General features: G+C 42.4%; 10 protein-coding genes, 1 long non-coding RNA gene and 1 other non-coding gene across 32 annotated transcripts; 8 read left to right on the forward strand and 4 right to left on the reverse strand.

Annotated features, from left to right (window-relative positions):
• The first annotated feature begins 7,423 nt into the window (after positions 1-7,423).
• cacna1g (calcium channel, voltage-dependent, T type, alpha 1G subunit) lies at positions 7,424-126,329 on the forward strand. 14 transcript variants are annotated; one of them, XM_078102765.1, is made up of 37 exons: positions 7,424-12,975; positions 22,271-22,404; positions 33,607-33,704; positions 44,254-44,410; positions 46,793-47,087; positions 47,329-47,421; positions 47,511-47,955; positions 48,007-48,429; positions 49,082-49,476; positions 59,629-59,780; positions 60,408-60,593; positions 61,936-62,053; positions 63,259-63,414; positions 65,666-65,731; positions 70,420-70,513; positions 71,621-71,802; positions 72,294-72,668; positions 72,794-72,973; positions 73,493-73,593; positions 77,359-77,476; positions 81,211-81,279; positions 83,643-83,827; positions 88,900-89,026; positions 89,973-90,098; positions 90,224-90,313; positions 90,464-90,677; positions 92,269-92,319; positions 105,991-106,142; positions 108,293-108,402; positions 109,920-110,050; positions 111,485-111,555; positions 112,816-112,894; positions 113,230-113,351; positions 114,157-114,576; positions 120,248-120,443; positions 120,697-120,866; positions 123,577-126,329. In XM_078102765.1, the coding sequence occupies exons 1-37, from the start codon at positions 12,883-12,885 to the stop codon at positions 124,528-124,530; spliced, it is 7,128 nt and encodes a 2,375-aa protein (XP_077958891.1). In that variant the 5' UTR covers positions 7,424-12,882; the 3' UTR covers positions 124,531-126,329. The 14 variants fall into 14 exon arrangements, with proteins under 14 accessions (XP_077958891.1, XP_077958885.1, XP_077958886.1 ...); XM_078102759.1 differs by having other exon boundaries at positions 47,511-48,429; XM_078102760.1 differs by having other exon boundaries at positions 47,511-48,429; positions 105,994-106,142.
• A 16,409-nt stretch (positions 126,330-142,738) lies between these two features.
• On the forward strand, positions 142,739-173,116 carry uts2r (urotensin 2 receptor). 5 transcript variants are annotated; one of them, XR_013467675.1, is made up of 5 exons: positions 142,739-143,383; positions 144,218-144,933; positions 146,819-147,197; positions 162,123-162,262; positions 170,347-173,116. XR_013467675.1 is itself a non-coding variant. In XM_040176976.2 (4 exons), the coding sequence occupies exons 2-3, from the start codon at positions 144,235-144,237 to the stop codon at positions 147,194-147,196; spliced, it is 1,077 nt and encodes a 358-aa protein (XP_040032910.2). In that variant the 5' UTR covers positions 142,739-143,383; positions 144,218-144,234; the 3' UTR covers position 147,197; positions 162,123-163,390. The 5 variants fall into 5 exon arrangements, 2 of the variants coding, with proteins under 2 accessions (XP_040032910.2, XP_040032909.2); XR_005712277.2 differs by lacking the exon at positions 170,347-173,116 and having other exon boundaries at positions 146,819-146,894; positions 147,017-147,197; positions 162,123-163,390; XR_005712276.2 differs by lacking the exon at positions 162,123-162,262 and having other exon boundaries at positions 142,741-143,383; positions 146,819-146,894; positions 147,017-147,197.
• A 39,836-nt stretch (positions 173,117-212,952) lies between these two features.
• Positions 212,953-214,882, reverse strand: LOC120818854 (uncharacterized). Its single transcript, XM_040175710.2, has 4 exons — positions 214,782-214,882; positions 214,653-214,696; positions 213,101-214,566; positions 212,953-213,007 (listed from the first exon to the last, which is right to left on the reverse strand). The coding sequence occupies exons 1-3, from the start codon at positions 214,802-214,804 to the stop codon at positions 213,116-213,118; spliced, it is 1,518 nt and encodes a 505-aa protein (XP_040031644.2). The 5' UTR covers positions 214,805-214,882; the 3' UTR covers positions 212,953-213,007; positions 213,101-213,115.
• A 10,088-nt stretch (positions 214,883-224,970) lies between these two features.
• LOC120819160 (urotensin-2 receptor) lies at positions 224,971-228,890 on the forward strand. The gene has a single exon (XM_078102773.1). It carries the CDS (start codon positions 225,800-225,802, stop codon positions 226,883-226,885), a length of 1,086 nt encoding a protein of 361 aa, XP_077958899.1. The 5' UTR covers positions 224,971-225,799; the 3' UTR covers positions 226,886-228,890.
• A 4,505-nt stretch (positions 228,891-233,395) lies between these two features.
• On the reverse strand, positions 233,396-250,632 carry ogfod3 (2-oxoglutarate and iron dependent oxygenase domain containing 3). Its single transcript, XM_040176309.2, has 9 exons — positions 250,436-250,632; positions 249,249-249,475; positions 247,423-247,498; positions 247,292-247,334; positions 245,555-245,619; positions 245,000-245,056; positions 244,735-244,888; positions 239,566-239,689; positions 233,396-234,193 (listed from the first exon to the last, which is right to left on the reverse strand). Exons 1-9 carry the CDS (start codon positions 250,501-250,503, stop codon positions 234,057-234,059), a joined length of 951 nt encoding a protein of 316 aa, XP_040032243.1. The 5' UTR covers positions 250,504-250,632; the 3' UTR covers positions 233,396-234,056.
• Positions 250,633-250,895: 263 nt separating this feature from the next.
• hexd (hexosaminidase d) lies at positions 250,896-254,756 on the forward strand. 2 transcript variants are annotated; one of them, XM_040176304.2, is made up of 12 exons: positions 250,896-251,037; positions 251,123-251,224; positions 251,304-251,419; positions 251,648-251,735; positions 251,851-252,015; positions 252,096-252,279; positions 252,666-252,737; positions 252,836-253,034; positions 253,229-253,390; positions 253,483-253,590; positions 254,209-254,298; positions 254,397-254,756. In XM_040176304.2, the coding sequence occupies exons 2-12, from the start codon at positions 251,138-251,140 to the stop codon at positions 254,608-254,610; spliced, it is 1,485 nt and encodes a 494-aa protein (XP_040032238.2). In that variant the 5' UTR covers positions 250,896-251,037; positions 251,123-251,137; the 3' UTR covers positions 254,611-254,756. The 2 variants fall into 2 exon arrangements, with proteins under 2 accessions (XP_040032238.2, XP_077958900.1); XM_078102774.1 differs by having other exon boundaries at positions 251,648-251,960.
• On the reverse strand, positions 254,673-258,542 carry cybc1 (cytochrome b-245 chaperone 1). The gene is made up of 6 exons (XM_040176310.2): positions 257,752-258,542; positions 257,149-257,236; positions 256,998-257,039; positions 256,703-256,873; positions 256,465-256,609; positions 254,673-255,641 (listed from the first exon to the last, which is right to left on the reverse strand). Exons 2-6 carry the CDS (start codon positions 257,234-257,236, stop codon positions 255,488-255,490), a joined length of 600 nt encoding a protein of 199 aa, XP_040032244.2. The 5' UTR covers positions 257,752-258,542; the 3' UTR covers positions 254,673-255,487.
• Positions 258,241-263,667, forward strand: narf (nuclear prelamin A recognition factor). Its single transcript, XM_040176306.2, has 12 exons — positions 258,241-258,554; positions 259,036-259,131; positions 259,226-259,291; positions 259,601-259,729; positions 259,828-259,960; positions 260,187-260,321; positions 261,065-261,183; positions 261,401-261,530; positions 261,962-262,034; positions 262,123-262,260; positions 262,387-262,544; positions 262,663-263,667. Exons 2-12 carry the CDS (start codon positions 259,075-259,077, stop codon positions 262,902-262,904), a joined length of 1,380 nt encoding a protein of 459 aa, XP_040032240.2. The 5' UTR covers positions 258,241-258,554; positions 259,036-259,074; the 3' UTR covers positions 262,905-263,667.
• Positions 263,668-267,110: 3,443 nt separating this feature from the next.
• LOC144407953 (uncharacterized) lies at positions 267,111-269,401 on the forward strand. Its single transcript, XR_013467677.1, has 5 exons — positions 267,111-267,252; positions 268,496-268,585; positions 268,689-268,985; positions 269,082-269,156; positions 269,261-269,401. It is a non-coding gene; the product is annotated as an uncharacterized LOC144407953 (long non-coding RNA).
• An 819-nt stretch (positions 269,402-270,220) lies between these two features.
• On the forward strand, positions 270,221-272,284 carry LOC120819800 (uncharacterized). 2 transcript variants are annotated; one of them, XM_040177503.2, is made up of 4 exons: positions 270,221-270,460; positions 270,958-271,359; positions 271,464-271,603; positions 271,683-272,284. In XM_040177503.2, exons 1-4 carry the CDS (start codon positions 270,385-270,387, stop codon positions 271,824-271,826), a joined length of 762 nt encoding a protein of 253 aa, XP_040033437.2. In that variant the 5' UTR covers positions 270,221-270,384; the 3' UTR covers positions 271,827-272,284. The 2 variants fall into 2 exon arrangements, with proteins under 2 accessions (XP_040033437.2, XP_077958903.1); XM_078102777.1 differs by having other exon boundaries at positions 270,244-270,460; positions 270,994-271,359.
• Positions 272,285-272,999: 715 nt separating this feature from the next.
• Positions 273,000-283,649, forward strand: fdxr (ferredoxin reductase). 2 transcript variants are annotated; one of them, XM_078102775.1, is made up of 12 exons: positions 273,000-273,841; positions 274,027-274,097; positions 275,096-275,191; positions 276,711-276,833; positions 276,927-277,040; positions 277,186-277,287; positions 277,560-277,667; positions 279,752-279,836; positions 282,400-282,599; positions 282,707-282,878; positions 282,958-283,131; positions 283,279-283,649. In XM_078102775.1, exons 1-12 carry the CDS (start codon positions 273,754-273,756, stop codon positions 283,407-283,409), a joined length of 1,464 nt encoding a protein of 487 aa, XP_077958901.1. In that variant the 5' UTR covers positions 273,000-273,753; the 3' UTR covers positions 283,410-283,649. The 2 variants fall into 2 exon arrangements, with proteins under 2 accessions (XP_077958901.1, XP_077958902.1); XM_078102776.1 differs by lacking the exon at positions 274,027-274,097 and having other exon boundaries at positions 273,308-273,841.
• A 582-nt stretch (positions 283,650-284,231) lies between these two features.
• LOC120819820 (uncharacterized) lies at positions 284,232-285,385 on the reverse strand. The gene is made up of 3 exons (XR_013467678.1): positions 285,271-285,385; positions 284,717-284,875; positions 284,232-284,628 (listed from the first exon to the last, which is right to left on the reverse strand). It is a non-coding gene; the product is annotated as an uncharacterized LOC120819820 (transcript).
• Between the last annotated feature and the right edge of the window lie 2,973 nt (positions 285,386-288,358).

Raw genomic sequence — 288,358 nt, forward strand, 5'->3', positions numbered from 1 at the left:
GTTAGTCCAATAAACAGCTTAAAAGTTCTATATACAACACTAAAAGCATTATGGAAGCAACAATTAACTATAGACTGGATTAATTAACAGATAATGAATACACTCCTCAAGTGTGTTTGTTGTCTATTTTAGCTCTTTTCATTTATTATAGACAGAAACACAACAATACTGTTATCTTTTTGGCATTGTTAGCACCGTTGGCTGCTAGCCACGTACTAGCAGTCATCTCCATGATGACAGCCGCACACATGCAATCCGGGCGCTGACTCACTTGGGTGAAAAAAAGGAATTCAAAAGTTCTAAAGTGTTACCGTTGTGTGGTAATGAAGTTTGAAAGCCGGAAAACAAGTCTTTCTCATTCGTGCTTTCAAGCACTTTGATGCACCACTTGGAAAATTTCCCCTGGAATTTTTCATTTGGACCCAAGCTGCAAAACATGACGCTTTCATTTTCATTGCACGAATATTGATCCACCCACTGCTTTAGAAGCTCATTCTCGTCCAATTTCATTCACTCTCTTCTACCTCAATTTTAAATTGGGGTTCTTTGATCCTTTCCACTGGCTTCAGCTTCTCTCTGTCCATCTTTCAACAGAGCTGTTGTGTTTGGAATCTCCTCATTTGTTTGTTTCCCATTGTTGGATTCTTGATTCTTTTCCCCAGTTTTCTCCAACCATCTTTATTTCCATGTGCCTTATTTTTTTCCCCCTGACGCGCAGTGGTGTTTCCTCATCCCCTACGGCTGTTTCCTTCTGCACTACCCTCTAAAGACGGAGTGCGGATTCAATTTGTGCGTGTACATGTGTGACTGGGTGTGTGCTTAATTTCTTTCTTCTAGTGATGCTGTTGGAAAAAGCCTTTATTTTGATTTCCTTATGTAAGTAGATGCATTTTCAGGAGATTTTACTGTAACTACTTGTACAAGAACGTACAGCCCATGCAGGCATGACTTAACTATTATTAAAAAACATCCCAGTATTTGTTAAAGGCTTTCTGCTCAGTTGAAAAAACAGGCAACAGCACTTACGAGACACAATATTCCTGCCGCATCTCTGCGTGCGTGCATTTTTGTGTAATCACAGCCATATGCGTACACATTCCTGTAATGTACATGTACATCAACATAGTCACAGCCCACGATGCCCCAACAGAGAGACGCCGACTGCCGTCACCATAGCAACCGGATCCCAGCAGGGGCTGTCTCCCTCGGGAGGATAAACATTTTCTTTGTTGTCATGGAGAAATGTATTTGTTCACATACTCTGTGTGTTTGTGCGTGTGTGAGTGTGTGTGTGTGTGACCATAGTTATGCTGCCTGAGCATGTGTGTGTGTGTGTGTGTGTGTGTGTGTGTGTGAGCCATAAAGAGCGCGAGAGAAGGTCGGTGGGTTTCCTGACGTCATCACACCAGCAACGATTTATGTCGCTCATGGTTTGGTTCTCTTCGGGGCGGAGGAATGGACCCCACATGTTCCAGAGTGTAGGAGGTCTGGCGTGCGTTGCATAACGGCGCGTAGGTCTGGGAGAGGTTATCTCAGGTCTGCGCTTCAATAACGGTTCGCTCTTGTTGGGATTCTTCCGCACACTTGAACCCTGTTTCAGTTTTCACCGCCATGCAAAGACTGCGTGAAATAGCTTACAGTTTGAAGTGAGAAACTATTTCTTATTTTGAAAGTCTTCCTTCTGTTCTTTCTCTCTCTTTCTGATGTTAAATTGGGGAGCCGAACAACAAAGACCTTTTATATTTTGAAGCTCCGCGGAGAAAGTTTCAAGTCATCCAACAATTCATATCCACAAGGCATTCTTAGAGATTGGAAAAGCTTTTAGAGTCACTGGGGTTTATGGGCTCTTTGGCCTCCTCAAACACACTCGCTGCCTACCTCGCTCTCCCCTTCTGAGAAGCTATCAGGGCCTATAGCCACGGGTTATTTGCTTTGTATAATGACGCTCTGTACCAGAGGATTGGCTTGGCTGGGAGGAAGTAGAAAGTAGAGCTGAGGTAGGGAGACAAAGCAAAGTTCTGCCTCTGGAAGACTGCTGTTCTGTCTGGGCTTAAGGTTCCCCACACTGAGAACCAGATGACATGCAGAACTCGCCAGACGCTACATCAGGTCAACTGTTTGACTGACATGGTGGGGACTCCGTTTTATCAGATGGACTTATGCTAGTTGGTGAGAAAGAACCGGTCCCTACAACCAAGTATGTTCCCGGGTTGCCTTCTCGGCCCAAAAAAAACTATTCCTGTGTTGTGTTGCTGTGTGCGTGCAGACGACAGTAGCGTGCCATTACTTCCCTGATATTAGCCGCTGTGTTCCGGGGGCCAGATTCGCTGCGTTGATAAAGCCGACCTCATGTTAATCATGCTGATTCTGGCGCGCCACTGCATTTTTCTGCTCTCCTGACTTCCCCTCTATTTGCATATTTTCAGTCGGGGCAATTCCCCTGCACTTCTCCTCCTTTTTCCCGAGCTTGTCTTCATTCCCTCATTGTGTACGCTAGTTGACCTCTCGCTAACCTGTCAGTGCAGCAGCGGATTTTGTTTTTTTTCTCTTTCTTTCTCCTCGCTGAAGAATGAAGAGCTTATTTGTCTGCTGTGGCATTTAACTGGATCTCCTCAGGCACCCGTGCATGCAGGGTGGTTAATGTGTTTGTGGTTGTGCATTCAATGCTAATTTCTCTGAATGGAAGGAGGTCTGTTGGCACATGAATGAAATGACAGCAGTGTGAGACCTAAGACGAGGTACACAGACTGAAGGAGACGAAGAGCATGATTCAGATGATGCTTAATTAATGAGAAGTTATGGGGATTTAAAAACACCGTCTGACCTCTGCCGCCGCATCCACTGGAGCACACACGCTGTCTGACAGACCGTTCTTGAGAATTTATCACAGCGTGTGTGTGTGTGTGTGTGTGTGGACCTACAACAAGGAAAAGTGGTAAAAAAAACACAGTCTGCCTTACACGGCCAGCGATCAATTATTCATTCCTCATCTCTGTTTCGTTATCTCGCTTTTTACCTTTTTAATTTGCTCTTCCCTCACCTCTCAATCTTTGCTTTCTTTTCTTTATTCTTATTTGTTTTTTTCCCATCCACCCCCGCTCCCTGCGCAGTCCCTCTGCGGACAACAGAGATGAGACATGAGAGTGTGTGCGCTCTAAAAAAAGAACGAAATACGTGCACACTTATCGGAGAGATTTCTGTAGGAAATCATCCTCTTTTTTTTTACACTTCTAATACGCTTTTCTTTTCCTCGGGGCTGTTAAGAGTTCTCAATCACACTCAAACTTACACAAACAAATACGCACATTCTACACAACTTAGCACCTGCACACACAGTACGTCGATGCCAATTAGGAAGACGGATCTGACGAACACACATTTTTTAACTCACAGCCTTCAGAGCAGCACTTCCTGGCTGCAGGTGTTTGTGTGTGAATTACAGTATCGTATATTTCTGTTTATTTGGAAAAGAAGACTATCAATGGTGCTCCTCTTTCAGTTGCTAAGGACAAAGTGTGTGTGGTAGTCGTGGTAAGAGATGATTTAGACAGACAGATAGACAGCGAAGCCAGCTTTTCTGCGTCTGCGTCCAACTGCGCAGACATCTGCACAGTCGGCTTGCTAGCACATGTGTTTTAACACCTCAGCCTCTAATCGGACGGCCTCTGACTGTTTGTCAATGAAGTAGATTCAGAATATGCCAATATAAGCTGGAATTCCATGGGCTTTGTGTTTGTGTCTCTGACCTCAAAATAAATCTTTCATGATACTTATCTCACCGCCAGGTCCAATTAGTTGTTTCTCACATATGCAGGAGATTGTCCAGGTGCTGTGGTTTCCAAGTTGATTATCATCAAAATGGATTATCATCAGGTGTTGATACATAAAGTTCTGTGACAACACTTTTGGTGTTATTATTAAATTGTTAAACGTTCAGGAACAGCAATTAAACTGTAAGATCTGTTATTTGATGAAAAATTTGACTCATGAGTGTGTATCATCAGTGCATTATTGAGCGTAACCCATGGCTACCAGCAGCCCAGTTTGCGTTTCATGGGCGTTGCTTAGTGCTCCCCGCTATCCGCCTGAACAGCAGATCAGCATAATCGCTACTGAGAACGACTATTACATTTGCTTGTGAAGATTTCCCCGTGATGAAATAAGAGGCAGGCGAAGCTGCTGATTCGACAGTTACATCGGCGCGGAATTGAGCAAATATTGTACTTTATAAAACTATACTGCAGAAAAGCGCGATTTGAATCTCCCAATGACAGCAGCGAGAGCCACTGATATCTTGTAGGGTAGTATTTTACTCCCAGCCTCCTGGAGTGGGGAAAGTGATATTTCCTAATATTACGTCACCACGGCAGCTCGAACTAAAGTGTGAAATCTCTCTCCCACTCTTTCCATCTTGGCCTGCTGCCCACTCTCCCTTACAGGAGAGTAGAGCAGGGTAGAGGCTTTCAACACTAGATATTTACCTCGGCTCCTTTGTCACAATCCTGCTTCCGTCGTTACCCTGCACACCGGGGAGACCTTTCCTGCCTTTCATGTGCAGGACAGGTAGGGCATCGTCGGCCAGTGAGCTCATGTCGTGGACGGTTTCTTTGCTTTGATGATGCCGTTGCACGAAAACAAATAAATGTTAGACACACTGCGGACTCGCTAAGTTCTGCTCTCCATAGCTGCAGCAACTCTCGCAGACACCGCCGCCAAAGCGATGTGACTTCAACACACTTCCCTATGAAAGCCGGCGTTGCTTAGCAACTCTCAGTCCGCAGTGGCAAGAGATACAGGGGTGTTTCCTGGCTTATGCGAGGCATGTGTGTGTGTGTGTGTGTGTGTGCAGGAAATCTGTTCTGAAGGAACCCTCCAACGCATACATTTCATACAAGTTACATCTGAAAGCACATAAGGTCTTGAATGCACCCTGCGTGAGGACACCATGAAGATGCTTTGGATACTGACAAGGCAACCCCCCCCCCCCCCCTTAAAGATGGATCTCCTCTACACATAGTTCACCCCGAGTGTCCCCATCGTGCCAACGATACAGCCTGTGTACTCCATATTGATGAGCATGAAAGAAGCAAAGTTGCTGCCGATGTAAATGGACAACATCCCCGTTAATAATGTAAGCCGGTAAAAGTTTAATGCGGTTGGCTGTGTCCCCTGGGGAGACACTTTTTGTCAGATAGCGCGGTGACTGAGATGGAACAGTGCGTGTTCAGCTCTAGCTCCCTCGCCCGCTCTTTCTTCTTCTTCTTCTTCTCCCATCGCCGTCTTTCTCCTGTCGCTCCCCGTGTCATCTCTCGTTTCCACACACGCTCTCTGCACCCCCCACCCCCTCTTTCCGCCCCCCACCCTCATATGGCAGGCACCGATTCAGCCGGCGGTAACAATACGCCGCTATTTCCCTGTGCCCCCTAACTCCCCGGCTCCTGACTCAGGCTGCTGATAAGCCGTGTCAGCGAGCAGTTAGGATATGAGGTGTTATACCACCGCCCCCCCTTACCCCGCCTTGAGTCCAGGCGCTCTGCTGTAGCTCTGAGGGCAGCTTAATACTCCATTTAAGCGGTGCAGTTTTAATTAAACTCACTGTCACTTATTGACAGCTTAAGCTCCAGTATTTGTCAGGTTTCTGTGCTTCTGCCTTTTGCCTTTCTGTTTTCTGCAAACAGTTTATGTAGACAAGTGGGGTAATGGCTTAAGCAAAACCAGATATGCATCGGTTAAATCAAAACGAACTGTTGATGTCATCAATCCTTTAACTCACACGCATGCATGTAGCATCTCTGAGGTCCCGAGCAAGCCTTTTAAACCGCCATACGGTGACTGTCGTCGCCATCACAACCACAGCTTTGTATTTCATGAGATGCTTGAAATGACACATGTTAATGTTTTCACTGGGAACCGGTGGCTGTGTGACGTTATTGTAGCCCTGCGAAACATCGTTTCTTATTAATCTTGTGTCTGATCGGTTTAACGATGGACACCTGGGAGGCTAACACGCAACATTGACACGGAATTTTCGACAATGGCCAAAATGTTTTATTTCGTAGGAATTTATGTCCTTGAGATTAAAAAAATAAAAGGAGGAGAAAGCAAATGTTGCACGATGCAATTCTGCTTTGAACTTGAGGGAGAAGAATGTGAACCAGCAGATGGTTGAGATGATTCAGTCAAGATGGACTGTTTTGCAGCAAAGATCAGTGTACTTTTCATATCAGTTAATCAGGAGTTTTAACACTGATGCCTCTCTGATTACATAAACTCTAATCCAGCTGAGTGGATTGGATTCATTTTGCCCAAATTCATACATTCTTCAACTGCCTGACTCTGATTTTGGCGTCCGTAGTGAAAGCATTCACTGGACCAATTAAATCAAAGAGTCATACTGTTCTGTTCTGCTGGAAAAGGATCATCGAGCCATTCACTTTTCCGATAAAGTGGCATTTCTTCACGGCGGCACTCGCAGACAACATGAACATAGACGTGTGAAAGCAGACTCGTGCATGAGCATGCATTCACACATTCACGCGTTACAAAGGGCGGCGGCAGTCGCCCTCAATATTTCATGAACTTCCTTCTGCTTTCAGTTCTCTCCACTTTTTTATTACATTCTGGCATATTCAGCATAGTTTCAATTCTGACAATCCCCTTCCTGAAAATAGGTGGTGTGAAAGGAGAGGGAAAAGAAAGTGATGAGAGGAAGGTAAAAGCTTTGGAGTTTTGGTAAAAGGAGGGATTGATGGGAGATGAGCAGCACAGGTAAGGCAGCAGCTGCCATCTCCGACTCGAGACGTAAAGCTCACTTTTGTCCCTGAGCTACGTTACTTCCCTTTTTTTGCACACCTTCTTATGTAGTTTCTGTGCTTTCTTTTCTTTTCAGAAAAGTTTGCCGTTGTTCCGTTGCTCTGTATTCTTTGACTGCCTAACTTCTGGCTGATTCCAAAATTCACTTCACAGACTAATTCACAGACAAAAATTGACCAATGCCTCTCATGGCTGTGGGAATGAGAGAGCGGACAAAGTTTGAAGCATGTCGGTGGTTGGGGGATGAGTCACCATAACGGTCAACTTTGCTTTCTATGAACGGAAATTACAAGTTTCCCCTTATGTAGCAGTAAAGTCCTTTACGTGCCAAAACATAGCCGACCCTTGACCATAGTGGTGTCACAGCGGAAATCCACTTCATCAACTTTCACCTGTGGTTTGTAATGGAACAAATTATGTTGTCTTAATAATGGGGATATTAGCCCTTTATTGTCTCCTGTGTTGAAGCAAAAGAACAACTTTTTTTTATTTTATGACAGCCTTGACATTTTGCATGTCCGCTTCACCTCTGCCGATGGTCGACCCTTCACACCTTTTCTTGGGCCTGTCAGGAAGGTACGTTGGGGAAGGTGGGACTCGTAGACACGTAGTCAGGGAACAGGAGACAAGAACTAGGACATGGGCTTCCGAACGATTAACAATGACACACATGGCTTAAATACACCAGGGAGGTGCAGGTGATTTGAAACAGCTGAAAACAATCATGACATGACAGACAATCACGTGGGAATGACAGGACAAGGCAGGAAGTGACGTGACCCAGGGAGCCAAGAGGCAAGAAACTACAAAATAAAACCGGACATGAACCCAAACCGTGACAGGGCCTCTCCTCCCTTCTCTTGTCAAACTGCTGCTCATGTCCTTTAGCTGTGTTCTTACTGACGTTCAGTCCGGCCCTGCTCTCCCTATTCGCTTTTGATAAGTGGACCCGTACGGTTGAATATAACCAGACACGTCCAAGCCCCCCAACCGCCTCGGCCCAGCGTCCCTGGTGCTTCCCAATGGAAGGCACACGTTGCGTCCGATCGCGCGGTGGCTCTGCATTCGTCCTCGAACTCCAGGGCAGAGCGAGTGTTGAACAAGAAGTGGTGCCTTTGCACATCCGCTGTGCTTTGATCTGGATTCCTTTCATGAGCATAATGTGGAGCTGTAATGCCAGAATTTCACCAAGTTGCATCAAGCTGTCTCATTGACTGTATGGAGGAAGCAACGAACACGCGGTTTTAACTTGGGCTCGTACATGTTTTTCTATTCCAATGTGTGGTTTGGAAGTCACCCATTGTTAAGATATGAACCGTGGAGATATCTAATCCCAGAGACGAGGCCAGATGTGGAAAGCTACTGTTTAATGTATATAGTATTTCAGCTGAAGGAATTCAGGTGAGAAATCTCTCATTTGGTTCTCATCTTCGCTTAACAATAAATAAATAAATGTAAGGAATACCGCTCTGTTGCCAAACCGTGACGCGAACACCTGGCTTCAAGTGTAAAGTCTTGTGTTAGCTAAATTTTCACTGAAGATTATACTCCCAGTGTGCCAGGGGGAAAGAAAGAAGATTCTTTGAAGCGGATTTGTGAAGGCAGTAAAAGTGCTGCGGTTTCTAAGATTCTTGTGAAGAGCCAAAGACGTGTGCGTGTGGAAATGCAGAACCACGTCCCGTGTGAGCTAAAGTAAACACAATGAGTAATATCTATCCACCGAGGCTTGTCTGTATTGATCGGCCTCGGACTGCGCGTGAACCTCATCTCCTGCCACTGACGATTCCCCAAGATGCATGAAAGATTTAAGAGCTGGAGAGAGTCGAAACTTCACCAAAACTTTGCTCTTCTGAGCCACAGTATCACACACACACACACACACACACACACACACACACATATACAGTATATACTACACACAGTGGTTTCATTCAGTGTCATTCATTGTTTGTGCCCTGCTGTCTGATGTCAGATGATCATTAGAATCAGAGTAAATCAGCGGCACAAGGCAGGGGGGGCAGAAGGCTTACATTTTATTTTCCCTTCACTAGACAAGAAGATGAGGGACTTGTCGTGTGTGTTTGAACCTGTTTGTGTGCGTGCTTGTGAGAGACAGAAGGAAAAGCTGAAAGAACCCATGGGAGCAGAATTCCTTTGGAGGTGTTGAGGCGTTTGATAATGTTGCCTCTCTGATGAAAGCCTCCTTGTGTGAGTCTGCATGTTTGTGTCTGTTGTGTAGAGCGTGCGTCTCGCGATCACACTTTTGACAGAGCATATCCTCCTGTATCTTTCCTCTAATTGAATCCATCCCTCAGGGCGTCACCACTTGCTGACACCATGGAGGTGTGTGTGTGTCTGTCTGTGTGTGTGCATGTTGCAGAACACTACTTATTGTTTAATTTTAGCCCACCAGCTGTGGAGGCAGAGGAAGAGAATTAGGGCAGAGAGAGGAAGAGTTATTGATTGGATCAGTCACATTATTCATATGTGATGTTTTTCTTTTGTCTTCCTCCGCCTTGCCCAAGTTCTCCTCTGTTGATGAATTTTCTTTTCCTAAAAGAAAGACGGAGGCTGCCGTGTTTGTATTACTTTCCCTTCTTAGGAAAAAAATGTCTCTGTGTCTTTTCTGTTCTAGAGACAGTGTCTACTTCTTCGAGAAAAACGTTTTCATACTTGGTATTTTCTATTATTCCCTATCTAGTGCGACCAAGTCCAACAAATACTTGATTTGTAGTGGCAGGTGCGCATTTATTAACATAATTCACAAATTGTCAGACCGTTTAAGCATTGTGCTTTTTGGCAGTAATTCCTCATTGTGCAATATTAGCGTTAGCATTAGCTCCCTCAGAGCGAGCCTCGGCGACAAGTGGCCATTTTTGTTTTTGACGGAGGACGCTAGCATTCAGTCTAACAGAGTGGCGATCAGTGGAGAGTCGCGACGTTGGCACAAATAATACTGAAACAAATCCACTAACATTAGCGCCCAAAGAGCTACTGCTGATCAAAGCTGTAGCACAAAAGCAGATTTACTTAAGCCTTGTGTTTGTAATAGGAAGTTGTGGTATTTCTTTTCTTTATTCCTCCTCTACTTCTTTCCATTTCCATTCGTTGGCTTGTTATCTGTATCTATTGATTGAGCGAGATAGCAGCCTTGCTAAATAACAGGCCGTATAATGTATTCAGTCGACCACTCTGTCCAAAGCAAGGATCAGTATCAGTATTGTCGTTTACCGTGATCACTGTTTTTTTGGGGACAACATCTATCCAGCAATTTAATGTCTCCATTGAGTTTTATGGATAATTTTTTAGCATCAGAAATCTGCAAAAGGATCCATAAAACTGAACGCATTTGTCATTAAAGCATTTTTAACCCATGGCTTTTTACCTTTTTGCCCGGGGAGCAATTAGGGGTTAGGTGTCTTGCTCAGGGACACTTCGATGTAGCACATGGAGCAGCCCGCTCTACTCCATGCGCCACCGTCACCGCTGTAGTTTCCCTAATGAGGAGCTTTAGATTGTGCTATAGACAACGGAGGAACACGTTTTGCTTTGGTATTGTAAAATAAGGACCATTTACTCCATGGGTTCTTAAAATTATATTTGTAACACAAGTCATATCAGCAAATTAGATGTTCGTGTTTGTCTTTCTTTCTTTTAGGAGGTGATTTCAAAGTACACGGTGCTTATTATTCCTGTCTTGTGTGCAGAGCTTTGAGTAAGCCAGCGGTTCACCAGTGACGTGTTCAGACGAGTCCTCTAGTGACCTCAGAAAGTAACAGAATTCTAAATGTCAGTGGACGGTTGTTGTGCGCCTGGTTGAAGGTGACCTGTGTAATTCTCTCACGTTGAAGCATCAGGTTTGACATTGCTTTGCAAACTTTGTAAAGCATCCATGGACATAACAATTTGGACATGAACTAGTTGTATGACTTGTAGTACATAACATAAGTTCTGTAACCAGAACAACACGTATGGTTCAAAAGCAAATATGGTCCCCGTTACCAGAGTCATCAATTAATTACACATTGGATGAATATTTCTATCACATACTGGAGAAATAGGAGTTTTCTGGACAGACGTTCAGGTCTGCTTACAGTTGACAATCTTAAGGCGCTTATGTCATCATAACATGTATAGTACACACAAGCTAGCAGATAATAAAGTGCATTTACACTATTCAAGTGTGGTGTGCATTTCTTTATACTCTTTGTTTTCTTTGAAAAAGGTTGAGTTATTTCAGCTATGGTAAAACTTCATTAATTAGAATATCTATGATAACAGGACATTTTATGCAGACTGATAGACTTTGATGGATGAGGAAAAACAATTACTTACTAAACCAATTTTACCGCACAAGTGAAACTGTGACAAATATGACATTGTGTTTAGCGCTGATTTAGCTACGTTAACACAAAGACGACACATGCAGCTCATTATTTTTAATCAGCCTCATCAGGCTGATCGTCTGCATTGAACTTTTTGCCCATTCCGCCGCTGCGTGTCAACAACAGTTTGCTCCCCCTAAAACTTTCGGTGCCGCCACTCTCCCAAATTATGAGCTGGAGCCTTTTGTTTCCTGTTTAATGATCCCATTCTCGGTACTGATTGATCTTTTTAATTGCATCCCTTTGGACCCGTGTGCGACATAATCCCGTGCTGCCTTCCAGATGCAATGTTCATTACCCAGCGTTCACTGTGCTGCAGAGGGGGTCTCGTGGTCACAGTCTCCTCTCCCCTCCAGCCTGCATTTATTATTCAATATTCCTGTTCAATACTGTATTGGAACGACCTCAGAGTTATCACAATGTAGCCTGGTATCCCTGGGAACCGCTTTGAAAATGGATGATTCTGCAGCAAATGATTTATGTCCCATGTCGGTGCTCCGAGCCAACGTGGGAAGCAGTGTGCGCTCTCCTTAGTGAGATTTAAAGCAAAAGCGGTTGGAGGAGCACTGATTTTCATGCAACAGAGACACAGTTCACCACTTAAAGGGAAACTCCTGTGATTTACCACTGCTGTAACGTTGGGACGCAGAGAGTGAATGAAAATGATGCAGCTGCATGGTGTTTTTCATTCGGCCCTCCTTGGTTGTTTGCCCTCCACTACTTCGAAACCCCCTACTTATTGTAACACAATATCTCTGTTTTCTTTCTTTCATTTCATTCAATGTGGCTTTGTGTCTGGTAAAGTGGCACTTCACATTCTGCAGCACTTTAGTTTTAAACGCGTTCGCTCTGAGCAACAATCGTGTATCTCGTTGATGTCTCACCGGTGTCTCGGTGACAAGTAGGGGACATGACGTAAACATACGCAGGGACGATTCAAATAATGGTTTTGTCCATCCACTCCAGTTGGACTGCTGAAGCTGCTGCATCTCTTTCGAGGAGAAGTTGATACCACACCCTGATCCATTTGGAACCACGTGAACAAGTAGCTTGATACGCAGTTTGTTTAACGGAGAATAGGCTTGTGTTTGTCCATGTCCTTGAAATAGGACTGTTCAACGGGTTTGTCCTCACAGCCTGTTTGCAAAAGAAAAGGCACTGTTTTCCACAGTCGGATGACAAACAGTCTTTTCTGTCTAACATTGTTAACCAGGCGAGTGTAGGAAGCTGAAAGTGGATGAAGTATCTGTATTATAATTGGCTAGTATATATGTGTGTGTGTGTGTGTGTGTGTGTGTGTGTGGCAGTATCACTAATCTGCTTTTGGTCCAGTCATTGATTTGTGACACATAGCTCAGGCTGGCATTTAACCCGACCGCATTAGGAATGCTCGATTCCACCCTGAGCTCAATAAGTCGCATGCGCCATGCATCAGCATGTCTTCACGTGCAGTTTACTCCTCCTGCTCTCAGTCCGTTAGAGTCCCTCCAGCTTCCTCTCTAACTTTGTTCGGGTAGTTTGTAAGCACTTTATCGTAGGCGTTTGTGCTTTTGAAGGGAATAATGAGGTCACTGGAGGGCACCTAAAGAAATGTAATTTGTACCTTTGTCACCTTTGAGCTGTCATCACCTGTCTTCAGTGTGTTCCTTGACTGTTGTTCCCTACGTGGTTCGAGCGAGCGTCCATGTTGGTGATCCTGCTGAACTGCGTGACGCTGGGCATGTTTCATCCCTGCGAGGACATCGTCTGCAACTCCGAGAGGTGCAAGATCCTACAGGTAAGACAGTTTATGGCTCTACGGATTGAAAGTTATTGCTGTTTTTTGTTTTTTACCTTGTTTTATGTGAAAACATCTAGTTTGAAAAATGTGTCATTTTGTTATTCATTGTTTTTATTTCCCAAAATCGCGACTTACAGATTTGCCTCAGAGGGTTGATCCCCTTGTGGGTGAACGGATCAATCAAACACAGGATTCTGTGTGAAACCAAAGGTTAGATGCAATTTGTGGATTAATGACAAACTTTTGTAAAGCCCCCAGGTTTTTTCAGAGGGTGTGTGTCCACATCTCTCTGACATTGGATTTGCCCAAAATGGGGAATCATGTATCTACCGTGATGTCTTTTTAGGAGACTCTTCCATGTCTTGAACACGTTGACATCTTTCAAACCAGACATCACCAGTGTATATTCCACTACTGCCCCTGATTAGCTCTCCTTCTGGTTATCTGATTGACTTTGATATGTGACGAGGTGGAGTGAACGGGGTTAGTCAGTATTCAGTAAGGCATATACAAATGAATGACATATTACCCAAATGCAGAAACATCATCCGCACACGGAGACCTGACGCTGGTAGATAAGGACAACAAATGCAGGCCAACGGCTGGAAAACATCAGACATTACGGCTGAGTAACCGCCGTCCGTACGCCGAATTATTCACACACGGCAAAACAAGCAGCAACTCTGAGAGTTATGGGGACAGTATTCTAAACCAATGCGTTTGAGGGAGTCACAGAGCGAGAGCTGCTGAAACAATATTTTCCATCCTATCTGGCCTTTGCAGCTGACATTTGCATTATCTCAGACAGTAAAATAAACAACAACATTTTGTGGAGGCGTTTCCATTAATTCATCGACCTCTTTTAACCTGACAAACTTTAATGGAGGACGCATTGTTTGGTTTGTTGTTGCTGCTGTTGTAAAACACAGGGGATAGCGAGTCCTTTTTCCCCGGAGGTGGATTAGGGACTGAAGCAGACCGAGGTGAGGCAGAACAGATGTGTGCTGTGTCCTGAAGAGAATGGATTATGTGCTGGCAAAGTGGTTCTGAATAGATTGAATCAAAAATAAACTCCTCTCATTTTTTCCTTCCACTGACAAAAAGCATTTCAGAATTTTAACTCCAAAATGAGATATATCTATTGCTTAAAAGAAAAGGGCTCTGTCTCAAGGTTAACAACTAATAGCTTCAGAGTGAATTTGTTGGGTAAGACGCCTACTGATCCCAGGCATCTTTTTCTGAAAGTAATAATACTTTTAGTTCCTCTTCAAGTTAAAAGGGAAGCATTTTCTTTCATGATATTAAATATGTTACATTTGAGGAGAAAGGCAATAATTTAGCAGGAACAGAAGGAAAGAGGAGTTGAAAGGCAGAGAGTGCAAAGGAGACGAATGAAGAGTAGGAAACAGGAATCACGAGGAGCTGAGAATTTGAAGGCGCTGTTGCTGGGCAGTGCGGTCGTCGTACTCAGGGATATGTGATGGGATTTATTTCAGTGGCTCTCCTCTCTGGAGCGCACATGGATGTAGAGCTCAGAGGTTAAATGCATTCTTATTAATTCCCGTCCGCCTCCCTTCGAGTCGCCTCATCACTCACTGTGCCGATACGTTAAGAGATTATAAGGGAACATAAATTATGCGCTTTCTTCACTCGTGTCCATGCTTTCCCCTTTGAGGGTGTGGTTTTGCTTCACAATGTCCTTAATTCAATATTCAACTGATTTTCAAATTGATTACAAGAACCATTGGGCCATGCAGTGAAGATGGTTTCATTTTGTGTGTGTATTGTGGTTGCAATGCAATTAAACAGTCTCAGCTAAAATAGAAGGTCGTGGTTGTATTATGTTGAGTGCAGTCTTTTGTGTAATCTTTTTTCCATCTCCAAACTTTCATATTTGTTGGGAAGCTTTATGGGGTAGATTCCACTGTATTTCTGACAGAATTTTCTCCAAAATGATATCATTCTGGTAACTCTTATTTCTCTTCTAGTTCAACGCACATGTCCACCAGGCCAAAAGATATTGGGTTCTTTTTCGGTCGGAGCTCTTTTTGAGCATATAGCGACATTGTAAGACCCCCGGGCTGCACATAAAATAGGGTTGTTTGTTCTTTGTTTTAAATTACTTTCATTATAAAATAGACACTATAAAAAAGATTTATATATATATCTTCACTTTTCAAGAGTTGTATTTTATTTTAATTTACTTTAAATATTAAAATTAATGTTGGGAACAGTGCAACAACGTATATTGTTACAAAATGTTCGGGGTCAGTCAGTCCATCATCAGTCAGTGGAGTTTGGTACAGATTCATAGTCCTCATGTGGTAAATCCCTGCAATCTGGTAACGCCACCAGCAGATTTATATTTGGGGGGTTTGACTCCGACTAAATAGATTACAATCCATTTGATGTTAGTACATACATTAACCCCTCCAAACATACAGTGAAAACTTCATGGAAAAATGTCTGCAATACTAAAACTATGTATAAATGACATATTGCGCATTCATGTACAGCAGCTTCTAGTTATTTGTTTTCTGCTAAACTGTATCGTTGGGGCTCCAGTTACACCTCAATGTCTAACACAAATAGCAAGAAGAAAATAGTGCCTACACCTTATCACGTTACCAGATGATGAACAAACTTGGGCCGACGGCTGAACTATAAAGGGAAACGTCAGTGACCTCTCCATGCGGGTGTAAATTGAATAAGGGATAAGTGGTTATTTAGCCGATAGAGTATTTTCAAAGAAAAGTCAAACTCTGGCTATAATGTAGCAGCTCTAATGTCAAATATGTTGCCTTTTTTTTGCTGTGGGAGAAATTTCAATGTAGCACATTATGTTCAGAATACAACAGCACCCACTTAACCTTTCGTCGCCCCCCACATTGCCAGCACAATTGGAACGTTGGTTACAGAAAGATACACTAAAGGACAAGAGGGAAGGAAGGAGAGGAGTTGGCAGGCAGATGCCATCTAACTATAAATCAAAACGTTTCTTTGTGCGTCCTTCCCGTATCTCAACAACAAGCATCCAATCTACGACACACTTGAAGGGCGTGGAGCTGGGGACAAAAAGTAGCGCTGTGGTCGCAGCTCATTGACTGCACTTATCTTTTGCTGCTGGATGAACCATCGTAGGCGCTTTTATGCCTGCTACGACACACACACACACATACACAACACACACACCGGTTCAACCTCACGTCAGCCTGGCGAGACGGTGAAACAACGTCAGATCTTGTGTGCCATAAACAGTCGAGACCGAGCTGAAAAGATTCTCACAATGTTGTCTCCCCTTACCCGGGAGGGGAGGATCTCAACTGGATGGCATATTCAAGTTAGCCTCCCTATTGTCCTCACCACATGAGGCATACGGCTGCACGCCGGTCTGCACAGCGCACCTGCGTTAGTGTGTGTGTGTGTGTGTTAGAGTGTGTGTGCACGTTTTCGATGAAAGCATTTGACCCCTGTGATAATAGCATTCAGACTTGTGACAGGCGGAATTAGCATACATAGTGGATGAGATTTATTTTCTGGGGAGCCGGCAGGGAACTGTTATTGCAGAATTGATGGCACCTGTTTCAGCAGAGAAGAATATATACGTGTATACACAACTTTATGTCTGTTGTTGAAGTGCGCCGATGGACACGGCAGTCATCAAGCAGAGAGGTTCTTTATGGTTCAGGCTTCATTAGGGAAGACAGCGACGATTTAACATCTGCAAAAGGGATGCATTTTATTCCAAAATGATTCATGACAATGCAATAGAATTTCAGTATAATGAGCGCTTTCGCCATTATGTCTATGTTTTTTTGTTAGAAAAATTGAAAACTGTTAATAATTATGAATTAAACAAAAAAATATTGTTTCATTGTGGGTTAGTTCATGAATGTATTTGACTGTGTGAAAGGAGATAATAAGAAAAACCCTTCATAATTGCTGTAAAGGGTCTGGTTACCTTTATTTGAGTTGCAAGCAGACAACATGCACAATGGGTTGCTGTTTTCTAATCATTCTTTATTTATGTTTTGCCGGCAGCAATCACACTTTCTGCGTCGGACTCTTCGTCCTTTACTCCTCTTTCCCCCTGATCGCCACTAGCGCTTATTTAACAAGCGCAATTACGTCTCCGGCCCTCGGCCCCCTCTGCAGCCGAGCCAAACCACGCCCTGCCACCACAGTAGGCTTACCAAACTTTATGTTATCAAGTCGTATCGGGGTCGTTTTGCTACGGAATTTGGTTTGCAGAAACGTGTGATGCTAACATTTTGTTCCTGACCGCTGGCCTGTCAGAGGTCATGGGCGGCCGCGGAGCAGCCTACGATACGTGCTTTGACACTTGATGATTTTGAGTGAGCCGGTCGGCAGCCTTTTAAGTGCACTCAGCATTAGAGATAAAGAAGCACTCAGAACATAAAGGGCTCCGTTCAGGAGGTGATGAGAGAGTGTGTAATGTTGGCACTCGCTCCACGCATTAATAACACGCGATAGACCTCGCTGATGTCTGCGTGTGCCTGGCGAACACGTGTGTTTACGCTTGTTCTCAGGCAATGTGAACAGGCGTCCACACACACACACACACACACAAACACACACAAACACACACAGGGCTGTTAAGCTGGCGTGCAGTGTGATTGTTTAGGCCGAGAGGTTCACGCTAGCCTCACGACACATGTGTGTCTGTGTGTGAGAAACAGACACACATACGCGCACACACACACACACACACTCTTACAAACACAGCCAATTTGATTATAAACACGCACACAAAGAATGACACGTAGCAATTACACATGAGCATCAACACACGCAAAAGGTCATTAGGGGTGCACACAGTGGGATGTTGCAAGACATGCAATCACAGTAGCAGGGGCGATACGCCACCCACGGGACGAGCGGGGGAGCCCGTGGGAGAGCAATAAGATAAGAGGAAGATAGGAGAGAAGTGAGGGGCGGACCGGAGAGGGAGGACTGCCAGCTGATCACATGGTGTACAGTGAGAACCCCATCCAGCTGTTACTGCAGGGAGACGGGTGTGAGTGGGAAATGAAAGGAAGGCTAAACGAATACCCGGATTTGTAAAAAAAGGAAAATAGGAGTGTTGAAATAATCATCAGCCAGTGGCAGTCTTTTGCCTGACTTGTGGGTTTCCATAGGCTCATACCGGGGGGGGGGGGCAGTTAGACTTTAACAGTCATTAGTTTCGCACCCATCCCACAGTTGCCGATATCGCAATTTAAAATTGACAATTGCCGTTTTAACCAAGCGTCTGGCAAGTCTCCGTTGCACAGGAAGTTGAAGCGTTTACATTTCCTGCAACAGCGGTTTGTTTGGAATAAATATAGAAAGGCTGAGCGGTGGTGTCTACCACCTACACACAATCAAAACACAAATAGTTTACCGCCAAGCCGGTTTTATTGACAAATAATCTCAAACCACGGCAACTATGAGCACAATTACCATCAGCAACAAACCTGATTTGTTGCCAAACCTGAAAAGTTTGTATGACATACCCATTTAAGGGTTTCAGTTATCTCATTCACCACTTCATCGTATACATATACTGTATTAATGAACACTCATCCCTCTCTGCCGTCACTATTGTGACTGTCACACTGTACTAAAGTGAATTTGCTAATGAACTTTTTCCAGTTTTCTGTTTTTGACATAATGGGAAATTAAATTACCAAAAGTCGAGGGAATAAAAAACAATGTTTTGTCCCTCTGCTCGCAGGGAGAGAATGCAGTGGAGGGGAGAAATTATGGAAGCGAGAGCAGTGAGGCGTTCAGAACAGGTCACTTGTGTCTATTGCCTCTGAGCAAGTGTGTGTGTGTGTGTGTGTGTGTGTGTGTGTGTGTGTGTGTGTGTGTGTGTGTGTGTGTATGTGTTAGTCTTCTCTGGCCTGAACATGGACGTACAGCCTGTAAAGCCTGGTAAAACACACCGTGCAAACTAATTCCCCTGCTTGGTATATTCTCAACATCAGGAGACCTTAGAGATCCAAGCCTGTGATTGTACTTGCACCCACACAGCTTGTTTCCTGTGCACTTGGATATTAAATCCAATACATGTTCATCAGGCTCAGGCAATCTGCTTCAAGCTCCAGCAAATCAATATCCCGATTGCATAGGCCCAGAAACGCCTCAGGCAGGCGCCTCCTGTGGACTTGCATACATTTGAACCCCAGCTGGGTGTAGAGTGTGTGTGCTTGTTTGGAGTGAGACTCATGAGGAAGGTTGAGCTGAGGTCACACGTTGTGTTACTTTATGCGTGTGTAGGTCGCAGCAGCTGTATTGTCCCCATCAACACTAAAGTGGGTTCCTACGTTGGGGGTTCTGTGGGTGAGAAAATATATTCGAGATTAGTCGTCAGCAGAGACAAGATGAACGTCTCCTGTCAATACACAGAAGACAACGGAGACTGAATTCAGGGTGCTATCAGAGGAGAGAACAGTGCAGTCATTTCATGCTCGCCGTGGCGGAAAACACTCGGGCTCTGCTCCATTCCACACAATGTGAGCATCCTGGTCCGTTAGGCACATCAATAGCAGGATCTTCTTGTTTTTATTCCAACAGACTGTTCTTATCCATCATGCAAATCATCTGCAGAGAGCTGACATCTAACAAGAACAGGGTGCCGCCCCGTTGGCCCCACAAGGTGTTTTAATCCAGACCTTTAGAAAGCCCTTACACAGACTTTGAATGGTGAACATCTGTGTATCTTGCATGAAAAACCTGTTTTCCTGAAAAATATTGAATCGTATAGATTGTAGAAAAATGCAGTTTCTTGGTTTCCAGCCGCGAGTTGGATGAGAATATTGATAGCGTTCTCATGCCTGTGTGTTACTTACTAAATTAAACTGCAGTCAAAAGTTTGACTTAAACTTTTCTTAGCATAAAGACTGTTGTTTCCAAGGTTAAACAGTATGCAGATCTAAATTGTTTTTGTGAATGTAAGAAAACATGTAAAAGAATTTGAGTTGTTAGCTGTAACAACATGGTGCAGTTAATTCATGAAGTCTCAGCTAGTTGCCTGGCAACCTCACTGTGACTACAATATTTGGACACTCTTCTTTTTGTCTTTGCCTCAACTTTCAAGTCACCCAAAGCTGAATTTGAGGTTAAAAATTAAATGCAAATTAATATTTCATGGTGTTTTTCTGCCTGACAAAAAAAACACTTTGTTCTTTGTTGGAACAAGTAAACGGTTGGTTGCATTGTGAAGTTCCCACTCAGTATTGGATTCACTGAAATACACCCCCCCACCCCCTACACTGTTCCAAGGAGCAGTTTCAGCTGTATTCCTTTGTGAGCTGCCCTGATATTGCCCTCTTAATAATAACACATTGCAAGCAGGTAAAAAGTGTCATGAGGTCAGTTGAGCAGTAACAAGGACTAACGTTCTCTGAGCATTCCAAAAAAAGATGAAAATCAACACAATACCTGGCATATGCTCTCTACTTACATAAAAAATATGAGGACATGACATTTTTTTTGTATCCAATTGGCTATTGAAAAGGTATTTTCAGTATTCAACCAATACCACCCGTAGCATTGTGTCATTTACTACATGTACTATAGCAAGTAGCAGATAGTTCCAGCAGACTGTTCAGATAACATTTAGGTAAAACACTGAAGCCAGTGCCATGGGAGTAGTAGTGAGACATCACACTGCGTGAAATCTTTATATAATTTTTGGCACGTTGGGATGGATGAGCACTTTGAGTTGGACACACACACACACACACACATGCATTCCTGTGTGAACATCTACATTTCACTTAAACTTAAAGCAGCGAGCAGGCCAGCCTCTTCCTAAGCTTACAGGATTTGATGTATTTGTACTCTTCCCTGTTCTTGCTTGGATGACTCATCCATCAGTGGGTGTCCTGTGCCTTGATCTCCTTCCAGAATGTTTCTTTTCTTTTCTCCTTTCTACGTTGAGCTGCATTCTTTACCCTCCTCATATCCAATTCTCTCTCTTCTGCCTTTTTGAATTATTTCATTGATTTTCATAATTAAGGTTATCTTTTGTTTTTTTCTTTAGTTCCTGTCCAGCTGCCGCCCTCACTCTCACCCTCGTTTATTTCTTCAGTCCAGTTTGATGGTGATTGGGAGAGAGGAAGCTTCGCCCGACATTAACGAGGGCGGGAATGCTGAGTAAAGCAAAATGAGGCTTGTTCCGGGTTATTAGTTTATATTCTCTGGATCTGGGTCCATGTATCACTTGAGTTAAAAGCAGTAAGGTGGCCTTATCGTATGCCCGAGCATCCTTAAACTAGAGGAGCCATATTGCTTCAGTGTCCTCAAGCTAGATACCAAATCCTGTTGAATCTGCACTGGGGCTCCTCTCTTATCGTTTCTCCTTTTCCAATTCGGATCCTTCCCTCCCAGCAGCAAGGAAAATAGAAATGATGATTCCTCTGCAGGGTTTAATAAAGTATCATGTGGCCATCAAAGGTTCTCATGAGCTGTTTTTAAACATCATACATGAAGATATTAGAGCACGACTAATATATGGATACAAATAATAATCTTATATGTATATAATGAGTTAATAATAATATGTTTCCCCTCGTTAGATGAGTACAGTCTTTTTTGCTAAATCAATGGTGGTGCAGACGGGACATCCAGCGGCCTCATGGGTGAATGTCCTGTGTTTGTTCCTTGTAGCCCCATCCCGACTAAAGCAGACTCGCTCTTCATCCTAAAAATAATAATACCTTTTATTCATATAGCGCTTTAAAAGCCACTACGTCAGTTGATTAGGTTGTCTAATAGTCAGTTGACAGCCTGGTGCAACTATACATACTCTAAAGGTGCAACAAAAACAAGCTGCGGTTTGTTGGCGATTTGAGAGCGATATGTTGGCTGTTAAATAACAAGGAAACTGCAGCTTTGGAATGCAAAAATGTTGTTCCAAAGCGATTGATGGTCTATATATATATATATATATATATATAATATATTTTGCAGACATTCATGACTGCCAGATGTTGTTTAAGGTGAACCAGTAGCTTTCCTCTAATGTTGGCATTTGTAGTCGTGGGTGAAGTGTCTTAAGAATTACGGGATGTATGTCCATGTGATTTTCTAGATATATTTGTGTTCCCCTCAGAATGGACATTAATATGTTTATTACCTATTTAGCACCATCATTGTATAAAAGTTTTGTGTAAGCCTCTGGTTTTAAAATGATGACATTCCCATCAGGCTCTGCTGCACTTTGAGACGCTAACTTTACGCAACAATGCTAACTCGCATTTTCTGTGTCCCCCTCCTTCTCCAGAAATTTGATGACTTCATCTTCGCTTTCTTTGCCATTGAGATGGTCATCAAGATGATGGCTTTGGGGATTTTCGGCAAGAAGTGTTACCTCGGAGACACGTGGAACCGCTTGGACTTCTTCATAGTGGTGGCTGGGTGAGTTACGCAGTCGGTCACACAAAAAGCGCCCACACAAAGACACGGGGGTGTCCAAGCATAACTATGCTTCAACACCGGAGGCTTGCACAAGAGGCTGCAAACACACATTCGGCACATTTGATTTACCGCACTGCATGTTGGGAAGTGAAAGCGATGGGACCGATTCATGAAAGACAGAAACTAGTTGATGTTTTGCGTAATTGTGAGCAGATTTCAACTAGCTGTGGGCTTTTCTTTGCTCGCTGCCCAGAGGAGATCAAACAACACAGGATTTGAAGCAGAAACCTGCCAGAAGCAGTCCCCTAAGTAATATCAGGCTCCTACCCCGTGCGCTCCACTGAGTTTTTCTTCAAATGAATTCACCCCCCAATATCCAGTGAAAGCCTTTTAAATAAAAATTGGTAGCAAGTACCCTCCTAAGTCCTTAAGTGCTCAGATAGCTGAAGAGACTGAAATCAGATGAAAGGAGTGAGGGTGCAAATGCAAACTTAGGTTTCTTTTTAACTTGTTCACATTACTTGCTACTTTACTACGATGGCAAATTGAATATATTTTGTGCAATAACATGGGCTTACATGCAGCCACATGCACATGAGGGCTGTGTGCACAAATCTAGACACACAATTCATTCACAAATTGCATCGTAACCGACATCCAATATGCATACGGTCTGCATACTAATGCTGTGGGCACAGCAACTCGCATACTGAGATACACACACACACGTTCATGTACATGTGGTAATTTGATTAAAACATGTAACAGAACTTAGCCTGCTGGTTTTGGTCTGACATTTATATCACACTGCATCCCCTGCTGCTTTTTAATGCCATCCTTCTGCCACAGCTTCTGTTGTCCATCAGTGGGAACATGGCACATCTCATTCTGTGTGTGTGTGTGAGAGAGAGTGTGTGTGTGCGTGTGTGTGTGCATGATAAAGCATGTCCTTCAGCAGGGGAGACACATTCCACCTGCGATAGCAACCCCGAGTTTCCTCCTCAGCCGTCATTCGTTTGAATTCCCTCCAAGTTCTTTAAACTTGCGTCAAACGTCCACAGAGCTCGGTTTAGATTATTATTTATTAGTTTTGTCCAACCAACAGTAAAAAATCCCCAAACTATCACTTCACTTTCAAAGGAGTTTAACTACTACTATAGTCTTAGTCTATAGTACAAACTTATGGAGTAATCAATCATTTCCGCTTAAATGTCATTAACAAGTCGCTGAAATAGACTGTAGTTACCATCAGGCATCAGGCATTTGAACATCACAACTGCATGTATGAGATAAACACACATGTATGTTTGCTCCATCTGGCAATGGTTTCTTGCCAAAAGGGTTGCCCTCTGAAATGTTGAAGTACTCCACACAGCCTCATTTTTATTTTTTCTAATAAGCAACTTTCCTTGTAATATATATATCCATACTCCAGCCAGGGTAATGGGTTAATTAGTGAGTAAGAAATAGAGTTACTGAAGAATGTGCAATACAGACATGGCGAACGAACGACGTTCATTGGTTGGTTGGTTGGTTGGATGGATGGATGTCAGGGCTGCTCTTAATACCCTCCTGATTGTGGACAGGAACCAGGTGTGTGATCCGGAACAGCTGCGCGTTATCCAGGCCCAAGGCCCGTTATCATGGCAACCAGTAAGACATCAACACACAGACATACAACATAGACGCAGAACAAGAACAAGACAACAACATAACACACAAAAACCCTGACAAAACTGGTTCAGTGTGACCAGCGGAAACTGGGCTGTCGGTGACTGACATAATGAACACAATGTGGTTGTAAAGTGGTGCGTACTTACATCTAGTATATATCCCTTTTAGAGTTCGGAGTACTCTAAAGGTAAGGTCCATTTTAGCAGTATATCCTGTCCAATATGTTTGGGATCCACCTGCAAAGTACCTACGATCCTTTCAGAATGATTTTATAATCCAAAATAATGTGGTGTTTTGGTAATCCTGTTAATACCTCATTACCCTTTGTCCCTCTGGATTCCACAATATTTTATTGATGCAAACACACGTCCAGGCTGTATTTCCGTCTCCTGGTCTGCACGGCAACTACCATGGTGACTATGGTGTCTCGCTTTGGAACCCAGCCCAGCAGTGTTCTTGCATACCCCCACCCACCACACACACTTTTCTGACACTGTAACTTGGACAACAATAATTTGTGAAAAACGTTGGCAAAGCTTCTTGTGTATATCAGATCATGAACAACCTGGAGCGTGACAGAGAACATGACACATTTAATGAAGTCTATTTCTGAATCTACCGGTGACATGTATGTTTGCTTACATCTGAGAGTGTGTGCATGGAGAAGGCATAAGCATGGATGTGTTTGTGTAGATGCTAATATGTTGTTTATCAGATGCCATTTACATGGGGACACAAATCATTTTAAAAAGGATCTCATCCGTACAGAGAGTTCCCAGCCGCAAGGAGACAATGGTAACCTAGGTAACGGCTGGTTGTCGAACATTTGCTATAACCCGGCAACAGTAGCTAAGTCTGCGGAAGAAGACTCTGATCAACTGTTTGTTTCTTTCTGAGAGGATAATTAAAGTGAAGCTGCTTTTTCAGCAGGTCTTGGCTCTCTTCCCCTAATCACCTTACTGTCGAGAGGGAATGATGGAGGGATTAGTGCACCAGACAGGTGGAGGGTGAGATGGAGAGGGAGGTACACAGCAAGCCCTTTGGCTGGTGAATGATGCAGTGAGTGCAGCACGGATGTCCTGCGGCATATACACAATAAAAAAATCAGCAAGTTTCCTTCATTCTCGTCGTAGAAAACTCACTGAATAAAAAACTGCCATTGAGCAAGTGCTTGAAGTTTTATGTTTGGAGTTTACTTTGTGGTGCTTGGTTTGCTAAGTCATGAGTGTATCAGTGCTCAGGAATCAGGAATCAGGAAACATTTATTTCCCAAATATGTCGAACATACAAGGAATTTGTCTTGGCGGTTGGTGCGTGACAGTGGACAGTGTAACAATAGACAATAAGACAGCAGTGCACAAGTAATAAAATAAAGTAAAATTAAATGCTAATGCAATGGGTTAGTAGAATAAGGCTATGGGTTAGTATAAAACAAGAGAATAAAGTTAAAGTTAAAGACTGGTGGCTGGAGGTGCAGCTGTTGGTGTACATGGAGAAGAGCAGAGGGGAAAGATCGCAGCCTTGGGGGGAACCGGTGCTGATGGTCCGAGAGGCTGAGACATGTTTCCCCAGCTTCACGTGCTGTTTCTTGCATGTTTCCTGATTCCTGATTCCTGCATGCAGCTGCATGTGTGAGAAGAGTGAAAAAGCTAAAGACAGCACTTGATGACTTAAACACTTATTTGGTATTGCATCTACCTCAATATCTCTACCCGTTAGGAGTCTTGTATCAAATCATCTGTCTGAGCCTGGACTACAGTATACTATAATATCTTACAAAAACTTACTTGTTACTTTATGTAAGATATCAGAAGAACCAAGTTGAGGTTTGCATTCCACTCTCTCATTCTCAACCTGGCAATGCCTTTAAAATTGTGGCAATATTCCAAAAAAATACCGTAGATCATATTCAGAAAACTGAGGGAACTACTCTTGGACAATACACGAGGGAAAAAGGAAAATACAGTATAATACTAGGAGTACACAAACAAGGAACACGGATATTTCTGTTTTATTGCTGTTTATTTTCAGCAACTCCTGTAGCATGGCTCAGGGGACGGTCGGCCCACCACTTTTACCCTGAATGAAATATCTCATCAACTGTCGGGTGGATTTCCACGGAGCTTTGTGAGGGCGTTCTTGGTCCCCAGAGGATGAAGCTTGTTAACTTTAGTGATCCCCCTGACTTTTCATTTACAACCATCAGCTGCTTTGAAACTATTTAATCTTTGTTTTACAACTGGTTTCAAATGATTTCATATCCTCTCAGCGTCAGCTGTGTTTTGTATAAGGCGCCCATAAGGCGATAGCAGCATGCCAACTCGCTTAAGTAAGACGGTGAAGATGGTAAATGTTTTTCCCATGATTCATGTCAGCGGAGTTATTGAATTCGGTACTGGGAATGTTCTTTAGGCTAGTTTGTTGTCCCGCTGAGCTGTGGTACTGTAAATGCATGTTTAGCAGGGGTTTTTTTTAATTTCTCAAGGAGGGCAGTTTCCCGATTGAAGCCAAAGACTGAAATATCTAACCAAATTGTGAAGAGGGAAAATATTCTGCCAAAGAGTTACCATTTGGAAAGTGTAAAATTTATCTCTAATGCTGTTACATTCATCTATTCAATTTAGACTAGACTAGAATTTTGAGTCTAAAAGAGCCAGACTGAAATATTCATACCAAGAGCATTAAACTGTGTTCCAAGCTATTTTCATTATAAAAAAAACAATTGTTTGGGAGCCAACTTTCTATATTAGACACCCCTATGTTGACTGACTAGTTAAACAAATCTTTTCATTTATTTATGCATTCATTCATTGATTTGTGCAGTGGAGCCCCTTTCAAAAGCCGGAGGGGTCCAAATAAGAGAGTGTACCAGCACTTACTGTGGAACACAGAATAACCCATCCATAGTTTATTGATCTGGCTCAACGCTCCCTTTGTGGCTGGATTACTCCTGGAGAGAAACACAAAGGATAACTGAGAAAGAAGGGAGGGGAGGGGGGGTGTTGGATAAGGGAGATGGATTGATAGAGAAAGGCAGATGGGGAGAGGAAGAGAAGCCGAGGCAGCAAGCTCGTTTGTGTCTCCTTCGCCTGCGTCTGATATTTGAGGATGATGATGACCACGATGGAAAAATCATTTTAGTCCATTATTCACTTTAGAAAAAGGAACTTTTGCCATATCTTGTATATTTCACAGGCTATAGGTAAGTCATATTACGTTAAAGAGTATGAACCTGGCTACAGCAACGCTCTCAAGATGTCATATTCTTTGTAAGCCTTTAATAATCCCCTGCAGTGCACTGCTTTAATTCATGGTAATCCATCCAATAGTTGTTGAGATTTTACCATCTGGACCGAAAGTGGCGGATAGTCGTTGCCCAGGAAAGATGTGGCAACAAGTCAGGAAAATCAAAATTGTGTAACTGTCTGTCTTCAATTATCTGGTGACCCCTCAGAGTTTTTCTGGGACATATTTTGAGGTTAAGAAACCAACAGTGAACCCTTCTAATCACATTCACTCGTTTTATGCTCTGGGACTGGACTATTCCAGATAAGAGATACAGTGGAGAGAGAGTTTGAAAAAGTTACTCTTGTCAAAAAAGCCCTACACAGTCTGGTCGTTTTTTTTATCAATGGGGCCAGAGCTGAAGGTCTTCCCCCAAGTAGTGGAGGTAGAGGGCAAAAATCTATAAACCTGCGAAAGGAAGCCAAAAGGTGTAACGGGAGTGTATTCAACAATTGAAACGAATGCAATCTGGCAGAGGCTGCATAGCGTATCCATCATCATGGCACCAATCATTTAAGGTAATTATATAAAAGCATCACTATTAATTACGCCTTGATATATTGATATTTAAAGCGCAAGCTTAGCAACTTAAACTGGCGCACAGGAAGGCACAGCGTGCATACAGCAGGGCGGACTCAGCTCTGGTGCGCTGTGCATCTTCTTGCCGAGAATGCATTCATACCAGATTTAACTTCTCACAAAATTGCTGCCAACAACCTTCAATCAAAAGAGGATGGGACTGGATGTGTGTCTTAAAAAAAACACCAAAAATTCATCACTAAGCACAGTAACTGCTGTTGGATCTCCATAGTAATCAAATTTATAAACAGGTACTCTTCTTAGATTTTCATTTTGATCAAAAAACAAAGTAATTATCTCCGCAAAGCACTGACATCATCATTATCAACAACAACACAAAGTAGTGTTTTGAAGAGTCGCCCACATATGCTGCAATAACAGGTTTTGTGGAAGCTCATAACATGCAGGAATCCTGAATTTTCTTGTATAGCGTTTATTTCTCTGTTCCACTGAACATTTACCAGTATTTACAGCAGGAGGGATTTTGAGTGGTTTCAGTTGTTCTCTCTTGAGGCTCAAAGGTATCACGAACACCAACGGTTCACATTGATGGATGTTCTTTGCTAAATTAAAAAGATCTCATGTTTGCAGTTCTCTCCAGTTATCAAAATATAAAACTTATGTGGTTGTTTTTTTTGACAAGATGAAGCAATTCCCCTCGGGCACAATTAGCACATTCACAAGGACATTGTTTCGTTGAGTCTCATTTGATTTGTCCTGGGCCAAGTCACATTTTGCAAGCACTTTTTTATTCCTTCCTTGAGGGAGCGATAGCGCACAACTGTCTCACTGCGGGTCAGCATGCCGACGTGTGAGAGCGCCCTGTCCATAAGACCTTTGCCTTCTGCAGCAGGATGAGAATCCCCCTCACCAGATACAAGAGATGCAAGTGAAAGAGAGGTATACAGCCATCGGCTGTGACTGTGAAGAATAAGTTGGTTAACATTTGGGTTGGATAAGCCGAGTGGGTTGATGGCAGAACGTGTTGCTGATGAAAGGCTCTCAAGTCTGATTCAGCATGAAAACACTCCATCTGTCCGTTCTCTCTGGTGTTTTTCCTCCCTCCTCTTCTCCCTAATCGGACTACACTCAGTTTGATAACATCAGACTCCCATCGTTAGCAGGTGTCCGTGCCAGTGCCTGAACTGGGTTTAAATATGTGGGTTTATGTGTTTTTACATTACAAATCTGAGTTGCTCCTATGGTGGACGTATTGTAGTGTTTGCGCTTCACCAATATACTTGCAGGTAGACAATAATAAAAAAAAATACTCCTTCTGGACACCCATACATCCATCACTCTCAATGCATCTGCTGGGGAACATCTAGCTTTGCTGAAGGAAAGGCTGAAAGAAAGGAAAACAATACGCGATGAAAGCAATATCGGCAGAGCGGACAGATGACTGGTTAGTTCATAATAAGCGATACATCATAAAACAGATTACGATGGAGCAAATTGTAGCTAAATTGGAATAATCCCATAATCCAATAACAAAAAGTCATTTCCTAATGTAATAATATAGCAGCCATTTCTCAATATTCACGATTATTACCCAATATTTAACTGACGGGCTGTACTGTGACGTTTAATAGCACTGATAATAAAGCCATTTTTTTAGTAATAAAAACCGGAACAGTGGAGGCAATAAGAAAATAACTGCAATGGAGAATCAAAGTGAGGTGTGTTTGTGTGTGGGGGGGGGGGGGGGGGGGGGGCAGGGAGCAATGGATCACACATTTAGAAGGTTTATTTGTACTCCAATAACTAACTTTGTCAGTCCGCTAATGGGCCGGTAGCATAGAAAAAACAAAACATGCCGCTAAAAACACATAAACTGCAGAATCTGTTTAGTTATCGTGATGCTATTAAATCGGGAAGGTGTATCTTTTTCCAGCTTTCATAAAGCAATTAACAGTACTGCGTCTGTACTTTAAATTCACATTACTCTGTGCAACCAGACAAATAATATACTTTAGATTGCCAAGAAATGATCAGCCCTCTATGTGGGATGATCAATGGGCCACTACGATACTGAATACCTTGCACAATATCCCAAAGCCATTTGTCTAGCCGGAGTTATTCTGCAAACCCATTTCCAACATTATTCACCACGTAAATTCTTTCATGATAAAAACAAACTCCCCGACCTCAAATCAAGCATGAAAGCTGAGGAGACTTCATCCAAATGTGTCCATTTTTCTTTTCTCACTCTCTCCATCATGATTTGTAAGGAAAAAGTGAAAAAAAACACAATGACGGTGTAATAGCGCAGGAAGCCAGATGGATAGAATGACTAAGGTTTAACATTGGCAGCCTTGCGTACTCCTTATATGCATTACGTCCCGTGTGTATGTGTGTTCCAAGCTGCCAGGTCTTTGCCCTCCAGCTGAAAAAAGTGTAAACATATACCATCCATCATGTGTCTGGCAGCTTTGGCACAAACACCAACGTTCATCCTCTGGGATAAGAGAGGACGAGCTTAGAAGATACACGCTGTGTGTTTGGGCACTCTTTTTAATATATGCTTTTTTTTCTCTTTTCTCAATTGGTACAGTATGAATGTCATGGCATTTTTGTGTGTCCTTCTACCGATGTCCCCAAATGGAGATGTTGCATCTCACGGTGTGCATGACAAGACAAGATGTAAAGTTGTCTTTGTGTGCTTTTAGTAGTTTAGGAATTCTCCTCACGCCAACCCCCTCCAAGGTCGGGGCTGCCCCGTCCCCCCTCCTGCTTCCCATTTCTCAGTCCCCCTGCGATTGCCCTCCTCTTGTATCAGCCCCATCAGCACTGGCACGGGCTCTGAAGAAAACAGCGCATGACTTCCTGTCGTTTCCATCGTTTGTTTGATCCACTACATTTCTCCTCGGCCGTTTCCCCATTTCCAGATGAGGAGAGATGGGTCACTTTTCACCGAGCACACCAAACTGGCTCTCGTCAGGGGTGGTGGGGGGCTGTTTTTGCATGGGCGACAATCACTCGTCACCGGCTTATAAGTTTGGTTATGCAACTCTTTATCTGACAAGAAATTACGCTAATATTTGTATAATATCGCTGTGGGGATTTATGGGATGTCTGTGGCCCTCAAGCTGGTTTGCCATTGTTATCCTGATAGTATCACCATACATTTCCCACTAACCCCAGTCAGCACTTCAATCATGGTCAATGCATTTACCCATGAAGCTATCTGTTGAGTCTTCAGGAATCAGGAATCAGGAAACATTTATTGCCAAAATATGTCAAACATACAAGGAATTTGCTTGGCGGTTGGTGCGTGACAGTAGACAGTGTAACAATAGACAACAATTACTGCACAGTAGTGCACAAGTAATAAAATAAAATAAAACGAAATGCTAATGCAATGGGTTAGAAGAATAAGGCTATGGGTTAGTATAAAACAAGAGAATAAAGTTAAAGTTAAAAATTAAAATATTTAAAAAGTAAAAAAATAGTGCACTAGCGAACAAGTAACCAAGTGACGAGTGACGACATAAGACGAGTGAAAAATTACAGTTAAAGTGACATGTGCAGTATGAAGGGGAGTGACCGGTGGAATATTATAGTCAGTCAGTGGGGGACCGGGCTCTGTTGATGAGCCCGACTGCCGACGGGAAGAAACTGTTCGTGTGGCGGGAGGTCGTAGTCCTGATGGACCTCAGCCTCCTGCCAGATGGAAGGGGCACAAACAGGTTTTGTCCGGGGTGAGAGGGGTCGGCTACAATCTTTTCAGCTCGCTTCAGAGACCTGGAAGTCCTGCAGGGACGGCAGATTGCAGCCGATCACCTTTTCTGCAGAGCGGATGACATGCTGCAGCCTGCCCTTGTCCCCCTTGTCCCTGCCCAGCTGGGAGAGTTTGTCCTGCAGCAGAGACGGGATGAAGGTGTTGAAGGCAGAGCTGAAGTCCACGAACAGGATCCTGGCGTAGGTTCCTGGGGAGTCCAGATGCTGGAGGATGTAGTGGAGGGCCATGTTGACAGCATCGTCCACAGACCTGTTGGCTCTGTGGGAAAACTGCACGGGGTCCAGGAGGGGGTCGGTGAGGGACTTCAGGTGGGTCAGAACTAGTCGTTCAAAAGACTTCATGACTACAGAGGTCAGGGCGACGGGCCTGTAGTCATTGAGTCCTGTGATCCTGGGCTTCTTGGGAACAGGGATGATGGTGGAGGCATTGAAGCAGGCTGGTACGTGGCAGCCTGCTTCAAGATCAATAGACATCGTCATAAATAATGTTTTTTGCTTCACAAGGATTCTCTACCTGGGTTTAAAGTTGTCGCACCAACAAGTGACAGACAGAATTCTCAAAATGAGTGTGGCGATAAAACATGCTGGAATTAGCAAGCTAGCTAACCACTGGTTACACAACGTGAGCCGGATAATGGATCGATTTTGACCATTCTTTCTGTCTCTCGGTGCCACAACATAAAACCGACCCACAGAATCCTCGTTATGTGATACACTCATCGTACATTTGGTTGCAATGACACCGATTTTGAAAGTTACTCTTTCATTAAACTGCCAGTTGAGGCATTTTCACCTTGGTGTCCATCACAGACTTTGCTGAATATTTATGTATCTCCTTTCTGTGAACCGTTTACCCACTAAACTTCCATCTGTCAGCTATGTGTATGTGTGTGTGTGTGTGTATATACCATACATACAGTATGTGTGTCTGCTGTTGGAAAGGCTTTTACAACCCCCGAACGTTCCGAGTTTCTTCCACCTAAGGTGACATACATGCTAGCACACAGGAACAGATACACACGCACACACACACACACATACTCAACTGCACATGCGCTGTGCGATGTGTTACACATTTGGCGGACAGACAGACAGACAGGCGGGACGGACATGGAGGGAATTCCTTCATCCGAAGCTGCACATGTGCTCAGAATCTGCTTCACACACACACACACAGAGTGAGTGGGCGGCCAGTTGCCGACAAACACCAATCAAGAAGCAAGAAAAAGGTTTTCTCAAGCATTCCGCAGTTGCTTTCCCCTCTCAATGCTGTCCTTCTAACCTCGCCTGAGAGAGCCTCCTAAGAGCTGCAGGAGAGGCTGTTGAGACGTGTGCGTGTGTGCCGTCTCAAGGTTTCGAGGTTTCATGTACTGCTGGATGCCACATTCTCCTCCTCAATAACAAGTGATTTACCCACTTTTAACGTCCTTAAGCGGATGCACATATGCCGCTGCTCGCTCCTTTGAAAGGTTGATTGCGCCTGGTTGCATGTGTGTGTGTGTGTTTCAGGCATGAAGAACTTTGCGTGTTTGCGGCGCTCTGCACACAGGCACAAACAAACAGGCAGATACACACAACGCCGCATTGTGCGTGAGGTTTTTGGCTACAGATGTAATGGATGGGCATTGTGTGCCAGAACACATGTACAGCAGTCATCTTTAAAGGCAACAATGTATAACAGGACTCTGAACAACAGGATTAATTACGGGTTACACAGTGAGCGGGGGAGAGAATGAATTACATGCAATATATAATTGGCTTCATAATATTGCACTTATTTTCCTTGTTTTTATTCCCAGATGATGAAGCAGGGCCACGTGAGCCACGATAGCAATTAAAACCTGTGGTTTGTTGCGGCTGTACTAACACATCCATCTCTCTCTCTTTGTCTCTCTCTCTCTCTCCCTCTCTCACATGTTGCAGGATGCTGGAGTACTCGCTCGACCTGCAGAACGTCAGTTTTTCGGCGGTGAGGACAGTTCGCGTGCTGAGGCCCCTGAGAGCCATCAACCGAGTGCCAAGTGAGTGAGGAGCCTAAATTAAAGGCCACTGAGGTGATGACACCCTTGACCTGGAAGTGTCTGAGGCTCTTCACAGCAAATGTTTGACTGGGATTAAGTTGTGATGTCGATTCATTATGCGACCAACTGAACTACGTATTTATATGAGGTGTCGATGATTCAAGACTGCTTTGTCCTCATCGTAAACGTGGAAAGGGGAAGATGCAGTCATCCAATGGATAGATTATTTTGGATAGTGGATCAAGGAACACAAATTACCAGCAATAATATGTGTATGCCAGACAATCTCCACGGAGCAGATTGCATAATATATTATGTATATTTTCTGGGTTTTGAACGTTATGTAATGTGACGGAACTGCGTATTTTCTTGTACAGCGTGTGACATCCGTTGCACCTGTGAGATTACACAGAAATATGTGTTGAGAAATGTACTTCATTGATGTCTTGCTGACAGTTAGATGAGAACATTGATGCAACTCTCGGGTCTGTCAGCAAATGCAGATGGAGCCAGCTGTGTCTGCGATCTTCATGCTAAGCTAAAGCTGCTGGCTTTAGCTTCATATTTACATTTCAGGTTGTATCATTCTTCTCCTGTATCTCTGTGCAGCAGAACAACTTTTACTCAAACCATTAAGATTCATAAGACCGGACCCTCAATTCAAAAGGCGGAATGTCAATCTCAAGACCAAGCTGGTTCTTCACGCTAAAAGGCTAAACTCAGTTTATTGATTTCCTGAAATTTCTCTGGAATTCTAAGGACTCCTTCTTAGCCGTGTTTGAGACTTCAGTTCAGAGTGCACCTTTAAGGCAGTTCTTTTAAATAGTCTCTCAGATGATCGTTGTCTTGCCTCCAGATAAAGCAAAAACTTGCCTCAGTGTATTAATCAGGCGGATCTTTAGTCTCCCCCAACCATTTTTGCATTATCTGACATTTAACAACACAACCCGAACATGACGTGTTGCTTATCTGGATTCATCAAGCTTAGTAGCAGGAGACGTTAGATGTATAAATTGACCTCATCCTAATACATTGGACTTCAGCTCCTCTGGCGGGGTCGATTGGCTTCCTATTGTAGATTAGACAGAAGCAACATTATGCTGCCTCGGCTGAGTGTCTCTGTTTTGGCTTTTACCAGCCAGTCTGCTTCCCGACAGGTTTATATGCAATTTTCCAACTCACCGAATCTACACTCACGCACCAAAAGATGCTTTCCTCCCATCAGTCTCCATTAAGTTCCATTAAGAGTTTAATCAGCGCTGATTGAATTTATAGTGCACACATTAAACATTTATTGTTCAAATGAATCATGAGCATTTTCATATCCACCCTGTGGAATCAGCCTCACCTTGATTCCACCCCCTGCAAAGCGTCCTTAAACACAGACCTTAATGATGCCCTCAGCAACCTTAATTGTTTAAGAGGAGATTGCAGGCAAACTGATCAATGATCGCAGCAGTGTGTGTGTGTGTGTGTGTGTGTGTGTGTGTGTGTGTGTGTGCGTGTGTACAGTAAATGCAAGTGTTCTCCCCTGGGTAGACGCATGAATGAGACCTCCCATCCTTCTACTGGCCACACTATCAAACCACTTCTGCAATCTCACATGTCAATCAAAGATGTCGTAGGGTGCCCTTGCTGCTCACCAGGCAAAACAAACATGCACACACACACACACACACACACACACACATACACGCACACACACACAGTCCTGCACAGAGACTCACTCAGTATACAGCCAACCATTCGTCATCCTAATCAAAGGACTAATAGCAGCATTAACATGTGGATGATTCGGCTTGGTTCTGGCCCTGCTAGGACAGTGTCATTGGGTAAATTTGTGGGGGTCGGGGCCTTAATCCCTTCACCAGCCTAATCAAGTCCAGCGGAGGAGCTTGCAGCATTCGTCATAGCCTCCGAGGGAGTTTTTTTTTATTGTGTAACTTGACCTATTTCGAGGAAACACTTTGGAATACATAAGCATTGAAGTTCTTGTATGTGGTTAGTTGGTTTCCCCACGTTAGACTGGATTCACGCCACTGAATCAAGCAGTTGTTGAGTTGGTACTGTGGGAAACAAGGCGGAAAGAACAGTTGCCCTTTCAAAGTTTGCCAAGCGCAAGATCTTTAACCTGCCTAATTGGCCTGGCAACAATACAAAAGAGCCACAGAAACAAAGACGTTGCAGCATAAAATGTGACACGCACCCAGAGGTTCACAGTGAAATTGACGCGGCAGCCTGCAGTCATACTTGTAGAGTACAGTTGCCCTGCGAATCCTGAAAGGATAGTTTCAGATCAAAATATTTCTCAAAAACAATTTTTGCATATTCATCTGGATATTGATGTACTTTATGTTTGAGTGTTGCATCGTTCCATCAGACAAGTAGTGGCAATGAAAAGGGAACCCTGCACGGAAGCAATTTATAACTATGCATTCACATTACGTATTGGCATGTGAGGATTGTTTCAAGACCTTGAAAAGAAAAGTGAACTTGTTGTCTAACCCTGTTGCAAATACGACAATTTCCATATAATACGACATACGACAAATACGTCAGGCTAACTTCTAGCTTACCAGCATGCTGTTCAAGCATTAACCTAAAGTTAATGAGTGCATTAAGGAGTGCACTCAGTGCGTGACAAGTGGAATAGTTGAGCTATTTGTGGTGCACAAGGAGCGGGTCAGGTGATCGGTGTAATGACAACACAAGTTTAAGTGGTTCCTCTTTGCTCTAGCATGAGTGCTAATGTGTTTAGGTGTGCAAAACTCAGGTGTCCAGCGGCTGCATGCTCCACTGTGTTGACACAGAGCCACTTGGCACGCAAGCGGCATTTACTGCCTCTCAATGAGCTTTCAATATATATAATATAGCTACTGCGATGTAAATGAGAATATATTTCACCGGCCGCTCGAAAGAGTACAAACAAGCTGTCATCAGCATTGATAGATTTACTACCAAGAGAAGGATCTCACTGTAGTGAGGGAACTGTTTATTTAAAACCTCATAGATCCCATAATGGGACACGCTGTGTGTATTCATCTTTTGTTGATGACAAGAGGAATGTGTTAGTTATTGTGTGTGGTGAAGATGTAGCTTTATTTAATAAGAGCAGTCAATTAAATCGCAAACAGACACAGCCGAGATGCGGCACGCATATTAAAGCCCGGCTGATCCCATGGAGCGGAAGGAGCTTAGCTCGTATCGGTGCATGTCGGCTGGGTTCACTCAATCCGGCAGTCCAAACTTTCCAGCTTCAGCCTGTTGGTCCGATTTCCTGTTTTTATTTGTGCACCGCTGCCCAGAATGAGCGTCATCGGAACATGAACCAGCGGATGTTTAAACTGTTGGTGCTCACATCCCTCCACCTTGCTGTCCTCAGCCCCACATTTCCCTTTTAACAGACTCTGTGTCTGTATTAGAATTGAAGGCTGGAGCTCATCTTAAAAACACACACACACACACACAGACTTTTATTAACAAACACACTGTTCCTGGACTGGTGTCCACGTCCTGAGGTCTGGCATTGATGGATTTGGGCTCTTGCCACTGGAGGTGACGGATACATTTTGCAGGTTTCGTCCACCGACTTTCAACAAAGCCAAAAAATCTACTGCAATGTCTCCATCACATCCCCACCCACCCTTTGCCACCTGTTTGGCCATTATCGCCACGTGCAGTACCGAACCACATGGACCTTGTGCAGGTCAAAGCAGACACGATCATATAGGGGTTACCTCTTTGTGAGTGTAAGTATTCAAAGGGAGCGGTTGAACACTTGGGTCTCCAGAACGTGTCGTTCAACTGGATAACATAGTAAGATCCCCCCCTATAGAAGACAGGAATCATTTGCTCGTAGCATGCAAGCAGATCCGGTGCTATAGAGGTTGAAATGAGTGTATCTAATCACTGAAAGTAGAAAAGAGAGAGATTTGATCAAATATTGATGAAGCCACATTACTTTCTTCTTCTCTTTCAAAGCAAACTGTGCTTCAAGTGATATTTAGATCATAAGCAAACGTTAACATTTAGAATCTATTGTCAGCAAATGCCTCTTTTCTAACCTTGAATCTTCTGCTGCAATATGCAAAATAGAAGTGGGGATCTGCTTTACAGTATTGGGTTTAGTTTCAAACCTCAAGGCAGTTAAACCTAGAGAACTGACTTAAAAATGCTGAAATGAAATTGTTCTGTTTGCTGTTCATGGGGGTGAAGGTGTAATTGTTATTCACAGAGAAAGGAAATTACTGTTTTTATCTAGGCGATAAAGTGACACGTTTATTTCACCGTCCAGTAGATACGTGTGTTTTTTCAGTCAAAGACATTTTGTAATTTAATGACTGTGGCTCACCTGGTTGTGTTGCCATGCTACCCAGCTGCAGTCATTATTTTCCTGCTGACTTAGGTTCAAGTCTTTTCGCCTACTTTGATTTTAACAATCCCTTAACAACAAGACCAACTGGAGTTGAATAGGGATCAACAGTTTTTACACAGACAGTTGAGGTGAATAAAATCTGTCTTTATACTTAGACATGAACCCAGCCTGACGAAAGCCAACTACCAAATATGAGGTCTAAACCCAATGCTTATCCATTGGGATCAATATCTTTGTATATCCTTCCAACCACTGGTAAGTTATAAATTCCTTGATTACATTGGGAAAACGTGTCAAATTCTACCCAGATTGGTAGTAGAACACATTTGCAAATTTTTTACATATTGTTTGTTGAGTCTTGATGAAAGCCACGTTTGAGCGAGGCAGCGTTGATTGAGTTATTAGGTGATTATCGCACACACACACACATTAATTGACGTAGACACCTCTCTGTCCTAACGAGACTGCGAGCAGAGTGGCCGTTCACTCTTCTTTATTGACGAGCCGTCAGGTGTGCCTTTTCCCCAAAGCCTTATCAAATCAACACAAGCGCAAGGAGCGACTCACACTGTATTTTTCTCATACTTTCCTCACGCTCTTTCCTTCGCGTGGACCTCCAATGTGGTGTGTGCGGTTGCTTTTTTTAACGCATCATCAACTTAAAGGGTTTCATCCTGTTCCACATGCTGTTTGACCTGGTGTTTCAGCAGCGCCTGGTTTGCACGCACTGTCTTGCACGTCCACCCAGATGAGGCCCTTAAGGCAACAGCAACACAACGTCAGCTCCCTGCATGCTGATGCCCTCCTCCTACAGTTCTTCTTCAAGCCTCAATACTGTAATTAAAGAGCTGGCAAGCGCGTCCTAGCTTCTGTTCTACTGACATACCAGAAGGTACCCCTTGACTTGTTGTATTGCTATGCAAGGTTGAGAAAGAGCGCCCAAAGGAGGGGGAATAACCTGATGAGGTTAAAAGGAGTTTAGAAAAGGAAGAGGTTCGCCAGAAGCAAAGAATTTGACAATGTAATCTTTGCTCTTTTCTGTCAATGTCTTCTCTGACAAAAACAAAAGATCTTGTTAGTCGGGTAGCCGCCGGCATGCGTGTGATATTTTGTTGCTTAAAAAGAGAGGTTTTCAGTCTAAATTCATTTTAAGCCGATGGTTCTTGAGTAGCATCAGATTTTTAAAGCTTGAAATTCAAGTTCTTTGATGACTCTGAGTCGTGCTGTGGTGCGATATTCCCAGATAGCCTGTCAGGTACGCAGCCATCTCCCCAACTCCGCTGTGGTTCTTCAAAGTGACTGTGCTGTTTTAAGAAATGCTTTTGAGCGTCTTGATGTGCCAAGGTGGAAGGCACAACGGATCATGATGTGAATGCTTTAGTCCAAGTGGGATGTTGTAGAAACAAATATCTTTTGGGGAATTTTATGTATTTGTCGAACAGTCATGCTTACATCTTTACAGAGATAACAAAGGGCTTCCCATAAGGTGGCTACTGCTCAGGTCCCACGTGAAACCAGACGTCAGCATCGACAAGATCTAACGCAGTGGTTTTGTTGCCTAATCACAACAAGGTGCTGACGCAGGTGCACTGGCTGCTCAGATTTGCAGGAAAACACAGAAAATGATGGTTTGTAAAGATACAGTTGCATAACTATAAGTTGGGAGGCGAAAAAGCTACTTGGACTCGAGTTGGGGCACCAAAAGTAAAGATTGTTCAGCAAACAGTATTTATCAGTGCATTGACTTATGGAGACAAATATTGTATTCCAATTATTTATTTATGTAATATGGAAATTAACATTTGTTAAGATCTGACATGATTGGAAGTAAAGTTAGAGATTGTGTAGAAATTCTAACTAACATTTTTTGGGGATTTCACAAACGGTCAGGTGTGCAGATAGGTTGTAGGTGAGGAACATTATTAGATCCAATTTTGTAGAAATGACCGTCAACATAAGCTCTGAGAGAGATCAGATATTTTATACAAATTGCTGCAAACAAAATCAAGTTAACTGACTGTGGTAAATGAAGCCAACAGAGTTCAGAAATGTTCTCCGCCCTCCTTTCTCTCCATCAGTTCTCATCTTATGCTCTGCATGTGATCCTCTCTTTGCGGGTCACATAGATCGCTCATGCGATTTCACGTATCGCCTTTGGGGTCATTTAGTCGTCTCCATCTGGAGCCGTTGACATGGAGCTGGTGACCATCCGCTCTGAGCAAATGAGAAGAGACGCAGATCTCCACGCCCATTAGTTCACGGAGCTGGACCTGGACAGGTAAGCAGAGGAAGCAGACCTAATATGCCTAAAAAACAGATGGCTCCCTGACCACACGCGGCCTCCTGCCCACCAGCCCTGTCGGAGCGGGCGCCCACAGCGAGGTTGGAGAGGGCACGCAGGCGGAGGTGGAGATGATTGTTATTGAATATGAAGTGCCGATCGGTTGGAATGAGCACGCAATTCAGGTCGGGAAAGCATTGATTTGCTTATCTGGATGAACAGAGGTGCTTTCTATGATATTCATATTTGCCGACGGCCCTGCTTGACGTGTTGTCTCTGCATGGGACTCTCGTCCAGTCAATTTATTGTCTGATGCTTTGATCCCCATCGAAATAGCGTCAGTCCTTAAAATAGTAACTTTTGCCACAAAATCATTTTTTGGCCCTATACCAACGCTGGGTATATAAAGACCACATGTAAAATGTAAGAGGAGTTTGCCTTTCTTATTGTGACCAAATTTGCAATTGAAGGGATTAAAAGAAGGTCCAGGATCCATTCTCGCCAACCATTGGCATTACATGCAGTGTATTTTATGAAGAAATAATGAATAAACATAACTTTATGTAATAATAGTCCAAATCATGTCACTCACAGGTTTTGCATTAGTACTTATTTAGCCCAGGACAGATCAAGGACCGACCAACCACGCACCGGTGACGGTTTGGACTGGAAGGGGTGAATCGCCAACACCACTACTCAAGGCAAAATAAGTTAGAATTATTAGTTCTGCGGGGCCACAGCTGTCAGATGTGGGCTGCAGTTCAAGTATTATACGCTCCGACGTATCTGCCCCTCTGAATGGTGCCGCATGGAGCCAGTTAGCGCGCCTCGGCCCACTGCGCTCGCTAATCCCAGCTGCTGCCACTCAGGCCTGGCTAAGCAGCATCCTAACAGCTCAGCACATTAGTGTGTGTGTGAGAGAGAGAATGCACTGCTTCTTAACACTTTAGAGAGGGAGAAAGAGAGGAAGCCGCTCTTGTGGGTAGAGAGTCAGGTCTTCCCGTGCACGAGCCGCTTAATGTCCGTGACAGCGGCTGCATCGTCACTCTCACCCTGTGAATTCGGGGCAATTAGTTGAACAAATGTCCCACAAAAGGGCAAGTGGCGACAAATTGCCTCAGGATTTTTACACAACTTCCCGCACTGGTTTTGCTACTCTTGAATGAACAGCACGATGATTCCCTCGTAAACAGAGCCGTAGTACAGCATTAAACAACAGTGGCGCTATGAGATATGTTGTCTTCATGACTCTCATCTCACGCTGATTGTATACGCCGTATGCTGCGCTGGTAATTGAGCATCCAGTGCATAATGTGGCAGCTATTATAGGCATGAAATAACTTGAAAACAGTGCTGTGTGTCATTCAAGAATTTCTGCGTTCCGACTGCTGCCATCGTCGCGCAGCCGCTGCTCGCCCTCACTCATTCCAGGGGCCATCAGTAGGCTGTATCCTCCTCATTTGTTCCCCGCATCTTGGCGAATTTGCAAAATCCTCCTTGTTTTCCATCCATCTGTCAAGACCAAAAGTCTCAGTGTGCAATCAGAATATACAAATAGGAGAAGTTCCTCATGCAGTTCTGTGTGACACTCTCAGATGGCACGGTTTAGTTGAAAGGTGTGAGAACATGAATTGTTTTTTTACACATTTTTCTGAACAAGCCCTTTACATGCATATAAGGGAACAAGCATTACCATAACATATGCATTATTGAGTTCATCTGAAGGGGTACCCTTCATCTCTCTCGTTTCCTTGCTGCCCCGTCTCCGTTTGGCCTTCTCTCTTTCGCTGCGTCCTACCTTCCGTCTCATGTGTTTTTTCTCCTTGGCTGTCCGCTTGGCAGAGGACCAAAGACATCGCTCCAATATGGACTGTCCTGGCCTCTCCAATTACCCAGAAAACCCCTGATCAGAAGCTATGGTCCTCGTTATTGATGCCTGGCTAGCAGGGTGTCTGCCAGCAGGGTAGCCTGCAAGGACGAAGAGGGAAAGAGAGACAAAGGACAACGACAGATAAATAACACAGTGGTAACAACATGCATGGAGGACCGATGGATGGATGGATGAATACATTTAGAGATGAATGGATACATAGATCCATGTATGGCTTGATGGATTAATGAATGGATGAATGGAGTAATGGATATGATAGATAGATGGATGACATGTGCTGTCCACACACAGCTAACTGTAACTAGCTGTCCCCCTGACGATTATCCATCTCACAACTCCAAAAGTTCCAATCCCTCGATTTGTTTATAATTTTTTTTTTATCTTCCTGTCACATTTCTTTTTTTGCCTCACTGATTTTCATTTTTTTATTCTACAAATTAAATTGTTGTAGCACCCCCTATTCATGCTTCACTGAATACCATTTTCACAGTAAACCATTTTCACATTAAACTTTACCACTGCTAGATAGATGAATAGTTAAAAAAAAATGAAGAAACGCAGTGCAGGAAAAGAAAATCTGCAGCGAGGGACATAGACAGATTCAGCAGAGGGAGTGTGTGGGCGGCAGGAAATGTGTGTCTGCTTCTGTGTGTGTCTTTTAGAAACTTGCGGGAACACTGTTCAGAGATGACAGATTCAGGCATGTACTGTATGAAAGGCGGAAAAATAAGCAGGTCTTTCTTTGGGCTTTAATTCAGAGCAAAGTGTAAATGTATCGCTGACACAGTCACAGACTGCTAACAAATCTCTGCACTTCGATCTGACTCAGGACTCGTGTTGTGCTATCCGGATGCATTTCAAGGCTTTATTCATCCGAAAAAGGATGTTGCTGAGCACATGCTCTGTTTTATACAATGCCCTGCTTCATATCTACCCAGTAACAAACAGTCACACCCACAGCTGATGCAGTGAATCATGTAGTTACTTATGGAGCAATAAGCACTACCACATACCATGTGCCTGTAGCTAACACCACCACATTACACTGGAAGGAGCATTGACATGGGATGTAAAGAACAACGCGGTGCTATTAAATGCTGTGCTATTAAAGCAGCAGTGACAACCAAAGGAAAATAAAAGTCAGTCAACAAAAACAACTAACAAATAAAACCTACTTTTAATCTTTTTTTCCTTTTTTGTTTCTCCAGACCTAGCTCTGTGAAATCTGATAAATCACCTCCAGTGATGCCATTTTAGCCAGTGAAGTTTGGGACGGGCAACTGGAATATTGATAAAGAGATCTTGTTGAGAACGATAGAAAGAAGTGAGCTTGTAAAGACCTCTGAAGCACGCTGCTCATTTATGCCTGAGGCTCACAGTTGAACAGTGGCAAATGTCAATAATGGTTAGAACATAACAGGTGTTATTTGGCAGAGGAGCATGACTGACAGGCTGCATGCCACTAACCATTAATTTCATTTGTAGCAGTTTGAGCAGAAATGCCCACCTGACAAATGAGTAGAGTGAATAACTTGTGTTTGTTGAAAGGCAGACCTCATATTGTTTATGAGAAACCCACAGACATGCTCTTCATCTGCCACAATGAACAAACTGGTTTGGACAGCTGTTTAACTAATGTAAAACACAGGGGTGCATAAATTAAATTCACTCGATTATGATGTGTAATAGGGTATTATTTCTATCATGCATCATTATTATTTGTTTTTGGACTGTTAAAAAGTGAGTTAGCATCCACTGGTCAATGTATCATTTCAACAAATAAATGAAGACACTCAATGGTTGTCTTGTTCCAGCCAAATTGGATGGAAATAAATTGAGAGGTACTTGGATTGGTACTCATATCAACCACTGTAATGAACACAACTCCCACTACTCATACCAGAGTTTAACTAAACAGCAACAAACACACCGATACACACAGGTCCACTGCATGTGCATTGATGAACAATGTGTTTGACCTGGCCCCTGTCTCTCCTCTCAGGTATGCGTATCCTGGTGACCCTGCTGCTGGACACTCTACCCATGCTGGGCAACGTGCTGCTGCTCTGCTTCTTCGTCTTCTTCATCTTCGGCATCGTGGGTGTCCAACTGTGGGCCGGACTGCTCAGGAATCGCTGCTTCCTTGGCAACTTTTCCTTGTGAGTTCCACGCTTTGCAACGGGAACGTTGCACCGCCGTGTTACCCCCAGTTTGTTGGAGAGTTTATTGACTTTTTTGTCCAGTTTGATGTTAACTGCAAGATCAATGTTGCTAGAGTCTTGGCCAAACTGTTCTGAATAACCAATATGTTAAAAGTGGACTCAAATCTCTATTATGTACCATTTCATCTCAGCTGAGGGGAAAAAAACACTGCATTTTTACTCCATGTTTATTCGAAAGCTATACCTGCTAGTTATAGCTGCTAGTCTACTAGATACGGATTGAAAGCCTGTATCTAGTAGCTGAGCCAAAGCTGAGCGCACTATCTCTTGTTGCCAAATCGTATCAAAGGTCTGTCCTATTTGCTGGAGCAGTGAGTGTTTTCATTGCATAAGAACCGGATAGTAATGATTTTTCTATGTGTAAGCAAAACTTCAGGTGTTAATCAATTGGAAGATCTGCGGATCAATCATCAACTCTGTTTGTAAGTAATTTGTATCCATTACTTATTTAATGGTAGTTTTGCTGCTTTGTAGTCAGCAAATTATCTGAACACTTGTTTTAATACTTATGATGGATTTATAATTAGATTTTTTTACTTACCACAAAAGCCTTTCTTTGTAGATTTGTTACGTATAATTCACTCTATATTCCAAAAATACACAAAATATCTTTCTTTTTTTTATCCATGACTGTCCTACATTGTCCTAAAACACACGATTGCAAACAGGTCCTCTGGAGGCCAAGATAACCCTTTAGAGTAAAAATGTACCCGGCACACCAAATGGGTTACATGTAAAGGTTGATCACAATCCCAGTCTTATCATTATGATGAATGGGAAAGCCACGAGCCACAAGCCACGAGCCCCAGAATAATGGGAGAGATCATCGAATGTGGAACATGGGCCCCCATGACTTATTCATGTTCCCAGCGTCACCCTGGCCTCATTACTCTCTGTAGGATTTATGAGCTCATGCATAATGGTTTCGGTGAGCTTTTTTTTATTCTATTTTACCTTCTGCAATAGAAAAGGTCTGTATTATAGCATCGGATGGATGACATAGACATCTGGCTCTATCTCCAAAGACCAAAACCCATCTTCGTTCCTGCCTGCCTTTGATACATCTTTGTTATCAAATCTGTTGTGGTCCTGAAGTGAAACTGGTTCTCTTCTATTTTGGCTGCGACTGGGCAATAAATAAAGGCCGCGGGGAAAGAGAATGTGTGTTTACAAGCAAGCCAGATATCAGACAATCAGTAGACACACAACCACACGCACACATTACAGGTATTCCATACAGCAGAGGGCTCTGTAGCAGTTAAGCCAAAAGGTGGGGAAGCAGGAAGGCAAACAGACGCCTTTTCTGAACTCACACGTGGGGGGTCTTCCTCGCCTGCTCAGGTGTGTCAATACAATTACAGCTGGCTTTGCTGATTAGTTCCTTATATCTGTTTGAAGGAATGGTAATCAATAAAAAAAAACAACTGTGGGAAGATTTGCATGAATTAAAACCTGTACAGAGGACTTTAAAGATGATCCACTTTAAATTTCACCTAGTCAATGGCAAAAAAACAAAGGCCGACAACCAGCAGGTTGCGGTTGAACAAGATGGTCCTCCCAAAGAAAGACATCAGCATTTTGTAAATGTTGATTGATATTGATCAAACTTTGCCGAAAGCACCTCACCCAAGGGTATCTTTTAACACTAGGCAAAACTTAATTCAAGATAATACAATGCTTTTTAATGAAGAAATTCTTCCGTCATTAATAATAATGAGGGAATAATAAAGCCCCCTTTTGTATTTTGACTCAGTTGTCTGTCCCTGTCAGGGATTGCGGGGAGGTAGGACTCAGACGCAGAGTTCAAAACAAAAGGGACTTTAATTGTCAAAAAGGTTAAAGCAAAAGGCCAAGGGGCAAAAACTCACAGGAACCAGGGGAAAAACAGGAGACAGAAACTACGAACGTCCGCAACGAAAGACAAGGCCATGCGTGGCAAAAGACAATGACGCGACAAGTGACAACAGACACACATGGTTTAAATACACTAGGGGAGGTGCAGGTGATTGGACACAGGTGGAAACTATTAGACGATCACAGGGGATGATATGACAAGGCAGGAAGTGAAGTTACCCGGGAACAGGATACCAGGAAGTGAACCACACCGCGACAGTCCCTTGCTTTAGTTGAAATAATTATAAGTATCATATTGAATGTGACAAAAGTAGTGGGGTAACAGGTCATTTTCTACACCAGTGTGAACAATATTTAATAAGTACTACCTCAAAACATCTACGTCGTACTTTAAGCACAACTCTCAATACATAAGAGTCAGTATAGGCTAACTCCTGCAATGTCCTCTCTTTTCTATCTGCCTAGTCCTCTCTCTGTGGAGCTAGAGAAATATTACCACACCAAAAACGACGACGAGAGCCCCTTCATCTGCTCCGAACCCGGAGGGAACGGCGTAAGGGACTGCGGCTCGGTGCCCGAGGTGTATGAGGAAGGAGGCCTGCGATGCACTCTGGGCTCGGAGTTTCACAACAGCACGGACAACACCACCTGCGTCAACTGGAACCAGTACTACAACAACTGCACGGCCGGTCTGGTCAACCCCTTTAAGGGAGCCATCAACTTTGACAACATCTGCTACGCGTGGATTGCCATCTTTCAGGTAAACCGTCAATTGACTTTGAAGGTTTGGCCATGAAATATGTGGCTGCTTCTCCAAGTGTGGTCAAGCACACTGAAGAAATATTGGAACACTTTGAAATATGATCTCATTTGCTTCCCATTTGTATTACCTTGTTAAATTACCTTGTTATATACGGATATATACGATATATCTGATCCCTGTTTTTGTTTTTCTTCATTGTACCTCTTTATTCCGGTCCTCTGCCCGGTTTCGTCTTCAGGTGATCACTCTGGAGGGCTGGGTGGACATCATGTACTTTGTGATGGATGCTCACTCCTTCTACAACTTTATCTACTTCATCCTACTCATCATTGTAAGTGCCACTTCACGGGGCCCCAAGCCGCCTTATGTGTGTGTCCGAGTGTGTGAATAACAATGTTGCGCGACCCTCCTTTCCCTCAGATTGGCTCCTTCTTCATGATCAACCTGTGCCTGGTAGTCATTGCCACGCAGTTCTCGGAGACCAAGCAGCGAGAGAGTCAGCTGATGAAGGAGCAACGGGTGCGCTTCTTGTCCAATGCCAGCACCCTGGCCTCCCTCTCCGAACCGGGCTCCTGCTACGACGAGCTGCTCAAGTATCTGGTTCACATCGTCAACAAGGGGGCCAGACAGGTGGGCCGTGTCTGCAGAATGTTGGCTCGCCGCGCTGGGCTTAACATTGCCGCCTCACCCCCACCTGTGGAGCCCCAACGCAGCCAGAGAAGGAGAAGGAAGTCCTCCAGACAGGGATCTGTGTCGGTTCATCAAATGGCGCAACACCATCACCACCACCATCACCACCTGCACCACCATTACCACCTGGGTAATGGCAGTGTGAGGGGTGCAGGGGGCATACAATGTCTGGAAGGTCGGGATTTTGAGGCTGGTGCACATAACAACAACAGTGGGGCCCTAGTAGCAACCGCCGGCGCGGGGAATCTCGCGGTTCCCCTGCCACCTTCCATTACAGCAGCCACCTCTGACACAAACCTGGCCAATTTGTTCAAACTTCCTGAGGGAGCTGCCAATGCATCATCGGTTCACAGTGTATTACTCATAGAAACTCTGCGGTGCAGCCCCTCAACCACAAACCTGGGGCCGACACCGGGCACCTCATCCGTTGCACTGGGCCCCATGACAGGGACGATGAAGAGGAACTCCGTACCTTTTGCCGCTCCAGGGCCTAAGAACTACCCCACACTGCAGGCTCAAACCCTGGCGGAGTCCAGACGAGGGAGTGTTGCCACCAGCACTCTGACTAAGATGAGCTTCAACTTGAACATCCTGCCCATGTCCCTGGAGAGGCGGCCATCGGGCCTGGTGGACACACACACTTCCGCAGGTAGAAAAATCTCCATTCTTGGAACTTGTTTGATGAAATCCATTTACTGCAGTTTTTGCTTTGCACAACAACTTTGGCAAAAAATATGAAAATAACAAGAGTATGTCATTCAGTCAGAATCAATTGGTAACGTCCTCATTGCTGTCAAGCAAATCAAGGGACACGCCACTGGATGAATTCCACTTTCTCCAATCATCCATTTGGAGTACGTATTGGTTGGTTGGAATTAAGCTACAAACTTTAACGTCAACATGTCTAGTGTTTGGTTTTCCTCTTTGTTGAGTGACAGAAATAGTGCTAATTAGAGTCAATAAATGTTAATGCCTCATGTCAAAGCTCACAGCCAGCTCCACCTGGCCCCGGACAAGTTCTAAAAACGCTGTGGGCTCAGCAAAAAAGTCCTGCCAGGTCCATTCAAGTTGTACAAACGGTGGAAAAACTGGCAGCCTGCCAGATTGTCCACAGAACAGCCCGTTGAGACAAGGCATTACTCACATCACACACTGTCCATCAAACACACACGCATCTTAAATTGGTCTATTCCATCTGACTTTAAAATGTGTCTAAACCGATTAATGTAATGTAAACTTAATCACTCTGATATCACGGCATTTCTCCTGTAGTTTATCCATCTGACCTTTCTCTCACTCAGCTGCAGCCCAGCTCTCCTGCCAGCTGTCGGCTCGGGACCTCAGCGCCACCAGCAGTGCCACGGACACGGCCGCTATGACGTTTGACCCCGAGAGTTGCCCCTACTGCGCCAAGGCCCTTGCCAACGAGTCAGAGGGCAACGAGACGCCTGGAGACTCCGACAGCGAAGGCATATACGAGTTCACCCAGGACCTCCACCACAGGGACAGGAGAGATAGCCGGCAGCCCAAGAAGCAGGAATGCAGCTTGGGCAGATCGGCAGGGAAGGTGGTGCACTTCTGGAGGCTTGTATGCGACACGTTCAGGAAGATCGTTGACAGCAAGTACTTTGGACGAGGGATTATGATTGCCATTCTCATCAATACTCTCAGTATGGGGATCGAGTTCCATGAACAGGTCAGTGTATGTGCGTTTCCGATTGTCACGTGTGCGTGTGTGGAGTGGAGTAAAGATGCTGAATGGTGCTACATTGTTGAACAGCACTGCATACCAGGCTGACAGATGAGACCTAATTAAGGTGTAAATTGAATTTATACATATCGTCAATCTGTGTTATTGCGTAATCCCCTGTGGGATCAACTGGAATTTCTGATCTCCCTCTGGCCTTGGTTGTTTACATGTTACATAGCCATGTGGGAGAAAACGGAAATGAGAGTGGGGGGCAGAGGGACAGAGGATAGAGAGAGAGAAACAGTTGTGATTTAACGGGTGAGGAAGGCTCTACAACTTCTGATAGACATTTTCTTTCTTCATTCTCGATCTACAGTCTTTCTCATTAACCCCATTTACACCTAGTCCAAGGTCTGACACCTTGTTTGCTGAGAACAAACAGCAATTGTTTGAAGGACGAATTATTATGCAAAATAACGTCACTGATCCCTCCTGCTGGCTGTGCTGGTCCTAAATTGACAAAGGCTTGACCAGCCCCACTCTGCCTCTGATTATCTGACCCTATTAATAGTCTTACCCTAACCTTAACCTTGCACTTTTGGCATGATTGGTTTTGTGTCAAGTTACATAATGCAAGCATGGCGACACATGTATTGTGTGTGTAGAAGAAGCATGTGGCCTTGCCAGTTTTTAGGGGTTACTTTCGGTGTCTGACCCAGTGCCTATAAACATATTCCAAATGGCATCCTCACCATGCACATGCGCAAGCAAACATACACACCCACACAGACGAGGTATTATTCTTTTATCCGTCCTTACTTTTCCTGGCCTCCCTCTACCCACCCTTTCTTTTTCTTCTCTCTTTTTATTGTCATTTATTCCTTTCTTTTTTCTCTTTCTTTATTGTCTTAAATGTTTGTCTCTTTTGTCCTCCTCTTTTCTCGTACCAGTTGTCCCCTGCCTCCGCCTTCCTTGTCTGAAGTCTTTCCTTCCTTCTACAACTCTAAACACTCTCCTTGAGTGCTCCTTCCTAGTTTGAGTAACATGGATCCATCAAGTCTCCAGACAGGCTGCTGAAAACTTAAGTGAGACACTACATTGATTGCATGCCCATCGACAGCCAAAGACACAAGGATCACTCAGCCCCTCTTGGTCTCTGTAACTCCGTCCACATGGAGGAGGGGGCCGGGGTTTTTAATTTCCCAAGCAGCCTTCAGACAAGTTTTCTGCTGAGTTTTGTACCCTGGGCAACTCCCACTTTAAGAATTCAGAAGAGTAGCCTTGCATTTCTATTGTAAATTTTCACCACTGTGTGTAAAGTTTTCAATAACAATCGTATTTCCATGGTTACACGCATAATATTTCTTCCTATATACGTATGTGCAGCCAAATTAGTTTTTCACTATTTCACTATTTCAGCAATTTTGCGGAGCATTATTTTTAAATTGCAACCGGTGTCTGTATCCGTGCCAGTAGCAAAACTGGTATGGCATGCCTATTTACTCTCAATCACATTTTCTATGTTAGGCCTCACTTTTAAATAACTAATCACGAAAATAGACAATCTTAAACCTTGTGCTACGGTTCTGCAAATATCCGTTATTGAGTGTGCCAGGTCTAAACATTGTTCATTGTTTCTGTCCCCGAGGCAAGATGGATGTATCAATATCATCTATATCATCAGCTCGATCTGAAAGTTCGTGTTTAGAGAAACGATGAAATGATGTATCCGTTCTGTTGAGTGTGACGGCATTTCGATCACGTTGACCCTCTTTTTCCAGCCCCCCACCTGCTGCTCTGTAAAGTGACGACACAGACACTCTATATCTGGTATTATGTGTCATTCAGCTGCAAATTAGGTTGTGGAGATCCGACTGTGCCTTAAAGAGAATTTGACAAGATTAAAATCCTCCCTGATGGGTAATTGATGGAGAGAGAAAAATGCGGAACACGCACCAACAAACGTTCACCCATTTTTAAAGGCCAATCAATGTCTTGGCCGCCAATGATTACAGATGATGTACTTATTAATCATGAATTATGCTGAATATTGAAGATAGGTGGATATGTGGTCAATTTGTCAAAAAAGGACAGCTGCATTTTTTAGATTGTGCTTGTACAACAACAGTATTAAATAATTTGAGTGTATATTCATTTAAGGGCATCAGACGATCATACTGCGCAAACCTAGTTAAAGCTCATCCCCCTTTGTGTTCTTTTCCTTTGTGTTTCTCAAATGCAATGTTCATTTAAGACTTTTGTTACTAAGCTTTTTGCTGAGGTAATGTGAGGTAAAGGTAGGTAGTGTGAATACTAGCGCGAGTGGTTTTGAAGAGTTAGTTTAATATTATAGTATATATATATATATATATATATATATATATATATACACCATGTACCATATGACCTACGTCGTGTCAGGTCAGAAAACATTTTTAGGCATTGGGAAAATATATTAATGAATATATAATATTCTAATACTCCAAAATATTTTTTCTATGTGTGTGTGGGACCGGCACACTGGCTGATTCTTTAACACACACATTCAAACACAAACACTCACATGGACAGTATGCTGCTGTGACCCGTGTCCTGAGATATAAACCGGCCTCTCGAGTATATCAGACGTCCGCACGCGTGCCCCTTGAAACACGGACATCTTGTTGCCCCCCAACGCAGCTGATTGAGCTGTGAATGGAGCTACGGGGCCCGGACCCCTCACTGCAGTGACACATAACAGAACCTCCCTGTCTGCAGCCTATCTCTAACAGGGACAAATACACACACACACACACACACACACAAACGACGACGAGAATAAAGAGATGATTAAATGGAGCGTTGGATAGGGTTGACAGAGTGTAAGGACTCAGAGGTGAAGGTAAAGCGGAGGGGATGGGTGGGAGCGTGGAGGCAAACAAGGAGAGGGGGTGTCTGCTCTATCTCCCTGCGCGGTTAAAGAGCATTACCATTTATGGTGGAGCTGATGGAATAGTTGGGCTTCGGCCAACTATGTGACACTCTGCCCCGTAGTGTGTTTACTCGGGAAGGTCAACCTCTCGCTCTCTCTCGATTTACATAAGGAAACCCCCCCCCCCCCAACCCCCTTGTCTGCCTGGCCAGTCGTCCCCGTCTTCCCACTGTCTCCCGCCAGTCTTTCCGCTCGATGAGCGCCGTCGGTGCCAAAATAGCTCGCGTAGAAGTTAAGAGACGTAGAGAAGGCGGGGGCGTCAGGGGAGATGCGGTTCCAGTTTTGGAACTGTTTTTCTGTTATAGTGGAAGCCTTTTAGCACCGACATGAATATTGACTCAGCATGTAGCTGTTACATGAGCACAGTGATCCAAAGTCAATTTTGGGTCACATACCCCACAGGCGACGGTTTGACTTCATGGACCTTGAAAGCCATCCACTTGAAAAATAAAGTGCAGTCTCTGTTTTAACAGTGATGGATGTTGATGGTTTGAAGGATCGGCTCGAGAAGGAATGTTTTAGGATTAAAGAGTTTGAGATTGAAAAAAAACATTCAACCAATATTATAAATGGAATGTGAAGAAGTTGCAGCTTTGACGCTATGTATTCCACTGTGTGGCGTTCCCCAAGAGTCAATATAGAATCATTGTAGCGTCCGGTTTAGGGGTGCCCAAACTTTTTCAGCCCCCCCCACACACACACTTACACGGACGACTTGCAATGATTGGAGGCAGCCAGGGTTGCTTTTATATACAATTAAATGTGCTGGAAACCGCGAGGTTGGTGGTTTGAGTCCCAGCTCCCCCATGTCCCATGTCGAAGTGTCCCTGAGCAAGACACCTAACCCCTAATTGCTCCCCGGGCAAAAATGTAAAAAGCCATGGGTTAAAAATGCAATGTTAGTCGCTTTGGATAAAGCGTCAGCTAAATTACCCATAATGTAAAAATGTGTTCTTTGGTAGTATTGACAAGTTCCATCAGCTCTCACGGTCGACTATGCATGCATGGTTACCCAACGAGATTTTTTTTCAATGGCAGGTGATCTACCGGCACTGCCTTGGCAATTGACCAGGCACCCCTGGTCCAGTCAGCGTAACATGAGAGGGCTCCATCAAGGCCGTCCATGTATCTGTCAATGATACTCTGTTGCAAACGTTCCATGGCTTTATACATTTTTTTTTGCCCAGGGAGCAATTAGGGGTTAGGTGTCTTGCTCAGGGACACTTCAACAGGGGACATGGAGCAGCCAGGGCTCGAACCGCCAACCTTGCAGTTCCCGGCGGTTAGGCGGTCTCTGCTCCATGCGCCACTGTCGACCCACTGCACAAAGTTACTCCCGGTGACGGGGTTTGCGCTAGACAAATGTGAGTTACAGCCGGTGCTGACTGGGTGACCATCTGCTGGAGCTGCTCAATGCCAACTGCTCTCCCCCCTGTGGGACCGGTGGTCTTCTTGCTGCGGAGAGAGAGAGAGAGGGAGAGAGAGAGAGAGAGAGAGAGAGAGAGAGAGAGAGAGAGAGACAAAAGTGCTGGAATTTATCTCGTTTCAACCACTCTGATACATGGACTGTACAACCCACATTTAGTGGCACAAGCCCGCCGATGGCTAATGCTAAAGATAGCTAATAGAAAGATAGGACTGTATTTTGACCGCCTCTGAATTTCAGAACACTGTTTGGGTATTCCTGCTTTACTTCTCTCTAATAAGTAATGACTGTAAATATAGATTGTATGGACCGAATAGTGACAAAATAACCTTTTTTTCCTTGTATCATATGCTCACCCCAAATGCTACACATCCCAGCACAACAAAACAATACATAGAGCTTTGGTTTGCATAGTTCAACTGCTTTGATCCGTGTTGGTTCTCAGTGAGAACACAGCCGCAAACAATTGTAATGCAATTAGCTATCATTGCTCAACCAAAAACAAAAAAGCCCATGGTCTTTTTGAAACCACCGAAATTCAGTAACGCTTCACTGGGCCTCCACTTTGTAGTGCGTTTGTCATGGATCGAGCTCAGAAACGGACCATTAGACATAACAAATCAAGGCAAAACATCCTTTGAAATCGATGAATGTTGCTTCACTACCGGAGTTGCAGCAGTAAATTGGCTCGTACGGAACAGTGGAACCGTGTGGATGTCACCGTCACAAATTTCCGTGGGATATGATGGTCTTCTTCTCTAAAAAAAAGTTATTTCCTGTTGTCGTCATGTCTCTATTGTTAAATTTCCCAACAGTCTGTTGGGAAATCAGTATGTTATCGTGCTCAGAAAGAATTTGTAGTGCAATATGTTCAACATTCGCATGCTAAATACAAATGTGCTTAACATAAAACACAAGTTTCAACTGAGGTTGATGGGATTGCTGTTACTTTTTTGGTTTTTGTGTGTAACCAAAGCAGTGGTTAAGCTGGTTAAGAGGAAATCTCTCCTGAAGCTACGTGTAATGAACAGACATAACTGAGGTCGTTGTGGTTTAATTGAATGTCTGGTTTTATGCCTGACATTCTGCCCCTTTCAAATTGAAAACACCCTGACATTTAAATTTGGGAGTTAGGATTAGCTTCAGTTATTGTAAAGCCTGAGATTATCATTCGTTGAAGGGGCTGGCGTATTTCATTTCCACAGGTTATGAAGTTGATGTAAAGTAGTCTGTGTTTAAAGGTCTCTAGGAAGCTTTAATATGCACACACACATGCACATCCTTGTCAAACCCAGAGACACAATAAGAAAAGCCTTTTTGTATAGCTTTCCTTCTGCAAGCCGAGACAACGTTAGCCCAGCGTTCATCCGTGTGAAGAATGCAGAGTTGGCATCTCAAGGCAGTGGCCTCCTTCCAAGACAGGTCTAAGAAAAGTTGTTTTTTCCAATTTGTACAATGGTGAGACGTGGTCGACAAAAAAACAACGGCAGCTAATCCCGATTCACTGGGGTGACTTTTCCAGACATGGAATCAAAAAGACTGACGTGATCAAATGTTGCATTCAGTTATTTCCTGGTTCAGTAGAAGGGAGAAAAAAATCTACCTGCATTTAACAAGTTCTCCTCTCTTGCTCTGAATCTACAATGCCACATCTTTGTATTCAGCTTTTAAATTGCTTGTAACTATTCATTAATATTTAAAGCTGAGAAAGACAATTTGTCATTGGACAACCGGCAGTTATTGTGGGAGTGTTTTGAAATGGCAGAATTTATAAAGAGTGAATCTTTGTGGACAAATCACAACAACACATACTATCCAGTTCACCCAATAAGCACATTATAAAAAAATAAATACTAGTTGGGTCCAAAAAGAGTTTCCATAACAGTGAAAAAGTCTGTTAACGTAATCCATTTATAAATATGGTTATGTATTATTTAAAATGAACTGCTGATCAACAGATGACAGATATCAGATATTCTTGGCAAATAAAAGTAATTGTTGAAATTCACACTGGCTGATTCCTCCTCCTGTGTCTTGCACAATATCCTAACAAATAATCATTGAAGGGCCAAGATCTGAAATTGAGAGCATTTTAATTGCCTCTCAACGGCTCTCAACATCCCATTCTCACGTTGGCGGCCTGCAGCTAAATGTGCTAACACTGCAGAATAGGGAAAAAGTGCTGACAGCTAACAATGTTCACCTAAGAGGGAGCGAGGGTGCAACTCGCCAGCAACGACATCGTTGGTACGAAGGGCCGCTATTGGCTGTGGTCGCTGGATGAGAGCGCTGCAGAGCTGACCAGAGAGAGCACGCTCACATGCGGCTGAGTAAATAAAAAGCAAGTGGAAGATCAGTAAACAACACACACACATAGATCATCCCCACTACATCTTTACGTAAGCAATAGTTGTTTGCAACTAAATTAAAGTTCAGAATGTGAAATAAAGCTACTTTAATTTCACATGCAATGCAATGCAATGCAATGCATGTTACTAAGAGAATGGGCCCTAAAACAGAACCCTTGTGGAAAACCTGGTAAATACCGTATTAGTAGCATCATCTCTGTGTAGATCTGCCGTGAATATATTAAGGTGTTGGACAAATCGCTTTATTTCTTCAATCACAAGCAACCAGCCATAATTGTGAGTGTTTCATCCTCCATTTCATGCTCGAAAAAATCCTCTTCTATAGAACTCCGGGGCAAACCACTTGATTTAGCAGACGCACGCACACACACACACTGCGCTGCATCATCTACAGTCCGGGCCGAGCTTCCCGTTTAGATTGGACCACATCAGATTAGGCGACATCACATTAGCACTAACCACATTACACTATTCCTCATATGGCACACTTTACGCCCTAAACGCTGCTGCAGCCTCGTTACCCGGCAGAGAGAAGAGCCAGGGTGTCTCTCTCGCTCCCCCAGCACGTGGACACATTTCATCTCCCTCCAGGTAGTTCAGGCTCCTTAGAGGCCGCCTGTTGATTTAGTCATGTCTCCAGTCTGATAAGCTATCGCCTTTGAACCTTTGCCAGCGCCGTCTTTTTAACGTTCCTCTGAGCATTTTTCGATGTGTGAGAAAGGCTTTTTACTGCCACGTTCCCTCGCTGAAATCTCGCATGGTGTCTGAGGAATGTCGAATATACAAGCTGGAACAATAGCAGGGCAGAAACAGTGGGGGGAAAATAACGACCTGGACCTCAAGGCCAGATGTCTGCAGTCCAAGTCTCACCCCATAAAAAACGTTCTTCGCGTTCTGGCTTATCAATCGCATCTATTAAAAAACTGTGTGGTGATGTGTGCGTCCAAAGGCTCAGCTAGAGGTGTGAGTCTGTGCAGGGCTTTGTACACTACGTTTTGTGCGGATACATTGTAAGGAGTGTGCGAGTAGAGCTTAGACTAGTTCCTCCACGAGTGTCTCTGCCTTTCACACATGCGTGTGAGGTTCTTCATTCGGAAGGAACACACAGACGTCCCAAGGGCCCCGATGGCATTTGTTGTTGTACCCTTTGAACTTTTCTTAATGTCGAAATGCGCTTGTCTGCGTTCATGAAGGATTTGCCATCACAATGGACACAATGAAGCAGCGGGATCAAGGGAGCGGATTGGTCCGTGCCTGTGAAGCCGGAGACGGACAGAAGAGACACACACAGATTAAACGGGGTGAAGCTTGTTTTTGGTGGCTTTGGGTTAAATTATTTTTTTTAACAAAAAGGCCGGAGGCCAAAGCACAACTCTGTCCATTCAATGTTGCACATGTGTTGCATGGTTGGGCTTCCACTGACTTAACAAGCAGTGTGATGAAAGACACTTCACTTATGTTAAATCAGCCACATTCTTATTTCGTTCTTATTTAATTCATTATTATTAGTATAACTGTTTCTCCTTGTTATTATTATCCGTCATCACATTCAACAGCCAAGCGTAGAAGAGCCTTGAAGCCAATTAGTTACTGGTTGGATTTTATAGAACATCATATGATTAGTGCTAAGGTGCCGATTATATTCCCATGGATGTAATCATTGAATTCTCCTAATAATAGTCAATGCTAATGTTATTTAACAGTGGCCATAATCTGTAAAAAGTACTTTTATTTCCCTGAATCCACATGGATCACAAGGTCATATAGGTCATTTTGGATGGCAGTTGCAACTTATTTAGTCTTTTAGGCAAAGACAAGCGGTAAATTATCATAAACTAGTGAAGTTCAGGTTTGAGGCTTCGGGCTCTCAATTCTGGTGCAATGTTACATCGTGGTGTTGCTGGACCTTGTTTTGTGCCTCAGGGCTCGCTGTTGCGTTCTAGTCTTCAGGGAGCAATGACTTAATACTAAGCAATGACTTGTAAGGGTTGACTAGTTCTGACTAGACGCTCTGAATGAAGTTTTCCAAAAACTCGACACCAAACTGAAAAGCTCAACGTGATATCACAGCAATGCAGGCAGAGCGTTAAATAAAACGAGCGATGCCACTCTCAAATATGTATGTGAAATATGATGGTATAAGAGAAGCTCTATGTTTTGCATATAGATAAATTCATATCTGTTAGATAAGAATTCTTTTTTTATTTCAATTTTAAACCCAAATCACTATTTTAATGACAGGGGTAGTGCCTGATGACTATAGCTTGCTTTATAGCTTCATATTTAATGGACACATGCGAGTCGTATCATATCATCTTTTAGTCTTCGTCAAAGGAATATTGTGTCTTCTAACAGTAATTTCATTTCATTATAAATCATTACTTTAATCATTACTTTAAGCGGGTGTGTTGGAACAACCATTTTTCCCCACCTGACCCGGATGATGATATTTCATAATAACCCTTCAGCCATTCAATGATCACTGTACTTTTGGAGCTCCAGACAACGGGGTGCCGTAATGCGGCACGGAGAGCTGTTCTTGTGCTCGTGTTTACTAATCGCTGCTTAAACAGTCACGGTGTGATTAGTGGCAGCCCACCAGGACAGGCTTAATGACACGCGTTGTGTTTACATTACATTTCATTACCTCCTGGTTCTTCTTGGGGATAATGGCTCTGCTGGGACGACCCCTTTGTTTATACTCACGGAGGGACATTGAGACCGCTAGGAAAAGCCTGTCACGTGCATAAATGTAAACGGCACAGACCCGGGCATTTGATTGTGTAAACTATTGCATAGAGATCAAAGGCTGGGGTGTCTCACAGCCAGAAGACACATAACAGCATCCCCACCAGCTCCTTCCTCCTTGCTGATAATTATGGATGCTCGTCATAGATTTACATACCATGTCGTATTGGGATGTGCCGCGCCTTTTATCTTTTGGGTTTGTGTCCTTTCTTTTCTCTGTCTATATGGGCTATTTCACTCTGGTGTGTTGTTGTTGTTCGTTTTTCTGCACATGCACACCGGTTGTTTGATCTAGGTGGCAGCCCAATTCTCTTTTGAGCTTTGTACAAGCTCATTCAGCAGCGTTATTGTGATGTCAGTGTGTGTGTATGTGTGTGTCCTTGTTTGAGATAAAGGTTGGGTGTGCATATTGTATTTGACCGTGAAGGGACAGTTTTGTCATATTTGAATTGAATTCAGCCATTGGCATATTTGCTCTCCACAGCAGGTGTCGTCGCTGTAGTCATGGAAGCCTTGACTCTTATACATGCACATCCAGTGAAATTCAAACAAGATTTATTTCATTTTGGAGATACGAGCTACTCACATATTGCAGAAATAATACATTAACGTGTCCTCTTTTTTGGTCCTCTGTCCGTCTGCAGCCCGAGGAGCTGACCAACGCGTTGGAGATCAGTAACATCGTGTTCACCAGCCTGTTCGCTCTGGAGATGCTGCTGAAGATTCTGGTCTACGGGCCCTTCGGCTACATCAAGAACCCCTACAACATCTTCGATGGAATCATCGTGGTCATTAGGTGAGCCGCAGAGAAGGATTTCTTGACTGTGGGGTTGTTCACAAAGCTCTTAAATGAATCTTTGCCTCCTTTCTCTCACGCATTGCCTAAGGGCCCCCACAGGAAATAATAATACTGCAATACAGTCATCTTGGCTATTCATTTGACAGAATTTTTCTTCTGTGTCATAAATAGTCCAAATGGATAAGTATAAACACTGGTTCTTTATAATACCTTAACTGGACACTGTTTTGAGAACATTCGGCAGGAGTTTTGGCAGATTGAAGTCCGTCGACTTAATATGACAGCAATTTTCAGTTTGAAGGCGGTTAAGACCACGGGAGCCGGGGGGCTTTATATCTATGGTTCCGGTGTAGCCAGCGGATATCACGGCTTTCAAGACTTCCTTTTCCTCATCTCATTGTTTACCGCCTGATTGGCAATTTGAGAGGACATACTAGAGTTAAGTGAGAACCATTTTGCTCATCTGCATCGGAACGAGATTGTCCTTTACCACCACCAAGACCTTGTCCCCTTGCCTCCAGATTTAGCATATGAATGTGGAATTTTATTATGGATATGAACATGAAGATACCTATGTGTGTGTGTGTGTGTGTGTGTGTTTGTGCCTCTCTCCTCTCCGGACAGCGTGTGGGAGATTGTGGGTCAGCAGGACGGCGGCCTGTCGGTGCTGAGGACCTTCCGGCTGATGCGGGTGCTGAAGCTGGTCCGTTTCATGCCGGCCCTCCAGAGGCAGCTGGTGGTGCTGATGAAGACCATGGACAACGTAGCCACCTTCTGCATGCTGCTCATGCTCTTCATCTTCATCTTCAGGTAGGCAGAGGAGTAGTGAGCAACCTTGCGTCCCACATGACACGGCAAAATGTATGGATTTCACAATTGCATCAGAACGAATGCCTGAACTGTCAACACTGAAGAAAGATAGAAAACAAAAGAGGTAAATTGAAAGGGAGTAGGAAATATTTCTCTTCCGTTATGTGTGACTAAAAGGGCATCCTGAAAGAACATCCTCATTCAACCCTCAAGACCAGTTCTAATTAAATTACCAAGAAGGGTGTGGTTTGATCAGGTTTGATTAACAGTATTCAAATGTCATGTTAAACAGGTACTGTGTTAGTTAAAACGACACTGTCTCAATAACTATGTATTGTAAAGATAAAGGAATTCAGAGCAAATCCATGATATATGACGCTTTGGCTTTAGATTCTAGCTCAATGTTATTCGTGTGACGCTTCATTTCAGCAGCTTGTTGGGAGGTTTCTATCCCTGACTGCACGAACAGTATATATGAGGCCACACATGCGCTTTAGTGTAAAGTTCCAAGATCCTTGTGTATGCATATATGTATGAATAGCCTCTGATTTGAGTGAAGATTTGCCAAGTTGACACCGCAGAGCTCATGGTTCCCTCGGCTCAGTGTCTGTGTTCCTTCATAACTGCTTCTTTCATGATAGAAACACTCCACGGATTAGTGGCCTTGTTTGTATGTAGCGCTAAACTTTCTTTCTAGAGTTGTTTTCGCCGTACTGCGGTTCACAGATTAAACGAATCAGATGTGATGAATTACGAGAGTAAGCGTGGGACGGGGCCAGGTTAGCTGTTCCCACCTCGCTTCCAGTCCTTAGGGTAAAATGTGCTGTTCGATCTCTGTACTTCTCCTCATCTCCCTCTGAAGGAATGAAGCAGTGTAAACACCTTAATTTGAAATAGTGCCTTTGTTTTTAAGGCCATGATTTTAAGGTGTTGTTGACGTGGCTTGTGTCTCTCTCCATGGTGCTGAACCTGGAAAACAACATTCTCTCTCTCTCTCTCTCTCTCTCTCTCTCTCTCTCTCTCTCTCTCATTACTTCCACAAACATTATGCGCCAACTGTTTATGAACCAATTACTGTGTATCGCCTGACTGAAAGAAAATGCCGTTTTTGTTTCCTTTGCTACTTTTCGGGGAAATAAAAATAACAAGTGAATTGCCATTCATGTCCAGTCTATTCTGCCTGAGCTGCCATGCAAGCAGCATGTATTAACAGTGTGCTGGAGTCAGAACGAGTGCTTTCAGCTGGTTTATTTGTACTGCATCTAGCGTGTTGGCCTGATGCAAACATTTACCCCTTTGTTTCCTGTTTGATTTCTCCCCGCTTTGTCCCTTCCTGCGTCAGTATCCTGGGGATGCATCTGTTTGGTTGCAAGTTTGGATCCGAGGGGAATAGTGGAGACACCATGCCCGACAGGAAGAACTTTGACTCCCTCCTCTGGGCCATAGTGACTGTGTTTCAGGTGAGCATATGCCCCTTTTTAACCCTTCCTTTGGGTTATGGCCAAATGAGTTGTAGCATAAGACGTAGCGTCACAGTCTTTTGAATCACAATTCAGCAACGGCGTGACCTAAAGCTATGCATCTTCATGAAATTTAAACATTGTTTGATCAAACTATATCTGCTGAAGTGCCCTCAAGCAACCAGCATCGTCCCTGCTTCATCGGCGCTGACTAAACCTGTCCACATCGGAGGCTGGAAAGACCAGTTCCGCCTTAATAAATAAAATATGTTGCATCAAATATTTCTCATTGCTCTCTCTCCCTGTCTGGCCTTTTTCCAGCGCCCTCATTTTCTTCCACTCAATCTAATTCCCATTTCCAAATAAGTTATAGGTTAAGTAGGCCATCCACTTGCATCATGTCACCTTGGAATCGTGATTAGGCCTTCAGTCAGGTCGGACCATTCATCCATTATATATCTATCCTATTGCTTAGTATTTATCAACCTTAATATAGCAACCATATATAATTCAGAGAATCATCCCATCAGAGATGATGTCCCGCTGCAGTGAAGATGGTACTGTTATACACGTTTTTTTCCATGGGGGGTTTAATGTTTCTGCACTCAACCAGTCTACATTGTCTTCAACATCAGCATCCTGTTCTATCAAATGAAGAACTTGTGGTGCATAAAACACAGACACAGAACAGAGTAAGGTTAAAAAGAAGACCCTGCGGCCGATGGGAAAGTTGAAGAGGAACCAACGCGGCTCGGACTGAAGTCCAAATTTTTGGAATGTGTGGCTAAAGACTGAAATGAGTGTCTGTCACGCTCAATGCGTGACACTTCAGAGCCCTGACATTTTCCAAGAGACAGATTACAGAGAGAGATGTTTATAGACTGCGTGTCTACGTAGGAGAGATTGTAGGGCCTTTTGCATGTTTGTGTCCAGGGGCCCGTTCGCTGACCTGCCCCGAGTGTCGGTTGTCACCTTAGCCGTTAAAGTCGTTTCCAGCTAGAAAAAAGATTCAGCCATCTATTGTTCGTCAGTGAAATGAAAGACCCACAGTTATCCCCAGAGTCCCCAGAAGTTGTAGTGGTAAAACTACCACCATTAAAAATGTAAACAACATGAGTGCCTATCTTACCTAGAAAAAAAGTAACTACTACAACGATTGCTGAACAAAACTGTATTTTTTCCCATGAATCATTTTTCCTCTCCAGATCCTGACCCAGGAGGACTGGAACAAGGTGTTATACAACGGCATGGCCTCCACCACTCCTGTAGCCGCCCTCTACTTCATCGCGCTCATGACCTTCGGCAACTACGTCCTCTTCAACCTGCTGGTGGCCATCCTGGTCGAGGGTTTCCAGACTGAGGTATAATGTTGCTGGTTGAACCATTTTGTCTTAATCTCAAAGCATCCGTCAACAAACCTGCCACCAGGTTGAGACAATTTCAACTTGTCAAAGGTCAACTTGGGGAATCTTGCAATGTGATTTGGCTTGCTTTCCAAGTCTTAACATACATTATTTCTCAAGAGGAGAGAGGTATCTTCCAAACTATTATCATCATCGTTCTGCCCTGATTTTTTCTTGTGGTCTGTGGAGGGTAATGCGAGGAAATGAGAACGCACGCGGTTTCAGAGTTTCATATCTTCCCCTCTCTTCTTCATCCTCACCTTGTTGTCAGCCTGTTCAATCCTCCCACTCTTTCTCTGCATTCATCCTCATTATTGCTAAAACAGTGAAGCACACCATAAGAAAACGGTGTCTGCTAGACTACACTCACTCATCAGTCTCATGCTCGGATGACTTATTTTCATGACCCGTCTTCTCAGGACAACTCTTTTTATGTCAGACAACGAACAGGATGTTTTTTCCACCACCTCACTGTGTTTTTGAATTCTTTTCTGGAACAGAGAGAATATATTGCACAGGTTTGGGGGAAAATAGGTTTTCCCTGAAGAGAAGAGAAGAAGTTGAAACTCATTGAGCAACGTTTCAGCTCTGGTGAGACGAGATAGAAAGAGTTAATCACACGAGTATTCAGCTTATCTGCTGCTGTCTACTTGTCTGCCTCTCTCTTTCTTTCATTAGGGGGTGACAGCACCTTCGCTTTGATCTCAGGCGCTCTTTGGCTCTTGGGCTGAGAGCAGGGAGAGAATGGACGATTGGTTGCAGGGAGAGAGCTTGACAGCCTCATAAAATATGGATTTATTTCAATGGGCTTCTCCTCCTATTGTTCTCATTCGCACTACAGATATGCTTTGCTCTGGTAAATGGAGCCACAGAGGAGATGGGAGACAATGACCAAAGCCGCTTAATGAAGGCTTTACATGGGGGGCCAAGACTGGAATTAATGCGTTTCTGGGGACTTTTTAAAGTCCAACTAACGGCAAAACGAGTTCCTACGTGGTTTGTGATTGATGTTCTTATTAAGTCAAAGACGTATTTAGCCAAAAGGAAAAACAATTGCAACGAGACACAATATTACCTTAATGAAGAGATACAATTACAACAAACAGACGCAAAATTTCAACAACAAAAAATATGTGTTTAATTTCTCTAGAAGGGGGTTTCTATTTTGTACTGTAATTTGCTAAAGATAGTTAGATACGTGTGGAAGAAATAATAAACCAATAGTTTAAATCATCCCAAACACGATTAATCTGTTAAAGAATTGCTTGTTTGTTGAAGTATCATTTTGTTTTGTGCGATTCAGCTTCCCCCTCGAGGTTATAACCTTGACACATTGGCACATTTCACCACATGCAGACCTTTTTTGCCTTTCAGCTGGTTGTTTTGGCTTCGGCCTTCATGGGTCGGTCTCATCGTCTCGGTTCCAGCTGCAGCAGGCAGCTGCAGTATTGTTTGTATTGTGTATTCAGCAGAAAAAGGCTGTGGGGATCCTCTCCATGCTACCAGCAAAGTGCATGAGGACAGCAGGAAGAGTCGCTAGTTCAACGTGTTCCACCCGGTGGAATTCTGTCTCCAAGACGATCAAATGTGTGTAGTTTTGTGTTTTAAAATAACATTAACAATTAAACAACAGTGTCTAAAATATACACTTTCTAAAGTGATTACTCATTACTTTTAAGATTTAGTCTTTATAATGAATATTAGTTTTTCTTCTAAACAACATTGTAACAACAACAACATTCATTAATCGAGATTAATGAATTTCAAAATGTGCGATTAATTAGTTAATTTTTTCAATCTATTGACAGCCCTAATTTGAACACATTTGAACATGCACGATTCACACGCCCTTGTCGGGTCAGCTGCACATGAATGCATCCGGGCCGAGCACATTGTGTCCTGAACGGAGGTGAAAACTTGGCCGTGCTTTTCACCTCTGGACTTTGCTGTCTTGTCCTGCTTTCAACCTGTATTCAATTCGCTGAGATACGCTGATATTACTGCACTCTGTGATTCAGGACGGTTGCTCCGACACGCTGATATGTGTTGCACGGTAAAGTCAAAATTTTACAACAGGCTGAAATGTCCTTTAACTCTCTCCCTCTGCTCTTGTCTACTGCTGTCGCTGTTCCGCCTCTCACCTCTCTGCCTCTTTTCCTCCGTCCGCCTCCCTTCTCCTGTCCGGCTGCAATGATCACTTCCACTATAGGAAGTGTCCAAGCGGGACGACGTGCATGTCCAGCTGAGCCTTATTCAGCTGCCCATAGACTCAGGGGTATGTAAAGCACTGCAGCTCGGCCTTTCCTGCCCCCCCACCTCCCCACCCTCCTGCACTACCTCTCCACCCGTTCTCCTAACCATCCCTGTTGAGGCTTTGCTGTGATGTGTCAGATCTCTAAGTAGCCACAGCCGGAGATTGACTTCTTGTTATTAATATTTGAGCGTACTATAGTAGCAGAATAACTTAAAGGGGGCCAATCTGCCTGAAATTACACTGTCTAATTTGTAGTCCGTGATATTGCGCCTTCTAATAGTTTTTATTCAAAGAGGTTTTCAGTTTTTTCCCGCTGCTTCTGCTGCCCAACCAATGTCTCCCGTTCATATTTCAGCTCCAACAGTATGATGTGGCTCGCAATTGGAGATCTTCTTAAATATTTCTAATTGTTTGATCAACTATTATATACTACAACTCTCTGATTAAATAAAGACATTAAATGTAGCCTCTGAGCATTAAAATGAGCATTATAGTGATTATTCAAGCTTAAAACAAAGAAAATCGGAAACTAAATATTACTCCTTGGATGAATTTGACAATATATTAAGCAGTTTAAATTGATTAACTTCATTTGTTCGAAGGAGTTCCAAGCAACGAATAGTGCAACAGATCACAACTGGCTAGTGAAATGTAATAGGATAACATACTGGTAACTTAACTAGTTTTTATGTTAATACCACTTAGAAATACTACTACTCGGCAACTCCATGAGTAACTTGCACTACAAATCTGGGTCTGGGTTAACTTTGTTCCCAGTCACTTATTGGGTTCTTCCCCCGCTTGGGCTTATGGGTATAATAAGTTTACTCTCACCAAACCGGCAGCAAAAACAACAATTAAACAAAAATATTATCCAGAAACAAGGTTAAAATCTGATAACTGCAACCATACACAACTAATCCATCAACATACACAAGAAGTAATTGGTAATTTGTTTAACGTGCCACAAAAAGAAGTCTATTCACATGGTCTGTATTGTGGTGATGGTACAAGCCTCGAAAGTTAAAAGCTGAAAACCTCCGGTGAAGCGGCATGGCTCGACACCAACGGGGCCAAATGCGAATAATGCATGCCGGCTCTTTTTGAAAGATGAGTGACCACACTAGAACTGTAGAATCACTTATGATCTGCCAGAAGCAGAGGACCTCCAACACGGCTACCAGAGAATATGTCACATCACCAGCGAGTCCTCCAGCAAGCGGCTGTTCAGAGGAGAAAGTGCTTAAAGACTTGCATCCCTTGTCCTGTGTGTCTTCTCTTCGTGTTCGTTTTAAAAAAGCAGACTCTCACCCCCCCCAACCAGGCCCCCACTCTTTTTTTAAATGTATTTTTAGCCTCGGGGGTAGGAGTGCTGTACCGGTGCAGCCCAAAAACCTCCCTCCCTCCCTCCGTGTTTGCTTCTCTTGGAGGAAAGAGAGGTGGGGAAGGGGGTGGGGTCAGGCAGCGGGGGGTGAGCACGGGAATCTATTTTTTGGGTGGGAGGCACAGGCCAATAAATCCAGCAGGACAAGAGGATGAGCACCACTGAAGGCATGGGGAGATCAACTCTGTTTGCAGGACTCAAGACTCAGGCCTATTGAGGCCAAAACTAAACACTGGGGGAAATGGGAATGTGAAAAACAGATAAGTCTCGTCCTCGCGCCCTCTAACTTTACTCAGTCGAACCCTCTCTGGAGTTCATGCATGAGATTTCAAAGAGGCAAATGGTTTAAACACAGCAGGCGACTGGAGAGTGTGCTTGTAATGGGGAGTGCAGTCTGCTCACTGGTTATAGTTATGATTTGATTTACTTTTATTGCCTCTTAAAACTGTCATCACTCTGCATTCATTGTATGTGCTGGCCGCCCACAGGTTTCCAGACCAGCCAATATTAAAATAAAGTAATTCAATCAAATTAAAAACACAACTTAAATTCAATCTCCATTTTAGTCAGAAATGTATCGTGCGCATTATTTTCCAATTTGGAAATTAATTTCATTATCACTTTGATTTTCATTTTTGAAATGAAATGCTTTTAAAAAATGGCAGAATTGTATAGTTCCATTTAGTTCCACCCAACGTTTGATTTCCCCTTCAGGAAGATTTGTAATAACTTTGAGTGATGGGGCCATCTATCTCTGCTGTTATTTTAATTTTATTGCTAAGTGACATAGAGTCAGCTGCAAACTTAATAAACATCCGATCGTTCCATCTACAGTGAGTTTAGTGTTAGCATGCTAACATGAGCACAGCCTAGTACACATGCTATTGTGAATGCTGACTCACTTTAATATTCAACATTAGCACATGAATGTAGTGTAGTTTGTGGGGTTTATTAGAATTAAGCAATTATGATTGTGACAAATACGATCGACATAATATGGCCAGACTTTTTTTAAAATTACAATAGCTATTGATTTCCTTTTTTATTTGTTTTTAATTAGTGCACAAAAGGAGGAAATTAAATTGTAATTTGATTAAATGATTTCATTTAGATATTGGCAGGCCTGGACTTCCATACCTGTGTCATTTTGGCAGTCGTTGCTCATGTAAGTTACAGGTTTGCCACAACACCACAGGTATCTAATTACATCCAGCTCTGGTAGGATGCAATTTTTGTGCACGCACACACACACACACACACACACACACACACACACACACAAAGACACACACACACATTACCCTCTTTTCCCCCTATCAACATCCACCCGCCGTCTCCCATCCCCACCCTTTCAAAAGCGATGTAATTGAGCTCCCCCCTGTGCTGCTGGTGTCTATTATTGTCTGGCTATCAGCAGCAGGCCTGGTCTGGCCTATCTCCTGCTGCCGCCACCATCGCCAAATTGGGGTGGCAGAGTGTAAACAAGCCATCCAAATTACCGGACTATTTTGGGACAAGGATTTCCTTCGAGTCCCGACTCCCTCGTCACCCCTGATCCAAAGCAATCATCTCCACTTTTGCTTTCACCCCCCGAAACACCTTTTTTCCACTTACTGATCCTGGCCCGCAGTAAATGAAATGTCAAATAGTGAAAACACACACTAAGAAATATTAGCTATATCTATAGATCTATGTTGATATATCTATATATATCCAGTCAAAGACACATGGACGAGGATGGTTCTGGTGCTTATACAAGATCCTCACAAATGCCCTAACCTGGCCTTCCTGTGATCGCACAAACACACACTTTGTCACGCTGATCCTTACACTGACTGCCAATGCAAGCTCCCAGCTGACCGCTGGTCAGCCGGAAGAGAAACCACCACGAAGGGAGGGAGAGGAGATGAGGTTGTGCAGCCTCAGTGCTTATTGCCGACGCTCCACCGGGTGTGTCCTCTCACAGCTGTGCTTTCCCGATTGTCTCTCGCTGTGGTTCTAACCGTTTTTGTTTGGTGTTGGATTTTGTTGTGAATTCGGGCTGTGTGTCTGTTTAGCCGTATGTCAGCATCTGTGTGCTGTATAATCTTCATGGCAACATACAGTATTTCTAAAATAAGGCTTAAAGTCAGGTAGCCTTGATTGTGTCAATAGTGCAGACTTCAAACAAACCACTAGTAATATAATCATTGAAACAGTTTAAAAAAAGGACCAGATAAAATACTGTAGTCCATAATGGGGCTGAACCTTTTAAGTCAAACTTATTTTGAAGCTTTTGAATGAAGTGTCTGTTAAAAAAGTGAATTAAAATAATTAAAAGGGTGCTCTAGTTTCTTTGTGTGCTGCTTTTTAACTGCAGTGACAATGTTGTTCGAAATGCTAAATGCCAACAATATTTTGTTGGATAAAAGTCAACACAGATCTACCAATAACATCTGTGCAGGTCATACATTTTTGTTTAGAACTTTAGAAACACGCAGTATATCCACCCTCTGTGTCTTTCTCTTACACTCATTGGGAGATAATTACAGTAATTTGTTAGTGTAAAAGTGCATGGTGATTAGGTCTTGAGGTCTGGCACAGAAGTCTGAAGCACAGCCTTTTAATCCAGCGTCCACCTGGCGCCCTCGCACACATTGATGCAGTCTGCAGGCTCTGTTGAGGCGCAGCGAACACAAGCAAGAGCTCAGAGGCTTCGGCTCGAGAAGAAAAGGGTAGAGGAGAATAATTAAAAGCCCGAAAGAGATAAATAAAATGTCAATGCGAGAAAGAGGCTTTTGAAATCATTGCCTGGTAATGACAATAGACAACAAACCAAGGAAAAGGAGCTGTCACGGCAAGAAACAGTGGCGTATGTCGTGTCTTTGTGTGTAAGTGGGAGGATCAAAAACCTAGCAACCACACTGAAGCTCGTTCGTATTCTCTTTCGTTAAAAGAAGTGATGCTCTTGGAAAAAGTGCCGTCTAGCATTTCATTTGTTGAACTTCAGTGTGGTTTCTCTACAGGCCTTCTCACTCTCCTTGCATGGCAACACTTGACACAGTTGATCTTCTTCACCGTCTGTCTGTACCGTTGTGGTTATTAAAAACACTCAGATCCGAGGGACCACACCGTCACCCGCTTGCCTACAAGAGGGAGGTTGCCTCTATGGACTGATCCAGGTTCAGATTTGAACAGTGGTTCTTGGAACAACCGGACTGAGATAAAGACGAGCAGGGATCTGTGTTTAGAGGCAATTTCAGCCCACATGCTTTCTGTAAACTCCCCAAAGAAACAGACACATGCTCTTTTCTGGCGTTTTGAGTGTGTCTGTTTGTGTGTCAAGGGCGATACGTCTAATTTGGGCTCGGAGATCGATTCCTGTGCACGAAGCGTGGAGGACGTCAACGGCAGCAAGAAGGATTTGTCAGCCTCTCCAGGTGAAATACACAAATGTCTACAGGCAGCTCATATTGTGGCAGCTCGAGTCAATGATGCTACAATAGGAATTCAGAACACTGAACTCCTCGGTGATTTTTTCAAGGCCTCTATTGACAAAACTTGTAGCGTCTGTGTTCGCACATTGCCTTCCCTGAGGCGCATTGTCTCTCTAATCTCTGTAGATTGCACACTGAGTGGTCTTTCTCAGTAAAATCCATGTAATAGCTTGTGATACAGCAGCAAGTTAGGCCGAAGGCATCTGAAGTATACCCTGAGCAAACATACCCCGCCTGTCTATTGTCTCCTGTTCTACAGTCTACACATCCGTTGTTTTTCGAACTACACTCAGTCGGCGCTTTATCAAACCAGAAAAGCAGCCTCATCCATAATTCCTCGCGCGCCAGTTACCCGCTCCCTCTAATTACCGTTTGTGCAGCCTGTTAAAGCCCAATGGGACCAATGCTGTGTGGAGCACAGTGGTCCCAGACGAACGGTATCATCTCCCCCTTCGGCCCCTTCCGAGGCTCTGAGTGAAACAGCTTACGTAGCTGCAAGAGCCTAAAATACATCTCTTGGGCCTCAGATAAAGGTTGGGAAAGGGGAAGGGAAAATAATTGCACTGCAACTCTGCATGTTAAATACTTGTGTTGAGGCCAAATATCTTGTTCTGTTGTATACACAAGATTAATGGCACACTGAATTATCCTCGTTGCGAGACAACGCTTTTTAAGTAGGGTGTGCAGCTCCTGATGCTTTTACTCTTTGGTCCATCCCAACTATCTTCCACCGCTGATGCACTTCACCTTGTCTGTTTTAATCGTCACTCCTTACATTGAAATCCTGGTCTTCTTCAACATTTCTCACCCCCAACTAAAAGAAACAGTGGCCCCAATCTTCAAACTATGAGGCTCTTGTTAAGAACTAGGCTTAGACGTGTCGGGCGCGGCGTGTTGGGTTCCACTTTTTACATGCACATTGTATTTTCAAAGTAAACTGCCATACATATATTTGCTTAGTTTTTTGGTTTACATAGTAAAGGTTGGTTAGGTGTTAACCAAGAGTCAAAATCACTAAATGTAACTTTCTTCATCCCAATTCTTTACTAGTAGTGCCTGTAAACGGCCACGTGGACCTGAAGACCAGTCTGACTCCGCCTCTAATTACCCACACGGCCGCCACTCCCATGCCCGTGCCCAAGTTGCCCGTTGCAGGGGACCCCACCTTGAGCTACGAGCCCCGTCGAGGCAGCAACGTCTCCATGGACCAAGCCTGCTACGACAAATCACCGGTTTGTGTATTCATTCTTATCTCACGTACATCAAAAACATTTGTTGGATTTCAAGTGTAGGCGTCTTGCTCAAGGTTGATTAGTAACACATCCATCAATATGCATGTAAGCTGTCAGGAATCACACCCCAAGCCCCACGGCCACCCGGCTGTCATCTGAGTGTCTGTCTTCTATTGGATGTGTCCTACTGATGTATGGAAGTCATAATGATTGATGATGATAAATGTGACATGCCGCCATTGCTGCTCTTCATTTTTTACAAACTGATCTGGATAAAGACATGAGAAAAATAAGCCCGGATCTCTACATCTTCTCCCGTCTGCCTGTCAACATGACACTCTATTCAATTTAGCTTGCGTCAAGCCGAGTCAACCAAATTTAGTGCTGTTTATTTCTCTAAAAAAGCAACATCAGCAGACATGATGTACACGCTACCTCCTTATTATCACTCTGCCGCTTTTCTTGTCCTCCTGATCATCTTCCCGCTCCAGACCGGTGCTCAGAGCTCCTCTCCTAACGCCCCGTGGAGCTCTGGGAGCGGCTGGACCAGCCGCCGATCCAGCTGGAACAGCCTGGGTCGCGCGCCGTCACTCAAGCGGCAGAAGCGGCAGTCTGGAGAGCGACGGTCTCTCCTCTCCGGGGAGGGCGGCTCCAGCTCCGACGAAGGTGGTGGAGAAGGAGGCGGTGGGTTGATGGATGAAGACGACGCCTCGCTGGTCAGGACGGACTCCATGTCCCAGTCCCAGAGACGGCCCCAACATCGGAGGATGGAGTCGGTGGAGACTCGGAGCTCCATGGATTTGCCCCCTGATGCTCTGCTGCAGGTAGATGGCACTTCTACCTCTGATAAATCGCCAGAGTTCGGGGTAAGACATTTGACCTGTTGCACGCCTCCCACTCATTGGCCTTCTTCTATGATGCGTTATTCAGAGTAGCACAGTATGGTGTAAGATAATGGGACCACAGCATCCTTGTGTCCGTTCCTGTGTAGGTGCCCTACTTGAACCGCTCCGCCAGTATGCACAGCTCCAGACCCCCCTCACAGGGACAATTACTTCCCCAAGAACACAGCGGCTGCAATGGGAAGGGCTCTCCGTCCACTGCGGACCCCACTCACGTCTCTCTGGAAGACAACACGGAAGAGGAAAATGCCGAGGAGGAGGCCAACCTGGTCAGTCTGCTCGTGTGTGCTCCTCTGATTGTTCTAGTGCAGTCCAAGTTATGGGCAGTGACGTAGAGCTCAGACTTAGAGGTTGGGGAATTAATGCAGAAAATGAAAAAGAAGTAAGGTGTTTTAGTGATCTAGATATTCTTTTTTATAGGAGATGTATAGCAAATTGGCTTTGCACCTCCCAAATGAAACAAAGGCTGGACTTGATTTTGCTGCATGAGTTATACCGATCCTATTCACGTTCTTTTAAAATCAATATGCCCAGACAGCCATTAGCAAAAAGCAGTAATATAGGTAGGTTAACAATATACGAAATCAATAGAGAAGATTTTTTGCATACAATTCAACATTGCTGGATATCGATGTTGTCAGTAGTCCCTTTGACAAACCTGGTTTAATGAATATGTGACAAACAGTTTTGCAAGAGCAAACAAAGCAAAAGCATCTATCCGTGTAAACAGTGAGCATGTGAATAATGAATGATCTGTGCCCCCCCCCCCCCCCCACTCCTCAACCCAGAGTCGTTTTGCCAGAGTGATCCGTTGGCTGGAAAAGAAACAGCCAGAGTGGTGTCGACAGAGGGACACCTGGTCACTCTACCTCTTCCCTCCGGAGTCGAGGTAATATTTACATCTTTTCCACTCGGCCTCTCTCTTTTTTTTTGTTATGGGCAAAACAAAGACTTATGAACCAGATGGTCCTGTATACGTCTGGTTACATTTGATTGTGTGTTATAAAATTAAAAGAAATTTTCGAAAGAAATCCACAGCACTTTACAAATGAATTACTTTTGTGCAGTTGACTGGCATCCCATAATGACATGACAGCGTTTTTTTCTTCTGCAATGAAAAGCAAAGCAAAGCGTTTTTTCTTCCCTTCCCCTACTAACTCCTTTTCCCCTCCCGCAATCTCACTTCAGTTCATTTTATTTTGTATAGCCCAAAATCGCAAATTACAAATTTGCCTCAGAGGGCTTTACAGTCTGTACACATACGACATCCTCTGTGCCGAAACCCCCCATCGGCACAGGAAAAACTCCCCAAAAAATGAAAAAACCCTTCAAAGAGGGAAGAAATCTTAGGGAGAACGTCAGAAGTGGGATCCCACTCCCGGGATGGACAGACTACAATGGATGCCATGTGTACAGAATGAACAATATATAATACATGCAATTCCTGACAGAAATGATTCAAGTAATTGTAGTAAGCCAGGCGCACGGCAGGACCACTGCAGGGGCAACCACCATCAGATAGAACCACCATCCACAGAAGCCTATGGGGAGGGAGAGCACAGAGACTTTAGGAGAGGGTAATGTTGGTTTACGAGTACAGTAATATGATTAATATCTAAAATAATAATGATGATGACGATGGCGGCAGCAGGCGGCAGCAGGGCCACGGCAGGTATCAGGACCAGGGTCCAGGAGGAACCACGATCTACGGAGACCTGCTAGGGGAGAAAGCACAAAAAAACCCGGAAAGAAGCTGAATTTGTCATGTACATTAATAAAACGTGAATTATTGTGGAACGAGAGCGTGAGAGAGGAGCTCGGTGTGTCCAAAGAAGTCCTTCTGCAGTCTAAGTCTATAGCAGCTTAACTTAGGACTGGTCCGGGCTAACCTGAGCCAGCCCTAACTATAGGCACAATCAAAGAGGAAAGAGGTTTTAAGTTTTACTTTAAAAGAGCTGACCGGATCTGCCCCCCAGGCTGAAAGTGGAACCTGGTTCCCCAAAAGAGGAGCTTGATAACTGAAGGCTCTGGCTCCCAGCCTACTTTTTAAAACCATAGGAACAACAAGTAACCCACTTCAGAAGTCTCTTTTATCTGAACATTTCTGCCATGTCAGGGGTGAGTAAGGAGCAGTGGGAGAAAGCAAGCTTTATGAGTGCTGCACGTTATCTCAGCCATGTGCTGAACCGTCGCTCGCTTCCCACCCTCCTTTGCACCCTCTTCCTTCTCCCCTTCTGGGGCTTTGACCAGCATATCTCTGCTGTCTATTTGGAGGATGTGGCTGCGAAGGCAACACGAAGCAACACGCAGGCCCCGGTCTGCCGCCACAGCGCTGCGACATGCTAATTAAACATGAAACAACAAAGGTGGTGCCTTCCAATTGAACTCGTGAGCTCGCGGTTAGGTTTAATTAAACGCGTTAGGTGCTTGGCGTTCAAGTGGTGAAGGTGTAGAATTGACGGGACTCTTGGTCGCACTGTAGCCTACAAATTAGATTGTTAGCGAGTAGTTATGGTTAGTGAAGACTATAAAATGTGCCAAATATGAACTCCGCCATTTCTGAAAATTTTCTGAAAATGATGAGTTTCATGTTCTTGCTCGCTGAGCCCGTTTTTTTCTACAAAAATGCCCATATCTGATCATCTCAGCTAAGGGAATATCAGTTTTACCTAAAGAGTAAGCTCATTGGCAGGCAGCTAACATCAAAACGAGTATTGACACAGCTTCTAGTTCGAACTTTTGCAATTTTAGAAATTCTGGTTGCTTCTGCTCTTTATCAGCCGTATTACATGATTTGAAAAAGGTTAATAAAAAAATATCCCCTGCGGCTGTTATTGTCACATTATTAAAAAAAAATATGGAGGGGTCTTGGCTGGAACCGGGCTCCTTGCTGGCTTTTAATTGCAGCGAGCAGCAAGGTGTGACTGTCGCTGAGAGTGACATCGAGGACACAGGCTCTGCGTGACACCCATGCCGGCCTTGAACCAACCGCGGACCCCCGCCTGTGCTCACAATTACATCAGGAGACAGCAGCTTGGTGGGAGGCCAGAGTCCCGCGGCTTTCACATGGACCCGAGCTCACCCCGACTTGCCTTTGTGCTCTCTGTTCCTGCTGCTGCTGATTGCTGCGGGGGAAGTTTTCAATGGGAGCAGCGGTGCGCCGGCTATGAGAGCATCACTGACGTTCGATGTGTTCGCTGCAAGAATGGGACTCGTAAGAATAGTGGAAAACCAACATGGTGACCTCGAGACTCACTGAAGATTGGGCACTAGGTCATGTGTAACTGCGTTGAACCCTTTGGGTGGGCGGGGGGTGGTCATCTGAGCAGCCACAGTGAAGATACAGATAATGTTATTACTTTCTGTGTAGCTACTTTCCATTACTGATTGATAGAACACAACAGTGGTTCAGCTGAAGAACACATTTAATGTGCTCTAGCCGAAAGCAATGCGTCCTATTTTTCTTGCCGACAGAAACTCCTTCGGCACAAGATCCAAGAGACACTGTCACACTACCTTCTACGCTGCTGAAGAGGCTGCAAAGTGCAGCGCAGTGCAAAAGCACCAGAGACACAAAGAAGGAGTTTAGAAACAGTAGTAGTACCGGAGGAATATTAATTAAGAGTAGTTTAGCATGTTAAAATCAGCAATTGCATTGACAGAAAAGTGTCAAAATATACAGATTCTTTTGAGGGTAGTATGTTAGAAAATTGTACAGTTAACAGGTACAGATACCGATGCCTCTATATGAGCCACAGAAGTAAACAATACAGCAACAAGATCTATTCATGTTTTTTTATTTTCACCGGTGCCACTGCTTATGATATGAGCGGTTTTCTGAAGGATGCTTGTCCACAGGCCCAATATAACCCAAAGTTACGTAAAGTCAATAAGCTCAATTGTCATTGAGAAGCATTGATGCCAGAAAACCCTTAAAAGGCATACACAACATCTTGCCATGTAAAACACCCATGCATTTGGCTTGTACATGTTTTATCTCATGTCCCACATAAAGGGGTATTTTGCTCTTTGCTTGAGCGTGTGGTGACAGCTTTCCTTTTTTTCTGCTCTTTGGTTTTTGGGGTGTGAGATTGTAAGTCTCGGGGGCCTTTTGAGCATCAAAGTACCCAGCTGGCCTTCAAACCACAGAGAGGATCTGGCATCAGAGGCTTGTGTTCAATGTGTCCTCCCTCCCTCCGGCTTATGAAGTCTCCATCACCGATGCTCTGACCTGCAGATATCAAAGCTGAATTAGCTCTCCCAATTCCGTATACTGTATGCATAATGATTAACACAGCCAGATGCATACATAATCAGTGAGCGTTGACACTGTGGTGTTGTATTACCCCAATAAAACCCTAAAATCCAGATCTTACCGTTACAGTTACCGTTTGTATGTGACCATGTGACAACTAGTGAACGTACATAGACGTAGAAAAAAGAGGACGGCAGATGTGTGTTCAGACTGTCATAATGAGATGTATACATTTAAAACATCAAGGATGAAAAAAAAGATAAGATAAGAAATATAATTTTTCCTCTTTACTTTTTCCACAGTTGTTGGTGCACATGTTTTATTGCATACCTATTTATGTATAAAGTTAATTTCAAGTGTCACTTAAGATTTAAACTTATGTTGTTGTTTTTTTGTCAGGTTCCGATTTCTGTGCAATAGGATCATCAACCACAAGATGTTTGACCATATTGTTTTGATCATCATCTTCCTCAACTGCATCACTATCGCCATGGAGAGGCCTCGCATCACCACTATTGTGAGTCTAAAAACGTGTTCAACTTTCATCCCCTCAACAGGTTTAACATGCAAGGATGGGGGGATGGCAATAATAAGCTACTGTCAGAGTAAAATGTTAACCTTTTTCTTCTCAAAGCATTATATGTCATGCCAATATGTGTCTTCATAAAATTATTATTTTAAGAATGTTGCAGCAAAACTCACTTATTTCTGACTAAAATGTGTGTAGAAAGAAATAGACTATTTATTGAGTTCATATACTACCAAACTACGAAAACTGGGATCTTTTGCTGGGACCTTTTCACTGGGATCCCCTAGGAACCCTAAACATTGGGAGGTGAGAGGTGGGGTGAGGCACAAATGAAAAGAAAAAGAGAACAATGAAATGACATCATTACAAAAGAGCCTGACGGATTCCCAGCTGGTGGAGGACAAACATGCAACTCATTACACTCATTACAACTTTTGCTCTATAAAGTTAGTTTCGAAAAGAAGCAACTCAAGGGTGTTGCCCCCAGAATCTTCACTTACAAACACAGTAAGAGGTTGAGAAAAAAGAAAAGACATGTGAACATACTGTAAATCCCAAAATCAAAACTGAAAAGGAACATGAATGAATCAAAAGATCCCCAAAAGGGAGAAAGTAGCTTCTCGCAAGTCCAACCTTGATGGCAGTTTAAAGCATGGATTCCAACACACACACACACACACTCGCCCCAAACCGATTACTACTTTCATTAGTGGATCACTGTGTGGGCAGGGAACCCACTCCTGTTTGACTGCCAGCCAGTAGCTGCCGGTAATGTGTGCCACACCGCCCTGTATCTGCTGCAATGCATCACCAACACTATCACCACCTCAGCTAAGGCACCAAGCCTTCAAACACACACACACAGCAATCTAGCTGTGACCGTGTCCAGCTACAGCAGCAGAACATAGCCCTGCCGCTCCATCGTGCATAAACACAATAATTATCACTGTTTGATTTTTCCCTTTCTGTTTTTTTCTTTTTCTAAGAGTTCCGCCGCTGATCCTAATTGTGGTTGCGTCTCGCTAGACCAGCGCTCCGTTCTGCTTGTTTTGCGTCTGAAACACAGAGGGCCGTCGTAATTGATTCAATTATCTGTGGGCTGTTGGACGCGCCTAGTGTCCAGGGAAGAGATATGGATGTTTAACAAATGGAGGCCTGACCCCCCTCTCCCCAGGCAGCCCATCCAGTCAGCCTATTCAGGGCAGAGCCTCTGCACACAGAATTAAATGCCATACACTTAAAGGCAACACATCGCTGCAGGCTAGCATTGACATCATGGGAGTGGGGGGTAAACGTGCATACATACAAATGCTTTGCGGTCAGCAACCTGCCGCCGTACCTGAAATGAGAGGAAAATACATGACGCAGCGAGCAGCCTGAAACAAGAGAGCGGGAGACCCTCATTGCTCCAGATCATTACATGATGTCACCGTTGCGTGATGTCATTTCCTTGTCCGCTTGGGTTTTGAGTTGATGAAGCCCATTGGGATCGATTTCAATCCTCTGATTCCATGTTGTCTGTGTTTAACAACAGGACATGTTTAATAGTCTCCTTCCTTCTCTATAGAGCTATTGTGCTTGCCTGCAAAAACACAACTTATATTCTTTAAATAGAGATTTCATAAATGTAGTTATGGAAAGGAAGTGTTCAGATAAATTGAGTGTGGGATTATCCGTTTATCATCCTGGAAGTAATGTCACACACTTTGGGTTTGGCTCGCAGTCCACTGCTGTTTTGGTTTTGGTGCTGGACGTTGCCTGGATACTGTCTTCCTGTTGCTCAGTGGAAATGATTGAGGATGATTATACCACCTATTATGATTTATTATTTCTAATTGAGCAAGGGGACAATACATCAACGTCTATAGTTCTAAATTGAGTTATATCACCATCGGCAGTGTAAAACACAATCAATCTTCGGTTTTTACCAGCTTCAGACAGCAGTAAGATGGAGACATGGCGCTGCACAGTTCGGCGTCATTTGTGCGGCTTCCACTGGCTTGCAACTAAACAACGTCTGGGGCTCCTGTTCGTGGTCAAACAAACTGGGGGCCAGATATTGAACCGGGAATAATAAAAGAATAGCAGAATAATGAACATCATCAGGGTCGAGGAACGTCATTTAAATTGGCTGTGATGTAAGAGTCTATATGGAAAAGGACTTTAAACTTAAATATATTCTGGGCTTAATTATATCTTAAATGGCTAACTATATCAACTCACGTTTAGTTTTTCAGCTAATTATGCGCCTACTTGACAGCAAATTACCATTTGTTTTCCTTTCAGTTGGTCAACACAATGGGTTTATCAGCATACGAGTGAAACAAAAAAAAATAGAAAGTGGATATTATGCTTCGTTTTTTCTGGCTAGAGGCTTGAGTTTTTTGATTACAGAAAGCTAATTGTTCAATAATGCTAACTTCAAATTTGATTTGCAATTTTTTTTTCTTCATTAGCATGCAATCTTGGGTTAAGTATATTTGTGCAACCTGTCTTTCACCAAATGTATCACAAGATACACAACACTTGAACTGGTCACGTACACAACTTAATTTACCAGCATTGTGCCATAATGTTTTTGGACTGACGGCAGCTCGAGGCAAACGGTCAATTCTTGCTACTGCACAACGCATGAATCTTCAGCTTCTCTAGCCCGTGCCCAGTTAGCTCCTGATGAATGGGACAGGCGTGGCTGCCGTCAAGTCTGGAATTCATAAACCCTCTAAACAGCAGCATTCTCAGTGATGTCATGCCTGACATTCCCAAAGACCTCACAAAAAACCAAACGCTGTGGGACTTCCAGCTCCGTGTTTATGTGTGTGTGTGTGAGAGTTCTGTGTTCCTCGGGGGAAGCAACGGTGATGGCCGTCGGAGGCCGTGGGAAAGGCAGCCACCTACTCTCGCTCACACACACAGACATCCGCACGCATCCGATACGTAGACGGTCAGCGGCAGGACGGGGTTACGTCTCTTCAGACCGAGGGGAAGGAGGGTAAACAAGCAGTCGAAGAGGGGGTCTTATTCTCTCTGGCTTGCTTGTTTTCTCTAAGTCCTCATTTGGCTCAATAAATAGGATCCCATCTCCTCCCCCCCTCCGCTCTTGCATGCACACGCCAGCAAGCAACACTGCCTCAGGCTAAAGGGAAGTCTCGTATTGCATAAGTAGTGCGGTGACATTTGGTGATCTATTAGCTTAATCCTGATACGATGCAGACTGATTGTACCTTCTCAATCGACTGTTTGTCTCTGATGAAAATACAAAAGTCACTGTTTTTTGATCAGAAACGTGTTTCTCAACTCATCTCACCAAGTGTCCTACAGGTGGTCTAATGCCACCTGCTCCCAATACAATTCATCCGATTCGGGGTATTAGTATACTAAGTTTATTTACTTAACACAAAACCAAAACCGCCTTTTTTTCTGAGGTAAGAGAAAGGTTTTACGGTTTTAGTGATTAGATGCCTTGTTTAAATTGTCCTCCAGCGCTAATAAATAGTAAACTTTATACATGCCTGCCAGCCATCATTAGCGAGTGCAACAGGGATGTTTATACAAAGATGCTTTCAGGTAGTATGTGAAGACAACAGCTCCCTCATACATTATTCAGATCCATTTTCACGCAGACAAAGAACAAGCGCGATGTAGAAATGCATGCTGGGAAAAGAAATGTGCATTAGCATGTACCTTGACTCAAGCAGCTTTGTCTTCCTCGTTCACTGCAGGAGCGGATCTTCCTAAAATTGTCCAACTACATCTTCACAGCGATCTTCGTGGCTGAGATGGCTATAAAGGTGAGACACTTAGAAATATTGTTCTCTGGGATTTATTTTTCCAAATCCCAGTCCAGTGAAAGATTTTAGTAAATTTTGCATATGCTTAGGCCTGCGACAACTTTCGGTACTTTAGGTATTTTTACTCTTACTTACAATCTTTGTTTCTCACTCTTCCATGAAGTTCAACTTCTGTTCTTACAAACGACATCACTTCTAATGTCACAAAATATGAGCGGACAGCTCAGGAATCACAGGTACCATACCTCATTGTTTGTCTCTTTGGGGGAAACAAGATGAAACATCTGTTTTTACTCGCAGGATACACATTTTAGTTGAAAAATATAGCAGCAGACACTCCCGAAAAACCACTAAGACACTAAGCTGCTGAGTCTGCCTGATACCCACAGGCACCTTAAGCCCCAAAAATACCAATGATGACAGAGTTAAGAGGCACGAGGAGGGGGAGACATACGTACGCAGGTCAGTTACATAATGCTAAGCGGAGGATTGTCTCGCCAGTATTAAAACAGGCAGGAGACAAGCAGAGGCAGTAAAGTTCACAGGTGTCTCTCATTCAAAGCCTCTGTATCGATGTCAGAGCGGGTTCACAAATGCATTACCTGCTTACCTGCACACACAGACACATCGTTTAAGTTACCTCTTTAAGTGTAGTCCAAAGTTGTAAATTAATTACAGCTTCGAGCAGGGGTCTCAAACTTAAATCAGGTGCGGGCGAGATGCAGCCCACTTCGATGGAACGCAGGCCAGACCATCACGGTCGACCGGCGAACGGTACGGTCAACGGGGGGAGGGGTACACCAAAGTCGGTGCGGCCCGCGGCCCGGAGTTTGAGACCCCTGGCTTTGAACAACAAATGTGAAGCAGAATGGTGCTTTCTCTTCTAGACTGCCGCAGTACTCAACTCAATATGTATTGTGTGCATATATACATTGGGAACCACTGGATTTATCAACTACAAAGCTTTTCTGATATTACTTCTTAAGTTACGGTGAGACACTTTCAACCCGTTATGAAACCGTGTGGATTCAAAACTTGTTCCTCCGTAGGATTTTCACCAGAAAACCAGCAAGCAGATTGTCTACTTCCATATAGTTATTCTTAATTCGGCGCTCATTGAGAAGCGCTCACGCAGGGCCCCTCGGGCGGCTCCCAGGCCCCTGCAGTGTGAAGCTGGCGGAGTGCTCCAGGCAGCTCCGCCTCCTCCTCCAGCCTGCTGATTAAAACCATGGCCCTTTTTCTTTTGCAGTGATACAAACTGGGTGCTGTTTGCAGTGTTGCCTGGGTAAAAGGTCAACCTCTTAGCAGTGAGATACAAAACTGGGCTGTAATGATTGCTTACGGGTGTTGAAAAGAGAAAAATACTAGAGCGGATGCCTTTTTACACGTGGGTTCTATACTGGTCTTATGATATGACGCGGGTTTTGAGGATGACTCATGTGCACAACAGTTATATTATAGAGTGTTAAAATTCCTTTTGAGATGTTCATTTAATATGTAGGCCTATATAACAAAGGAAAACCACACAAATAAAAAGCAAAATGAGAGTTCAGAATGTACAAATCAAATATTAATATAAAACAATATATGAAAAAGTAATAGAATTTTAGTGACACTTGATATGGTCAAATGAGTACAAACAGGAATGAGATAATATGTATTCCATAAATATTGCAATGTGTGAACATGCAGGCCAAGTATTATAACCTGAAATTCATAACTAAATATGAAATGCACAAATGGCGAGTTGAGCAGTGAAGAGTGCTTCAGTAGAGGCCGTCTGGACTGCCACGGAGAGATATGTCTTTATTCATGAGGTGTGATCAGCCTCTTTGATGGTTCCCACTTATATACAGAAAATACCGTGCATGCATTGATTAGCATCAACTAATGTAATTCATCCATCTCCCTCTTTTCTCTTGCTCTCCTCAGTTACATTAGATGTTAAGAAATGCATGATGCAAAAATAGCTGTCGTGGCCTGATTTAATAAGTTTCAGCTCCCAAAAACAAGCCAGCCAAACTCTATTATTTTCAGGAATGCAAATTGCTTTATGGGCAGAATAAACGATGAATGGAACCTATAGAATTGAAAATGAGGCTAGAAAAAGCTTGCAGCTTTCACAATTTTTTCTGCCAAGTTCCTGGTCAACAATCCATTCACAACGTCAATAAGCAGCGCTGAAAGACCAAGAAGCGTTGCCTCTAAAGATTGCTTGATAACAAACAAATCTGCGAACACAGACACAAATTTAGATGTTGAGTGATTGATTTTAAAAGTTTGATGTTCAATTAGATGGTATATATTTTTTTTTAAATACATTCAGCACTGTGTCAGTTTTACCCTTTCAATTTTGTGTCCAGATTGTGGCTCTGGGCTGGTGTTTGGGGAACAAGTCCTACCTGAGGAGCAGCTGGAACATTCTGGATGGAATGCTGGTGTTGATCTCTGTTATCGACATTCTGGTTTCTCTCCTCTCCAATTCTGGTACCAAGATCCTGGGCATGCTCAGAGTGCTGCGGCTGCTGAGGACCCTGAGGCCTCTACGGTGAGTAGCATCCAGGGACTCCTCAGGGTACTTGTAAAAGTCCACTGTACTTTGTGGTAGGCATTACAACCGGCCACACATTTTGAATCTCTGATGATAGCTCCTGATGTGAATATTTGATATATATATTTTATATACATATATATATATATATATATATATATATATATATATATATATATCAAATATATATATATATATATATACGTGAACGTGTGTCTTCATGGGTCTGCCTGACTCGGCTCACAGCCGCATGCTCTGTGTCCCATCTGGGGGAGGCAACTCTGCAGGCTTTGCCCTCTCTTTGAATATTCATCATGGTCCTCGGGACAAGCATACAAATCAAATATTCATTTTCTGCCTGCCAAACTTACCCACTAAACACGGCTGATATTTCCTTTCTCTTTTGCTTCTGAAGCTTTCACCTTTGACATGATAGTAAAAGTCTTCTGCTAAGACTTCTTTCGCTGTCCCTACTTTCAAGCTATTCTTTCGTCTTGTTGTAAGACATTTTCTGTCACACATCAGAAATCAGAAGTTTTCAGAAACAGGGCTGCAACAAACACTGTTCTCATTTTTTTCCGCTACGGTTTTGAAACGAAGCTTTGAATATACGTTGCTGACCACAGGAATTACACATTTTATTCAATGTTCAACATGTTTTTGTTGTTCAATGAAAGAATAAAGTGTACTCACAAATGTGTTAATTCAAAAATTTTATTTTGAAATATTTTTGCATTAAAATACCACATATTGTCCAGTTTATTCCTGTATATCCCTTTTAATTACCAAAGAAAGTTTCCAACTTAATATTAATAATATTCCCGGAATTTTACGTTGTAAGATTGAACAACATAATATTTTTAAGGATTTTGTTGTTGTACTTTCACACAGAGTGCACATATTACTCACCTAACCGCGGGAATCTATTCAGACCTGACCAACTAATTAATTGAAGGGCAAACTCAAGTACTGTCAGTATGATATGTTTTGACTCGAATAATGGTACTACAATGAATACAGGGCAACTCCTGCATTAAGCATTTCATTTAGAGTCTCCCTCTCTTAGTCTGGGACATCATTCCTGTTACTAATGGTCTTAACTCACCGCGGTAATTGGCGAGTTTCGGCAGCGCTGTAATCCCACCTCCGGCCAAGATGAAGGGTCAAATGATTCCCCAGACTGGCCACTTCAAGAACATCCGTCTTTGTTTATTGACTCACTTCCTGTTTAAAGTTTTACACATCATGCTTGCTGCAGTTCAGTCAGCCAACTCATGTGGATGCAAAATATGAATTGTATTGATGTGGCCCTGACCTCGCCCCTCCCCACAATGAAACACCGAGTCCAGCTCAGCAGGGAGCTATGATGACAACTTCAGCTGTATAGCTGAACATAGGCAGGTCGATTGGTAACGCTATCGAGTAGGAACATCAGATGAGAAGCATTGCAGATGATTCAAGCATCATACTCCTACGTACTTCAGAGCTTCAGGGCTGGCGCCTGATTACTGCAGTCAAAGAGCTGGGAAATGAAATGTTAATGTGACATTAAAGGGTGCACTTGCTGTCAAATAAGTGGCTTTCTAATTAGATCTGGTGCAAGTACGAGCGATTGGACACTTGAAAAGAGTACCTCATTTTGACTGCGTAATCTCAGTTAATCCCCAGAAGGCGGCAAGGCTGAACCTGCATACATGTTAAGGATGGGAGGAAAATGCAAAATGGCAGAAAGAATTGGGATTAGGAATACTGTATGAAGACAAGCAGAGAGTGAGCGAGGATGAAACGGGAGAGGACGGGAATAGAAAGAGCAATAAGCCGAGCTTGGCTGCTTGGCCCTCTCCTCCGCTGAGGCTGCAGACGAGTTACGTGAAAGCAATGCTGTTAAAAATGAATAGATTTTCTATTTCCTATGGTCGTTATTAACTGTTGGTAGTTATTAACTTTCAATCCAAAAGGAGCAGGACAGCCTTAAAGGCTACAGCATATTGAGCTATTAATGTGCTTCTGGGTATGTTATATGGCTTGGTAGCTGTGTACTGCAGGTACTTAAAACGCCGTTAGAGATAATTCAGTCTGGTCAACACAGTAAAGAATTATTGCTTGGGTTCCATTAAAGCCGTGTTTCTTTTTAAGTAGCGATTCAACATTCCTTTGGGGAGCTTCTGTACGAGCGCTTGAGCCAAACTCGACAGCACAAACCTCATCTCTTTATTAAAACGGTTGGACCTTTGGATTAGTTAGTTTCCTTCAATACAACGTGCATGCTGGGGCAGGTGTTTTTGGGACAAGTGTGTGTTGCAGAAAAAAACATCTTAGCTGGAATCGGAAGACTCTTTGCACAAAGAGGTCACTGAGGCATCATACTGCGCGTGTCAATACTACAACTACAACACCGCCGTTACAAAGACAAACAGGTCGCTTTCTGTTTCCCTAGAAACGCTCTACTATCAAAACACATAATAAGACAATTAGGGAAAAAACATTAATTACCTTACAATGTAATAGTAATCGTAATAATAGGCTCATTTCTTGTCAATCAAATCAAGTTCAACCTAAAGTCTCTCGACAAAAAAAGAATAGCATTAACAAATGTTTTCTCTTTGAAAACAATCTGGTAGATGTTGGATGTGGCATTAAAAAGATAATGTCTTTGACTGCTTTAATGTCTGTAACAACGTTTGCAATTTTCATTATTCCAATTACGCCCTTGAAGGGGTGTTGCGGCATAAGAAAGTGGGGTTGTTTTAGTTTCTCACATGCAGGCGGTGTATTATTTGCAGTTGCTAGTCTACCGCTGCCACCATTGGTCAGATTGCTTGAGTTGAATGACGGGGAACTAACACTTTATTTCATGACATTGTGTCTAAATGTGTGTTATATGTTTTGCTGCTAGCCGTAGTACATCGCTTCGCTTGCGTCTGTTCCTCTAAATTGGGGTTGTCCCCAGTGTTTTCCCCCGTGGCGGTGCAGTGCACGCAGGGTTCACCCCGGCTTAATGTTTAATTGCTGCAAGCAGGTGATTTTGTATCTGTGATTCTCGCTAAGAGAAAAAAATGACATCATTGCAGGGCCCGAGAGAGGGTCCGCGGAGGTGTGTGTGTTTGTGCACGCTCGTCCCAGAATAATGCATCAGCACCTAACACCCACCCACACCCCTCTGCAGTCACAAAGCCCCACAGCCGGGGAGGCTTTACCTAACAGCAGCTATACCTTATCGAAAGCATGGCTTCAGCCCAGAAACTCCTCCACGCGACGCCACATCCGTTAATTGGACTTGCCGCGGCGGACTGATCCAAACTGCTTTGTGGTGTTCGCAAAGTCACGGCTGGTTTGTTTATTGATAAGGGGGGGTGCTAGAAGCAAAGTTTAAAGAAAAGACAAGCTACCTCATTTTTTATTCCATCAATATCCCAGCTACCTACCAGCGGCCCTGCTCCCTTATTCCCTATTTACATCTGCCTGCCTCTCCTAATTACACCCTGTGTCTGCACTGTGGAAACAGGCCTGCCACTAGTGGGCCGACTTGTTGTTCTCGTTCCTCAGAGTGAGGGTCGTGCCGGCGCAGAAAAGAGAGGGAGGATGCATGTGTGCGAGGTGTTGTGCATCGCGGCGGAAGATCCCCCTCCGTTCCTTCAACTAGAGCACAAAACAAGGGAGGCTGCTAAGCGAATTATGCAGAGAGGTCGATGAGGAGAAGCCAGGCGGCAGCTTTTCTCCCCCTGGCTTCCTCTGTCCAGCTCCTGCTCATCCTCCATCCTTTTTTTGTGTTATATGCAAATGGTGGTTTATGGAGAGGAACCCTTCGCAGTGTATGTCGCTCACGCGCTGCATCATCCGAGGGTGTTGACTCCGAATGAGAGACTCGTTTCCCCCGTCGTTCCCCCTCCTTAATAAGCCTTTTCACGTCAGGGTGTTTGTCAGAGCAGAGCTCAAAGGCAGAACAGGATGAAAAATGGTGTAGAGGTTGGCCCAGGGGCCCAAGCGTGGAGGAAATCTGGGATCTGAGAGACTGAGCTGCAAACAATGAGTTTCTGTCGTTGATGGACGCTGCGACCTCACTTACTTTTTCCTTTCTCACTTTCTAACTTTATTCTCCAGGGACAGTTCTTTTATTCCTCTCACTTTTCTTTCTTTAACTTTTCTACTTGTTTAGGGAGCCACCCACCCGCTTAAAATGTTGAAAAGTGCCAGAGATCAGGAGCAAGAAAAGGATTCCACAAGCCTCTGCAACCGGTGTCGCGCTGTCTTTTGTGTTTCTTGTTCCCTGTATTGAGATGTGTCACAACTGCTCCAACCGAGTCGTCTCCAGACATCAATCCTTGCCTCCGCTGAGGAAGCCAATGCATACGTGTTCTCAAAGCTGCACAGCTACATCTCTTCCAATAAGGAGGCAAGTGCAGCTGCAGCTCTTGAACACTAGTACTCTCTATAGCTCAGCTGTGGTACTGCATCCCAGTGCGCTCCATAGTGAATACCACAGTACAAAGCGTAGGGCTATTGATCCCTGGTTGTTCCAGGCCCTTTTATTATGTCATCTTATTCCTCTAAATGTGCTATTGACTTGTCCCCAGCTGTGTGTTCAGGGCGAAACACAAAGTTCAACTGAGCGATTGGATAGAGGCTGAGCTGAATTTCACCTGAGCAGCCTCTTCCTGCGTAGCATTCCTCTTCTCCAAGTATCTTGTTTGTGCGTCTGTGTGTGAGGGCTCATGCAGATGTTTCACCCTGTTGGAGAAGCTCAGCTGCAGTGCCGTGCAGGGTGCCACGCTGCCACTACATCAGTCTTCTGCTTAATGGCTGGTGAGAGAGAAAGAAACAATTTTTTTTTAAAGAAGAGCAGGAGCGAATGATAGATAACTTCAATAGCCTGTAAGCCAACAGGTGGTTTTGTGTTGAAGGGTTTGAGGATGTGCTCAGTCAGGTAAATCAACAAACTAAGAAAGTGTGTGTGCAGTCAGGAAGACGGCCTGAGGGTGTGTGCGGGGGTACCTGCTCCATTTGTACTGCAAGTGACCTTTACAGTACCCTGCACAAGCACTAATATGAAATAACACGCTGTGTTTCAGTGTGATCAGCAGAGCGCCGGGGCTGAAGCTGGTGGTGGAGACTCTGATGTCGTCGCTGAAGCCCATCGGCAACATCGTGGTCATCTGCTGCGCCTTCTTCATTATCTTTGGCATCCTGGGAGTACAGGTGAGAGGGGAGGGTGAGGAGAGGGGTGGATGAACTGCACTCTGGGAGGCAATGACATGGTAACGCTCTCCTTCTCCTTTGCTTTGAGTTTTTCACTCGAAGCATTACAAATGCTTTTTTCACATGCACTCCTCACAATGTAATTCATACAGCAGCACATGCATGTATGCGGGTCATAATGGAGAGTTCACGTCTAACAGGACCGAGGACCAATCCTTGCCAACAAGCTTTGGGCTTTGGTGTACTTCAGGCTCCTGCCCATCAATATGTTCATGTCCATAAAACAGATGCAGAAGTAACAATACCATGAAATTGGAATGGAAGTTTTCACTCGATAAACCGTCAGCGTGCTGGCAGTACAAATGTGGTTTCTCGATTCAACGAGGACGGATGTCCAAACTTTTGACTGATACTGAATGCAGCCAGCAACCGGGTGGCTTACTGTAGTTTAGCCCCGGTCTGGATGTGACAACATTGTGAAACGAGGTATAACTTCAATTCAATTCATTTTATTTTGTATAGCCCAAAATTGCAAATTACAAATTTTCCTCAGAGGGCTTTAAAGTCTGTACACATACGACAACCCACACATCAGCACAGGAAAAACTGAAAAAACCTTCCAACTGGAAGTTCCATGTTCTGGAAAAGTGCTTCTGCTGCTCTCTCCAGCCTGAATCTGAAGCAGTGACGCCTCTCATTGCTACTAAAGTAACAGAGCTGCACTTCAAATTCGAGTTGGTCTCACTGAAGTAAAGAGGATGGTGGTCTGCGACTGGAAACTCTTTAGCAACAAAAGGGTTAATTGTCTGGAAATATACTGTACTGATAAACTGTAAGAAATGTCTAAAACCAAACTTTCCACAAACGGAATAATTGGCTTTTAGGAATCACTTTTCTTTTGAGGTTCACTGTAAAACAAATGTAAAGTTTGTGCCTTTCTCTCCAGCTCTTCAAAGGGAAGTTCTTCGTGTGTGTAGGAGATGATATCATGAACATCACCAACAAGTCAGACTGTTTGCTGAACAAAAACAAATGGGAGAGACACAAATACAACTTTGACAACCTGGGACAGGTGAGGCCTCAGATGTGCTGTGATCTCTGCATAAATGATTTGTTGATCTTCTTGAATATTAGTTTTTTTCAAGCATTTAAAAGTAGTTTGTATTTTTTATCACGCGGCGTCTTCCTCTCTCCTAGGCCCTGATGTCTCTGTTTGTTCTGGCATCAAAAGATGGCTGGGTTGACATAATGTATAACGGACTGGACGCTGTAGGAGTTGACAAACAGGTAAATAAGTCTATATCACTCTAGTCCCATATCCATTGACTTTTGTTGAAGAAAATATATATTTTTTGTAACATTTATTTCTAAGTTAGATTGGAGGTTTCCACTCGAAATGCCGACACAATCCTCTCGTGTCTTGTGTGCGCTTTTCAGCCGGTCATGAACCACAACCCATGGATGCTGCTCTACTTCATCTCCTTCCTGCTGATCGTGGCCTTCTTTGTGCTCAACATGTTCGTTGGCGTCGTGGTGGAAAACTTCCACAAGTGCCGACGCCACCAGGAGGCCGCCGAGGCCAAGCTCAGGGAGGAAAAGAGACTGAAACGCATGGAGAAAAAGAGACGGAGTAAGGAGAAGGAGCTTGCTGGTCGGTAGTCTTTCCACATCTTTCTGAGTCCTGCTTGATTTGAGCCTGAGCCTTTATCTTTTTCTTTCGCTTCTTCATTTGGTTTGGCCGAATTCGGAAGAGCGCAATTAGTCAGCTAGCACCAACTACAGAGACTACTCTGTGGTAAAAGCCTCCCTTTTCCCTCGACCATCCCTTCCTTGTAGGCCCTGTGGCTAGTTTTTGTCTGATGGTCACCTATTGTGGCTCTGCAGACTCTCACACCGAGTGTGGAGGCTTTTGTTCAAATCCAGCATTCAGTTCATCGAGTTCGATTTTAAGAAAAGCTTCCATAATCAGCCGGGTGGCAGAGCTAGGACAGTTGACCGCTGGCATTAGCCTCCCTTCCTTCCCTCCTCCCTTACCTTGCCTGACCTTCCGTAGACGCGGTGCTTGGGATGACCTCTACGAGCATGCCCAGTGGGAGCTGCTGGCGGACGGGGCTTGCATGGTAGCGGCTATACAGAGCTAGAGGGAGGGGGAGTTGTTGATAATTTAATTGCCATAAATGAAAACGAGACGACCCCCCTCCCTTCCCCTCTTCTGCATGCGGTTTAGTACAGCCGAGGGGGCAGGGATAGACTAAAATCTGGAAGACAACCAAGACTTTATCCTGTAGTTTGTCTGAGATGCAGATAAGATCTGAGCTCTATTTGGGTGAGGTTTGTAGGATTTAGCGATAGTTCCCTGCCTGTCCCCCCTCCCCTTTGGCTGTATAGGAGTTGGTGACAAACTGCTTGGTTTGGTTTTTATACTTTCCACTGCCTCCTATATGCATTAGATCTTTTGGTGATTTAGTGCCGTTACTTGCAGCATTTAACCCGCTTAATCCAACGGCACTTTATTAAATTTCCACAAGGAGCAGTGGACATTATTGTTTTCTTAAAAGTCCGTCTTTAGGACATGCTTGTTTTATTTGACAATAGAAATGTGTACATTCATCTCTTGAGAAATACAGATGGAAATGGATCTTCCTTCTCCAGGAGGCGTCTGCCAAGGGTATCAAACCAATTGAGAAACTCTCCCGGACCCTTGCTCACTCAGTGGAACACATGTACATCTTGAGGCCCCTGTTGTTTTTCAAAGAACACAAAACCTTTTTAAATTTGTTTCTGTTTTCTGGCTTGGTATTTTTGCCAGGAAACCTTTTTCCCTACAGAGTAGGGTTCAGGGCGAAAAAGACGACTAGAAGTTGGTTTAATAGCGAGACATGAAGACTGGTTGCGTATAGAAATAGTCCGCTTACTGGTGCATTTATACAGGTTATATAAATACAGTTAATAAGGTGGTTGTAGATGTCTGCTTTGGTTCAGAACTTCTGTTTGACGTTACGGGCTTCCTGGTTGTTAAAAAACAAAAAAGTGTTAATCCAAAGAACTGGACTCAGAATCACTGGAAAGATGAACACATAGGAACATAAACCAGCTTAATCTGTCATCGCTTCCTTCTGGCCTTACTCCATCCCTCTTTCCCTCTTTCTCTCTCTTTGACTCTCTCCTGTTTCAAACTCAGTCAACCTTCCTTCCTAACTTTCTTCTGCCTCTGTCTGACTAACACGGTCTCATTCCTCTAGATTTATTGGTTCCTGGGGTGAGTTGGGCCCTCTCTCAAGGCACACTGAAAGGTACAGAGTTTTAAGCATGTTCTGTGTGTCCTTATAAAACCCTCACCACCACCACCAACCACGACCACCCACCATGGTGGCTATGGTTCCAAGTGCTATGATCACGGGAGGTAGGGCCCCATCCCGCGTTCCCGCCCCCCTGCCTCTCTCCCATCAGCCTCTCAGGCCGCTGGACATGCTGTTACCTGTTTTCTCTGTCGTGGCTTTGTCTTTCACAGCACTTCCACACTCGGCGCGATCCATCCAAAGTCCACGGCAGTGCAACGATGCACCACCACCACGGAGACAAAAGAGAGCGACTCTTATCTTGATAGGTTGGCAGGGAAACTGAGACGGCTACGTGTTGAGACAGGGAAAAACTGACTTTTGTAGGTAAAGGATTCCAGAGCGTATTTTTCCTTATAAAACAAGAGCACCGCAGTCCAATAATTCTTTCCATTTACATTTAAAGAACAATTCCAGTTTACTACATCTTGGTCTTTTTATTTTAGTAGTTGTGTGGTCTGGGTTTGGGAGTCGCAGGGCAAGACACATGGGTACTAAGAATATTACATATGTTGTAAGGAGACCAAGGCTTCCATCCATCCATCCATCCAACAATATCAGTCAACCTAAACTTAACCTGCTACTTGACTCTAAACAAAAAAGTACAGCTGAGGTTGATGGTTCGGGCAGTAAGTTCAGACAGTATTTTGACTTTGGTTAATGATGAAAAAAAAAACGCTCGCACAAACAGCGAGGCAATCAGGCCAACTGAGGTAGGTAGGTTATGTCAAAGTCGATTTGGGAGTCTCTGTAAACAGTAATGGAGAAAAAGTACATTGCATTTTTCACGTTTCCTGTTTGGATAGCTTGATTTCATCCTTTAAGCTTTAGTAAATTGTGTTACTCTTTTTTAGCCTTGTAATTTCGACTCACTACTGTTAGAGTATCTTAGAGAGCGAGAGATTAGACAGCTGGATCAGGTTGTAAAAGTGGTACCCTCTTGGATGAATATATTCTCTCTGTTGCTATAATATTCTTTAATAACATTTTCTTTTTAAAAGTCACTGGCCTCCATTAAAGTGCATTGGACCACAGAAATGCAATCAAGATCCTTCTGTTATTTTCCCATTGAGTCTGTGCTCAACTTAAAGGACTAATTTAAGAGGCCCCTTGCCAAAATATGTTAATATAATCACAATAAATGAAACTAAACAAACCTTTTGAGTATATAATTAGTTTTCTGGCTCCAATCCACGGCTTTTTGCCTCTAACAAAGAGGGCTTGAAGGATTTCTTTAGTAGAGAACGATCTTCTTCTAGCTTATCAGACGTGCTTCGGTGGGATACAAGTATTGAGTTTTGAGGTGAAATAAAGTTAGCGCTCTGGCCAAACTGCATGAATTGATCCCCAACTAATGGCTGATTAAACACTGTTTAAAGGTCACAGCAGTACAAGTTGTTATTTAGCCAGACCACAGCTGCTTTGCGAACAGCGGTTGGCTCTTGTAGGGCTTAAGGGTCACCTCAGGTCAGTGTGAACACTCCGACTGGTTTACTGGCACACGTGGATGAACTGTTGCCATTTGTTCCCATGGCTCTCAGCTTCAGGCATTGTTATGAGAGGGTTGAGCTCCTGGGTGGTTTGTGAGAGAAAGATGGCCAACTTTCCTAACTACTGAGGAGTTTGTGCATTGCCCTTGAGGTTATGTCTTGGTTTACACATATATTACCAGGTGCAATGTCTGTCAAAAGATTCACTTTTTCCTGGAGGGTGGATTTGACAGTGGATTTGTGTGTGTGTGTGTGTGTGTGTGTGTGTGTGTGTGTGTGTGTGTGTCTGTGTGTGTGTGTGTTAGGGGGCATATAGTTGCAGGAAAGGTTGTTAAATATGCAGAAGCAGCTCTCATGCACAAATCCTCTTTCCTCCCAGGACCCCACACCCCCTGTTGTTTATCTCAGTTGTTTGCAGTATTTTGTTAATTTTACCAAAAGTGCCAAGAACACAAAACACACAGAGAGAATACACACAGTGTATTACTCCTGTATTTGTGTTAGGATGGTCACATATATCATTTATATTGCTGTGAAAATATTTTCTTCAAAGAACTGTTTTTTTTTTTTAACTCCCTCCCAAATTAAACAGTTTGCAGGATTATATTTGAACGAAAGAACACAGCATTGTCATTTCCTAATTTACCTCAACCTATTACTCCTTTTCTACATAATGGAGCTTGAACAAATCATTATGTTAAATGATTTCAATGTAGCCTCTCATAATAATACCTCCTAACAAGGCAGGACTGTGCTTCGCACTGGATGCTAACAGCCAACATTGCGTAGCTTTCCTCCTGCCTACTTTTTACACATAATGATAAATCATCAGGGAAGAAATATTTTTTGGGAGTTTAGCCACAGTCTAGAGCCCCCCATGGCTGCGTCTTTACAGCAACTCTGAGCGTGCAGACTTGCATCTTTAGCTGAGGACAGTAACAAAGGGGGGAGGAGATGATTGAGGAGGCGCATTAGGATTTTGACTGAGATGATGATGATGATGGTGATGATGATAATGACGGGGCAGATGGAATAGATAGATCTGCACAAAACATCTACACAATTATTCAAATTGGGACTACGTAACTGTAGACTCATGGGGTGGAGACACCGCAACTGTAAATAAAGTACAATTAAGTAAGCTGAAATATAAGGTCAGCAGGCTAATACCGTCACAATGACAATATTGTCATCTGAAAAGTTGCTGTGGATGTTGAATGAATGAATGTTTGCACTCAAATTGCCAGTTGTTTCAGAAGTTCCCACGTGAGCTTTGTGATGCTGATGTGTTACCAAAATGTCCTGACAATCCATCACATAGTTTAGTTAGGTTTCGTCCTCTGGAGACCATGCAGGTCGATACCAAATGCCCATTGCACTTCATCCAAGTGTGAAATGATCGACCAAACGAAAGACAGACATACAGGCAGCACACACACACACACACACACACACAAAGACACACACAATCACAAACACACACACACACATCTAAGACGGCCTAGTTTCCCTCAGGGTAAATGTGAAGCGTCCCCCTTCTCGAGTTGACTTGTTGTGTTGAGTCATGCATTTTGCATTGAAAATGCTGGTGACAGACACATCAGGAGGAGCTACAGTAGACTGCACTCTATATATGCGGCAAATTGTAAGTGCAGTTTGGTATTTTTCACCCGTCAGTGAAGGAGCGCTGGATGTTTTGACCGACAGCAACTCGTGTCAGGGTAATGATGCTCTCAGTGGCTCTGCACTAGTCTGTAGGCTTTTGGTGGCTGTGTGCAGGAGCAGCAGTGCAGATGGTGGCAGATGCTCAGAGGTGTAAAAACTCAATATGACCTTGTACAAGGTACAATATTACAGACAGTATTTGAATGTTAAGATATGTGAGATCAGACATCCCTTTAAAATAAGTAATCTATGATGTGACATAGCTTTACTGCTGCAACAGGTGTACATTATCCATGGGTATTTCCTTTGAAATATTTCATTTACTGTTTGGTCCCAAAAAATGTTCATTGACCCTGAAGTGTTTTCTTCTATTTGCTTATTTCTACTGAAGAAAAGGCCAAAACTGAAAGGTTCACTGACACTTCTGATACTATTTCTATGTAAAATATATAATAACATTACATTAGACCTTCTAAAACCTCTCGTGCTTTTCCCCAAAGTCTTTGGTGAGCTCTATGCTACTAAACCAACCCTGTTTGCCAGAAACTGTGTTTACTTACTGCTGATGTGTTTTGCAAGTTCCATTTTGTTGGAAGCGTGTTTGCTGCCAGGATTATTATCCTGGATTATTCTGCTGGAATGATTTGAAGCACCACACTCCTGTACTGCCCGGAAGTTGCATGTGGGTGGTCAGGGTGGACAGTGGGTGTACAAAACACAATACTGTGTGACCAGAGACTGTGTGTGGCTAGGTTAAAGGCGACAGAAATCCCTCCAATGTAGGTCAGTTTTTGGATACTAACTAAATCTTGAAACTTGACATTTTCATATCAAGCCAGAACATAATCTTTCTCTAAAATAATTTTTAAAATCTTCATCCGAGGGAGGTGTCCTTTTAAAGTTGTTAACTTTAAAAGTATAAAAGTTGAATTATTGTTTATTTGATGGCAGCATGTAGTCTATTGCAACAGGTAGAAGGTAGAGGTAGGGAAAATGAAATATTTTATAACTGAGCATTTAGTAGATGTATTTATTTAGTCTTTTAAAGATGAAGTTTACATTAGCCTATAAAAATGACGCTATTATCATATAGTTTATGTCCAGGTGTGGCAGAGTGTGTTTTTACGTATGAAGTGAGATGGATCACTGATGATTAAAATGCTCTGATGTGACACTCAGCTGTACGACAAACCAGACTATTTTTTCGTCATTATTTCTTTATTTCATCATTGTTCCATCCAGACAACAAGAGCGTCTTTAATTACCAGCGGATGTCCTTGGAGACGCCCAAACACACATGGCACCCAAGAACAAGCACTTCATTATATTGCCTGTGTTAGTTATGTTTTTTTAGACATAGCATCCAGTCCCAAAGGCCGTCTTATTCACACAATATGATTTCCTACAATGCTTTTTTCAAGGAGACACAAAATAATGGTGAAAGATGCCACTTTACTGTTTACACTCTAAAAGTTGCAGTGCACAAAGTACTTTACATAGTAAAACACTTAAGTAGAAGAAAAACGTAGAGTTGATAGTACTAGCTTTGAGCATTTACCCACCCTGTCCAAATCATATAAAGCACGGAACAACTGTATTAATTGAATTTGCCCAATTGCATATACATGTGCTTGTGTGTACAAGTGTGCATGCTGGTTCTCGTCCAAAAATTCAGTCAGAGAATTGTATCTGTGCCATGTTACCAGATGGCCCTCGACTTCCCGAACAGGCTGAACAGATCGACTGCAGCCCAAGCAGCTCCGGCAGGGTCAGCCCCCACACGAATGAGATAGAATTAACTCCACCATAACACTCTCTCCTCACATCCCGGCCCAAACACTCGTCTAATGAAGGAGTGCATGTACATCGACAAAACAACATAGACGCTGCCACCAGCGCGGACCATTACCCTTGAACTGATTGATTCTAGCCACGGAATTCATAATGTCTTAACTGGAGAGCCTGTGTTGCTTTGGAATCTACCATATTGAAGTGGTGTTGTGAGGCAGAATAGTGAGGCCACATCTTTTATGCTCATGCATCCAGTACAGAGTGAACTGCAGTAATTCCTACAAGCTCCCACTTGAACAAAAACAGCTCTACCCTGCTGTTCTTTGCAAGCTGTGATGATGTTACCAGGCGAAATGCACAGCCAGTGGCCGCATTGGAAACGACCCTAAACATACACAGGGGACATTTGTTATAGTTTTTTATGTACAACACCAGACAAAGTAAGATTTGCATTCACTATTTCTCACCAAAAACAAATCGGGTTCATCAGGGAGACCAAAAAAAAAAGAATGCATTTTCTTCCGGATAAAACATCTGCAGACCCATTTTTCGAAGATTTTGAAAACATGCATAGTTTGCATCCATGTTTGTCTTTTTCTTCCATTGCTACCTTTCATGAAACCATCTGTAAGACTTTGAATGGCATTGCCAATGTGAAAGTGAGTCCTCCCGCATGGAAACACAAACATAATGGAAACCAATTTATTAACATACCAATTAAGCACATTTTGACCTATAGGAGCACCAGTGGGTGACGTGAAGAAACAGCCATGGTCCATTTTCTTGGAACCTCCCCATGAAGAACGTTTTTGGTTGGTACTATAGATGTATTTCACATGAAATCATAGATTCAAGACGAAACTGAAAGAAACATGGAGGCACTCACCTCACACTTAAGCACCACGGACAGCACCATAGATCAATACACAGCGCATTTGGACGACTCCTATTTCAGAGCCAGCTTTTCTGCTGATCAACAATTGGTGGCAGCAACACGCCCAGAAACACAACTCCAGTTAAGTGTGCAAGCTAGCAATCCCCGATGTGAATAATGAGCACTTTGAAATGGAAATGGCTTAGCAAATGTTTTATTTGGAAAGAATAATGGATAAATGCTTGTAATTTTTATTGTTATATTTTTGAAAGGGATCTTTAAGGGCAAGGCATGTTTATGTTGTTCAACTACATTTTGTGTGTTCCCTGTTGGGGAGTTCAGCACATTAAATTGAGGAGCATATTAAGACGCAGCAAAGTCAAATGCTGATCAAAGCCGTTTTTGAATTTAACAAACTTATTATGTAGCAGAAAATTGGCAGATTATCTTGGCTAGTGGAATTTATGTATTTATGCTAAATAAAAAAAATGAAAATTGGCAAGTAATACAATAAGTGATGAGTTAACTTAAAATACCTGACAACATCTGCTCATAATAAACCTAATTACATTTACATTTAGGATTATAGACTTCACTGTGGAAGGAAACATTTTTATGAAACTTTAATAATCCCAAATGCGGGTCAGATTTACTTTGAGGTTTACAAGGTTTTCCAACCCTTCCAACCATTTTTTAAGTCCTCAGAAGGAGAAAAAAAAACAAAATCTTGCGCTAAGCTGCAATAAAATGTGAGCCTTTACATCTCAGGTCGGTCGCTTTTACAGTAAGTAAGAAAAAGGCTTTAAGCTTAGAATGTTGTCATTTGCTGTGCCATGAGTCAGCAGTTGATGTGGACAATGTGACTGGTAAAGATTTATAAATCCTCATCACCTGGAGGTCCTTGAACAAATCTCCCTGTTGTCACTACACAGCCAGCCGTCAACAAAAACATGAAGACAACAGGATAATCTCTAAAATCTAAAAAAAAAACACAAGTGTGGTTAAATGCATAGCAGCTTGACATTCCATGAATAGCTGTTCATCTACTGGCTCTCTCACACCCACACGCAGACACACGCACACACACACATGAACCAGCCGGTGCTAATCTTAAACTGTATCTGGGTCAGAGCTAACGGAGATGAATCTAACTGAAGTTTCCCACTGCTCTCTTTTCTTTCTTCTGTTTCTCTGTAGAAATGTAATTAATTACACCAGTCCTTTAGGGGGGAGGACGCATCACAGAGGGAGGGAGAGGTGGGGAAATATCTCAGAGGAGTATCAAATCTCGGGGTGTAAAAGCTAAATGCCACATTTGTGTGGGTGACAGTGTAAAGTAAAGAGCCAAATGTGAGGAACCCTTCATAACTTCTGGCGGTAGTTATGACTGGACATCTTGTTCCCGAAACTGCCTGAGGAATTGGGGGGAGGGGGTGGGGGGGGGCGCACTGGGTGTCTAGGTTTAAAATCAGAGACCAGGCTAATTAAGCCTATTTGCCTCCTGGAGACATTAACTATACAAGGCGACTGATGATGAATATGTGCTGTAACAGAAACTAATGGATGCTGCTGATATGCCTGAAAGGGAAAAATCGAAAGTAATATAAGAACTAATAAAGCTAATTAGTTTACACATAAAAGTAATGTTGTAATATTAATAACTGCAGTGAAAGAACATTCAGTAAATAGTGAAAATGATTGAAAAGCTGTTCGCTGCTCGCTATGAATATTTCATCTGCAGAAATGTCAAAGAGAGAACAAACACGCAGACGTGAAGCAGGCATAAAGTTTAGGATGTTTGCGTGAAACATTTGCTGATTAACACCGAGCACTAAGTGCAACTGAAGCTGATTGGACTGTGCTCAGTATGGTCATGAATCATTAGTTGAAGTTGTACACATCACTTCAAGAGGAGGTCAGTGAGTCTGCACCAGATTCCAATAGCTTTAGAGATATTTCAATCCAAACCAGTAACATCTAGCTGATGGTGGTGCTACAGAGGAAAAGTCAGGGAATTGACTAAGGTGATATGCCTTATTCTTTAGGATGTCAAAATATTAATGGTTATTTCTATACAAACTATAAAAATGAACTATAAATATGTTCATCAACAAACGAGACGATGACAAGAAAGGCCCTACCACATCAAAAACAAACTAATGTACAATGTACATACTACATTATGATTTGAGTGCAATATTGTTGACCAAAAAATACTATATACAAAAAATATGGTGTGTCTTTTACTGCCGTTCTTATTATGGAAAAAAGAGGAGACAAATTAAAATGGACTGTCTTCTTTTTATTTCAGCGGCTCCGTTCCCTGTCTAACTTAACTAACCTAAAAGTGAATAATCTTACTAATATAGTTAGTTCTTCTACAACAAAGTTAACAGTAAAATGCTCAGACGTTTGACAGGATGAGGTTGACTCAATATAATGAAGATTAAAGAGAACAGATCGCCTCCCAATCCATCTCGTGCAGACCTCACACTTAATGAGTCCAAAGTTCTATAGAAAACCCAAGTGTACCCAATGACCTAAGACAAAACCAAGACTAATCCATGTACTAGTTGCTGAGATGATCGGTCTGTACCAACAGACCTACCTGCAGACCAATGTTTTCATCTCTACAGCTGCGAGTGAGAATTATTGATCCACTTGCACAGCCACAGCTCACCTACTCTCTCTTTATGTTTTACCTTCCTTTTTCCCACTAAATTATGTCTGTCTATTTACTTTTTCCAAGCAAAGTTCAATTCATGAGACGTAAAAGATCTTTTTTTGGTGCATGTTAGTTTCTGCGTTGGTACAGGAGGATCGTAGTTGTGTATTCGGGATATTTGTGTTATACTCATAAACTAAATGATCCAGTGTGTTTTCTTCTGCAGTCACTCAGTCCTCCACCATATGCCGATTAGTCATTTCCAAATTATTGTAGGTGATTCTTGTCTGGTGTGTAGCTTTGAAGGCATTTTTTATTGTTTTCACTGAAAACTGTACTTTAAGGGGCAGAAAGGTGTGAACCTTTTGAGTTGTGTTCCATATTTGACAGGGATTGTGTTGATATCGTTACTTTGGTTATAAAGTTGTCTGGAAGGAGAAAGGAAAAAACACTTTTGTCACTGTACCGTTAAAAAGCTTCCCATTGTTTTGTACCTGTCATTACTGTGATCGCTGTTGCTCCGCCCTCCACTCACACCGTCCAATCGCTTGCCTTCACCATTCAGTCCCCCATTTAAATTGGTCCATCCTGCTCAAGTATGACTCAGAAAGAAGTGTGTCAGTCTACTACGTGAACCAGCACTATGTGTTTGTGTGTGATTGTGAAAGAGTGCAGATGAGTGAGCGTGTTAGTCCGTGTGTGTGTGTGGGTTTGTGTGTGTTTTATCATGCCATGTCATTTGAATTGATGTCATGTTTCCTTGTTTCTTTTCCTGTTTTCTTCTGGACTCCCTCAATTTGCTCTGCTGCTCTTCTCTGTTGTCCCTTCGGTTTAATTCATTTATCTTTTATATTGTTTGTCTGTGTTCTCTCTTTATTCGTGTCTCTTTCTCTCTGCTGGGTATTTAAGCAAGGCATCAGAGCCCTTGATGTTCCAGTTTAATCTCTTTTTGATTATTTTACAACAACTGTTTGTGTTGACAAATGTCTTTTCTTTTTTTGACTCAGTGTTTGTTGGATTTCCAAATTGGACGAGCGTTCCTTGACATTGACACATTTTTCCTGGCAGGCACTGAGTCTCAAGGTTTATTCATCACCAAGGACAGGGGCGTAAAAGCAGCCGCAGCATCCAACTAAACTGCTGTCTTAGAAATTTGAAAGTAAAAATGTTTCACATGGATATTTTAATCATTTCCTTCCAGCTTATCTTGAAGTACACTGTTGCTGCTTTTACGGCCCGAGCCCTGCTCTTTCTTTTACAGCCACCCTTTCTATCATGTGGGTTCCAAACTTTAAGTCCCTACATCTCATCTATTTCCCATCATCCATCCCTCTCCGCACTTCTTATCCAAATATTCCTGCAAACAACTCAGATGGAACTACCAAATCCACACAGCCTTCAGAAACACACCATTGCACCACTGAGTCAAAGGTATAGCAGTGTTGTTTTTTGAGCTTCATGCTGAGACCTACCTTTCATTAAACTAGATGACACAACCTTCTGCAGACAGCGCCAAGTGATCACCTCATTGTGGACAGCTGTAGGTCCACTCCGTTCCCGACCCATTCTCTACATATCCAATCCAACCCAACCTGCGCTCACCCTCACAGCATAGCACAGTACCGCCACAGTGCGGTACTGTGCCTTTCCTACTCATTGGCAATCCCCACCCGAGGAACCTTACTGTGTCTGTATTTCCCAACAAAGACCGCCTCGGAAATGTATGCGTTATGTTTTTGAGCGTGGCCGCGTCCAAAAGCAACTCCCAGGCCGGATCTCCAGCCCTTAATCTTTACCCCCAAGGGTGACCTAAGAACAGGCGTCGACGAAGGGGCAGGTAAGTACACTGAAAAGGCAAAAGAGGCTCTTGGGGTTGTTTTTGGACTGGGAATTATTTACGTCTTTGTTTTCTAACAAGGTTTTTGCTTCTTGTCGTCTGTCGTACCTCAGGCAGACTTTCAATGGGGTTTCTCAGATCTCCTTATTGGCAGTAAAGTCATGCACAAAGCCTAAAACGGAATGTCCACATGATCCAGCTGCACGGCATTCCAGTTGCTCCGCCGTGGCGCCGTCTCTTTTTCAGTACCCTGATATAGTTTGTAAAACAGTTAGCTCAAAAAACAAACTAACTAACTAAAGACCCACTCCTTACCAGATGTTTGCTTTGATCTTGATGGTTAGTTTTGTCTCCATCAAATCAAAAGAATATTTTCTATTTCAGTTTATCAGCCTTAAGCTCAGGAACAAATCTCCAAATTGCATTGTATTATGCAATTTGGAGATTTTTAATGAATCGGCAAAAAAAAAGATTATGTCCCTCATATCCACAAAGTTTTGCATGTCAGCGGATCATATCCGGCACCACCACGCATCACAGCAGTGGACATTGGCCATGGAACAAAAAATCTGAATTTTTGGGGAAAGCCAAACCTTTTGTGGGTCATCTAATAAAAGAAAAATGTAAATTTTTTTAACACAGACAAATAATGCATCCATATAGATTCAGAAGATTGTGCAGTTATTTAAGGTAAGGAGATCTAAGTCCCCCAGAAAAGATTGTCCTGGAAGGTCTTTTGACTGTCCACTGAAATGATGCAGAGAACAAGTTTGTGACGCTCTCTTTGTTTTGGCACCCGTCCTCCTTCCCTGTGATTTTGTCAGAGCTGAGAGAGGAGGCTGCTGCATCAGTGAAGGAGAGGAGACAATCGAAGATGTGGGGGGCGGGGGGGGCAGCAAAAAGTGGGAGCTAAATCACGTATTCATTTCGCTCAATACCTCTCCCATCTGTTGCTTTCTCAGGAAAAAGTATTAACAAACTTTGGTGCAAGGCGAGCGTGATTAAAAGTAGGAGCCATATCAACACCGTTCCTCATTAAAAGCACGCTCACGCATTTCCTCTGAGGAGGAGAAGAGATCTGTAGAAATAAGAACATGAGAAATGGGGCGGTGTAATTTGGCTTTCTAAACATTCACCTTTAGCTTCATTCCCTTCCCTCTCCTCTAGAGTCTAGTGAGCCTTAGGTTCCTCTCCTTCCTTCCGTTTCCTCTGCCCTAAGCCCTTATGTCTTGTTCACTCTTGCCCCTTTTGCCCCATGTATAATATTAAAAATCTCTTATATTTATTTCAATAACTACATACTACATTCAACTCTTTCTTCTTTTTATTTACTGGAGAGGGATGTTGATGAAGGTGCACATATGTTCCAGACAAAAAGTGTGCAACACAATTAGATAAATGAGGGAGTCGAGGGGAGATGTGTAACCAAGGGACTGCTTTTTTATGTATGAGAGCGGCTCGCCGTGCACCTGCAGACAGTAAGTAGAACAGAGTAAAAAATAATGTCTGCTGGTCCGAAGATGATGGAGCGCCTCGTAAACAGGAACTCCCATTGAATGAACCGAGTCGTTGCATTCCACAGGGGCGATACCTAACTGCCCCGATTCAAACACATGGCAGACTCACCCACTGTGCTTTAGATTGTCTTTAACCGTGTCTCCTCTGTGCGCAGAATTGTCCTCTTCAATAAAAACAGCTGACAACATGAGTAAGTGTTGCTGCAGAGACAATTCCAGGACAAGAGGTGTCGAAAAAGCCAACAAAGCAGGTACCGGAGCATGTCATCCTATGTTAGTGCAGTTGTTTGGAAAGCCAGACCAAGCACACCTGAGGCCTCCTCATTTGGCACATCTCTGTAGCAGTTGCTGCGCTGTGGTTCAGCCAACCAGCGCGATCCAGGTTCATCTGCACTGTCGTCAATTTCCAGAATAACCAGCAGGCGATAATCCTGATGACAAATCTGAAATCTGAATTTAGCTCAGCAGCAGTGGAGGCCTCTGCCAAACCTCAACAACTCATCAAACCGCAATTTATATTATTCTCTAAAATATGATTGGAGATGTTATTTTTTTATATAATATATATAAACAGAGAACAGTGATCTCAGATCAAGTCAAGGGGGCGTATTGGTGACTGATTAAATCTAGATTGAATCCCTTGTAATCAATATTATTACTGAGATTGAACACACTCTGCCACCATATATTTTTTTGCTGTCAATAGGTGTCTGTCCTTATCTCAGGAGATGAATTTCAATCCCAAACAATGTAGACATATATTCAACATCAGGAATGGATATGTATGCTGTTGACTCTTGAGTCCGCTTGCTCAGCTCGCCTGACTTTTTCCCCTCCTCTCTGGGGGGAGTTACACAGAAAAGAAAAGGAAACACTCAGCCCCCCCCACTCACACACACACACACACACACACATACACACTTGTGGGATTTGTTCCATCCCAGCACAGCTGCAGCTGCCACAGCAGCACACCTGGTCTAATTGGGCAGAGAGAGGCAGAGCTCACAGCACCCAGAGGTGTGTAGTAGTGCGTCTCCCGTGTGACCCAGAGCCTCTCCTCCTCTCCCCCACTGATAAGGTGGTAGATCGGGCAAGCCTTCTCTCTCTTCCTCATCCTCATCTCCCAGCCCATCAATCCATCCTCTCCGGAGGGAGGAAAGAAGTGAGAAACAAAATGACGGATGGAGGGTGGGAAACTTTTCTCCTGTGTTACGTTACCTTTCTTTTTTTAAGAGGAGAGAAGTGAAAGAAGGGAGTGGGGGTGACACATGACGCTCAGAGCGACGGAGAGAGAAAAAAAAGCTAAGACTCTGGACGGGAAAGTCTTGCCTTCTCCCCAGAGTTATTCATTCACATACTCTCACACGAGTTGATCAGTGCTGTTTATCTCCCATCAGGCTCATTCAGGGGGGAGTAAATTAAACAATTGTTGATCAGAATAAAGGAAATTGGATTTGCTTTGTCATGACAGCTGACCACAGGAGGGCTCTGCTGGAGTCTCTTGTTTTCTCTCTGTCCATTATCTGAGCGGCCTTGTCCTCAATATCTCTCTTTACAGACCTGTTTTTTGTATGTGAATCAACCACTTTGAGTCCTCTGATTGTGAATAGGTGGTTGTTGTTTTGTTTCACTAACCACTTTTTATCAAAGCGGCTTCGGATGTTCCGGTCCTCGACACACAAGGTCCACTGTACAGTGTCCCAGTATGATGCCGCCTATCTCACTTTATGAACGCTACCTCCCAATCCCCCCCCAACCCCCCCCCCACTACTTCCCCCTTCCAACAGAAGCTCAGAGTAAGCCCTACTACTCAGATTACTCCCCCACTCGCCTTGTCATCCACAAGATGTGCACCAGCCAATACCTGGACCTGTTCATCACCATCATCATAGGGCTCAACGTCATCACCATGTCCATGGAGCACTACCAGCAGCCCAAGGTCAGACCTGGGGGGGCGAAGGAGGGGTAAAGAGGGGCACTTTGTTTTTGATGTCCATACTTTCACTCATAATATACTGTATAATTCATATACAATGTAATACGTGTTTCTAATTTGTCCTAGAGTTTGCAATCACATGTAGGACTTAGTGACATTTAAGTTGGGTATCAAGGATGCTAATGCGTAATTTGTGTACCGTGTCAGTCCAACGGACCTTTATTTTGTCCTGTATTACAATGCAATTATTATCATTAAAATGTTATGTATCTGGTTCTAGCTGAATCAAAGGCATGTCCACCACTGCACAATTAGAATTCAGTAGAAAATCCCAAATTCATGGATATTGACTATTGACCTGGATCTGCTTTGGATTTTAAAACTAAATAATTCTTTGAATATCAGTTTAAATCCTCCTAAAACTCTACATAGTTTCAGAAATACAAGTTGCGCCAATGATAATTAAATAGCAATAATTTGAAACAAAATAGCGTTCCTAATTCTCTAAACAAGGGCAAGAAAAGGAACAGAAAATAAGAGTAATAAAATGATAATAAGAGTTCAAATATGAGAGTATGACATTGCCAACAAAAGAGTGAAAGATAAATTCTGGTATTCCTGAAAGGTAAAACAAATCATAAGCATCCTCAGTTTCCACACAAAGGTCTGCCATGAATATTTAGGATTTATAGCCTGTAGCCCAAGTTAATCGCCACTGGGCAGCTGTTCCAGCTGGGATAGAAATGTTTCTATTGCTTCAACATATTGTTGGCCACCTACTCGGAACTGATTGAACCCCCTAAGGTGGAGGTAGAACAACAGGTGGCTGAGGGAAGTGGAGAGAAAGATAGTATTTAGCAAAATACCGCAAGAAAAAAAGAGACAAGGTGATGCAGCTTAAAAAAGGTTTTGGCAGAAAAACGTTTGAGAATAATACAACAAGGGTTACGGTGACATTAGCAGGTAGTGTGGCATCATAGCTGTGGGTGGGTGGGGCTTCTGAGGTTGTTAATGAATTAGGAAGTATATAATAGTGGAAATATCCTGTGAATCAATTGGACTTTTGGTACAATAAAGGTATTTTTAGTAGAATATGAAGTTTCTAGGTACAATGGAAGGTTTACAAGTACAACAGTAGGTTGTCGGGTTGAATAAAAAGTCTGTAGGTATACGTACATACGTACATATACAATATACGTTGTTATGTAGTACAACGGAAGGTTATTGGGGATGTTGCTTGTTGGGTAGACTGCAAAGTGTTCGTGTATGATAGAAAGGTTAAAATACAAAGTCCAGATACAAACAGAAAGTTGTTGGGTACACTAGACACTTACTGTACAATATAATGCACTGGGTCTAATTCAAAGTCTTACATTAGATTAGGTACCATAGATGGTTTTGAAGAAGAATAAATAGTCTGACGGTACAACAGAAGGTTGTTGGGTAGAATGAAAAGGCTCTTGATTCAATGTAGGGTTGTTTAAAAAGCATTTTTTTCTATCTTTATAAATAGTGTTTGTTCAGTTTGAGAGCAGGACCCTTACAAAATTGAAAGAAAATTGCTAATAAAACAGTTGTTGGGTTAAGTCTGTCAGTGGTTTTAAAGAATTCAATATTTGTAGCAAATGGTTTTACAGTTGATAAATGATTGCCTTGTTGAACAGAATGTCTCCAGATAGAATTAAGGATATTTTATTTCATGAAATCCCCGTTGGCCAAATGTTCTCTCCCTGTCTCGCTGCTAAAGGTCAGTTTTTACATGCAGATGGGAACTGTGAATTCTCCCAAAGGCTAGAATGGACACGTTGATTCTAATGGCCTTTCTGTGGATAATGAGGGATTGGCCGGGACGATATGAGTGACCCCCTCAGAAAGAGTTTAGATGAACATTGAAGACCGTAAATTCAGGAATAATTTATTGTTAGACAGCAAAAATATCCAACAGAGCAAGTCAATTAGTTAACAGGTAAAAGGTAATAAATACATTAAACAGTCCTTTCAGTGAGTTTTAGCAAAGTTTCGGCACTTTTCTTAAAATGAAAGGCAATGAAATCCACAAGAAACCATAAAATCTTATGCTTGCCTAACTTTTCACGGTGGATACTTGTGTAGCTGAATCATTTTTGATATTTCTCTCTCTCTGACATCCTCAGGAATTGAAAAAGGCATTGACCATCTGTAACTACATCTTCACCATCATCTTTGTCCTGGAGTCTGTCTTCAAGTTGGTGGCCTTCGGCCTACGGCGCTTCTTCAAGGACAAGTCAGTTTTTATTTGATATGATCCCCTTAAAGAAACAATGTGTCTAATTAAGTAGGATTTATTGACAGGAATGGATTATATTATTGATGGTTCCATTTACGGTTCCATGAGTCTATGATAAAAAATTGACAGAGATCAGACAGAAATCCTGTAACAAAAAGCTTAGGGTTTTGGCATGTTTGTGGGTGTGATATTGTAACAGAATGCTGGTTAAAGGTAAGTTCTTTTACCTCTGAGTCATATGGAAAATCTGAGGCAACGTGCTCCAGTGGACGGTTCTCAGTGAGGTCTGTATGAATACAAACATCCTTGTTAAAAACCCATAAAACACATTCCTTACATGATTTCATAGCTTTCAAATCCCTGGCTTCCTGCTGAAAGCCACACTATAACACACAGGCACAATCACAACAGCACAAATGTCTACTGCCACACATCACATGCACAAAGATACACTCACATCAGTGGAGGCGTTTGGTTTTTGGAACCAACGAGGGGCTCCATGATGTCCACTCTCTTTACCAGAGTCAATCTTTTTTGTAATCTTCTTAATCCTTTTTGTATATGGCAGAAGTCTGATATAACCGTTATACACATACACTCCGATGCTGGTTCACACAAACACAACATTCACCTCATTTAAAAAGCTAATTGGATTTGGAGTTAATGTTGTTGTGTTGATTCCCCCACTTTGAGCATGTCATTAAGGATGTCGAGGATAAGCCACAGATTGAACTCTGAGAGAAGAACGTTGATAAATGTGAACAGTACGACCATCCACCACTTTCCTCACTGACTGTTATTCGGTCATTTTGTCCCAGACATTTGTTCAGGACACATTAATAGATTTATTTACTGGATTACAGAACACTCTGAAGTCAAGTTACCATAATCTATTCTTATGATACAATGGAATGAAATGATGCTTTTGCTGCCTAAACACCAAATAATATTCAGTACACTCCCATGCACTCAATAATTGGTCTCTAAATTTGAAGTTTATGTGATTAGGTAACTGTGGCTATAAAAAGGTATGCGCTCCCTCCCAAAGCACAGCAGCAGTTGGCTCCTTTCTGTTCCATTGAATTGTAGTGAAACACTTTCACATCAGAAAAAAGGTTTCAAGATGTCTATGAGTTCGAATCAAACCACCCCTGCCCCACTTCTTCACTGTCCATCTATACCATAATAATCATCTTTCAAGCAGTCATACATTCACCAAAATAACCATATTAAAACCAAGAGCTAAAATATGTTCGGTTCAAGCTAGTGCTATAATGAAATTGACTCCTGGGGAGTCACAACTTATTTGCTCTAGTCGCAAGTGATCAATTTTCTGTCTCTTGATTCAAGTTCTTTCAACTCGAGTTCACATCACCACACAAAAAGATAGGACACATCAGAAATCCCTCAATTCCAAATTTAGTTTGGATCCGTTTTAAGTCTCATTTATCATCGGTTTCAGGGAAAATAGGTCAGTGCCAGGGACCAACATGTGTGTGTGTTTCTTTGTGTAGGTGGAACCAGCTGGATCTGGCCATCGTGCTGCTGTCCATCATGGGCATCATTTTGGAAGAGATTGATGGCAACGCTCTGCCCATCAACCCGACCATCATCCGCATCATGAGAGTGCTGAGGATCGCACGAGGTGTGAGCCCCCTGCCTCCTCCCCGACTGCCCTTCAATATCGTCCTTCCACCTATTCGTCCGTCCATCCATCCAAACACCTACATGACACTCTCGCCTACCAGTCACATGTGCACACTCTCTTTCTCTGTACCGTTAAACAGCCTAAATCATTTTTGCATGGCAGGTGCCAGCAGGGTTTCGGGCAACCAGATGGCACAGAGAAACACAGTAAGCTGGCGAACGCAGCACTGAAAAGGAGCTGAGTGTAAAACGTCGACTCAAAGACGAAAAAATTGAAGGGAAGAAGAAATATAGAGCAGGAGAGGGGAGAGTCGAAACACATTACAGCAGAAATCGAATTCAACTCTGTGAAACAGACTAGGTACAGAGGGTGTGAAGGAGAGGACACAGGGAAGAGAGGAGAAACAAATGGGGGAGTGGGCACAGATGCTTCATGACTTCTGTTCTGGAAATAGATTGTAAGAAGATCGAAAGAGGAGAAAATGATGCTGGAGTTGAAAAAGTATCAATGAAGAAGGAAAGTTATGTTGACGGGTAACGTAGAGAGTAGAGAGTGGAGTTTATCTGGAACATATGGGGGGCGGGCGGTGGAGCAGAGAACTGCCCGCGTGCGTCGGGCTGATTACTGTCCAGGTAATTAAAGATAACAGAAGGTTACGGGGGAGGAGATAAGACAGACAGGAGGAGAGCTCACTTCTTTGGTCTGATTACTGGATGTGTAAAAGAAGAAGCATGGAAGTTAGTAACAATTACTGTGCCACAGGCCACACACCCATGCTCTAGTGTGTGTGTGTGTGCTGTGGTTTGGGCTGGCTACAGTAGTCAGCTCCTTTTCTCTCTCTCATGTTCAGAATATATCATTTAAACACCGTCTCTATTGTAATCATATATGAACTCTCCTCACCAACATTGATGTGCAAGTTACAGCTGCTGTAACAAATTTTCACGTTGATATTATAATTCATCTCTGCATGTACCAAATAAGAAAAGTTTGGTATTTTCGAGACAATAACTGCCACTCTTGCTAACAGCCAGTTAGCTTATCTTAGCACACAGATGGAGGCAAACAGCTATAGCCTGTCTCTTACCAGAAACTTCTGCAGACAAAATCCTGTCTTAGTTTTTATTTGTTTAAGTAAAAGATCCTGGTCCTTTCTTGGTCAAGGCCAGTGAGCCATTGAGTGAGTTTAGTCATCACTGTGGGGTTGCTAGGGAACTACTTTTTTGAAATTGGCCCAGGCCAAAAAAAAACTAAATTAACAGGAATTAAAGGACATATGACTCAACTAACAGAGAATAATTAGTCAGTAAGTAAGGAAGGTATTGAGTCCATTCAATTTCAAAGAAGGCGTGATGGCACAAGTCCTTGTTCAACAATGTTAATATTGGTTTGACTATTTTTAACTTTCTGTTTATATGTGCGTGTCCGCAGTTTTGAAGCTCTTGAAGATGGCAGTTGGGATGAGAGCTTTGCTGGACACCGTTATGCAAGCCCTGCCTCAGGTACACAATCCACTCTGTGAAATAACATCCACCGAGGCCACAGAATTCTGTTTCCCTCCCTAATCTTTGTTTTTCTGGATGAAACTTCCATAACACGTCCCACCGAAGCTGGCCCTAAAATTACATCCCAAAAGACTTTCTTTTTCAGTATGTATTCTTCCGGGGCGTCCTCGTTTCTCTTGAGCTTTTTTGGCAGACTTCAGAGACCCTTATTTGCATAATAAACCCCTGCCAGGTTCGGGAAGTGGGTGTAGCTTCAGGTTATATTTTGAACAGCAGTTGGGGGGATTTCAGGGTTGGAGGGGAGAGCAAATTAGAACAATTTATGCAGCGTTGTTGAGAGAGACAAATAGTGCTTCGTCCAAAGTTCCCAGAGTTCTTTAATATTACAAGTACTACTAATCTTAGTCTACCAGTGGGAGACTTCATGATTAATACATCCCATAATAGTGGGAGCAGGTTGCCACATGCTGATTAGCATTGAAAGCCACACATCTTAAAGCTTTTCGTGACCTAAATTCACCTCTGTGTCCTTGCAGGGAATACCTGTTTCATTTTTGACTCTTGTCCAGCATCAGCTGCACCACCAGGGTCCCTCAAATTCTTATTTTGATTATCAATTTTCTACTCCATTGAGTTTGCCTTGATGGTGCATGAAGACAACCTGGAAATAAATAAACAGCACTGCTCTTATATTGCAGTGTAAACAACTGAGACAAGTTTTAGGAACGTCTCATCAATGTATGTTTCCCTGAGTCAGTTATGTGGTAATCACCCACTAACATCTCGTACTTTACTGATGATACTCCATAAAATCCTCTTCCTTAAATCACCCGTCAATACAGTTTTCTTGACTTTAGAGAAGTATGAGCACTGAATTAGAGTTAATGCTACACAGGATAGTTAGCAACTCAAATGGAATGTGCTGTTTTTTCATAGGGGGAGAAAAAGATACAGATCATCATAGAGACTCTTTAAATGGGGAGCATCCCTCTGATTCTCCGTATCAATGTGTGGAGGAATCCATGGATTAACAGGCCGGCCGTGCCTAGTCACAGTTGCTAAGCTATAATTGGACGGTCTTTGTTAGCGAAGGGTCATTTGCAAACGCTTACATTTTCTCTCAGCCGCTTCGTCCCGACCCTCCATTTGTTTTCTCACTGGAATGTTTTGTTTGTTGTCCCTCGTTATTGGTTTATTTTTTCCCAGAGGTTTCTCTCCTCTGATTAATCCCTCTCGCTTCCTGTTGTCTCTCTGCAGGTGGGGAATCTGGGTCTTCTCTTCATGCTTCTCTTCTTTATTTTTGCAGCGCTGGGAGTGGAGCTGTTTGGTGACTTGAGTAAGGAACACATGCAACGTGTATCAAATAAGTCACACACAGACACACCACTCAGGCCCGCTAAGAGTATTCTAACTCTCCCCCCTGTGGGTTTAATCTATCGGACGTTAATTACTTTTCAAAACCCTGTGTTGAAATTTCATATTGATTTCTCTTTATCACATTTTCACATTCTCTTTTTAGCTTATAGCTTTCAGGCTAATAAAATGCTCATACGGCTATTAAGATTTAATTGCAAAGCCCTTATGTTGTTACAACTCTCTATCTCTCCATTTCCCTGTTTTGCTGTCCGGCTATCTCCTTCCTCCTCCCCCTCCTGCTGCTCCTCTCTCTAGTCTGTGATGAATTACATCCATGTGAAGGTCTGGGGCGATATGCAACGTTCAAAAACTTTGGAATGGCATTTCTACTGCTCTTCAGAGTTTCCACTGGAGACAACTGGAATGGAATAATGAAGGTGAAACTACTACTGAAGTCTGGGAACCTGAAAATATACGTACACCTACTGCACAACGATAACACCTACTACATACTGAGTGTAAAAAAATAAGGTGTAGTCTGATTTAGTGTGTCATGTGCTGACAGATGACTACAGTTCAGTGCAGGTTTTCACCACTATGCACCATGCAAAAGCTGATTATTTTCCACCAAGGGCCAAATACCAGTTGGTTTCCCAGTTGGTTGTTGTGAGGCATCGTTATAATATTATAATCGCACTATATTTGTCGAATTTTCTGGTTTAAGATAATGAAAGAAGTTACCTTGTAATTTCAAACACTGTTATATGTTGGTCTGTGGTCTATGTGTTTCTTTTCTGGTAAAATCCCTAGAAACATTCAGAAAGTAGTCTCACAGAACATCATTTTGTTGCTGTGATGTGAACTTTCTGCAATGATGCAGAAAGAAAGAGCGTGGCGGCCGTTGTGATGGATGGAAATGCAATGCGTCTGACTCAACATACTTCCACCAAACTGCAGCGGGAGTTATAGAAGTGTGGATACAGACACTCTTAACGCATGCTAATGGTTAACTAATCTGAGACTGATGGGAATGTCATAGGCCTAATGGGGGCGCTAGACCAAGATACAGTGATCAGTGATTACAATTCCTTCTGGTAAATGCGCGTATTATACATTTCATACCAATTCTTCCAACACAATCACAACGTCAATCCACAATCTTCCCAAAGCATTGTTGTGGTTGTGTGAGTAGCCTTCAGCTCGCTGGCCAAGCTGTAGCTGACGGTCACTTGTTTCTTCCAGGACACATTAAGGAACTGCGGCCAAAACAGCACTTGCTACAACACCGTAGTCTCCCCCCTCTACTTTGTCTCCTTCGTTTTGACCGCTCAGTTTGTCCTGGTCAACGTCGTCATTGCTGTCCTGATGAAGCACCTGGAGGAGAGCAACAAGGAGGCCAAGGAGGAGGCGGAGCTGGCGGAGGCAGAGCTGGAGCTGGAGCGCCAGGTGCAAGGGGGAGACACGGCGACGAGGTCGCCCCAGATCAACCCTCTGACAAGGGGCATGGACAATTTGAGCTCAGGGAGTTCACCCTTGAGGTCCACTGGCGGAGGGGACAGGGACCAGGAAAGAGAGTGTCCTATAGGCCCGCCTGCTGATATAACTAGAGACTCTGTAAACATCAGAGCAGACCCCCCTTCGAGCCTGGAGCCCCCGCTGGAGGTGAGGAGTCTTCATGTATGCACTGAACAAACTTCATCATTTCCCTACTCGCATTACCCCTGTGAACGGGCCCTCATGGCCACGCGCCTTATCCGTCTATGACCTAATGCGCTGACAAGATCCGCACAATTGCACACAAGTGAAAGTGAGACAAGATGTTGTCTCGGTCAGATTGAGTCTCAGAGGTGCACTCATCGTGTACTGCATGACATGAAGGAGGCGCTGAGGTCACTTCCTGCTGGGGGCCAAGCTGTGAGGCCAGTCGGATGACCCCCAAGTCTCCGGTCATTAGTTCTGACTCTGGTCCAAACCATTAGTCTACTCTCTGGCCCATGCTGAGGGACACTGAGCATGCTGGATGGTATCTGAGATAATAGATTGCTTGGGAAGAATGTCTCTTTGCTGTCTAAAACCATGGACCATATGTAAACAAACTTGAGCCTTGTTGGCCATAATAGGACATATTCACGAGGGATGCATCCAAAATCAGTCGTAATAGAAGTGTAAAGTACACTAGATATGCAAATGTGTTATTCTGTGTAACCCAAAGTGACCCAAATAAGCACAGTTTACAGTTTGTTGAGCCTGACTGTGTGTGTGTGTGGCTGGTCCCTGTAGAGGACATGCCAGTCAAAGACAGGTCACAGTGCCATGGGAAAGCTGGACCACAGAGCCTTGTTGTTCAGCTATTTCCAGACAGCGGGGAACTTTTTTTCGGAGGGTGAGGGGGGTGTAGGAAGTAGAGGTCTCGCTGTCGTTATGTTTCCCTTGTAAGATGTTATCCTCTTTCCTCCAAAAACATGTGTGGTTAAGCCGCAATCTCCCCTCCGGTCCCGTGGGACGCCAGCTCTACTGCGGCCCTGTAGTGCCCCCTTGTGGGGTTAAATGGTAACAAGCGCGAGCCTGTGGTGGATGGATGGTTGAGAGGAGGTTCTATATTCAGTTGCTGGATGAAGGCCTTGGATTATTTAGAACCAAACTTCCGGTCTCAATACACTACGACAAAGTGTAACACATGCTCCAGTTCTCGCGGTGTGTTTTTTATGTGTTGATTCTCTCTTTCTGTCCACATTTATTCCTGTGTCTCTGTCTTGTCTTTTTACTTTTCTACAACTTCTTCCATCCCTTCCATCTCTTTTCTTTTCTTTCTCTGTTCGTTTCTCCGCTTTGTCTTTTCCTTCTGCATTATCTAAGTTTGTCCAGCGGAGAGCACAGTTTGTCTCCTTGGTCAGCCAGAGTTCAATGGAGGCAGCGTTGAGCTTGATGGACAACCTGTCTGTCCACTTCAACGCGCTGCCCGGTAAACCCCGACACACCAGGCACAGCAGCGACAAGAAGGTCGATAATCAGCTCAATGATTACTCACTTCCCACATTTCATACGGCCAGTGGATCTTATTTAGTTTGTAGACAATAACAAAAGTTGACGTTTCCGCTGTAATTTTGCATTATTAGGACACTGGACAAGGACAATGGAACTGTAGTTTTGGGCTGTTTCTTTTGCTAACAGTGTTTAATAATGCAGTTAATAAATTGTTACTAATTGAATAACGGCATGTCCTTTTCGAAGCAATGCCTTAGCCACTAAGAATAATAAAGAATAATCCACAGAAGAAGAAATTGTCTTTTTTTTCAGTTGTAGCTGAAAAATTATATTTGTGGTAGTTAAACAATTTGAGATTTTGTTATCAAAAATGATCATTTAGGTGTATTTATTTTATTTTTTTAAGTTCAGGTGTGGTAATATGTTAAAATGTATTTCATTTTACTTTATTTATTTTACTTTTGTCTTTGAAAATACATTTTCAATTTTATATCAAATCATATATAAATTAACCCTAACCCTAACAAGCAAATTAAGTCATGATGAAATAATCCAAACTCCCGGAGAAACAATCTGGAATCACAAGTAATAAAATTGTTCAAGGGGTCACAATCAAAAATAGTTTGGAGACCCTGTTCTATTTTTAAGTGGTTGAACTGATCTAAGGGGCCTTTTTAACTAGATAATTCATTTTATTTCATTTTGATGATGCTGCTCATCATCATAGCTATATGTTTATGTGGGTAAATTGTTGCATTTCACTTGTTTGTTTTAAGTCAGTCTTCTCTTTTGTGTGAATTTTCCATAAAAAGCACACTCTCTCACCGCAGCAAACTAGCAGAAGGGGAGAATAATTTGCGTTGTACGTACCGAACAGAGACTTGGTGACACCTCTAAGTAGCTATCCTAGTTTGGAACAAATTCTCATGGCTGAATCCTGCAGCGCTTGGCGTCGCTCTTGCCTTGTTCTGAAGCCATGAGGCATGTCAGGCTTTTGTAAGGGGAGCTGCTGCATTTTTGGATTTGTAGCTGAAGAAACGCTCTCTTACAGGCAAATGGGCCATCTGAGGAGAGAGGGGCATGTACCCGAAAGGGGAGAGGCGGCCTCTAATAATGACATCTCAGACCCATTAAAAGCTTTTAGAAGACGGGTTTTTGCAATGCTGATGCTGTAATTTGCCTTCAGATGAGGAAAAGAGGCCCCCAGGTGCATAATTCCGTGACGCAGTGATCCACGGCTTATCGAGCCACTGCTGTGCAGATTTGTGCAGTGGAAGGATGTGATCTACTCTCATCAGGAATTGTGGTTCACGGCTTTGTGGGGACTGTTTTGCAAAGTAGGGATTCGCACGCTCAAACACGCCGCGCATGATGTCCAAGCAGACGGCGAGCTGTGTCGAGATAGAGCAGAGTCTGCGTAACTAAGCCTTCTGAACCAGACCTGAAAATCTGCCAAGCATGAATGAATGTAACGTGAGCGAGGACAGGAGCAGGGGGAATGAGATCATAGCTGGGCCGCACTGTGGTGGGCTACTCGTCTGGTTAGAAAGGCAAACAAATATTCAATGTGAAGGAATGCCAATGCATAATAGGGAATGGATGCAGGACCGCAAAATAGATGCAGAACTTTCCATGATTTATTTTTCACTGAAGTTCCACAGACCTTGTGCACAAAATATCTGAACTTTTTCCTCACTTTGTAGGCCAGGGATTATTAACTTTATATCTTTAAGTGATTTAGTCTGGTAGAGTCATGCAATGTTAATTTTTCATTAATCGAGTGGTAGATTCTGCCAATAGCAGTGAGATAATTTCCCCTGGTCTCAATAAGGATTTTCCTAAACTTCATTTAAAACAGATGACGCTGTGAGTTCTGGGTATGATGCACCGAAATTTGTCCACATGATTTTTCCAATATTTGGATGTATAAGGAGGTGTAACTAAGTCTTTCACATGGCACATTGTAATGCCGCATGGTATACTGAACATTATCAAAAGAGATGAATTTGCATGCACACATCAAATATCACCGTAATCAATTGCTGATAGAAAACATTCCTTGAGCTATTTTCTTCCTGGAAGCAAAAGCAAAAGAGCTTTTTTCCTGTAGTAGAAAAAAAGACCCTCAATATTATGTATTTTCTCAGAAAAAGAACGGATTCTGATCCACATCATCAACGGTTTTAAAAATGTCTAAAGGTCTTCCATCCAGTTTCCAGCCTACACATGCATAGCATTCACCTTCTTACTTGTTGAGACGCTTGGTGAAATACTTCTGAGAAATCCTGGTCCCCAGCTCTGGCAGACAACTCGGCCCCTGGCAATTTTAACCCCCTCTTTCTAACCAGTCCGGAATGCAACGTACTGAAAGATCATCTCTTTCTCTTTTCTCCATCCCTCTTCCTCCTCTTTTCGCTCTGCAGTATTTTGTAGTGTTTTCTTTCTTGGGGAACTTCCAAAGCCACATGCACTCCCACTCCTCTCACACATTTGGGTGAGACGGGTTTACGTTGACAGGAGGAAACCAAGTGGACGCTCAATTAGCTAAACAGCAAACGTGCACCGGTGGTCCCAGCACAATTAGACTTATCGTAAGTGCTGTAATGAGCTTTTTTTCTATTAATAATGAATCAAATGAGTTGCATGGGAAAAGTGTTGCGCTATACTAATGAACCCTGTTCCTGCTCAGCTTTATCACGTTTTTCAACTGGTTGGTTTGGTATTTCTGACCCAGAAAGCTACTAATTAACTCTCAGGGCTCTCATTGTTGCTGCAACAGGCAGCAATTTTCAGCAACAATAAATAGGCCAAAAGATTTATACCACGGCTACACAATAAAGTTAAGGCTTTTCCAATAGTTTCCTATAATTTATTCATGTAATTTCAAATCCCAAAGACAATGCTGGAACAACTGTGTCATTTGTGATAACCTATTAGGACAGTTGAGTGGTGTTCACATGACACACTTAATTACTACAATTGTATTACTGTCAAAACATTGGGAGTCTTAAAGCCATTGTAAGAACATACAGTATCGGATCGAACATATGAGAATAAAGTGTCCAATGGTGAATATTTAATTGAGATGAGCTCCTAACATTGTCTTTTCTCAACCATAAGTTCCAAATAACATGATTGCAGGTCCATGTTTTGAGCGGCAGCAAATGACCTCATACGTGGATGTGTGTGTACTTCCTAAATTAGTGTCTTATTGGCTTACGTGAGTTGAAATCCTTTTCGGTTCTTAAGGGCTCACGCTATTATGCAGCATGGGAAAATAAATGAGTCAGCTGTGTTAGGTGGTTATGTTAGCGCATTTCGAGATATGCTCTTTGACTCCATAGAGTTGTTTGTTAACATTAAATTCATTATTTGTCTCCTGCCAGGACACTTTGTCACGCATTCAGACTTATAAATCATCCTTCCTGTGATTAGTCTATAAATTCCTCCATGATATCCTGCCCCAGTGGGTTCTGGAAATGGATGTAATGTCTTTCCCACTAAATTGCAAATTAATTGAATGTCAACTGGGTGTCAAAAACCAGTGTGGCACATTAATGACGGCATCACTCCCATGTAGTCACATGCCTTCATAAGAGAGGGCCATTGTCACCTTGGCAAAACCCCACCCAAAAATAAGTAGGATAGTAAAGAAGTAAAGTGGCAAGAGGCGTTGAAAGACCCTGGTCCATAAAACCATGTGGCCTCCAACTTTCTCTTCCTTTTGTCGTTCCACCTTTCCAGCCCGATGTGTGTTACTCTCCAGTCTAGTAGAGTAGTTCGCCTGCTCACCTGCAAGTTTGCCGTTTTCTCTCCTATGACTCTCTTATCGCTTAATTTTCCTTCTGGCGTCTCTCACTATTTGCTTTACATGTGAGTCTCATGGTCTTCTCCTATCAGTCTTCTTCTGTGTTTGCCCTCTTCTTCCGTCCTTTGGCTTTGTGCTAGTTTCTACTCCTGCCTTGTGTGCCACTAGGGTGTAAAGCTCCAGCAGCTCTGTTGATGAATGTCAACCGGTGGTGTTTTGGCTCAGACTGCTCCAGCTGACACACTGTCACGGAGCGGGCTTACTTCACGTGACATGGCTGGGGGGTCTGTTACAGTCACTGTCTTGGGCCTAAAAATCCAAAGAAAAAATTTATTTGAGTCGTTTACGGTGTCGTTTGTGTGATCTGTAGCCGCTGTGGGCCGGTCGGGTGCAACGCGTAAAGATCCTGTTTGTTGCTCCTTGCTCACATGGTGTCACCCGTGAACGTGTTTAACAGAAAGTGAAAGTCCTCTGAGTTGGAGAGAAGGCCCGATTCATCCGGCTCCGGAGGGATCCTGACTCCCTTGTCTCTTTCCCCAGCCGGAGCAGCTCGATCCTGTGGAGCCACTGGAGGAAAACCTGCTGAGTGTCAGGAAGCCTGTGGTGGGACGTACACACTCCCTGCCCAACGATAGCTACATGTTCCTTCCCCTGCAGCCAGTTGGCAACGCAGCCCCGACTCCAGCACAGACACAGGAGCCTCAGCGCATACTAGGAACCCACAGGAGCCAATCAGGTACTCATTTACACGGTATTTCTTTCACTTCAAATGAAACTCACAACAAATGTAAACTTACACCTGCGACAGAACACAACACCTATTTTCTCTTTTGGAATGAATAAGTATGAGCACAGACATGAGAGGCTTTGTAACACTTTTACATTTTGCATTTTTACCTCGATGCAAGGCGACATAAACCAAAGAAGAAGCCGTTTCTTCACGACACACCAGCTCTAGCTGCTCTGTTGTCATCTCATATTCTGTGCAGGTTCCAGCAGCTCAGTGCGTTCCCAGCCAGAGGAGCGTTCCCAGCAGCTGAACGTCCCTGCAGACCTCTTCAGGACCATCAGCCCCATCGGCCACTCCGACTCGGAGAGCATACCACGACTTCCCCCTCCCAGACGGGCGCACACGTTTAGCCGAACGCTCCACAGACAGGTGACTAAATCACACTGTGTCATATTTTCAATTTTCTTCCAAATACCTTTCTATGATCTTCTCACCTGTCTATGTCTGTACTGTATGGGATGAAACTTCTGGCAAAAACTATTTAAATCTTGGATTTTCCCAACAATTGCGGTGCTGCTGTAGCCCGGAGAGGCGAGTCAGAAACAAAGATCTCAACTAAATAGTTAAAAAAGAAATTAGCAGTTGATTTGTTTTTTGTGAGGATCGATGTTAATGTAATACTCAATGTGGCCACAAGAGGCTGGAGTGCACCACTGCTTCATGTTCTAAATAGGACTCAAGAATGAGTTGTAGTTTCTCATGCACTTGATGCATAAGATACATAAATTGTGTGTTAACCAGCTATTTTACATTACTCACATGTGTTTAATCTAAAAGGGTATTCATTTTAATAATTATTAATGAACCAAAACAAGCAGGTTGGATTGGTTGTGCGATTCATCCACATGTCGCCGGAATTAGTGTTACAAAAATAAACACTGACAGGTGATTAACACAAGCAAAAACCCTCTTTTAAAACCCGTACCCCAGATGAAAATGAAATACGTAACTAAAAAAGATTATTCTAGCAAAACCTTTTTTCATGTGTTATTACATTTTAAATACAAGAGACAAAACACATCAGATCAGTCTTAAAAAATTGAACTAATTTTTCCTCACTCGCCTTTCTGGGGATCCGCAGTGACACCCTGTTGCAGAGATAAATTGGTTCAGAGCCTTCCTAAATCTCTTTCCTTGTTGCATGTTCAACAGTGTAACTTCCCACCCTTTTGTCTGCCCTTCTTCCTTCTATATGTTATTGATTATATGCCGCCTCCTTGTCCTGAGGGTATCTGCTACTTTCTGATCTCAACTCAGTTGGGCCCAAAAGCTGCCAGACCCTGAGCTGCTGCTCAATCACAGATACTCCTGCTTCTGAAACAGCAACAAACCACATAGTTCAGCCACCATTGGGCCTTTCAGAAACAATGGACTCTGTGTTTGTCTTCTAACCCTTTTAACTTACAGGCTTCCCTCCCCTTTTCTCCCCTCTGTCACTCTTTTGCTCTGTGTCTCCTGCTAACCATCAGGCACAAAGCATCTAAATCTCTGATTGCTCTGCCGGTACGACAACTTACTGGGACTTCGGATTTATGAATGTTTCTCTACTCTTATATGAGCAGCAGGAGCTACGTGTAGCATTGCGTCAGTGGATCCGGTAGCTAATTGATAGAATGCATTCAAGCCTGACAAAGATGCCATTTGGCTTGGACAATAACCCACAATGCAGTGCACTTGCTACATTGCAAACTAAACAACTCAGGGGATTGCCACAGAACAGACAACCAGTGCTGTCCAAATGCCTTTGTGAGTAATAAAGCACTTGTGGACTTTCTATAATGGTTGACTCCAGTACAGTAGTTAATGGACTTAACCCGATATTGCTTAAAAAAGTGTGACACAGTGATTTGTTACTCTGTGTTTTATACCGCTGTGGCTGTTGATTGCTCTGGCCTGTGATATCTTTGACCACAAGGTGTCTCTGTGGCCCCACCGCTCAGACTGAGGCAGGGACACCATTGAGTTCAAACATTTCTCAAAGTGCTGTGCCCCTTAACCTCATGCATGCCTCGCTTGGTCCTTCTTACATATTCTAGTTTGTAAGGAACATTTTTTATCAGTTTAAGTGACCATGGTGCTTACTAAAGCTTCTACAGTAGTTGCATGTTATGGTTACCCTCTGGCTAACGGCCTCACACCCTGTGGACAGTTTGGTTCAGAGATGACAGCGCGCAAACACTGATCAGAATTTGGTTGTAAATTTAACTGGATAACTGTGCCGCCATCGAGTTACAGGGTGTTGAGCAAATGGTCAAAAGTTAAGGGGTTAGGTGGTCTGGTTCTGAGTTCACTGTGTTAGCCACCACTTAATCTGATTTGTCAACCGCAACAACTAAAAAGGGAGTCAAAACTTTACTGATGATAAAAATAAACGGAGCTTCTGACATGGAAATAGTCAGTTGTTACCTACTACCGACCCCCTGTGACATACTACATTTAAACCAAACTTAGTTAGTAATTAATTAGTTCAATTTCATTTCTGATCCCATTCATAATCCTTTACACACCAAAAATGGAGGGAAGAAATTATTATTATTCATGACGTTGAGAGTGTTCTGAGGGGTTTAAGTTAAAGTTGTCATTTTAAAGTCATTGTGAACCTTCAAAGAGCACCACCAGCCTGATTAAAGGTTATCAAAAATATTACTCCCCTCGGAATAATTATTGTTTCTGACATGAACATGAACAGGAGGATTTGGTTGTCTTTTGTTAAACGTTTTTAAAATAAATGAGTCCCTGACGGGACATGTTATATGTCGAACAGACACCTAAGGTGAGCACAGAGAAACGTATGGAGGAGTCATTCAAAATGATACTAAAGCAGATTTGAGAAAACAATATACTGGCAACAGAATTATTTCAAGGCCAATTGATAAAACAATGCCAAAGTTGCCATTGAGAAGTACATAGTAACCTTTGACCCAAACTACTGCTTCTCCTCCTCATCACCTCTCACCCCTCTCACCTCCCATGATCCCTGTACCCTCGCAATTCCCCCTTCTCCTTCTTCATTTCTTCACCGCACATTTACCTCCAACTCCTCACCCTTCTCTCTGCCTCCACATGCCTCGTTTTGTAGGTCGCAGTGTCTACTGATTCTCAGGAGGCCCTGTGCTCAGACGGAAGGGAGAGCAATGAAGGACTTGTGAATGTGGCCTCTCTGGGCCTCCCTCCATCCCCCTGCACCTCTCCCTCCCCATGCTCCCATCATTATCAGCAGCCTGCTCTGTGCCGGGTTCCCGCCAAACCCGGCGCCTTCCCCAAACCCTCACGTCCCAGCAGCGTGCACACCCAGCTTCATGACCAGCACTGCCTCGCCTCCCATCTCCCTACCTTCCCCTCGCCTCCTCCGCTCTTACCAGCCAGGCCACGCCAACAGGAGGAGGCCTCGGTGGATCAGGAAGTGTCCCTCATTACCAATACAGCGTTGGCCGTCAGCGATGACCTCACAACGGAGGCCAGAGGCGACGGGGTCACTGAGGCCTACAGCAGCTATGCGGGCTGCCAGGAGAGCCGGAGTCCAAGCCTGAGGCCGCTGAAGAGGTTCCACAGCGCTGAGGAGCACGGCCCAAGCGCCCCGCCGCCTCGCCCCCGCCCTTACTCCTGGTTGGACGACCTACAATGTAACTCTGTTGAGGCGGGCTCCTCGGCCGACTCCAGCCCCCATCGCACAACCAAGTCCACCTCCGCTAGCTTCGTGTCGCGTGCCAATAGTCTGCAGATCCACAGCCAGAACCCCACTCCGACCTTGCTGCCCTCCCCCCGACATAAGAAAAAGATGAGTCCGCCCTGCATCTCTGTGGACCCCCCTGACGGACAGGAGGGCCTCTACACGGGCATGGGGATGGGAGGTTTAGGAATGCCCCCTCCTCTGCCCAACAGGGACACCTGCCTGAGGAGGAGAGCGCCTTCCAGTGACTCCAAGGACTCCTTTGATATGGGAGTTGGTGAGGGTTCGGGACAAGACGGAAGCTCGCCAAACCCCAACGCCAACCCCAAGCTACTGACTCTTCCTAAAGAAGACAAGCCCTGAGCACTGAACACTGATACGGCAATACACAGAGACACACAAACACGCACACAGCTGGGCGAACCATTCTCACACACAAACACACGATGCACACTGTGTATCTGTGATGGTGATAGTTCTAGTAATAATGCTGTAGAGAGTAATAAAGGTAAAACTACAACAAACAGTAAAAACATCCTTGGTTTCATAAGGAGTGCAGTACTGTAGTAGTGTGACCATTTCTTGTCTTTGTATTGTTACTGCCAAAATAATCAGAGAAGAAGAGAACACAGGAAACAAAAAAACACAAACAGGACTGATTCTCTTCTGCTACGTCTGCATGCCACTGGCTGCAGCTTGACCCCATGACCTCCGGAGTGACATCAGCCCCTGTGATTTGGCGCCCTCCGATCTACCCGGTGTTAAACAGGAACGGCTTTGCCCGGTCAGTGGAGGTACAAAGCAATATGAACGTTTTAGAGACACTATTTTCTTAAATTATTGGGCCATTGTGTTTGTACAGGATGTTGTTGTTTTTTTTCATTTGAATGTTTTATTCATGCATTTTCTGTGATTTTTCTTTTGTCAAAATGGTTCGTCTTTGTCCTTTTTTTTAATGTAGGATATTTCTAGCTTTCTTGGTTTACTAAGGAAAGTGGACGTTTTTCTGTGCTGAGACTATGTATTTGTAGGAATAATATATAAATATGTATATGTATGTATGTATATATATATATATATATATATATATATATATATATATATATATATATATATAATGTGTGTGTGTGTGTGTGTGTGTATATATATATATATATATATATATATATATACAAAGTCATTAAACTGAGTTTGGATTTTTAAGCACACGCATTAGACTGTGGTGATTTGATTGTTAAAAGAAGACAGTATCCTTAATTAATCCCTGTGGGTAAATCATTCTCTGCACTTAACCCAGCCCACACAGTGGGAGCAATGTCTGACATAAAGGCTCCCGGGGAGTAGTTAGAGGTTAGGTGTCTTGCTCAGGGACACCTTCAACACGTGATGTGTTCCAGCCAAGGTTTCCAACGGCCAGCCCTGCGGTTACTGGCGCACCCTGTCTACTCTATGCGCCACCTGTTAAGTTTTTTCAATCAATTCCCCAATTACACTGAGACCAAGGACAAGGTGTGCAGGTTGTGAAGACAGACAACAACCATTTAAGAAAACAGCAATACAAAATTAACAGGATGTTTTAGGTTTTTTTTAACCTTTTTTCCATAGAAACTGACTTTCAGTTTAACTGAGACAACTAGGAAAACCCGTTGCTCCTCGGTGGGATCGAGGGTGCAGGTTTGGGTTTGGACTTGTTTGGGTTTGTAACTAAAGGCAGCAGAAAGATAGCAGCTAGCAACTCATTACGGTACCCACCAGTCACTATAAGCACCTAGGCCCTCAATTATGTCTACATGTCCACAAATCCTTCCCATGTACAGTTGTCACGAAGGGAGAGATATATAGAGATTAAAACTGAATTTTGTATCAGGCTGTGAACAAGTTTATTTCAACTGTAAAGTTGGGCATTTCGGGGAAATGACCAGTTTCGCACTTCCACGTTCAGTTCTTCTTATCAGTACCAGGCACATGACGCTTAGGTTGCTCAGACACACCAGCACACGACATTTGACTTCTTCTGAACGTGTAGCCTGTTGATAGTGAAGAAACATTTGAAGAATTTGAAGCTCAGTCATCTCTACTGTCCCTCGCAGTCTGATGATAATGATATCACTTGTGTCCGTGTTGGCTAAATATGAAAACAATAAAGAAAGCCCTAACCCAAACCCCAGCACACATGAATCTCAGATCCAACTGTTGCTGCATCAATGTTGTTGTTGTTACTTATTTTGTCCATTTTGAGTCCAACAATATTGTCGAGTGCAATGTTAAATTGATTAGGAACCCTTTCCAAGCAAGACTTTGTCCGATCACATCGTACCTCCAGTGGGTACCATGATGCGAGCGCCACGTGCACACATACACAAACGTATTCGTGCACGTGTTGGGGCAAAACTGCCGTGAAAAAATAAATAAAGACTTTCAGGAGGAGGAGGTAATTTCATTCACTTACTTTGGAAACTATGAAGTAAATGTTCGCTGGTATTTAGATAGCTTATTATAATACATTTAGAATTTAATTTTCCTTGCAATGTTTTAAGACTGATGAAGGCTGCACAGAGGACGCAGGAGGATGTAGCCGCAGACATCTAATTATCTTTACTTATTAATTGTAATCATCAGTATGAGTTTTATAACAAGTAGGCAAAAAGATTCACTGGGAAATATATATCTGAACTGAATATATATGTAGAAAATAATATAACTTATAACTTAAATAATAAACATGCTTATCCACATGAGCAAATTTGTTCATCTTTAAAGGACCAAAATGTGCTCTGACTTTTATCTAAAATAATTAGTTAAATCATTAAATATAAAATATTATGAAAATGCTAACATCTTAGCAGGAGCTGAAGGAAAATCCTTAGGACAGTGTTGTTTAAAAAACAACATCAGTTGAAAATGTATCTTAAAATGTGAGCATGACCAATAGAAACCAAGCAGCTATAAACAAAAATAATGAAACTCTCGTCAACATTAAAGTGCTTATACTGCTTGAGTTATACAGTCAATAAACCAATACATTTACATGTCTATGCATCAATCTCATGAAGAAATAAAGAAGCTTTTATTTGAGGTTTGGCTGCTATTTGGAATCAACTGAAACAAAGACTGTCTGTTCATTGAGATATTAATCTAATTAGAACAAAACTGCAGCAGTCACGTTTAGAGTTACGGTAACTCTATTTATGTGAACATAATGTCCCAAAATTGCCATGGAGACACAAGTAAAAAAAAAACGGGTCAAGGGTGAAAAAGGTGAGAAGGTATTACCGCTCTAGGGCAGGGGTTTTCAACTGGTTTTGTCCCAGAGATTTCTTCGAGCCATTCGTTGACGGGGGGTAGCGTTAGCTAATCATTTTCCACCGGAGCTTTAGCTAGCTGGCCAACGTCGCGTTCTCTCCTGCTGTGTTAAATGACTCAATTCATCAAGCTTTATTTAAACCATCACTCACCCTGTTCGTAATTCACTGAATCTCGCGCTCCCTTCTGACACGCGCACCTGTTCGCAGTTCACTGAATATGAATACCTCCCCCCCAAAAAAACGAATCTACACGATTCACGTAGGTCACCTATTTTGGTTTCAAAACGGCGAATTTCGCCGAAAGGTGAGGGATTTTCATGCCTGATATACATGTGTGTCTGTGTGTGTGTGCGTGAATGTGTGTATCTCTTCACTGTGTGAGGGCTGCAAACCCAACTTTCAAAATAGAGCTATAACAGTCCTGAAAAAGTTGTAATTCAATAGCATAAATGTTTACTCAGACAGAAATTAGAAAGACTCTTAATTAAATGGATATTTTTGTCCTTCATTTCAATTCAATTTATTTTATTTTGTATAGCACAAAATCACATATCAAATATTTGCCTCAGAGGGCTTTATTACAGTCAGTAGACATGCGACATCTTCTGTCCCGAAACCCTCACATTGGGACAGGAAAAACAAAAAAATGAAAACCCTACCTTGGGGAGACCGTCAGAGGAGGGATCCCTCTCTCAGAATCGACGGACTACAATGGATGTCATGGGTGCAGAATGAACAATGTAAAAGATGTACAATAAATTCAATTCCTATGTCAGAAATTATTCAAATAAGTGCGAGTAGTAAGCTAGGTGTACGGCAGGACCACTGCAGGGACGGCAAACATCAGATCAGGGAAGGGAAAACACAAAGACTTTAGGAAAGGGTAATGTTGGTTTATGTTGACCGTAATAGTAGTGTAATAAATCTTATTAAAATATTAATAATAATGATGATAGCAGCAGCAGTTGTCAAAAGGCCATGGCAGGAGGCAGAGACCAGATTCCAGATAGAGCCATGATCCATGGAAACCCATGAGGCGAGAAAGATGCTCAGTGGAAGAAACAAAGTTACATTACATTACATGTCATTTAGCTGACGCTTTTATCCAAAGCGACGTACAATAAGTGCATTCAACCATAGGGTACAAACTCAGGAGAACAAGAAACAAAAAAGTTCAAAGTTAAAGTTAGTGATGCATATTGATGTTTACAGTAATATAAATGGGAACATTGATGGTGTTAGACCTGGGTGCAACGATTAATTGTATATGCTAGATACATCAATGCTGAGTAAACAATAATCTTCCATTATATTATATTTCATTCAACTAAAACTGATGCACTTAAGCAAGACATGTTATACTGCCTATAGTTTAGAAGTTCTTTTCTGGCATATAATCTGGATTTAGTGGAGTGGGTTTGAACTAAGGGCTATTGGTTCAATCCCCATACTGGCCAAAGACATCTAAAGTATGGAACACAGCATCCAACGTTACTGTGTGATGCCAGCTAATAAGACTGTTCTATTCCAAAGAAAAATCCAAGGTGTCTGATCATTTCTTTCTCCAAGTTTAATTATCCGCTATCTGATCCACCTCAACCGCAATATTGCAACTAAAACTGATAGGCACTTACACACCGTAAACAATTTTATACTGCCTACATTTAGAAGGTATTTTCTGGCATACAATCTGGATTTAGGGGACGGGAATAAGGGCCAAATTGGATGATGGTTCATCTTCTCCAACTTTAATGATCTATCTTCATTCAAAGGTTATTTTGTGGATCCAGTAGGTGATCACACCTAGTGTGAGCCACAATTGCAATATACCTTTGTACAAAAAAAGATGATACCCTCCTACGCAGCAAGTTAACAATAGCACTTGTAAAGAGTGAAGGTATTTTGTGACCATGTGGCCTAATGGACAAGGCGTCTGACCTTGGATCAGAAGGTTGAGGGTTCAAGTCCCTTCAATTCAATTTCAATTCATTTTACTTTGTACAGCCCAACATCGCAAATTACAAATTTGCCTCAGAGGGCTTTACAGTCTGTACACATACAACATCCTCTGTCCCGAAACCCACCATCGGCACGGGAAAAACTCCACAAAAAATGAAAAAACCCTTCCAAGAGGGAAAAAAGGGAAGAAACCTTAGGGAGAACGTCAGAGGAGGGATCCCACTCCCGGGATGGACAGACTACAATGGATGCCATGTGTACAGAATGAACAATGTATAATACATGCAATTATATGACAGAAATGATTCAAGTAATTGTGAGTAGTAAGCCAGGCGCACAGCAGGACCACTGCAGGGACAACCACCATCAGATAGAACCACCATCCACAGGAGCCTGTGGGGAGGGAGAGCACAGAGACTTAAGGAGAGGCTAATGTTGGTTTACGAGTACAGTAATATGATTAATATATAAAATAATAATGGTGATGATGATGATGGCAGCAGCAGGCGTCAGCAGGGCCACGGTAGGTGTCAGGACCAGGGTCCAGAAGGAACTACGATCTACGGAGATCTGCTAGGGGAGAAAGCACAAAAAACTCAACAAAAAAAAACAAGAGATGGAACACCATTAATTCAATGATCTTAAAGGCACCCCTTGTCATCTACTAATTAAAGTGTGCTTCTAAGGCACATACAAATTAGACAAAGTATTATCAAGTTAATCGCGTGAAACATCCTTTGTCTCAGAAAGGTAACAGTTCTTGTAAATCGGTCACTAATTGGAACATCACAACACGCTGTACTGCATGTACACCACCTCTCTTAAAATAAAGTAATATATTTAATTAATTAATTAATACGTAACGCATTTCAATGCCAAACAATAAAGTTGGAAAACAGGAAATATAATTGTAAACGTTAAACTGAGGATCCTTGATGCTCCTTGATGCTCCTCTTGATGATCCTCTTGCCCATACTTATTTTCTTATTGGGGCATTTAAAAAAACACATTACATTTAGCTGATGCTTTTATCCAAAGTGACTTAGATTACATTTTTAACCCATGGCTTTTGACATTTTTGCCCGGGGAGCAATTGGGGATTAGGTGTCTTGCTCAAGGGACACTTCGACTTGAGACATGGGGCAGCCAGGACTCGAACTACCAACCTTGAGGTTCCCAGCTCACCCTCTCTACCCCTGCACCACGTTGAGCCGACCCCCCAACCTCCGTGACCATTCTAGCAGCATTCTAGCGTTCACTCTCAAAAGTGAAAAATTAGCAATAAAGAAAGTTTCCATGGAAACCTAGCTGTGCTGTCTATTTTCTTATGAAGTTGTGCTTACAATTTACACAACTTAACGACTTATTACTTATCTGAGGACAAGGTCAAATTATTTGGAAGAACTATATTAGGTACATATGTTTCCCTCAATTTAGCTGGAGAAGGTAGATATTTTAAACATCAAAATAATGCAATTTCAACCCTCTGGGTACTAGATTCATCAGAATTAAATCCAGTAAGAAGGTTTCTCACCGAATTCTGCTGGATAGCCTTTTACTGAATGGGGCTTTCTAAGCCAAGTATGAGCAAAGGGAAAATCAAAAGGGCCCAGCATTAAGTCACACTAATATAAGATTCATTAGCACAATCATAACTGAAGTCCGTGACTTTATCCCACTCAGAGGTATGTTTGCGACTGCTCCGAAAATGTCACACCCATGATAAAAAGTGTAATAACCCTCTAACTACTTTGCCTATCTGGACAGTTTGGCAGTTCATTTTCTGTGGGAAAGTGTTCTGATCCCTAACAGCCCTTTAAGTCAAATAAAACATGGAGGTAGCAGGCTGAAACCACATCTAACTGATAGCCCAGTGTTTGGACAGTAATCCTGGAAGGTTTTATGTTGTTTGAGTGAGGATTACTAGGACAGGCTTTTGTGAAGGCCTCACAGCTGACATACGGCAGCAGTCAGATTCTGGATTTTGCTCTAACTCCGTCTGTTGGAGGCTGACCTGCTCTTTTCACAACTACTTTGAATTGTCTGATCCCATTAGATCTGACTAAACCCACGTGGAAATGATCAACAGCTTACTTAGCCACTCAGAAGCCCAAATGGGTAGAGCGGAAAAATGACGATTGAGAGTGAGGATTGGCTGAAATTGCCAACATCACCCTAAAATCTGCACTGAAGGCTCTGAAACCGTTCATGGTATGCATTCAATGGCGTATGCCTCTCGCGCTGAAACAATGAAACAGATTATTATCATTATTTGGTTAAAAATGTCAAAGGTAAGCGGAATTTATAATTCATATACTTGCATAATTTGTGGTTATTTCTGCACTGATTTTGGCAAGGTTTGTCTGAGAAAAATGATAATCACTGTATTCAGCGTTGTCATGGCTGTTTCCTTTGTTTGAATGAGGCTTCACTGAGAAATTTCATCATTTCATACATTTCTGGACTAATTTGCATATCATCTTATATAATGTGTTTGGAGTATTTTAAAACGGATTGGTGCATATTGCATAACCTCTAATGTTTTTGACCGGTGTGAAGCATTCATATATTCACTCGTAATGAGTACACCCGAGGAGAACCTCGAGTGTAAGGCTTGTAAGGCTTAACCATTCAGCCTGTTCCACATTTGACCAAGCATGTCTTAATATTCGGCAGACTTGAGAAACCTGCCTAGTGCTGAAAGTTCCTGAATTTGCAGTTTGATAAGTCTTTCTTAATTTAACTCTGCTACTTTCTTCTTCTTCCTTTCACTTCCCATTAGCAGTATCACACAATGCACTCTGCTTTTAGAATTTTTTTTCCAAACAAACACGTGTTTCACTTTGTTTCACAAGACAAAAAAACAAAAAGTGTGAACATAATCACTTGTAAAACGTGAATGTCAAGCTGTAAATAAACAATACCGTTGTTAATCAACTTCACAAAGCGAAAGTCTATCTATCCAGCATAATAACGTTGAGTTTTAAAAATGACAAGATGGTATTTACTGATATGTTTTACTTCGAAGAACAACATTTGTTTAGCTTGTCAAATCACATCACATCAAAACAAAAACCTTTTCATATTGTCACACATTTGACCAAATCCTAGTTGGTTTTTATCTCATCTGCATGTTTTCTAACTCTCCTGTCATTACAGATTCTCCCACATTATCAACTCATTACCGTCACCTGGTTCTTCTTGCTCTTCTAACCTGCAGCACAACCCCTCATCAGCCACTCACCTTCTGTTGTTCCCTGCCAGATTGTCTTGTGTGTTTCAAGCAGTTTACGAGTTGGCCGATATACGTGTTTTTTTTACTTACACTCTCTTTTCACCACGGATTCCCTCCCTGCTCCTTCTCGGATTTGGTCGCTCGTCTGTCTCACAAAGGTCAGTCACCATGGTAACTGAGCCTGTGAACCTCACCTGGTCGGGAGCAGATTTTCTTCAACAAACCTTGATTTACTTTCACAGTCTCCTCCCTCTGACAGCAGCCCGGCCAATGACACAGCGCGCTTTCATTTACTCATCCATTCAAGTATGAGGCGGATTTTAGCGCAGTTTAGACATATGAACAAAATAGAACATGGCACGTCCTTTTCTGGACGATCCTGTTGATGAAGAAGCGGTTTTACTTCACAGGGTGTTAAACACGTCTGGAGAGAATATTGAGGGCCCGATTAGGCAAGGCAAGGCAATTTTATTTGTATTGCGCTTTTCATACACAAGGCAGACTCAAAGTGCTTCACATCATAACATTTCATACAATAAAGTGAAAATAAAATGCAGGAATTAAAAGACAATTAAAAACAGCAAATAAAATTATAAATTAAAATCTTATTTAAATTGTTTAATTAAAAGAAGAGGTTAAAAGTGCAATGTAGGTCAAATTTAGCAGAAGGCGAAGCTGAACATAGAAGTTTTCAGTCTTGTTTTAAACGTGGTCAGAGTTGGGGCAAGTCTTAAATCTTCAGGAAGTTTATTCCAGCTGTTTGTTGCGTAGTCACTAAATGATGCTTTCCCATGATTTGTATTTACTCTGGGAATCACTAACAGATTGGTGTCAGAAGATCTTAGTGATCTTGAAGGCTTATGTAGTGGAAGCATATCAGTGATATACTTTGGCCCTAAACCATGTAGTGATTTATATGTGAGCAGTAGGATTTTGAAATTAATTCTCTGACATACTGGGAGCCAATGTAAGGATTTAAGAATTGGTGTAATGTGCTCACATTTTTTGGTCTTTGTTAGAACTCTAGCAGCAGCGTTCTGAACAAGCTGGAGCTGCCTGACAGTTTTTTTTGGAAGACCTGCAAGGAGACCATTACAATAGTCTAGCCTACTAGTTATAAAGGCATGTGGTAGTAGGCCGATTTTGTTACTGATTTGATGTGACTCTCCAAGTGTAAATCTGAATCCATAATAACCCCCAGATTTCTGGCTTTATTTGATGTTTTCAGGGACAGAGAGTGAAGGTGTTGGGTTACTTTTAACCTTTCTTTTTTAGCACCAAATACAATGATCTCAGTTTTGTCTTCATTTAGTTGTAGGAAATTTTGACACATCCAGTCTTTGATTTGCTCAATGCACTGGCACAGAAGATCTATGGGGCGATAGTCGTAGCGCTACATAGATTTGGGTGTCATCAGCGTAGCAATGGTGGTCAATTTTATTTTTTTGCCTGATTTGTCCTAGTGGGAGCATGTAGATGTTGAATAAAGATATAAATGTTGAATTAGATATACTGTCATTACCAGATGCCTACTTGTTGTCGTAACGGTGTCGTTTTTCTTCACAGTCGATCAAATATGTACATAACCTCACCCGTCCTCATATAACTAACGTCACTCATCGTGGACATGCTCTCACATCCGAGCACATTCTTTATGTAGCATTATGTTTTTTTGCAAACGACAGTTTCCTGTACAACGTCGGTGATGCAGAGAATATTAGGTAAGCTACTGTATGCAGAGCCGTGAGAAACGTGTTCCTAGCTCGGAAACGTCTTTTAAACATTTTTGTGGTTTTCCCTGGACACAAGCCAGTGAGAGCTATTAAAGAGGAGTTCCACGGGATTGCAGGTGAATGATGTAAAACCTTTTACAATTAATCATTATTATAATCCCATTAATGACATGATCAGAATGGTATAAGGAATTTTAATTCATTTTAGGATTTCCCAATGTGATTGGCTGCATTGATGGGACACAAATTCCAATCACTGCTCCTTCAGTGAATGAACTATGTGAATAGAAAGTCTTTTCACAGCATCAATGTGCAGGTAAATTGACCACTGTGCCAACATGTCAAATATCACATCACAATACTTGAAGTATCAAGTGTCATTCTCTGTACCATCAAGATCATATGTGATGCTGCTTACCTAATAACTAATGTAGAGGCCAAATGGCCCTGGGTCTGTGCATGACTCACGGGTATATTGTGAGTCTGCCCTCAGCAACAGGATGGAACGTGGTAAGCAGCTTAAAGCCTTGTACGGTATTATTCACCTGTCTCACTCTTTTAAATACACTCAAATGTATACCCTATACATTACAGTAGAGTTTGAAGGCCTTCTGCTGGGTGACAGAGGTTACCCGTGCCAGCCCACTCTGCTCACTCCTGACCCTGATCCAGGCCCCCAGAGCAACTTTAATGTGGCCCACTGCAGGACAAGAGCCCGGGATGAGATGACCATAGGCCTGTTGAAAGTGCGTTTCCAGTGCCTACACCAACTCAGGGTATCCCCTGTGACATTATTGTGGCATGTGTTGTTCTCCATAATTTTGGCACAATTATAGGGGAGCAACACCCTGCCCAACAAATAGAGGACCGTGATGAGGACCCCATTTACCCTGCAGATGTCCAGGATGGAAGAGCAGTCAGAAACATCATATGCAAAAATCACTTTACCGACTAAAACACATGGACCACCCAAATAAAGAAAATGCATCAAACTTAATTTTGTCTTCTTCATTTCCTAAAAATACAAAAGCAACAGTTCAAATACAAATACAAGTACAAATCACATATGACCATGCACCCAACTCTAGCTTGTATTTTAGGATTTCGATTTCGAGATCCGTCTTTTTTATCTGGCGGTCCAGCAACACCACTTCTAGGTCACTTTTTAAAATATTTTTTACTAGGTGGATCCTATAAAGGTCCTTTGCAGGTAACTGGGAATACATAACATATCCACACACTGCTGTGTGGAGAGCAGTGTTAAGAATTGTGAATGTGGATGTGATAATACCTCTGTAGGCCTCTCCGGATCCCTCTCTGTCACAGCAGACAATGTGTTCTCCTCATCGGTTTCCTCCTGTGGAGATGAGCATTGTTATAGACTTTAAAGTACTTGCATCATGTCTGGGGTATTTAGTTGTCTCACAGCTTCAAGGACATCTGCTGTGGCATGAGGGTCCACAAGGGAGAGCGCACCATCAGAATCTGTTGGGACAAATAATAAACCTGTAAAGGGAATAAATGATCTATTCACATTGGAATAAGATGAATATAAGGCCATTACATCTTATAAAGGCACATGTGTTCCGGGAGGTGGCTGCCTCAGATGAGGAGCTCCCTCCAGGGAGTTTAGGCTGAGGGCTAGCTCCTCAGCCTCTGTCAGAGGTGGTGGTGCTGGTCTTCTACGAGTTTTTCGCGACTCTGCCTTTTTTCTGTTGGCTGAGTGGAAGTGACATGTTGTTGGGCCATTTACTTTAACAAAACTGGATAGGCGAGAGGAAATTTATGTATGCGAAATTGTGTTGTGGGAAAAAGCTACATTAGATTAAAATTTGCCAATGAATATTTACTCTCACATTTGACTACAACGAAGTACAGCCATGAGCATATTACATGCAACACCATACCTGTTTGAACTATGTTTTTATACTTGATTTTCAGCTGCTTCCACGACCGTTTCTCACCTGGGTTGCACCTGAATAAAATACATTAGTTTAAATACCATTGTACCAGTTCTTAGCAGCGATATTATTCTTGTGATTAAATATGAGTATGGGTATGTATTTCAAGCCTGTGTGTAGTGCATTCTAACAAACAGAGTTTAAATGAAATATTAACTGACAACACTATATTGGAACTTACGTAGTGACCCGAGCAGCAATTTTCTCCTATGCCGTTTCTCTATCTTTTGCTGCAGCAGGGGTGTTGCTTTTCTTTCTAATCACGTGTTCATACTCGTCGTATGCTTGCATTAATACTTACACACCTCAATAGGGGTGAAGTACGCCGACTGATTGTTTGAGGTGGTTGCCATGGTGAATCGTTGTATCGTGGCTCCATTCATGCTGCCTTCGTACTGTGGTGGTGCACTCGCTCAACTCTGAGTCAACCTACTCCGAGTTCATTGAACTAACTGTTCTGAAACTCAAAACTCTGAGTTTAGGGTTCCAAATCCTTGAAACGGACCCCTGGTTTTGAACCTGCCTGAACGTTGAGTAAAGCTACCGTCTCTATCATCAGTGTCTGAGTCGTGCTTTTGGGTTCCAGCGTACATTGGCACCAGTAAGCATTATACATATTATGCTAACATTGCGTAACAGTATTCTTTTATAACAGTATTCTGCTTAACTTGCATACTAGGAATACTAGCATGAAATCTACACAATGCACATGGGAGACATCAATCACAGCAGCAGTCTTGGTCCTGCCCTTTAATTCTCAGCCAAAAAATACAATGCAATAGTTGGCTCCTAAATGATCCCTCAATTCTGTTGATGACTCAAATCTCCATATACAATCCAAACCAGCACACACAGGCACCATACACTCAAATCGGTGGTTCATACAGAGAACGTAGATATCAAGCCTAAACCGCATAAGCAAGCTGTCATGGATTATCAGTGCCCATTGATCTTCTTTACATAACTAAACACGTTTTTAACAAAGTATTGACTGCAGTAATCATATCCACATGTATGTCCCTGTATTCTCTATTTCACGTCCAAAATACATTTTGTATGCCAATCTGCAGGAGAACTGTCTCCACTTAATTTCCGCCCAACAATTTCCCCTCCAGCTCAGCTTGTTTTCAAAGGCAAAAGCATGAGGACAGGCGCTTGGCCAGGCTGCTGCAGCGTTCAAGGGTAGTGCTGTAAAGTCATCCTCTGCTGACCAGGGAAAATGGCGGCAAGAAGGCTTATCTTTCAATTTAAATCAATGGAACTGAGCACGAGACCAGTTCTTCAGTCAAGTCCAAAAAAATCACTTTGTACGTCACCCCTGTTGCTTTTTTCAAATCACTAATAGATGTGTGACTTCAGAGATCAGATACATTTTTTAAAATGTCTCTCTGTGGCCTTTTTATCCAGATAACTACTCACGTCGTTCATAATTTAAAATCTCCAGTGTAAAAATAGCTACCAAACATCCAGCATATAAATAATGAATGCCCCGAAAGTAATCCAGGCTTTTGAATGGTTAAGGAAGCTGTTGATTATTTCCATGTGGGTTTAGTCATATCCAATGGAATCAGACGATTCAAAAATGCGGTTTAAATGGGCAGATCGGTCTACCTAAGGCGACGTTAGGAGAATATCCAGATTCTGGCTGCAATCGTAGGTCAGCCGTGAGGCCTGCACAAAGTCTGATTTACTCTGTCAACGGAAAACCTTTCCAGGATTACTGTCCACACACTATCACCCTGATGTGTTTTAGGCCGGCATTTCTCTTTTATATGACTCATATGTCATATAAACACTGCTTGTGATTTATTTCAGGCTAAGTTTTTTATTATTTTGATTTCTATTTGGGCCATATAAACTGATGTTTACACATCAAAACCCTCTCAGGGGTTCCCGTTAACCTCCACAGAAAAAATCTGCTAGACAGTGTATTAAGATTTACTACACTTTTTATCATGGTTTGCCATTTTCAAAGCATAGGCCAAAAAACAGTCACACAGTGGAACAGGCTAATTGATAAGACAACCCAAAATTAAGACTACCGCAGTAACCCTCAGACATTCTTAGTGGAACCTATTCATTCATGATTACATTTGTGATGTGTAGAGCTCCCCCTCCCTCTACCTGTTTGGCCACACCCCTCTAATTAGCAATTCGCAATAGGTGAGGCCAGATTACTTCCTGGTTTCCTTTAAATATAGCTTTTCCCAGCTCCACACTGGTCTCAGGAATGACTATAGCTAGTTAAGATGCAGGACTGAGCGCTAAAGGGGACTAGTCATAGAGCTCCCACCCCATTTACGCAGCACTCGCCATGTGTGGCTGTACAGTGTGCAATTTCCAGGTATGTTCAGTGGAATTTTACATTGTGTATGACATGTGCTTCTTTTTTTGTAATAGGAACGGGGAAGTGATGTCTGCTTTTGGTGGTAGCTGAGCTCTAGCCACTGCTGTTTACCCCCCCCCCCCTTTTGAAAATATGTTTTGTAATTATCGTTACCTTGTTTATGCAAGTATTTTGATTTTGAATTGTCAGTAAATTTGTTTTCTTCCTAGACAAGTTGGTGGTAATTGTTTTTTTTTTTTTTTTCCTTTTGTAAACCAACTGGAGTAGGTCCTATACTGAGGTCCTCTCAATATCAGTACAGCTGGGCTGGTCATAAGTCTACTAGGTGGAGGGCTTCCTAATTTTTTTAGTTTATTTTGCATGTTTTTTATTTGTTCTAATTTGTCTTTTTTGCTTTGCAGTGTGTGTGTGACTTTTCCTTTCTGGTACCTGGTGGTGGCCCCTTCTCCCTTTTCATCATTTTTTTGCATAAAGAAGATATTTTTGTAATAAAAAACGTATTTTTAAACTGAGACCGTTATCTAACTAATCTGAAGCTTACTTATAAATAAAACTGGACACTATTCAAAACTAGAAATTCACCTCTCTGCTCCCCTTTCTTGAACAAATAAGAACCTTTTATTAATTTGTGGTACTCTCTGGGTGAAAGTCCCAGAGTGGCGTTGTTTCATTGCGGCCAGGCACATCAGTTGCCCCGGTCACACATTGTTACGCCTTCTTCACTCTGATGGTAGCTCTTTTAATATTGTCGTAAAACAAATACTTGTTTCTCTCATGTTCATTACAAGTCTCTCATTAAAAGTCTCACATTCTCATGTTCTCATGAATACTTCCTGTGTTTATGAAAAGCAAAACATGGACAAATCTGTTATTTTCCCTGCAAATCAGTAATGTTTTGAATAACGTCATTTATCTGCTGGAGCATCTTTTACAACAATTTGGTCCATAACATTGACTGTCAAGAGGAACTACAACCAAAGTAATAGGTATAGCAATGGGTGGACTCAGATTGACCCCTCGGGGGGACAGCTGTCAAAGTCACAGGTGGTTTTATTTAAAGACATAGTTAAGGGACAGGCAAGGTTCAGTACTCAGAATATAGTAGAAGCTGAAGTACAAGAGGTCAGGCAGAGACAAAGTCTAAAACCATAATCAAGGTCATACAGTTCTTCAAAAACGTATTAGACTAGGAAAAACCGCTGCTGGCACACAGCACAAGACAAATTGGCGTCAAACCACACAACTCGTCACTTAAATACATGAGGGGAAGGGTGAGTTACCGAGACACAATCAAGGCGCTTCAATCAGTTACATGAGAAGACAAGACTGCAGGATACGCAAGACACAAGAGGGAGATATGGAGAGCTTAATGAAAAGCTGGTAAATAGCAGCATAGTAAAAACGAGTGTATAACAAAAGTACTTAATGTGTTTGACGATTCATTACACACAGTTAAGAACAATATCAATGAAAGGCTATCATTGAAGTATCGCAATTTGCATTTTCGGGTATGATTTGAAGCTTGATTACATCTTTTCCTTTGATCCAAAGGTTAGCAGGACATGTTATTTGCCTTCAGACTGCCCTTGTCAAGTTAAGTAACAGCCCTGTCACACATTTTAATGTTATGGTGATATCATTTTTCAGTTGTTGGTTTGCTATAAATTGACAAGTTCCAGAGTTTATTTGGAAATAAGTTATTTATTTTATCAATAGTTACATCTACTTACTATTATTATGTTCTAACAATAGGTTGTAATCTTTTGTGTTTTCACTTGAAAAATACTAAAATTATTTAAATTTATTTCAATACAATGTGCGATATTGTGTATATTACATGCTTTGTGTATTTATGTTTGGATTTTAATCCCATATCACCACCTAACCTTCTGAAAACCTATTTTCATCAGTCAGTCCTCTTTGTTCTTATCCCTGTCTTACTTTGTCTAATGTCTTAGCTTGTATATGTGTGCATGGAGGCTGCTTCTCTGCACGTTTTTTGTGCTCCCTTTTCTAAAAAATAATATAACATAGTGCGTGCGGAAGTTAGTGGAGATGACAGATGACATAAGGTGTTCTGAGTCACCATAACTACCAGAGGTCCGGGGGAAGGCAGACATCGGTCTACATTTGACAAATGATGCAGAATGAATGGACCGACACGGAGGTGCACAGTCACTCACTCAGTTCCTCACATGCTAACAAATCTAAACCCATAAACTCAACAGCATGGAATCTATAAGAATATGAATAATTGTCCAGCGATCTTCATAAATGTAAATGTTATCTTCATAAATGTATACATGTAAATCTATACTTTTATGATATTTGAAGAGTAAACACAATCACCAGGAGAAAAAAAGCCAACATTAAATGAACAAATCATCACCAAAATCGCTTGAGCGTGCACAAGGAGGCAAATGTTGATATAATGATGTTCTTCTTTTCAAAATACCCATTTACTTTTAAGACGACTAAGTAGGAAGTGCAAACAGTTCCTGGATAAATGACTCATTCCTGCAGCCCGTAAATGCGCTTGGGTGAATTGTTACAGTGCTAGATGACATTGACCCTGGAACTATCCATTTAAAGTTATGGATATGGAGTAGTTTTTTTTTCCTAATGTTGGAAAAACTTTTCTTGCTTAGAACAACAGAGTCTGTGCTCTTTCACATAGAGGCACATCGTGTTCTAGGTCATAATCAAGCTGTTTGTGCGTTGATGTTTCAAAGATGATCTACATCCGAAGATGAAAACCTTTCAGTAGGCTTGGCGCATGACCAGTCTCCAGTTTGCAAACATTAAATTCCATGTTTTGAAGATTTTACACCTTTTTCGAGTAAGAATTTTTCTAATAGTCAATAAGAAACTTTATTAGGTTGCTTGCCTTTTAACCTGGTTTAGGTGCTAAATTCTTTTTTAAAAAGCATTGTTTTTACAATAGGACCAAATGATACAGCAATAATAAAATACGATCGCATGATGTCCATAACTCACTGGTGTTGGTTGTCTTTTTGGCTGTTGAAATATATTGCTTGCGTGTCAGCAGGCTCCTTCTAGTTCTTGCCTTTCTCAGGCCCTCACTGGATCCACCCTGCAGTAGTTGTCCTCACCCGCTGGGGGGCGCTTATACTGTAAGCAGCAGCTCCGGTGTCAGTCCGGCCCGCAGTGGTACCTCTAAATTTTCTCTAACTCGTTGACTTCATCTATCTGACTCTTGATGAGGACACACACCCACATAACACACTGGAGATTCAGATTCTTCAATTTCACAGAGATTTATTGGAGCAACAATACCCATAAACCAAGCTCTTTCCGGAAAGACACTAACGAGGTGATGATGCAGCATATTAGTTTATACATTTCTTGGTTAGTGAGTTAAACCTTCCACCTCTGTACTAACTGCGTAACTATCTTCCTGATGTTTTCCTACTAGTCTCCCCCTCGTCCTTCACTAGCCACTAGCCTGTCTGGTAGGTTGATGCAAGCCTGGCTGGCTCATTCTGGTCAGTTGACCGTATCTCGCTGCCCCCCCCCCCCCCCCTTCCACACACTCCCACACTTCTGTCTCCTAGTCCCTACACACACCCACTCATGAGACCTTTGCTCCACTGCCAGTGTCCCTATACTCTTTCTGATGTTTTGCAATCCTTAGTGTGGCAAAGACTCTTATGTCTACATATCTGAACAACCTTGCATGTCTGGCACAGATTGTCTGTGGGCCTTGTTCTAGCCTCTCTCCCTCTGTCGAACTGGAAAACATTATCTACAGGCATATGCCTACTTGCATAACACCCTAGAAAGGATTATAACGTGAGTAGCCTATATGTTGGACAATATAGAAACATTTTTCTTTCTGTCTACGTCTTTCTGCGTAAGGGGTCGGAGTGTTGCATATCACTTTGTAGCACACGCACTCGTAGCATGGAAATAGAAGGCACAGAGGTTAGAGAGAGAGCAGAATGCATTTCCAGCATTCTCTTCTCTCCGTCTTCTCCCTCCCACTTTGGGCTTCTGAGCGAGAGCGCCTCGCTAGCAAAGCGCTCCTGCCTCTCTTTCTCTCGCTCTCTCTCACTCTCTCTCTCCCCTCTCTCCCCTCTCTTGCACACTCTATACCTCTGGCACTCCGCACTATCTCGCTCACTCGTTCAGCACAAGGGGCGGATTCTCCATAACCAGCTGTAGCTTAATGTGATCCTCACTTCTCATTATTCATCATTTCATTGATGTTCTCTTGGTTTTTTTTGGAGCGGGGGGTCACATCTTTTCTTATGTATTAAATGTATCCGCTGCCGATAGTAACAGCTTCCAGTGTTTGGGTGCTTGCAAGGTGCACAAAGTGTAGAAGTAAAATAACTTGCGCTATCAGTAAAGCTTTCTTTTGAATCCAGACACTTTTAGTGGCTCAGAGACTAGTCAACAATGGAGGGATTTTTGTTATTGTAGTGGATGACTCATTGAAATTATTCTACCCCCTCCAGACTGCTGGATATAGATTTTCCTTTTGTTCCACCTGCTTGTTTCACCCCTCAACGACTCTGAAGAATCAGTTGGGACGACTTTACAGTGCAATTTTTTGCAGCAAGTGCGAACTTTCGAGGAGCCAAGTGAGACACAGCATGGCTGATGGACACACAGCTGATTGTTGAACTTTTCTGTCCTGGGAGGCACTCCAGGTAAGACACCAGATTCTAAGATTCCAGATTAAAATTCACGTACATGGCCGGATTTGATTTAGATGCATGCCCCAGGGCTCTGGAGCTAAGTGCAGCAGGCTGTTAGGACTTAAATGCAATACCAACCGTGTCATCTCTGTCCCTGGCGCTTTTGGGAGAGTTGTAGTCACATAGGAAGGACACCTTTTCAATTATCTCCGTCTGAATTCTGACATTTTGGAATCAAATAAAGGCAAATAGATCTCTGTGACTGAGTAAAAATATAGCTATGTATATATGTTTAACAGTTGCATCAACTAGAATACATTTAGTGTCTTTTCTTTTTTTAATAAACATACTGCTGTATGTTTTACGAAACAGTGTATTACGAAAGATGCATCATTTTGCCACTAGAGAGTGAGGATGCATTTTGTCATCAGTCTTCTGGTATGTTTTATATTGCTGAATAAAATGGAATGTAATAAGCTCAAAGCTATTTTCAGAGCTGCTCTTTCTATCCCAAAAGTAAAGTGAGGGATTTAATTTTTCCCAGTGTGAGTAAGTTAGTCATGGTAGACTTTCACCTCTACAAAATGCAAGCAGTAGGATTTTCCAAATCAAGCAAGGATGAGTCATCGAGCTCAAAAAAGCCTTGCCTAATTACTTATTCTAATATTAAAGGAGATTAAGAATGAAATTATGCCGCCATTACACTCTCAGAATATATTATTCCATATTTATGTAAATTCCAATCTAATCTAATGACAAAAAGACAACACGGGTTGATTTACAAATGCAGAGTTTCTGTACAGTTACAACCCTCACCCTTCACATTTTTTGTCCCTATGCATCCAGATAAGACCACAGTGTCCATGGAGCCAGTGGGAGTCTTTGTGGAAAGAGATGCCAACGCTACCGAAACACCACTGAGCACGCATGAGTACACAGCGGCAACCTTTTCCATCGGCACCATCCTCTCCCTCATGTGCTTCGTTGGAGTTTCGGGGAACATCTACACCCTGGTGGTCATGTGCCACTCCATGAGGACTGCAGCCTCCATGTACATCTACATCATAAACCTAGCTTTGGCAGATCTGCTGTATCTTCTCACCATACCCTTTGTAGTATGCACACACTTCCTGAAAGGCTGGTACTTTGGAGATGCAGGGTGTCGGATTTTGATCAGCATGGACTTCCTGACCATGCACGCCAGTATCTTCACGCTGACAATCATGAGCACAGAGCGTTACTTTGCAGTCCTCAAGCCCCTCGACACAGTCAAGCGGTCCAAAAGTTACCGGAAGGCCATTGCTCTGCTGGTCTGGGTTGCATCTCTAATCCTTACCCTGCCAATGATTCTGAGCATTCAGCTAATGACAGTGGGCAATAAGGCTATGTGTCAGCCCACGTTGTCGGCACTCTCCTACAAGGTTTATATCTCCTTCTTGTTTTGCACTAGCATTGTCGCTCCTGGACTGATCATCGGCTATCTCTACATCCAGCTTGCACGCACTTATTGGATTTCACAGACTGAGACGTTCAAACAGACGAAGAAACTCCCCAATCAAAAAGTAAGTGTTACGAGTGTTTCTACTTCAGCTTTCTTTCTAATAGTACTTTTTGGGCTTTACTACTCATCTTCAAAGGTTTGCGTTTTACACATATATATTACATGTATATATTTATGTTACGTCCCTCGACTGATGTCTAGGGGAGTCGGGAAGTAACAAATGAAAATAAACTGTAAAAGAAGGAATTTTTAACCAAAAGAGGGATTTATTTCATAATAAATCCAAAAAGCATCCATAGCAGGTTCAAACAAACACAAACAAACCCCAGCACAATTGGCAAACAAAGATACTTAAACATATACATATATATATGTGTACATATATATATATATACATATATATGTATATGTATCTATATATATATATATATATATATATATTTATATATAAAAAACAATTCAGAATATGATATAACTGCCATATCATAACTATTAGAAATATCATAAATATTATAATAATATAAATACATATATTATATTATATTATATTATATTATATAAACTCTATTAGATTACATGTATGTCCATGTATATATTGAGATGCACCTAGTTTGTTTGGGAAACACCCGATCAGTGTGTTGAGGAAAGACCAACTCAAAACCCCCACAAAACCTCACACTTCCACGTCCTGGTTGTGTGTCCTTACCGCAGTCTTGTGTGCGTCGCAGCTGGGTAGCGATGTTAACTTTAACACGGTGATGTCATGCACGCATGTAGCTAAATAGCTAGCTAATCATCCCGGTATAGAAGACACTACAGAAGCGTTATATATCTGCGGCTTCCCTTTCACGCCGGCCTGTTTTCTGGATGTGAGGTCAGGCTGATCTGGGACGACCTGTTTTACCTCTGCTTTCTCCAGGAAAGTTCTTCTCTCGTACCGAGTTGGGGTCGGGTCTTCTTGGAAGGACACTGCCGGTGGTCGCTCTTGTTATGTTAAACGGCGCGTCAGAGACTCGCCCCAACGAGAGCGCAGTGTAGGGCAGCGAAGGGCGAGCCCAAATTTCAATGTATTTTAAGACGCTGAAATTATAATGTCAGTCAGCTTTATCAGTGATTGGCTAACTCATTTTTAGACCTGCCCCGAGCCCAGCTGAGACATGCAGGGGGGACGTGCAGGAAAAGCATACATTTTGCACATATATTTTACAAATATTATTGGGTATATAATCCATGTTTCAAAAGCACAAAAACACAAATATTGACTGTAAGTAAAATGTATTTTTAATATAATAAATAACAAAAGATTTCTTTTGTTTTTTTGTTGCTCTTGGTGGGGCCACGCCCCGTTGCCCTCTATGGACCAGCCGCTACTGGGCAAGGGCTTACCATAACCATTGTAGTTATAAAGGAGGGATGTTCTTTTAGAGTACGTATCTGTAGGCTAACTAATTAGAGCATTCTATTATCAATCCCCTCCCTCCTGCAGCAGGTATTTCATTGGCCATTTCACATTTGCTCGTAGTTCATGATAAGACAAAACATTTTCCAATTTGCTTGATAGCAAGGCTTAAGATTCATTCATTTTGTCTTATCAGTTCATTTATTGAATGGTTAATACTGCCATTTCCTTTACAAGCCTTTTAAAAGATTAACTTGACCTTGACCTTGGGGCAATGTAGAATGCAGACTGCCTAACTTCCGAATGTGCTGCTACTAGTATTCCTTGTTTTGAGGGGAAAAACGTGTTTGATATCCCATTCTTGATGTCTATGGTTCAATCTACTTTATGTACAGTACCTGTATAATCTTGTCATGTGTGTGTGTCATGTGTCTAATCATGTGTTTTTTCATTAAATGTAGTTCTAGTTGATTATGTACAGGTAATCAATGCATGATCTGGTACACTACTGATTGTTATTATTGTTTCAACTCTTATGTTGCTAAAGGTGCTGTACCTCATCTTCACCATTGTACTCCTCTTCTGGGCATGCTTCCTGCCCTTCTGGATCTGGCAGCTGCTGGGTCAGTTCCACCCGGCACTGCCCCTCTCAACTAAAGCCAAACGCAACATCAACTACCTGACCACGTGTCTGACGTATTCTAACAGCTGCATCAACCCCTTTCTGTACACGCTGCTAACCAAGAACTACAAGGAGTACCTGAGGAAGAACAAGCGGTCCTGGTCAGCTGGCAGCTACTTCAACCGAAGGAGTCGCTTTCATCGTTCACCCCGCAGGTCGCCATCTTCCAGCAGTCAGCAGTGTACTGAGAGCTTTATGCTCACGCACACAGCCTCTCTGCGAGCACATAACAGCAGTTTGTAAGGTAAGAGCATATTTTTCTGACAAAGACAACGAAATGAAAAGTAATGCAATCGTTCCCGAAACACAGATGAGTAGCAGTTATTTCACATCTCTACTAATAATTATGCATATACACCACAAGAGCCAGTGGATGCTTGAGACTTGGCGGCTTTATTGGAGTTTTTCCTTAGATGAAAGACTTCTGATGGGTTATATAATTACAGATGGCATTGAATTATGGCAACCTCTAAACTTGTCTGTGGAGGGTTTTCACTTCCTGGTTTGCAGTGTGAACATGTGCTTATTTGACAAGCAGGTTCTCTTGCTGTTTATGTATGGAAATGAGTGAGCTGGCAAAACGTGTACAGCAACAATAAATAGAAAAGGGATTAATGAACTTTTTTGCCGATGGTTTTCTGAGAATTGTCTCTGCCTGGAGGGGCAGGAAGCCTGATTTAATCAAACTTGTATGGATAATCAACATTTTCCACCAATGTGAACAAGGCAAAACTATTCCTCCAACTGAAGAAAAGCATTTGATTTCATTTGACTTAAAATATCAACAGATCTTCTATCTTGATTAGTCATGATTTCATTTTGGCAGTATGTTGCCACCCAACAATACGAATGTGATTGGACCGTTCATTACACAGTTAAAATGTCCACTTACTCTTAGTCTGAATTATATAGTAAGTGGGCGATAGGGCTGAAAAATGGTCAAAATGCCATTTTGACACACACTCAGCTGTAGTTAATTAGGACTAATAGGGAGACATAAATCTCCAAAAATGGGATCTTGACTTGCAAATGTAATGTAACTTGCATGCAGAAAAAAATTGATTTGTGAACAGCAAAATATAATCCATATGAAAATGTATTTTTTTCTTTCTTGAAAGACTGACTAAATGAAAATCTTTTCTTGCCATTAATTTAAATTTTGTTAATCGCCCTATGTCAATATTATAGAGAAAGCTAGGGGGTGTCTCTGTACTCGTCAAGTGAGTGAATGCTGGCACATGGTGTTTTTGGAAAATACCAGTTAATCACAGCAGTATAGGTTTGTCAAGATAGAAGCTCTGGGAATCACAGTTGTGAAGAGGCCTGTATTCTACCTGTGAATCAAAAGTCAATGCAAGCTTAGAAATCTATAAGATATGTATGCAGTACTGTGTCGGATTTTCCGGTATACCTTTGCTTAAATAATATTAGTAATATACTGTGTGTATATATATAGCTACTTCAGAGACAAAGTAAATATTGAAACACTTTTTAAGTCTAGAATTATATTTTCATAACATTTATCAATATAGGTATTTTTGACGATCGTCAAAGAACAATGATGGTTTAAACCAAAAAAAGAAGATCAATGAGAAAATTCCCAATTATATAATTTTCCTCTTCAGGGACATTTACACAAACATTTTTCTATTTTGGTTAGGGTTAGGGTTAAGTTGATTTAGGGTAACGGAGACATCAGAGGCACACGTTGACCACTAACAACCAGGAGGCAACGGCTTTGTTTCAAAAGAAAAGCCTATGCAAAAGTACCGTAGACTTGCATTCTACTGGACACCAAAAATAATTTTCTTCTTACTTCTTATATAAAGAATGAGTCTGATTGTATGGAAGTCTATGAGAAAATGACTCTTCTTCTTTCTCGGCGCAGAGGCCAAAAACAGGTTAGCTCACGTGTCTGTTGTATTATTTTACTTGCCACTTAAGAATTTGGTTCAATATCTATGTATCTATCATTTAGGGGAAAAGCAAACTGACACTAAACAGATAACATTTTGACCTTTTGCAAATGAATGTTATATAAATAACCAAAACAAAAATTGATCATAACTCATTCCAGATGGTCAAAGCAGGATATTATTTCTTAGTTTGTATCATTTGTCCCTAAAAACTCTCAGTCAACTATTTCATGTTGTTATATTCCAGTTCATAACTTTGAACTGAGCTAATCATGGTTTGCCCTTGATTAGAGTGTGGTGTGTGTCCAGACAGAATAGCACCAAGTCACAGAAGAAGAGGAAGCCATTTCTTATTTTACATATAGTATTATTTTACACATAACGGAAATTGGGAGCAGTTGCTGCCAAAAAAGCCCAGGGAGGAGTTAAGTGTGTTGCTCACACTTTGATATAGGGGTTGAAACAGCCAACCCTGCGGTTCCTGGCGCACCCACTCTACTCCATGTGCCACAGTTGCCCCTATGTGTTACTGTTCTTGGTATACAATGTGTTGACTGACACCATAATTCACAGGGGCAGAGAAAATGGATGCAGATGTGCGCGATGTAAACAGGCTTTATGTGTTTCAGACTGAGGTAAAAACCTGAAGTGAGACCCGAATAATAATCTCCAAAACATGTCTCAATCAAAGACCGCAACATTCAGAATAAGGTGTAATTCACAATGCTCATTTTCATTTTTTTTAAAGTAGAATATTGTCCATGTAAACTGGACTTTTAGTTAAGTCCTCGGTAAAAGTCAATGCTGCTGTCAATGGCGAGGGTTCTCGCAACGTGTTCTGACTCTTTGCTCACACAGTCGCCATTTTTATAACATCACGAAGGATACATGTGCTCTTAACGTAATTTTGAGCCCCTTTAAAGGCATGAAAAAGTACTGGGCATCATAGCTCAGTTGTAATATATTAACATACCTTTGCAGTCATACAAAATAACGGATTAACCTAACCTAATGTAATTTTCCAACACTAGATTTTCTAAAATGACATGTCACATGTGAACTAATTTACTAACTAATGAGTGACACATACAAGACCCACTATCTACAGTTTACAAAAAACTGAAGGTCATGGTTCTGCCCATTCTAATTCTAATCTTCTAAGCTATCACACTGCGTCCTCATTTGCTTTGATTTGAATCAACAATGTGGGAGGGAATCATATTGTAGTTTTGATTCATCAATAAAAAGTGTGAGATTTTAATTCTAATGACATCCAAACAGTTGATGTGCCCGGGAGAAACAGCATGATTTTACAGGTATTGCAATATGGCAACCCACCAGCTTAATAATCCTCTGATTCGCTGTTATGGTGAGGGACATTTGGGAAAAAACTCGGAAACCGTGAAATCCAACTGAGAGTTTTTATTAAATTTTATTAAATCCTCTAGTAGACTGTGTGAATGAAACATAGAATTGGCTATTTCTCTGCAAAGAAAATAAAAAATGTTTCCAGGCCTGATTGATGTATGTTTAGCTGACTAATCCAAATATATAAAACCAGGCAAAAATGTTTTCTATTTTCACACTAACTTTTTATTCATTTTCTTCATCACTGGACCACAGCAGCTACCTCTCTCTTTTCCCCTTAGCGCTCTGCTGATTTTTGGTGACTACTTGAAAATGGTGCACTAAAAGGCCAGCTCAGGGAGACTTTAACACACTGGCTTTTTGGAGGAATGAGCTATAGGGAAACTCAATGGCTCAATTGTAGATTTAACATTTAATGCACTCTTGTTTACCTTTCTCGTGTAGATTTCGTTTTTTTTCTATTACGTCTTTCATTGCCATATTCACAAAAGAGTGCCTTCACAATGGATCACGTCCGGCTATAATGTCCCTGCGCTAAATTCTGTTCGGTAATGTTTCCTCGATGAAAAGTTACCATGGTGACAGCTGCCTGACAGACTCTGACGCAAGTGCCCTGACTCTCATTGCGTGCTGATAGCATTGCGTTTTTACCGCAACACAGAATACTACATGAAAGAGCCAGTGGATGCAGGAAAAGTCTGAACCAGACCTTTTTATTCCAGTCATTGTGAAAAACTACTCTTCTGTAAAGCCCAAATTATTGAGCTGTATTTTAATATTCACTGCATCAGCAAGGGAATCCCTTCAACTAGCCTAATTATTCCATACATTAAAAGGACAAATACCCCCCCCCCCCCACCCACCCACGCACAGGTCTGATATTGCCATTAAAATATCCCAGTAAATTAACTAGAGTAAGAGGTAATGAAAACACTGACTTAGCTGCTTTTCTATGGTATCTTTCCATCTGTGTTGGGAAAAAAAGCGAAACAATTCAAAATGAAACTAAACTGGCTGCTACAGTACGACAACGTGTACATACTCGCGTGTGTGCTTTATTATATAAAGCATTGTCTTTCAGTGTTCTTATGGGAATACATTTTTAACTTTTAAGTTCATGGTGCTCTCTGAAGGAGTCCAACAACAGTGGCCGATCAAAAGGGAGGTCACAAAATGACTTCAAATTTGGGTTAAAGGTTTGCTCTGGAAAAGAGAAATGCTTTGCATTTTTAGCCATGCTACAGGCTGTGGAAATGAGTGAGGAGTCCGTACTTTGCCGTTGGTTTATTGCACAAACTTATAACTTACGTAGAGTCATGTTTCTACCGGCTACACCGTACTACTCGGCGGGGAGAATGCGCGTACCCCGACATCACCACGCACGCACACCTTTCGAGTACGGTGTCCCGCAGCGTGCACACGGAACGTGAACATAAACATTCAACAGAATGATCTATACAGGCCTAACTATTTGAAGGCAATGTGGCTTATGTTGCTTGGCTCTCTACGTTGATCTATACTGAAATATCTCAACAATTACGAGATGGATTGCTATGAATCAAAATGTTTGCTTGATGCTTGGCATGAATAAAGACCTAGATCTATCAATTCAATGTGTTGTCACATGCTGTACCAGAGCATGTTTTAGAGACATTGATACTTGACCTATTAACTTTAACTTCACTGTTCATCCTCCTACTGACTCTTTCCCATCGAACTACCATCTCAGCTGTCAAATGAAATAGCACTTGGACTCAAGTGCGTCTTGGCAGGATTGAGCAGAGGTCACCTATGGAAAGGTCACGCAGAAACTCACACTAACTCATTGTATTTCACTCATGATGGTGAAAGGAGTATTTTTCCCACACCCGTATGACTGAAAGCTGCTTTTATTCACCTGGCTCATTTGGGGAATTGCTGTTGTCTTTTCACATAGGAAGATTTGCCTGTAACTATCAGGTGCATTGTCTAGGAAAGTGTGATAATCGATAAGAAGTGTCGTCGTGGCGCAGGGGGTAGAGCGGGTGCACTGGGAACCGCACGGTTGGTGGTTCAAGTCCCGGCTGCCCCATGTCTCAAGTCGAAGTGTCCCTGAGCAAGACACCTAACCCCTAATTGCTCCCTGGGCAAAAATGTAAAAAGCCATGGGTTTAAAGTGTAATGTAAGTTGCTCTGGATAAAAGCGTCAGCTAAATGACCAGGCGACTGTGGGTGAGTGGGGAGCACAGTCGTCCTCCAATCAGAAGGTTGTCGGTTCGACGCCAGGCTCTGCTAACCCCCATGTCGATGGGCAAGACACTTAACCGAACATTGCTCCTGTAGCTGCGACTACAGTGTGTGAATGTTAGTTACTGATGTGCACTGTCACTGTGTATGGTTCTCCTGTCATCAGTGTATGAATGGGTGTGAATGGTTGAATGATGTCATGTAGTTTTAAAGCACTTTGAGTGGTCAGAAGACAATAAAAGCGCTATACAAGTACAGTCCATTTACCATAATGTAATTAAGACTGATCGATTGCCCTCTTGTTCTAGCGGGGTTCACGTTAATGCTCCAACCCTCATTTAGGAAGGTCTTGAGCTGATGAAACATGGACATTCACTAATGATTTGATGCACATACATTTATTACACATACCTCCTCTTGAGGATCACACTACCTTATTCTCATTGGATTAGAGCAGATGCAATTCTGCACATGACTCTTAGGACCTAGGGCATCATGTTTTCTATTCTTTCCCTCTTTATCTGAAAATAAGTAAACAAAACAAGATGATGATTGACATGTGTGCAGAGTTTAGCAAAGACAACAGAGACAAAGGGTTGATGAGAAATTTCAGCAGGTGACAGGAAGTGACAGCAAGTGACAGCTCTTTTTGTTCTTTTTTGTGCTCTCAGCACTTGAGGTTAATAATAGTGCTCTTTTCATTCATCCTTTTAATATTTAATTTAAATGATGTAGGCAAGATGTCAGAGTTACAGCAATAACCACTAAAGTGTTTTATGCAGTGGTTGGCCAACCTGCAAGCATGATTTAAATTGTATGCCAGTTTGAATCAGAATCTGTAGCGCAGTTCAGACGAAGAAGAACTAGTTTCCCAGGAACTTTTGAGTATGTTGCATGGTCAGATTAACCTTTAAGGTTAGCTAGTGGCAAGATTTGCAGCTGCGCCCTGATTGATACCAACTAACTCACACACGCTGTACTTTGTGTGAGCCATCTTTTCCCATCAAGTATAGAGTACACAAGTACACATTCTTAAGCTTTCCATGCTAACATACAGAAAACAAATCTAGGAATTGCGTGAAAGTATTTGTTCTCTTTTGTCAGCTATATTGTCCTGTTACCTCAGCCTCTGTTGAAAGTTCCTCCGCACGTTGATTTAACTCATTAATGTAAACTCTAAACTTATTTGGAAAACTGCAGGACCGATGTTGCTACTTGCACCATTATGTATTGTTTCGCCAGAGTAGTATTCACATATAAATTCCAACGTTGTGTTCACATATAAATTCCAATGGAGGTTAAGATTGTAGTAGGGAATACAAATATATTGAGGGTTCATTACCTTCTTCACATGTTCAAAGTCTTTCACAGACAATTCAAATCAATTCAAATAAAATTGTAAATTATTTATTGACTTTTATTGTGACGTTTTGGGGTCAGGCCCAGAGGCAGTTCCCTGCTTTGATGAGTTAAAAATGCAGCTTTGGGAAACTGTTATCAGTCAAAATGATAAGGCTGCTGCCATAATATTCTAAACCTTAATGCAGCTCTCCAATAAACAAAAGAGGGCTTAGCGACACAGTGGGTGAGGTCATAGAAGACCATTTTTTTAGAACCTGTTGCACTCAAGCATCGCCCATTTCAGTTTTGAACCAAGCACAACCAACTTGGAACAGGATTATAGTGTACTCATCACTAACATATATATGAACGCTTCACATTGTTCGAAACATTAGAGTCTTGGCAGTTTCCTCTATTACAACTTTAAGAGGGGAGGAGGTTGTAGTCGGGCAAAGGTTTCGGCCGACGGGCAGGTGGGGGTCGAAGTCCCAGCGGAGACTGTAGTCTCTTTTGCACTCAGACAAAATTAAAGGAATGGGAGATTAGGATGACACAGATAGGGAGGGTCAGAGAATAAAGACGGATGATCCTTTTTTTTGGTTCTGCTGTTCTCATGTGATGAAGAACAATGATGTGGATGAGTCAACAAGAAAATAGATGGAATTTGATCGCCAGTAAAAAAAAGGAAAAGCCATATTTGTTTTACATTGTTCTGAATGATGAACCAAAAGAGAACACTCATTTGGATTTTATGAATTGAATGTTGTGACTGATCCAGAACATCTGTGTGTGTTTATAGTCCTCAAGCCCTGTGCACACATGCTTGTAAAAACTCATCCTCTGACCCTGAACAAAAGTCTCCGGCATCTGTGTACAATTTGGCATTGCAGTCTGGGAGGGGATATTAAAAATCAGCCCTGCAATTAACCATGTTAGCGCATGTCTACTGTGCTGAAAACCTCTGACACCTTTTGTTGCTGTTATTCCCATAGTATATGGGAAGCTGCATGTATTTAAATGATCTTTTTTAAAGAAATGTGTTTGTTGTTTATTGGAGGCAGACTGAACACACAATAGACCTATTACCACCTTATAAAGTTGATTAGTCAAACAAGCTTGAAAACAATAACTTGGAGTTGGGTTGTCCGGCAATTCTTGTTGCGGAGAACAGATTCTCTGTTGGTTGGTTTGTACATGTGACCTCTTTCTTGTTACACATAGTCATTTCATTTTCACCCTATTTCAATATGATCCAATGGCAGCAAATGAAAAGTGAAGAGGTACAATTAATATTATATTGTACATTCAATTATATATTATATATATTATTATTAAACACCTTCTTACATGCTTAAATGTCGGAAAACAAGACAGTTTGGCTCTAATTTAGGATGATTTCCCCCAAAACATCCAACCTGTGGCTTTGGAAGTAGCAGTGATCAACGTGGCAGAAAAGCTCAGGGTATGAAGTCATGCTTTTGTGGCATTTTTGTCCAGAATATATTCATTCTTAGCATCCATCAGACTCTGACATTAACTGTCTCTTAATGAAGCTTCTCACAGACTAAGTGTGCTGTGACACTTATTTACTCTTTGGACACGCACAAACACACCTGCAAATCAAAAATCAAATTCACTCAATCTTTTGTTATTGGTCTATGTGAACAATATGAAAACAATGAATAACAATTTAAACTCATTCCATCAAGGGTGAGAAAAAACTATGAAATTATATGTACTATAAAATACATTATTACTTCCTTAAAGAGTGAGTTATAGGATGCTGAAGTAAAAAAAAAAAAGGTTGATTGGTTAATCTTTGGAGTTTTTTCTCCATATTCAATTGTCCTAAAACGTGAAATGCAGTCTGCAGGATGCCGTGCCAAGACTGCAGGATTTGTGCTGCTCATAAAAGCCAGGAGTACAGGGTAGGTGTTGGCACGAAGACACCTGGTTTACAATAGAATGGTCAAACATCTGCTCCCCAATTCATCTCCGTCCTGTTGTTGAAGAAGAGACTATCTAATAAAAACAGATGTGCTAAAAAACTTAAGAGGACTCTGTGACTACGTCTGACATTTAATCATCTTGTTTAAAATGCGGTGTCATAAACAAGTCCTATTACGGGTGAAATGAAAGGGTCTAAACACAGAGAAGTCTAACGTTACAAACAGGAAGATTGGTCCAAACAAACACACCACAGGCGGAGTAGAGACATTAGAAGCTTCAACAAGTTAAGAAAAGCCTTTTTTGACAACCATCCATGTATCAATCCACACTGACTCTGTGAGACACGAGTCTGACTGAGCCAAGTCCTCCAATACGTTCTTTGAGCATTCCAGTCTATTTTCATGAGTCTAGTGACGTGTAATCTGCACAGACAGCTTGAGAGGTTTTTATTGAATTGCACAAACATCCGTTTGGATTTTGTCTGGTTTGCACTTGGGATTTAAGTTGGCCTGAACCCCAAAGTTTAATTTGACAAAACCGCGTATGTTGGTCTACTCTTGAAGTCCGAAGGCACATGGTATTGGCCCTGAAGATAAGGGTTTGTGAAAAAGCCCTTCATCTCTTAGCCCCTTAGCTTATTTCTCTTCAGAAAAACTTCAGTTAATTGAGGTTGCAGTTTTTGGATTTCTTTTTGATGAAAAGCCAACTGTGAATTACATCAACCAGCCAGAGCACTAATGGGCAATGGCTGTTCACACACACTTGGGCTGCAAGAGCTCTGCAATGCGAAAATTTAAATGAGTCAGAATATACAGTATGTAGTATATTGTACTACCTTACTTTCAGGTATTTCTGCTGCTTTATTAGAAGCCACACAGCATCAAGTGAAGGAGAAGGAATAATGTTCAACACAGAATGTGTGCCATAGTTGGAAGGACATTTCAAGAACATCCTTAACACCTATGCCTGGAGTGACAGCGGGGTCCTACAAAGTTCAAGAGATTAAAAGTCTTTACACAGCTTGATTACAGCAATAACGGCCTGACACTGTGGATTACTTGAAATCAGACTGAAAGCATGCGCGTCATAAACTTTGCATATCGATAACCATCTTAGCGCACAGCGTTTTGAATCTCAATTACGGCCGTGCAGATTTTGCATTCCCCCGGAATATTCTTGTTTTCAACCCAAGCGTGATGAAATGTCGTAAACCTTCTGTCAGTCTTCAACTGGCCCAGATAAATAGATTATGTACAGGATTTAAGTTGTGAATCAAAGCACTTTGACATGATGGGACCAGATGCATGTAGTGGGCCGAGCCTTTTGGGAGATGAGCATGCAGCAGGAGAGTGAAGGGTAGGTGGGGGGGGTTTGGATATGGTGGCCAGATGCAGGGCTTATTAAAATCCGTTCACAATCAGTGAAGGTGGGGCGGACAAGGTTTTCTTAATGGGAACTTTTCCCAGCTCCCCACAGGGGTTTCTTTAACACTGAGCCAAAAAACATAAGCAAACAGGAACAGCGCGCAGCTACTCGTCCAACATTCATGCGCACGCAAAATGACCAGTGTTTCATCAGGACGCTACAAAACTGCACTGCTCTTGAAGTGGATGAAGGACCTTGACAGCAACTTTACCTTGACAGCGACCAGAAATAGCTTCTCTCAAGCCATCGGGAGCTTTTCTACTGCCCGTCATCCATTCAGCAAAGCCATAACACATTTCATTCATTCGATATTTGCTCTTCTTCTTTGATGATTATTTCTACACCGAGCAAAAATTGTTTTTACACTTTCTAAGTAGAAGTAGAGTAAACTTGCCTTTCTTCTTTTATTTGATTTTTTTCAAATACCTGATATCATGAGTGAAATTAGGGATGAAGTTTGAACAATATCTTTGCTGGCACGGTCAACAACCGAGCAAGGAAAAGCAGCTTCAAAAACTTTTGTGAGTTCCAAACTGCCTGCAGCTTTTGACAGCTACTGAGGGTCTTACAATAGGCTGTTTTAATCCTGTCAACACTTCCAATACATCTTTGATCGTAGAGAGAATAAGGGAGTAAAGGATACACTTTGTACTGCGCTACAGGAAGTGTCACAAGCAATCTCTATCCAGTGATATTCTCAAGGTCATCCCAATTCCCTTTGCATTGATCTGGTGGCATAACCAGGCTGCTTTCAGGACAGCCTGGACAGACTTTTTCCTCTGCAGGCATCAGACACCGGGTCTCACAGGCATAGAGCAATTCTTCATCTGCACAGTCTACTTCAAAGATGCTGAGTTCAATGACATCAGGCTTTTATCCTTTAATAACTCGGTATGTTAATGATTAATGTCACTACCTCTCCTCCGAGGGTTCTAGTCAATACAGTTGTGACAGACATTAGGCTACAGTGCATCTGTGCAGGTATGCGTGACCATCGTCTCCTCTGAAAATAGTTGAGAATCCAAAGAGAATAGTAATAAAACTGACCGCAAACTTTGAACTCCAATGAAAGGGATAAACCTAAACCTGATTACAAATACACAGTTTGATTAAATCAGGTACACTCTGCTCCCTAAACATGAAGCAGTATTTCATCATTTTGGCAGAAAGGCTAATGTGGGGAATTTAATTACCTGGAAATAATTTTTCAAATCATTCAACTGAATGCACATCAATGGCAATATATGAATACGGTTAGCCAAGTTAATTCCTTAAAAAGTTCCTGATTTACATTTTAAAGTAATATTTAACATAAAATGCATGTTAGCAGCAATAATATCTTGCATTTTTTGCACTTTTCAAAAGGCTACAGTGGGAGTCTGTTTTATCTTTGAATAACCTCGACCAGAACAGGAGAGACTACATATTTGAAAGAATGTGCTGGGGCAGTCCGGGGTTGGGCATCAAGAACCCTGTGGACATATGATTTACAGAAGTGCATCAGGGCCTGACACAGGGTCAATGACTGCCTGAATATTGTGGCCACTACTGAGAGTCAAGCTTGTATTGACTTGTATGCATGTATATAAATCCATTTATCAGAAGCTTCCCCTCGAGTAACCTCTACCTTCCTTTATAGGCTGGAAAGTTGGCAATGAGGATTAAATCCATCCAACGGCACAGTCGGAATGTTATCAGTGAGGAGCATACTGTGTGCCATTTCAAAAAAGCGCAAGGTCACCTGTAGAAAGACAAGACCCATATTTCGGGATAGACATACATAAACCTCCACGTACACACATGCTTGTATACCAAGATGGTTAATTGTGCTGTTAGTTGATAGCAGAAAAATGTCCCTCGCAGATACCGCAGAAATAGAGGGCAGCTATTTTCTTTTATGACAGAGTCCTTGGAAAGGTTGTATACATAATTTCCATTACCATGGCAGCAAAGATACATTGCAAGAATCAGTGTGTGTGAAAAAAACGTATTGTCTTTGTTACAATTAAGGGGAAGAAGGAATTAATGAAAGGAGCTGGCAGATGGGAAGACCAATCCCAAAAGTAAAAGCCTGAGGGCTACAATGGGAAGTGTCTTATCAATATACATGAAAGACTGACCAGGAGAAAGAGGTAAAAGAGCGCACTCAATAGCTTGTCAGACTTTACAGCAGGGCACGTAGCAGCAATTTATCACAATCTGGAGGTGGGATGCACAGGGTGAGCTCTGCGTCTAATGGGTTAACAATGAGGCTAAAGCCTCAGGAATGAGGAACGAGAACGTATTTCCCTTTGGTTACCGATTCAGACTTTGTATCTTTTCCCCTCGGCCGTGGGAGCAGGATCCCCTGCAGCATGAAGGAATTTCTACTCATCCTTTCCAGCGCTCTGGATGAGACAGGATCCCATTCAGGACTATACTTAACAAACTAATATTCTCCACAGCGACTAGTCACATCACACTTAATTTGTCTTGATTTCAATATGTGTTGCTTTGTTGCAGAAGATTGTAAAATACCTAGACTAACTGCACAAACCCAAATGAGAAAACACTCTCAGGATGATGTTCCTCCAATTAGTTTTTTGCATTGTACTGTAATATGTATCACCTGTTTTTTTGTCGGAAAATTTGTACTATTGACGCAACTGCACTGTTAGCCCGAACTAGTTGACTTTACTAGAAAATTGCGTGGAAACTCGTTGCCTCAAACCATTTAAGTTTTTACAAATGGAGGAAGTTGTGTTAACATAGATGCTGTAGACCGCAAGTCCACATTAGTAATCATTACTCGATCTTTTTTTTTTTATTAGTCTAAGTTTAATGAAATAACTATTTTCAGTTCAACATACATAAGCATATACAAACAGGGGAAAAGGAGAAAACAAAAGAAACAACTCAAAATCCCTTAGTCCATGGGCACTCACAGTTCAACGAAAAAAAGGAAAAGTCTCTCAGGTATCCACAGGGAAGTCTCCAAACAACGACCGCCATCTCCGCAAACAGGGCACGAACTCGCGACGAGCCATTGGGAGTCCTCCAACTTAACTCTCCAAAGAAAGAGCCAACGAGCTGCAGACATGAGCAGAGTGGCTTCAGGTGTGATCCGGTGCACGCGCGGCTCGTCCCCGCCGCAAGGCGCGTAACTCTCTGGCTGGCCGAGCCGTAACAGAATTGCTCTATTTGATTTTGAGATTTAATGCATTGTCTCAGGAAAATTGTATGGAAGGAACAAAATTCAACTTTACATTCTAAGATTCCAATGTGTTTTCTTTCAAAACATTGCTCAGGTGGTGGAACAGTCCTACTAGGGGGCCACATACTGTCCACTTTGATGTCATGCAGATTTACATTTAACATTTAGATATAAATTTAACATTTATATGATTTAACAACTTTGTGTTACTGCCAAATATTATCCTTGGAAAGGTTATTGCATGAATTCACATGAATTTCTCTCTAAATGTTTGAAAAAGTGACATATGAATATTGTCAAGCTTTTTTTCCATATGATAATGCTAAATGTACCAGAACTGCGCAGGATATTAGAACGAGCAACATTTTACAATCGTCACCCCATAACCCTTACAGAAACTTAACTGACCGAGTTATCTCTGCTAAACATCAGTGCATTCAATATTTAGAATACATTAGTGCAAAAAACTAAATGGATTTAGTAAAGACACAGTTGTTTTGCAAAATATGAAAGTATATGTACTGAAAAGTTTAATTTGAAATAAATCTGGGTTTAGAGTGTGTCTCAAAGTAAGATCATGTTTTACAACATTTATTTTATCAGATATCACCGTTCTTGGTCTTCCTCTCCTTTGCCCTCCACACACTCTCCCTCATATCACTCCTCTTTTCCCACCGACCTGTCTTCTGTCATCCTTATTTCCAAACTAAATCAGTTCCAAGGTATCGCATTTACTGAAACATAGTAATGAGAATAAAGCAGAATACCTGGGTTGGCTTTGCTGGGCTAGCTTGGGCTGATAATTCTTTGATTTTCTGCTAGGATTTTCTATATTTCAAAATAATTACTTCAGAAATGTTTTTCATCATTCTGATTTGAATGTGCTTTTATCCATTTTTATCCATTTATATATATATATATATATATATATATATATATTTTTTTTTTTTTGCAGTTTGCAGTTTGTGGAGTATGAATGACAAACGTGTTTGTGGAGTTTGAAAAATGTGGCAATTCATTTTGTCTGAAAGCAATGAAAGATTATTCACAGTTGGTTCCGCTGTTGGTCGCTGAGTGTGTGAAGAGTTTTTAAAATGTGGTTTGAGTATTGAACAATGCTTGTTAGCAATTGAAAAAACTGGAAGCAAAAGTTATTGTTATGTTCAGAAAATGTAAAGTCATTAAGTTTTTGTGGACAACAATTTATTGCAGATATTTATTTCTGCAAACAAAACATCAAAATGGTCTTCCATGACACACACACATATTAACATATAAAGACTGACTAAACCCCATATGTGAATTTACAGGGTAGAGGCCCTTCAGCCAAAACTCTGGGATACATTTCATTCTATCCTGTATGTACTACTTACTTTCCAGACCAAGTTATGCTTTATTCATGTTAAGCTTTTAGAGCATAGGGTAGGCTAATGGAAAATGCTACTCTGACACAAACAAGAAATGATTTCTGCTTGAAAACAGAATTGGCCCTTGCAATTGCATTATTAAAAATGCTAGAGGTGAGAGCAGCGCATAACTCCACAATACATAATGGAGGTTAGTTTGTTCGGAATAAAAGTAATTTCTGTACACAACATTTGCCTCTTCAGAGATTGTTTCTCAAGGAATCAGTAATTGTCCACATCTCAAACAGCATGACCAGTCAAAATGAAACGCCGACAAACAGATTGAGTAAATCACGCTCGCAATACTGTTTCATATTGAAATCTGACTCGGATTTTCTTCACAGGATATAGAAACAATTGCACAGTAATCCTGTCAAAAGCCAGCAGCAGAACTAGCACGGCTACAGATACCATCTGCTGCATCGGATCCTTCTGCCTCCCTGTACTCATGCTGCAAGGAGAATCAAACAACCCAGAGGAAAAAGTAACTACAGTCAAAACTACAACATTTGCAAGATGATTGGGTTGCCACTCAGTTGGCTGTGTAATAAAATAATCAGAGTGCAATTCCTGAAAAATTAGGTCTGTCCTGTTCTGAAAGACGATCAAACCCTCTTGGCTTTTGGTGGAGTGAAATGCGACACGAGAATGTAAAGATATCCATGCTATATGCTTTCACCTTGACACAAATAGCCAAGGGGAGAACCATGAAATGGACATGCATGGGAGATCGTACGATAGAGCAAAGAGGGGGAAGGGATGAAAGAGATCCAATAAACCCAGTGTCTGAACTCCTGAAATTTAATCGTAATAAAGGAAGTAGAGAACACTCTTTCAGCAGGTGTAGAAAATGGTAGATGGAGAAGAATTGTTCATGTTCCCTTAGCTTGCTTTGATGCAAGTTTAGGGATCTGAGCTTTGCTTATCACATTTTTTAAGAGCAAGCAGGACAAATCACAGGAAATACCTGGGAATAGAGGCACTACATGCAAAGTCACGACATTTGGTAGACCTTTGGTTACGTGAAAGCAGTACCGCTAATCTTTTAAATACTCCCCTACTTTCAAACAAGGTTGTTGAGAGGTCAAGATTGATATTCTATCCGATACTTTAAAGGGAAGCCATAATCTTCATTGCCTACTGTGTGACTTTTGGGTGTGAGGTGTTGGGGAAGGCAGAGGACAAGGCTGAGGTTTGAGGGTGGGAGGCAAAGGGGTTGATAAAGTGTGACTGACAGCTGCCAGTAATAAACAATGTGTTACAATGCCACCATTAAATAGTACACTCCAACACAATACAAAGTGCAAATCTTTACACTTTCAGTTCCCCCCATGTCAATAGAGCTTAATGTTGTCTTGTTTAGGTAGCTATAATAAAAGCTAACCTTAACTTAGTTTGCTTTAAGTAGATTACTGACATTTATAAATCGTTTTGCTGACATTATGACACGCTACTTCTTAGTCACATTACAACATTAAAATCAACAATAAATCTTCACAAAAAGACGAGTGTGTTTCCTATTGTTTCAATTTCTGTTTTCAATTTCACAAACATCAAAATGATAAGAAGATGTACAGTTTATAAATTAAATAATAAAGGTCTGTCAATTATTGAGCTAGCGTCTGCAAGGTTTATTTGACTCTGAGTGGTGCTCACGGACCTCTAAATCATAGGCGCAAAAACAAAGTATACTTTTTTGAATTCATACAGGCAGATCTGTTATGAGATTCCCTTTTGCTGTGGCATTGTTTGAGGATGTCACATTTCAATATGCGAGAGGATCAAAGGGTTGCCCCTGTTGACAATGTCGAGGGCTTCTCTTTCCCTCTCTTTGACATTCCCTGAATGGAACAATCCTCAGTGCCGGCTCGTCCTCCTGTGATGCTGGCATCATTACATTTTCCTCTCAATATCACTTTAAAAGGAAGTTTTTCCCCCAACCTTTTCCTACCCCATTTTGTTCTCCAAAACCCTCAGCTATACTGTGGCACTCCATAAAAGCACACAGGCAGATGTGGACATGTCAAAAGGGTCTCAAACTAGAGGGTTACGTTATAACCCTCTAGTTTGAGACATGGAGTCTCATGGAAAACCTGGCAACCTCAAACGAGCACATTTGGCAACACCCTTGTTCACTGTGGTAATGCCAAGTGCAGTTGAATTCTTCTGGAATTGAACAGAAGAGCAATTAGTGTAAAGAAGCAGCCAAACAAACTCAAATTGTTTTAATACAGAAGTCAGTCTAAAATAGGTCAATGAATGAGAGATTTAAGGGAATTGCTAGTCCAATGCTTTGACTGGAATTATTTGGTTGGCATAGTATTAATGCAGCGGATGATTTCTATATATGATATCAATGAAGGTAATTAAAAAAAAATCCCATTCTGAGTTAAAGCACACATGTGTAAACAGAGCCGCATGTCTTGTGAATTCAATATTGACATAGTGTCAATATTAGTGGTCTGTGTGCATTGCTGTAATTGTATGGTGTAAGAGGCCTGCAGGGCTGCAAGCCGAAGATAAGAACCGACCAGTGTGTGTCAAGCCAGGTGGGATAAGCCATGTCTAAATGTCCTGCCAGCGCGCAAACTAGCAAGAAGCAGCAGCCGTTAGAAGCCACAGGACACTGACAAAGGAGACCTCCGGGTGCAAGAACTGGAACAGAAACTTTCAACCGAGACACTTTATAACACCCAGGCCCAAACATACTCCCTCGCGCACAAGATTTAACTCTCTGCTCTCCACCTCTGAAGACATTTTTCAAATTCAAACTGGCTGCCAGCCAGTTTGAATGTGTTGCAGAATTTTGGAAAGAGATCACAATAAAAGCTTTCACTCCCCTGTTAGGAAAGTTATGCTCTGGGGATCAGGTTAATTCGGGACTCTAAATTGCCCGTAGGTGTGTGAATGTGAATGGTCGTTTGTCTCTGTGTTAGCCCTGCGATTGGCTGGCGACCAGTCCAGGGTGAACCCCGCCTCTCGCCCGAAGTTGGCTGGGACAGACTCCAGCCCCCCCGCGACCCTGTGTGCAGGGCTAATATCACTGAATCAAGGATCAATTAGATACCCGTTCCTCAAGGTTTTTCAGGTTTTGCAGGAATTGTTTCCGCATCGGATTAGATCGTAATCCTGCCATTTATGTAAATATGTAAACTGCACTTCCTATTGCAACCATTCGGGCTAGTTAAACGGATATAGATAATTGGATTTGGGAAGGTGACAGAAAGTGCAAAAAAATCAATAAATGGTGTGGGTTATACAAGTGGTGGGAAAAAAGACAGGTGCCCCTTTTGCAAAGTTTTTTGTGTGTTGCTGTATATTGGCTATAATTTAAAGACAAAGCCTCCACATTTACTGGCTGGGTGTGCTGGATGTTCTAGTGAAAGAGGCCTATAAATTTGATGTGGAAAGAGTGACTCGTCACAACATCTGCTCAAGCTAGCCGACACTTCTACACGTACACAGTAGGCCTATAGACATATGTAAGTTCAGTGTTGCTATCAGCAACAGTGAAAAGAAGAAGTCTCTTATGTGGGGTCTAGTTATTCTAGACCAGCAGTTCCCAAACTCAAGAATGCCGCGGCCCACTTTGAAATCTGAAAATCTTTTGCAGCCCACCCAAACCTTTAATCACAACTCTGATCAAAACATAAACTAGGGATGATTAAATGACCTTAAGAATTAAATAATTGTATTAACCGACAATGTATGTTTTGTATACCATTTTCTCCGGAGCTCATGTGCTGTGTTTTCCGCACAATAAGGCGCATAAGATACTGCAGTCTATCAGCGCAAATCACTGTCAAAAATCAGGTTGATGCGCGCGCGTAAATCAAACATCCGCCAGCAAAAGTCCATCTCGATCGAGGTATTTGCTCGCTTGCGAAACGTGAACTTCGTTGCTCGCGAGGAGAATCGCTGCTCGCGCTCGAAGGTGTTTTCTACGTGCTCACTGTTGTTCTTTCAGACAGTAAAGAGGCGGAGCCAATCACCATGGTCTCTACGCCTGATTACAAACCGCGTCTTTGGATTGGCTGGAGCGATGCATTCACACAACTATAGAAGCCAATTTCCGCATTAAAGAAAGGGGACAGAAAGTCAAAATTCTGAGATAAAATGTTGTCAAAACACAAACGACACCTTTATGTAGTAGTGGAGCGTAGATGACAACCAGCTACAGCCATCATTTACAATCATTACCGGCACATTAAGACCAAAGCGTCCAGCTCGCAGACCGGCTGGTGATTTGCCGCCATAGCAGTCAAACGTTTGGCGTCGGGGCGGGTGGATGGGGGGGTGGAGACGGTGCTTTCAGGGTCCGATCAATGCTGCGAGGTGCGTCCGCTCCCGCCGCCCCCCTCGCCATCCACGCTTTAAATCTTCGGCTGCTTTTAGAATAACTCATTTTCCCCGTTAAGATGTTTCAGCTACTGTAGAGAAAAGGGCACCGTCTCTCGCTCTTTAATCTCATGAAGTGCTCGGCGAGAACGACAGCTTTGTTTCTCCTACGCGACCTGAAACAAGCTCCATATCTCACGCGCTTGAGCGCCGCTCAGCATCTCGCCGTCGTAGACAGAGTTTTGGCATGTTTGGCAGAGCGCCTTGAGCGCCGTGTACAACCAGTATGGATCAACCGATTAACCAATCTGTTCGTTTAAATTGTTTGTGCTTCATCAATTAATGTTTCACATAACTAATGTGCTGCATCATACATATTTTTATATTAATTTCAAACTTTTCAAAATTAAAAATTAAAAACGTTTTATTTGTTTATTGTAAATGACCTCTCGCGGCCCACCTGCAGTACCTTCGCGGCCCACACTTTGGGAATCGCTGTTCTAGACTATAGGACATCTTGCATATAAAATAGATTTCATCATTTTCTAAGCTTATGATTTGTAAGGCGTGCCAGATGCTTTGGTCCAGACTGAGATTTATCAAAATATCCTTGACGGACTGTAGCGCAATTGTTTTGGACAATCATGATTCCCAAAAAGTGAATTCGAATGAAAACTCATCAAAATAATTGTGTATTTAGCTGATTATGTCAGCCCTGTGAGGCGGGGGGCTTAAAATCTAATAAAAAATAAGATAAATTCATTAAAAAAAAAAGGTACCAGCAACGCCACCTAGTTGCGGAGTCTAGGTCTCCATAAAAACAGGTTATTTTTCACCAGAGGAAGAACAGCATGGATCACAAGACTTAAAAGCGTGGTTTAAAAGGAGGATTTTATTATTAACTAAAAACCCATAAATAACTACAATTGTATTAAAAGTCCAGCTGGAACAAAGTGCTAAAAAAGATTAAGAATTCGACCAGCCACTGCTGCTGTCCTTTCTTCTAGTTTCCTGTTCCGTTCCTTTCCTAAGTGAGGTGTCCAGTCCATCTCGTTCCTCTCCTCGTTTGCACCCCGCCTGCTCGTCCGCTGTCTTGCCGTCCTTTCGCTTGATTTCACTGTGGCTTCTCCTTCCCCTCTCATGCCGTGCTTAGTGTCCTTTATAGCAGCTGTGTTAATTAGAGAGGGGAGGTCCTTTCATTGTGTAATGCGGTTGGCCAGGGCTCTCTGTAATTGATTAGTCCCTCCAGGTGCATGTAGTTTACTGAAAGGTGGATTAATAAGTAAATATGTAATAAAACAAACCATGCTAAAATGTAATAAAACAAACCATGCTAAAATGTAAAAACAAGCCATGCTAAAATGCAAAACCAAACCATGCTAAAATATAACAAACCAATAATTTACAGAAACCACAATGTTCCCCTGGTGACAATTACCTAATTTGCATTATGCATTCAGTACCAGTCAAAGGTTTGGACAAACTGGTACTGTAGCTACAAAACCTTTTGGGCTTGAACAATTGTCAAGTGACTGGCTGAAATCTTTGGTTTGATCCCGTTCTTCGTAGTACGCCCATGTGTCACTCATGTAAAAGCAGTTTTGGGCTGTGAGGGAGTGACAACAAAAAGGTTGAGTGGCAGCTCAATCCAGCTCCCTTAACACGCCTGTGAACAGGATGCCGCACTGTTTCTCTACCTCTAGCAGTAACTCTCTGGAATATCTTCTGGCTACCTCACTCCCAGCCGGGAAATACTCCAGTACATAACCCCCTTGGAAGACCCCCTTTTAATTTTATGACTCGGTTTTACTAGAGGTTTTATAAATAAGGTAACGTTAATAACAATGTTAATTGGTACAATTTAGAAAATACTGGTATTTTCTCATTCTTTTTTTCAGTCTAAAACTGTATTATAGGTGTATTTATTCAACTAAAGAAGGAGGATATTGAGTCAGAATTGAAATGGGTATTGAAAAAGTAGGTATTATACAATACATTCACAGCTTCATTGGCCATCCCATTGGTACTCTATACCATACTATGTTAAAAAAAATTGTATCAGGGATTTAAATTATTTATTATTATTATTATGTCCTGATGATCAAGATTATGGATAATTCAAAAAACAACAAGTTCTGGAATAATTCATTACTTCATACCTACAGCACTTCACAAACCAAACCATACACCTGAGGTTTGCTTTATTGCATTCGTATTTTATTTAGCCCACTAACTGAAGGAAGAAGCCTTTCCCCGACACAATGATGGACCCACACAATGCACAATGAAGTGTATTCTAAATTACGTTTCAAGTGCCACACATTTTCTTCTGGGTTACAGTCAGTTTTAAACACAGTTTTTAAACACACGATTAAAACTGTTTATATTGAAACAAAATGAAAAACCCACTTGACCATGATCTGCCCACAAGGGGCATCCGCCGTCAAGATTTAGGTTTCACCCCAAAACATGATTGATTACTTGCAACCAATTTTTTTAGGCAACAAAGCTGTATTGTAAAGTATAAAACAATAGGTTGACTGAAGGGAAAGACGGGTCCTAAATGTATCCAGAAGCAATACTCCAAATAATAACTGTCTCATGGTGTCATCTCAAGGTTGCTGCGATTGAAAACTGTTCATTTGTTGATCTTATAATAGCTGCTGGGAAAACGGGGACCTATATGCATGACATATTGTGCGTTCTATATCTATGACTTTTTTGTCATGTAAGCACAAGTGAATTGTTTATTTACTGCCTGTGCAGTCAAAAATCTTGTAAAGCAGAGAAATATCCACTGAGTGAATGAATCTGCATCCGACCCACTTCCATGTGATTTGAAGAAGCTGAAAGGGAGTTTTAAATTGCAGATAGAGTTGTGTAGAAAAAAGCTGGGAGAAGAGCTTGAGGTGGGAGCTTCTTAGCTGCTTATGCTGCAAGGAGAGAGTGGTGATGCTGCAGCTTAAGAATGAGAAGCAGCTTTTAGACAATTCCTTTCCAAATAATGTTACACGCAAAAGTTGTAGGAAAAATGGAAAGAAAAAGAGAGGTTACACAGCTGGTCAGAAAAGAGTGCTTTTTCAATCCAGTAACTCAAAGTCACAAATAGGAGCTGATCTGAAAAAATCTAACTAACTACAGTTCAGCATTTTGAGTTAAACGCATAAAAGAATAAAAACAACAGATACGCTTTCTTGGAGTGACCCCAAATAGTTGACTAATTGAATTAGACTGGGCATTCCAATCTCACGGTTTATTCATGTCAATCGTGGAAAAATGTATGAATATTAGCCTTTCAATAACACTTTTGAAAACAATTCCTCTTTCAAACACGCTTTTTGTGGATTTGTGGGACCATCGGAGGGTACAGGGCGCCGAAAAGGTTTTCCTGAGGAGGGTGGCTGGCATCTCTCTCAGAGATTGGGTGAGAAGCTCACTCATGCTGGAGGTATTGTATTGCCTCCGCAACGCGTCTTGTGTTGAAGATGAATTGATTACTTAATGAAAAATCCCCAGTGAAATCATTTGTTTCCAGCACTCTAGCTGTGTCACACTCTCTCTGTATTCTGCTTTTGCTTGATTTTTGTTTCCATTCTCAAGTTCTGCCAGTCTCCATTTCAGTACTATGGCCTTAACCGCAATTGTTCGTGTAATAACAACAACATATGTAGAATCCAAAAGAGATCAACTAGATATATTATTCAATTGGCCACCATTCAGATCCAACAACTAAAATTATTTTCTTCTGTTAATCCAATGCATGTCAGGACCTCTGAGTTGTTACAAATATGATGTACAGCTGCATAGACTTCATCCCAGAAAGAGCTCGTTCCACAGAAGCGGTCAAACATAATTTATGATTATAAACTGTGTTTTGGTGCGACATTGACATCTTGATGGCAATACAATCAAAGACACCACGGGCAATGTTCACATTTAATGTCATACTAACAAGCAATCTTGTTAACTAAGCTCTTCAAATCATGCAATGATGATTGAAAATTGAAGGCTGTGTGTGTTTGTGTTTGTACGTGTTCCAAAATTCCAAAAATAGCTAACCTTTGTGAATGCACATAAGAACTGATAACTACCTTCTTTGCTATTTTTACATGTGGTATCCAATGAGAACATGCTTTGTGAACAGGATGTTGATGTGTAGGTGTGTGTAGGTGTGTGTTTTGAGGATTTACGACTACACCACTAATAGCCTGTTCTGTGTCTCCCTGATAGATGTGGCTGAGATGTGCTGGAAGAGGAAAAAAGGAAAGGAAGAGGCTTTTTGAAGGACACAAGTACAACAAACTCCTTCTCATCACACATGGAACTGGAAGAGAAGATGCAGGTTGAACGCACTTCTGTATTCGCATTTCAATGCATGTGGACCATCAAGAACTTCAAAAGCACCAAACCAGCTGCTGGTTTAGACGGCTTGCCAATCAAACACCTGCAAGTCTGCATTTAATTGTCACTCCCAGAACTTCCCGTGGCATGAGGAGAAAGATCAGTGTCTCACATAGAAATTGTTTTAACTTTATGCGTTCTCAACAGCCGGGTAAAGCTGACGTAAGTGTGAGTTAAAGGCAATATTATAGAAGTATCAGTGGTTTGATTTGCAAAACTAAAAAAAAAGATTTTTCTTTTTTTGACACATAAACAAACGGAAATATTCTTTCCGCTTGAATTTTTGTATCTAGTAACCCAGACATGCCATAGCCCCAAACTTCCCAGGTTTTGGTGTTTTTTCAGATAAACAACTGCTTTACATTATGCACACATCTGAGTGTAGCTTTAAGAGTTGTAAAAAATAATATTTCAAGTTAATTCATAATGGAGAGAAAGACATCCATTTCCTTATAGAAGTTACTGATCTAGTTAATCTTTACTTATTTGAATTTCTTTACATGTCTATACCGCTATTTGACAATATTATGCTCAAATATCTCAACAAAACACTGTCAAGACAGTGTTTTCTCAGAACACTGTCCAGTCCAGTTTAATCATGCTATGGATTCAATTCTGTGTGGAACGAGTAGAAACCAAGCTGTTACATCGTTATTGAGTTAACACCTGGACCAGCAGGAGACGAGCTGCAAGGTTTGCCTCGTTGATGCATTATGTAACCCGTCTATCCTCTCAAAAAATGTTGTTTGAGAGCTTTTGCATGCAGGAGTTGGGAGAAATTTACACAGATCCCACCAGGGGGTCTAGAGTTGGTTAATTGCTTTTTTAGATGTAGATAACTGGCTTTGTGCCCATATACACTGTATATAGAGACATGTGGAATCCAAACTGGTTATGCATATTTGCAGTGGAGTAAAGCCAGATTTCATACCCTGTGATTGAGTCTCCACAGCTATGAATAATTTACTGGCCAGAGATAGAACTGCCTGTCAGCCAAAAAACATGACTTGGTTTGGTTTTCTATGTTCTTTAAATGAGAAAGATGTTACTTAGAATACAAATAAAGCCAAGGATCAACAAATAGAATCTATTGTATAACATGTTGTAATGTAATATAACAAATTTACATTCAAGGTCCACGTTATTACTCATGAGGGGACTGGCAACGTCAATGTCTACTTATTCATAAATTATATGTCAATGATATTTTACTTTTTTATAAGAACTGTTCAGGCCATGATAAGTACCGACCCATTGGTATTTTCCACCCCCATTGCTACACTGTTTCGACGTCGGAGCCCACAGTGTCACTAACTGCACTCCCAAAAGAAAAAACTGGAAAAAAGGGTACGAGAAAGAAGCAGACAACAAGGCATGTGAAGGATCTATCCAGGATCACAAAGAAAAGGATACGGTACAAGCTAAAGCATACAGATCACAGTGAAAAAAAGGAACCAACAAATCGTCATCTGCTGAGCTGGGTAGATTCTAGGGGTAGCAGTAGCAGCATCTTCAGTGAACAACAAAGTACAGAAGGGCTAATGCTAGTTACTGATGTGCTAACGTGTTGCTAATGTTAGCTCCATGGATTTTTACTTAGAAACATCTTTGAACCTCTACAGGTAACTTGTATCAATTTTACACAAAGTGTATCCATGAATAGTTACAAATACACAAAACCAGCCTGAAACTATACTACATCTGAAAGCATTGACTTAGAGTCAATGATGCTTTGATTTAGCATTTGAAACATTACTATTTTACACTCTTATAAGTACAATACCGTATCTCCAGATTACCCTTTAATTCTCATATATATTGAGTGATTCAATTCAATGTAGCAAAATATGAAGCAGTAATGGACCAAAATCAACACCTGTCTTTTGTAATTGGTGACTTACAGTACTTCATCATATTAGTTTACACAAACCTCTCAGGTGTGTCAATTCACTGTAAAACTACTTAAGGCATGAAAGAAAAATGATTTCCGCCAAATTATCGGTTTTTCCTTTTGTAAGAAAACCCTCCCCCTTTTCTGTGAAATCCCAAAACCACTGACTGAAAATATGTCAGGTCATTTGACGTCAACTAGCTAAATGCATGTCATCTGCGGTTAAAATAGAATATACCTAATTAAATCGCTTTCTAGCATAAGATAAAGATATTTTCTTCTAATAGTACTGATGGAGATGAAAAAAACAGGTTATCTTGTCGGTCTTGATGTTTCTCATGTCACACACAGCACAGACTAATTATTTCAACCTGTGTGCATGGTTTATATATCTACTAAATCAAACTTAGGTGAAGTTAATCACAGTATAATTCTATTTATTGTAGCCATTCAGAACCTGGGTGGTATACTCAAAGTCGATCATTCTTTAGCACTCTGCGTATGTTATCCTCTACCTGCTTAGGTTGTTATCATGAAATAAGGGATGCAACACACGGCCCAATCATGAGAGGTTTGTCTGCCCTTGGCTGTTGTATTTATCTTTGACTGCTTTCTCTCTGTGGGTAACACAGCACCTGGATCTCTGGTGCAAAACGGATGTTTGTTCTAGATCATTTTGTTCTCAACTAAAGACAGTGATGAAAATGACTTGCACTTTTATTATAAGTTTGACTTTTCTGACTGCGTCTGTGTCCTTGGTAGAATAGATATTAATCAGTGTACCTAATTTGGTTAATCTTACTTTTAATTTTGCATGGTACCACTGAGGGGTTGTTTGAAGGCACCTGCTCAACATTACTAATGATCAACCAACAAAAAACGTGAAAGAGAAAAGTGAGACAGGCAGCTGGCCAGTAGAGGGCCAATAGAGTAGCCCCACCTAAAGCGTCCCTCCTTGATCCCCCAAAAAAAGATGTCAATATTTGTTTTGAAAATAACGGAATGTACTAGTAAATGTTAAATAGAATACCTGCGTATAATATATTTGCATTAAATATGGAATATTGAACTACAAATTGGTATTGCGGTTCAATACCTTTACGAGTATTTTTGGCCCAGAGCACCGTCAAAGTCAATTGTTTAATGTATGAATTGTTTAAGGTATGGATTGCTCTTGTCTCCAGCTTTACTGTAAGAAAAGAAAAAAAGTGGATGTGTCCCTGATAAAGCTTAACACTGCCTTTTCTCACCTACATAATAAAAAATTAGATATTTAAGAATTTTATTTCTAGACCAATGAAGTTCAGGCTGCTCTGAGTCTTAAGTTAGCGCAATGTAATGGGAACTGAGAAAAGGAATCATATTACTCCTGTATTTTGCGTCCAGGGGGCAGAAAGTCACCTCATCATTTAAGACTAGGCTCAAGATGCCTCTTTGATCATTTTAGACAGCCCTGAGCAGCTCCTGGGTAAATTGCTGGGCCTAGGATACAAAAAGGCCCGCTAGCATTCAACAAGTGTTCAGTTTTGCACACAAACATGGAAACATTTCACTGACAGTGTCAGTTTTATTTAACAGCAGAGATTAAAGTAGGTACAAGCAGATTTAGAATGAACTATTTCGATTTTCCTCAAAACTCAACCCACTTAGTGGACAATACCCGTCAGTAGAAGTGGTCTCGCCCAGAGTGCCGTTGCTTCCGCCGGGGTAGCTGTCATTGCCCAGAGTGACGCTGCTGGCGCCAGTGTAGTCGTCTCTCGCTGTGCTGGTTTGGCCTGCCGAGGGATCGCCCCCATCAGTGCCGTTTTGGCCTGCAGAGTCATCGCCCACAGTGCCGTTTTGAACTTCGTAGTAATCATCGCCCACTGTGCCGTTGTTGCTGCTGGGATAGCAGGCTTCTCCCAGAGTACCGTTGTTGCCGCCTGGGAGTAGTCACCCACAGTGCCTCACTCTTACATTTAATAGGCCGCTTTCAAATCCCAGATGCCTACTCATTGTTCTAGTCACCCTCGACCTTGTTCTGGTTTATCGTATTAAGACATTTTACAGCCTTTTCACAGAACTGTCTTTTAATCGGACCAATACTGACAGAATGCACTCCACTAGGTAACCGTTTCAACTGTAGTCAAAAACTGTTTTCAAAAAGCTAGTTTAGCGCATCTAAAAAAAGTCATATCAAATACATTAAGCAATTTAAAATCACAACTAAGCATGGAGAGAAATGATTCAGTGTAGCAGTGCAAATAGTTATGAAGACTGTTCATGTTGGTGAACAATGAACTCTCGATGACTACAAATAGCCACATGGTTCCAATTTTAATTACCGTATATGCTTGTTTTGAGTCTTATCAGAACCTCAACTTTCATTGTTATGCAGATGCTACTCTAATGTATCGATTGATCAAGCTAGAGGAAACCAACCAGCTTGTACTTCAAGCAGGTCTTAAGGACATCAAAGCCTGTTACTTCACCTGATGTTAAACTCCAAAAAAAGCTTTATTTCGCCCGGAGCACCTAAAGTCAATTGTCCAGCAATAGTTTCTCTAGATGGCATCCACAAAAACAATAAGTTGTTAAGGGAGTGTCCTTCCCTCACTTCCTTTCTCAGTCATTAAGCAGTTTAAGAATTCGTTAAGTCTAGATTTATCAAAATCAGGCACGCTAATAAGGCTAAGTCACTGCATCGCAATTGAAGTAGAACCGAGAAAAGGGATCCCATTACTTCCTGTATTAGTGTCAGTCCAACACTAGGCTCAAGCCGCCTTTTGGAGAACTCGTCAGCCCCAGGTAAGTTGCTATAAGTCTAGACTGCCTGGGATTCACAGAGCCCATTCCATTCAACACAAGTTCATGGCCAATCATTGCAAGTCACAAAGTCTACTTCTTTGGTTTTGCACAACAACACGACAAACAGGGAAACGGCAATTTCAGGGACAGTTTTATTTAACACCAGAGATTAAAAGTAGGTAAAAGCCAAAATGTCTTAAGAGGAACTATTGCCCAGAGTGTTGTCGCCGCCTGCCGAGTAGTCGTCCAGAGGGCCGTTCTGGCCCTTGCCGCCATCGTCTAGAGGGCCGTTCTGGCCTGTGTTGCTGCTGCCCTTGTCGCCCTGCGCCTTTTCAACAGCTTGCAGGTAGACCGCTGATGCAGCCACTTCCACTTGATTAGTTTCCTGTTGGACTGAAGTGAAGACATTAAAATGAATGAAATCAAAGTACCATGAGCCAGACAAAGCATCGGAGACGTAAATACCACATAATGTCGTCAAGAACCAGAGCCGTACACAAACAGCAAATAGCGTTAAGCAGAAGTTGCTCACCTTCTTTAGACTTCCTCAGCAACACAGACTCAAGTGAATGCTGAAGTGTAAGGGCCTTCTTCATGGAGGGGTCATTAGGAGATAGATCTATAGTAAAGTTACAAAAATGAGTGTCATTAACAAACCTCATGAAATATGTAGTCACCAATATTCTTACCTCTCATTGTCCTCTGCTGCCCATTACCACTCATTTCATTCTTGCCACCAACCGGCAAACCAGAGGCTGCAGATGAAGAAGCTGCTTTTCATCAAACATTACTTCATCACTAGCTCTAATTGGCTTTCTCCTTAGAGTCAGTGCTTGTTGAGATTTAGCCCTTCTTTTGACAAATGTTGATATCTTTTTCTTTTTTTGACGGTATGATTTACAACTATTGGGTTTGATCCACCTCTGGGTCCATATGGAGGACTATCTTATCATAAAACTCACAAAAATGTTGCATTTATAAGTTTAACAAATGGGTAAAACGAAAAAATGTTAAACATATACAGATAACATGATAGGCCTTGATTCAGCACTTTTAGTAATACTTAGCCCTGTTCCTCGTATGTGGCTCATTGAGCTAGCTCGATCATTTTCAAGATTACATGGGTCAGGCTTTTCGGTTCCGATATTAGTTAGATTAGCGTTTCATAGGGAGAGAGTTTTTCGAAATTGCGAAGATCTGTTATGACATCAGAATGACTTTCATTGATTCTGCCAACAAGGAATAATTTATTTGGAAGAAGACCTTCTCAATGCATACATTGAAAACACAAACAGTGTCGGCGATGCAGAGAATATTGGGAGCTCGTCAGCGGAGTTTCTTTGAGTTTATTTGCCCTTGTACTGTTAGAAAATAATGGTTTTGCTGATCAACGCTTTTCCCTAGTAGGATGGCCACGCACAATCATCCTGATTGTCTGAGGTTTAGGATGGATTAACAAGATTGTTTCAGAGCTCTTGAAAAAATCAATCATCTTGGTTGATTTTAACTGGACATTTGATCGGATTTGTTCTGTGTTTACAAGAAGGGTAATTGGCAGTAACTTTGTAATAATACCACAGAGTTGCCGTTCAAATTTTGCCCCTCTCTTTCCCCTGTGAATGAGTGGAATGACATGTATATATTTACTTGATCTCATCGAAGCCTCAAGGCGTAGTATAGTATGAAATATCTATTCTGAAGCTATTGGTGCTAAAAGGTTGTGTGGCAATGTGTTTGTGTATATTTTTCAGGATGAGATGGAAACAGTTATGTTGGCACTCTAAAGTAGAACAAAGGGTGACCAACAGAAAAGGGACATGCATTACGGTTTGTTTCAGAGGGGTCTTCGTTCTTTTGTGTTGGTTTGATGCGCTGAGAGAAACAAACACTTGACATCTGTCAATTTAATGAAATAAATATTTGATCTTATTTAGATTGTTAATTGAATTATTTGGAAAACTTCAAATTCAATTTGCATTCTTATTACAATACATTTACACACAAGTCTGCAGAGCTCTGGCGTCTCTTGATCTTGCGAGGCATAAACCAATGCAGACAAGTAGAGCCAAACTGCTGAATTTTGCATAACGCAAAGTGTTCTAATTTCTATTCAACAACGTGCATAATCTTTTTTCTCTGTCTTTGCTGAGCGCAACCAGTGTCCCAAGGGATCCTGTGTGGATCATCATTTCATCAGGACAATACGTGCCGTCCTCGCCACTTCACAGACCTACAGCACAAAACATCTAATGAATTTAGATATATTTTTGGTTCTTTAACCGTTTCAAAAACCTTTCTTTTCTATGGACCTAAAAGGGAAGAAATGTAATCAAAATTGGAGCCCAGCTCAATGTTATTCTTTAGTAGGTGATATTGACTGCCAATCCCAAATGGAGATGATAAATAATTCAGTTGCAGCCCTAATGAGCTGCTTCACATCATTGGTGAACACTGTCCTGCTTTGCTGGAAAGAATACACTTTCTTAAATGCTCAAACTGTATTCCTTAATAGATATTCCATTGATTCAGTCAGTCTATAAATGTTAGTTTTTCTTGCTGGCCCTCAAGTTGAATATGGTTGCCTTGGATACAGATATCATACAGAACATACATTTCTGAGCAATATAAACGGCCATCCGACAAAGATAAAAAGGGAAGATGAAATATTCCGAATAAATTCTTGCACAGGAAAAAACTAGTTCCCAACTCAGGCTTGTGTGGGTGAGGCAGTCCAACACTGAGTAGATTATCACCGGGATAAAGCTTGGTCACGGTGTGGTTCATCTTAAACCAATATAGAGGCAGAAATTTAAATCTGCAAAGCCTGTGGTCAAAACTGTGAAGAGATCAACGAGGCGAAGCTGGAACTACAACCCTACTTTGACTGCAGATTGGAGTGATTTTGAGGCTGCTGCTACAGATCGTTATGACCTCAAATGATGATTGTTTTGATTCAAATGATTGGCCTCTAAAGAAAACCAATCTAGGGGAAGAACTAACTGGAGAAGATCATGGTAATATGAACTGCAATATGTCACAAATAACGCACTGTGCTCATCTCAAAAGCCAAAAGGTTTAAAGTAATAATATTTTGCATCAACATGTAACAGTGAGCCAGCATGAATGGCATGCGCAACACCTTTGCTTGCCTTATTGTGTCAATAAATGTCTAATTTGAATAAAGGAGGCTTCACATTTGATTAAGTCTCTTGATAAAACATTTTGAAGAGAGTTCAACATGTACTGTACATTGAAAGAAAATTATTTTCCCTTATCTGTATTAGTGACAAAAAGATTCCTGTTCTACTGTAATGGGATAGAAAGATAGAATGAATAATGATAGGTAAGGGAAGTAGCTATCTCCCAAAGTAATCATAGTGTTAGCCCCCAACACCATTGTTATCCCTCTACAACAAGGACACAATGTCCAATGAAAAAGAGAGATATGAGGAAAATTAGTCAAACTCAGACTACCAATGCCACTAGAAATGCTGAAATTTGATGGAAAATCCATTAGATTATAGTTTTATTGTAAAACTGACACATACTTTTAAAGTTGCTATTACCGATGCCATTACAAGACTGTCCGTCTCATATTCCGGATATCTTGAAGTTGTCACAATTCTGGTATCAGGGAGTGAGAAGACATAAGAGACACAACACGAGAATAAATCACCTTTGAATTTGTCCGATTTCCACACTACGTCTCTAGGGGAAATGTGCCGGAGGCAATACGGTTATTTCCAAAACTAGAGGTCTAGAAGAAGTGAGCTTATTTGTGTACCACTGTAATGGAGTTCTTTTAATTGTGTTCTCTTCAAACAATGTTTTAAGAACTATGGAATTGTTCTTCCAGTTCAAAAGTACCATAATCCTTTTTTCGCAGCCCACGTTCAAAGACAGATTTTTTTTTTTTATTGCTCTCTCTCTGGTTTTACGATTATTCAGCAGGCAAAGAACTGACCTGTGGATATATTGTCACGGCAAGGCCATGCCTCCTGCCTGTGTGGTGTGGTAGGGGCGTGGCCCCCGATGAGAAGTCACCTCACCTGCTCAGGTAACCAAGCTCCCTTCCAATCAACATATCACCCTGCAGTATATCTACCGCGGTTCTTCATCCAATCGTCGCCAGATCGTTGTCCAACCTACCTGGTAGTGACTGTGACTTGGCTGCTCTTTTTAAGAGTGATTTCAGCGATAGAGATTTATTGTTTGTCTGCCCACTTTTCCGCTGACCCTGTATTTGTGTCCTTTCAGTTATCCATCCTCTCGGTTCCCCAGTCTGTCTGCCGCTTCCTGCCTGGATTCTCCTGCCTGGATTCTCCCGCCTGGATTTCCCTGCCATTCCCCACTGTCTCCAGAGCTGTGTCCCTGGCCATAAACCAGTTTCCCCCGTACCTTCTAGTCTCTGCATTTGGGTCCGCCACCACATACCGTAACATATATAGAAACCAGAAAAGTATGAATAAATGTTCTTGACATAAAAAAGGCTAAAAGAAAAAGCTCAGATAACTCCCGATAGCATTCTAACATGTGTGTATCTGTACCTTCATAACATGGATAGACAGCAATCCAGAGGAAAGAGAGAAACCTGGTCCTTCATTTATTTGCACTCTTGTTGCAAACTGCACACGCACACTCTGGTGCAGGCACTCCCCAGAGTGAAGTTTCACTTACACACAAACGTGTTCTACTAAAGAGCATCAGCGGAATGATGATGTTGAGAAAAAGGAGGAGGCGCGAATTTGGATGTATAGCAAAAGGATCGTGAAAAAAGTGAAATCCAAATGGAAGGCAAAAAACATTAAGGCAACTGACATATTTCACTCTCCTTAAAATCTTTGATTAGGCCAATGGCACGTTTTATATGTTTCCGATATGGATCTTATATTATTATATTTGACATTAAAAATAACCCATACGTTTTTGGTATACAATATGATGTGCAGTAAATTTAATATACATTTTCAGCAATATATAAATTCAACATGCTGCCCAACATCAAGAGAATATGTCCTCTTCTCACTCAGAAAGAAGATGGTCCAGTTTTACGGCCTTGCCCACTCGCTCTGCATCTGCCAATCGGCGAGCTAAAAACTATTCAAACATTTATTTTTTAATTGCCTTCCTTAAAAAGGGAAGGATTGACATTGGACTATATTGTTTCATTTTTGTGTTGTCTAAATTAGCCTTTTTTAGAAGTGGTTTAATAAATACAATTTTAGGGCCCATGACAAAACACATGAGAATAAAGGGATATGTTTACAATTTGTAAAAGATCATTGGTCATGCAGTCTGAAATATTGTTGAAAAAGTATGTTTGTATAACATCTAAGCAGCAGGACCAGATAGCAAACTGACTCTGATCCAGATCGGTCCCAGAGTTATCATAGGCTCCGGACAGATGCGCAAAACTCAGCAGCTAATCAGCTGTTTGACAGTGCGCAATCCGTTGGAGGGGCTGATCCGGTGCACCAAACCCGAGTGTGACAGTACGGGGGATGTGCCAACATCTGCCCCCGGGGTCGACTGCGATCTGGGGACGAGGACTTCAGATGTTGTATAATGTCTTCCAGACTTCCATTGTTGGTTGAATTAAATTGTGTCAGGATATTTAAATAGATATGGGGACATCAAATATCCCGTGGTTGGTGTGAAGGCACCTACTACTTGTCTAATTATCTGAATTTTTTCAGTAAAAAAGTAGGTAAATTGTTTGGATTGAAACCTCACAGTTTCTAACACTGTCAACCGTGGAAAAATAATGCAGGTGCGTTGTTACAGTTTTCAGTTATGGTATCAGAAGAAAGACTGTCTTGCATGTCTCAGACAACCTCCACTTTAGTGGGTGCCATGACATCAATAATATTCCTAACAGAATTTCTCTGCAGGCTAAATGACTGATTCTGATTCTAGCCTATTATTGTATAACAAAATATAGCTAATTATTTTTTGTGTCAGATCTATAGTAGATCTATATACTGACAGCGAAATATTGAGATTAAGCATGTCCAGTGTTTGGATGTCTCTCTAAAGGCAAGTGGATAAATTCCTAGTTCATATCTGGTGACAACTATAATCGTATGGGGGAGCTGACGTTCAATGCTATCTTGACCCGATTACTGACTTGGTCTTCATTCAAACATGACTCGTGGTTGGTGTTGAACTCATGTTTGAGCCATCACGTTTGCAGCTTCTTTGCAACGCCCCGTTAAATTGCTTCTCAAGGCATGATTCACGCTGAGCAGCGACACAAAGCTGAGCTATGGTCTTTCAGCCTAAAATAGTCAACGCTGCTAGATTTTCTAGCAGCGTTGACTATTAGACCATTATCTGGTCTTTTCATGTACACCAATGACTCACTAATTGACATTTTCTCTTTCTATGGAGTTGACTTAGATACAAACAATAGCAGCGAAGGAACTGTTGAAGTGCCAAAAGACTTCCAAAGTCTTCATAATGAGAAAAGTTAACACACCTAAAAGGAGACGGCTTAAATCGAAATAGCTGACTCAAGCGTTGTATAGATTGAGAATAATAGGAGAAATTGATCAGAAACGTGTGGATGGCTCAAGAGAAGTGTCAGTCTTTGATTGCCTGTAGCTTTCTTAACAACTTTTTTTTTTTACTTTTTTTTATTTACCATAAAATCTTTACAGTCGTTTCCCTCCTCCTGTGAAAACAAGAAAAAGAAACTAATGATTAATTGTTAGATAACTTAATTATGTTTGACTTCTATTACTGACCCACTGTTAAACTTCTCCTGAAACCACACTATGCTGGCTATGGTAGAATGAAGTGAGGTAATAGACATGCAGTCAGAATTTAATTAGTTGGTTTACTGACTGGATGTCCTTTCTAATCAACAATTACTATGTATAACAAAAATGACAAATGTAAACATTCAAAGGAAAAATAAGGCCTGTCATGTTTTTTTGTGCCAAGAGCCCCACCATGTTGCAGTTCTCTTAGCTGTTATGTCCCAAATGGAATTAACTCTTTTTGACTCTAATAATCCAATGAAGAAAAAAGGGTCACACGTGTTGAGTTAAGAAGAAATGTTGTAGCCATCACATATCAACATCCATCCATCCATCATCGAACTGCTTATCCTACACACAGGGGGCTGAAGTCTATCCCAGCCAACTTCAGGCAAGAGACAGGATCGCCAGCCGATCACAGGGCTAACACAGAGACAAACGACCATTCACACTCACATATCTACGGGCAATTTAGAGTCCCCAATAAACCTGATCCCCAGTGCATATCTTTGGACTGTGGGAGGAAGCCGGAGTACCCGGAGAGAACCCACGCAGACACAAGGAGAACATGCAGACTCCAAACAGAAAGGCCACTGGACAGAGCCAAACCCAGAACCTTCTTGCTGTGAGGCAACAGTGCTAACCACCACACCACTGTCCCTCACACATGTCAACGTAAGGCAAAATAATGTACAATTGGAACAATAGTCAAAATGACTTAAATATATTCCACAATTATGTTATTGAACAACACAACTTGAATCATTTTCCCCATCATATTTGGGGAGTATCAGCATCAAGAATTTTTTAAAAGATAGCATTGTGCATAATTGTTTCAGAATATTTTTTTAATCGGACCAATTTTTTAATTCTACGTAATGATCATGAAAACGACTTTTGCAGTATTTATACCAACAACAGTCAATCTGGCATTCCCATTCATCAACCGCAATTATGGCAAGGTTTGCACTGGATGCTGTCAGGTCCGTATCCAGTTTGATAAGCTAACAAAACAAAGTTTAAATGAACACTGAAACCATTACATAACCAAAGTAATTGGGGTTGTGTTCTTTCATGAACACAATTATTGTTGCATTTGGTCATATGAATATGGATGACTTTGTGCTGAAAGATATCGAGTTGAAAGATTTCAGTACACTTAAATTGAGATGTTAATCTAAAAGAGGTACAAAAACAAATTGTATCATGGCAGTTTGGTAATTAAGTTTTAACATAAATTTAGACAGGAGGACTATACTTTTGCATTCCTAAGCCCCTAACTCATTTCTCGTACATCTGCCAATCATTCTTCAGGCACGAGCTGTACATCAGTACGTCGGATATTTAGATCAACTATTGCATCATTAGCCTACCATCTTGCTGTAGTTTTACATAGTATTTTACATATAATTGTCTCTCTACATTCACTACTGTGATGCTGTTCTTACGCTACCCTCCATCTACTACCAATTTTCTTCTACGACATGTTTTTTGTTTATTGTTCTTCACATATTGCACAAATACCAAAGTATAATTTGGTAATAAGTGAGATACGTCCCCAAAGAACACGCAAAACCCCAAAATACATCCACCCAACTAACTCATATTTAGTTTTAGAAGCACCGACAGGAGATATATGTAAAAACTAGGGCTGTCAACATTAATGCATTAATCTATGCGTTTAATTCAACAAAATAGTCAACAAAACGATTAACAAAACGTTTGTTTGTTTACGGAAGTTGACCGCGGAAACGAAACAGCCCGCTAGCTGCAGTCAGTTACATCAAGATGGAGAGAGCTTTTTGCATCTGAAATAAAACAAACAGAGGTGCGACATGCAGCAGAAAACTGTGCAGAGGAATTACTCCACGCGTCAAACACAAGGGGGGTGAGTAGCAAACAGACCACTTAAAGCGTTGTTATGTTAAGCTAGCTGCTAGGCTAAGCTAGCTGCTATGCTACTTCCATCTCAACATCTAACGTTACCCTGCATGGCACACAGTCTGCAGAGGACCTCTAGTGTGTTCCTAAAAGACTGTGGTTTGAAAATGTCCCGACTAAATGTGGGGAGATTGTTGGCACTACAAACACAGCCGTGGAATTCTGTCTCTAAGATGATCAAATGGGTGTAGTTAAATAGCATTAACAAGTCAACAACACTGTCTAAAATACACACTTTCTAAAGTGATTACTCATTACTTTTAAGATTTCTTTACAATATTTCTTCAGAAGAAAAACAAACATTCATTATAAACAACACTGCAACCACAACAACATTGATTAATCGCCATTAATGAATTTCAGAATGTGCGATTAGTTAATTTTTTTTAATCTATTGACAGCCCCAGTAAAAACACAGCGACAGATGGTAACAGGACCTTGTGATATTGTTTCTTTTTATTTTCCCTCTTGTTTGGATTTTAGACCTTCAATGCTGAGTATCCTGTACATTTCCAGCTCCAGGACTAATAAAGGATTATTTTATCTGATTTTATCTAATCTTAAAGCGATACACAGGCTTAATGTGGAAAGTCAAACTCCATGATATCCCACGAATTGGATCATTTGCATTTGAAGGAGTAACAGGTAATGCAGCAGTAGAGGCAAGATATGAGGAGAATCAGATATGATCTGGCAGCTCAAATAAAGTGGATTACAGGGTGCGAGAAAGTAGTGTAAGGTTGTCTGATCAAAGGCCACGACAATTTAAAGGAGAGGAATGTGAGGGATTAGTTGGTAAAGTGTGGCAGAAAAGAAGATAACTGAAAGGAGGCTGAGGACATACACAGCCAGGAAAAGAGAGGGGGAAAACGCACAGCAGATAAGACGAAGAAAAGCTTAGAATTCAAGGCCGACTAAGAAGGTTAAACCGTGTGTCAAATACACAGTGTAGACTGCAGACTCCAAACTAATGTAGGGAATTAAGTCCCGACGCACGATTCATCCACCTAATGCATTGGCAAGCGTATATAAATCTTGATTATGATTGCACATACTGGCCCATTGCAGGTGTTCACCCTACATGCTGATTGTCCACTTATTGAGAAGACACGACATGACACGAGAGAGAGCAGAATAACAAGCCTTTGGCACGAGAGATGTGCTTTCCGGGTCCGTCTCACACAGTCACACTGCCCACATTGAATACAAGACAGATACAAGACCACAGCTTAATGAAAAACATAGGTAGAAGTTAAGCCTTGTTACACAGTGTGGAGGCGCTGACAAAGAGCTCTTTCATAACCACAAAACCAGCAAGCTGTCACACACAGATTAGAGTGAAGTCCAATATCTTTGAATATAGCAGTTGATCCTCAATAAATCCACCTTGATCAAATCTCGAAGGTAAGGATAAAAAGTCTGCAAATACACTTTCCATGGATAGTCAAAATATATTTACCTGTGATATGTTTTAAAACAGGGTAGTTCTGCTTCATTGTCTCAATATTTACATTTGGAGAACAATTGTGTGCAATACAGCTTATCTATCTTCTAAATGCCATCCCTCTAAAGTTCTTCAGCAAATGGCGAAAGTTGGAATTTGTAAATGCTTTAGTGATGAAGCTCGTTAGCAGATTCAATGATGATGAGTTTTAGAAGCAAAGTCAGGAAGAAAGAAGTCAGATAGATTATTGGAGGACAAGTCCACAAATGGTTGGCATTGAGTGGGTGGTTCAAAACAGACTTTAAACAATAAACCAATCTCTGTTTCCTGTTTCTTTCAAAAGGTCCACATCTACAGTTATCTGCACACTGGTGGTCTTGTAAAGGTCAGATAGCCTCGAGACTGACTCGAAGAAACTGTGCAGTTTCAGTATTAAATGAAAAGAATCACAGAGGTGGATTTACACCACTGGCTTGTTACTTGAATTGCAATTAAAGGTTAAATTCACTTGACTGTGTATAGCAATGTATTTTCAATCAATTATCCTAGTGTACGTGTCAAAAGATACCCGCCCTTTATCCCAGCACAAAGCACGTGACTAGAATTTCTGGGCCGCGCTGTGAAAACATTTAAATATACTGTTTTCTACTGAAATATGTGGCAATTCCATATAACATAATCTGGAATTTTGCCGAATTACCTAAACAATTAGTAGCCTGATTTATGTCAAACAATTATGAACCCACGCAATATTTCTACGAAGGTTTTTTTTTTTTTAAATCACTACAACCTCATCCCAAAGATTTTTTCTAAAGGGACAGTCAAGATTGTGTTTTACACGTTTACTATTTGGAGTGCTGTTAATACGTCTTCAGATGATTGGCTTCTCTTTTTTGATCGAAGCTAACCTTTTTTATTTATTTTTTGACTTAGTACCTAGGGCTAGCAATGAGATACCCTTTTAATTAAGTAGTATCTTGGTGCACATACTGTACGGGCTATTGCAGCAGCGTGTTGAGCCAGTGTTTACCAATAACAGATGTCTGCCACATGATTTTGCTAGAACAAAATCGGAAGAACCAGTAGACTTAATTATTAATAGTGTTCAATTAATAGTTACGTTTGTTTCACACCTTGTGATCACTGCTTACATTTCAAATACAGGAGGTTTTTTGTCCGAGCCAAAATACAGAAAAACACAAAAGTGAACACAGGCTGGGATTGACGGTCAGTACACCGAACAGTTGTAATTTAACTTTGACCTATTTTCTCCATCATGGAGGACCCTCATGGCTCCATTGCATATTATAAAATAAATTGTTCCATTTGGTGTTTCAGAGGTCACAGCCAGTCACAGAGAAGGCAATCAACAGCTTCATCACTGCCTTTCCCACATAATAAAACACAACACAGTTTTATACTACACCTCATATACTGCATAAGCCGAGGAGAAAATCAGTGATGAATTTAATTACCGTTTTCTTGGATTTCCTCTGACATATTTCACAGTGCTGCTGCAGGCAACTACAATGTTAAGAGCTTCAAACATTTAAACACTTGTTTGTCCACGAGTACTTTTACACAGAACAAGAATAATGTGTGGCTCATAATGGTCATTATTTTCCATTATAAAAGCTTCAGATAAAACCTATTGTAAGGCAATGCAGCAGTTGACTTCAGACAGACAAACAGACGCCGCTCTGCGTCAACGGGATCCTGGTTCTTGTCCTGCGTAAATCTATATGAACTATTGATTGATATGCTATTGATAAATCACACCATCACTCCCCACATCAATAGTTTCGATGCATAATCTTCACAGGCAATTAAATACAAAAATGTTTATGATATTTGTATGAAATTCGGTATCTATTATTCTTCAAGACCCGCTAAAGACCCGTATGTCTTTCTGTTTTACATAATTCTTGTGGGATCACACTGGGGTTCTGCTTTTCGGAAAAGTGATGGTTTTTAGTCTGAAGCCAAATGTTGAATCACAAACAGACTTTGTTTCCAGAAGGTTTGTGGATGTAGTACAGGAGAAGAAGGCATCCTTTATAAGTGACGTGTACTGTGCCTCCTGCTTCACGCTCTCGTGACCCTCCCGTCGTCTCTTCGGGCTGCAGAGGCAAGAGTGGAGCTGTAATTACACAGGCTTGCTCCAACGCTGCCTGGACACTTGCTGTCTGCCCTCTTCACTGCAAATCTCCACGTCACCGGCAAATGAATCATCTCTCTGACGCACCCAAAACCTGATTAAGGCATTTCAACAGGAAATGTCGGAGCGCAAAATTCTTAAAGGAAGTGGGAAGGCGCTTTTGTTTCCTCCCTTTTTGGATTGCTCAGGGGTTTGTAGTTCAGGGGGAGATCATTACAGCATTTTAAATGTCTTTCACGCTTTACCGACCTCAGACGCTGAGGAAGGTTTTCAGCCTTTTTTGCTAAGGTGTCACTCATGAAAACACGCCTCTCTCAGTTGATGCCCCGCCCCCTATGGCAGATAAGGGCCAAAAGTCTGAATGTGAAAAAAAACAATCCAATAGGGAAAAATCTTGAAAATATACAATTTCATCTAAAAACATAAAATCTGCAACCAAAAAATAAAATCCATCAAATATCAAAAAACATGTATACTATAAGTGAAAAAATTATAGAACTGAATCAAAACTATATTCAACCCAAAAATACTTCCTTACTCCAGTTATTTTTATTTTTAATACATTGTTGCATTTATCAATGTTCAAGACCAAAACTTAAACTTTCAGGTTCACAGTTTATTCTCAAAGGATCAAAACAATTGGCGTGGATTTGGCGCCATAGGATTGTAAAATGTTGAGCTGTGCTGTGCTGTTTTTTATATTTGGCTGGTTTACGGTCCATCCCCATGATTAATGTCTTAGTTCACTTGATCTCAATCTTAATTCTGTTTTCCCAAAAGGTTTTCATATCCCAATGGTATTAGTCCTAGTTAAGTTAAGAAGCCTAATTAGCATTTATGCAGCATCTTTGCATCTTCAAGGCAGCTTTAAGGTACCAAGGGATCCGGATCTAAGATTTTTTCCAGGCCCCCACCTCCAGTTTCTGGTCAGGCTTCCTGTGTTATAGGCATTCAAATAACGAGGACATCGCCACAACATTGCATAACATGCCCACTTGATCAGCGAGCGATAATGTAAGCTCCGTTGCGTGCTCTTCAAATTAAAAGTCACATCATAAATAAGACTCTGGGGATGCACCGTTTGTCCCTGTATCCATATTATGCAATTGTGTAGCCCATTATTCCGATTTATGGGGTTGAATAAAAGAAAAATATGCACATATGCAAAGACTTTGATGAGGTGCAGTCCAAACATAAACAGCTCTTTTTAGAGTTTGTTCCAGTGCTGTTAAGTTTAATGGGCAACATCATTGTGACTCATGTTCTCCGCCTTTGCATAAAAGTTGAGCCAACTGGATATTCTTCAAAGAAATTCTTTGACGAGTAGGAAATCAGGACCGGCCTCCCTAAAAGAATAACAACCTCCGAAGACCTTGACTGGATGAGCAGGTTGTAATAAATAAATCTATCCTAATCTAAATAGAAATGAAATATGAAGGCAGCGGGGATTTAGCTTAGTTTAGCACAAAGACTGTAAATTGGGGAAATCAGCTGACCTTTGCAGGTGACATAACCAACCCACCAAAGCACACTGAATAGCATATTATATCGCATTTGTTTCTGTCACAAATTCTCCATCTTATTAGTTTTTTTCCTGCCTCCTTTCTTGTCAATTAACTCTACTGTCATTCCAGATCCTGTCATCAACAAGAAATCACCTCATTCTCTTCACCTGGTCCTCATGCCCTTCCCACCTTTCTTAGCCCCTCACTACATAGGTCCTCACACTTTCACTTGTCCTCTGCCAGATTGTCTTCAAGTTCTCCAGTGGTTTCTAATTACCTATTCCGTCCTGACCTAGCCTGCCTTTTTTTGACCACGAACTCTTCGCCTGCCCCTTTTTGGATTTGTTCACCTGTCGGATTGCCATCCTGGTTCTGAACCCTGCCTATCATCGTTCACTGATTCCCTGCCTGCCCCTCTGGATTTGTTTGCCCATTGGACTGCGATCCCGGTTTTGACCCTCCCTGTCATGAACCGGGTATCCTTTTCCTTTCTTCACACACACACACACACACACACACTTAGACCTGCTCATTCATTCCCTGCTGCTTCTCATCTCGTCATCCTCTCTTCCCCTCACCTGTTCCTACCTTCTGCAATTAGACTATTTCTAGCCTGCCTCTTCCCCTTGTTCTCTGCCAGAGTATTGACTATGCACCCGACGTACCTGTACCTGCTGTCTCGTTTCTCCTGCCCTGCCCTGCCTTGTCCTAACGGTTCTTGCCTTACGGTGTGGCCCGCGTCCAAACCTCTGTTCCACCCAGCCTCCCGTTTGACGTGGCCGGTCTGCTGTCTGGAGTGCTCTTCCCTTGCCCTGGAGCTCGTTCCCTACACTCTCCGGAATTCGCAGGCCCAGCGCCCGCACCTCTTCTGTTAAGCCTTTAGTGCAATTTTGTTTGTGAGACCACCTTGTGGCTACCTTAGTTCCTTTTTGCCTTGGACATTCTAAGTTGATTTAAACAGACTTTACCTGCCTTTGAGTTTGGGTCCTCTCTCCTCCACCCACACAACACTGCCTGTATGAGTAAAGAACTTTGCTTGGATTTTTGTCTTAGTTGTGCTTTTGGGTTCCAATACATGTAACCTTTACAGTTTCATCCGTACACAAAACTCATTTGTGCGCAACCTTTCCTTGGCCACTACCAATGACAGCAGGTGGAAAGTTATCTTGGTAGGGCGAACACGATTTCAGCAAACATCCCAGTGTGATTTAATGTAAAAAAATTATGGTATTAACATGCATTACTTTAATTTAATGGAGTAGTGTGAAATTCTCCCACACTACTCCGCTCTCTTCACTGGCTACCGGTGGCTACCCGCATCCAGTTCAAAACATTGGTGCTCACCTACCATGCTGTGAATGGATCGGGTCCAGCTTACATCCAGGACATGGTGAAACCCTATATTCTGACCCGCACTCTCCGCTCTGCATCTGCAAAACTGCTCGTCCCTCCCTCACTGAGAGCAAAACACTCAACTAGATCACGACTCTTTGCTGTCCTTGCTCCGAAATGGTGGAACGAGCTCTCTGAAGACACCAGGACCACAGAGAGCCTTCACATCTTCCGCGCAAACTAAAGACCCACAGACTCTACGTCGACTAAAAGACTAACAAATTGTAGCACTTAAATTGTACTTATAACGTCACTCAAATTGTAAATTGGCTTATTTGAGGAAATTTCACTTTCTTGTTTCTTGTTCTGAGTTTGTACCCTATGGTTGAATGCACTTATTGTAAGTTGCTTTGGATAAAAGCGTCAGCTAAATGACATGTAATGTAATGTAAAAGTTAAATATTTAACATTTATTCCAACACCAATAAAAGCAGTAAATAACATTTATTTTTGTCACTGTCACTGGCAAATTAGTATAATATACCTTATATAACATGTAATAATATTGAATATAATACCTATATTCATGCTCTATACTTCCTACAGAGTGTAATCCTTTATAACAGCATACAGTCTAGCTCATCATGTAGTCTTTGAGGTGCCTTTTAACACACTAGCTGTGTCAGGTGCTCCTCCAGCACAACATCCACCAATCCCCTAAAGATGCTGGGATTGTCCAATGAATCTGTCTTATCGAGTCTACGCAAGACAGACACAACTTTACACAATCAATTATTTCAAATTCAATATAACTATAGTCTCCAGAAACTTCACTCCAATCCACTGTCTGAGCTGAGGTTGATCTTCAGCTCTTGGAGGAGAGAGTTGCAGTTGCTTCTTGTAAGAGTTGTACTAGTTCTTGCACTCAGCATTGTCATGTGGTTAAAATCACCCATGTAGCGTAGAGCCCCGGCCCTAACGAGCAAGTTCGGGGTCAAAGTGGCGAGGGCCCGATATGGAGCATCCACATTGAGGGACCCATTGTGATAACATTCTAAAACTAAGAAAAGAAGAATAACAACTCCAAGTCACCCTAAGGCTGAGGATGGGACATTGGTTAGTTCGTCATTTAGTTCATCCACCATTATGGTGTGACCACAATGAAATTTGGTACAAAAGTTTGTGGTTCAAATACATTTTTGTGATCCTTTTGACTTGACCACAAGTACAGCAACATCCCATTCATGTTCATTTTCCTTTAATGTCTACGTATGACAATGCACAAGTAACATTCAATCCATCCGTCCAATAATTTTGTTAATTAGCAAAATACCTACAACCCTGTGAAATAGACTAGTGTTTTGGTGGAACGAGCTCTCTGATGACATCAGAGAGCCTTCACGTCTTCTGCAGCAAACTAAAGACACACCACTTCAGACTTTACCTTGACTAAAAACACCAACAAATTGTAGCACTTAAATTATAATGGCACTTATTTAGAACAAGTTGTAAATTGGCTTATTTGATGAAATTGCACGTTCTTGTTTCTTGCTCTTCTGAGTTTGTATCCCTATGGTTGAATGCACTTATTGTAAGTCACTTTGGATAAAAGCGTCAGCTAAATGACATGTAATGTAATATAATGTAATGTTTTCTTCATGTTACTTGTCGAAGCTGTGGCGGCCAAACGTGGTTCCCTTGCTGGTCATTCTGCAATTCAACTCGTAGGCCTATATGCACACGCTGCTGTATTCTCATTGCTTATTAACCTTGAATGCAATGATGTTTTTGATTGGGTTTGTTGAGGCCCTCTGCTAAAGCAGTGGTGCACAACACTTACTCAGAGGCAAAACTGCAAAACTTAAAAAGCTTAATTTGTATGTACACACATAATACATTATAATAAAAATACAACTTTGCAGCTTGCTTCATTCTGGCCAAAGCCGCAGCACTTTCCACATCGTGACCCTATTAAATTGTGTAAAAATAGCTAAAAAGAAGAGAAGCATGTTTCTAAGCAGCAGCTGCTTCCTCTGTTGTTGCAAAGAAGACCTGACTACTAACTGGAATGTTCAAATAAAAGATCCCGTTATGTTATGTTCCAATCAATTTAACAATTTCTATGCTTATGATCGAAATACAATTTTGTCATTTCAGTGCTACCTTTTACATTTTGAAGAACATTACATCCTTGTGTGTGCTGGCTTCCCTGACGAGGTTTACACCACCTTTCTCCAGTCACATTTCATGCGCCAGGATTAACTTTCATCTTGATATCATCACTTAAGGAGGCAACAAAACACATTGTTCGCAAAACAATCTAGGACAGATTCATGGCCACGGCCGTATTTCCTTCCTATGTACTTTATTCCCCTGTGGAGCTGCATTTCACTCACTCGCACATACTGTCTCATTTTTCAGTTTACAAGAACCAGAACTCCCAGGGACAAGAAATTGTTTCCTGAAGTGAATCAGGTGGATATTTGTGGTCACAAATAAATATGTGAGATAAGTGATGGACCTCATTCTGTGCACATGCCACATGAAAGCAAGGCAATCAGCAAAGCTTGCACAACCCCCCTCCCACTGCTCCTAAGGTTGTACAACGTGTAACAAAGCATTTTCTAAACTACACAAAATGTGTATTGCTTACCGTTTGTGACTGCACAAACAACGGAAAAAGGAATCTTGAAAACGGGTTTTCAAAAGCATTTTAAGAAGAAACGCCTCAAGTTTGGTATCTGTATTAAAGATTTTTCCAGACACTCCCAAACCATTTGATTTTGAGGCTTTCTTGGACTCTTAAATGTGGGTCTCAGACACGGGGAGACCTGTTTGTCAAGCTATTTAGATGACCTGGAGGGTTCCTTAATCTACCACAGCAGGAGATCACTGTCCTACTCACAGGGCTCTGGAAGGATGTGTGTGTGTTTCATTGTGAATTCAATATAACAATAGTCTCCAGAAACTTCACTCCAATCCACTGTCTGAGCTGAGGTTGATCTTCAGCACTGTCCTACTCACAGGGCTCTGGAAGGATGTGTGTGTGTTTCATTGTGTATAAATGGATCCTCTAAATAAAAACATTATTTATTTTATTATTTTATTTTTGGGTGCAACCAGATTGCAGTGCATTAACATTAAAGCAGGGTTCATCCTTGTAAAGTGCAATTTCTCTTTTGGGATTTCTTGAATTTTTTGAACGTCATTTAAAATGTCGTCCCCTAAGGGTAAGGAAAATATATAGATTCACTGCAGACATGGAGCTATCAAAATGACCACAAGCAGAGTGGATTGTGTGGCCACAACATCTGGAGAACATAACCTGAGATTAACACTTCTAATCGGTTACTTTCGATCACGGTGCAGAATGTATAAACATCTACTCTACTTATAGATATGTATATATACATATATTTAAGTTTCAGAATCCTCAGATTCAGAATCTTTAATGGAAAATATATAAAGGTTTGAGAGACTTGAATGCACTTAATAAGCTGTCTATGTTCTTAAAATTGTGACACAGGAGCTCTGTTGGGATGATGATGGGTTGGAGCGAAAGAGATGTTCTTCGGGTCGCGTGAATAATTGGCTCATCATTATCAAATCATGAGGGTAATCACACATGTTTCAATCACCTCTACCAAGATTATCAATCATGTGCAAGGAATACCATAGTTATTTTTGAATGAAAGCAGAGATAAGCTCTACTTTTCTTTGCTTTGCAACCGTCTAACTCATTAACAAGGATGACATTATGACTATGAACTTTGTAATTGTCCTCTCTGCAGGGAAGTGGCATCTGTGGTAAATGTCATCAACAATCAATGGTCATTAGGCATTGTGTGAGTCCCGCGTTGCCCCACTTTCCCCACTTGTCAAGTCACCATTTTTTCCTCTTCCGTCTCCAGCAGACTCATTGGACTTGGACTATTTTGCTGACGGGTAGCAGGATTGGGGAAAGTCTGGTTGACATATTCCAGTCCAGTTGACTTGGTTTCAGTGTCCATTGGAAGTAGTTGTACTTGTACAATTACCATTCAGGGTACTCTACAACCACATCAGGCCATCAACTGCCTCGTGTTGTTGATCTTAATTCCTCTGGACGTTTCAAATTGAGGCTGCTTTCTGCTGAAAGGATGCGTCTCTTGAAAGACGAGGCGAGGTTTGCAGATGTGCACCCATAACCACTGGTAAAAGCCACTAGGGAATTTTTATCTTCATCCGATTACGTATAAAACTGATTTATAGAGGTCACAACTGCTCTTTAAGGACACATCCCTTTATGTTTTCCCAAGAGTAATGACTACTTCGATGATCATTTCAAGACGGATACTCTGCTCCTCTGCCAAAACAACAGCGCTTCTGGCTACGAAACCCAGCCGTCTAACATGTGCCACCTTTTTATACTGTTACAGTATATGGATTCCAATTACTTTTTTTCAAGGTTTCAGACGGTTTGTGTAACAATGACACCACCAACGTGTTACAAATAACTCTTTGTTAAAAGATTATTGTGGCTTCAAGGAAAGCACAGATAATGTTGTCAGTTCCCAGTAACAAAGCGCTATCTGAAGTCATGGTAAAGCAGTGAAAATATATAATATATAATATGGATTGTACAGGATTTTTTTTACGTGGATTATATACATTTATCTCCTCCACACATCCACAACAGGTTATTCCAACCCTATTTCCTCTGGGATTGTAAATTGGAACTGCAGCTGAATCTCTTGGACATGTCCATAAGCTCCAAATGTAGCTGCTGACACATGATCGGCCCATGAAATGAAAATAATAAAGGTTTGCAGAGAGCATATCTTCTGATTGAAATGACATTTCAAATAGAAATACTGAAAGATACTTTGGTTTAAAACAGAGTTTGGTTTGAAGTAGAGACAGAAGTTAATTTGCTAATGGTTTGAGAGCAGTTACCAAGTCAAATTCTCAAAGAGATGTTAAAGTGGCAGCCTTGGAGTGAGGGATAAAGGAAAGAGACCTGAAAGTGTTTGACGCGCTGATGTGTAAAGAACCAATGTAAGAGAATTAAAGAGAAATCAATGAAAGCACTATTCAAATTGAAAAAAGTTCAAATGTCGGGTGATGTGTCATCACTGTAAGCGGTTAAATTATCAGCTGGTAACTTGTGCCACTTAGCATTACAGTGATTGAAGTGGTCCAATTTCATTTGAACTCACAGTCCACACACTTGAACCGCTCATATGTGTGGACTGTGAGTTGTTGCTACTGACAACAGTTCAAGCACATTTGTTAATCCTTTGTCTGGAAATGTGCTGTGGAGAATTTGATTGCCCTAGTTTGATCATTGTAAAATTCTTGATGATGATCTTAGATATTTTTAATCTAGTGAACCTCATCAAGTCTCGGCGAGTTTTAGGATTGTAGAACGTTTGATTAATTGCCCGGCTATAAATTTTACGGAACACCAGAACAAGACACACAAGATAAGAAGTTACTTTCCTTTGTTACTTTCCACAGACTGGTAATGACTGGTGCACCCTACAACTCTACACGTGAGGACATAGTGACCGGATGCCATTCAGGAGCACATCCGTTATACAGAATTTGTTGAGCATGCAGCCAGTAATGTTCCCATCAATCATTGCTAGTCCTACTTTCCTCTGTGACAGAAACAAATCACGCCAAGTCTGACCATGTCAAAAAGTAATTGTTAGCACCCATAACTTTTTAATCATCTCGGATACATATGAAATATTAATGCATCAGTTAATATACCTCATGTATTTGTATCTGCTATTAAACCTCACGCCCCGTTGTCCTTATGTCCTGAGGGGAGGACATACTATAAAAATACCATATATTATTATTAATTTCCACTTTCACAGAGTGAAACTTTTTAAGCAACCTTAATACTGATTACTGATCACATGTGCCAGATATTCATTATGTTTTCCAATTTAAACCCGTTTGATTATATGAAACCACTTTTTGGAAAATGTAATAATTTCTGTTTTAAAAGCAGAAGAGATTTTACAGACTGGGACATGACAACAATTTGCAACAACATGGTTGCTTGATGCGTTCAAACCTATCGCAGCAGCAAAGCTTGTAGCCAATGAAACCAGCTGGTCAAAATAGTAAAAACTACACATTAGAATCCAGGGTGCAAGATTGAAAGCCTTATAGATTGCAAATGTCAATGCTGATATGCTTTGGGATTAAGATCTCTGTTACACTTTAAAGAGGCATTTTCTGTGTGTTGCAGTATTTTCTGGAAATTGTGGCCATTGCTTGAATTAAATTTGCAATCTTATTGATGTTAGTAATTAATGGTGGGAATATGGTTGATGAGAGAGTTTGAAAAACTACACACTACAGGCAGTTGATTATTCATGCAGGGTTTGTCATAACTGAGCGAGTCATATACTGGGTCAAAAAGCTAATTTAATATGAATATGTTTCACTGGATTCTTTATGGATCCTTACTGTTATCAGAGGCGTTTTTACTTTGAGTCCAGGGTGAGCAAGGTAACTTCTGGAGTCGTGTCTTACAGTTCCCAATTGGATGCCACATTACTTTGCTCTGACTACTTTTATGTTGGGTTATAAGTGTTATACTTAACTGATGTAGGTTCACACCAAAAAAGTGCTCAATTTAACTGAATAAACCCATGTAATAGTAAGTTCCATGTGATGTATAAATAAATCAGGTCACATGCTCACAGTCACTAATTTATTTCCTGTTGTCTTCCCTCATTTGTCAGCTTAAATTGTCTGATGTCATAGTTTTCTCTTGGTTTGTAAAACTTGTTCCGCTAACAGGAGACGTGTGCATGTTTCTTGTTATATATGCTGAAAAACACAGATCCAATAATGTGGACACGCTCAGAGCCAGATTGAGAAACCACGAGTTGAATTACTGATTTGATACACCAGCTTCGTTGGATTGCAATTGTTATGGTAGATAACAGATAACCATCAGTTACCCTTAGTCACAGGAACTGATTTGTGTAACTAGGCCCTGTTCAGAGTAATTCAGGGGCTCCCCACACATTACAGTATCATTACTGCTTTTTAGTTCCTGCTGGCTATCAATCTCAGGGACTTTGGTGATCGAGTAATTGATCAAAAATAATTAAGGTTGATGAATCTAATGACAGATCGGGGTTTACAAAGTCATTACGGTGTTTGAGCAAGATAAAGACACAAGTGCTGGTACGAAATGTTGTTGTTAAATGACTTGTAATCAAAGACCCAAACCAAATGTAGAGTAGTGCAAAATAATATTTGCTTAAAAAATGGAGTTGAGTAGTTTAGAGTAACACAGATTGTTCTAAACTCATACTAAATCTAGACTTGTTTTTGACGTCAACTGTCCCTATACTGCACTAAAGTGCATGTTCTTAGTAATACCACCACTGTGTGGACCTTTCATTTTCTCGATGACTTAGTCCTTTGAACTACCTAATACATTGAATTACATTCTATTTATGAGCCTGTCCACTATGCATGTCAATATAAGTGGACCTCATTTGGAGTAGATGAAGCCAGACTGGGTTGGCGTGTCACAGATCACTACACACTACACTGGCATAGATCCCAACAAATCTTGAGAACGTTAAGGTTCCAATCAGTGTTTTCTGCACAAATTGAGTACAGGCTTGTGATGTTCCAGATGCCAGAAGATTGAAAGGATGTTGCATTTGTACATGTATTGGCTGTGTGTTGTGATTGCGTCAGACTGAAGAGAAAGTGGAAAAACACAGCAAAATAAAATCCAACAAATCAATACATACTCCAGTATGTCCAAATTAGTAATCACCCAAGAGCACATCTAGCCGGAGCAGGTGTATTTAGTGATAATGGAAAGCTGGCGAACGAGTGGAGAAACACATTGGTAACTATGGTAACAACAACCCAGAGAGAAACGTAAATTTCCTATCAGCGAGTATTCAATTCAATTCATTTTATTTTGTATAGCTCAAAATCACAAATTTGCCTCAGAGGCCTTTACAGTCTGTACACATGCAACATCTTCTGTCCCGAAACCTTCACATCGGCTCAGGAAAAAAAATTCAAAACCCTTCCATGTGGAAAAAAGAAGAAACCTCAAGGAGAACGTCAGAGGAGGGATCCCACTCCCGGGATGGACAGACTACAATGGATGCCATGTGTACAGAATGAACAGTGTAAAAGATGTACAATACATTCAATTCCTATAACAGAAATTATTCAAATAATTGCGAGTAGTCAGCCAGGTGCACGGCAGGACCACTACAGAGACAACCACCATCAGATAGAAACACCACACCACATCCAACCACAGAAACCTGTGGAGACGGAAAGCACAAAGACTTTAGCAGAGGGGGATGTTGGTTTATGATGATAGTAATAGTAATATGATTAATATTTAAAATGATCAGGCACGTGCACAGACATTTTGGGGGGCAGGTGCTCAAACCAAAACAAAGGGGCACCCATCGTCAAAATTATTCATGCAATTAAAATAACTAATAATAAAATAAATAAAAACATAACACAGTAGGATATATTCCCTGCTTTCTGCTTTTGGAGACCCTTTTCTTTCCATTATACCGAAAATTTGCATGTTGTGCATAATAATTAAGGGTGACTTGATTATCTCATGTCTATAAAGCTAACAAGAGTTGAAGCATACGCAACATTACGCTGATAATATGCCACAAAATACCTCATCAGACTGTCATGTAGTTGAACTTAAGACCTACCTTCCATTTCAATAATTGAATTAAATTAAACAAAACTAGTGAAGTTGTTTAATTTGTAGAACAGTAAAACTGCCTTTAAATTCTCTGCCTCACTGCCTGTCTGTATCTCTTTATTAAACATGACAAATGCTAGACGAGGCTTTTAAATTACAGATCTTTGTTTGTCGTCGTACCAGTTGCGAGGTAATGTTTTCAGCTGCGCTAATGTTGTGGTTAATTCATCACCAAACAACATCTGCGGATTGCACAATCACCGTTATTGCCTGTGTGTCCGATGCTTCAACCGTTAGGCAGCATTGTAGCTAGCGTTGTAGGTGAGGAGAAGTACCTTAAATTCTGTTTTGATTTAACAGGGAAACAGTGCAGAGAAGTTAATACAGGAGTAATATGACCCCTTTTCTTAGTTCTTGTTAATACACGTGCTGCAGCATTCTGAATCAACTGGAGGGGCTTAAGAGATTTACAAGAGCAGCCAGATAACAAAGAATTACAGTAATCCAGTCTAGAAATAACAAACGCATGAACTAATTTTTCTGCATCACTTTGAGACAGGAAGTTCCTTATTTTGAGAGTTAAAGGACATATCCTGGTTGAAGAGAACTCCAAGATGCTTTACGGTGCTGCTGGATACCAGAGCAATTCCATCCACAGAAAGTGTATGACGTGACAGCTGACGAAGGCACTCTGGGCCTATAAAGATCATTTTTGGAGTTCGGTATCAGGAAGTTGCAGGTCATCCAAGTTTTGATGTCTCCAAGACATTCTTGAAATATAACAAGCTGGTCGGTCTCTTCTGGTTTGATCAACAGATACAGTTGAGTATCGTCTGCATAACAATGGAAGTTTATGCGGTGTTTCCTGATAAGATCGCCCAGAGGAAGCATATAGAGGGTAAATAAAATCGGTCCAAACACAGAACCTTGTGGGACTCCGTGACCAACATTGGTGGTCTTTGAGGATTCACTGTTTACAAGCACAAACTGGGATTGATTCGATAAATATGATTTAAACCAGCTGAATACAGTTTGTTTAATACCAATCAAATGTTCTAGTCTCTGCAACAGGATAAAATGATCAATGGTGTCAAATGCGGCAATGAGGTCTAGCGAGACAAGAAAAGAGATGAGTCCTTGGTTCGATGCAAGTAGGTAATTCATAATTTTCACCAGTGCTGTTTCTGTGCTATGATGCACTCAAAATCCTGACGGGAAATCCTCGAACAAAGCATTGTTTTGTAGAAAGTCACATAATTGACGGATTTCTCAAGGATCTTTGAAAGGAAGAGAAGATTAGAGGTAGGTGGGTACTTAGTCAACACCTCTGGAGCAAGAGTAGGTTTCTTAAGAAGAGGTTTGATTACAGCTACCTTGAAGCACTGTGGTAGATGTCCTGTCAGCCAAGAAAGATTCAAAATATCTAGTAAAGACGTGCTATTTAAAGGAAAAACTTCCTTAAACAGCTTAGTCAGAATCGGATGCAAGAGACAAGTAGAAGATTTTGACCTCAAAATTGTAGAAGCATGCATCCAAGGTTCCTACATTAGTGGACGGGTCGGCACTGGTTAAAGGCAGGAGACCATCAATTTTCTCTTTGATAGAATCTTATTGTAGCAGAATTATCATTGAAGAAATTCATGTCGTCGTTACTACTGAAGTTCAAAGGAATACACAGCTCAAAAGAGCTGTGACTCTTTGTCAGTCTGCTACAGTGCTGAGAGAAACCTGGAGTTGTTTTTATTTTTCTCTGTTAATAATGAGTAATAAGATGCTCCTGCGTTACGGAGAGCCTTCTTATATGTTTTAAGGCTGTAGATTGTCCAACTAGCCTTGATCCTTCTGATTTAGCAGAACGCCATAACCATTCAGGTTTCTGCACAGTTTGCTTTAGGTTCCATGTTTGAGGGTTATACCAAGGAGCAAACTTCCTTCTTGTTGCCATTCTTCTTTCCAGAGGAGCAATAGCGTCCAGCCCCACTCTCAAAGAGCCTGTAACAGCATCAACAAGATGATCGATCTGGGACGTACTGAAGCTTTCACAGGAGTCTTCTGATATCTTGAGACAGGACACTGACCTTAGAGCAGAAGGAATGGCTTCTTTAAATGAGGCTACAGCGGAAAACTTTAGAAAACCTTGGCAGGAGATTCCAGTCGTGGAAATTCAAAGGTTATCAGACAACGGTCTGACAAGAGAGGGTTCTATGGAAAGATTGTTAAATGTTCTATCCCAATAGCATACACAAGAACCAAGTTACGGGTGCGCTTAAAATAATTATTTAAGAACTGTCAAAATTCAGATAGAAATTCTGAATAAGTGACCTGGGGCCCTGTACACTATTACAACCGGCTGTATTATTTTCCAGGTTTTACTTCTGTCTGGGCTCAGGACCTTATTGAAACATCCATATTCAGAGCCCCGATGTTCCTCACCAGCTAAATGACCACACGCTCCATATATATATATATATATATATATATATATATATATATATATATATATATATATATACTATCATATAACATTTTCCAGACTTCTATGTTTGTTTGAATGAAGTAGTGTCATGATATTTGAATAGATACACATATCCTGTGGTTAGTTTGTGTTATTTTCAGAATTTTGTCAGTAAAAAAGGAGGAGTACTGGTTGCATGCCAAAGTGCATTTGAGCTCAGCACCTACTGACACCGGAGCGTCTGTCGATGGTAGCAAACAAGGCTCCAGTATCATCAGAGAAGACTGCCTTGCATTTCTCAGTTACAAATTTCATTTGCAAAGTTATACTTTATAGATGTCTCAGTGAACCTGGAGATTTGGTTCTTTTTGCAAATCTTTTTTTCAATTAATAATTAAAATTAGGCTTGCTATTTAAAAAGACTCTTTTAATAAAACGAGAAGGAGCTAATGAAATATGGTTTAGTTGAGCGGAAATGAGAGCTGAACCATACCAACGGGGACCACAGAAGGATTGAGGGGGTAAAAGAAAACCAAGCAATGGCCAAAAAAAACAACCTTTGGGCTCCGGGATCTCAAATCCTGTTGTGAGGCTGCAAGGCAATGCCATTGCTTTGATGACTGCATGGTGGGGAGTAAATTAAACTGCTGTGTTTCTCTTTCATCCGTTGACTGAATTTGGAGGTTTTCATTGGTCAAACTGGGCGCTTAAGTTGGGCCATCAATGTGTGATTGAAGAGGGCCTGGGTGTAAATGCAGAGCGTCCGAACGAGGCCCAGAGACTCGAGTCAAAACGACCCATTGCATGCTCCGAGGATAGAGGTTCAAAAATAACAAACCAAATCAATCACAGTCTTTATGCTAAGCTAGGCTAACTAGCAGCGTTTTACAGATGAATTGTACAAAGCTTGTCTAGTCTTCCAACTACACAAACGCTTTAACACTACATGTCACCATTCACCTATTCCAAGTTGATGTTTTTGTCTCCTATTAAACGATTGCTTCCGACTATAACATATTTTTTTGCAAACCACACAGTTAAAGCGTCTGTTGAGACACTCTGTGATTGATAAATTCAATTAAATCTACCTCCTTAGCCGAGGACAAATGGGATATTTAAAGCCATTACTGTAGGAGATGAATAATTGGCTCCATGCACAGTCAGAGACAACAACCTCAACAGTTTTTGTTTGTGTTTTTTTGGGCGGGTCGGCAGCTTTCCGCCTCAATATGATTATGCCCGTGCTCATGCAGCCTAGCAAGGAAATCCCTTTGGTTATGCTCAAGATGTGCATTATAATTTCCACCTTCCGTTTCTCTTTCCCTGGCAGCATTATGAAAGCAGTTGGATCGTCTCAACTTGCAGCACTGCCAAGCTCGGCTCCACCCGTCTGCTTGCTCTTAGTATCTGACTGTTCTTTGTCTTTTTTTTTCCGCTTCTCATCTTCGCTGTCTTTCTAGTCCTCGCCGATACCTGCTCTCTCTCTCCAGTATATAATGACAGTGTTTGCAGTTGTTTTTATTGGGTTCAATTTTCAAAGAATGCACTCTAGAAACTTTTAAACTTTGTTTATTTCTTGGTTTTTAAAAAACAACCACCTGCTCAATTCCTTGATGATTTCAGACCGACTTGGTCTGCTTTCTTTGAGGTAGAACTTGCTGGCGGAGGGGGTAGATTGTGTGCTGACAGGAGACCTGCACCCAATGCCAATTTTAAAATAGTTTTCTCTCTACAGAGGGAAATTTCAGCATCAATTGATCTCTTTTTATCTTTTCACATAGAAGATTCCAAGCCAGCTGCACGGTTTCAAACCCAGAATAAAGGTAGGCTACTAACCACCAAAACCTTCCTGCACTTCCAGCCTGTTGAAATATTTGTTTGTTGAGATTTGGTTACATAGGTGTGGACAAACAAAAACAATCTGAAATACACATGTGCATTTCCTTCTATGAAGGATTAAAACAGAAACAGAAGGCTATAAAAAGTAGGTTTTAAGCCGGGACTGGTAGTGAAGAGTGATCGACAAATCATTCATCCAATCATCACTATCCGGCGGGTCAGGTTATTTATTTGAAGCATCCAACAAAAAACAAAAAAACGATCGAGAGGGGGGGGGGATCTGAAAACAATGCTGACTCATTTCCATCTGATCTCCTTCATGCAGAACTGTATTACACTTTACACAGCATATGTATCATCATATTTAACAATGAACAATACAAAAAATAGAAAAGGGTTCATTCAAGGACTTTTCCTTGAATGAACACAATGGGCAGCACTCCACAACTGTCTCTCCAGGAGAACCTGTCAGCCAGCTAAGACGCGAGGTAAAACAATCTACTCTACTTTAGAACTGCTCCGGTGAGCAAACCGCCTTCCGTTCCCTTTCAAGCTCGCAGGTTTGACTTCACCTGACAGGGATCCAATCTAATTGCAGTTTTTGGAAGAGAACCAAAAGAGGTGAACCTTTGAAACTCTCTGAGCCGCCTTTTTCGGATTTAAATTAAATATTGAAACAACGATGGAGGATCACGTTGACTGAACGACAGCTGGGTTGGTCTCGCGCGGCGTCTACGCCTCATTAAAGTGTCACATTTTGCCACAGTGAGAGTGGAGTTGTGCTGTAATTAGCTTATGGTGAGCACGTGGGAACATTGGGTGTCCCAGATTTCAAATGAGGGGCAAATGTTTGGCTGACGGCAGACACCTGTTGCAATAAATACTTGGTGCTGCACGTTATATGTATCTTTTCTTTTCTTTCTTTCTTTCATTAACACAGCAGTTATTAACAGCTGCGGTTGCCTTACCAGAAGAAGGCTAGCTATTCGATCTTTCACTAATCTTTTAGAAAAACAAAGATGTTCAATAAAAGCTGTTTCATTTCAGAGAACGAAAAGTAAAGCTTCCCTGAGTGAACACGATTTCACTCAACAATTTCAGAGGGCCGCTTTGTACCACTCTAGGACATGTTCATTTTGTTTAATTTGATTTTCTATGTAGCACGGGATCACAACAGATGTTATTTAAGCTTTTCCCATACAATAAGTCTATATCTTGTTCTTTTATTAAACAGACTAAATAGCCTCTTATATACATTTCTGTCTATAAGTCTAAATCTTGTTCTTTTATTAAACAGACTAAATAGCCTCTTATATACATTTCTGTCTCAACATGGTCACAATGACCTGTTGCAATACATTTATGTGTAAAACTCTTCATTCCTTTCACATTTAGAAGAAATATGAAGGTATTCAAAATAGCTTGAACTTGTTTTTTACTAAGTCTCTGTATGCACTTTACTTTTGCTGCTGTAATCCCTTGAGTTCTCCCTTTGTGGGACAACAAAAGGATTATCCTTTTTCCTTTCATCCTATCTATTTAAAGGAAGCCATTCTTATGGCCTCATTCAATAGCAGAGAGTAACCCAGGATGTCCCTTGTAGTGGGGGATGGTTATAGAGAACAGGGGGTCTCAGAGAGGACGGCAGGCACCAGCACACAGGAATCCTACCAGCAGCTCATTTGAAAGAGGAAGAGGTACAGAGGGAGAAGACACAGAAAAGAAAACTCCAGGGTTGAGTGAAAGTTATTTGACAAACACATACTGAGAGCAGAAGCAGGCAAAAATCTATATACTGTACAGTATTTCACAATGAAAACCCACACCTCAAAAGTTAAAATCAATTCGTTATTACACTTTATGGCCTTCTTTGGAGATTTTAGGTCATTGAAATGATGACCAAATTGCAACGTACGCCAATTTTGTTTGCATGGGACTACTTCGCTTGACTTACTCCCCTTTGTTTTTTACCCCTCGTTCATACTCAATTATTTCTGGGTGGTTTGACGGGGAATATTTCATTGCAGGTTGTCGTGGTTCTACAGAGACACTTCCCCAGATGCACAAGTTTTTTATATAACACAATTATATTCCATTTAACATGAAGTCAAGGAGGTCCTACTATGCTGACGTCTTACTCTAAATAAGTGAGAGCAGTTATGCTTTAATGCGCTTTGTGTAATCACCGATGACCCGGTGAGCACGGGAACTGCAGCCGACGAGCCGTGGTGCAGAAGTCAGACTGTCAAAACCAGTTGGCCGTGTTTTAGTCAGCGTGAAGTAAATATGAAGTAATCTTACCTTTAAGTTTTAAGAGCCAGTATGGGGAGACTTTAAATCTTCCTTACTCCTAACACACACATATACACACACACACACACACACACACACACACACACAAACATACATAATGGCATCTACTGCCCAAAGAACATTCATAATTAGTGACTAAATCCATTTTGTTCTGGTATTAGCTGGTGTTATGGGTGTGCTGGAGAGGTTGGCGAGCTCTTCTTTCATGTGTAAATTGTCAGTTTCATGTAACTGCTCATTGGTGCAACAACCCCGACGGGGATTATTCCACTTACTTATCCCAGAGCTGGCCGTGTTATCGGCTCCGACAGCCTCACTCCGGTTATGGCTGGATGATAGTGTGTGCTGGTCTCTTCAGTGTTTACCGGAGGTCAGGGACAAGAGGAGAAAATGAAGAAGGCAGTGACAGTAAAGACCTCGGTTCAAGACCCCAATTTCCACCATTCAGAGGCCAAGCTGGATGCTCTTATCCTCCTTTTTCTGTCTGCACTTTGGTCTCCTATAAAATCAGCACCATTTGTGGTGTGATTATTAAAAGAGCAATCGTCTATTCCTTCCTCATTGAAGTTAACATTTAAATTGTTTATCTACAAAGATGTTTGGGGACATGTTTCATCAGTTCAGCACACAGAGTCCCAAAGCCGTGAATGGATAAAAGAATCCCCGTTCTAGATTCTCAGATCTCAAAGGACAAGGTATGGGTGAGGAGAGGGAGCGGAGGGACCCATTCAAGTGGAAAATAAGTCTACAGGCAATCCTGGATTGAAGGTCAAATGGATTTTAGACTGCTATTCATTTGGTAATTTATATTTCTTTGATAAAATCCCAATAAAACTTGAACGACAAATATTCGGCTGCCAATCCAATGAATGGCTAAACCATAAGAACAGGCCGTGTACGTGGAATCTACAGGAGGGACACATATCATTCCTTCAAATAATATTCCCTTATTTGGTGTCCTGATAATTCACGTGGGAGAGATTGCTGTGTGACACATTTTCCAAATTCCGTCCTGGGTAAAGAGCTGTGAAAGGCCCTCGCACAATATTGAAATCAGATTCACCATTCAGGGAACTCTTGTGGAATTATCTGTATTCATAATTCCACCTATTTATTCAGGTTGTTAGAGCCTGTTCTAAAAATAAAATTGCATTTCTGCTTGTGATTAGATTCAGGCTTCAGCTGAGCTGCCTGCTGATGACATTTTATTTATTATTCTTGTCATTGACATTTAAACTACTAGGATAAATTAGGATCATTATTAGTTGATTATTATCTAAAAATAATTAGTATTCCCTGGGGACGTTTAGTTATTTGTAATAATCGCAGATGTCGTCAGTGATCTTAATCCTGTGCAAATCTACAATATTAAAAGTTAGTCTACTAAACGCCCCATATGAAAGAACAACATATCTTTTCACACACAGAGGTCATGTGATAATCTAAGTCCGGCATAAATCTCTATCTACTTAATTTGGGGTGGTTACGTTTTATTTTCCTTTGCATTTGACAAAGATAATAACTTGCAACAATATTTCACAAAATGTTGAAAATTGCAATAATATCTTATGACATAATAATAAATAGTATTTATTATGTAGTCAAAGATTTTTTAGAGCTTCGATAGAGTTAAATACTTAAATTTAAAAACAGAGCTGCGGTGGGTTCATTTTAGAATCGCACAAAGTCGCCTGCTAATACTAGCCCTTTGCAAATAGAGCTTGATTTAAATCAATATCAATCACTTAAATCACACTTTATTAAATGCCTAGCACTTGTACTGAATATCTCCATCCTCAAAGTGTCCTTACACAGCAAAATGTCATGAATCAGTATAATTTCTACATCAAAAGTATAGAGTCGTCATCGGTTTGTTAATTAAACTGTTTGAAAGTCAGGAAAGACTTGCATGCTCAGCCAGGCGACGGCTTCCATTCATTTATATCCAATCAGAGGTGTAAAATGATGGGTTGCCACTAGCTCACTAATATTTAAAATACAATAGCAAACAGAGTTTTAAAGAGCAGTAATGATGTATAAGCATCTCAGCGGTTTAAGCTCACTGGGACAGATGCTTGCTCTTGTTAACATGTGTTAACCGCATCGAGGAGATGTGTAAGAAAATGTGAAAGAAATGTGAGAGAAAGTGCAGTGGGTAAAGATTACACAAAGACTGCAATCGCCACCACAGTGGATCGTCCTAATTGTGTCGGACTACCAAAGCTATTTCCTGAAACTTTTGTGTTCATGCCTCATTCCTTTTCATCATGAGCACTGCACAGACTTTAGAAGATCACTGAGAGTTAAAAGATGTTTTCTCCTCCTCTTTTTTTAACTCTGCCACAACCGGATCCACCACAAGGACCTCTTTCACCGTAACACACTCTGACCTGCAATTACCGGCTTCATCACTCAATCAAGGATGCACTCAGCAACAGGAAATTGACAGAGGAATGTGGCCAAAAATAGCTGTGCCATTTTCCTCTTGTCAGACATACAGTTTCCTGTTTCTAATGCCCGAAAACTGAAAAAGGTCGTATTGGAATGGAAATGTGCATACACCTCTGCATGTCACAGAGGTAATTATTGAAGGGGGCCTCACATTGATCAGACTCTGGTTTTCCACAACGCTTTGGTCTGCGGTTTAATTTTCACAACTGTCGCTTTATGAGCACATTTCTAACCGTGTGCAAATATGTCTGTATGCATCAATATTAATAAATATTGCAGAAACGTGTGCTCCTTCTGCTTGGCCATCATGTCGGCCATCTAACTGTTTTAAAAGGTTTCATCTCTTATTATATGCTCTACTTAAAAATAATATTGGTCACAAAGATACTCATGCATAGACATAAATGTAGGCATGAATACAGTCACAACCCAGAGTACGTATCTCTCCATGTGTGTAAAGGAGATTCCCACTGTTGATCTTAGTGCAAAGATTCCAAACAGGTGACATGTGCTGCTCCCACAACAATGTAACATGTTCAAAAATATGCACATACATCTGTGTCATCGGATTTTGAAAGAAAAAGGTGACTAAATTTCTAGCACTGAATATTTATGCATTGAAATCATGTATCTGAATGTTTTTCAACGTTAAAATATTCAACTGCAAAAAATTCAACCGCAAATAATTCAACCGCAAAAAATTCAATGCAAAAATTCAATACAAAAAAATTCAATGCAAAAATTCAATGCAAAAAAAAACAATGCAAACATTCAATGCAAAAAAATTCGAACCGCAACATCCGGGAACCCAAGGAAGAGCAATCGATTCTAGATTCAAGATCGGGAGCGTACGTCAAGCAAAAGGAGCGAGCGCCCCAATACAACTTCGGCTTGTCGACTATGATGACCGAATTTCAGCCATGTCCATTAATAATGGGGCTTCGTTGAGTGTTTTAACTTTAACTTCAAAAACTTTCAAAACTTTCAAAACTCCGCCAATCACTCCTAATAGCTCGTTGAAGCATCCCAGCATCAGCTGTCTATTACTGAATCTTACAGACACAAACCACACTGATGGCATGAAGTTAAAGTTAAAACACTCAACGAAGCCCCATATTTACTTCCATACATGCACTGAAAGGCTTGAACAATGAGTCAGGGAAAGTTGTCTCCTTTTTTTCAGTAAAAGATAAAAGGCCTGCTGCGAGTTTACAGCAAGAGAAAAATGTGGTGCGGTGTAATTCAGACAAATAAATAAAAGGTGTATTCATCAGTTTAAAACTTTTTGTATGGGCCAGCTAATCAGAACCAATCCTCCATGATTACTACGTCGTTGGGAGGTCATCCAACGCAACCTTGGTAGGATGATGACTGCAATTCATCTTTAGACTGCACCGGATTCTCACGCCCACTCTGGAAGTGCGCCGGTTGGAAGGTCACCTGCCTCAATGGAAGATCAGGCAGCAAATTGGTCCCTGATCAATTCAACAGCCTCGTCAGCAGATCCGCCTGACGTCCCAGACCGGAGGGTATCCCACATCAGCCTCTGGCAGGAAAAGCCTACGAACATTTACTCCATATAAAAGATGGCGAGTCAAGGACTTTATTTCGTTAACCCTAGGGTAACCCTAGAGTTTTTTCTGCACCAACTTGTGTATAAATATATTTGTTTGTGGAAAAGAAAACACAAATTCAGGTGCCAGATGACAATACAAAATATAAAATTTGCCCTAGCATGTTGAATTTTTAAATCCCTTGACTTTTAAATCCCACAGTTCTATAAGGAGGATTTCTGCTTGGATTCACAACTTCCTTCTCTTCAGAAAACCCCATAAATCATACGTGCTCCTAGTCTAACGAATACATTGTTACTATTTTGGGAATTAAGAGGCTTTTGGGGTTTTGGGTTGAGTTTAGGGTGAAATAAGGGTCATGATATTTCAAGAAAATATTCTTTGCAACACGTTGCTGCTCTGCTGATGTGGTGGTATCCTCTTCACAAAGCGTCTTTGTGCTACTGTTCTTCAGAGACGGAATTCACTAAAAAACGTTCTGATAGGGCATGAACCCAAACCCTTGTGTGGCTTACTATTCACACAAATCTAACTGTCACCTCCTCCAATAGAGTGCAGCTCGTCCCATAGCTTTACAGTTGGAGGCGTCCTCGTTGCAGTATAATATGTTGACTAAATTCTTTGAACATTTTTCGACGGATATGTATTCAGCTCAGCCCTGGTCTGAAGGCTCTATCAGAGTGATGGAGGGTATTTAAGAAGGGTACGTATTAGAGGTATCGTAACGTCACCCATTGGTGTGAGGACTGTTTGTGTTCTGCAATTTTGTTGTTGCGATCTTTGGCGAACTAACGTAACGATATTTGGAATGGGACAAAGGAACGTAGAGGCCCCATGTATATGGTTCTGGCAGCTGCAGAGACCTATCTATCATAGTAAGCCTAGCCGTAAGCATGCTTTGATCTACAGTTTATTTGACACTGAGTTACTAAATAACCATCACGTCATGCAAAACAGCAGCAGCATTAAACAACCCCCTTGAGGACGCCATTTTCAGTCCACCTTCAAGGGGACATAGGAAGTTTCTGCACCATGAAGCTGTTAGGGATTTAAGCCAGAAGTGCACCCCTAGTCATAGAATTATAGTACGTGTAATAATGTTTAGTGTTAGAATTATAGTTTGTGTGATGTTAGATATTAGTTATTACATTAACATGTTAGATGAAGTGAATGCAATTTCAATCAAACACAATTCATAGTCATTTAAATCATATAAACACTGCACACATTAACATTCTGTTACAATGTGATGTTAAAACCTGGGGACGGATGCCAATTGCCGTTCTTTATGGATTTCTCCCAATTTTATCCCCAAGGAGGGTTTTTTGGGAGTTTTTTCTCCTGTCAGGTAATAAAATGAACAACTTATTGCGAGGCAGCCGACTGAGGCAAATGTCTTGAGAATTGAACCACATGAACTGTTTTAGATCTTATGAAGTGTGATGAACGGTGATCATTAATGATGGGTTGTTGTAATGAAAGTGTACTAGTTATAAGATGAAGACTTAAACGATGTATGCTTTGTTAAATTCACTCATTGAGGCATAAAGCCGAATGTATCTACATTGAGTGCATTGGAATGTGAGGGACAGATAGGACAGAGAGGTTTCAGGTTACAGCTGCAGCTTCACACCTCGACGTGGAAGGGACAATGGAGGACCATTGGAGAAGAGGCCAATGACATTCAAATGCACCAAAGAAGACACACCTCAAGAGGTTTCAAAGGACCATGGCGGGGAAAAGACTGTTAGAATTTCTCCTGCAGCCGCGTTGATAAGTCACTTCAGACTTGCTCAGAGGATTCTCTATTTCGCGAAATATTCCACTGTTCGCTTAGTATTTCACTTTGTAATTGTAATCCCTAATACGTTGTTCAGTTATTAAATAACTTTTGATTTTTGAATTTAAACGAATTGACTCATTCGTGTCCTCGTTTCCGGCCGGGACGAGAACAAAGGATTGAGTCCTCCCTCGAGAGCTTCCGAAACCTTAACAAAGCCTATGCATAGAAAGAAAGGGCCTGTTAGCTACAATTGAGATTTGCACATTAGCAATGCGGTTAAAAAAGTAAATACGGACCCTTTATATCGATAAGAATAAACTAAATATCGGAAACACCCCAGTTTCTAACAATACAATCACAGCATACAGAATGAAAATATGAGTTTTAATAAGTACCTCTCTAAAAGACATTCATGAATGTAGGCTCTCGATTGGGTAACGTGATAAAAACTGCAAACCTTTTGTTAGTCTATTAATTTAACAGCGACACAGTAATCTCCATTTCAATTCGCACCTTAGTCTCGATGTATTTTCCCTGGGCAGGGAATTACAAAAGTTTTCCCCAATATGAGTAAAAATTATCTGATGTAACGGAACACAAGTTATTGTGGATATGGAGAAAATTAAGTTTCTTTTTGAACATAGTGAGCGCTGTTACGTTAAAAAAGAATGTTTCAGACGTGAGATCTTATTGCTGGACTAACAGTACTGCCAAAACATGAGCATTTCCAAACATTCCTTTAACACCCAGCTGAAAATCTGTGTTTCATTGAACTCTCATGGTAGAAAGGTTGGGTTGTGATCAGTTTGCTCAATTGTGAATCATTGGGGATTTTTAGAAGGAACATTTTTGTAAAGTCAACATGTTAGAGAAACGCTGTACGAAGAACAGAACAGTTGCTCATTTCCTCAACATAGCGTTATTGCTTTAGTTCAGAAGAAACATTTGCTTTAATTAACCCATTTGCACTGACAAGATAAACAGCAAAATGTGATAACCATTTTGGCAGCGTTTTACCCTGCATCTTTTAAACACAATGTGCAACTTGTGCTAAACATTAGTGGAGATATAGGCCCTCAATGGAAGGATATTTTATCTGAATTACTGGCTGCCATAAGCCTGCTTGCTGCTACAAAGCATTAAAAATGGGCTGTATACCAGTTAGAGGGTTGCGCCCTACAGTTTTAGAAGTACATTCAATAGAGCTGTGACTCAGCCTAGCTACTGAGCTAAAGAGAACAAGGGTTCAGTTTGTATTGTCCGCCAGTAACTACTGGGCTTACAGATTTTAAAACCATCAAAGTGGCCAAGATTCTTCAGTAAGAAACTAGGTCAGATTTAAGCTCAATCTCATTCACTTCAGGAATTTAATTTGTATGAAGCAATTTTATAAACTACAGTTATGGTATTATACCAGAGAAATCAGTGGGTATAGTTGCAACCATACATTTTCTGGTTTCAAATGACCATTGCAGACAATTCAGTTCAAAGTAATTTATTGTTTTTTCCCCCCAAAAAACGTAATGCCAGGAACCTGTGAACAGAAATATTCTTTAGTTAGTATGCAATACAATTCTTTACCCCAAAAAAGCATTACCTTGGGTTGACATTTAAAGCTCAAACTTACTGTGAGGGAAATGTTTTACATCGGCACCAGTGGACGCTGCCTTCTGGAATGGCACGGAGATTCGATTGAAATTGGTTTTGAATTTCTTGAATCAACATTTGATTTGGTAGGATCTGAAAACAAGTCCCACATGCCAGCTTTGGTTTGCAACACGGCTTTCTGGGGCTGGTAGACTGAATTAAAAGCGTGGGCCTGCTGGCTCCTGGGAGGCTTCTGCACATTGCCTGGATTGAAAGTGTGGGACTGCTGGGGCTTGGACTGGTAGCCTGTGTTAAAAGAGGAGAGCGCCTGGGGCCTGGGTGGTATCTGCAGGTAGCCTTTATTGGAAGTAGGCAGCTCCTGGGCCGGCTTCTGCAGGTAGCCTGTATTGGAAGTGGGCAGCTGCTGGGCCGGCTTCTGCAGGTAGCCTGTATTGGAAGTAGGCAGCTGCTGGGCCGGCTTCTGCAGGTAGCCTGTATTGGAAGTGGGCAGCTGCTGGGCCGGCTTCTGCAGGTAGCCTGTATTGGAAGTGGGCAGCTGCTGGGCCGGCTTCTGCAGGTAGCCTTTGTTGAAGATCGGTAACTGCTGGGGCTCGGGCAGCCTCTCCAGGTTGCCTGTATTGGAAGTGGGCAGCTGCTGGGCCGGCTTCTGCAGGTAGCCTCTATTGAAGATCGGCAACTGCTGGGGCTTTGGCGGCCTCTGCAGGTTGCCTGCATTGGAAGTGGGCAGCTGCTGGGGCGGCCTCTGCAAGTTTCCTGTATTGAAGGTGGGCAGCTCCTGGGGCCTGGGTGGCTTCTGCAGGTAGGCCATATTGGAAGTGGGCAGCTGCTGGGGCTTGGGTAGCCTCTGCAGGTTGCCTGTATTGGAAGTGGGCAGCTGCTGGGGCCTGGGCAGGCTCTGCAAGTTGCCAGTATTGGAAGTGGGCAGCTGCTGGGGCCTGGGCAGGCTCCCCGTATTGGAAGTGGGCAGCTGCTGGGGCGGCTTCTGCAGGTAGCCCATATTGAAAATAGGCAGCTGCTGGGGCCTGGGCGGCTTCTGCGGGTAGCCTGTATTGGAAGTAGGCACTTCCTGGGGCCTGGGCTGCTTTGGCAGGTAGCCCGGATTGAAAGTGTGTGGCTCTGAACCAGATTGCATAATAATTGCACTACTTGAAGCAATACCTGACTTAATACTTTTTCCATTTTGAGGGGCCAAATCCCAGTTGCCACCTTTGGTCGAGAATCTACCATTTGCATTGGGGTTAGTTTTAGGCGGCTGCTGAGAGTTTTGTTTCCTAAGGATCTGTGGTTCAGGCACGTAACTAGAAACACTTCCATATGGACTGTAACCATCTACTTGCCCACTTCCACCGTGACTGGATCCAGAACTACCCAGAAACCCTCCAGGCTGCACAGAACGCTCATAAGTTGACACAAAATCAGGGTTGTGGCTTCGTGGATGAGCAAAGAGAGGCCTAGTACCACTGGGGCCTCCACTTCTGTAGAGTGCTGTTAAAGAATAAATACATTTTAGAAACTTCTTTAAAAAGGGGTTACTAAATTGAAACTGTAGCTGGTGTCACATTAATCCTTACCATTTGTATTGTGCCCAAATGCCAAAAGGGAGAGCACCAGCACTCTGAAAAAGAACATGAATTGACGTAAACATGGCATTATTTAAGACATTATATACACAGCTGCTGAAGAACGAAGCGTATTAATACCTCACGGAAAATCCAAAAGACATTTTGGGGTCTCAAGCTGACGTCAGACTCTGTGCTCTGCTCTCAGGAAGCTCAACAATATCTAGTCTCACAACTTCCTAATTGCTGCATGGACAGCTGCCCTTTTCAAGTGTTGGAATCGTCCAATCACGTCTCACGCTGATGAAGTAATTGTAATCAGGTTGGGGTGTCCACGCCAACAACAGGTGTTTGCAATTCAGCTCATTTCAAAATGTTCTACATTCATGTCATCTGAGAACGGTCTACTTTGTTGACCTGCTTAAAGGTAAATCCACACAGATTACCAACTTTCTAATGCTGTGAGAAAAATGTCCTCATACACGCAGTAGTTTTGATATTGTTGGTTGTTAGAAGGAGCTTCTTTGGAATTAAATAATTGACATCAATTAAAATTACCAACAAGGTCATTTGCAAACAATAATAATGACGGGGAAACACACTGGGATCAGGGTCCAATAACCAAACTATAAATTGAATCTGAAAATTGTTAGTCAAGTAACTATTACACTTGAAGAGCGAAGGATGAACGTCTGAATTTGAGCGTGGGCCGTGTTTGGACACCAATCCTCCCAAAGTAAAGAAATAACAGTAAACTCCAATTTAATGTATAACAGAGTTTATCAACTTCCAACACTGACTACACTAACTAAATCCTGACGGTTATGCATAGTCACACAACTGATTTATGACTAAATTTTAAGGAAATGTTAGAGGAAGGGAAGGTTTGAGATTTCTCCACAGTTATCTTACCCCTCTGCATCAAGAGTGGGTTTGATAAGGTTTGATCACAGCTACTCTGAAGGACTGTGGTACATATCCTGTTGACACTTTAAGCAGCTGTTACTAGGGTTCTTAGATTTGACAAAGATCACTACTGGTTGAGGGTAGGGGATTATGAATTTTCTCCGATAGTTCGGTCATCATTAGTTTATAGTTTATAAATTCCTTACCACTGAGGTCTATAGCAGTGGTTCTTTTTCTGTCCGACCCACTGTGGAGGAAGAAAAATGTTCACTCCTCACCACCACAACAAAAATTTTACATGTTGAATTTTTATTAAAATAACATTTTGTATCTCCTCCATCTATGTTTATAATGGAAGAGACGAGTGCAACCGCTTTCAAGAAAACCAATAAACTGGCAATAAAGAGTTTTACACTGCATATATTTTCAAAACAACAATAATGTGCCACCTGTGCAAAACAAAGTTAGTACAGGTAAAGGCCATCTCACCAATGTGACTTCCATAAGCCTGCTTCCAACTACAAATGTTTTAAAAACAGGGTTGTAGACTTAGATACGGCCAATTCCATCTCAATGTTTAGCTTGGATCTGTGTGTCGTTTAGAGAGAGGCAACAGCAGTCTGTGTACTTTGTACTTTTGTAAGAGGAAAGGAAATTTGGCAGCAATGGTCTATTGTCTATGAGAAAGACAGTGTTTATAGACATACTTCAATACAAATAGGATTTTTTTTTCCACTCTCTGTACAGATGGGAGGACCCATCATGCAATATTTTTTCCTTGCATTTATGATTCAACAGTGCTAGGACGTCAGAGATCACACAGGAAAAATCTCAAAAGCTGACTCTCTTTCGGGACACAGCGTCGTGCTAATTTATCGCTCGAGTGGAAATATTTCAAATGCGTTTCAGTGACACGTGATCTGCGTATTCGCATCTTGATTTTGTTCGATTTGCATCTTTGCATTGGATTTATATGTCTCACTGGAACTTCCAAACAGGATGTTTTAATTAGTATTAATTCATTACAGGACTCATAGAAGACCTGCAAGATTTTTTTTTATGCATTTGGGGGTTGGTAGACATGCCAGACAGCCACATTGACCTGAAAAAGCACTATCAAAGTAGAATTTTCATAAAATATCCCCTTTAAAACCACTTCACTCCTTTTGAGAACAGCTGCCCAGCACTTCCACACAACACTATTATTTAATATCCTGCTGATGTAGCTGATGTAGAACAGACTTGTCACCTCACTAAGTCCTTCTCAATGATGTCATCGTCACAACTGATCAGCTGGGTTTACACATTTAAAACACTGTGTAGTAGTAAGCAATGAAGCCATGTAGGTCTCCTACAATTGTTCCAAGTTTCACACTGGAAGGTCTCCTCTGTCAGCGTGGTTGGTGGGGGTGAACATTTGAATCAATAGAGGTGCACCAGAGCAGCGCTGCCCGTGGCGGTAACAATGTGACGGAAAGATGGGAATATGGATAAAAGCACACAAGCTTCATTATTCTGGAGTTTTTTGGCATTGATTCCAGCTTCTGACTTTTATTCCCTAAAAAGTCCATTCACGTTCACGACCCCTCAGAGAAAAGTCAGTTGACTTCTCGCTAAAGATAAAGAAGTAGGCTACTTATTCTCGTGTCTAACTTTCAATCAACCAAAAAGGACAAGTTGCATGCATCTTCTTCGCATAATTTAATATTTATGAGGGTTTATTCAAAACATAAAATTCAAGCACACAATATGAGTTATGTAAATCTCGTATTATTATTATTATTAGGCTACTCTGCGGGTGTGTGCTATTGCTAACAGCAATGATAAAGGAGAATAATACAGAGATCATCACGTCTGTTGAGCCACTTTGGATAAATTACATAGTTGGCTGAATGACTAATAACACGATATCAAGATCATTAGAAAGATCCCTAAAGAAGACTCCAGACTCGACTGCCACAGTCATTTGCATGAGTAATTACTGCTCTACCTATAGGTCAGCCCTGACAAATGCACCTTTATTGATATTGAAGGCCGGTGGCAGGAAATTGATAGGTCAAGACAAGTTGTTCAGGACCCAGGCTTTTGTCAATTATTGAGCAGTCCATTCTTTTCAAAGGTCTTAATGGAGTTCCGATGTGTGTACTTCACCATCAGAGGTTCAATACCGAAGAGGAGGAAGACGTTTGTTATCACTTTGTGTCATACATAGTAATTATTGGGATGTTTTGTCGCAAAAACACATTTGTGAAGACCAATGCATACATTTAAAAATAACATATACATACTGTATATGTGTATGTAAATACCCTAGTTTTGTGTAATATTAAAAAATGTTAATTCATATTTAAATAGGGTTTTTTTTCGTTGAAAATCCATTGCATGATAAATTCTTTTTGGTGTTCAAATGAAGTGCTGGCAAATGATCCATGCTCAAAAGGTCCCATCAGGCTCAGGACTGAGACACAAATATGATGCCTTAGTTACACCGACTCAATGAAGAGTGTTATGACTGGGGTCATATGTGTAGTGTTTGTGGGTTTCTTTTGGTGTCTTTCTGGTTTCTTTATTCAAACAGGGATGTGCCACAACCAGGCGCGGATTGGTGGACTGTCTGACGAATCATTTTCCTTTCATTAAGTAAAAGTCAACACACTGCACATGAATGCGGCACTGTGGGCAAAGACATGCACATAAAGCCCCTCCACATACCACATGTAAAGAGTTCATATCAGTGATCTGCCCTCATTTGCCTGCTCAGAATCAGCCTATTTAGCTCATGACCTCACTTTGACCTTGATGCTGAAACAGAGTTCAGACAATAGAGCACTGTGCACGGTTGATCCCTGCAGGGTCGCACCTGCACGCTAACTACGCCGGTTTATTACATGGCTGTCTCAGTGTTCACGCCTTCTTGATCAAGCTGAACCATTCGAGTCCCATAAAGCTCAAAAAGCGCATTACTCGACCCTCATTATGTGTGTATTCCAACAAAAAGTTCAAAAGTTGTTTCTCACGTCTATTTTACTAAGTCAAATTAAATGATGAGACTCAAAGATTATTTCTAAATTTGTCTTGAAAAACTCGTAGGGATAAAAGATGTGCAATCAGAGTGTTCTATCCAGGCTATAGATTCTACACACCGTTAAGATAATGATGGTATTTGGACTTTTTGGGGGCAATATGGAGAAGGGAGGACGGCGATGCAAACATTCATAATATAATTCAAAGCTCAGCAGTTTTCAAAGCGTTTTTCTAATTGTGATAGTTATCTCTTCATAAACACTGCAATCTCACCAAATTATACAGAAGATGCACAAGATGCATTTTTCATTTGGACCTCGAAGGCCACATGTTCCCATAACTTCCCATCTGGAACAGATATGACGAGCGCTAACTGATCCAACATGTTTGGGAAATAGTCGTTGCCAGGTAAAGGCCAATGTCAAAATGCAACTACTGCAACTTCTTTATCTCCTCCAGGCCTGTGAGCATATTATGCGTTTGATTGTGTGTGTCTGTCAGTCCACGGCTGGTCTTGCCATACTGCTACACTCTATCTTTTGTGATCCTTTATGACTGCAGTGGCCCACTCTGCTCCACCTAGGTTGTGAAACGTAAATGTTGATATTGATAGGCATCAATTGATAGGCATCAATATCAAATTTAGGCACGTATTAAGGGCAAAAATAGACCTGATGAGTAAAATGCTTCAGGTCATGGTCATGCGCAGGCACACAAGGTGTCAGTGTCCAGCGGCTTTTTTCCACCCGACAGCGAATAAGTGCTCAAGGAGTGGGTTGCAGCCCATTCCCTTACGTAAGGTGCAGCTAACAAGCAAGCATCACTACGGGTGACACGTTCACTGAAACACAATTACAGTCATATATCATGCTTGCAAAATCTATTTTTGGTGCTGTTTATGTGCATCTTGCCTCCTCCATGAAAAAAAAGAAACGGTTTTAACCGCCCACCAACTCTTTGAGTTATTTGTGTCATTCACAACATGGATAGATGGATAAATTTAAATTATATAAAACATTCACAAAAGGTCAGCTACTGCAGTAGCTGCTTAATACATCATCTACATGTCTGTACAAACTACATGTGTAGATGTTTCACAAGATAAAAACCTAAAACCTAAGGCCTGTTGGTGGTTGTAGGTGAAAAGTCAGTAGGATTCATCTTCTGTAGACCATGAGTATCCCAACCAAACCTATGGCAATCACAGAATATGACAAAAGCATTTCTTGCTTGGACGTTTGTGTATATATTGTTTGTATTCAGACATGACTGTAAGAGCCATTATGATTTGTGTAAAGGATCTGATTGATGGGTGGGTCAGCCTATATAGGGTAGGAACCTTTGGGGGCTCGGCAGGTGTTTCCAGCCGGAATAGGAAAACAGTTTTTGACCGCACGCTGGGTAGTGTCATGTAACGCTCCGGGTGGATGTATGTTAAATGTGTGACAGGAGTAAAGTTGGCAAATAGATGGACTTGTTTTGAACAACACAAAGGCTACAGGACTCTCATTCATCCGTCATGGTACAACAGCGGCGCGTCAATTTATGGTTTCCGGACAAAATGCCCCAGTGTCTTAAAGCGTTGGCTTAGCCTCTACAATGACGACTCGAGTCCCTTTAACTGAAATGATTTTGGGTGATTCACAAACGCTCATAGGCTCCATTAGGGTGCGGTCACTATTCGGCGCAAAACTAGTAAAAAGTGATTCAACATTTTAGGTGCCGCTACATGGCATGATAAAAAGCCATGTTCCTGATTGACTAGACTTCACTGAGACTCTCAGTCAAACCAAGCTATGATTTGAAAGAAATCAGCTGGCTTTTCTAATGTATTCCATTTCATCGCTTCTCCGCCTCCAGAGATTATTTTCACCGCGTAGAACAGAAAGCCTGAAGAGGGCCGATAAAGTTTTTTGCTTCAATTTGTAGTTCTCAGTCCAATCATGAATTCAGTTTGAGGGGGGGAGGGCATTTGGGACGCTGAGCTCAGTCTCTACACGTGTCAAACCAGTTGAGGGCCCTATGGCTACTCTCGCATTGATTGTATGGCCCCACCGACACCACTTGTTCTCACTGGAGAAGAAGTTAAAAGAGAAGCAGCGGCTAAGCAGTTCTCCCAACTTAATATCAGTGTAGACTTATGAAGAAAAAGCTGAAAAAAGCAGTAGTGCCAGTTAAATTCTATTCTAATAAAACCTTAGCTGACTGAAAGGTTGTATGAAAGACTGCAAAATGGTATAAAAATCAAAAATTATTTCAGCTATACATGATGAGCATTTGTGTAAACTCAGCCTGGTGTTTGTTTAGTTAGCTATCTATTAACTTATAATTAATTGGTAAATGTTTCTGAAAGGATAAACACAAATAAAATGAAAAACTGTAACTGCTTTCCTTTTACCGCTTGACTGGATAGGCTTCAGGGCCACATTCCAAAGCCATATATCCATCCAATTTAAACATTTTGTTTTTCGGTTAAAGTTTATTGGCGCATTTGATAAGGGTACGGGTGCCTCAACCTTCGGACACGATTGTTATCCACTCTGATCGGTTATCTAAACGCCGGTTAGAAGAGCTGACCGGTTTCAGCTTCTTGTCTGAACCTCTCAATCTCGAGATGTTTGATGGACATATTGGCCGTGAATGAACATACAGACTGACATGCGTAACCAGAGGCTTGGCTTGGATGCGTGTTATTTCCCATGTGCATTAAGCGCATCAGTCACCTTTTCCATTACAGGATACAGCGGTAAGTCTTTTGGGAAATAAGACCAGTAACATAAGCCAGCTAACGAAATAAAGAAGCCAGAACACAAATGTCTTTACTGGCTGTCGACTGTTGACCGACTGAAAGTGACGCTGAGACACGGAGAGTCGTTTCTCATCCAGACCTCCACTGTGTGTTCACATTGCGCATCACAGATGGTCTCACAATACCAGACTCCATCTGTAAAGTCACTTCCCAGTATGAGATCAAAATGTGGAAAACATCCCCTGAGGATTAGTTGAGCCCAGTCAGAAATGAAGTGTCTGACCTTCGAGGTCAGTGTTGATGCCTGAGTGAAGCACAGATTTTGTACACACAATTCTCTGCTGTGCAGCCTACTAAGAATATGATAAATGTAGCCTTGCCCGACCATTACCACCAGACGAATTCAAGTCACCTACTCAGTTTAAATGTGTCAAGATGATTGGGAAAAGGCAATAAAAAAGACAGGAAACAGAAAGCTGTAGGATATAATTTGCAATTGGGATGACAGCATTGTTGCTGACAATAGCAGCCCAGCCAGTAGCTCGCCATTACAGCTCAACACAGCAGTGGTTGATGTTGTCTGGCCAATGAATTACAACTAAAAACCCACTTTCACACATTCACTGAGTTACAGTACATGAATCTATTGGACCAACAAAAACAGTGGCTTTCACACAGACACCGGCATTTATCTTCCAAGAGAAAACCACAACACTCGAAACGTGAGTCTAGATATCTCGAAATGCATCGGAGCAGCTTATGGAAGCAAGGAATGTGAATTGTTGATGAATTGATGATAAATGGTTCATTTCTTTAGGGATGCCTTCCAAATGTCCATGAGTGGAGCCATCAGTCGGGATGCTGCCAAGTGGAATAACACGTTGTCTATATAATCACCGAACTTGATGAAACACGTCATTTATAGAATATGTTAATATCTATAGAGAGTACAAAAGAAGAACCATAATTAAGTTAAAATACCAACGTCGACCCTTCACCACAAAGACTTGTCATTGCTAGCACCAGCACTTATAGTGTGACATTCAGAAAAAAGTACATTTCCCTTAGAAAAGAGGTGGGGTAAAGGTCTTATGAAACTGAATTCCCCAAGTGTCACCCAAACGTTTTTTTCTTACTCCCCCTCCCGCCCGCCCCACCCGTCGGTCAGTCCATCCAATAATTTTTTTGATACATTCTTAACGTCAAAATCAATCACAAAGTGGATTGCAGAATACTTAAACCTTTTGGCTATTGCATGCCTGTATGCTAAATACAAAGGCTAGTTCAGCATAAGGAAGAGAAACGTTCCGAAAAGAGGCCTGCGGCTGAAAAACTGAGCACTAAGGTGGAATGATAAAAAAAGACTGACTTCCTAAAAAATAAAAACAATAGAAACGCTTTTAAGCAAATCAGAGGGCTGTGCACGTTTTTTCTCAGTTCCCCTATAGATAAACACAAAATGATGTGATACCCTTGGTGTTTTGTGGTCAAATGTTGCCCTCAAAGCAATTGCTTTTGGCTACCCCAATGTCTACGGGCCGCTGTGAGACCATCCGTTTGCATCCAGTGACATCGGCCTATTCCAAAGCCTCCGGGTGAAAGTGGGGTCTATGTTGCCCTCTGGTCACACTGTAAACCCGAAGTATGTATTCAAAGTGCAGTGTGATCTGTCATCTGTACTACTGTGTTACTCCAGAATGTGGATTTCAAACACCCTGTAAATAATGCATCAAACAGCCCATCTTATTTCCATCCCGGGCCGTTGCTACCGCACACAGAGGGTGTGTGCCCGATCAAACAACAGATGTTGTTTTCTACTCGCAACACGGGAAGACGCAGCAGACCTGATGCAATTCACTTCTGTCAAGGTGTAACCATGGCGCATGGCATTCGGACTCAGCAGACGGTGCCCACTGCAGCGAGTATTTCTAAAGGACAAAAGTGATTTTATTGTAAGGCTGAAGCTAAGTATTATGCCCCCCGAGCACGAACTTGCGGAGTGCATCGCTTCTCGCTTAAGACTGCCTGAAAATAAAGCCTGGCCTTCGACGCACACATATATTCCAGTCTCTGTACTCTTCTCATTCGTGCAGATCGAGATTACATTTCATATTCTTTTTGACCTGAACAATGTCATATCTTTCAACTTCTGATGCTTTCCCCTCCCCTCCCATCCCTCTTCCTGCTCCCTCCATTTCCTCTTTTTGACCCATGCGTCATTCCATTCAAATGCTACTTAATGTGACCCCTTTACACAGTCAATGTTTTTTAAAAAACAGCCAAAGGTACCATGTGAAGCGTCTGTCTGAATTGCAATTCATTTTTGCTTCATTCGGACATTGCGTCCAAGAGCAGTTAACACAGTTTGTTCACATTGTTCAAATTGAATTGTCCAATACTTTTGAGTGATTAGAGGCAGTTTGTGAAACCCACGGTTTCATTGACTGATATAGAAAATCAATGAAACCCACGCTGCTGAGCGGAGTTGTTCCTTGTCCATTTGAGGTTTATGAATTGTCACATATCACCAGTCCAAATAGCCCTAAAGTCAGCTATGAAGCAAAGATTTTGACGCACATCTAAAGAAAAATCGTCAAGCAGTGCACATAAAACATCTCGGACCTGCATTTTCTCCTTTTCTCTCTCAATGTCTCTCGCTCTCCACAATTGTCAAGGTTTATATTGATTTCATTCTTTTTGTTCTTAAGAATCCACCTAAGTGCAGAGTACGCGTGTTCCTATGCTACAAGAAAGAAGAAGAAAGAAAGATGTCTTGTACCACCTCATTCAATCATATATCTGACAGGAGTGTAAATGTGTGTGTGTGGTTTAAGTAGAAGGGAGGATGTGACCGAACTGAAAACTAAACGGTGGGTGTTTCTGTGTTTAGTGCCACTTCGCCTTTGCACTTTCAGTCCAACCCATGAGCTGAAACTCAATCTGGGATGGATGCTCACACACACATACACACGATCCGTGCAGTGTGTCTCAGAGTCAATTTTCTTTTTTAAAGCGTTGAGGATGGATGGCACAGTATCTTGTCCTTCTCTGAGATCAGCCACCCGTGGATAGATGTGGTATAAGGACACCTATGCTGCTTGGGGGGGATTACTGGCTGGTGATTGCTGCCTCGAAAAATCCTAATCAATTGAGGAAGACAAGAGGGGGAGGGAATCTAAGCCCACTGAAATGAAAAAGCACAACCAAATAACTGAAAGTGAAGGTAACTTAAGGTGAAGGTACTGAAGGGGTTTTATGTGCGTGTCTCCTTCCAACGAGATCTCCAAAACCTGTTCGTAAAAATGTATACGAAAATCTTACATACAAATTTGTAACAATACATACGAACTGGCGGTGGTTAACCACGCCCCTTGAGTGAACAACATGGCGGACCATGATGGATTCTTGAGTAAACGTCTCTCCGCCATGTTGGATTTTTGAGGGGGTTAGGGTTAGTATTGTATTCTTACAATTTAAAATTGATTTCTCGTTAAAAATGCAATCATAACACGTTTATTTTACATCGTTAGACTTCACAAAGTGTGTTTACGGGGTGCAGGTCCCGATTCACTTTGAATAGAGTGACATCATCAGTCCGTATTTATTTAGTATGTATCACTACGAATTTGTATGTTCAAGATTTTCGTACACATTTTTACGAACAGGCTTTGGAGATCAGGCTGCTCCTTCACTGTTCACATCCAACGGGCCTATGAGTTCTTTTGGACGCAAACTATGGCAGAAAAGAGTGTCTGGTTTACTTGATCTTTAAAGAGTCTTTAATTGCACTTCCCAATCTGAGGCATGCGGCGCAAACCAACGCAGGGGAAAACACAGATGAACAGTGACATTTTTTAATATAAAAAAAAGGGAAATTGATTGGATTGGATCTGTGGTACGAGTCAGGAGCTGCGGGTGTGTTTGAGCCCCCGCGGGCGATTATCAACAGGTTGTTGTACATCTGGAAAATGGCACACGGGAGATTAATTGGCAGATGTTTGGAGGGAATTTATTTGTGTTTTATCGAAATCATCGACGCTGCAAATCTGCGCGTAAAAGTGACTCCCGCTGCATCAGGTCCACGGCACGAAACTTTTACCATAATCCCTCTCACACTCACAAGCACTACGATTTCTTCCATTTAAACGAAGCGGAGACCCGGTGCAAGGTGCCACTTATGAGACAGCTGCATGTCTTGGTCCAATCGGTCGGTTTTTTTTTCTGAAAGAAGATATTCAGAGTGTCCTCCGGTGGTGACGTCAGGAGCAAAGAGCAGCAGGCAGAGCGCAGAAGAGGCGGAAAACGAAAGAGGACACAACCTGTGTCCGCCGGAGCGCATCTCTTCTCCAAAACTTCTCCGGCTCAGTCCGAGAGCACGCGGGGGACAGCAACGAAACAACCCTAACAACTAAAAAAACACACACACACGCACGCAAACACACACACACACACGAGGAAGAAAAGACCGTCGCCGCGAGCGATGAACAAGTCTGTCGGCTTGAACGCGAGTCCGCCGCCACCGCGGGTCGGCGGCTCCGGGACCGCGGACCACGAGCTCGTTATCACCTCCACTTTCGGGACGCTCCTCTCCGTCGTCTACATCGTCGGCGTGTCGGGCAACGTGTACACGCTGGTGGTGATGTGCCACTCGATCCGCTTCGCCACCTCCATGTACATCTCCATCATCAACCTGGCTCTGGCGGACCTGCTCTACCTCTCCACCATCCCGTTCGTGGTGTCCACCTACTTCCTGAAGGACTGGTACTTCGGGGACGTGGGCTGCCGCATCCTGCTCGGCCTGGACCTCCTCACCATGCATGCCAGCATCTTCACGCTCACCGTCATGTGCACGGAGCGCTACCTGGCCGTGACCAAGCCGCTGGACACGGTGAGGCGCTCCAAGAGTTACCGCAAAGCCCTGGCGTGGGGGGTCTGGCTGCTCTCGCTGGTGCTCGCGGTACCCATGATGGTGATGGTCACGCAGACCACCAAGGAGACACCGGACGGGGGCGTGAAGAGGATATGCGCGTCGACCTGGGCGCCCCTGGTTTACAAAGTGTACCTGACCGTCCTGTTCGGCACCAGCATCATGGCGCCGGGGCTCGTCATCGGATACCTGTACGTGAAGTTGGCCCGCACGTACCTGGAGTCGCAACGCAACTCCGAGATCAGCAGAGGCAGCAAGCGGTCCCCCAAGCAGAAGGTGCTGATTATGATCTTCACCATCGTGCTGGTGTTCTGGGCGTGCTTCCTGCCATTCTGGATCTGGCAGCTGCTGTCCCTGTACCGCACCGAGCCCCTGAAGCTGGCCTCGCAGACGCACACGTGCATCAACTACCTGGTGTCGAGCCTCACGTACAGCAACAGCTGCATCAACCCGTTCCTGTACACGCTCCTCACCAAGAACTACCGCGAGTACCTGAAGAACCGGCACCGGAGCTTCTACCGGTACACGTCGTCGTTCAAGCAGCGGCCGGCCAGCCTCTACTCGTGGGGGAAGTCCGCGTCCTCCAGCAATCAGTTCGAGTTCAACTCCGAGACGCTTGCGATGGGGCCCATGAAGTGACTTGAGAAGCACGTGGGAGGCGGGAGAAAGCTTTTGGAGGCGCAATAGGTACGTGTGGACGGAGCGGCCCCGCGCGGTTTCTCGCCATGGCGCAATGCTTTTATTACTTTACATTAACTTAATTTCGTTTTTTATTTAGCAGACGTTTTTGTCCAAAGCATCTTAAAATAAGATAAGTGCATTCAACCAAGAGGGTGCAGACCCAGAACAAGACTCAAGAAAGTACAATTTCTTCAAGAAAGTCAAACTAAGTGCTATTCCAGGTAAAGTCCAGGTATTGTCCTAGTAAAGTCCAGGTAGAGTCCAGGTAAAGTCCAGGTAAAGTCCAGGCATAGTCCTAGTAAAGTCCAGGTATAGTCAAGGTAAAGTCCTGGTAAAGTCCAGGTATCGGTGGAGGTGTTTTTTAGCTATGCTGTGAGGTGTACAGGCTTTTTGCATTCCCAATGTCATTGGAGAGCTCATTCCACCATTTAGGAGCCGGGACAGCAAACAGTGGATTTGCTTTATTCCATTTGATGAGGGTTACACTGATTGGATAAAAAAGTGCTCAGCGTGCTCAACTGGAACTAATGTATTTTTCTTTAAATAATACATTCCTTTGAAATGGAAAAGCCTTTTCTGCATTTTTAAATAAATTCAACTTAAAAACTACCGATAAATAATTGCAGTTAAATTATGAATAGTTTTGTCTTACGGATTCAATGATTGTATTCATCCAACATCAAGTCTTTATTTGAAGACACAGTGTATCCTTACACGGTGGTTGGTATAATATCAGGTGAAAAAGTTCAATTCCTTAATTTCAGCATGCACACACAGTAAATAAACTCCTGTCTTTACAGCAAAAAACCTTAGGTTCAGGTGACAAACCAACTCCGTTGGGATTAGGAAAAGCTCATATTTGGGTTGAACATACTAAGGGAAACGAAATCACTGAAAAAAGTTACGTCACAAATGCAGCTAAATTGACTTCTCATTTCACGCAGGGAACAAACAGCAAGGTCCACTTCGGTCTGCCCTATGAGGGCTTCTGCCATTTACTTCAAGATTACATGGATTATGTTCATACCAATTTACATCTCATTTTGTTTTGTAGGTGTAGCCTTGAACGCATCTCGAGCGAGCGGTCCGGCCTTTCCAGTTTAAGAGGTGGTAGGTAACTAGTGTTTGTAACGAGTAGTGCTCATCAAAACTACCTCACAGTTGATATTTCTGTAATTCTTTCAAGCAAAAATGCTTTCTAGTCACAACAACATTTTTTCTTGTTAGAGGAGAACTGAGAGTTGTTTCCTTTATGCCTGTCCGGCTTTCGCCCCGAGGCCCACTGAGCCCCATTGCTTAAGGCCATAGTGGTAATAACAGCACGCATGTTAATATTGGGATGGCCTGAATGTTATGGGGCGCCTGGGGCAAAAATGTGCTGTTGGGCCCTTACTGATTCCCCACCTATAATTGCTGAATACCAACTAGTCACAGCTGGAAACTTCCCAGGACACACTGATTGTCTGTGTGGTAATTATTTTTATATTATTTTAACTAAGTCATTCAGGGCTAATTGATGTTCAGCATTCAAGTTCAGTTGGGGCCGACAGCTCCCGAGGGGACTTTTTGTAAGATGTGTATATACGCCACCGTCTAGTTACCACTAAACTCATTCATAAACCATAAGCCTGTGCAAAAGGGATTTGTGGTAATTTGATTAAACAAAAACTTTATTAGGAATATGCATTATGGGACTGCACCTGCACGCCTGTGAGTAGATGCTCCAAACGTGCACTCAGCACATCCGGCGACATCCGTTGGAAGCCGTTCCCGTGTCTAACCGACCTCTCATTTCCTGTCCCGTATGCTCTGCTAAGTCTCTAACAAGGGCACAAAAGGGACCTCAAATGGTTTGAGGTTCCCAATACAACACACAAAGCATTAATAAACAGCACGCAGCCTTTTTTATGCATACATACGGATAAAGTTGTGTAATAATTGCACGAGCAGAGAATAAAGTTGCTCTCCGTCTTTGTGTTATCATACAAATGCATATATATATATATATATATATATATATATATATATATATATATATATATATATGCATTTCGTATCTTTGAAAAAAAGAATTGTAACACTAATAAAAATAACAAATGTCTTAAAACTAGGTTCTGAAATAGGACTCCTCTACAAGACTAAAACGACTTATAATATTTTGCAACTAATCAAATGATCAAAACAAATTATGGGGCCCCCAATAGTCTTGGGGCTGTTGTCTTCTCTACCACACAGCATCATTAAAGCCCCAAACATTCTATTCCCCTCAACAATCACATGCTGAGTTAAGCGAGACGGATGTTTTGCTTTGTGGCTGAATTTAACGAAGAGGAACTGATTTGAGCTGCGGGGGCGAGGGGGGGAACAACCTGAATTGGCAATTTCTTTCACTGAATTTGCCCGTATCCTCCCACAGAGGCTACACACACTTCCGCTACGCTGGAAAACTCTGGGCCCAAACTTCCCACTGCTTCCAATTGGGCTTTGTACACCCTGTTAAGCAGACTCCACTGTGGCCTACTTACCTCAATGAGGAGGATGACACTTCAACAATGTGGAAACTTTATCGTTACGTTCTGCTTATTTGATATTTACATATTTGTTTCGCATCCGATTACGGGATTTGCTCCGCATCCCAAGAGACTGGAGGAGCACAGATCACGTGACGGATCCTTCTGTTGGGGATGTTCCCTGAGGCAGGTATCCGACTGAGTGATGCATAAACGTACCTCATGTTTTATGGAGAGTTCATAACTCTTTAATTGAGATGGCCCCTTGTACTGAAAAGAAGCTCGTTTACTCTAATTTCACTGATTAAATACTAATCTGAACATCTGCTGTGACCCTACGTTGTCCGCTTTAGATTAGGCGTCGACTGGCAAAAAAAAAGTGTGTAAACGAGATGGATGGTAATATTATGCACGACTGGCCAGTTCCTCCAACAGCAAATGACTCCTTATCATCATAAATACTCCTGTCCGGGCTAGACAGCTAGAGCTGTGAGATTTTCAAGCTGATGTCCCAGGTGGAATTGCGCACTTTGACTGTGCGTGTTTGCAACTCAAATGTCCCAGACTCATGCATAAATGCATTGTTGCCGATGCCTCATGGCGCTTCACAAACATTGTCACACCACTGATGTGGCTACACACAGTCAGACAACTCCTCTACAAATTCCGGATAAGATCCACTCTGTCTCGGATTATCCGCTTGTGGCTGCATGCATCAACATTCATGAGAAATGTAGGAGGGATTCATTGATCTCTCTCCTGAGCCGGCAGTAAACGATTCATCCCCGAGCTGGAGAGAAGCGCTTTTAGTTTTGCTGCATTCCAACGCCTTCGTCTTTAACAACAAGGCATTTGACAGGTTCCATTGTTCATAATGTACAGTAGCTTAGAAAGAAGTAGAAGTAGTTGTTATCGCTGCAGTCAACACCTTTCCTCACATGGTGTGTACTACCAGGGGCTGTCTGCTCACTCCTCACACGCTCTTAATCTCCCGTTCTCTTAACCGGCCGCCGGCTAATGAATGAAGACCACCGGCGTTTCACAGTCCAGTGCATCTACAGCCCCCGGCTGCTGCTCCGCGGCTTTCAGTTTGCTCACTTTGAGTGTCTTGGACAGTACATTTGGTTTGCCGTTGCCGGCTGACATAAATACCTGTACGCAATACGACTATTTAGAAAGGAAACTGTATGCATGTAAAGCAAATAACTGGGCTTTTCTTCTGGAAACAGTAGTTTATTTCGAAAAGACTTTAGACTTTACATAAGGTAATACCTAGAAACTTGACACTGAGTCAAAAATTGCCAAAGGGGAATAGGGCATCCTATTTTTTTTATATTCACTTTGGAGACGTTCTGAAGCTAAAATGATGCTCACAGTTGCATGACGCAACATTTAAATGACAGAACACATGTGGGATTTCTTCAGGTGTTACACTCCATTTTTTATCCGATTCTGTTGGACAGAAACTTTTCTGCTTCCTGATCATTTTTCTTTTCTTTCTGAACAGCTTTAAACTGACATCAATTCGTAGTCATGCCAACATATTACTTTTGAAATAATTCTAAGAATGACGTCATCTTTATTACAAAATACTACTTAATGTTGGACCGTATGGGTCTGCAACGTATGGAGGTCAATCAATATGTCAAGAGCTGCACAACATGATTGTGCGATTAAGTCACCATTTGCCTTAAAGATGAAAAGAGATCAATGACTCCTGTGATGGGAAAAGCCGCTCATCTTGAGAGTAGATTAAAGAACGTTCCCCGAGACGCTGGAGCACACGCGATGACCCCGTCACACCAGGGCCTGCACTTTCCTCTTGTTGCTATATGTTTCTATTTTACAATAACCCATCCAGCATCGGCCACCGGCATTCCACCGGCATTCCACCCGCACAGTGCACCAGAATGTAATACAAGGTCCCCTCGGGGCTAAAAGGAGCAATATTGTGTGATGGGCGCAGTCCACTTACTTTTAGAGTTGGTGGAGAACACTTAACGCGAGGTTGAATATTGAAAATCTATTGGAGAGGTATAGACTCAAATGAACGCTCATGTCTGCTGGGTGTATAAATAGGCCCACTGGTTGTCGAAACATTTATCATATTACGAAGTTACGAACACAAATCAGTGATGCCCAGTGAAGGTTTGCCGTACTCTTACAAGGTTTTGGGTAATGCTGGTTAGAAATCAAACCGAAGGTAGAATAAGAAACCAAATTACTCTCAAATTTCATAGCAGGGTTTGCAGATGACGTCTATGTGAATTTAAGTAAACCAACAAAACAAGTAACTCGACGAGGGTAATTAACTTTACATACGTAACTGACTTTTGTGATGGAGCCGCCTGACAGACGCCTTGTTCAGTTGCATAGAAGAAAGTCTACACGTGTGAAATGTGAAAATGTGCACACCAGAAGGTGAATCACCAGGGGTCCGATTCAAGAAGCGGGTTTAGTGGAACTCTGGCTTGTCTGTTTCACAAAGGGAGGTAACTAAAGCTCAGGGTCAGTCACCATGGTAACTGAGCCTGTGAACAGTCGGGAGCAGGTTTTCTTCAATAAACCTTGAGTTTATTTCACAGTCTCCTCCCTCTGACAGCAGCCCGGCCAATGACACAGCGTGCTTTCATTTCCTCGTTTATCCAGTTACTCTGTATCAGGCTGATTTTAGCGCAGTTTCCACATATGAACAAAATAAGATGTTACGTTAAAGACTAAAGTGTTTTTTCGAGCATTGCACGTCCTTTTCTGGACGATCCTGTTGATGAAGAAGAGGTTTTACTTTACAGGGAGAGAATATTGAGGCCCCGATTAGATACATGTCATTCCCAGATGACTACTTGTTTGAACGTTAGCGTTTTTCCTCATATAACTAACGTCACTCATCGCGGACATGCTCTCACATCCGAGCACATTCTTTGTGTAGTATTACGTTTTCTGCAAACGGCAGTTTCCTTTACAACATTCTAATATTAGTAAAGCTGCTGTATGCAGAGCCATGAGAAACGTGCGCGTCGCTCTGAAACGTCTTTTAAACCTTTTTGTTCCCTGGACACAAACCAGCCATTAAAGAGGAGTTCCACAGGATGCATCTGAATAAAGTACATAAAGTACATTATAGGTTCAATACCATTGTACCAGTTTTTACCAGTGATATTATTCTTATGATTAAATATGAACATGGGTGTGTATGTCAAGCCTGTGTGTAGTTCATTCTAACAGTGTCATTTTCCAATTGGGAATTAGTAAAACGTATGGATTATGATTAGTGTCTGCATTAAATATTAACGGACAACACTATATTGGAACTCACAGCAATTTTCTCCCACGCCGTTTCTCTCTCCTTTGCTGCAGTAGCGGTGTTGCTTTTTCTTTTTAATTATGGGTTCATACACGGCGTTCATTGCATTAATATTTCCAGCTCAATAGGGGCGATGTTTGTTTGAGGTGGTTGCCATGGTGAATCGTTGTATCGTGGCTCCATTCATGTGGCCTTCATAGAGTTGAGCACGTGCACCACCACAGTGAGTCAACCTACTCCGAGTTGATTGAACCAACTCTAAACCTCTGTTCCGAAACCCAAAACTCAGAGTTTCCCGTCTCAGGGTAAATCAACTCAGAGTTTAGGGTTTGACTCAGAGTTTGTTAAACCCCCTACTTGAAACGGGCTCCTGCTGTACAACGTTTGTTATGAAAAGTTGAACTGAAAGTTAAAGGCCTGGAAATCATGAAAAAAGACATCCATGCTGGTGAGGGACTGCAATTATTATTTCAGAGAGAAAAGTCTCTCTCTCTATATATATATATAAAAACCTAAAACCTTTCCTGATACCATTCTATATAGAATGGTATCAGGAAAGGTTTTAGTTTGCTTTTCTCCGAGTAGCTGTGTGGAATAAAATTAGGAGATCACGATGGCTGAGGAGGAGGAAGAATGAGGCACAGAGACAACAACTTTTAGGGTCTGTATTTTATTTCAAACAGTCTTCACCGACCACACTGGAGTAATTGGTAACATACTAGAAATAGTACTCACTCCTGGACAAGGAGAGGGTTCTTCTTAGAAGAAAACACCTCCTGGGTCATGGGTGGGGGCGAGTGTTAGTGGGGACGTTGTGATGAAACGTTGATTCAGCAGGAGATTCGCCAAGAAAGTGACAGCTTTCCCTAAAATGAATAACACACCGACGCAGAAAACACACAATCCCACTTGAGCCTCTTTCACACGGTTTCAGTCGAGAGCCGATCTCTACCTCAAAAGAACACATCATGTTTGTACATAATTGTAGTAATTATGATGGTGCAGTAAAAAAGAAAAAGGTAAAAAAAAAGAAACTACTGTAGAAAACTGGATAAAAGCTAAAGTACGAAATAAGAAAAGTAAGAAAAAAGTGATTGTTTGTGCTTTTATTCTGTGGATAAATCCGAGCAGGGCAACAGGTCAGTATCTGCAGATGAAGGGAAACAGCAGATATTGGCCGTGCAGCTTTGGGACCCCAATGTGACAAGTAAAACTTCACTTCTTCCTTCCCCTGCTTTCTCGTCCCCCTCCCACTGTCTCCCTCTGTGCAGGGCTCGTGCACGCCAGTAAGCAGCGCCATCGCCAGTGGGTGCACTCAGGGCATGGCGGGGTCGGAGATGGCGTGCGCCGGGTCACAGGTGAAGGACACGGTAATGGCGTAGCGCGTCCCCCACGCCACCTTCTCCACGCGGTGGAGGTTCTCCGTGCCAGAGGAGAAGAAAGAGACTCGTCCTGCACAAGGAGGGAATGAGAGAGACTTTTTCAAGATGGGAAAGAACAAGTGGTTTAAATAGGAAGATTTTGGGAAATATGCTTATTTCCTGTCCCTCTAAGACTGAGATGGTATATCAATAATATACAGGACGTGGCATTGGCAGACAAAATGGAAGTCACTTGTTTGAAAATGCAAAATATTTAGCTACTAACACCGCTGAAGGCTTATTTACACATGCTTTTATATTTTTTAAGTCATATGTACACATTTTGCGAAAAAACAGCTGGCCTGGCTTTGGAAAAAATTGAAATAAAAAAACAACAACCAATATTTAGTCTATTATATTCAACACAGATTATTTCATGATGGGTTACATGGCTTCGGTGATTCTAGCAGTTTCACCTTTTACTCCAGTTGTTATGCTAAGCTAGGCTAAACCTGACTTGAGCCAAATTGTGATGAGCTCCAAAGTGCAATTCATAAAACAAATCCCAGGCATTTTCATAGACATTGTGATATTGATTGAGTCAAGTTTTTCCCCTTTCTACTCTATATGCTAAACTATTCTCACTCCAGCTTTGTATTTAATGCACAGACATGAGTACAAATAATGATGTTCACATTTCAATCTTTGAGAGACAATGAATATATACTTTGTCCATTCAAAGTATAGAAAGCAACGTTATTCTTGAAACTGTGTTTGACGCAGACTGTTACCTCTGAATAGATTTAGTTTATTTATCAGACGCTTTGATCCGCAGGGCCAGATAATGAGCTTTCAGTCGTTTACAAGCCAGTCTGGTTCCGTCTGACCTCCATCTACTCGGTCTTCGATAGACATTTGCATTAATTAATGTTAACAGCTGGTCTCCAGTTGCGTGGAATAATTAATTACATTTAAAGTTTTCATACTGGATTTGTTACAAAACTTCAAGGTTTTCACCTTTTGAAAAGCGTTATCTCATTATGTGACTATGAATAAAAAGCTGGAGTCATTGTGAACCAATTAGTTTGCTCTGTTTTCCTTCCGAGAAAGCACTGATGACTTGTGTGTATGTGTGTGTGTGTGTGTGGAGGGCGGGTGGGGGGTTGAATCCCCCTGCCAGGGCACCGGCTGAGGGCGTCAGGGGAAATTAGGGCTTGCAGCAAAACAATGGAATGTACACTGAAAACCTGGAGACCGGGAAATAAGAAGAAAGGGATGGTGTGCGCGCGCACACACACACGCGTGTAGTGTTGTTTTATTTCATTGAAAAGGAAGACATCGTGCAAGTGCTCAAATTAGCCACACAGCTTTAGTTAACTCCCATTGAAAGAAAAGGCACCAGTGAATATGACCGTTCCCAGTGTATGCTGGGAAGGGCTCAGCAGATCCAGTGCAGCCAGGAGAGCAGATTAGTGGCAACACAAACGGGGGACATTCACGAAGGGAATTCAACAGGATTCACACTCACAGCAATCCCATTTCGGGGCATTTACAATTTTTATGGGGGAAAATCTAGCAAAAAGTTTTCTGTGTGAAAGAAGTTTGTGATGTTTACGGTAAAAAATTAAAACATTTAGACATTTTGGTTTGTTACCTGTGGAGTAACTCTCACTTTCTTTCATTTTCTTTTACATAACTGTTTTTTTTTTTTACTTCAACTGAGAATATTTAGTAGAGCTCCTGAGGTGACAACAGTGGAGTTGTACACCCTAGCTTTAGGCTGAACTTGTTTTATCTTGCTTAATGCGCTTCTTTCTGCTCGGGGATACCATCGGGAGGGTGCAGTCTGGTGTCATATCGAGTAACTCTGTAATTAGCTTAAGTTTTGCCACGATTTTGAAAGTATTTGGACTGTTCTTGTGAGATACTAGATCTGAACTTCTATTTTTCCGGACCATTAAAGCACCTTGATCAAAAACACTGCTTTTGTTCCTAACTTTGCGTGGATGCATGGGTGAATATGTGCCGCCTCTGCACAGATCAATGCGCTCACCACCTCGGACTGTTTGTTTTGCAGTGGGGAGAAATTCAGTACGATCAACTCACGTCATTGTACGTTTCCCAAAAAAAGGTGACCTCATGTACGTAACATTTCTTCACCAATAAAGGTCCTCAGTGATAATGGAGCTTTCTGAAGCCTGTATCCCAAATGCACTAGCATCCCCTTTAAAATCCCATTGACGTATGCAATAATAATAAAACAAAAAACAATCAAGCCAAAAAACAGAACGTCTGTCATGTCATTTAAGGCCTTTGAGGATGTTTCCCAGTTTTTTTGTTTAAAAAAAAAGAAAGTCAATTTTGCCTGGTTGCAGTTTTAACAGTTCCCTAGTCTGCTATAGGTAAAAAGTATTTTTTAGGCTCCATGGCATCACCAGGCAGACCCAGGCTCGCCTCAACGAAAGGGGCGAGCCCATGAGCAAACTGAGGTTAGGGTTAACACGCACACAACAGGACAGAAAAGGAGTGAACGCTGAAATGTAATTAGCTGAAATAAAAGGACTCGATAACATCAGAAATGGGCAGGTTTCTCAGGAGATCCCTACTGAGGCCATATACAAAACCATCTTCTTGAACAACACAGAGGTGGGAACGCTCCCTTTTGTTCCCCTAAGTCATAGCAATATACCGCTTCCAGGAATCCATACGCTTCCCTAAACCCTTTTTATGAAAAGACAAGCTCCCAGCACTATCTCCGTATCGTTTCCAAATCCTGCGTGTGTCCTGCGTGCCCTGCAGCATTTAGACTTCCACCGTAATGAGGCACAGAGATCTAATAGAACAGAATTACCATATGGGTTCTATGATACATTATCATAATGTATGCAGATATTGATGCATCTGCGATAAGCTAAAATCGGGTGACATTAACTAACATGTCAGCTCATTGGTAAGGCTCTAAGTGGCACCAATAAAAAAGCCTGGATACGGTGTGGTTCGCCAAAATGAAGGCAACACGATTTCCGCTGTGTGGCTGTGCTTTATTTAAGCAATAAGGTACGAGAGGCCGTACTTTATCATCCGATAATCGACATGAATTCATTGAATTCTGTGTTTCCAGAAGCGCAGTCGGCGAGTCAAGTTGGCGGCTGAGGTCATTTAATTCCCCTGTGGTGGACCACGCCGCGGCACGTTAATCCGCGTCGGCTCCCCTGAATGGCAGACGTGCCTCCCCCCACCAGTCTGTCCTTCATTTGCTCCGTTAGTACCTGCCTCCCCCAGCCAACCGGCCTATCTCTTCATCATTGCGTATCATCTCCTTCTCCCAGCCATTTCCTGTCTATACCCAGCGGCCTTACCGCCGCTTCCTCGCTCCCCCTCCCTCCTCCACTTTTTAACTTCGCAACTTGCACAATGTTTCCACTCCAGCCCCCTGCGCAAAATGTCATTACGTTCTTGACTTGTGCTCTCTGCCATTTCCTGATTGCCGTCTTGGGGGAGTTATAATTACACCTTATTCATAGCTGTTGCTTCAGAGAGCCGCGATTATCTCAGGGGACTAATCATCCGTCCGGACTCGCGGATCAGCCTCTCACCAGGTCGAGGCCTGTCTGTCACCGCCCCCAGCGTGACGCCGAAGCACTTGCTCAGCGGGGGTCGTGCGTTTTGGAGGAGACAGGCAAGCGATCGGCGCCATTGACGCGTTGTGCGTGGGGGTTTTGCGGCGACTCCCACGCGATGCACCTCCATCATTAAAAATCACGCCCACAGGCGTAATCACAGCGGTCGGGTCTCGCCAGCTGCTCCGCTGGGCCTGTCGCAGACAAAACGTTGAGCACGTTCCGTCTCCGCTGAGAGTTAGAGATCATCCATGAGGACCGCGGTGAGACACGACTTCTCCCTGGTCTCCATCCCACCTCCTACTTCTGGCAGGTTTAAGATGCACTGTCGCCATAATCTACGCAGTTTGGACTCGCTTCGCTGAAGCAAGACGGCTGTCACGGGAAAGACGAGGCAGCGGTCGCTCTTTTATTAGCATACGTCCTTCGGTAGGCGTCCGTCCCCGTTCCATCACGGGATGGAGGCGGGAAAAGTGAAGAATTGTGGGGCGAGAAAAGAGAAGGATTGCTTTGTTTTCCTCTTGCCGTCATCCAACAGCGGTGGGGAGGAGGTGGATTCGGGGCCGGGAGATGATGGACAATGGGCGAGGTGATGGAAAGAGGGGAGAGCGGTAGGTGAGGAGGAGTGGAAGAAGGGACAAGGTGAACGGAGACGGCGGCGATCAGATATGATGAAGGGTGGAAGTTGTCAGGGAGAGGCCTCAGGAGACGGCTTCCCCGCTGGGCCCGTTAACTCAGCAGGCAGGAGAGACAGCGTTCGCCGAGGACATGCAATCAGGGCGAAGCTTTCACTTCTCTGGAAGTGCTGCGTAAAAAATACACAGGCTGCAGTCGTGGGACAACTTTAGCATCGGATTGCAATTCTGCAATCCTGATTTGTACAGATCTGATTTTGTAGGACGCAGTTTTTGGTGAGAACCTCAAAAAAATATGGCTGCTTTTCAGAGCAATAACCAATAATATTACAGAGTAATTATTATTTAGTGTGTGTACTATAATACATGAAAGTTATCTTTAATCAAAGGAAGTATTTGAATAAAAATGTGATTTCCAATTCATTTGCATTGCATTTTCTGTAAATATATTTTTTTGAGGAATTGTTTACAGTGAGTTCAGGTTGTTTTGAAATGATGCTATACAGCCGCCGTACTGTTTACCCCTTATTTATGTCAACATGGTAAGAAAAACTAATTCACACACACTTTTCTCCAACCCCATGACCCCCGTCTGTGTTGTGTTTAAGTGCTCCAAGACACATTATTCCTTGGGGAAATAAAGTTGAATAGTTTACAAAACTCAAAAGGATTAAAAGTCAAGACCGCGGAGCAGATGGAATGAAGATTCAAAATCCAAGTCCTAACGCTCTGAAACATGTATATTTACTTGCCTGACCCCAATTTCCTCTTTCCACAACATTTTTGTATGAAATCCCATAATATCACAGGTTATTGTTTCAAAAGCCATGTGGTTTTTGCACAGGCAACTTTAAAATATCCATTCACTCACAGCCTTAAGCATATTTTATTAGGTTCTACACACATACACCGGCCCCTGGATCCCCCAGACGCCCCCCTCCTCCCCCCCTTACCTGAAGCTGTCGTACCCCCTGGGTTCTATGTGTGAGGTAGAGACTAATCCCCTGGACCTTCAGCCGGAGCTGCTGATTACCCACTTACCAGAGGATTACGCCCACTAAAACACCCTCCAGATGCATAAAGCAGCTGCGTACAGCAAATCTAATTTGCGGGTGTATTTTTTTGTGTGGGTTAATAGGCTTATAGACAAAGCCAGGGGTTACCAGGTGTTACTATTGATAGGATTTACTGGTCGGCTGCCCTGTTACCTGCTCGAGGTTCCACCGTCCGGTTGGCATTTTGGTCCATGAAGATGAATCTTCCTCCGGTGAAGTCGGACCCATAGTCAGACAGGTACAGGAGTGAAGTGTAGTCAAATGAGCCATAGGTCACCTGACGAAGGGCGCCAGAGATGAAGAGCATTAATCAAAGACTGCAGATGTTCACCAGGAAAAAATATTAACCATGTTCACCATCTTCGGTCGGCACTTTTGCATACAAATATCTCTTTATTCAGTCATTCCCAAAAGCTGGATGTTTGAATGATGAGAGGGGGGAAAAGAACAAGAGACCATTATCTTTGACTCAATGCATTTTGTGTAATGAAAAATCGAAACGCCGACTTCCGGGGCTGGGGGATCGACTAGCGGTCGTCCGTTTAGAGGACAAGCCGCTGTGTCACTGAGCCTCCATCATGCTGCCAGTAACACACAAAGTACGGGAGAAGGCACAGCCCAGTGGATCAGACCACCAGACCCACGGCTTTAGAACTAAAAGCAGCCACGACGCGTCGTTTTTTATGTCCTTGAGTCAGTGATGGAGAATGCTTTGCGTTCTTATTCGTCAGTGTCATTTGTTGTCATGGATGGCTTTTATGGAAATTAGCATCGTATATATACAGTTCATTGCACAAGTTTCTCTGTCAATAAAATGAGAGTAAATGGAAACGATGAGCCAGCTGATTGACTCTGCATAAATGCATTTATTTTGCCTCATTTATATTCAACATGTTTTCAATAACAAATGCATAACAAACGTACATGTGTTCAAAATTAAGGTGATGCATATATTCAATGCAGAAATTCTTCACAAAGCCTCGTTCTGAATTTGGCATAAATTTGGCAATTCGCATCCCGAGACAGGAGTTACTATTTGATGTATTGCGATTCTGTAAGCAAGGCGGTACATTGCCATTTCTGGGGGATTTAAATATAACTGTCATATTTATTATTAATATTTGAGTCATAAAAATGTCTACATTTTATGGATTCAGAGCAGTTTGATCTGTATTTGTTCCAACATCAAAGCACTGCAGTTTGTGCAAATGTCTGAGCCACCGTCTGCCACGATTCTTTGCACGTACCATTAAACATTAATAAGCCCAACCTCAAAATTCAAGTTAGTTAGTTTATAATTAGTTGCGAAACTTTTGCCCTATTCTGGTTATTGGGATTACTGTCTCACTTCTGTCTCATTTAATCTGTCACACAAACAGTCCCGTTCAACTTCTATCTTTGGACTGCTTGCTACCGTTTGCTTGTGTAAATTATTGGCATTATGTGTTGTCATCAACTGTTAAAAAGCAGCAAATAGCAAACTCAATTAAATCTTCTGACTTTTAGTACCAGATTGCAGTAAAACGGTGCAGTTTCATTCCTAATTCCAATTCCCGAGGTAAATAGAATGCTGCACTACAGTCAGCATATCTCAATCTCCGCTGAACGGATGTTTTTAAATGAGACATTAACACCTTTGAATCCTACAAACAAATACAGATTTGCGCCCAAAATGCACCGTGTGAAATGTTATTCCAGTACCGCTTTGAAGAAGCTTCAGAAAGCAGTGCTCCCTTGTGAGCCGCACTTGACACAGCTGGACTCCCGTTTGATGCACAGACGAGTCACACATGGCTTTCCGTCTCCTGCAGTGTCCCCGACGTGCTTGTGGCGCCACTCGGTCAGACGCTCCGGAGAGCGATGTGTGTCTCCTCTCGTGGGCTCACCTGCTGCTGACTAGTCTCCCGGACTGCTCTCCTCAAAAGGACCTTGGGAACTATCGATGGGTTTTCCAATAGCTCTGACAATAAAATAAACCAAGAGCGATATATAAAACGCGAGCACGCTGGCGAGTCACACTGGTGCGACCGCTAATGCCAGTAAATGGATCGGGGGTTTTAAAGAGGCATCGCGTGGCCCGTGAACGACACACCAAACAGTGGGGCGACAAGGAGCCTGCTGTGGCTGCTTTTTTTTTTTTTCAAAAGAGTTACGGATTCATTTTGATCGTTTTTTTTTTTTGGAGCGCTTACGCTTGATCCCACCTCAAAGAAAAGACTGACAAAGTGAGCGCCTGGGACTTCCAGGAGCCGCTGAAAGAGCTGCGGTTCAGAGAACACTCATCGTGAGCGCTTCCGACTGACTTGGAGAAGCTCGGCGTGCAACTTTTCAAGGTGCACGACAATTAGTTGATACTATGAGCTCGTTTCGTCAGGACGTCTCTCAGGGGACGCCGTCCCCCCGTTTGAATTTCTCACGCTGTCTGTAATTGAAGTTCCTCATTAGAGAAGAAGGGATTTTCAGCCACTGAAGAAATTAAGTATTAAACAAGGTCTAGAATATTTATTAACAACAAACGGAACGCGATAGACTACTTTCAGCCTTTGAACACGGCGGTACACACATGTGCATCACCAGCTTATGAACTATTGGCCAATCTCTTTATGAGCTTATCCCGAACAATGGTTACAGGGTTCCTGTGTACCCAAAGCATATGTGTGCTCAGACCGCCTGTGGACACCGGAGGCGCGAGGCGACGTCTACGACCAGATTGTATGCAGTTTGTCTACCTGTAGGCTTGTGCCACGTTTGATATGTTTTTATTCTCATTTCTGTGACAACCACAGACGCACTGGTCTGTTCAGAAAATCAGAAAAACGACGACAGCGAGCTAATTTCATTATGATAATGACAAACGGGATTAATGTCAAATTAATGTGGAGTTTCGATGCAGATGAGAGTGTCGGCAGAAGCAGGTCAGGGTGCGCAGCCCCAGATACATAGAAGCACCACGACTGGCGTTAACTCAGTCACACATTTCAACACAACCTAAACGTGTTATGAATCATGATTCATGATGAATGTGTCAGCTGACATTTTACAACGAACACATAAAGCAAGGGTATATTTTAATAAGGGTAGATGAAATCCAGCGTTCTGATTGGTTGAAAGTGAGTCACTGGGGGACATTATTGAGCGATAAAGTACAGTTGCTGTTCACATTGACCCGAGCGTTCCATATCACTGCGCACTCAAAGTGACACGTTAGTTGACATTTCAGCTTTTATCTTGGTGGTGATCGCCAGAGTAAGACCAGGAAGTCCCACAAATTATCGTTTTCAGGCAATGCGAGCTTTCACAACCGGACAATTAAGGTGGACGTCATCAACGACGTGAATGGATGAGATGGTGCGGGACCCGATGCTGTTTACATGCACGTACGGGGACTATTTTTTCTGTAGACTACTGAAATGCAATACACAACGTTTGGTGGCAACAACAGTTTGAACTGTTACATTATGGAAGACAAAGTACAGCCTCTCGTACCTTATTGCTTTAGTAAAAATCGCTGTAACGCTTCTCCGTTTTCCCGAAGCACGATGACGGCAAAAGACCAGTATTGATGTTTCTTAACTCAAGTCGGGAACGGAGAAGCGTTCCAGCGGTCTTTTTACGTGCTGTGCGGCAGAGGACAGCCGTGCCGTGCTTTCTGCACCGCATCAGGCTGCGAGTCCAGCTGCTGCTGTCTACACTGCTCACCTCCACCGCTCGCCCACAGGCAAGCGCGCCACGGAGACATGGTCCGTTTTATACGGCAAAACGAACGCACATCAGACCCACGGGACTGCGCCGCCGTGCACGCTCATGTGACATATAGGGGTTTGCCTGCCAGACCCTCAACATGCGAAGAAATACAGCAAATCACTGGAGGACCTGCACTTTTACTTATCATTTATATTGGTTCACACAAACACTCTCCACTCTTCCATCTGATACTGGCCCGGCCCGTCTGTCAAATTTTAAAAGTCAATGTGGCCCCTGAGCCAAAAAGTTTGCCCACCCCTGACATACAGCATCAGTGAGCAACGCTAGTCCGACATTCTCGCTTCCTTTTATGGTTTCAAACAACTCCTTTGAGATATTTACGGCTCTTTAGCTGCTAAATGCCCCACCAACATTACCAGTTACTAGCCACCTTGGTGGGCCTGCTGCTTGGTTGTGGGCAGGAAGATTTGGGGCCAAAATAAAAGTTAAAAACCTGACACAGAACTGATTTGCAGCTTTGAGGTGTAAAAATACAAAACCTTCCTCAAGTTGACAATCACTGAAAATAACAGTTCTCAAATTACTTCTTAAGTCTTAAGGCCATTTTAGAGGGCTGATAACTTTATTAACCAGCTGGTGTTCATATATACTTCAGCAGCAAGTCAGGACAAGTTCATACAGTATGCACGAAGAAACTGCATTTGACACAAGCGTCTGCGACTATAATTCAGTTTCCCCATAAAGGCAGTTGAGATGAAACTGAAGCAGTGCCGTCACACTACGACTGCTGCCACGTCAGCGTTATGATCGATGGAGGAGAAAATCCACCGCTAAAAGACGTCCATGGCCATTTATATTTAAATGAGGGTTAGGTTAGCCAATTAGCGCCAAAATGGCAGCGGAGACAGATGGGGAAGAGGCGTGAGTCCTCACAGATTACATTATTCCAGCTGCCGAGGGCCAGTGGCAGCGGGTGCCATGGCAAATATTAATATGGACGAGGCAACTGCATAAAGTCTGCGTTCAAGAAACAGCACGAGCAAAGTACAGATGGACCGTTGGCCTCTTTGTCACGTAGCCAGAGAAAAGTAGGAAAACGTTGTGGGAGATGCTTCCAAAGCTTCATCAATGATGCCAATTCATTACATCACCAGGCCAATATATTGAAAAAAAATATCCTAGAAACATTAAGAGAGGTCAGCTGTGCTAAACCCAATGATCGGGTTCATAGCCTTGGAACGACAACGAAAAGAAATATTATGTGAGAACAAATATATATGCTTACCGTAACCCTGAAATGAAACCCAATACATACATAGAGGAGGAATGAAAGGTAGTAAACTTGAGAGCTTTGCATTCAGGTCAACCCAGTTCCTTCAACATACCAAGATGATTGCCATCGAATTCCATCTAATCAGAGCAGACTAAGCCATATCTACGGCGATGCACCAATCCAGATCTTTTGCTTCTGGTTACAAACTCTAAAAAAGAAACTTTCTCAGGTTCAAATGAAGCAAATTGTTTTCTGTCGGATGAAGTCGGCCCCTGTGAAACCCAAATTTCCCGGACGACTGCTTGTCTGTGGGCAGGGGGAGTCCGGGGCCTGTGGTGCCTTACCTTATCTATGTGTGGGTGCCAGTACTCGTCGTGCTGGGTCTTTGCCAGCGTGCTGTTGATCCTGGAGAAGAAGGTGGGCTTGGTGAGGTACAACAGGGTCCGGTCCAAACCAAACGCCTCAGCGATAGCGGCTTGGATTCGCTCACGTACGTTTCTGACGGTGGAACAAAAAGGCAGAGGGACGAAGGTCAGATATAGACATTCATTTATATTATATTTGTATCGTATGTCGTGGAATTTTGCAGCAAAAGGATTCCTCGTTCACCTGTAGAGCTGAAAATCCTCTTGTGTGAACACATCACCGATCTGATCCACGAAATACCTGCAGCCAGCATCCCGGCACGCGACCACAGAGGCGGTCATTCAGACACAGAGCCAATCAGAGACACGCGAGCGGACGGACACAAACACAGACACGGTAAGAACAAACAAACAGAGAGAGAGAGAGAGAGAGCAGAGGAGATGGGAGCTGTTAGCATAAATCAATGTTTGCGCTCCACAGCACGGAGCACCATTACCCAGACGGGTGTGCCGCCAAGCCGTCCTAACAGGGCTGACAGCTTCACAAGAGGGGGTCCCCAACAAGGGATGAAGCAGGTGGGGGGGGCGGCCCATCGTCCCTGCTTCCTGATTGAAATCTGCCAAACAGTCCCAGCGGAGCCCTTGTTGGAGAGAGGTGTGTGTGTGTGTGTGTGTGTGTGTGTGTGGAGGGACTGATGGAATAACTGATGGAGAGGAGAGCAGGTGATCAAAAAGAAAACGCTGGTTTAGAATAAGCTTCCTGAAAGGAAAGGCAAAGACAATAGGTACTTTTTCCCACCTGTAGATGTTGACAAACTGTTTACCCATCGACAGCGCCCCAGAGTGAAGGTCCAGTATGGAAGCCTGGGAAAAAGAGGAATTATTGCAAATTACAGATCAGTTGGACTAATAAAACCTGGCAGTTAATGCTCTTGTTTCAAAGTTTATCGCCGCTCCCTCCGGGCCTTCATTCCCATTCTGCCCTCTACTTGTTATTGCTTCTCAACTCCTTGGGGAACACTGCCCTGTTTTCCACCAACCAAAACAAGTTATTTCCTCCGCAGCCCCCCCCCCCCTCACCAACTCCCCGCCCTCACTCAATAAGTGTCTTAACACTCCATAAACAGTCTCTATTAGGCTGAGGGCTTGGCCCGATAAGGGCAAAGAGTAGTGGGGGTAAGGGCATAACACGGACACCCGGACTCAGGGGAGCACGAGCTCCATTTATTATTGGTCCGTAGCAGGGAGTCGAAGTATTGTGGAGAGTATTAGTATTGTTTCGAGTCAATTACAACCTTGCTAGGGCGAACAGACTGCCCGACGGGACACAGTGTGCGTACGTCTCCGTGTATAGAAAGATCAGCGATCCTCCCCACTGTTGTGTACCTGTGCTAATGAGTCGGCTGGGTGTCCACCAGGACCCGACACGCTGAACTCCGCCCAAGTAATTGGATATCACTTGTAGAAGCCATTCCACTACATTTGTATCGTGCACAATGAAACTGCCTTTTCTGTTGATTTGATTGATTTGTGATGATGTAATGATGACGTCAGGGGGCGTCGGCTATTTAAATGTCACCTGAGTAAGGCCAGGGGTGTTTTTTCTACTTCGAGAGCGGAAGGAGATATTATTTTTGATCGCATTACGCATTACGCATTGAATTCTCCTTTTATTTTGATTGTGATTTAGGTTGTTTTTGCCGAACAATAAATAAAGAATTTTGAAGTGACAATACGAGCAAATGCGCGTTGATTTTACCGACCGCTCCTACATCACTCCTTATATGTATTGATCAAAGGCCGTATCTGAGGAGTGAGAACGTTGCTTTGTGTTGTTATGAAGCCTTGACGGATATCTTACAGTTGCCATCTCGCATTACGGCCGTCGCCGTTTTTTTTGCAACCAATGATTGGACGTGGAGGCGCCGTATCAGGGCCGTCCTGTCGATCACGGTAAGACTGCTCTAACGCGTACCCTGCTCTATTTTACCCTAAATGGACCAGCGCATACTAAATAAAAATCAAACAGAGCCTAGCGCGCGCTCTCTGTTCGCTGTGTGTGCGTCTATCGGGACAAACTGCCCCGTGCGCAGAGATCGTATTTTGGGATACAATTACTCCGAAGAGTTCCAGTGTTTTTATGTGTTGCAGTCGATCACCTACAGTCAGTTAGATTTAGTCTGAAAGGAGAAAGTGTTCTGTAATTCCTATTGACCACAAACCAACAAAGCCTTGATTCTACCGACAAGTCTTATCTGTGTGTCTAAAGACTGACGTTCCCATACAGCTGGTGAGATCTGTTGCCCTGGGTGACACCTCCTTTCATTGCCTGGAACACGCTGTACGTCTATCGAGGGATAAAACGAGCTAAAAGCACCTTTTCAGACCGTTTGAATCACTGTTAGCGGTTATGAACGAACCGCAGAGAACCAGTCGCTAGAAACACACAAGACGAACGAACGGGCCTCTGATCGCGTGAACCTGAATCGGTCACGATTCACGACAAACAAAAGGTTTTCCTCTGCGTTATACTCACTCCTCCATCGGACCCGGCGAGCGACAGCCCCCTCTCGGCCAGCCTGCCAGTCGGGGGAAAGAAAAGCGCCGTGAGTGATTGGGCTGAGCCGCAGAGAGGGGGAAAGACATCGCAGGACAAATGGTGCTCACCTCCTGAGGACCTGAGCCTCCTCCCTCGTCACCACGCTGTCCGTGACGGCGCGCCCACACCTCTGAGGGGTGCATCCTGGGAGACAGACACACGTGAGGGCAGGATTCAGAAAAACAAAAAACAAAGGGGAGGGAGCAGCCGGCGGTGTATCGAAGGCTCTGGGCTTTGTAACAGGAGGAGAGAAAAGCGTGATGATTAGAATGTGCTGCCCACCTCCCTGCTGTGTTTCTCTTTGACACTGGAGTCGTATCGTTTGAACTCCAAGCAGTGGTTCATAAGACAAATTTCTAATTTGTTTTCTTCTTTATACCAAGGACTGTATCACATTTCACGGGAGATTAGAGGGACATATTTATGCCGCCCATCAGGAGAGGTCTACATTAAAGTGAGCTAGAGGGAAGCACAAGAGCAACAATTCCACTAACGGAGCCAAATATATTTCCTTTTTCTCTACCACTTTCGTGCTCACCTTTACTCTCAGAGCTAAAATTGTTTGTAACGTAAATATTGCAAAATGTACCTTGCAACCAGAAGAAGTGAATGTGCTGTGAACTGAGCCCTTTTACATTACAGGTGGGGGACATTATAGTGTGAACATGTGTGGTCTCAATGTTGATTTTACAGTGAGACTAGAGCAGCACAAGGTTAAATAAAAAGGACAGAAATCAAACACAAAATCATATATATTTCCCATAGTACAGTCTCTTTTTTGCCTTTAACAAACCCGGCTGAATAGGACAAATTCTTGAGTTATTCTTTTAACGGCGGAAAGTCTGTTCACAAAAACATGTCCCCTAGTACTTGCTCAGAAATGAGCAAGTACAAATTCACGTTAATATATTCATCACACATCACATTCATGCCAAGAATGGGGATGAATAAATAAATATCCAGCAAAACTTTTAGATATATCATGTGAACAAAAAGACATGAAAGGAGAAGGAACTTCTTTTTAATCTGGAGAAGCACAAAACTCTCAACCCAATAAATAATGAAACGGATGAGAGATCGCTATGTAAAAGATGTGTAAGAATGATTAAAAAAACCTTGCTATGACAGAATAACCAAGAAAGAAAACTGATATATTCCATTTCCCAGACTGTAACAGTCAATTTAAATTTCCACGGCAATGGGAGAAAAAACGATGCTTATCTTTTTATTTCTCCATGTTATGTCATTCTTAGTCTTAAATTTGGATCACTTTTTTGCATTCATAGTTTATCTGGATATACAGTCTTGTTTCTTGAAGTGACACAGTGAAGCGTGTATCACTTCAACAGATAACGGTGTGTGTGAAGATGAGCAGTAAGAATTTGCTTGTTTGCTGCAGCAGTTACAGAAACATCGGGCTCGTCTTGTGCGTCGTCGCCATCTAGGGGATCGTTACTATGCGGTTTCACACTTTCAGGAATGAGGAGGAAAATAGTTTGAATGAAACTTCAAAGACTTTCTCAACTCTTTAAGTTCCAATTTTGGTATTAATAATTTTTGAATGACAATATAACGTAGGAAATTCCATCTGATAGTATGTTTGAGAACTGTTTTTTTAAACCTTATAATTTGTGACCAGCGATTGATTAGAAATCAAAGGCTATGTCAGGTATCCGTATCATCCGTATTATCAAAACCATCAATAAATGTTTAACTGCCACTGTGGATGATGGACTACAAACTCTACCAGCCGTACTGTGTTTGTGCTGCTGAGTGAGAATCCAGCAGCCATTTGTTTTTTTATCAAGCGGACGTGGCTTTATCTCGGCCCGGTCGTATTTACACAGCAGGGAGGTGTCGGCTGACCACCTGATAAAGTGCAGCGGAGCCTCACCTGGGTAGCGCTTGTGGTTGTCGTAGTCCTCAGAGCACTGAACGGGGAAGAATCTGGGCCGGGGGGAGACCAGCTCGCCCTGGCGGACTAACGTTTCTGTGACGTCGCTGTCCAGAAAGGTCACGTACAGCCACACGGCCGCTCCGCACACGGACACGGCGAACAACAGCAACGCCACGAGCCCTCGGGAGCCCCTCCACGCCGACCCCTGCCGCAGCGCATTGCCTCTGCACGATACACAAGCACAATGGGACATTTTGATTGCACTAAGAACATCTTGACATTTTTAAGGACTCAATATGTAATCTTACTAAATTGATTGTCAGAAAAAAATTAAATAAACCAGTTTCTCATAAGCCAATTGTTCAGTACACACCACCAACAAACCTCAGTCAGTTGTTACAATTTGAAAGCTACACTAGCAAAAGTAGAATATATTGAAATAGCGAGCTAAAGTTCATTAATAGTTAGAAGCCCAGTTTCTGCTTCTCCAGGTGAAAGTAGTATAACAGCAAAAGCCACACAAATCAGCGGATTGTAGGAAAGAAAAACTTAAAAATATCCTTTTGTTGTGAGAGTAAGTCAGAAAAGAGAGGTTCAACAATCATTAGGCCCCTCATGATTGTGTTTTTAAACTTTACCATTTAAAAGGTCACGTATAACATACAGACATAGAGAGAAACAGTAGAGAAAAGTTAACTTACAGAATTAAATAGAAGTAGAAAAGCAACAACAACGAAATGAGTAAAATTAGAAATAGTAGAGGAATAGAAGAGGTTTATATATCTATTTGTGTCATCATTAATAAACTATATGCATTTCCCTGGTATTCATGCAACTATCAATTTACTTTAGCCCGTACGTCAATTTTGTGTGATTTGTTAACAATATTGATCTAAGGTTAAGAAATCATAAAATTGGTTAAAAAATTTCATTAACAAAAAAACTAGAGAGACAATCAAATAAGTCAAATATTCAGGTAATGATAGAGGACAAGGCACATTACGTAGTAGCACGTATACAATTCGTTCTCTTTGAAGACTTTATTTTACATTAGCTATAGTTTCAATTTGTCTATCAGGTCCTAGTTAAGGGTCACCCCCCCGTCGTTCCCGGTGACGTCACTTCACTGGCACACCCACCAGCCTGCACACATGCAGCACAGTAGCGTCGTTCCGCTCACTCACCTTTTAATTTTCTTCTCTATCTCTGTGGCATTCGCGCCTTGTGTGTTCCTCATTCGCACCAGCGCCATTTTGACCCCAAACACTTGCTACGGAGCCTTAACTAACTTGCCGTCATACACGGTTATTCTGGCCTCTACTAACCATACCGTGTCACCCGCTTACAGCTCGTCCCAGCGCCCGAATCCCTCCACACTTCCTCGTACACGCGTGCCCGCGAACCCATTGGCTCCCCGGAAGAGAAAGCGATGCTCTCATTGGTCCGCGCACTGGTCCAACTGAGTTCCACTCTCGGTGCGTAGTAGAAGCAAAAGACAGATGATTTGGGCTGTTCGCTATTTCTGTGTATTCTCCAGCCTGTTTTACGAAGGTTTTGAAGACATTTTACAGCATATAGCGTGCGTGCTTCTATCCATTGCTTTGCCCTCGGAGACCAAACTAATCGATTACCGACACCGTGTGTTTACGTTGGAACGACTGGAAGCGCTGGACGTTTCTTGTGCTGAAACAAAGGTTGATCTGCCTCACAACAATAACATCCTCGTAGGAGGACCAGTCCTCTCTGATACCCCTTCTCTGGCCCTGGCTTGGTGTCCGTGGTCCCGGTGAGTCAAACAAAAGATCGATCAAGTGTTCATTAACACCCCCCCTCCGTTCACCATTACTATGACGCTATATCCGTGCTTGCAGTCTGTAATCGGCAGAATGAAGAGTCCACCGTGGCCTAAGGGAAAGAAACTGGTCCACCTGGATTTGAAAGGTGCCCCCCCCAGGCTGGAATACCTCCTCAAGGTGAGGACACAGACGCTCCCTCTGTAATCTGCTGCACCACTGTAACTATTTATGAAGAAATCCACTTTGTGTGTTTTAGCTGATCGAGCTGTTCTCCAAGCTGGGAGTCGACGGCCTGCTGGTGGAGTATGAGGACATGTTCCCTTATGATGGGGACCTGAAGCTGCTGCAGGCAACAGCCCAGCCACCTTACAGGTGTAGTTTGGGACGGGAACGCCTGGACGCTGTCGGTTTCATTCCAGATTTAGTGGCTGGGTGTATTTGTATGTGCTCGTTCATCGTCATGCTGTGAGATCATGCAATACAATAATAATCGTTGTTTGGGATGATGAGATAAAACGTAATGTGCAAGTCCAGGTTGTTGTAAAAGAAGGTTTAGGTTCAGGGAGTTCAATGTCTGTGCACCGCTTGTACTGTTCTCAGCCGAGAGGAGGTCCTGTCGATGCAGGAATTTGCCAAATCTAAGGGCATGGAGGTCATCCCACTTGTGCAGACCTTTGGCCACATGGAGGTGAGTCGGACATCCGGTTTGGAACTGGTTTTATTGGCCATTAGTGCAACCTTTTCTGTCGGTGTTCAACATCACTGTTTGCTGTTCACCGCTCAGTGTCCGTCTTCTGTTACAGTTCGTGCTGAAGCATCGACCCATGTGGAGCCTGAGAGAGATGGCGCCGTGTGTGAGCACCCTGAATCCCCACCGAACAGAAGGGGTGAGGCTGGTGATGGAGATGCTGAGGCAAGTGGTGGAGCTACATCCAGGCTTAAATGCATTGCATATCGGAGCAGATGAGGTACGGATTGGTGTCTTGTCAGACAGTTACGGCGGCCTGCGACACCATTTCTTCACTTATTCTTTGTATCATCCTTTAAGGTGTACATGCTTGGCGAGGGGGAGGAGTCCAAGCTCTGGTTGGCTTCGCCCGGACGTACTGTGGAGCAGCTTTTCCTAAGTCATGTGACCAAGGTGGCTCAAGCCATCAAAGAGGCGTGGCCAGACATGACCATCATAATGTGGGATGATATGATGAGAGGCATGAGCCAGGACACACTAAAAGGTACTGGTTCCCCCCAATAAACCTCTTGAGCAGTGATATCTGAATAACATTGGTGTGGTTTTAAAAGCACAGAGGCACCTTTGCAGTCTAAATGCATAATAGTAAATGCTACATTTACATGCTCCATCCAGTAATATAATAGTTAATCCCTTCTTACTTAATTTACTTGCAGTAACAAACATACAATATGGGTGGATAATAACAGCTACAAATCTAATGACAACAATCCAATATCCAGAAATAGTGAAAAATGAGACTTTTCCTTATGCTGCAACTTGTGGCCTTCAGGTCCAATATTTAGAACATCCCCTTGTTTAAGTATCCTTGCACTCCAACGTGTCTTAATTAGACTGTTTTCACTGAGCTCTTTTTAATCCATGTGACAGCTAGTGGCCTAGTGGTATTGGTCCAGCCCATGTTGTGGGACTACACCCCAAATCTTGATGTGGACACAACTGGTAGGGAACCGTATGCTGTGAAAATTAGTACTCAAACATTGGACTGTAATACGCTGACACAAACGTGTTGCTAGTGATGTTTATTCCATGCTGCCCAGTGTCTCTGCTGGAGAAGTACTGCCGTGCCGGTATGTCCGACCTGTGGGCGGCCAGCTCCTTCAAAGGCTCCACCAGTGTGCACACCTGTGTGCCCAGCACGCAGAGGCATGTGGATAATCATGTGCAGTGGCTGAAGGTGGCTGCTGCTTTATCTGCCGCCGTAAACCTGCAGGGCATCGCCATCACAGGCTGGCAGAGGCAAGTATTCTTTTCAGTTTCTTCCTGACTTTGCACATCTGTGTACGTGTGAATGGGGAAGCGGGTCCATAGTAAAGCTTCCGTGGCTCTGATTTTTAAAGTTGTTACGGTCTAACCCAGAAATCCTGTGATGTTTCATTTGCTTTTTTTTTAAAAGAGAGCTTTACGTAATCTGCAATTCCGCCCACTTTCAGGTACGACCACCTGTCGGTGCTGTGCGAGCTAATGCACGTGGGCCTCCCGTCGCTGGCGGCCTGTCTCCAGACGCTCAGCCTCGGTGAGTTCAGCCCTGAGGCTCAGAGCAAAGTAGCCGAGACACTGGGTATCTCCTCAGTGGAGGCAGAGGCCATGGGGAGGTGAGGCCAGCCATTGTTTCATTAACACAGCACTGTAACTGTATAGTGTGACTCCCTCGGGATAACAGGATTTTGCTCCGTGTGGTCTCCAGGACGACCGAGGACGAGTCGTTGTTCCCAGGCAGGAGGCTGGCTGAGTTAACTGTAGAGCTCAATTCACTGCTCAACTCGGAGGACATACGATTTTTTGAAAACAACATGTGAGTTTTGGGCGTTTATTGCAAGAATTTTTTTCCAATATTTCATTGGCCTTAAAGGGATAGTTTGACCGATATCTCTCTTACGTCCAAACAACAAATATGAAGATACAGCCAGCAGCTAATTAGCTTAGCTCAAAAACTGCTGGAACTGCTTGAAGCCTCAAGTTTGGCTTTTTGGTGATGGCCGTCTTGGTTTTTGGCCTTCCTCGTTTAGTTTTTTTCAGCATCAAAGGGGTCAGGAGAGGGAGGGGGGTAAGTAAGGCGCAGTTCTCAGGTGAACACCATTAGCCCCGTTAGCTACAAACTGCCAGCGCAACCATCACCTGGCTGAGCCGTTTTATGGAAAATCCCGTCATCATAAATATGCTTTGAATCCAGCGGCTTTTTGTTAACTTTAGACGGAGCCAAACTAGCGGTTTCCTTCTTTTCCCCTCATCCACTGTCCAACGATAAGCTATCCGGCTGCAGCTTCTTATTTAGCATACAGACATGAGTGGTATCAACCTTCTCAGCGATACACAACTAATAAGAATGTTTCAAAACTATTCCTTAAACCTTTCTATACTTATTCCTGTATATAAACGAGAGCTGAATAACTGGATGCCTGTGCTACTGTAGGTATGTTAGAGGTTGGTTCAGCTCCTACCACCAACAGAGGAAGATGGTGAGCCCTCTCATCGCCATGCAGATTCAGAGCCAAGCATCAGCGTGAGAATAACCTGCTTACATTACAGCTATACACCTAAATTTACCAAGTAAATATGTTAAGCATTTAACAGAAACCCCGTCTGCCGACATCTTCTTAGGTATTTGACGGCGTTACAAGAGAAGGTGGAGGCATTGAGAGAGGAGATGGTGCTTCTGTACCCGGAGTCGACAGCCCAGGAGTGGATCGTTGAACACGTCAGCCCCGTATTGGCTCCTTTGCAGAGGATAACGGAGGATATCACAGCCTGCGTCAATGAGATGGTGCCTTCTAATATTTTGCCGGCTCACAATCAAACTGCGTCATTTGAGTGACTTATGTGTAGATTTACGCTAAATGTATCAATTGTAGCAATGACCACAACAACAAAAAAGACTTTGGGTTTGCAGTTCTAGTAATTTTATATAATTCCTCCAAATGCATCAAAGTAAACACAGACAATAAAATTAACCAACAAAAAGGATTCTCATTTTCTTTCCAGCAGAGCACACAGACATTCACCATCTGCCATTTAAACTGCTGTGATTCTATACACTTTAATGACGTTTGTCCAAAGTACCAAAGTGTTTGCCAGAGTCTTTGGTCCACAAAAAGTACATAAACATTGAAAGACAAAACAACAACAAGCTGAAGCTTTTCTCTTATAATCAACTCTTGAATTGAGCCACAAGAATCAGTCATGCCCGATTACAGTTTGCACATGAGTTCCTCCGGATTGCGGACTGGGTATGAATAAACACGAAACAAAGGTAATTATCAACCGGACGGTTTCCCACAGGTCCAGGAAACTGGGAAAAGCACTTTCCATTGACTTACACATAAACACATATTAAAGTTCATCAGGAAGGCCCAACAAAACTGTAATCTGGAGTGTATTTCAAAATAGTAATTAGATGAAAAGAGAAAGTATAGAGAAAGTATAATGAGAGTCTTGGCATTTGCTTGAAAAAAAAAAACATTGTTATATTTCCATCCCAGTTTACTTAAAAATAAAAGTAATAAATATTTCACTGGTCCCCTGAGGAAAGAAGTCTGTGAGGAGGAACTGAAAAAAGCAATGTTTCATGCAATTGTGAACAGTGTAACATGTATTGAGGGTATCACCTCACCCTCTGTAATGCCATAGCAAAGCCATATCGCCCCAACATAAATCCACACAAAGTTGCAGCAGCGTTAAAGGTCACAGAGGAATCAGAGTTTGTCGGCTTCACCATCTGAATCACTGCTGCTGTCCAAAGAATCCTCCTCCTCTCCGTGCTGTGCCTCTTCCTCATGCTGCCTGCTCTGCTGCAACTCCTCCAGGCCCAGGAAGCGCTTCAGCAATGCAGCCACCAACTCCACATCACTGAGGGACAGAACAGAAAGAGAACAGGATATTCTGTGTTATTGTGTAATTTGTTCTACTTCCTTACATAATATTACTTGATGAAATAAACACAGAATACAGATTGTTTGAATTTCTATTACTTTCGTTATTTTGTCTTTTTTGGGAGGTGTGACCATTTGCCAACATGCAAAAACAAGTTGGAAGACATTTACATATCAGGTTTCTGACTCTTTAATTTCAATATTCCCTTTTCTTTTAGCTCCACGTCGAACACCACGTTGTGGTTGGTAAAACCAAGATGATGAGCATAAAGAGGCTGAAACGCTCCGTGGAGCATTGTAAGGTGGTTGGATTAACTCACTGTCAAAGATATATGCCAACATTAGACATTTCAGGATTTTAAAATATGTATTCTTTTGAATGTTTTCCCGGACATGGGGAACAGCAAACTGACAAATGCAACAAGAGGAGAACAGCTTCTGCATCTGTTTCCTAGGCAGGCAAACACGCCACATTGTGTTCTGGCTCAACTGACAGTCAAGATGTTTGTGAGTCGATGTCCAGTTCATCTCGCGGTACCTGAGGTGTAGAAGATGACGATGGTTTTTGCCCAGTTTTTGTCACTTCTGTCTCATACTTGCAAGTACTATTTCATAAATTTCCTGTTTAATGATTTTACACTGTGAAATCCCGGTCATTACTATATGTAGTCATCCACTTTAACAAAGAAAGCTTCCACATACATCACCGTCTGGATACTGCAGACTACATTAAAGCCAGTGGGGGTGGATGCAGTGTAACTATCATTCTTGTGCTGGACCGGTCTTCAGGAGATACCTACTTGCGTCCCCCCAGCGTCGCACTCTGAGTCAGGGGGTAGGAGAAGCCAGCAGCCAGCCGCAGCATCAGCAGGTAGCCCTTCCCCAAATAGCGAACCTTCTCTTCCTTGATGCAGATGTCACACAGCTGTGTCAGATCCAACACAACTGTGTGAGTGAGGGAGAGAAAAACATCAAGATCCAAGATTCCGCACCCTCAATCTGTGCAGACTACCGTGCTCGCTGTGGGGTGCTACTGACCTTTCTCTTGCCCCTTCCTCCACAAGGTCAGGACCAAAGCGTACAGGCTAAAGGTCTTGAGTTCAATCAGGTCCTTGGTTTTGTCAAACACGGCCTCCTCCCATTCCTCCATGTTCTGCATGGCTACAAACAGACAGCCGGCCACATAGAAAAGCTTCCACAGGAGGCTGTCTGTGATCAGAGCGACGCAGAGAAAACAGATGGAATAAAATAATAGAAACCAGAGTGAGTTGCAGGTGCGGAAGGTGATTTAAATCAGACGTTGAGCAAATCGATTGACAGAAAGTTTGTGTACCTGAGCTGTAGTACGCAGCGGCCAACCCAACAGACGCGATGCCTTAAGATGAAAGGTTTATTATTAGGGAGACACAGCAGAGGAGTTCTTTAATTTCATATTTGATTGTGCACACTTTATTTTGCACCTGCGCACACACACACACACTGACCGACAAGAAGAGACCAGGAACGAATGCCCGGGGATCTCTTCAGGTGGAGCCGGGTGGAGCTGTGCTCCTCTACTGTCATGTATCCCATCTGAACAGAAGCAGTGAGAATACGAAGCCCATTTCACATGAAAATAAAATCCCTACTACTTGTAAGGGCCAACAAAAATACACTTCATGTATTGATGTTTTTCAAAGCACATATTTGACAACATTTTGTATTGGAACTCCTTTCTATTTGAATATATTCTCTAGACATAGATATCCATTTAAAGCAAATTCAGATAAATGTTGTGACTAATAACCAGGACATTGTAACTGGAATGACTGGAATGATTAATGGTTCAGTTTATAGCACAAATGGAGAAGCACTTCCAAGGTATTGGGTGGTTTGGTAACGGTGGATTTTTACATGCCTTTGTACATGAAGCAAACAAACTGCATGGCTTCATTTCACCAGCAACAAGAGCAAAACAAATGGTGTAAACTGACCCTTTAATTTAACCTGAAGACCAAATGATAGCTTGGATGTGATGGGGGGAACTGCTCCCACAATGATTGTTTGACAAAGATACCATCAATGCGACATTTATTTTCAACACGTACCTTAAACTCTCCTGCTTTTATGCGAAGTTGCGTCTTGCAGTTTTAGTAAAAGAGCATATGAACGAGCAAACACATGTACTGAATTATAAGGAAGTACTTCTCATATTTTTGCAATAACTGTCCTGCAGGGGTGACACTTCCTTCCGGGATTCGGTTGTATTGATTGGACGGGTTCATTTTCTACCCACCTTCAAAATAAAACCATTAACTGCATTTGTAAAAATATTTTAAATCTTTTTTGTAACAAAATGGCTAGAAAATAATTTACCTACGCACGATTTTCAAGTTATTATAGTCCAATTAGATTTAAAATCATTTAGTTTGTTTTGTTTTTTACGAAACTATGCCTAACTTATACGAGTCTTTGGACAACTCTCTTCACGCCCATGAAAAGTTGGCCATGACCTCGCTGCATGGAGGCAGAGACGTGGAGTTTTTAAATGTCTGTGACATTTTGCTCATTTAAACGCCGCTCACAGGCCGTTCGGCAGAAAACGAACAGCTTCCGGAACAGCCGTTGGCGCATGCGCAGTCAAGTCGCCGGAGCGCACAATGGAGTCGGACGTGCATCGACGTGAGAGTCGTGAATGCTAGAAGACCCCCGGCGCATTGGGGAAAGCGCTAGCGTGAATGCCGCTGCTATGAAATAATCTCACGGGTTCAAGTGAGCAGTGAGCGGTGACGCCGGGTCCCCCTGCTGTTCTGTAACAGTCCTCTCTTACCGTCGGCGTGTCTTCTGACTGTCCTCTACCCCCCCCTCCCATGTCTTTGTCCCAAAGAGCAGCAAAAAATAACTCCTTCCGGTGAGTTACCTTAAAATCGGACCTTTTTAATGTGAGCACGGGACCGTCACAGTGCTCATTTGATCATGTGTCTGCAAAAGAAAGGCAATAGCTGACGTTTAGTTTTACGTCAGAATGGAATTTGGACGCAAGTTACGTTGGTCGAGAAATTGCACTTTCTTTTAAACGACCTATAATTTACCTCCGACGGTGCTAAAACGTATTGTACTCAAAATACCATTTGAGGGTTTTCGCATGATGATGTAATGGCTTTTTGTCTAATTTTGGCGCTGTGTATGTAATTAGCGTTTTAATGACAGGCTACGCGGTAGTTCCTGTTCTTTGCCAGTTTGCGGTAGAGCTGCTGTCTCGGTGATAGGAGGCCCCCCTGTGATAGGGTGGTGGGAAGGTCACCAGAGGGTGGAGTTGAGGCTGCAGACATCATGATGCTGGTGCTTCAGCATGCAGCGAGGAGATGATCGACCTTGCTCTCTGTCCACAGACGCACCACCCTCCGGTGACAGATCACCAGCCGGGGAAAATGTCAGAGGTCAACATACCGAAGCGCAAGGAGAAGTGTGAGAACTGCACCAAACAGGTGAAGTACTGGATTAGTATCGCTGTTGTTGTTTTATGAGTTATTTTTACTTTTGCTGTCGCTCGTGAGTTTAATATGTTTTGATCACACACAGTGCAACAAGAAACAGAGCGGCAATGGGGCCAACTCACACCAGGACAGCGTGCAAGTCAATAGACAGGTAATGTCTGTCTTTTCAAGTCACTGCAGATTGATCTTTTTTCTTTTTATTTACCAAAGGACCTCTCCTCCTCATTCTTCTGCCAAGATCCTGAGGAGTTCTGCTAAGACTGTAAAACGGGTTGTGTAATGTCTTTTGGAGCCTAACAAACCCTGTGTTATTTCAACACTGAAACCATTTTTCTGCAAAGTTTCTTTTTATAGTATGAAAGGAAAGCTGCTCCATGGGCAGTGTAGGATATCCAGATGTGTCAAACCCCCTTTTCCTTTCACCATTCTTTGTTTTAAAAGCCTCCCTTTCGTTCCACAGGTGCACGAAGGATCCCAGGTGCTGCTGAGCGCCTGCCTAGCCTGCGACGGCTGTGTGTCGGAAGAGGAGAGCCTGAAGATCTCTCAGCAGAGCCTGGAGCAAGTGGAGCGGGTCCTGGCCCTCAACAAGGTACGAGGACGAGCGAGCCGGGGGAAAGCCGCTCCGGTCTCCTCTTTTATCGAGCGATACCTTTTTTTTTTGACCAGTTTTTTTCTGTCTCCGTCCAGAAGTGTGACGCGTCGAAGCACAGGGTGCTGGTGGCGTCGGTGTGTCCACAGTCGCTGCCGTTCTTTGCCGTCAAGTTCGGTCTAGACATCAGCGAGGCCGCCAACAAGCTCTGTGGCTTCCTCAAGAGTTTGGGTGAGCGAGTAATAAAACCTATTGTGAAACGGTGTTTAAGTGCTCCTTCATATATTTAACAACATTAAAAAAGCCAGAAATGTTGCTTGCCGAACCCTTAAAAGAGCAGAATGTTCATCTTAATCTCTCGTGGATCTCCGACATCTGGTCTCCGTGCAGGAAGGTAATGATCCCCTCTCGGGTCCAGATCAAGGACTAACCGATTCTCTGTGTGGTCTCCCTGCAGGCGTGCAGTACGTGTTCGACACCACGTTGGCTGCAGGCTTCAGCATCTTGGAGAGCCAGAAGGAGTTCATTCAGAGGTTTCGCAGGAGGCACCACGACTCCCACGCCGTGCCAATGTTCACCTCCTCCTGCCCAGGTAACACCGCCCCCCCCCTCCCCCTTCACTCTCCCTCCATCCCCCTCTGCACTGTTTCATCCGCCACCCGTGAGACTGATTTTTGTAGCCAGCAGAACTAACCTCCACCCCTTATATTTGGATGGGTGTTCATTTGCAGGCCCAATAGTAGGAGAGCTTGTTATGAGGAGCGGCGAGATAGCAGTGGTGGGCTGGTGTGGAAAGATAGAACGCTCTTCTTTCACCCCTCCCTTCACCAGAGATATGAACGGCCAGAGTCACAGACTTACTCAACGAGTCCATCGGCATTCATTCAGCTTGCAGGATTGTCGCTGGTTAAGTGGTTTATTGAAAATGAGTTTGTTGATGAGGAATCTGCCACAACTGCAGGGACGTGTTGCGGATACTTTTTTTCATTGCACTTTTCCCCAGATCAGAAGAAGGTCTCATTTAGCCAAAAGCCATAACTGGATTATACCTGTAACGATGTAAACAAGGAAATAGGCTGTATACTCTCACAATGAAGAAGTTAAAGTGACATTTTGACTTGATTTAGATGGATTTAACTGTATTTGTCTAGTAATCATATTAGGAAGTAGTCAAATATTAGTCCTGGATTTTGAATTTTTTCACCATGTGTACGCTACAAAGATTGTTACTTTCTACCTGTACATTGTTTTTAACTACTATCTTACGCCTTTCTAATATAAACAGAAACTCTTGATTCTCAAATGTCTAATGTACCGGTGTGTTTGTGTTTACAGGGTGGATCCGCTACTCTGAGCGTGTCCTGGGCAGTCTGGTCACCCCTCACATCTGCACAGCCAGGTCTCCTCAGCAGATCATGGGCTGCCTGGTCAAGGACTACTTCTCTAAACAGCAGGTGAGCATTTACCATCACATCATTTAGAGACGTAGAAGCTGGATCATGGCCGATGGAAAAGGGTGTGCTGTGTAAATACTCTGTGTAACTTTAACGATATTCTGCTTTTTTTATTCCGATCCCTGAAAGCCAAGTTAAGCCACTACAACGCTGTGACGGAAATGCTTCATAAACATAGAATAACGTCTTGCTTCCCTCCTGCCTCGTCTCCCAACAGAAGCTGAGTCCGGGGAAAGTCTACCACGTGTTGGTGGCTCCCTGCTTTGATAAGAAGCTGGAGGCGGTCCGAGAGGAGTTTTACAGCGGCCTGCTGGAGGCCAGAGACGTGGACTGTGTCCTCACCTCAGGTTCGCTGCCCTTTATCTCTTTATGCATTGCAGCCAAACCACGTTGGCAAATGTTTGTTTTGTTGTTGTTTTGACCCCTAGACTATGTCAATCTAAGCTGTCATAGTCCGTTGCAGAGCTCTTCCACAGGCCGTCTGCAGCGTTACTGCAGGGGGGTGGAATGTTTGGTTACTTTAATTCTTTTGATGATCTCTTTCAGTAAGAAATATAAGACTGCATCACTCATTTTCATTTCCACATCCCAGGTGTCATGTTTGTCTGTGACTCCAGTGGTGTGAATACAGTAGCACGACAATATAGACGGACATATGTCATCATAGAGCTCTTTGCTCTTCCTGCCCCTCACATACCAGTTGATTTGGGTCCTAGTGGCTGATGTTAACGGCAACACACAGTAACACTGATTCTTTTTTTTTTTGGCAACATTTTAGGTGAGATCTATTACCTGATGGAGCAGAGGAAGGTTAGAGTGGAGGAGCTGGACTCCGTTCCCCTGGACCACGTGTGAGTAGCAGTCGTCCTCTCCGTTGTCTGAGGTTCATGCTGCCGGCTGTGGAAGGCGTTGTCTGAGCGGGCGCTGTTGTCTCTTCAGGCTGGGGGAGGCCGGAGACGCGGCGCTGGTGAGGCACGAGGGTCGAGGCTCCGAGGGCTTCCTGGAACACATCTTCAAGCACGCTGCCAAGGAGCTCTTTGGCCTGGACGTCCACGAGATCACATACAAGAACCTCAGGTGGGAGACTGCTGCAATCACACCGTACCTCCTTAGAGGGAACTTTACAAAGACCGTACAAAGATCCTCCGGGCATCAAGTTTGGTTTGTTGGTCTCAAGAAGTCGCCTCCCTGTTGGTTTTGCAGGAACCGGGACTTCCAGGAAGTGACCCTGGAGCGTGACGGGGAAACTCTGCTGCAGTTTGCCGCCGTCTACGGTTTCAGGAACATCCAGACCCTCGTTCACCGCATGAGAACGGGACGAGTGCCCTACCAGCTGGTGGAGGTCCTGTCCTGCCCCGGAGGTAGCACGCAACTGTCAACATGATTTAGAAAAATAACAAAAACAGCTTAGAAAGTCTCCTTTTAGCCCCGGTTCTGCTGTTGAAAGCCTTTCTTGTGTCCCCCTCTCCCTCGGGGCAGGGTGCCTGAGCGGCCGCGGGCAGGCGGAAAGCGAGGCAGGAGGCCGGGTGGATAAAGCCCTCGTCCAGCAGATGGAGGAGGCCTACAGCAGCCTGCCGGTCCGTCTGCCGGAGGTCAACCCCACCCTGCACACCCTCTATCAGGACTGGCTCCAGGGCCAGGACTCCCCGCGGGCCAGCGCGCTCCTACACACCCAGTACACGCGTCAGATCCACACGCAGCCCCCGCACATGCAGTGGTGAGGAGAAAGCGAGAGGTGGGTGGGTGGGTGGGCGGGCGGGTGGTGTATGTTGAAAAAACATGACATGCAGCACGCTCGGACGGCTCATCAGCCATGGCGGACAATGAAGGACGAGGCGCGCTGTACTAGTCTCTTTGGGTGCAGTTCACACACGAGGCCACAGGGGGGCAGTGCTGGTATTTAGAATTGGTGGCAGCAGGAGAAACGAGAGTCTAGAGACACGCACATTTTTTGTCAGCAGACTGGAGCCGCGCTGCGGATAAAGGCTCACGAAGCCGCTGCTCTGAGAAATGAGGAAAATCCGCAGCAAGCAAGCGCACCACCCGTGACGATCTGCATCAGTTCCACCGGAGAGACTCACAACTCGCCTTTCGGCCCGGCTGGGACTCTGACGAATGTTCATCGGTGTGTGTTCCAAATGTGAAGCGCCCACATACAACATGTTGTTTTAACTTTGTGTTAAAGTTTTTGTCATCGCTGAAAGACATTGATAACTATGCAACAGTGAGGCGGTCTTATCTCAACAGACATTGGAAGGTGAGGTCTTTAGATCACAGGGAGTGATGCTAAAGAAGTGTCGCCTCCAGTGTTCAGTTTATCCATCCTGGTGAAGAAGGGAAGTTTTTTTTTTTTTTTTAAATGGTGCAAGATGTCTTCCTTTATATTGTCACTTTGTGTCCATACCGCTATCTAGTCATTTTTTAAGTTATATGTCGTTTTACAAGATCGTGTGAAATGATACAAACTAAAATAATAATAACAAACAAGGGTGTGGATGATGTCATTATTCACTGAACAGCGTCTGCCTCCCGCAGAGGGAAAAGATTTTTGACATTTTTGCTGCTGGTAACAGTTGTTCATGTTAAATTCATAAATTTTCATTGTATGTAGATCTCTTGAACCTCGAGCAAATTCAACCAAAGCGACTTGCATGTCTCAATGTGACGGCAGTGAGAAAACGTCTTTTCTTTTGTCGTGTGATTGTGTAGAACTTTAAGAAGGGCTTCCTCTGTAGTGTGTGTGTGTGTGTGTGCGCGCGGCTGCTTAAGCAATCACTTCTTTGATCAGACATCTAATTTAACTAGAAAAGGCATTTCCTGCTGAAAATGCGTTGGAATGCAAAAAGCTGAAAGCTGCACTGAATATTTAAAAATAGCTGAAAATACAGAAAGTTGAAGGGAAGTTGAATACATTTGCTGAATATTTAAAAATAGCTGAAAATACAGAAAGTTGAAGGGAATTTGAGTACATTTGCTGAATATTTAAAAATAGCTGAAAATACAGAAACTCGAAGGGAATTTGAATACATTTGCTGAAATAAAAGATATTAGAAAAGCTGAAATTAATTTTAAATAGCTGAAAATACAGAAATGGGAGAAGCTGAAAGGAATTTCAATAGATTTGCTGAAAAAGCAGAAATGAAAACAGCTGAAATAAATGTGAAATATTGCAAAACAGAAGTTGCAGGAGCTTAAATGAATTTTAAAAAGTACAGAAATAACAAAAGCTGAGATGAATAAAAAGAGGTTTAAAATTGTTTGTAGTAATGTTAGTCGTAATTTGGGTATTAGTACTAGCAGTAGAAGTCGGTTTAGTATCAATAGCAGTAGAAACAGCTGGAATACTGATACTATTAGCCATAGTAGTATTTGTAATAACATTAGTAGTAGTTGTAGTATTAATAGCAGTAGAAATACTAGCAGTATGGTAGTAGAAGTATCAGTTGTAGTACTAGAAGTACGAGTAATATTCGTAGTGGGAGACAGAATGTTTGTTATTCACACTTAAAAGTTTTTAATTAATAGGCCTCATCACAGACATTACAGTAAAAATTCCCTCCATGGGGCTTTTATTTTGAAATTATTGGATTGGGTGGGGTGGGGGGGTGTAGATAGAGGGAGGGAGGGTGAGAGGGTGAGGAAGGGAATGGTGGTGACGAAGAGATAGAGAGGGAGAGGGGAGGAAAATTAGACATACTGACTGACTGAGTGATTAACAGTGAGAAGAGGTCAGGGTGGAGGGGGGAGGGGGGGCGAGTGTCTTTATCATATTGGTCTGTTGACAGAAAGCATAGCTGCGTCATGTGACTCCACTAATCAGGTCACAAGGAGCAGCTTTGAGCCACAGACAGAGATCCTGCAGCGTGTGAGCGAGTAACCACGACAACGCCGCACCTATTGGATTGGGTGGGGTGGGGGGGTGTAGATAGAGGGAGGGAGGGTGAGGGGGTGAGGAAGGGAATGGTGGTGAGGAAGAGAGAGAGGGAGAGGGGAGGAGAATTAGACAGACTGACTGACTGAGAGTGATTAACAGTAAGTAGAGGTCAGGGTGGAGGGGGGAGGGGGGGCGAGTGTCTTTATCATATTGGTCTGTTGACAGAAAGCATAGCTGCGTCATGTGACTCCACTAATCAGGTCACAAGGAGCAGCTGTGAGTCACAGACAGAGATCCTGCAGCATGTGAGTGCTCGTAACCACGACAACGCCGCACCTGTGCGGCTGCAAAATGCAGAGACATGGCTGCAAGTTACACAGAATCCACACCTCAGACAAATGGGAACCAGCGCAAAACTATAACAGCTATCTAAAAAATACGGCGTTTGTATGAGACCCAAGACTCTACCGAACTCGTGGATGTGTTTTTATGTCTGTCCGGTAATAAATACGGCTCCTATGGCCGTTGACAGAACGTGTACCTTGTGGATTTTTGTGAGAAATATGTCGGCAGATTTGTATTGGAGCCTATGGGGCTTTTGCCAGAGGTTGTGTCACTCAAACACTCCTTGCGCCAAAACTAAAAAACTCTGGGATTCCATGAACACATTAATCCAATCAGCACAACCATACCCTCATTAATCTGAAGAAATGAAGCCTCTAGAGTGTATACTTTGGCTGTAAGGACAGAAGTTCCATATTTTTTTAACCAGATTTTCGCGCTGCCCCACACTCTAGCCTGCGAGGTCCCCCTCTAGCAGACGCAATACACACTCATGTAAAAGTCAGAAACGGAGCGAAGAACTAGTGAAACATAATCAGTGATTATGAAAAAAGTACAATAGATATCAAGAAGCAGTTTTTTTCATAAAATAGTTGAGACTTGTGTGAACATTTGAGAGTTGAAATGGTGTCTGTAGCTGAAAGATTGGCGAAGCTGAAAAATCTGAAAGTTGAAGAAGTTGAAGAGGATTTGAATACAAACTCCATTTGAAAACCATGTTAAAATATTAATGATTATTGATTTATATAAATTCAAGCTTAAGAGGTAGAAAGCTGAAAAGTCATAGCCCCCAAGCCAGAAAGAAGCTGAACATTTTAATATTTGAATGGTTTTAATAGCTGAAAGTATGAAGGAGTTGAAAGGTGCGGCGGAAGAAATAGAGGAATAAGTCGGAATAAAGATTAGAAGAACAATACTTGGAATGCTTAAAGCATTCCAACTAATAAATACTTTTTGATAATTCATTCTTTATGATGTCAAACGTGTCTGCTCCAGCTTGTCAAAGTCCGCAGTAAACGAGGTGTGTGGGCTGGAGGTCGTTCAAAGTTTCCCCCAAAGCTTGTTTCTGTTTAAAGCCTAAAAGTAAATCCTAATTATCGGCCGTGGAGCTGAAAGTTGGTCTTGTTGTTGCATAACGTTGGCAGGAAGCCACCAGAAACCCACAAAGATGTGTGGAGGAGAATCATGACGTAGGGCGACGACCTTTCAAGAATTATCTGCCTGAAGTGTAAATAATCTAACACGTTCACTTTAATTAATCAATCGATCATATAATTGAGCCATTCAACCTCCAATCTAAATTCATTCATTCATGTAGTATTTTTGCTCAATTCAAACTGAACGTGTGTCATCGGGGCAGAAGAGTTTGATGTCCTTGACTAAAAAGACTGATCGTAGCACTTAAATTGTACTTTTAATGGCTCTTATCTATAGCAAGTTGTAAACCGCCTTATTTAATAAAATTGCACTTTTTGTTTCTTGTTCTTTTGTAGCCTTATGGTTGAATGCACTTCTTGGAAGTCGCTTTGGAAAAAAGCGTCTGCTAAGTGACATGTGATGGAAAACACCGAGCACAGGACCGACCAGTCCGGCTGGCCCTTCAGCGTGCGTCTAGATAATCTAAAATAAGATCAATTACACAACAAAACATTTCTTCCCACCTCTTATTTTACAGGTTTGATTTTGCAAAGACTTATTTTGCATATACATGCTCCAACACGCCTTAATCCCTCAATCCTCCCCTTTCACTTCTGTCCTTCACTCATCTCTCCACAAGCATGTTGTCATTCCGCCGGTAGTGTCCCCAGTTTGTTTGGTTTGTGTTTCCTTTATGCACAACTTAAAGATCTGAGGTAAGTTGCTTTCTTTTTCCCAGTGTACAGCACATCGGCTTTATAAGTATATATACAAGTTATCAATACATACAGGTTAATGTATCTGCAGTAATCTTAGTGGTGGAAGAGATCCTTATCTTTAATGTGAGTAAAAGTAGCAATACAATATAATAATGTGTTTTGAAAGTTTCAGTAGAATACAGGGGAGGAATAAAGTGGCACTGAAATCAATGCTCTGGGGAATCCGAGTCTCTGATGTCGGGGTTGCTGTGAAAGTTCTGTGTCATAGTGATTTAGTTTCAGAAAGTCTAAGTTGTGTACTTGCTTCTGTGTAAACTGCTCATGTTGCACAATATGCAGATAGAATTTCCAAAACGAGGTAAATGTCTTACTGTGATTTATCAACTCGAAGGACTACTTGGTTACTATTATCTCATTCAACTGTATTGTCTTCAAAAATGTTCTTTCAAAGCTCTTTTCTACTAAATATAATATAAGGGCTTGATGGATGGGGTTATTTATATATTATTTTATTCATAAAAGATGGAAAAAATATATTTTCCTTACGTCTGTTGACTGTATTTTATGATTTTTATGATTATAAAAAGAGATGGAAAAGTCCCTCTCTAAAAACCTGATGCATCATGTTCATCCAATGTTTAGATTTCTACTCTGGAAACGTATGGATATTACAATGTTATAATTAAGAAAACGTATACTACAAAACCCTACGTGCATAACGTAAGTAATCAAGCCAACTACAAACAGGAGCCCACAGCGATCACCGTTGTGTTTAAAAAGCTCAATCTATAACTTTATAACATAAACTAAAGATAAACATAAAGCAAACCTGGAATCATGTGTAATCGTACAGCATTCCCCCTCACTGCCTTTCTAACTAAATGTGCACTGAATAAATGAATGAAGTTTCATGCTCGATAAAAATGTTCCCCAAGTAATGGAAATTCATGAGGCAGTTCAAATGTGGGCCTCATTGAAAAAGTTACCAAAGAATAAAAAAAAGAAAAGGAAATGAACAAAAAAAAAATAATTGAGGTTATTTAAAAAACAGGTGTGATACTAAAGACCAATGACGTATTAAAATGCACCGAGTTATCTTACCGGGCAAATAGGTGAGCCATCCACCAGGCCGAGGCAGAACACAACTCACATCCTCCCTTCTTAATGTCTTTTACATAAATTAAAAGGGGTTTAAAATAATATCTATTAATAATATCTGTCTTCTGCTCTTTGGAACCAGGGACGCACGACTGCAGGATGTCCTGCTTGTGGGGCCTGAGTCTGCTCTATGCTGCCTCGTTTCTACAAAGCCGTGCCATGGCAGATGACGGTATTGATATTGCTTTTACTATATATAAGTACGGTATCTTTCATGTACGTTATGCAGTTCAAAAATAATCATCATACCATAAATGCCCTTTTCTTTCATTCAGGGGTTTGGTTGGAGTGCAACACGTCTGTGACAGTTCAAGCTCGAAACACCGTAACACTGTACTGCACCATACATTCCAGAGATGGGAATTTTGTTGGTGATCGGTATAGCTGGGCAGAAGGCGCACGCAACAACACAATTTGCAGCAATACCTGGAAGAAAGAAAGGTGCGAATGGGATAATCGAACATATGTGTGGTTGACCATCCAGGATGTTGTGAAAGAGAGCGAGTACACTGTTACGATAAAAGGACCCAGCGGTCGTGCTAACTTGTCCATAAAGGTCCAAGTAAACGAGAGTGAGTACATTCCCAGAGTCCTTTAGTCTGTCAGCAATTGTCTTTCAGTACATATGAATTAATGTCTGTGTGTATTTCTCCTTGATAAATTGAAAGAAACCGATCCTACTGTTTCCACTACAAGAAGCTCCGGACCTAATGAAACATTCACCAAAGGGCCAGTAATAGCGAGTGAGTACATTCATAGAGTCTGAAAGTCTGTCAACGTCTTTCAGTATTTGGGAATTAATGTCTGCGTGTATTGTCGTTAATTTTCTCTACTTTTCTTTTCACAGACAGTATGGCTTCATCAGGCGAGATGGCCATCCATGAGAAAGTCATCTTGTTTACTTTCATCGCCATGATCGCTCTGGGCCTTTTGTATTTCCTGTTTGGAACCGACAGAGGCAGAAAGATGACGGCAGCTATCAGGAAGATGACGGCAGCTATCAGGAAAGATGACGGCAGCTATCAGGAAGGAAAAGGTTCAAGGGGGCTACTGTGATCCGAACACTGTAGAGACCGTCTGACAAAGTCCGAAATTTGCGTGTGTTGTGTGTTGTCTTTTTTAAAATGTGTTTCTCACCACAAGCTGGCTGAAAAGCTTCCTGTTTCTGAAAAAAAAAATCCCCCTGTTGTATTTTTATGAATTGTTTGAGGTATTTTTACAGATAAATTCGTGTAAAAATAAAGATTGAATTAAAGAGAGACCTGTGTTGGTGTGGTGAAGACCTGAAAGCTGAGTCTGGTGTGCAAAACCGGTCGGCCTTTCATTATGAGGAGATATTAGCCAACGATGTCTTGGTGGTTTAACTGCAACAAATGATGGAAAGCTTGTGTTACGTGAGGTGTCATGGTCTTTAAATCATCATTTGCTTATCGGACTAGAGGATACTTTTGAGTTGCATTACGAGAAGCGTACGTTCCAGCATTATTACAGACCTTTACCCAAACTGTGGGTTTAAATAGTCACCTGCAGGTGTACAACTTCAAACAAGTGCAAAAGCAAAGCCTTGATTCATTGTACGTTAAAAACAAGCAGCCTAGCAATCAAAGACGAATGTGTGAATGTACGCAAAGGGACTGATGTGATGGACACACTGTGTGTGTGTGTGTGTGTGTGTGTGTGTGTGTGTGTGTGTGTAGATCGTGTGCCGTCGGTTAACTTTAAACTCACCTCTGCACACTTGTAGGATGTAACGGTTATATATGCGCTTACGCATCTTTAATCTGCTGCAGCTCACGCCCCCACGCACGACCACACACAGACACACACGCAGACACACACTCACCGACAGAGCTGATCAACAGCAAGTGACGAGTCTCAGTCACATTTCCTTTGTCAGCGTGCGAGTCGGTCAGTGTTCTGTGTCTCGGGTGGAGTCAGCAGCAGCAGCCCGCCTGCAGCACAGCTAGCGGGATGAAGGTCCACTGGGTGAGCTGCGTGTTGGGATTCCTCTGCGGGCCTGCCGCGGTAGCACTCAGGACCATGACAGGTGAGAGAGTGTGTGTGTGTGTGTGTGAAAGGATGGATATGAGTTGTGTGGTTTTAAGACGATAAAGGCGTGTCTGAGTCCTTTCGTCCTGTTTCTTTGCAGCCCCAGCTGTTTTTAAAGTGCACCTGAAAGCAGCGACTTAAGCGCTTAAGTACCAAACAAATTACGAGTGAAAGTCCTTCATTCATAAACTAGACGCTATGTTTTGCCAGAACGGTTGCGGCCCGAATGGTTTGATCGTGTATGTCACCAGCTCATTAGGATTTTTTTGTGTTTTATGTCAATAGAAACCAGTCAGCCAAATACTAAATAGCACAGCCTTTTCACTCAGCATTATGTCAAGTATACAAAATGAAATGAGTAAAGTACCATTAGCTCAAAGTTGTACTTGGTCACCTTCCGCTGTTCCACAACCATCTACACCCTTTGTTTACAAACTGATCAGTTGAAGATTTTCCTCATACAATCATCTGCTCGTTTCTTTTCCATAAATGCAGGTGAGGCGGTCGGTAACAATTCATCTCCCCTGACAGCTTCCCAAGAGCCCCAGTCCATCTCTCTGATGAGAGTCAACTCCTCTGCTGAGATCACCTGCTCCACATCGCTGTCGGACCTCAGGGGCTTGTCCCTGCAACAGGGTTTTCCTGAAATAAATCAGATTATGTATGTGGACATTAAGAATCGGCTAGTGAACAAGGAGACGCGCGCCACTGCTTTTGCAGGCCGCGTTCACGTAGCTCCCCACCAGAAGATCAGGGAGGGCCACAGCTTCACCTTTCGGCTGTCTCGGCTGGGACCGGAGGACACCAACGTGTATTTATGCAGCTGGAACTTCTGGAAAAAAGACAAGTCATCGCTAGAGAAGCTGCACAGCCCTGGCACCGTTGTGATCATCAGGGGTGAGGATCGTCAGTCCCTCAACTTCAAGGTTACACACACGCTGTGCATTCAGATAAAAAGGCTTATTGTCCCTTAACTTCCTTCTTCCTGAACCCCCTCACAGAGAAAGACCCCCAGGAACAATGCAAGGGCCACATGTTTGATCGCATCCTACTTGATCGCATCCTACTTGCCTTGAGCGTGACAGGGTTGTTTATCGTAATGATCCTCTGCATCGGAGCGCTGATTGTGAGACGCAAACGAGTGAGTGAGATGGGAGACAAGTGGACCTGCCCTCAGAAACACGCCGCCGTGCTACAATAAATGTCTTTTCTTTTTACAGTTCCAAAGACGCTTCCGACCAGCCGGTGCTGCAATACCACCCAGGCCCAACAGGCCTCAGCTTGTCTGCCCTCAGCACCAAGTTCAACATCGTCCGTACACATCGTTACATTCCACGGATTTCAGAGGGATTCTGTCATGCTGAGAATTTGACGTGACTGAAGAGATGACTTTGTCTTGTAACGGTTATTGACGCCTGTCCAGCAGATTTAGCGAGCGTAGGGGTTTGAAATGGATGATTGAGATGTCATTTGAGTCATTAGCTCGCCTGGCGGGCTCAACCCAGCAAAGGTGTCTGGCGTCTTGCTTTGCTGCTTTTCAATTTCCTTTTATACAAAAAAATGCATGTTTTTTTTGCAGGAGAGTGATTGAGCTACCACATCCTGGCTGGTGTTGGGTGTTTGAATATGACGCGTGTGAAGAGTGGTAGTGATACAAACTGCGGATCAAGGGTTTCAGTTATTCTTTGTGTTGGATTAAATGTGTATTGATCTGTTGACTTGTGCAGTAGGCTTGATGTGGTTTCTTTCCATTTCCTTTGAACTTCAATTTGAAAACACCACTGCTTTCGTATTATTTAATAAAGTCCTTTATAAAATGGCATCTATATTATATTTTTAGTATTGCAGTAGTCAGACTTCCAGTCTTCATACTATGGAAGCCCATTTCCACCACTAAAAAAATTGAAGGGTTAGAAAATTGAAATTATAACCTAAGATATGCGCGTGCAGGTGTTCTCCACTACAATTATAATTTGTATGGATTGGCATTGTAACACTGTTAATCTTTTAACCGTGGCAATGCGGTGCACTGGTGACTTGTGCAGTAGACTTGATGTAGTTCCTTTCCATTTCCTTTGAACTTTCAAACAAATGTGAGCCAGTGTTCTTTCATCAAAAAGAACATTTAATTTGAAAACACCACTGCTTTCGTATTTTTTAATGAAGTCCTTTATAAAATGGCATCTATATTATATTTTTAGTAGTGCGCTAGACAGACTTCTAGTCTTCATACTTTAGAGGCCATTTCCGCCACACAAAAACATGAACAGTTAGAAAGTCGAAATTATGACTTAAGATATGCGCATGCGCAGGCTCCTTCGCTGTTTGGTAAATTCACTTTTCCAAACGACTTTTTGTCAAAAGCGACCAGCGTCCTTGTCTGGTTTTATTGGAGACCAGTGTGATGTCTGACTTGAAAGCACGTCGTTGCACGCACGTTGTTTTGCGGTTACTGTCCTCCGCGAGTCTCACGGAATGCTCGGAACTCGGAACCTCGGAGGAGACACACGTCACGTCGTCCAGACTGAAAGTCACGCGCGCATGCGCAAAGCCGCCGCTGATGCTAAAGCGACTTTTCTCGTTGAGGAATTGGCAACACTGGTTCAATAAAAAGAGAACTCTCTGTTAAAACGTTAATAACCACGGGAGCTACGGAATAAACACCACCCGGAACGTATTTTATCCCCCAATAAGTTTGATTTATCTCGGAAGATAATACGATAAGATCATTTAGACTCCGCTAAATCCCAAGTGTTTCTTTTCAAATAGGCTGGATTATCCCGTGAAGTTGAAATTTGAATTCGGCTCTGAAAAGCAAACCTTTTCGGTAATGCAGTAAATAATAGCTCATAGAATGAAGACGGTAGCTGGTGCATGTTCTTCCTGCGGAACCTTGCGTCGCGATTAGCTGTTTTTTTCCCCCACGGACCGCTGTGAGCGTGACACGCGGCGCAGCCTTGAAAAATGTCTATTCTGATAATAACACTGCAACTAACTATGAGTCAACTGTCACATTCGAGAAAACAAGGACGCGTGTACGGGAACTGTTAGCATGAGTTAGCTCCGCGCCGGTACCCTGTCAGCACAGGTTAACGTGAGCTAACGTTACGTCAGAACACGCAGCCCGGAAAAGAGTGATGGTTTTCTCCTTGGCTTTTGCTCCCTGCACTCCTCTCAAAGCACAGCCGGGGATGTTGAGCTGATTAACAAATGCCAGCAACACGAGGCAGCGGGTTTTAAACTGTTTATTGATCTGAAGCCAGGAGACTAGTCTGTAGCACAGGGGGGGAAATGAGCGGCCACAAAATGCTGTTTTCCGGGTGGAAGCTGTGGACCTCAGGGAGAAGTAACCTCAGATGGAAAAGTCGACTTGCGGATGGTGAGTCGCTTTTAAAAGTGTTACACCCCCCCCATTGATATCCTCCCCGGTGCTTGGTGTTAGTTTCCGGTTCAAAACAGAATCAGCTAAAGTCTCATTTTGATGAAGTTACACTCTTGAACATACAGCAACTTTTTGTCGCTGTGTCTGACGTCACTCGTTGTATGTCGTCACTGATCCCGCAGGTAGCAGCACGAAGGTGTGCGTTGTGGGAAGCGGTCCGGGAGGTTTCTACACGGCGCAGCACCTCATCAAGGTGCTTCCTGTTTTCATGATATTATTGCATTAGCCTTCCACCGGATTGTATACAATATATAATGTCTTTTACTTGAACTTTATCTCCTTTCAATTTTAGAAGTGTTATTTATACCTTCACATTTATTGTTTTAGATGTTAGCAGTAGAAATAAATCACTGTGGTTCTATTTTGGTTAACCATGGCAATGCAGGGCACTCTTTCTTCTTCGTTCTCTGCTTTTCACCTTGTATCCAGCCACAATTTTTTTTATTCTTCTCTTAAAGGCCATTTAAGTCAGAGGCCTTCTAAGTTTGACTTTAAAAGAAGTTGTGGTGTTTTAATATTCCATGCAAAAAGCTTTGTTTGCATGTTATCAGCATGTAGTCTCCACATTGTAGCCGTTGGCTCACCTTGCACAAACATCCAGTCAAAAGAGTCCCCACCTTCCTCCATGAGGCTCTTAACTGATTCAACTGTTTACTTCAGCTGGTGCCCTTTAAATTGGTGCGTATGCTTTCTAAATGCACAGGTCTTGTATAAGTAGAACAGGAAACCCGTATCTCACACATCTTCGTGTAGACCGAGATGTACTTTTGACTCACCGGGCTGTGAAGTGCTGCACTTAGTTTTGTGGAGGTATTTATCTGAAGAGTTAGATGGTGTTATTTCAGTTTCCTAGTCATGTTTGTTGTAAATTCCTATGTGTGGCACTTTGATCTTTTTTTTTTAATCTACTTTCCTAATGCATAAAGAAAACGATGTAGAAAGAAACCAAAAAGAATCAGTAAAGAATAGAGTACATGAAATATCTTGTTCAAATTAAATATATGAAATGCAAAGTAAGGAGAGACATTTTTTTACTCCCACAGTAATTATCATTCACACGTCAGATTTTTAAAAAGTTTTAACTACTGTAATCCTCATAAGTCAGCTCATTGCAAATATTTTCAACAACTGTAATCAAAAGAATTGGTTTTAACTTCCTGTTGTGTCTCTCTTTCATTTCTGTCCTCCCAGGCACGTCCGGACGTTGAGGTGGACATTTATGAGCGGCTGCCTGTCCCCTTCGGTCTGGTCAGGTTCGGGGTGGCCCCTGATCACCCAGAAGTCAAGGTCCATTGACCCTAAATAGACATGTTAGATAGTTGTGCTCCCCCTTTTTTGGCGTTGAGTATAAAAACCGGGCCCAGGGCAGGTGGAGGTGGCCAGCCGGCCTGCATGGTGGAGCTGCACAATGAATCAAATTCTAAACATCATCACAATTGTAGTTACCACAATTAAACAAGCGTGATCGTATTGGATTTTGCATATCAAATCGAAGAACCAGGTTTTGCCAACGGCATCAGAGCTTGGCCCCCCCCCCCCCCCCCCCCCCCCCCCCCAACGCACAATTCTCTTTTCAATTCTATCGCGTGCCGGGCTTGAAAGGCACAACCGATTATTTACTATAAAAATCTATTAGCATTAAGACCCCAAACGGATCATTTTGAGCGGAGCTGTTTTAGTCAGGCTGAAAATAATTAAGTCAGGCCCTTAATAATGATCCTTGTCGTGTTTTGACCAAAGTATCTTTTATGCATTTCATTCAGACCACAAAGAACCATGTCAACTTGTGGTAAAAGTGCATAGTATGGCTCCTATTAACACCTGAAAAAGTGTGCACATTAGCTGGAATTTAGCACAACATGGAAGTGAAAGCAGTGCCCTGTTGATTTTGGGTGAAAAAGTGTTTTACTATTTCATTTATATTTTCCTTCTACGAGATGCACTGTGATAAGGAGATATAGCCAGAATGTAGCACAACAATGAAAGTGCAAGCAGTGTTCTTGCTCACTTGAACGTGCAATAAAAAGATTTTGTGCCTTAAATGAATGAATAATCGTGATGGAAATATTGATCCAAAATAATCGTGATTATGATTTTGTCTATAATTTTGCAGCCCTACTGCAGGGTTTGTTGTACGCTGTGATGAAAAGATAGCTACCCAAGAAATAACCACCCACATGATTTATTATATTTCCTCACCATTCTTGTCTGTTACAATGACTGGACAGAAGTCTTTGAGCACTGCAGAAAAACCTGTTCAGCTAATGATGTAACTGTGTTCTCGTTCAAATGCAGTTTTACCGGTACAATTATTAGGTCTGGCACGTCCTATGGAAAATACTTGCACTGTTAAACATGGGAACAGCATGCTATGATTTGCAAGTACGGAAAATGTCAGTTACGCCCGGAAAGTACCTTCATTAACTGTATCCCGCAGGAATGAAAGAAAGCAGCAAAACAATCTAGGTGAGGACAGAACGTAGTTTTCCCCAGTTAGGAGCCATATCTATTTAAAGATTCCTGTTCCCAAAATAACATGTAACACAACCAAAGTTGTTAATGAGGATACTACACCCACCACACACATCCTTGTGATCCCGGGAAAAATCATTCAGAACTGCCCTGAGAATCCCCACATCTCTGTTCACATCAGCGTTAAAAATCATACAGTGCTTGTTCTTCGTATGTTCAGAGGTAATCTAAATATAAAAACATACATGAACCGGAAGTCTTCTCTTGGCAGTCACTGTGGTTTAATCACTACTTTAGGAGCCACCTCACCATTCTGATGTTCTCCTTTCCTCAGAACGTCACCAACACGTTCACGCAAACAGCCAGACAGTCGCGTTGCAGTTTCTACGGCAACGTGGACGTGGGGACCGACGTGAGCATGGAGGAGCTGCGGCGAGCCTACCATGCCGTCGTGCTGGTGAGAACGTGAGAAAAACAAACCCTTGATTGAATGAAATCCAAGTTGCGATGTGTGTGAAGCCTCCGTCTGCGGGACTCCTTTTCATGGCAGAGCTACGGGGCGGAGGGGAACCGGAGCATCGGGGTGCCTGGAGAAGACTTGGCCGGCGTGCACGCTGCCAGGGACTTTGTGGGTTGGTACAACGGGCTGCCCAGCTGTCGAGAGGTATGCAGAGTGGAACCCCCCCCCCCTCGTTGTTAAGGGCAACGTCCTAACAATGAGAGATGAGATGAGTCCAGTGTTTGCGCTGTGCTTTGGGTTTGACTCCAACCATTGAAGTCCCTGTTTCTCTCTTGCGTTTTCCACTCAGCTGAGACCAGACCTGAGCTGTGAAACGGCCGTGATCCTGGGCCAAGGCAACGTGGCCTTGGATGTAGCGAGAGTCCTGTTGTCTCCCCTTGACATTTTAAAGGTGAGAAACACACAGCCCTCGTTGTAAGAGCCCCCCCCTCCTAGAGCTTAACGAACTAAACTTAACATGAATGTGGATGTGCAGCATCAGATTTAACACCACACATATATGATTATACATTTTATATTATATATTATAATTGCGCATGTATTTAGTAAAAGTGTCTTGTCCCTTGTCTTATCCCTTTAATCCACTCTTCAGGAATCTAGTTGTCTAGAAAGGACATGTTATTGAACAGGCTCAAGTGGAAAATGTCTTGTGTCTTTTCCCAGGGCACTGACATCACCCAGCCGGCCCTGGAAGCACTGGCCCAGAGCCACGTCCGCAGGGTGCTGATAGTTGGCAGGAGAGGACCTGTGCAGGTTGCTTGCACAATCAAGGTGTGTGTCAGAAGAGACAATTTGTCAGAGATAAGAATTAAGCCTGTCGCTGGTTAGTAAACCAGCCTTTTGAAAAAGGCAGACAAATCTGTCAGCCATAGCCATTGGCTTTCTTTAGTACCTTTACTCTGACCCAAATGTTTTGTAGTGAGATTTTGATTCAACCCCAACAACACACCAAGGCTTATTGGTTCAACTTTGACCTACAGTACAGTTCTGAGGAGTAGAGCGCTGCAGGTTCCCTTGTCCTGAAGTCGAGCTTTTTGAGCTGCTCAGATCCCTGAAAGCTTAACAGGTTTTAGGGTTTTGTTCTAAGCCACAGAATAAATACCCCATTCATAAACTCATAAGCTTTGACGTGCCTCGCACTCTGCAAGAAGTAGCTGAGCGTGGCTACTAAACGTCATCGGGCTAATCTACTATGTCGCTAAAGCCTGAACAAGTCTCTTTGAAGTCCGCCACGTAATCAATAAGGGCTGAACATCCAGCTACTGGAAATCCTTTAGATGATTCTTCTCCCCAACTCGACACAACTCTCATGCCGAGGGTTGAGTCTGGAAAATGTGTTGTTGTACCTCTGCCCCGAAGCTGTAAACCCAGCTGGGAGCCCTGCATGTCACAATTGCAATCAGACCGGATCAACAGAAAGGGAAAGAGAACGGGTTGGTTTCCCTGCGGGGTATTTCCATAATGTCGCCCACTCAAAATAACATTGAGGACGCCAAGTTGCCCGTTTGCTTTGCAGCCCTCCAGGGGGATGCCGTCTGTTCTCACACACCAATCAACCAATGAAGAAAACGTGTTGTGCCCAATAGTCAATACAGTTTTTCTCAGTTGCTTTGGTACATTTCTCCAATCATCCTCGACATCTGTTGCAAAACAGTAGGTGCAATTGTCAAAACAATTCCTACAAATAGTAAAGCACCTGTAAAAGCCACTTGCTCAAAATCCTTAGTTCATCTCTGAGAAGTAAATATCTGTGTCAATGAACCAACCGCCAAGACAAATTCCTTGTATGTTTGACGTATTTTGGTAATAAATGTTTCCTGATCCTGATGTCAGTGGCATCAGAATGACAAGTCCTTTTGTCATTGTGTACGGACCACACAGTCCACGACAACTGCTTTGTCGTGTTGTCAGTTTAACAGTGTACTCCTGGAGGTTCTGTTCTGATGTAAACAATGGCTAGTTTTGAAGTTTTGATGACATTTATTGTCTTTATTGTTGGTGTATATGTATAAGATTGATTGCATTTACACTGCATAGCACAAAGAGAGAAAAAGGAGTAGGACAATATCCTTAGGGCAAGCTGCACATGCAATGCTGTAGGAATAACAGTGCATTTATCTGCTGTGATGACATCACACGCTGCATCCATGGCAGCCAGAAGGGTCATCTGTGTATGTGGCTGGAAATCACATACTTTCCATCTCCATGCTGATGGGGGTTAAGGAATGGGGAGTAAAATGAGCAACAGCATGCTGCTGTGGGTCGCTAACCATCGCCTGATGATGTTGGAGCGATAGAAACAGACTTTGTCTCTAAGTATCACGTGGCAAGTCGTCTCCAATCTGACCCTCTCGTGTTCAGGGATGAGATCCCTGTAGGAAGTATGGAAAAAGGTGACAAGACGCTCTGTATTGTTTGGCCAAATAATGTGTGCACAAGTTTGGCTCTTACCTCATTAGGAACACGCATGTAGAGACTTATTGGATGAACTAATGCCTAAATGTTGTGGGCGGTGATACTATTCAACAGAGACCCATTATAATACATTTTGATCAACATGACATAAGCAATTGATAATGTAGGAAAACAAAATTGTACAAAATAATGTGCATGGATGTACAAAAGCATTTGCAACTTGTTCAAAACTGCTTTTTTGATGTGCACAAGTGACCATGATGTGAAGATTGAACAGGTAGTTAAGAATTTCAATTCTAATCTGAGAAATGTACAAAAGCGGCCGAGAAAAACTGTAAGACACCTGAGACCTGAAAAGTTGGGTCCAGGGGGAAAGTTATGTATCTAAATGATTCTCTGGTGCCATCTTGCCAATCCAGCCGTTTTCTCCTCCTCCACAGGAGGTCAGAGAAATGGTGAACCTGCCAAACACCAGACCCGAGATGGTGGCGGCAGATTTTGAGGGTGTCGCAGAGGCTCTGAAAGGTGAGAAATTGTGTTTCATGTTGCCAGTTTTCTTTCTTTCTTTGAGAAACTACCTGTTTCTGGCTGTGATCATTGCACACAGGTACATTGCATTTGCCACACCTATTGTTGACTTTGCGATCTTTGTTACTTGGGCAGATCTGACACCTCTTTCTCTTTGGTTGGCCCTGTCTGCTTCCTTCCTGTGGCTGGGTTGTGGCTTTTGTCACCCCACACCTTTCCATTGCTTCAAGAATTGGGTTTGCAGTTGGGGGCAGCCTTCCAGTCGACTCCTCATGTGTGGTGTGACAAGCTCCTTTGAGAGCTCTTTGAGGAAGAGCCGTCGTGCATTGAATTCTGGGTGCGGAGCCGTGAAAAAGGTGTAGGCATTCAGGGTGGCGATGTCAATTATGTTGTACCACAGCACCATGGGCCACCTCTGTTTGGCGCTTGCAGGTGTAGGTGCCAACCATCTGGTCAGTGGTGTCTACACCTCCTTTCGTCTTGTTGTAATATGTGATCACTTCTGTTTTTTTCTTTCTGCTATTTTCATCTACTTCTTTGTCGTGGTGCATCGTGCTTAGGAGCACAACCGCTTTTCCTTTCTTTCTGACAAAGCTGACCATGGTAAGGCTGTCGTTGAATCCAAACTCTGTGCTGTGAACCTCCCTGGACTTGGAAGGCTTCATCAGAGGAGGGATGTCTGGCTTGTTCTGACGTAGAGTCCCCACAATAGTGGGATCCTTCTCAAGGAGATGCTGCGCAAGAGGCACACTGGTGAAAAAGTTATCCATGGTGATGTTGCGACCTGTGTTTCTAAATCTACTACACAACTGCTGGACAATGTTTTCCCCCAGATTCTTCTGAACTTCTTCCCCTGGTTGTCTCCCCGTGTAAACTATACCATCTATTGCATAGGGGATGCGTGCATCACAAACCCAGAAGATCTTTAGGCCGTATTTGGCGGGCTTGCTCGGCATGTACTATAGAAACTTGCACCTACCCCTGAATGGCACAAGCTGTTCGAAAACAATCTTCCTGAGGGTTGACACTTCTGATATAGTCTGTGTGGTCCACAGTCAAATGTATTCCTGACAGCCACAGTTGATAAGAATCAAAGGTTCCCATTGGATTCCATAGAAAACGCATACGGGTCATTTTTGACCCAATTATGGAAGCTTGGGGTAGTAATACAAAAACTACAATTTCTTAAAATGTATAACAGGTAAGTTAAAAATGTAAATGGAATTATATCAAAAACATGTTTTTTGAGGAATACCTGGAATATGAAATGATAACAATTTTTCATTACGAAGATATTTTAAGAAAACAACCTCATTGGGTCATTTTTGACCCACTTGTGCATCTAAGGGTTAAGCAAACTAGCAGTACAGAACGGGTACCGTATGTTATTGTTCTTGTGGAGAGTATGTGTTGAAGCGAGTGTTGCTGAGGCCGCCAAAAATGACACACGGAAGGAATGAAACTTTGCTGTGGTTAGCAGCCACGACATGTGCCCATGTAGGGGAATAGAAACTGTAAACCAGTAATAGATCTGTGGTTGCTATGTTTTTTTTCTGCTCGTGTGAGAAGCTGTAGAATTGTGCAACACCACAAAGCGTCTTCAGCCTCCTTCGCCTCCTCTTCCTCTTTGTCTTGCTGTGTTATCATCCATCGGAATGGAGATGCTCGCTCGCGCTTTCCTCTCTTCGCGTATTGTAATGTACATTTCTCTTCACTTCAGTATATCTGCTGTTAACCGTCTGCAGGTAATCACAAACGCTGCCCCTGGTGGCTTGTAGGATGCACTTTAGCCTCCCACGGTCTGAGACTGCAGCACATCTCTACTAATTCGCCAAACACCGGCCTGTGCGCTCACGTCCAATTTGTCAAATTCTCTGTCCATCCTACGCACTGTCCTTAAGACCCGTGGCAACTGAGCTTTTGAGGCCCGGAAGTTGTGGAATTCCTTGCCTGCACCTCTACGGGAGGCTGAGTCTGTAGTTCATTTTAAAACCTGTTCAGACCGGCGTTCGTTTGAATCAATACCAAACCCTGATTTAGTCCGTTGTTATTGTATTTTATACAATAATGTATTCCCTCGCTTGTGAAGCACTTTGTGTAGTGCTTTATAAATACCCGTTTTACTTACTTTGCCAGGGGAGTGTCAGTGGACTGCATTGGCAGTGACTGATAACAGAACCTTGATCTCATCTCTGCTAAACAGAGATAAGCAGCAAGCGAATGACGCTCTTGGAAACTGGGTGTTTGTGTCTCTTTGTTCCACAGTTGGTGAAAAGCACGTGTGCACAGGGAATGTACAAGGACTAGTTTGTTTCTGTCTTATTTCTAACACATTTTCCATATTTGCAAGTGGCCACATTTGTGCAAAAGTATATCGTGCATAAATCTATGAACATATGAAAACACCCGCCTACATTTAGATATGTATGCTAGTATTTGTTTTTTTTAACAGCAACTCTTTAGATTTAGTCAGAAGTCTCAGATTTTCATCAACAAAAACTGACAACTTTCGCGCCTGACAGACGTTCATCTTCAGCGGAGGTCTCTTTTGCTCCGTCAGATCTGCCGAGGCCCAGGAAGCGCCTCACGGAGCTGATGTTGAAGACTGCCCTGGAGACCCCCGGAGAGAACGAGCAGCAGAGGCGGAACGGGGCCTCCCGCACCTGGGGCTTTCGATTCTTCCGGAGCCCCGTCAAAATCCTGGCCGACTCCGACCGCGGCGGCGTGGCTGGCATCCGCCTGGCGGTCAACCAGCTGGAGGTTAAACAGGATTTGTTTTTTAAACTCAGGCAGTCCTTTTGTGTGAGCATTTTGCAGCCGTGTAGTTCACCGCCCGGGTTAAAAGTGCTTTTCCTCTGCGTGACCAGGGCTCAGGCGACGGAGCCCAGGCGGTGCTCTCCGGAGAAGTTGAGGATGTGACCTGTGGCCTGGTCATCAGCAGCATAGGCTACAAGAGCCTCCCCATAGACCCGGTGCTGCCGTTTGACCCCCGCAGAGCCATCGTGCCAAATGACATGGGCCGTGTTCAACAGGCTGCAGGTACCTCAGCAAATCACCACGGACACCAGAAGAACTTCAAGTAGAACCCAGAATGTAGTGAATTCCTCTTTCTGCCCAGGTCTCTACTGCAGTGGCTGGCTGAAGACGGGCCCCACGGGCGTGATAGCTACCACTATGAACAATAGCTTCGACACCGCTCGGTCCCTGGTGGAGGACCTGGAATCGGGAGCGTTGAACACATCTGCTGCAAAGCCTGGTTCCCAAAGCGTCCGCGCTCTGCTCGAGAAGAGAGGTACTCTACTGCCCCCTTCTGGCTTTTTCTACTACCAGTTTCACTTCTGCAGAGAAGAGTCCACTCGTGACACTACGCGGTCAAATCTACTGTACCAGTCCATTTGTTAACAAATCAAACTTCATTTGCATGGTGTATATTTTATAGGAGTGAAACCAGTGACTTTCGTGGACTGGGAGAAGATTGACAGTGTGGAGGTGAGCAGAGGGGAAGCTGTCGGGAAACCCAGAGAAAAACTTCTGACTGTGGAAGAAATGCTGCAGGTGGCTCGAAGTTAACTGAAGAAAAGAAACACTGAGTAGCCGTATGAAACAAGTTGCCATACTGATGAGGATCACTGAGCAGCAACAAAGGAGACGGCGTCATGGGTCACTCAACAGGGACGTAAATAATATTGTACACATGAGTTGTGGCACTCACTGAAACACCGGACTCTCTACTGGACACCAACAATAATGAACTATTGTATATTGCATTATACTGCATGTATGCTAAATAGTAAAAACTGGCTGAATTTTGTTCTTTGAATATCTTTACACATGCAGGTAGATGTAATAGGTGGACTCGCCATACAGGCCCGGTTGTGGTTTGGATGCTTCACTTTAGATTTCAGATGCAACCTAATTATACTGTGGTATAGGTAGACATTTCTATTTTGACAAAAGTATGACTTATAAGGACCAAAAAACACTGTTGGGTCTTTAAAGGGACAATGATCCCGTCCTCATTAATATAAATACACAGACAGGACACAGCATTACTGGAACCATCAATTTGGCCCCTCCAAAAGTGAGACAATGTGTAGAAATCAATCTATATATCCATCTATGCAGAGGGAATCAGCGAGTGCCCCTACAACCTGGCTTCAATCTCTGGCTTTGATTTAACATGAAAAACACAAAAGCACTATAGTCTGGTTCCTCAGTTTGTACAGACTAAACAACTGAGGAACCAGACTATAGTGCTTTTGCAAAACAAGTCCTGTTTAACAAACTGAAGAGAACGACAGAGCGATGGGCAGGACATACATAAGGAACAACATTTTTCTCATCGCACCACGGAAATTTACCTCAAGACAAAGGGGAAAACGTGCACAAACTTGAAGATTTCAGCCATTAAGAATTTATGACAGTATTAGAGCATTATTACATTATGATGAGGTGAATGGCCTTTGCATGTAAACAGATTAAAAGACTGCCCGTGCCGTGGGAAAAAAGGATGTAGAACAAATAACAAAAACGTATGTTTTCAGCTGGGACCGTCTTTTTTCGGATGTTCCGATTCCGGACGAAGTGTGTGACATTTTGCACAGTTTTTTGTTCCAAGACTGGTCCTCCCACCAACTTGCAGTGACTGCATTCGTTCTTGGTGGCCAGGTGACCTTTACGAATGCATTTGTGTCCAATTGAAGTACTTTAAAAAGATGCTCTACCATCAAACTTAGCTTAACTTCAGAGAGAGGGTAGTTCTCATTTACTGTGGATGACACGCTTCCTGCTAAAACAAATTTCACAATACTTTATTTTAAAATTTAATTTAAAGTACATTTGGTCAACAGCGACAACTATAAAGTGAGGGGACCTACCTGCATCTTCAAAGTCATGGACCTGCTTGGTGATTGTAGAGTCGGATGCAGGATTTACAGGCTTGCTAGTCTCACCCTCTGATGCTCTGCCTGCTGTGCAACCGTCAACGGATTCACACCCACTGTCCTGGTCTTCAGCGTCGCTTAATGCAATTTCATCTGAAAAATATTAGCACTACTCATGAATGGCTGGACATAAATCAAAGTTTGAAATATTTGTGCTTGTTATATAGTAACATTATTTCAGGCCACAAGTGGCTACACAGTAAACTAAAGAGCTTGTTTGGATGAGGACAATAGTCAAAAACCTAAAGCCAATCTTTGTAAGGAATGCATAAAACTAATTTAGCACATTTTTACTTTAACCCTTTCCTACCCATTCTGGGGGTGTCAGGGTAGTGTGTGTCTGGCTGATGTAGATTAAACAATTATTTGCAGATATTATGTATACATATAATTCTGGCAATGTTTGCCCTGTAAAATGTAAACCACAATCAGGTGTGTTCAAAAGATAACACAGTGAGTGTGTTGTAAGTGTTAATTTGTTTACAAACCTTCCACTTCCATTTCATCCAGTGATTTTCGCTGCATGCTGGAAAGATTCCCTTTCTCCATCGATAAAAGCAATTTGGAAAGCTTTGCCAGTTGTGTTGTGGGAACTGGTAATCTGTAGAAATCCCGGTGAACATGAATGTCGTGACCCAGGAAATCTGCAACTTTATCAAGTTCGTTGTTTTTCAAATTAAGGACTTGAGAGTGTGGCGACATGTTTCCTGAGCTGTGTCGACCTGAGGTACTCTGGGTGCTTTGCTCCACACTCGCTCACATGAACACGCAAACAGTCCTTTCCTCTGTAGTGGCTCATCGAGTTGGGTATTGCAAACGATTGAGGATCTGAACATCTTCTGTGAAGGGTAATGTTGATGGCTTGTCAACAGCGAACATGTCAGTGGACATGATCAGGTCCTCATCTTCGGCCATGAGGGCGCTACAATGAACAATGTCACAAAGTGTATGCTCCAATTTCAGTGCGAGGCTTGGTGTTGCGTACGTGTGTTTTTCTTCATCAAAACCTGAAACTTTTACAGCTTGCACAACCCTCTGGAAGTTAACAGATTTAACAGCCTCCTCTAGGTTATGCACAGAGACGTCCATACGCAGACATAGCAACAAACGCCCCACTTCACGGAGCTTCTGTCGTATGTACTCATACTTAGTAGGGTCTTGTCCATGTTTGTTGTAGAGTGACGGCGCTAAATTAATAATGGAGAGGTCATTTCGCACAACTGAGGCAACCTCATCCTGTTTCAGGACACTAAGGATCTTCCACACTCCACTCGAGATCTGCTGACAGAATGCATTTTCTTGAGCATCAGCCAAAGCCAGTACTTTTGTTCTCCCAGGTTCTCTATTCAGTTCAGCGTTTTCTGGCTTAAAGGGGGATCTGCGGGCATGTCTCCAAAGTTCCTTACGAATGTACATGCCTTGACAGTACATACAGTGAATAAACTTTCCAGCGAGTGCTTTAGCCTTTAGTGTTCTTTTCACTTTCAGTGGCCCCGATTCATCTTGTAAAACTGCAGCGTCTAAAATTTCCCTCATTCCTCATTATCTTTTCTACCAATATCTTGTGCTTTTTTGAGTGCTCAGGGAGGGGAAATGCTTTTACAATTTCAGCATCAGTCTTGTGTGTTTTCAAATGGTGGGAAATTTAGCTTTGTGGCTTACCACAAACATAACAGTACTTTTTTTTGGTCATCATCAGATTGTTTAAGCTCAACTTCACACTTTTCCTTTGGGAGAATTCAGCAGCAGGTGGGCAACCTTTTGAAGAACTGGGATGCTTTTGTCTGACCCATAAGCGGTTCCAACATCAGGTAGTACTGGTCTTACTTGAATCTGTCCAGCTTTCAAATGACTAGGGGTAATGGGGATGCTTTCATCTGAATCATCATCTTGTGCTTCAGAGTCTGGTATGTATTCCTCATTCGACATGCATAAAGAATACAAAAATCCTCAACACAAGCTGGAAGTACAGACAGAAGTCAAATGACTACAATTCAGCTGAAAAGGGACAGATGTTCCTTCCCCCAAAAGGACCAGGAAGGTCTGACAAAGTCAAAGAGAACAGGAGCTTATATACAGTACACTTCAGGGAGGTTTGTGCTGCCTTGGCACAGGAGAGCCCACCCCTCAAAGAGGAGTGTTAGGAAAAGAACCAGGCGACGTAGGGGAGACACCGTGACCCTCCCTTAAAGGACCTGGTCAATCAACAACATCTAAAAAAGTCAGTCAGGGAAAATATGGTTCCATCTATGTCTTCTCACCCTGGACTGCCATAGATCACGGTCTCACATGAAAGGTCACATTCCCCCAACACACTCATTGGCGTCATCATCCCCATTAGATATTTGATCCAGAAACTGGTAAGAAAACAAAGGATTTTACGTGATGGACAGCTACAGACAGTTAAGAGTCCAACAAACGTTGTGCTCAGTTTTCTGTGTCCAACTCACCTCTAATGGGTGTTGGTTATCATTCCTAATTTTTCTGAAGCAGGATTTATGCCAGACTCGTGAAGAAACAAAGACATTTTGAAAATATAGTATACATTTCAATACCACAGATATATTATAAGTTGTTCAGATGAATAGAGATCTGAAATACAGAATGCAAAAGATTTCCCTTTTATAGAAATAATTACACACACACACACACACACACACACACACACACACACACACACACACACACACACACACACACACACACACACACACACACACACACACACACACACACACACACACACACACACGAAGACATTAAAATGAATGAATGAATGAAAAGTACCATGAGCCAGACACAGCCTCTATGAGACGTAAATACCACATAATGTCATCAAGAACCAGAGCCGTACACAAACAGCAAGTAGCGTTAAGCAGAAGTTGCTCACCTTCTTTAGACTTCCTCAGCAACACAGACTCAAGTGAATGCTGAAGTGTAAGGGCCTTCTTCATGGAGGAGTCATTAGGAGATAGATCTATAGTAAAGTTACAAAAATGAGTGTCATTAACAAACCTCATGAAATATGTAGTCACCAATATTCTTACCTCTCATTGTCCTCTGCTGCCCATTACCACTCATTTCATTCTTGCCACCAACCGGCAAACCAGAGCCTGCAGATAAAGAAGTTGCTTTTCATCAAACATTACTTCATCACCCCTACATTTACTATACTCCACCGCAAAGTTCTTGAATTGAAGTCTCCAACGGGACATAGAGAAATACCTTTGGTAAACCAGACAGTCAGCACAGAAACAAGCAAGGCCCAAAACACTCCCATTACTTCGGTCACCAACAGAAAATGCAACCTGAGTCACGTCGCAGGTAAATATACCCATCTGCAGGTGTCACAGGAGTAGCTGATCAGCCCTGATTGGCTGGCTCTTCAGAAAGTCAGTGTTCATTGGAAAACTAGAAATCTGCTGTCCAAGTCATTTTCATTCATGTCCGTATTCATGAATTTCTAACTGAACTCCCAGAATTCTTATCAAGTTTAGTCCTTAAAGCAGAACAAGAAATGATAGACATTTCAAAGACATCTTACAGCCTTTTCACAGAACTGTCTTTTAATCGGAC

This window comes from Gasterosteus aculeatus, chromosome 5 (genome assembly GCF_964276395.1).
Source record: "Gasterosteus aculeatus chromosome 5, fGasAcu3.hap1.1, whole genome shotgun sequence".
Taxonomy (NCBI): domain Eukaryota; kingdom Metazoa; phylum Chordata; class Actinopteri; order Perciformes; family Gasterosteidae; genus Gasterosteus; species Gasterosteus aculeatus.

What these genes read in the sequence shown, in the direction of transcription:
- cacna1g (XM_078102759.1), top strand. Translation starts at nt 12,883, where the DNA reads ATGTTGGTGATCCTGCTGAACTGCGTGACGCTGGGCATGTTTCATCCC. An exon ending in ACTTTGACAACCTGGGACAG is followed by an intron (nt 90,099 to 90,223) that starts GTGAGGCCTCAG and finishes CCTCTCTCCTAG; the next exon opens with GCCCTGATGTCTCTGTTTGT. An exon ending in AGCACTACCAGCAGCCCAAG is followed by an intron (nt 106,143 to 108,292) that starts GTCAGACCTGGG and finishes TGACATCCTCAG; the next exon opens with GAATTGAAAAAGGCATTGAC.
- uts2r (XM_040176976.2), top strand. Translation starts at nt 144,235, where the DNA reads ATGGAGCCAGTGGGAGTCTTTGTGGAAAGAGATGCCAACGCTACCGAA. An exon ending in AGAAACTCCCCAATCAAAAA is followed by an intron (nt 144,934 to 146,818) that starts GTAAGTGTTACG and finishes ATGTTGCTAAAG; the next exon opens with GTGCTGTACCTCATCTTCAC.
- LOC120818854 (XM_040175710.2), bottom strand. Translation starts at nt 214,804, where the DNA reads ATGTCTTTTGGATTTTCCGTGAG. An exon ending in TCTTTTGGATTTTCCGTGAG is followed by an intron (nt 214,697 to 214,781) that starts GTATTAATACGC and finishes GTTCTTTTTCAG; the next exon opens with AGTGCTGGTGCTCTCCCTTT. An exon ending in ATTTGGGCACAATACAAATG is followed by an intron (nt 214,567 to 214,652) that starts GTAAGGATTAAT and finishes ATTCTTTAACAG; the next exon opens with CACTCTACAGAAGTGGAGGC.
- LOC120819160 (XM_078102773.1), top strand. Translation starts at nt 225,800, where the DNA reads ATGAACAAGTCTGTCGGCTTGAACGCGAGTCCGCCGCCACCGCGGGTC.
- ogfod3 (XM_040176309.2), bottom strand. Translation starts at nt 250,503, where the DNA reads ATGGCGCTGGTGCGAATGAGGAACACACAAGGCGCGAATGCCACAGAG. An exon ending in CAGTTTGTCAACATCTACAG is followed by an intron (nt 245,057 to 245,554) that starts GTGGGAAAAAGT and finishes TGCTGGCTGCAG; the next exon opens with GTATTTCGTGGATCAGATCG. An exon ending in GGCACCCACACATAGATAAG is followed by an intron (nt 239,690 to 244,734) that starts GTAAGGCACCAC and finishes GCCCTTCGTCAG; the next exon opens with GTGACCTATGGCTCATTTGA.
- hexd (XM_078102774.1), top strand. Translation starts at nt 251,138, where the DNA reads ATGAAGAGTCCACCGTGGCCTAAGGGAAAGAAACTGGTCCACCTGGAT. An exon ending in GAGCCAGGACACACTAAAAG is followed by an intron (nt 252,280 to 252,665) that starts GTACTGGTTCCC and finishes TCCATGTGACAG; the next exon opens with CTAGTGGCCTAGTGGTATTG. An exon ending in ATTCAGAGCCAAGCATCAGC is followed by an intron (nt 254,299 to 254,396) that starts GTGAGAATAACC and finishes ACATCTTCTTAG; the next exon opens with GTATTTGACGGCGTTACAAG.
- cybc1 (XM_040176310.2), bottom strand. Translation starts at nt 257,236, where the DNA reads ATGGGATACATGACAGTAGAGGAGCACAGCTCCACCCGGCTCCACCTG. An exon ending in CGCTGCGTACTACAGCTCAG is followed by an intron (nt 256,874 to 256,997) that starts GTACACAAACTT and finishes CTCTGATCACAG; the next exon opens with ACAGCCTCCTGTGGAAGCTT. An exon ending in GAGGAAGGGGCAAGAGAAAG is followed by an intron (nt 256,610 to 256,702) that starts GTCAGTAGCACC and finishes TCACTCACACAG; the next exon opens with TTGTGTTGGATCTGACACAG.
- narf (XM_040176306.2), top strand. Translation starts at nt 259,075, where the DNA reads ATGTCAGAGGTCAACATACCGAAGCGCAAGGAGAAGTGTGAGAACTGC. An exon ending in GGGTCCTGGCCCTCAACAAG is followed by an intron (nt 259,730 to 259,827) that starts GTACGAGGACGA and finishes GTCTCCGTCCAG; the next exon opens with AAGTGTGACGCGTCGAAGCA. An exon ending in ACTACTTCTCTAAACAGCAG is followed by an intron (nt 261,184 to 261,400) that starts GTGAGCATTTAC and finishes GTCTCCCAACAG; the next exon opens with AAGCTGAGTCCGGGGAAAGT.
- LOC120819800 (XM_040177503.2), top strand. Translation starts at nt 270,385, where the DNA reads ATGAAGGTCCACTGGGTGAGCTGCGTGTTGGGATTCCTCTGCGGGCCT. An exon ending in AGCACTCAGGACCATGACAG is followed by an intron (nt 270,461 to 270,957) that starts GTGAGAGAGTGT and finishes CCATAAATGCAG; the next exon opens with GTGAGGCGGTCGGTAACAAT. An exon ending in CACCGTTGTGATCATCAGGG is followed by an intron (nt 271,360 to 271,463) that starts GTGAGGATCGTC and finishes ACCCCCTCACAG; the next exon opens with AGAAAGACCCCCAGGAACAA.
- fdxr (XM_078102775.1), top strand. Translation starts at nt 273,754, where the DNA reads ATGAGCGGCCACAAAATGCTGTTTTCCGGGTGGAAGCTGTGGACCTCA. An exon ending in CGGCGCAGCACCTCATCAAG is followed by an intron (nt 274,098 to 275,095) that starts GTGCTTCCTGTT and finishes CTGTCCTCCCAG; the next exon opens with GCACGTCCGGACGTTGAGGT. An exon ending in AGGTTGCTTGCACAATCAAG is followed by an intron (nt 277,668 to 279,751) that starts GTGTGTGTCAGA and finishes CCTCCTCCACAG; the next exon opens with GAGGTCAGAGAAATGGTGAA.